General features: G+C 46.9%; 3 protein-coding genes and 1 long non-coding RNA gene across 10 annotated transcripts; 2 read left to right on the top strand and 2 right to left on the bottom strand.

Annotated features, from left to right (window-relative positions):
* Window positions 1-21482: 21482 nt before the first annotated feature.
* Window positions 21483-45412, bottom strand: PRMT2 (protein arginine methyltransferase 2). Of its 3 annotated transcripts, none has more exons than XM_043874640.1 (11): window positions 45205-45398; window positions 43920-44016; window positions 39797-39904; window positions 38956-39138; window positions 35044-35205; window positions 34114-34278; window positions 26746-26921; window positions 25124-25253; window positions 24198-24334; window positions 22716-22887; window positions 21483-22072 (listed from the first exon to the last, which is right to left on the bottom strand). In XM_043874640.1, exons 2-11 carry the CDS (start codon window positions 43956-43958, stop codon window positions 22040-22042), a joined length of 1305 nt encoding a protein of 434 aa, XP_043730575.1. In that variant the 5' UTR covers window positions 43959-44016; window positions 45205-45398; the 3' UTR covers window positions 21483-22039. The 3 variants fall into 3 exon arrangements, 2 of the variants coding, with proteins under 2 accessions (XP_043730575.1, XP_043730574.1); XM_043874639.1 differs by lacking the exon at window positions 21483-22072 and adding an exon at window positions 22102-22570 and having other exon boundaries at window positions 45205-45400; XR_006335307.1 differs by lacking the exons at window positions 21483-22072; window positions 22716-22887; window positions 24198-24334; window positions 25124-25253 and adding an exon at window positions 33913-34028 and having other exon boundaries at window positions 26787-26921; window positions 45205-45412.
* Window positions 45413-67487: 22075 nt separating this feature from the next.
* On the top strand, window positions 67488-83325 carry LOC122675451. The gene is made up of 3 exons (XR_006335274.1): window positions 67488-67506; window positions 68063-68064; window positions 83168-83325. It is a non-coding gene; the product is annotated as an uncharacterized LOC122675451 (long non-coding RNA).
* A 6390-nt stretch (window positions 83326-89715) lies between these two features.
* Window positions 89716-96925, top strand: S100B (S100 calcium binding protein B). The gene is made up of 3 exons (XM_043874237.1): window positions 89716-89833; window positions 92758-92895; window positions 95686-96925. The coding sequence occupies exons 2-3, from the start codon at window positions 92758-92760 to the stop codon at window positions 95824-95826; spliced, it is 279 nt and encodes a 92-aa protein (XP_043730172.1). The 5' UTR covers window positions 89716-89833; the 3' UTR covers window positions 95827-96925.
* Window positions 96926-111838: 14913 nt separating this feature from the next.
* Window positions 111839-218825, bottom strand: DIP2A (disco interacting protein 2 homolog A). Of its 5 annotated transcripts, none has more exons than XM_043874000.1 (38): window positions 218454-218824; window positions 199669-199740; window positions 194099-194218; window positions 189266-189385; window positions 186598-186825; window positions 183204-183338; window positions 173777-173896; window positions 172511-172705; window positions 166531-166622; window positions 161529-161639; window positions 160292-160415; window positions 159839-159948; window positions 159483-159585; window positions 158967-159031; window positions 158688-158781; window positions 157728-157847; window positions 156699-156813; window positions 155318-155457; window positions 141866-142002; window positions 141454-141534; window positions 140897-141024; window positions 138400-138514; window positions 134696-134897; window positions 133831-133940; window positions 133615-133695; window positions 130578-130701; window positions 125974-126095; window positions 125769-125880; window positions 124585-124694; window positions 124092-124222; window positions 123371-123539; window positions 122856-123026; window positions 121050-121111; window positions 120199-120256; window positions 118170-118244; window positions 117713-117887; window positions 117111-117234; window positions 111839-114167 (listed from the first exon to the last, which is right to left on the bottom strand). In XM_043874000.1, the coding sequence occupies exons 1-38, from the start codon at window positions 218542-218544 to the stop codon at window positions 113915-113917; spliced, it is 4695 nt and encodes a 1564-aa protein (XP_043729935.1). In that variant the 5' UTR covers window positions 218545-218824; the 3' UTR covers window positions 111839-113914. The 5 variants fall into 5 exon arrangements, with proteins under 5 accessions (XP_043729935.1, XP_043729936.1, XP_043729934.1 ...); XM_043874001.1 differs by having other exon boundaries at window positions 125769-125847; window positions 183204-183341; XM_043873999.1 differs by having other exon boundaries at window positions 183204-183341.
* Between the last annotated feature and the right edge of the window lie 13790 nt (window positions 218826-232615).

The raw sequence follows: 232615 nt of genomic DNA on the forward strand, positions 1-232615 counted from the left end.
CTCTTTCACTTTCTTCAAGAGGCTCTTTATTTCCTCTTCACTTTCTCTTATAAGGGTGATGTCATCTGCATAACTGAGGTTATTGATATTTCTCCCTCCAATCTTTATTCCAGCTTGTGCTTCATTAAACCTGGCATTTAGCATGATGTACTCTGCATATAATTTACATAAGCAGGGTGACAATATACAGCCTTGACACTCCTTTCCCAATTTGGAAGCAGTCCATTGTTCCATGCCCGGTTCTAACTGTTGCATCTTGACCTGCATACAGGTTTTTCAGGAGGCAGATAAGGTGGTCCGGTATCCCCATCTCTTTGAAGAATCTTCCACGGTTTGTTGTGATCGACATAGTCAGCGGCTTTGCGATAGTTAATGAAGCGGAAGTAGATGTTTTTATGGAACTCTCTTGCTTTTCTATGATCCAAGAGATGTTTGCAATTGATCTCTGGCTCCTCTGCCTTTTCTAAATCCAGCTTGTGTATCTGGAAGTTCTCAGTACATGTTCTGTTGAAGCCGAACTTGGAGGATTTCAACATTACTTTGCTAGCACGTGAAATGAGTGCAACTGTACAGATGTTCAAGCTGGATTTAGAAAAGGCAGAGGAACCAGAGATCAACTAACTTTTTCTTTCAGATTGGAATGAAAACTGACCTTTTCCAGTCCTGTGGCCACTGCTGAGTTTTCCAAATTTGCTGGCATATTGAGTGCAGCACTTTCACAGCATCCTGTTTTAGGATTTAAAATAGCTCAGCTGGAATTCCATCACCTCCACTAGGTTTGTTTGTAGTAATGCTTCCTAAGACCCACTTAACTTCACACTCCAGGCTGTCTGGCTCTAGGTGAGTGATCACACCATTGTGTTTATCTGGGTCATTAAGAACTTTTTATGTATGGTCCTGTGTATTCTTGCCACCTGTTCTTACTAGCTTCTGTTTCTATTAAGTCCATATAATTTCTGTCCTTTATTGTACCCATCTTTGCATGAAATGTTCCCTTAGTATCTCTAATTTTCTTCAAGATATCTCTAGTCTTCTCTATTCTACTATTGTTTTCCTCTATTTCTTTGCATTTTTCACTTAAGGTGGCTTTCTTATCTCTCCTTAGGTGACGTGCCTACTTTCATCCAGTGGCCATTCCCAGTTGGATTCAGAGTTCTGCTACAGGCCCAAATCCTGTACCTACTACTGAGGAAAGTAAAGACTGTAACAGGTCTCCAAGCACTGTCCTCAGGAAGGTGGTTTTTTTTTTTTTTTTTTGGTAAATGGACTTTCCAGGTAGCTCAGTGGTAAAGAATCCACCTACCAATGCAGGAGACATAGGAGATGTGGGTTTGACCTTTGGGTCAGGAGGATCCCCTGGAGAAGGAAATGGCAACCCATTCCAGTATTCTTGCTAGAAAATCCCAAGGACACAGAAGTCTGGAGAGCTATAGTTCATGGGGTTGCAAGGAATTGGCTGGGACTGAGTGACTTAACAAGGCGTTCAGAGCAGTTAGGTATGCTACAAAGGTCGGACAACAAGAATGTGGTTACATGTCATTCTTTTCATGTATGAATTTGCTAATATTTTGTTGAGATTTTTGTTCCATGTTCACGAGAGATACTGCCTGAAATTTTATTTTCTTGCTATGTCCTTGTCTAGTTGGGTATCAGGGTTGTGCTGGGCCCCAAAATGCCTTGGGAAGTATTCTCTTTTTTATTTTCTAAAAATGATCATCCATGCTTGGTGCAACTTCCAGCCCCAGAAATAGTGAGCACTTTGAGGGGGAAGCAGCAGGAATCGAGATTTGGGTCCCTTCATTATTTGGGTCCCACAATTACAACAAAGAAGGAGCCAGAATAGGAAAAGAATGGAGTTCACACAGTTCTGATGGTTGGTGCTGGTTGGTGTAGGAGGGAAGTCAGCCATGCATGGACCCAGAGTCAAGAAGTTTCCCCAAGCCTCCAGACTGGACACTGTGTCCTTTTCGTGTGGAAAGGAGCCAGGTAGTAAAAGTCCTACCCATTCTGACTTTGTTTCCTTCAGATGACCCTCTCTCTACTCCTCAGTTCTGTTACAGGTAGGTTCTACCTCCCTCCCACCTGGGTCAGCTTCTCACCAAGATATCCAGGCTGGATTGCAGAAATAAAAAACGTTAATTCTTCCAGAGAAAGTGAAAAATGGGAACAATCCCAACTCAGCAAATAAGACTGGCATAACTTTGATATAAAATTTTACAAAGACATTAATGGAAAGGGAAATAAAAATTGAAGGTCAAGTCTGTAATTCCTAAGCAAAATATTAAAAAATTAAATTTAACAACATAGAACAATAAAGGTAGTACATTGCGATCAAATGGATTTATTCCCAAAAAGCAAATTGATTCAGTGTTCAAAAATCAATTTAAGCAATTAACCATATCAACAGAACAAACAAATAAATCATAGCATTTCAATGCAAAAATATCACTATAGGGACTTCCCTGGAGGTCCAGTGGTTAAGATTTCACCTTCCAGTGCAGAGAGTGGGTGTTCGATCCCTGGTCATGCAACTAAGATCCCACATGCATCTAGGCCAAAAACCAAAACAAAACAGAAAAATGTAGTAACAAATTCAATAAAAACTTTAAAAATGGTCCACATCAAAAAAAACTTAAAAAAAAAAGAAATATCACTGTAAAAACTACACATCTATTTATGATAAAAAGGAAAAAGATTTGGGAAACTATGAATAGAAGGAAATGTGCTTAATCTGATAGTGCATCTACGTAACACTTATACCAACCATCACACTTGCTGGTGAAATCTTAAATTCTTTCTCCTTGAAATTGAGAACAAGACAGAAATCCCTGGAATTATTTTATTGGTTTGTTTCTTTTTATTTTTCTGTTTACACAGTAAACAGAAAACGAGACACATTCACTACAGTCTACCCCTTGATTCCACAGTAGGCATGCATGTGTGCTTTCTCTTGCGCACACACACACACCACACGCTGGGGTAATCGCATCTCACCCACCACCGGTGGGTGTGGACGATCCCAAGGCATTTCCAGTATTTATACAATACCTCGCTCCTAAAAACACCCGGAGCTCCTCACACACATAGCCGCATCCAGCAGAATTAAGTACAAAGGCTCCCAGGCAGACTTAGGTACCCACCAGGCCTTCGCTTCCCGGAGATACGAGACTGCTTCCTTGGTCCGATCTGGACTCCAGGCGGCTGGACAGCAGGCTGCGGGGCGCGTAGGCGGGCAGGGCCGGGCGGGTCCTGTCAGTTCTTCCCTCTGCCCTCCTCCATCGCCAACACCTCACAGCGTTCCAAGGGCTCCTGTTCCGCGTTTGCGCCTTGGTGACCTGCTGCCCCGTAGAGCGCAGTTTCTGGACGCGACGCTGCGGGAAAAGGGAGTCAGTCTGGGGTCTGGATTCTTACTGATCCAAGGACACGAGTGGGGAGGGGCCGCGCGCGGGGACAAGGACTTCTTCCGACTCCTTCCGGGGATGTCTTCGTCCATAGACGCGCGGTTTCCAAATTAGCCTGGTGTCCAAGTGAGTTAGTTGCTAACTCCGACTATGGCGCACACCTCCGTATGAGAAAGCCTGGACAGAAAGCCCCCGGGGGAGCCTTCCCCTTCTGCGCCTGCTTCCTCATCTCTCTCCCGAGGCCAACCCTTGCAAGCCCAGCGGACGCCCCTCGGTCTCCGGCACCAAGGAGGGACTCCTGGAGATCCTTCCAGTTGCTCGCAGCAACGCGCTCTCCCGCCCTGGGACTGGCGAGTGCAGGTCCTTCCAAGGTGCACGCGGCTTCGGCGCTCGTGTCCTGCGCGGTCACAGTCTGAAGGGGCGCGCCCAGACCTCCGCGCTGGCGACCCCCAGGAGTGACCAGCCAGGGGAGCCGACTAGTTTCCAGGCGCTGGGCGGCATCCCCGCCCCGCGCCCCTTTGTGAGGCCGCCTGCGGGCCCCATGGTGTCCACCGGGGGCCAGTACGCCGTGAAGAAGAGGAAAAAACCCGTGCCCAAGAGGTATGTGCGTGGCAGAGGTGGGGGGTGGGAGGGCAGCGAAGACCCGGAAACCTGGTTGGGGGTGCGGAGGGGGTCTTAGTCCTCCCGCGGCCCTCAACCCGGCTCTCTGCGGGTCTCGGGTCTCGGGTCTCGACTCGGGAAGGATAGCTTTCGTTTTAGAGTCCCCTCCTCACCCCTGACTCCCCTGCTGGGTTCTTGACAAGCTCAAAGCCGAATTCGGCCTCGGGTCGGGCTGGTGACCCTAGTTCCGGGAATCACCGGGTCTCGGGATTTGTGACCTGTGCCTCGGGGGCCGGCGCCCGCGACTAAGTCTGGGTTTTCCGAGCGCGCACTCGTGCGGTAGGGATGCCGGATCACCGTGCGGCTGGAAGGGACAGATCTCCAGGTATGAGAGACCCTTCCCCTTTACAGACTAGATGCCGAGGCCTGCTGGGAGCGGACCCCGAGGGGTGAGAACCCCTGCGGGTGTGGATCTGGCCCGAACTGACCCGGAAAGGTCCCTTCCGGGCCCTGTGGGGGTGGCGGGAGGACGCTTCTGAGGACAGTGGAACGGAAGACCAATGGAGGAGAAGCTCCTTGGGCAGAGCCCCTGGCCAGAGCTCCGAGGGTCTTTGCGCGGCGCGAGTGCTGGGGCGGCCCCCGAGGCTGCAAGTAGCCGTCTTCCGAGCCGCGCGTCTTCCGAGCGCTTCCCAGGCCCTGGAGACCCGCGCTTCTCACTCAGGGGGCGCAGTGTTCCCAGCGCCAGAGGCGTGTCCATGTCTGAGAAATTTCCAAAAGCTCTCGATATAGCAATTCTAGTTACATTTATTTTTTAAATACAACAAGAACAAAAAAATGCCTTGAGAGAAGCAAGATACAAAAGAGAAACTGTTCCATGATTCCATTTATATCGTGTCGATCTACCCAAAGCAGCCGGGAAGTGGGACCCGGGGAGCGACTGATATGATAGAAGGTAAGGGGTTTCCTTTGGGGGATGAAAAAGTCCTGGAACTAGACAGTGGTTCTGGGCACCCAATATCGTGCGTGTACTTAATGCCACCGAATGACACACTTTAAAATTACTAAAATAGAAGCATTTTTGTTATGTGGATTTCACCACATCCACACAAAAAGCTGCCGCGCAGCTTCTCCGAGGGAGCGCCTGTATCCCAGAAGGAAGCCTGTCAGACGTTCTCTCTCCAGGTCAGCGACCCTGTAATCACTGGTTAATCGGAAAAGTCGCTTAAAATGGCGGGGATGAGAGTGTTTCCAATAACTTACACATTTTATTTTAAGTGAAGGCACCAACATATATGAACTTGCCAATCTCTTGACGCTGGTCCGTTTTACTGCACAAATCGTTTCCCATAATGTACTGTCTACAGAGTTTGCATCACAATCCGGATATGAAACAGTTTTCTCCTGTGTTTCACAGGAACGCTTAATCCAACAGCAGCTGTTTTCTTCAGCCAGGCTTCCTTGACTCTTTCTAAAGTACCCAGCATTGTTTTCTTAGAAACTGTACTCTTGTTTCCTTAATGGTTATAAACAAGAGCTGACATGAGATGGTCTGAGGACTTTGAACAAAGATTCTCGGTTAGCACACAGCTCCTTGTCTGCCATGTCAGAGTCATTTACTGGAGTAACATCCTTTTTATTTGCAAAAACTTTGCACTCTTGCTTTCAGAATTATTTCAAATGTACTACTGTACTTGGTCCTCAGGCTGGATGGTAAGAAGGCTGCACCCTTGCCTGCCACCTCACTTGGACCCAGCCCATCTCTGAAGTTTGATGAAGAGTCTGGGATCCTACTTACAGACCAGGGCAGACCTTGTGGGACAAGTCACCTGGTGAGCAGACTCCGCTTTGGGAGGTAGAGGGCTGAGTACTGAATCCCCTCCCCACCCCCTTGGCTGGCTGGTCTTCCCCAGAAACCGGGTCACAGCTGATGGCGGCATCCATGCTCCAGCCACTCTCTCCTGGAGCCGTGAGGCAGAGCCTGCGCCTGGTTTGTGCGGCTTGCTGACAACGTTAGTTCTGTCACTGTATTGTATGGAAACACGCGTGGCTTAAGTTCACATTCGAAAGAATTAGGACCTTGGACTTTGAGTCAATTCACTTGTTAAATGTGCATAAACTTTGAATTAGAGCCCTGGGGAGGTGTGTAGAGCAGAATGCAGCTGCCAACACCTGGTCCAATACTGTCTGTTCAGGATGCTGGCTCAGTGGATAGAGAATCTGCCTGCAATTTGAGGAGCTGCAGGAGACAAGGCTTCAATCCTGGATGGGGAAAATCCTCTGGAGGAGGAAGTGGCAACCCACTCCAGTATTCTTGCCGGGATAATTCCAGGGACCGAGGAGCCTGGAGGGCTGCAGTCCATGCAGTCTCAAAGAGTCGGACACGACTGAGCACGCATGACACACAGGATGCTCCAGAGACTTCTGTGGCACCGTTCTGTTGGTCTGGAAGTGTTGTTGACAACTCCTCCTCCATCTGCCCTTTAATCTATGAAATGACCCTGGGTCTGAGGATGGAAAGCCCCTCCCCCAGAGACATGTGTCCTCCCGTGAGAAGTGTTGGCAGCCTCAGCTCAGGAGCTACTGATTTTAATGCACGTCGTCCCTTCAGCTGGGGACAGGCTTCTCCAGTGATGCAGGGTATGTGTGTGTGTGTGTGGTTGAACATAAACCTCAGTTTAAAGCCTTACATCTTCGCACAGTCAAATCTAGGTGCTCTGCACACCCAAACTTCCATGCAAGGATTCACTGCTACAAGAGAACCAGGCTCTCCTGACTCTGGTTCCCAAGTGGCCTGAGCTGGAGCTTGTGAGCGGCACTGTTGCAGCCATTCACTCATCGACCAAACACGTTCTCTGTGCAGTGTGGTGCAGCCACCATCTCTGTCTAGCTGCAGCACATTGTCATCACCCCAAAAGGAAACCCTGCACTCAGTAAGCTGTCACTCACCACTCCCCCTAAAAGGATTGAGACTCCATGCTGGCCCTGGACTCCACCCTTCTGCATTCGTGTCCCTTTCCTTAGAGCCCTCAGGAGGCCACACCGAGCACTTCTCACTGCAAGGCTTCCCTCCCCACCAGCCGGTATCCTGGGCCTCACCTTCACCTCCTCTTCTCTAGAGGGCCTTTCTCTGCCCTACCCTCTGTCAGAGTCATCTGCCCCTTTCTCTTCTAAGGACACCAATTAGATTGGATTAGAGCCCATTCTAATGACTTCATTTTAGCTTAATTACCCCCCTCCAAATCATCCCCCAGTACAGTCACATTCTGAGGTGTTGAGGGTTAGGGCTTCAGTGTGTGAGTTTGGTGGAGAGGACACCATTCAGCAAATAACAACCTGCTGATCTTCCCTGGAGAGCAGTGGTTCCCAAAGCGCGGTTTTCCAGAACAGCAGCACTGGATCCCCTGGGAGCTCTCCAGCGCCTCCCAGTGTAGAGACGGGGCCACTCGCCCAAAGGTGACATCTGGCTCTGCCCATGGGCACAAGAGAAAATCTGCTCTAGTGGCTGCTTTTCCTTTTCCATGTCAGTCGTCATCATCTGTGTTTTTCTCAAATGAACTGGCTAGGTCCTTCAGTGCCGTGTTGAGACAGTGAGGGTGGCAGGCATTCTTGTGCTCTGGTGTCACAGGAAATGTTCTTAGTGTTTAACCGCTAACTGTGCTATTTGCTCTTAAGTTTTTTGCAAGTGCCCTTTGTAGGCTGGGGGAGGGGGGTTCCCCTCAATTCCAACTTTGTTAATGCTTTTGTGTTACTAAAGGATGTCACACTTCATCAAATACTTTCCTTCATCTCTTGAGATAATTATACTTTAACTTTTTAATGTAATGAACTACCTTAATAATTTTCTGATGTTGAACCAAATTGTATCCTGAGATAAGCTCAACCTGATCACAAGGCATTGTTTTTTCATATACTAGTGCATTCGGTTTGTTATTTCTTATTTATTTATTTTTGGCTGTGCCGGGCCTTCGTTGCTGCACAAGGGCTTTCTCTAGCTGTTGCAAGCAGGGGCTGATCTCCAACTGCCATGTGCGGACTTCTCATTGCAGTGGCTTCTCTTGTTGCAGAGCACAGGCTTCCATAGTTTTGGTGCACGGGCTTAGTTGCTTTGTGGCATGTGTAATCTTCTTGGACCAGGGATCGAACCCACATCCTCTGCATTGGCAGGCAGATTCTTAACCACTGTACCATTGTGCAAGTCCTGGTTTGTTACTTTTAAACTTATGATTCAACATGTCTGTTTGTTAAGGAGATTTGCCTGTACTTTTGTTTCTTGAACTGTTCTGTTAAATTTAGAGATGAAGGTTATGCTAGTCTGATAAAAACCATTTGGGGATATTTGCCCTTTTCAATTCTCCATGTTTGCGTAAATTTGGACCTTTATTCCTTAGGTATTCATGGTGACTCAGACAGTAAAGAGTCTGCCTGCAATGCAGGAGACCTGGGTTTGAACCCTGGGTTGGGAAGATCCCCTGGAGAAGGGAATGGCAACCCACTCCAGTACTCTGGCCTGGAAAATCCCATGGACCGAGGAGCCTGGTGGGCTACAGTTCACGGGGTCGCAAAGAGTCAGACATGACTAAGCAACTAACACACACATGCATCCTTAGGTAGTTGATAGAAATCACCTTTGAGACATCCAAGCCTAGGAATTCTTTGTGGGAAGAATGTTTTGTGGGTAAACATTTTTAAATGTTTTCCTATTTATCATTTTTATCGATTTACATATAGAGAACTGGTCAGATCTGAGTTAACCATTCAGTCAACTTAATGAAAAGATATCAAAATATAGAACATTTCCTTAACCCCAGAGAGCTCTTCCAGCTCCTCAGCGCAACCTGTGATCTGGCTCTTACCACAAGGGATTAGGTTTTTCCCAATCTAGAATTTCTTAGAAGCAGAATCATGCAATGTGTACTTTTTGAGTCTGACTTCTTTTACAATTAAATTTCATCTGTGTTGCTACAAGTATAGATGGTTTGTTCCTTTCCATGGTCAGTTACTTTATTTTATTAATGTCTTAGAGTTTTAAAATCCATTTTTTTACATTTGGACATCTGGACTGATTCCAGCTTGGGGTTATTATGTATAAACTGCTATGAATATTCTTGTATAAGACTTTTTGTGGACGTATGTTTTTGTTTCATTCCAATAAGTACCCAGGAGTATAATTGTTAGGTCATATTTAACATTTTAAGAAATCGTTAAATAGTTTTCCAATGAATGGGAATTCCAGTTGATTTAGGGAGTGGCCAAGATGGCAGAGTAGGAAGACCCTAAACTCACCTTCTCCCACAGGAACACCAAAGTTACAACTGTTTACAGAGCAGCTATTGATGAGAAAGACCTGAAGGCTAGCAGAAAAGATCTTCTACAACTAAAGATATAAAGAAGGAACCACAACAAGATGTGAGGAGGCAGAGTTGGGGGTTAGTCAAGTCCAGTATCCCAGGTAAGCAACTCACCTATGGGAGGATAATTACAGTTGCAAGGGGTTCTCCCTAAGGAGTGAGGAGTCCTGGGGTTCCTGCACTGGGCAGACAAGCCTCCAGACGTTTGGCTCTAAAGGCCAGCAGGGTTTACTTTCAGGAGAGCCAGAGGGCTATAGCAAATAGAGACCCCACTCTCAAAGGGCGCACAGAAAGTCTTGTGCACTCCAGGACCCTGGACAGAAGCAGTCATTTGAAAGGACACTGGGTCAGATCCACTTGCTGATCTTAGAGAGTCTCCTGGAGAGACAGGAAGCAACTGCAGCTCACCTTGGGGACACAGACAGGGGGACAGCTCTACCGCTGGTACTGACAAGTCCCATTGTGGAATCTTCCCTGTAGCTTATTAGTGCTAGGACCAGTCCCACACACCAGCCTGTTGGAACCAATACTGGGAGCCTCAAGATAAGCCTTCTGCATAGGAAACAGCCCACCCACCAGCAGACTAACTTCAATGGTGGGGCTCCTTGGACCCTCAGCCAGCTGCCCTAGGATCTGGACTCACCCCCCAGAGTACCAACACCATCTTTGGGATACTCCAGACCCCAGAGCCAGCTGTGTCAGGAACCAACCCAGCCCACCAGCAGGTGGACACTAGATCCAGGAATCTCAGAACCTATTCTGGCCACATTCCAGTGGGCCAGCAGCAGCTCCAGGGCTCCCAGAGTCTCTGCAGCCAACTGCCTCAAGACCCAGGCCCATGCCCAGTGGCCAGCACCCTCAACACAAGGCAGGGCCTGGCAGTCAACCAGACGAGGGACCATTCAAGTCTACCAGACCTCCCACCACAACAGAAGGACCCATGCAGCCCATTGTGGGTATCCTTGGGCCAGAGGGGAGTACACCACTGGGACACATAGAACATCTCCTACAAAAGGCCACTTATTCAAGGTCAGCAAACATAACCAACTTATGAAGTACACAAAATTGAAAACATGAGGTGACAGAGGAATCTATTCGAAATGGAAGAACTCAGCCTTGTAAGCTTGTCACATGAGCTCGAAACACAGATCACCTGTAGTTTACCCTGAGCTTTGGACTGTGAAAGTTCAGTGGAAGTGAAATGGAGATGAAAAATCTACCTGATGAAGAGTCCAAGTTGTTAATGATCAAAGATGGTCAAAGAACTGGGGAGAAGAACAAAAGAGAAGTTAAGAGTTTTAACAAAGGATTAGAAAATATAAAGAAGAAAGAGAGATGAAGAATACAATAACTGAAATAAAAATACACTAGAAGGAATCAACAGTAGATTAGATGGTACAGGGGACAGATGAATGAACTGGAAGACAGAGTAGTAGAAATCACTGAAGCTGAACAGAAAAAAAGAAGAAAAGATTAAAAGAAGTGAGGACAATTTAAGACACTTCTGGGACAACATCATGGGTACTAACATTCACATTATAGGAGGACCAAAAGGAGAAAAGAGAGAATAATGGGCAGAAAACACATGTGAAAACATAATAGCTGAAAACTTCCCTAACCGGGGAAAAAAGAGAAATATTCAAGTCCAGGAGGCTCAGAGAGGCCCAAACAAGATCAACCCAAACAAGACTATGCCAAGATACTCTGTACTTAAGAAGGCAAAAGTTAAATATAGGGGCTATTAAAAGCAGCAGGGAAAAGCAAGAAGTAACATACAAGGAACTGCCATGAGATTATTAGTTGACTTTTTCAGCAGAAACCCTGCAAACAAGAAGGGAGTGACACAATATAGTTAAAATCATGAAAGGGAAAGACCTATATTCAATACTCTACATGGCAAGGCTCTCATTCAGATTGGATGGAGAGATCAGAAGTTTACAGACAAGCAGAAACTACGAGCTCAGCACCATCAAACCAGTTTTGTAAGAAATGTGAAAGGGGCTTCTCCAAGCAGAACTTTACTGGACACAACAAGAAATATGAAAGTTACAAAAGGAAAAATCTTCTTGGTAAAGGTAAATATACAGTAATGGTAGTAAATCGACCAGATACAAAACTAGTAGAAAGGTTAAAATTCAATGTGGTAAAGTTATCTCTATCCACAGTACTTTGGTAACTGTCCTCTTTCCTTTCTTCCTCTGGGTTTAATGCTGTTAGTACGTCATGTCTTTTTGTGGCTTATCAGCTGTACTTTATTTTTCAGTGGTTGCCATAAGGTTTAAATGTAAATCTTATTACTAAATACCTCCATGGGTGTTGTACACACCTCACTCAATAACCTGCTGTTTTCTCTCCCAGTCTTTCTGCTGTTGTTTTGATACGTTTCACTTCTACCCCACAGGCAACACTACTAATTTTACGTTGAGCAGTCAAGTATCTTTTAAATTAAATTTGTCTGGTTCTTAACCTCATTTGTATCAACAGCAGCATTGTTCATTCTTTCATGTAGATCCACATTTTTGTCTAGTAACATTTTCCTTCAGCTTAAGATATTCTTTAGTACTTATTATAGCTCAGATATTCTGTAGATACATTCTTTACCTTTTTGTTTGTCTGAGAATGTCTTTACTTTGCCCTCTCTTTTGGAGGATCTTCTCCAGATTGGAATTCTGGGTTGTCTCCTTCTCCGAGGGCATTGCCCTCTGGTGCATGTGCTTCCCGATAATAAGCCAGCATCCATTCTCTTTATTCATCTGTGTGTGATCTGTCTTTTTCCACTTCTTCCTTAACAAACACTCCTCTAGGATCTGCCAGGAGGCAGGCACATGGGGCAGAGCAGAACAAGAGACAAAGGCCTGCCTCGTGGGACCTACATTTAGGAAAGAAAAGTCAGCAAACTGTCACATTAAGTGGGGAGAAAGACACGCTGATGTGAGTGGAATGTGGAAAGCCAGAGCAGGAGAGCGCCTTTGGGTCTGGAAATGTCCTCATCTGGCGCTCGCCCTGTGGTTCACTGGCTCTAGAGTCATGTTCAGGGCACACTGGCTGTTGGGACGTCAGGAGGGCTGGTTCTGCTTCATATTTATTTGCAGGTTGTCTCGCTGTTCATGCTGTTCACTGAACGCCAGGGTAGGCAAGGCACAAGTGGGGAAGCTGGAAGAAAGCTCAGAAAGACACAGCCTTTACAGTATCAGTTCAGTTCAGTCGCTCAGTCGTGTCCGACTCTTTGCGACCCCATGAATCACGGCACGCCAGGCCTCCCTGTCAATCACCAACTCCCGGAGCTTACTGAAACTCATGTCCATCGAGTCAGTGATGCCATCCAGCCATCTCATCCTCTGTCGTCCCCTTCTCCTCCTGCCTTCAATCCCTGCCAGCATCAGGGTCTTTTCCAGTGAGTCAACTCTTTGCTTGAGGTGGCCAAAGTATTGGAGTTTCAGCTTGAGCTGAACTTCCAATCAGTCCTTCAGTCCTTCCAATGAACACCCAGGACTGATCTCCTTTAGGATAGACAGGTTGGATCTCCTTGCAGTCCAAGGGACTCCCAGGAGTCTTCTCCAACACCACAGTTCAAAAGCATCAATTTTTCGGCACTCAGCTTTCTTCACAGTCCAACTCTTATATCCATACATGACCACTGGAAAAACTATAGCCTTGACTAGACTTTGTTGGTAAAGTAATGTCTCTGCTTTTTAATATGTTATCTAGGTTGGTCATAGACCTTCCAAGGAGTAAGCGTCTTTTAATTTCATGGCTGCAACCACCATCTTCAGTGATTTTGGAGCCCCCCAAAAAATAAAGTCTGACACTGTTTCCACTGTTTAGAAAGCATACTATGAACAAAGCTAGTGGAGGTGATGGAATTCCAGTTGAGCTATTTCAAATCCTGAAAGATGATGCTGTGAAAGTGCTGCACTCAATATGCCAGCAAATTTGGAAAACTCAGCAGTGGCCACAGGACTGGAAAAGATCAGTTTTCATTCCAATCCCAAAGAAAGGCAATGCCAAAGAATGCTCAAACTACCGCACGATTGCACTAATCTCACATGCTACTAAAGTAATGCTCAAAATTCCCCAAGCTAGGCTTCAGCAATACATGAACCGTGAACTTCCAGATATTCAAGCTGGTTTTAGAAAAGGCAGAGGAACCAAAGATCAAATTGCCAACATCTGCTGGATCATCGAAAAAGCAAAAGAGTTCCAGAAAAACATCTATTTTTGCTTTATTGACTATGCCAAAGCCTTTGACTGTGTGGATCACAATAAACTGTGGAAAATTCTAAAAGTGATGGGAATACCAGACCACCTGACCTACCTGTTGAGAAACCTGTATGCAGGTCAGGAAGCAACAGTTGGAACTGGACATGGAACAACAGACTGGTTCCAAATAGGGAAAGGAGTTCGTCAAGGTTATGTATTGTCACCCTGTTTATTTAACTTATATATAGAGTACCTCATGAGTAACGCTGGGCTGGATGAAGCACAAGCTGGAATCAAGATCCCTGGGAGAAATATTAATAACCTCAGATATGCAGATGACACCACCCTTATGGCAGAGAGTGAAGAAGAACTAAAGAGCCTCTTGATGAAAGTGAAAGAGGAGAGTGAAAAAGTTGGCTTAAAGCTCAACATTCAGAAAACTAAGATCATGGCATCTGGTCCCATCACTTCATGGCAAATAGATGGGGAAACAGTGTCAGACTTTACAGTATACTGCTCTACTAAATCTACATCACACTTTTGTGTTAGTTGCTCAGTTATGTCTGACCCTGTGCGACCCCATGGACTGTAGCCTACCAGGTTCCTCTGTCCACGGGATTTTCCAGGCAAGAATCCTAGAATGGGCTGCCAATTCCTTCTCCAGGGGATCTGACCCCGGGATCAAACCTGGGTCTTCCACATTGCAGGCAGACTCTTTACTGTCTGAGCCACCAAGGAAGCAAAACTCTACATCATAGGATACAGCCTAAATACGCTACAACATTTGGCTGCCGTAGCCATCACTGTGTGCACGAGGACCGGGAAACTGCTCCAACATGCTATAAACAAGGCTGCATGTGGCGCAGTGTCAACCAGAGCCATTACTCTCTGTACATTAGCCAGTGACCAGTGAATGGAGCCCCTGGTACCTTGCTTGGGCTCTTTGGGCAGACACCTTGCTCTGAGCCCTATTCAAAGTGGAAGAGGGCATCTAAAAGAACATCCTTGGGAACCATGTAATCTTCTAACTGGACCGCCCATGTCTCTTGCTGTGGGTGCTTCCCATAACTGGTCAACTGCTGCACTGGTCTCAGTTCCCTCCATAGCTCTAGGAGCAGAGCATTAGGCTATTTATCAATTTTATTTCTGTCAACTCCAACTGTCAGCAAATCAGCCTGCATTTGCATTCATATCATCCAGATGAGGCCTTACCAGCTCAGCCCCTCTTCAGGGTCTTCATACTCCTAACACCTTTTGCCTGCCACAGTCCCTCTATTTCTCCCAATTTTTAGTCAAAGCCTTTGACTTAACCACCATTGAGGTCACTTCATAGATGGGGCACCCCACATAGGGCGCAAGAATTGCAATCAGGGATCCAAAAGTGGTGAACGAAGCATTGTCCAAAATGGTATCTCATGTGCCGCCAGTAAAATACTCGAATATTTGGGTTAAATATCAACTGCTTCATGCCCAGTTCTCTCACAACTTGGGTCAATTTGGCATAGGTATGCCATTTACTCACAGCATCTGGGAGCTTGCCTGTGTTCAACCACACAGTGCAGATACAGCGTTAATCCATTCCATCAGGGTGTGTGTTTGGTTAGGCACACCCTGCATGAGTCACCTAGCATTCTGCAAACTTTGTCTCAATGACGGGTGAGTGGTTATAGATGCCAACTGTTCTGTCTCATCCCTGGAACAAAGGATACTGTCCACCCCTGTGTCCCAGAATCACAAAAGCCATGCTGCCAAGGGTTCCCCTTACTTTTGCTGAAACTGCTTACCCAAGTCATCTGAGTTGATACGTCATGAACTCAGCCACATTCGGGGTACCTTGAGGATGCCCCCCACCGAGCATAGGCTGCTCATACTTCACTTCCTGCTGCACAATGGGCCTCGTGGAGAGCTGGGGACCCGAGGTCTCACAATCCTCAGCGTCCCTCATTACCACATAGTTCAAGGCACTGGGTTCCTCAAGGCCACGCATCTCTTGCTCCAGAGTGTGTATACCCTGCTCTAGCTCTTCTCATCTCTGCAACTCGCACACTTGCACAGCATCCCTATCCATATTTGCCTTCAAGGCAGTCAGGAAAACCCACCCCACATTGCCAGTGGCAGTACATGCTGCTTTGTCCAGCAAATGGGAATTCACCACCTGGAATGCCTTTTCAATACTCTCCGGTGACCCATCCACAACCTCCTAGTCTTCCACAAGGACCCACGCCGAGAGGACTGTGGCCACCGGGTACCACATACTATGTGGTGGCCACTGGCTTTCTCCATCCATTGGAGCCTCAGGCTCCTCTACCTGCTGCATATCCTGCCAACTACACCAATTGTCTGTATCACTGTGTGCACTGTTTGCTGAGCCTAGGGTAGGCCAGGCGCGAGTAGGGTAGCTAGAAGAAAACTCAAGGAGCTGTAGGGACTGCAGACGTGTTTATTCTCTCCAGGCTGGTGCATAGCCATAGCAGCAGACACGCCATATTCTCTCACGGTTGACCCAGCAGACACAGTCTTGACGCAGCTTTAAGGCAGCCGCAAGGGCTTTTCAGGCTTATATATTCTTACGGAACAAAAGAGGCCCATGGCCAAGCAGGTACATGGGGACACGCATGCACAGTGCTGTAAGTGATCTCAGCTGTTATATAACCATGTATTTACAAAATGTGGGGCAAGAGCGAGTGGCTGTGGGGTGAGAGAGCCTGACCACAGCATCTTGGCTGATTTGCTCTTTCCCTAACACAGGGAATGCCCCAACCTTCCTCCCCTCAACCCCAGAAGCTCTTAGAAACTTGTCTTCAGCACTGGGGTTCTGAAGTGAGCGTTTCCTGGTGTATTTCCCCCAGTGTGCACCATGTAGCACTCAGAAAGTCCCCTCAGTTTGAAGACCTGCATCTTCACTTATTTATCTCCGTTCTCCCTCTGCCCAGTGGCACGTCCCCCTCAACACGACCCGCCCAGAACACAGGGCCTCACCTGGGCTCCATCCCGAGCTGGAGGGGTCGAGTCTGTCCCCAGCGTGGCTGCTGGAGTTGGGCCCTTGAAGGCTGGTCAGACTGTGAACAACATCTGCTGAGGGTTCTGCAGCTTTTCAGCTTTACTGGGAGACTCCCAGGGGTTGAGGTGGGGGACCCAGCACAGACAGGCGCCCAGAGGCTGCCAGCCCCAACACAGGGGCCCTTCCCTCAAGCCACCTCCTCAGAGCTGCCTCTTCTTACCACCATCACCACCCACCCCCCGCTGCAGACATCCAGACCACAGCCTCCATTAGCCTTGAGGTAAACATAGGAATGTTCTCTGCAGGGCACTGTGCACTGACCAGCTGTGTTCTTTGGTTTTGTTCTCCAAAGGGAGGGATTCCTCTTAACAGTTGCTTTATTTTCTCAGTGGATACAGAAAGCACAGTTCTCAGCTCAAGGCTGGGTGGGTAGGAGGGGACTCTGGGGAGGGGGATGCAAGGGGCAGCTGAGGGGTCCCCCACCCCACCCCAACACCAGGCACTCAGCCCTATGCCAGGCACATGCACAGACTGAATAAGAGGCAGATCCAGAAATATGCTTAGTGCAATGTCATCAGGAACAGAAACTAGATTCTAGAAACATTCAAATGTCCAATTTTGTGTAACATGAGTGGCCTTTTGAGCACTGGAGAATTGATGCTTTCGAACTGTGGTGCTGGAGAAGACTCTTGAGAGTCCCTTGGACTGGAAGGAGAGCAAACCAATTGATCCTAAAGGAAATCAACCCTGAATATTCACTGGAAGGACTGAAGCTGAAGCTCCAATATTTTGGCCACATGATGTGAAGAGCCAGTTCATTGGAAAAGACCCTGATGCTGGGAAAGATTGAGGGCAAGAGGACAAGTGTGCAACAGAGGATGAGATCATTGGATGGCATCACCAACTCAATTGACATGAGTTTGAGCAAGTTCCAGGAGATAGTAAAGGACAGGGAAGCCTGGCATGTTGTAGTTCATAGGGTCACAAAGAGTCAGACACACAACTGAACAATGAGCAGTTTTTTAAGTCTTTTTTTAAATTTTATTTTTAGAAATGTAGATTTTTAGGTTGCTCCTATTGTTATCTAATTAAAACTTATTATAGTGTAGCAACATCTGGTGGATCATCAAAAAAGCAAGAGAGTTCCAGAAAAACATCTATTTCTGCTATATTGACTATGCCAAAGCCTTTGACTATGTGGATCACAAAAAACTGTGGAAAATTCTTAAAGAGATGGGAATACCAGACCACTTTACCTACCTCCTGAGAAATCTGTATGCAGGTCAAGTAGCAACAGTTAGAATTGGACATGGAACAACGAACTGGTTCCAAATTGGGAAAGGAGTTCGTCAAGGTTATATATTGTCACCCTGCTTATTTAACTTATATGCAGAGTACATCATGCAAAATGCTGGGCTGGATGAAGCACAAGATAGAATCAAGATTACCAGGAGAAACATCAGTAACCCCAGATACGCAGATGACACCACCCTTATGGCAGAAAGTGAAGAACTCGAGTCTCTTGATGAAAGTGAAAGAGAAGAGTGGAAAACATTGGCTTAAAACTCAACATTCAGAAAACTAAGATCATAGCATGCAGTCCCATCACTTCATGGCAAATAGATGGGGAACCAATGGAAACAGTGAGAGACTATTTTTCGGGGCTCCAAAATCACTGCAGATGGTGACTGCAGCCATGAAATTAAAAGACACTTGCTCCTTGGAAGAAAAGCTATGAAGACCAACCTAGACAGCATATTAAAAAGCAGAGACATTACTTTGTCAACAAAGGGCGGTCTAGTCAAGGCTATTCTGTCTAGTCAAGTTTTTCCAGTGGTCATGTATGGATGTGAGAGTTGGACTATAAAGAAAACTGAGTGTCAAAGAATTGATGCTTTTGAACTGTGGTGTTGGAGAAGACTCAGTTCTTTGAACTAGAAAGGAGATCAAACAAGTCAATCCTAAAGGAAATCAGTCCTGAATATTCTTTGGCAGGACTGATGCTGAAGCTGAAGCTCCAATACTTTGGCCACCTGATGCAGAGAGCTGACTTGTTTGAAAAGACCCTGATGCTGGGAAAGATTGAAGGCAGGAGGAGAAGGGGATGACAAAGGATAAAATGGTTGGATGGCATTAGCGACTTGATGGACATGAGTTTGAGCAAGCTCCTGGAGTTGGTGATGGACAGGAAGCCTGGCGTGCTGCAGTCCATGGGGTCGCAAAGAGATGGACACGACTGACCGAATAAACTGAACTGATAGTGTAGCAAGACGTGTTCTGTTATCATTTTAATTTTTATTTATTTATTTTTGGCTGCACTGGGTCATCATTGCTGCATGCAGACTTTCTTCAGTTGCAGCAAGCAGGGGTTATTCTCTAGCTGTGATGCATGGGCTTTCATCACGGTGGCTCGTCTTGTTGCAGAGCACAGGCTCCAGAGCACAGGCTCAGTAGTTGTGGTGCATGGGCTTAGTTGCCCTGAGGCATGTGGAATCTTCCCTGTCCAGGGATCAAACCGGTATCCCCTACATTGCAAAGCAGATTCTTAACCACTGGACCGAGAGGGAAGCCCCGTCATCATTTTAGACTTATAAATATTTGTATATTATCTCACTGAGGATAAAGTGCCTTATAAATCTAGATTAGTGGTAACATCATCAACCAAAGTGGAGGGAATGTTCTATTCGGTTACTTCTCTGAGGGCAGCAATGGCACCTGCGGACTCGCCTCCTGGCGCTCGACTCTGGAGCCGAGAATCCTGGGTGAATGAGAGGTGGGGGCCACGGGTGCCTGCCTAGCAAAGGGCTGTGGGCCTTGCCGTCCGGGGCAGCGCTGGGCTGGGTGTGGGTTCTGGTGACCACTGGCCCTGCTCCAGTCTCTTTGGAGACAAGGAGACACCCTCTCAGCTTGCGGTCCTCTGTGGCCACTCCTCTCCATTTCAGATGTGACCGGATGAGTGTGGAGAGAAGAGGTGAGGACTGGGGCCTCTGATCCCTGCTCACTGCCCACTTTGTTTTCGCCATCCATGGTGGTCCTGCTCCCTGGCCGTTACATCTGACCTTTGCCCTCTCCTTGAACTTCCTCCCCGAGGCCTGCGTCCTCACCCTCTGCACTCACTGGCCTCTCATTGTCATAGGAGAGGCCCCGGCATGGCTGGGGCACGACCCAGGGTCCTCCTTATGGAGGACAATGCCTTCGACCCTCTGGGGTTCAGGACCCACCATCCAGCTCCAAGCCTGGTCTCTCCAAGTCCCTGCCTATCCCCCTGGAAGTTGCCCAACGACCACCCACATGCCCTGGCTCCCATCCCACTGCTCGAGCTGGTCTAAACCCCACCTCAATCTCAGTGTCCATCTAGGCCCACCATCCACACTTTGCCTCTGGTGGTTCTAAGGAAGGTCACCAGCCTTTCCCAAAGGCAGCTGTCCTCAAGTCTCACACCCACAGCCTCCACCACAGCTCTGACAGTCGACCACACACCAGCCTGGAAATTACCCCTGAGGGCAGCTCCACACACAGCACAGGGAAGGCCCTGCCCCTGCCTGACTCAGGTCTGAATGTCCCCCGGGCTGACAGCCCGTCTGGACAGTCTGCTTGGTTCTCCCGGGTGCTGGGGGAGGCAGGGCTCTGTGTCCTGAGGACTCACACTGCGGGATGCCGGGGAGCCCAGGATCAGATGCAGCAGAAGACAGGACTGGGAGGTGGAGGGGGTCAGTAGAAAGCAGGCAGGACGACCATCAGTCACATGGGGCCAGCGAACACTTTCCAACAAATATGTCAACAACTTCACACACACCAGACAGACAGCAGTGCAGAAACATGTAAAGTTAAGAACGGCCTAGAATTTTCTAAGACTGACAAACAATATCAGCTCACAGACTCAAGGAGCTCCAGGACAATGTAATAAAGCAGCTGAAACCAAAGACAAAGTGCAAATATTAAAGCAGGAGAAAAAAGGCACCAACCATTAGATTTGACAGCACAGAGTTGCTCAGCTGCAAACACCATTCTCCTCCAAAGAAAGGGAAGAGTGACCCCCAGCGGCGACTCAGGGTCAGCAGGGCTGCCACTGCCCACCCCCCAACCCCCAACTCAGGTGAGGTAAGGCTGCTTCCCCTTCACAGGGTGGGAAGGAGGGGTGTCTCTGGTTTCATTGGAATGATGCAGCCCAAGGTCTCAGCGAGACCAAGGGGTGGCGGTCACAGCGAGTTGCTTGGGTGGCCGGAGCAAAAGGGTAACTGCCATCCAGTGGGCCTGGAAGGCAGAGCATCAAACCAGAGGATTCCTGTCCAGCCTTACGAGCTGATGGAACTTGACTTGCTGTCTCCGGACGTGCCTGGGACCCCTCACTGTCTGACTCCTTCCAACCTCCCATTGGAACAGCAGTGTCTGTCTTGCCCCCATCCTGTCACTGTGTTTAAGCAGGACAGACTTGTGTGATTCCATGGGTCACAGCAAAATAGCCTCTGGACCTCTGGGCATGAAATCCATTCATGGGGCTCCATCCTCATGATGGAATCATCCTAACCCCATCTTACTGGGGATTAGTTTTCAACACAGGAGCTTCGGGAGGACATAAACATTCAGCCTACAGCAAGTCCACAATGTACAATCCCATTCACACAATGTTGGATCCAGGCTAAAGTCTGGTCACAGAAGCCAGCATCACCCTTAGTGGTGGTTCGGGGTGGGAGGGGCACTGGGGGCCTCCAGCGTGCTGAAGGGTGTTGGCCCGAGGGCTGGTTACACGTGTGCCTACTTTGTGAAACTTCATCCATCTGTATACTCATGACTTGTGCAATTTGGGGTATATAACTTATATTTTAATAAAAAGTTAACTAAAAATCAAAATCACACACACCAAAAAAGGTTATAAAGCAATGCACATAGTATGACCCATGCTTCTGAAAAATAAAGTATGTGCACAGAAACAGGATATACACCGACATTCATTTATTAAAAAATATTTATTGAGCATGTCTTATGTGCTGACCCATAACTTATCTGGAAGACGTTGCTACAAGTGGACTACCCCATGCAGAGCCCCACCACATGCATCGCACCTCCAGCTCTTGCGCCGATCGGGGACCCCACGTCCGTGAGCTGAGCGGTGAGCCGAGGGCGGGAAGGACACACGCACACACGAGGCATGAACATCCACCTTCACAGCACAGGATTGACAAGCATGTCCTCTGAGCTCAGGACGGGCCTGGCTGAGGGACCGTGGGCCACCACCTACCCACAGTGGACACCGGAAACAGAGCCCGGGTTTCAGGACGGGCAGGGCAGTGACAGTGGTGAGTGTGGGCCCTGCGGCGCCGGGCGTACGGGGAGGACCCTGAAGCCCTGAGGCCGTGGGTGAGGGTGTCACCACCCCATCCTAGAGCAAGTCCATGGCTTTCCCAGGACACGCATCCGTCCAGGAGTGACTCCTCAGAGTCACGTATGTCCCCTAAGATGCAATGGACGTCCCCCACAGAGCTGCCCTGTCATCTCCAGATGGGAAAGACTTTCTCCCCAACCTGAGAAAGACAAAGGAAATGAAAACAAACCAATCAGACAGCAAATCATGTCAGTTTCATGAACATGCAGTATTTCCTAATAATTAATATTGGACAAGAGGCCGGCATTCAGGTGCAGGCTTTTCTTTTAATGACAAGCATTTCCACTTTCAGCATAAAGCCAAGCACAAAATGGTTTGCTTGATTATTCTCTCTCCTGCGTGAACCTGAGTGAGGAAGAGGATTCTCAGTGGCCTCCGTGAGCCACGAGCCACAAGGCCCCGCCAGCCATGCTCACTTCAGCCTCAAACTGCAGCCTCAGCCAGGACACGGCTCCACCACACATCCACGGGGGCCATGGCAAGGCGCACGCTGTGAGCAAGGCCGCACTATGGCCCAGCCCTCGTCTCTCTCTGCACCCGGAGTCTCCTGGTCTCTGGTCTCACTGACCAGCCAAGTCTCAGAGGGAGAACTTACCTCCCTCCACCACCGCTTCCTGTGACCAGGAGGGTCCACCTCCTGCCATGAGGATTAGAAAAACACAGACCAGTTCTGGCATGGAGTCTGCTGGGGTGGGAACAGGCACCCACCACTGTGACCCCCACAGACCCGCCACCTTCCGGGACAGCATCAGAGCACAAGACTCTAGAGCTAAATATCTTACTTTCTGCAACGCAGGGTCTTGTGCAGAAGTGATGGACCAGCTCAGGGTGACAGACATGTGTCGCCTCCACACAGGGTTCCTCTGCAACACCACTGCGCCCGTGACCACGTCTCCCATGAGGACGGGGACAGGCTCGTCCATCATGAACAGCACCTGCTTCCAGTGGGTGGTGCTGCAAGACAGGGCGTGGGGTCATCTAAGACTGCCCCCTCTGGGGAGGCCATGGGACCCCCACACCCCCACCCCGGGATCAGACGGCTGCACGGGACCCAGGTGGGGTCACAACCTGGCCGGGGAGGTGGGTGGATGCAGCTGTTGGATGCTGCTCAGATTCCCTGGTACCTGAGGTGGACAGGCCACGAGGGCATGTGGCCAGACACAGGTCCTGGCCCCTCTCTGGGTCAACCCAGCCTCCACGAGCTGGCAGAGCAGTGCCCACCCAAGCCCACCGACCCTGAACTGTGACGCCCACGGTCCTAGTTCATGCTGTTAGAGAGAGATTCACACTCATGAAATCGTGCCCTAAAGAAGTCATTACTTCTCTGAATTTGGCTGAGTGTGAGCAAGACAAGGGCAGCATTTGGGCGAGCAGGGACACCCCAAACTCTGCAAGTTCTATGGTTCGGACACACGAGTACCTGGGGTGGGCCCAGTCACACCAGCACTAAGGTTCTCTGTGGCCTCTTTCCCTTCGTCATATTCTCTCTGATGCAGGCACCCTACCTCAGCCACAGTGGTGGTCTCCTTTCCCCAGTCCATATGTCCCCTCATCCCCACCCCCACACCACCTGTGTGTGGATGATCCCCACCCAACGCTCCAGTCGGAAACGTCAGGCACACCCAGTTCACGGGCCTGGGAGGAGTCCTGGCTGGAGTCCAGTCTGGCCATTCAGCTCCTCCTCCTGCTCAACTTTCACAAAGGATGCCCAGGTCCTCCCCGGCCCAAAGGCCACAGTGGGGTCTGACCCAGGCGGCCGCCACCCTCCCTGAGGTGGTGCAGGTAAGTAGCAGGGTCATGTGGGGGGGAGTGGAGTCCGCACGTGAAGGCAGTGCTCCAGGGGCTGCTGCGTCCAGCCCCATAGACAGACAACACAAGCTTGCATCCCCACATGCAGGAGCAGGCGTGCAGCTCTGAAATGCTACTACATGAAAATCGTATCTCAGGAAACATCCACCTTCTCCGAGAGTCAGAGGAAAAGCCCCTGGAACTCTGAGCTGCAGCCGCAGTGGGGTCACGGAGAGAAGGTGGAAGCTGACCATCCAGGGCATCAGGGGCTCCCCTACTAGTGCAGGGGCCGAGGCGACCCAGACTCACCTCCACACACAGCCCTGCCCAGCACCCAGCACCACCCACATGCCCGGCCTCGGGCTCAGCCAGGTCTGGAGAGATTTGGGTCCATTCTGACATGTCCAGCTCTTTACATTCGTGACTCTGTCAGGCCTCCTCTGTGGCCCACGGTGAGCGGGGGCTGGCACACTCACGGGTGCAGCGGGCCGGTGCTCAGCACCAGCTGTGGCTCGTCCTCCTCCAGGTTCTGAAACTGGACGCTGAACCAGGCTGTGAATCCATGCAGCGTGCCTGCCTTCTGTATGTCAAAGTGCAGCTCGCCTTTCATCGTCTGTGTTCAAGGCAATGGGTGAGAAGTGGGTGCCGGCCCTGGGCGCATGGGACCCATGGGCAGCGGCCACCTCCAGGTGGCCATCCGAGACCCACAACACCACCCCGGGCAGCCACACTGTCTATTTCAGTAGCTACGACACAAATCTGTAACTTGCTAATTTAGCCGAACGTGTCAAAAACCCAGAGAAAGGAAACGTTACAGCTTGCATTCTGAACTCAAATGCTGCAGACAATCAGAAAAGTCTGGGGTAATCTAGGTCTCATTGGCCTGATTTTCTGTCCCCAAATCCAAGCAGGACACTTTCTCAATTCTCTGCACAAACAGGAAATTCCAGATTGAGTTTCTATGATCCCAACACAAATTGAAGCCTCAGGTTCAGTCTGCACGTGGTTTTGTATTGTAAGTTCCATAAGCGGTCCCTCCGCTTTGGGGGGACCCCTTAAAATGGGGTTGTCCAGAATCCACACACGCCCCCTCATGGCCACAGATGGTAAGAGAATTGTAAGAATTTTGTCATCAGTCGGAGCTAAAAAAACTTAGGGAAAAATTTTAATTCAAATCCTATCACGACATAATTTATCTGAATTTGCACATGCTGAGAATATGAAACATAAATCTAAAAATAACTGAAGATGTTAAAGAGGTTAGCTATAAAGAAAATAACCTAAAAATACTAAAAACAAAATCAGAATAGATTACAAAGACTGCGAAAATCAATAGCAACAAATCTAACTCATTTATTTGAATGAATACATGGGGAAGGAAGGAAGGGTCATCTCTCCTCACCTCGAGGTCGGCGACCTGCACAGTTCTCATGTCCAACTGTAATATGGTGCATGGCTCAGAGAGACAGTCGTCTGGTTTCAAAATGTGGTTATACTTGGGCTTCGAAAAAAATTCCTTAATTGCTAAAGATCTGGGGGAAAAAAGTAAATGCTCAGCATCTGAGATGACATAACCCTCATCTCAGGCTGTCACGCTCCCTCCTCTGTGTTAGCAGGAATCCTAACTCACCATCTGCGGCCCCAAGAGCAAAAGACAGGGCCGAGGAGGCCCGAGGAGGCCGGCTCTGGTGGGCAGCAGCCGAGAGTGGGAGCCACAGGCACGTCCTTCTGTGTCCCACTCACATACCCGGAGGACACGGGAGCCACGGGAAATTAAATTTCAGTGAGTGGTGTGAGAGAACACATCTCCTCCAGGGGGCCCACCAACGTCCCTGGGAAATGCACGGCCACAGTCCTCCCACCCCCACATCACGGTGCCCTTTTCCAGATACTGCAGACCCTGCTCAGAGCCTCCTCTGCCCTCCCTGGTCACTTTAATTACCAGACATTAATACCAGGCAACACAAGGAGCCCCCTGCCCTTTCCAGACCTTCCCTCGCTCCCGCCACATCAGTCCTGCACAATCCACAGAGCACCTGTCGGAGACTCCCCGCTCCACCCGCTTCCAGATTTGGGTTGAGAATGCGACGACTCAACACGTGAGGGAAGATTCCATACCTCTACACTGATATATATATATATTTTTTTTTGAGTTTTTAATAAAAAACAGAAAGGCCCAGAGGCCCCCATCTTGCTGCCAAGCCCTACCTGGTCATCTGGCAGATGAGCAGCCATCTCTGATGAGGGGCCCTTACCTGGCCCCAGGACAACTGCGAGGCCTCCCCTTTCTGCCTCCTGGTGGCCTCGGAGGGGAGGCAGCCACATACACACATCATCCTTCTCAAGGAGAAAATGTGAGAAACGGGAGGCCCTTGTGAGGAGACCATTTATGTCAAAACCTGAAGCTCTGCCACAGGCGTGACCGTAACTCAGAAACCAGGACAGCCGCCACACATTCTGGGGCACTGCTTTCTGTGACAAAGGCCAGCAGGGACTCCACTAACACATTTTCTGGCCCTTATTAAACACTCATGGCTCTTCATGGGATCATCTGTCTGTTTTAATGGCCCACATTACCTGATGTTTCCTATCATGTTTGGGGCCTTATAAACAGGTCATTTCAATTCTGTTCTCAGCCTAAAGGCTGGGAAGGCAATAGGCGGCCTTCTCAGTCATGTGGACAAACTGAACTCCCAGCGGTGAGGCTTTTCTGGCCCTGTGGCCTGTGCACCTGCAGGCAGGGAGCCTGACGCTCGCCTGAGGGCACTGAGGTGAGGGTCTGGCTGAGGGTTCGTGCCCTGGAGGCCAGGAGCCCCACACTCACGTGAGGGCACTGAGGTGAGAGTCTGGCCTGGGGTTCGTGCCCTGGAGGCCAGGAGTCCCACGCTCGCCTGAGGGCACTGAGGTGAGAGTCTGGCCCGGGGTTGGGTCCCACAGGCCGGGAGCCCCAGGATCGCCTGAGGGCACTGAGGTGAGGGTCTGGCTGAGGGTCCGTGCCCTGGAGGCCGGGAGCCCCACACTCACTTGAGAGGGCTGAGGTCGAACTCATAGGCGTTGTCCCAGAAGAGCACCTTGCTCCGGTAGTCCCTGTCGGCGCTGCAGGGCACCAGGTGCAGGGCGGCTGTGGTCGGCCAGATGACCCCGTCCTCCTTCAGCCAGGCGTCCCGGGCATACAGGATGGACTCGATCATGAACTCAAACTGTGCGGAGGGAGGCACACAGGAGACAGAGTGGCTGAGCTGGTGTCTGCTCCCCGCCCGCCGCCATGGCACTCATACCCCGGGGACCGTCACGGACAGGACGAGCTGCCAGCTCACCGAGGGTCTCTCTGACACCGTCACAACAGTGGTCACCGGGTTTAAGCCCACTGACCCACACTGCTCCTCGGAACTGGGCACGGCCAACGGTCAGGAAACTTGCCCTCTCGTCCACCCTGCCCACCCAGGAGACAGCTGTCACCACAAGCGTTCTGGGGTCTTAACTCTCAAACAGTATCACTCTGGTCTGAGGTATTCTCAGAACTTTCACCATGCTTTAAGTTGACCGAAGTTCCTTCTCAAAAATGTGGAACAGCAAAGCAGGAGTGCCACGGAGGTCACGTGACCCACACGTCAAAAGCAGCAAGCGCCCCCAAGAGCCCCTCGGGGGTGTTGAGTTTTGAGGATTCTTCATATGTTCAGAGTGCACACTGTACATGTGAGTTGCAAATATTTTCTCCTAATCTTAGCCTTTCATTTTCTTAACATTGTCTTTTACAGAGCAGACTTTTTAATTTTGATGAAGTCCAATTTATCAACTTTTCCTTTAATAGAGTATGCTTTTGGAGTCACACCTAAAAACCCTTTGACTAATCGTGAACATTTGCTATGATTTCTTCCAAAAGTTTTACCATTTTATATTTAAGCAATTAGATATAATCAATTTTGAGTTCATTGTTCAAGATGAGGTATGAGGCTTAAAGTTGAAGCTTTTTTTGGTTTATGGACGGCCAACTCTTCCAATATAATTTGTTGAAAAGACTATCTTTTCTTCATTAAATTGACTTTGTTCCTCTGTTAAGAATCAGTTGACTGCATTCGTAGGAATCTACTATCCATTCTGTTCCACTGACTTACATGTCTATCACTTCACCAGGTTCACAGTCTTGACCACCGGAGCTTTATACTAAAGTCAGGTAGTACAGTTCTTCCAATTTTGTTCTTCTTTTAAAAATTGTGGCATTTTCCTGGTGGTTATGTTGCTAAGACTCTGCGATCCTAATGCAGGGGGCCCAGGTTCAATACCTGGTCAGGGAAATAAAATCCCACATGCCGTGACAAAGATCCCCAACTAAGATCCAGCACAGCCAAATAAATATTTTTTAAAAACTGTATCAGCTATTCTAGCCTGTTTGTGCTAAGTCATGTCTGACTGTGATCTCATGGACTACAGCCTATCAGGCTCATCTGTCCATGAAATTTTCCAGGCAATAATACTGGGGTAGATAGCCATTTTCTTCTCCAGGGCTAGTTTATTTACACTGCACATAAATTTTACAATGAGCTTATCTGTATCTATAAAAAAATCGTGCTTGAATTTTTACTGGAATTGTGTTAAATCTATAGATGAACCTGGAGAGAAGGGGCATCCTTAATAGGCCGTCTCCAGCTCATGAACAATGCATGTCATCAGCACTGTCGTCACAATCACGTGGAGTCAGCATCCAGAACTCGCACATGTTTTGTCTAGTGTCATCATTCTGGAGCCCCTGTAACGAGTCGTGAACAGTGCTAGCGTATAAAAATGTGACTGGCTTTTGTAAGCTGACTTTGTACCCCATGATCGTCTTAAACTTGCTCACTAGTCTAGGAAAGTTTTTGGAGATTCCTTGGCATTTTCTACAAAAACAATCACATTGTCTGAGAACAGGGTTTATTCCTGTGCCTTCATTCTGTTTAGCTCCCATTTCTTCCTTCTCTCTTGCAATGGTTAGATTTCCCAGGACAATGTAGAGTAGGAACAGGGGAGCACCCCTTCCCACTTCATTCCTGCCCTGGGGGAAGTGGCCATTCTGTCCTAACAAGTAAAAAGCCGAACTGAGAAGTCAACAACTCTTCTAAAATTCACTAAGAAAAATTAGGTCACAGAGCAAACGGCCACCCCCAAACTGGAAAAACTGAGAGGCCTATAAGACAGTCCCTGACTTACAATGGTTCAGCTTCATGACAGGGCAATAGGTATTCAGCAAAAACTATGCTTCGAATTTTGATCTTTTCCAAGCTAGTGATACACAGTGCAACACACACATGCCACACAGGCCAAGGCCCCATCAGCCATGCAATCATGAGGGTGAACGGTCCACACACTGACAGCCTCTCCCTTTCAGGACAGTATTCATCGACTGCGTGAGACATTCCACACTCGTTTTCAACAGGTTTTGGTTATGACTTTGCCCAACTGTAGGCAAGTGGGAGTGCTCTGCGCACGTCTCAGACAATGAGGCTCAGCTATGACGTTCGAGAGCTGAGGTATGTTACATGCATTTTGGACTTCGGTATTTTCAACTTATGACAGGTTTGTCAGGACACAGCCTCACTGTAAGTCAAGGAAGAGCTGCACAGGGAATCGCAACTCACCAGAGCAGAAACACCCCTGGAACCAGAGCCAGGGAGGAAGCTGAACTGTGGCTGACAGGCTGCTGGGGCTCCGCGTGGACAAGCTGAGGCCAAGACTCTGGGCAGGCCCCCATCACAGGGTCCCCACAGTAAATACCAGAGAAAAGACCCAGTGCTTCTCACAAGCTCAAAAGAAACCACTGGAAATACGCCAGAGTATTCTGTTCTCCTTAACAGGGTCTGCCCTCAGGAGAGACTACTTAACAGAGCCTAACCAGCTGGGGAAAGAATAATATCCAACTCGAACATCCTCCAGCGATCCTGTCCCACCCAAAAGGGGAGAAAACTTGAGAAGCACCTGTGGGGTTCACAGTCCAGAGGCCCAGGATCACTCTGCACTGAGACCCCAGAGCAACCCCCTCCATATCTCACCATCACATCTCTACAGGCCTGTTTACACAGACCCTTTATCCAGTCATCACACCTGGCTGTCAGGGAAAAAACACAAGACATATGAACAGTACAAGAGCCACAGCAAACCTTAGAACCAGATTCAGACACAGTGAAAGTGTCAGTCGCTCAGCTGTGTTAGACTACTTGCGACCCCATGGACGGCAGCCCCCCAGGCTCCTCTGTCCATGGAATTCTCCAGGCAAGAATACTGGAGTGGGTTGTCATTCCCTTCTCCAGGGGATCTTCCCAACCCAGGTCTCCTGCATTGCAAGCAGATTCTTTACCACTGAGCCACAAAGGAAGACACCAGTAGGCAACTGTAATTATCAGGCTGGGAACTTAACAACTATGATTAATATGCTAAGGGATCTAATGGACAAAGCAGACAGCATGCAAAACAGATGGGCAATGTAAACAGGGAAATGGAAATTCTTAGAAAGAACCAAAAATAAATGCTCAAGAGCAAAACAATGTAACAGAAGAGGAGGATGCCTTTGATGGGCTCATTAGTAAGGGCCCTCAGCTGAGCAACAAGCCTGAGCTTGAGGAAATGAAAACAGAAACTGCCAAAGCTGAAAAGCAAAGGAAAACAGGCTGAAAAAGAGAACACATTGAAGGGCTACAGAACACAAAAGGTACAACAGACACAGAGCAAAAATACCAAGAGAAGAATGAGAGGCGGGAAGAGAAGAAACAGTTGAAAAAAATGACTGAGAAATTCCCCAAGTTAATGTCAACTCCGTTCATGGATCACAGCCTTGTCGTGGTGAAGGGGCTTGCATAACTCAATGAAGCTATCAGCCATGCCATGCAGGGCCACCCAAGATGGATGGTTCATAGTGGAAAGTTCTGACGAAACGTGGTCCACTGGAGGAGGGAACAGAAAACCACTGCAGTATTAGAACCTTACATGGTGTCTTACATGGTTCACACTGTTTGCTGAACCCGGGGTAAGTAAGGCCCGAGCAGGGAGGTTGGAAGAAAACTCGAGGAGCCGTAGGAACTGCAGACATGTGTTTACTCTCTAATGGCAGGTGCGGCGGCAAAAAGGGTTTCTCAGGTGGGGCTTATATATGTTTCCAGAACAAAAGTGGTCCCTGACCAAGCAAGTACAACATGATGTGCATGCACAGTGCTATAAGTGATCTCCACTGTTACAAAACCATGTATTTACAAAATGTGGGACGCAAGACCCTGACCACGCCATCTTGGCTAATTTGCTCTTTCCCTACACATGGTTAGAACCTTATGAAGGACAACTGACTGCCTCAAAATTGGGAAAGGAGTACAACAAGGCTGTATATTGTCACCCTGTTTATTTAACTTATATGCAGAATACATCATGCGAAATGCTGTGCTGGATGACTCACAAGCTGAAATCAAGATTGTTGGGAGAAATATCAACAACCTCAGAGATGCAGATGATACCACTCTAACAGTAGAAAGCAAAGAAGAACTAAAGAGTCTCTTGATGTGGGTGAAAGAGAGTGAAAAACCTGGCTTAAAACTCAATATTCAAAAAACTAAGATCATGGCATCTGGTCTGATCACTTCATGGCAAACAGAAGAGGAAAAAGTGAAAATAGTGACAGATTTAATTTTCTTGGGTTCCAAAATCACTGCGAACAGTGAGTGCAGCCGTGAAATGAAAAGATGCTTGTTCCTTGGAAGATAAGCTGTGAGCAACCTAGACAGCATATTAAAAAGCAGAGACATTACTTCACTAACAAACGTCCAAACAATCAAAGCTATTGTTTTTCCAGTAGTCATGTATGAATGTGAGAGTTGGACTATAAAGAAGGCAGAGTGCCAAAGAACTTATGCTTTTGAACTGTGGTGTTGGAGAAGACTCTTAAGAGTCCCTTGGACTGCAAGGAAATCAAACCTGAATATTCTTTGGAAGGACTGATGCTGAAGCTGAAGCTCCAATACGTTGGCCACCTGATGTGAAGAGCCAACTCACTGGAAAAGACCCTGATGCTGGGAAAGATTGAAGGCAGGAGGAGAAGGGGACAACAGAGGATGAGATGGTTGGATGGCACCACTGACTCAATGGACATGAGTTTGAGCAAACTCCAGGAGATGGTGATGGGAAGCCTGGCGTGCTGCAGTCCACGGGATCACAAAGAGTTGGACAAGGCTGAGCGAATGAACAACAATATCAAACACAAGCCCACAGATCCAGGTGTGAAGAGCACTCCAAGCAGGATAAATGTGTGGTGGGCGGGGAGGGAAGTATGAAGAGGCATGTCATCTTCAAACTATAGAGACTCAGAAGATAAAGTCCTGAGAGAGGCTGGGGGAAAAACACCTACCTACTGAGGAACAAAGATAAAATTTCACCGGAATTCTCAGAAACCTTGAAAGCAAGAAGAGAGTGGAGTGAAATATTTAATATATTTCTTGGTCTTCTGTTGTTTTTTTTTTAAGCCACCCTGTGCTGCATGTAGGATCTTAGTTCCCTGTCCAGGGATTGAACCTGGGCCCCTGCATGGGGAGCACAGGGCCTTAACCACTGGACTGTCAGGGAAGTCCTTGTGATTAAGGATCTTTGATGTTACTACTGCAAAAGGATGAGAACTCGCTGAAGGCTCAGATGATGGTTAGCATTTTTAGGCAATAATGTGTATTTTAATTAATATATGTACACTGTTATTTTAGATATAACGCTTACTGCACACCCTACAGTATAGGGCAAACATAACTTTATATGCACTGGGAAACCAAAGTATTTGTGTGACTTGCTTTATTGCAATACGTGCTTTATCATGGTGGTCTGGATCTGAACCTGCACTATCTCTGAGGTCTGCCTGGAGATCAGAAATGCAGATCTACATAAAGGAAAGGAAAGCACTAAAAGAGAAATAAGTGAAGATAAAGCTAGAACTTTTATTTTTCCCATTCTTAATTAATCTAACAATTTATCAATGTAATCTAACAAATCTAACAATTTGTCCAAAATAATAGCAACACAGTACCTGACCGTGTATGTGTATTTATGCTTATGTGTAACAAAATGAATGAAAATGCTGATACAAGGGACTGGAGGGAGAAGTCAGAATTATTTTGTTTTCATAAAGAACTCACGCTACCCATGAATCATCACAGTGTTAGATGAAAACAGACTTGAATCAGCTGTAATTATATTGGAAACTGTTGTGCTCTGTGACAAGTCATGACTGACTCTTTGCAACCCCCCCATGGACTGCAGGATTTCCCAGGCCACAAGACTGGAGTGGGTTGCCATTTCCTTCTCCAGGGGATCTTCCCGACCCAGGGATTGAACCTGGGTCTCCTGCACAACAAGTGGATTCTTTATCACTGAGCCACCGGGAAGCCCTTGGAAACTACAAGGCAACCAATTAAAAAAGGAAAACGGAACAAGTATAACTGATACGCTAAGAAAGGAGAGAAAATGGAGTCATATAAAATGCTCAATTAAAATATCAAAAGGCAGAACACCTAAATACATACGGAAAATTATATTAAGAGATCTGAAAAGAGAAATAGGCACAATATAATAATTGTAGGGGACTTCAATACCCCATTTTCAACAACAGATAAATCATCCAGACAGAAGTCTTAAGGCTCAATGTCATTTGCTGTCACTTTCCCAAATCTCCGCAATCTGTAAGAAGTGAGGACCAACATTCTTACTGTTCATATAAGTTAGTTCCTTACTATTTAAAACCCCGGTGGTGTTCCCCTCCCCTTCATCCGTATGTCACTTCTCTGAGTTTTTACAGAGACTAAACTTCAGACCACATTTCACTGTAACATCTTAGGTCCCAGAAAGGGGGTGGGCCGAGGAGGGTCCGAGGAGACATGGGCCTGCAGGCCCAGCTCCCACTCACCTCTCACTTGCCCTTGAGCACAGAGAGCTAGGCAAAACAGAAACCACTGTGTGGGGTGGGTGGGCAAGACCAGCACACTCCCCACTCCAACCCAGGTGAGACTGGGGAGGGAACTCGGGAGAGCCTGGGCTTCAGACCGGTCACCAAAATGCAGACTGGGGGGCTACAGAGACAGGGCAGACCAGCTGGGGGAGGGACAGGCTCTGCTAGCGCTGAAAACACAGCCTAACATCACACACTGGGTATTCGCAGGTTCTCACAGAGAACAGAAATTTATGTAAATCACTCACCAGAAAGATACATGCACTCTGACTTAGATTTCCCATAAAGGCATTTTTTTTTTTTAATCTGTTAAAAATTCAAGATATTGAGCCAAGGTTCACACAAGAAATCACTGACATGTCACCTTAGGAAAAAGTCAAAATTAATCATGATGTACGAATATCCCAGAGCCCAAACCAGCCACCCCAGCAGTCCCCACGGCCCCTTACCAACAGGCAGGTGCCCATCCACTCAGACACCAGCACGTCCACCTTCTCCGGCAGCACCACGTCTTCCACCTTCTGCTGAAACACGGTGATGATATCAGCAAAGCCGTTCTGCACGACCAGCTGCCCTGTGTGCTGGGCCATCTCACTGGCCTCCACCGCAAACACCTACACAGGACAGAAACACCATCCATGTGTGCCTCAGCCCCACACCACGGCCAGCCGTCCACTCTCCCCGAGCCCAAGTCACCAGCAGAGTCAGAACCAGCATCAGAGAAAGGAAAGGCAGCGTGCTGGGCAGCGGCCAGTGGATGGCCACCCCATCCCCTGATGGAGCCTCGGGAGGGCCTGCCTCTCACCCTGACTCCACCTTCTGCCAAAATGCAGGCACGGGGCTGCATGCAGGTGGACAGAGCCCCTGCACCCATGTGGGCTGCCCACCCCAGCTAGTTACCAATCAGGGATCTAAGAAGTCCTGAATGTTACGTCTGGGTTCTGGCAGGATTGGAACTCAGTCACTGCGCTACAGCTCCACTTGTGAGCCTCATCCACCTGCCTCGGGGCCACTGAGAGGGGCACCTCTGCTCGGCTCAGACGGGCTTTAAATGGCAGAGGACCGGAGCCCAGCGGGAGTCCCAGAGAGTGATCCACCCTGACCCTGGCAGGGTCACAGGGAGGACACCGTGACACCAGGATAGCAGTCTACACAAGCTGCCCAGCCCTGACATGTTTCTAACATAACTGAAGTAAACGTTTCACAAAAACCTCCCACCAGTTTCAGCTCACTGTCCTGTCCTATTCCACTCTGTGCTGTTTGCGACTCATCAAACCCATGCCATGGCCTCTGGCGGGCTCAGCCTTCAGAAACACACTGCCCTTTTCACTAAGCAGTGGAGGTTTCACCAAGACCCCACTCAGAAGCTTCCTACTCACGGCTCTGGGCTTAGCATAATGTGCACAGAAGAGGCTGATGATTCCAGTCCCACAGCCGACGTCCAGAATCACTTTGTCTTTCAGGGATTCTTTATTCTGCAGGATAACGCTATGGTACTTAGTTGTTCGTGGCTGGTCTGCCAACATCTCCAAGTGAAGTTTCTAGACGAAATACATGTGAAGGAAGGATCACTGCCTGTCATTAGAGCTAGGCTACACTCTGGCTTTGGACAATCAGAGCCTGACCTGACCCCATAAAACCCCACCACCCCATGCCTAAAAATATGAGCAAAAATCAGAAGACCAGAAAAATGCCAATAGATACAGATAAGAGTAGACAGTGAAGGAATGAGGCAGAAGCTTCTGGAACCCTTCCCATTCAGCGGGGTGCACCTCTCCAAGAGTCAGGTGAGCAAAGAAGCAGTTTGGACCTGGAGGTGGCGTGGACACGGGAGAAGCGGCCACATTCCTGACCTGACACAACATGGCCAAGATCCTCCAAGAGAGAATGGACGAGACTGGGAGAGGCTGCGGGACGTGATGGCACCCCCCGGGAATCGAATGCATCCCCAAGGAGGCAGAGCAGGGCTCCTCCACGCAGTTCAGGAAACCACAGGGGGGCACCCCCAGCACTGCCCCCACACACCCCCCAAGGAGACCCAGCCTGAGCAGCACTTGGGGGGGCAGTGGCGACAGGGGCCTGGCAACCCAGACCAGGTCAGTGCCAACAGGAGCCTGTGTGGGCCTCGCGAGCCCATGGCCCCTCAGAGACAGACAGAGGGAGACCACCAAAGTGGATTAAGTTGAGACCCAGATGTCCTGCCTGCGGGTCAGAACCAGGATATGGAACTCAGAGAAGAGGTGTGGTTGCATTCACCTCAGATACAATACACCTCAGAGCAAAGAGCATCAGGTCATGACGTGAACAGCAGACGACTGAGGATGGGGGTGGTGGGGAGCCTCTAGGTCGTAGCCACACAAGAATCACTGCAGCAAGAGAATATAACAATTCTAAAGGCTCCTGTGCCTCCACAACAGAGCTTCAAAACGCACAAAGCAGAAGCCAGGAGAAATGCAACAAGAAACACAAATTCACCATTACAGTCAAGAGTTTTCCAAACCCTTCTCTCAGTAACTGACAGAAGTAGAAAATCGTTAAGAGACACAGATGTGAACAACAGTATCAGCTAACTTAATCCAACAGATAGGAACAGCACACTTCACCCAACTACTTACAATAATACACAAAAACACCTACAGATTCACTTAGAAAGGTACACAACCATGTATGATCAAAATCTTAAAACTTAAAGAGACATAACACAAGGGTTAAGAAATGAGGAGAGTCGGCGTATCATCACAAAGATGTCACTCCTCCCTAAATTCACACACACTTTTCATAAAACACATTAAAATGCCAACCAACAGGGTAGGGGCAACCAACAGGGTACTGTTTTATTACAAAACAGTAATAAAATTAGTTTCAAAAAATAAACAGATCAGGCCATGAAAATGCTAAAAATGTAAATCAAAACCGAGATACGTGTTTTTTGCCTTTAAGATGGGAAATCTTGTTTCAGCTGGCAGCTTTTTCTGCGAAGACCTGCAGGAAACGCACCCTCTGCACCGCTGGGAGGCGCACACTCAGCCGACCTTCCCAGCAGGTGGCTTGGCTTGATCCACCCCAGAGAAACTCATACACACATCCCTCAAACCCACCCAGTGGGAATCTAGCAAAGGGGAGCCGGATTCATGTAGGAGGACATCCACTACAGCATTGCTTGGCATGATGAAAAGCAAACATGATCCTTTTAAAATCAACACATTGGAGCTACTGAAAAGAACAAACTTTCAAAACAGTACAGCTAGGTGAGAAAGGTGATAAGTGTATCAGGACTACTCCTTTCTATAAATTTAAAAGAATAAAACAGACACAGCTTAGACTTGAAAGAAGTATCTACGCTGCTGTTGAAAGAAATCTCACTGAGGAGACAGACCTCAGCTTCTCATTAACTCTTTCTTACTAGATGGAAACCTCTAAGCATGTACACAGTGGCAGATTTTCTTTTCTTAGGCTCCAAAATCAGTGTGGATGGTGACAGCAACCATGAAATGAGAAGATGCTTCCTTCTCATAAGGAAAGCTATGACAAACATAGATAGCATATTAAGATGCAAAGACATCACTTTGCTAACAAAGGTTCATATAGTTATGTATGGATGTGAGAGTTGGACCATAAAAAAGGCTGAGCACCAAAGAATTGATGCTATTGGACTATGGTGCTGGAGAAGACTCCTGAGAGTCCCTTGGACAGCAAGGAGATTAAACCAGTCAATCTTGAAGGAAAGCAATCCTGAATATTCATTGGAAGGACTGATGCTGAAGCTCCAGTACTATGGCCACCTGATGCCAAGAGCCAACTCATTAGAAAAGATCCTGATGCTGGGAAAGACTGAGGGCAGGAAGAGAGGGGGACAACAGAGGATGAGATGGTTGAATAGTATGAATTTAGACATGAATTTGAGCAATAGGACGTGAACTTGGGCAAACTCCAGAACCTAGTGAGGGACAGGGAGGCCTGGAATGCTGCAGTCCACGGGGGTCACAAAGTGTTGAACATGACCAAGAGACTGGACAAGCATGTACACGCATCAGCAGTTTTTATTCACTTTAACATTTTTAATGATCCAATACAATGGGGGCTTCCCAGGTGGCTCAGTGGTAAAGAATCTGTCTGCCAATGCAGGAGACGCAAGAGATGAGGGTAAGATCCCTGGGTCATGAAGATCCCCTGGAGCGGGAAATGGCAACCCACTCCAGTATTCTTGCCTGTGAAATCCCATGGACAGAGCAGCCTGATGGGCTACAGCCCGTGGGATCACAGAGAATTGGACACCACCGAGCACACACACATGCACAATACATATCTACAAAAGGTACGCTGAAAAGCACCTGGAAATTTTACCTGACATAGTAACAGTGCAAACACTCTCGCACCCACACCCACTCTGAGCCCTGCCAGCACCCCAGGCTTCCCACCTGGCCTCGCCAAACACGGACCCTCTTTACCAGTACTGCTACTGCCGCTGAGTCACTTCAGTCATGTCTGACTCTGTGCGACCCCATCCCTGGGATTCTCCAGGCAAGAACACTGGAGTGGGTTGCCATTTCCTTCTCCAACGCTTGTAACCATCATCCAAATTCTAAGAGGAATCCGGTCCCTGATCTCCAGATCCACCACTTCTATACACATTCACAAACAACACTTTTTAACGTACTTTATAACTTTACAGAATTGAATCTACCGTATTTGCAACGTTCATCATTCAAGTATCTATTTTATTTAGTCTAAAGTATAAACAGGGCTGTCTGGACCACAGGACTTTGGGTCTTTATTTACACTGGAAAAAACCAAACTAATAAGCTAGTTATTTATAGGTAATACTATTGATCTATATTGTTTTACATTTTATCTTTACAGTAAAATTTGCTACTTTTAAACACTGAGAAAAGTTTATAATTCCATTGCTCAGACAGTATCTCTAAACCAGGAGTTGGTACATTACAGCCAATCCAGTCCATCATCTGCTTTGGTATGGCCTGCAAGCTAGGATTGGCTTTTACATTTTTAAATGGTTTTTAAAAATCCAAAAACAAGACACATGAAATCATATGGAAGGCAAATTTCAGTGTCTATAGATAACATTTTATTGGAACGCAGACCTGATCACTGAAATTTTTAAGGCTGCTTCAGCACTTGGATGGCAGAGCTGAGCAGCTGAGCTGAAGAAAACATCTGCAGGCCCCACTCTGAACAGTTGAGCTGAAGCCCAGAAATTATTTTTAAAGTTAGAACCTAAAACCAGAGAGCGGCAAGCGGCCCCGCCTGGCTGGGCGGGCAGGAGGCAGTACCAGGGTTCCATAGCTGCCGAAGTACTCCTCATCCTGCCAGGAATCCTCGGGGTCCCAGTCCTCCAGCTGCTTCCCCAGGTGGTTCGCCGGGATGTACCCACAGCAGCCCGCACGCTCGCCCCACCACCAGTCCGCAGTGGTCTGTCTCAGGATGAGGATCTTTTCTCCTCTCAAAAAGCTGAGCTAGAGAAACATATATAGAAATGAAAACTAAAGAAAAACCTGCAGTTGGTATTTCAGTTGTGGCTCAGTGATCAACCCCCATTACCGGTCCCAAATCACAGCAAGTGCAATAAGGAGTCAATGGGAAGGACACCAACTGACAGTTTATGAAAATCACACTAGGATTTCGAGATTTCTGTGGAAATCTACAAGAAACAGAAGCAGACCTTAACAAGAAAGATCAAACATTTTCCAACAGCTTGAATTTCTTAGAACAGAATTTCTAATAGCCCGGTCACTGTAACTAAGTTAAGTGGTAGCTGATTCAGTTGCTAGAGGCTTATGCTAAGAAATTACTATTACAAAGTAAAGAAAGCGGCATTCAAGTAGATGTTTTTATTTTACACCCAATTTTCCTTAACTAAATAGGTTACAAGGAAGGGTTTCAAAGCAGAAAGTGAAGCAGGTACCTCCTCTCCCACCCCATCCCTCACCCGAGGATCCCACACATCAGGCTCGGGACCTGAATATGTTAGGCTGGAAGGGTCACTGGCGGGTCTTCTGTTGCTGTGAAGTATCTGAATACTTCTTTATCTAGATCTGCTGACTTCTGCAAATTTTATATCTGATCCTGCCACTGAATAAGCTGAACCCACAAAGAATAAACCCACATGGCTACCTGCGTCTCGTCGGTGGCAGAATAGTCTGCGATGGCCACGAACTCCTCCGGGTGCACCGCCCCCTGGAGGCACTCCTCCTCAGCCTGTGTGGTAGGGTCCTCCTCCTCCTGCTCGGAGCAAGCGAGAAAGGCAGGTGATGGGGGCAGCCGTCCCTCTCCCTTCCTCTCCCTGCCTCTCTCTCCGTCTGTCACTCTTCCATCTCTCTGCACGATTCTTTCCCGCTCACTCTCCTCCCAGTCAGCACCTCTCACTGCCGCTGGCTCCCCACCACCCCCTACCCTCAGCTGCCTGCTGTCCATGTAGAGCATGCAGCAGCAGGAGGGCCCCACACCTCTCCTGCTCATGTCACATCTGTGGCCGCATACATGCATACACACTCAGTTTAGTTTTTCTATTGACATCGCTTTCTGTCAAAGATTTCACAGCCACTTTTTAATTTTTTTCTTTTTTCACTCACATAATACCTTGTGGGGAAACTCCCCACCTGCAGAACTCCAACTGATAATGTTCAGTGGCTACTTAACATTGCACAGCAGGATTTTGCCTGAGTCTTCAGTCGTCCTTGACTGATGGACTTTCTTTATGTCCCCAAACATCTGCGCACATTTTATCCTGACCCGATGACATTTTATCTTTATGGGATAGACTGACACGGCTGAAACACAGGCACAGTTTTCATCAAACATTTGTCAGATTCTTTCCATAAAGGGTGAGGCACTTCACCAGTAGTGCATGGAGTGACCGACGTGAGTTTTTGCAGAGTGGTATGTGTAAAGACTCCAGAAAGGGTAAATATGTGGGGAAACACTATTACTTACACTTGATAAAGAAGACTTCTGATAGTACAGAGAAAACAGTAATAATTTATTGTGGGGTTTATAACATATATAGAAGTAAAATATGTTGCAACACAGCACAAAAATAGGGGCTGGTAAATGGAACTAATTTGGAGGATTCTTACATTGTGAAGAGGTCAAAAAAAAAAAAAAAGACTGGGATAGGTTAAGGATACACAACATAATTTCTTGGGTAACCACTAGAATAAAATAAAAAGGTACTGCTAAAAAGTCAATCGAGGAGATAACATGGAATTATAGAAAATATGTTATTAATCTAAAACGCAAGAATGGAGAAAGGTAGAAAGGAAGAACTGTGACAAAAAGGAAACAAACAGCAAGATATAAGACTCATTATGCTAAATGTTAACGGACTGAACACTAATTAAATGGCAAAAATTACCTAACAGGAAAATAATAGACACAACTACAGGCTCTTTACAAGAGGAATACTTTAAATATACAGAGTTAGACTAGTTGAAAATATAGATATATATGTGTCTGTGTGCCATGCAAACACTAACCATAAGAAAGCTGGTACAGCTATATTAATATAAGACAAAGTAGATGCTAGGCAAGAAGTATTAATAGGTAAAAAGAAAGACTTCATAAAAATAAGAGGGTCAACTAATCAAGTAAACAAATACTAATCTAAGCATATGTACCAAGTAACAGAGATTCAAAATATATGAAGCAAAAACTGATAGATCCAAATGAAGTAACAAAAAAAAAAAACAAATCCACAATCACAGCAGAGATTCTTAAAACTCATCTCTCTCAGTACTTGACAGAACAAATGGACAAAACATCAGACAGAACCCAGAGATCTGAGCAATATTAATGACCCATATGACGGTGATGACACCCTGATAGCTCAGCTGGTAAAGAATACGCCTGCAACGCAGAAGACCCCTGTTCGATTCCTGGGTGGAGAAGATCTGCTGGAGAAGGGATAGGTTAACCACTCCAGTATTCTTGGGCTTCCCTTGTGGCTCAGCTAGTAAAGAATCTGCCTGCAATGCAGGAGACCTGGGTTTGATCCCTAGAAGGGAAAGGTTACCCATTCCAGCATTTTGGTCTGAAGAAGTCCATGGTGTCGCAAAGAGTTGGATACAAGTGAGAAACTTAGGGAAAAAAAAAAAAAAGACCCATCTGACAGTGACAACACTGAACACTACACCCCACAACTGCAGAATAACTTAGTCTCTGAAAGTGTACATGCAACATCTAAGGCCACACAGGGTCTTACAATGAGACCATAAAGCAGGCATGAGTAAATTTCCAAAGACTGAAATGTTGCATTTTTCAGACCAAACATAAGTAAAACCAAAAGTAATAACAAAACTATAAAATTTCCCAAATGTCTGGAAATTAAGCAACATACTCTGGATAGCCCAGAAATTTTCAAATTTCCACCACTTTGGTAAGTTCTAAAAAGCTCACTCAAACAATATCATATATTGCTCAAAGATGCCTACATAAGGTATAAAAGTATTAAAAATGGTCCAGAAACACAAAGATCAATTCATAATTTATAGTTGTGTTTGCCCTTGAGATAGAAGAAGAAGAATGGGACTGGAGAACAGACTTTATTCAAGGTTTTTTCATTCATTCATATATATATATATATATACACACACACATACTTATATTCTGAAGTAAATATGACAAAATGTTAGCAAGTTTCCATTTCTCTGTAATATGTAATTTTTTGCAGTATTATTCTATAAATACTGTCACCCTGCTTCTTTAACTTATATGCAGAGTATAGCATGAGAAACGCTGGGCTGGAGGAAGCACAAGCTGGAATCAAGACTGCCGGGAGAAGTATCAATAACCTCAGATATGTAGATGATACCAACCCTTATGGCAGAAAGCAAAGAAGAACTAAAGAGCCTCTTTATGAAAGTGAAAGAGGAGAGTGAAAAAGTTGGCTTAAAGCTCAACATTCAGAAAACTAAGATCATGGCATCTGGTCCCATCACTTCATGGCAAACAGATGGGGAAACAGTGGAAACAGCGGCTGACTTTTTTGGGGCTCCAAAATCACTGCAGATGGTGACTACAGCCATGAAATAAAAAGATGCTTACTCCTTAGAAGAAAAGTTATGACCAACCTAGACAACATATTAATAAGTAGAGACATTACTTTGCCAAAAAAGGTCTAGTCAAGGCTATGGTTTTTCCAGTAGTCATGTATGGATGTGAGAGTTGGACTATAAAGAAAGCTGAGCGCAGAAGAATTGATGCTTTTGAACTGTGGTGTTGGAGAAGACTCTTGAGAGTCCCTTGGACTGCAAGGAGATCCAACCAGTCCATCCTAAAGGAAATCAGTCCTGAATATTCATTGGAAGGACTGATGTTGAAGCTGAAACTTCAATACTTTGGCCACCTGATGTGAAGAACTGACTCATTTCAAAAGACCGTGATGCTGGGAAAGATCGAAGGCCGGAGGAGAAGGGGACGACAGAGGCTGAGATGGTTGGATGGCATCACCGACTCAATGGACTTGAGTTTGAGTAAACTCTGGGAGTTGGTGATAGGGAGGCCTGGCGTGCTGCAGTCCATGGGGTCGCAAAGAGTCAGACACAATTGGGCGACTGAACTGAACTGATTCTATAAATGTTCCAGTACTTTTTAATTTCTCAAAAGAAAATTAAGACATCCACAAAATTAAAACATTTTATGATAATTTTAAGAAACAGATAAGTGAAATGATCCAACTACAAATAAAATTTCTATATATAAAAACCACACGAATTTAGAACAATAATTAGAATGAAAAGAGAAAAAAAGAAATGTAAAAATTGATATCAAAGACATGAAAATGTTTTTTAAAAACATTATTTATTAGATTATTGATTTTTAATTTTACATAATCAACATTCCTTGAAATTTAAGGTGACTTTTTTTTTTTTCTGTTAACTTGAATGATATGTGTTACAAGCAGAAAAGAAACATAAATATATAAATCTTTTCTAATATCCAACCTGTGTCTAACATATTCTGTCTGGGATGTTTTTAACAACTAAAAAAAACCTGTGCTTGCTTCACCAGCTCAAGTGCCAAAAATGGAACCCTAGGTTCCTGGGAGGTGTTTACAATGCCCAATTCAGAATGTCCTATGTGACCTCACAGTGCATTTCCTCTGTTTATGTAGCCCCTGGTGGTGGCCACCCTCCAAGGTCCAAGGAAATCATTATCACTCCGTGACTGAGTGAGCTCCACTCTCTGTAATGGTTCCAGTCTTTAAATACAAGTTCTCGAATAGCAGCACCGAAATTACCTGCAACTCACTTCTGGGGCAGTCACCTGGTGTTGCCATGGTTCCTTTGGGATCTGTACATAACTGCTGCTTTAATGTTTCATTTTTCCCTTCATTTCTATTTTTTAAGAAAGAGAGAATGAGAAAATGCTTGTTATGTTGCATCATAATGTTCACTTATCTTTTAAGGTCCATGAAAAAGGTCTTCTACCAAATGGAAGTAAACGTAAAAAATGTGAAGAATGAACAGAAATGAAATTTATAAACACAGCTCTTACTAAATCAACTGAAAACATTTAAAATTTATGAACTCCAAATAGTGTATACTTTCATCAGTAGCGTGCAAAGTGTTAAATGTTTATTGGCCAAAGCCTGTTTCTGTTAGATCACTGGACAAATTTAAAACAATAAATTGATGTCAACCCTTAACTTGGAACCCTGACAACTGTGACTCCAATTAAAATTTCGTATCTGGGGCTTTAAAGTGTTTCCACTAACAGGAACCAAGGTCTGCACCTCCCAGAGACTTTTCAGTTTCAATCTTATTTTTCCAGTGACAGTGTAACTCACATTGTGCTCTGTGATGGATGTGTGTTTTTTCAATTACACAGCAATTCTTCGTTTAAAATGAGTGCTTCACATTATCAATAAATACCTAGTGCTTGTTTTTGTGACGTTTACAATTACAAATACTAATACACATACATTGCATTTCCACTGGAAACTGCACTGAGGCCAGGATGGGTCGGGGCCGGAAGATGAGGCGGGGCCGGACTGATGGCCGGGGTCAGGTTGGGCGGGGCGGAATAGGGCGGTGCTCGGCTCAAGGGGCGGGGCAGGGTTGGGAGAGGGCCCTGAAGGGCAGGTGGCCCGTGGGCTGGAGACAGAACTAGATGAAGGGAGGATGAAGGGAGGGGCGGGGCGTGATGCGAGAGAGGAACGGGTAGTGGGGGAAGAGAATGGGACCTGTCCTCGGAAACGGTGGTTCCGGACGCCAAAGACAGACGGGGAAGTGGGCGTGGCTGTGGGAGGGGCGGCACTGTAGGCGTGGTTGGGGAGATAGTGGGGCAGTGAGGCAAAGGGTGCAGTGTCGTGGGCGTGGCACGAATGGGGGCGTGGATTGGTGGGCGGGGCGCCGAGCCCGCGGTCGGGGGCTAGCAGAAGCAGGAAGGCGCCGGGAGCCCGGGAAAGAGAATGGCGGCCTGGTTCGCCGGCTGACGCACACCTCGGGAGAGGACCCCCACTCCTTTGGCATGCCCAGCTTTATGCGCGGTCCAGCCGCCCGAGCTGCCCACGGGAAACCTACCTCAGTCGCGTTTCTCCGCTGAGGTCGGCGTCCACACCTCCGGAACGGAGTGGAAGCCGGCATCCACCAAGAACCCAAGCCACCGCCCTCTCTCCGCGCAGGCGCTCTGTGAACAGACTGCCCGCCCCAACCCCGCCGTAGAAGGCGCCACCCTGGAACCGGCTCCGCGAGCATGCGCCACCGTCCACGCCCACCCCCTTGTCTGGAGAGTGAGCCAACGCCCTGAACTGCGCAGGCGCGGTGCGCTCGGGCGCATCCCGGTGAAGACTCAGTCCTGGGTGGAGCTCCCTGCGCAAACTCATTTTGAGGTCCCGCCTTCGGTTGTCGCGCGAGCTCCAGCTCTGCGCTCGGATGCCGGCTCGTGTTCGAGCTCTCGTCCCATGGGGCGGGGGGGTCGGACGGCGTAGAGTGGGCGACGTCCTGGTCCGGGGTCAGAAACCGGCTGGGAGTGACAGAAATGGCTGGTTTCCGCCGGAGCAGGACCGGGAAAGCTTTCCTTTCCTTTTCTTGTAATAATTCAGTAACCTTTCCAACCACACGGTGAAGTGTAAATCCTGTGTCATTCTTTCCAGGGTAGGGGGCGGCTGAAGCTGGAAAGGTAGAAGGAAGTGGTCAAAATCCTAGAGAAAGTAGGGCGGCAGGGGCCGGGGTCGGGTAGACGGTGTGAGTGGGTGTAGCTGTCAGATTAACAAGATGACGTTTCGGCGGCTGTATGCTGGTGATCATTGCACAGAAATGTGAACTGTTTAATACCACTGACTGTAGATTTATAAATGGTTAAGGTAATAAATTTGTGTGTTTTATAACTGAAAAACAGCAGGAACACAAATTAGCAGTATAAGGAATGAAAAAGGAAGTACAGATGCTATAGATTTTTTTAAGATAATAAACTGATATTATGAAACTTTGTCTAAAAAATTTAATAAATTAGATTCCTTGAACAGTTTGCCAAAACTGAACAGGAATGGTTAGATAAGCTGCATGGTTCCAGATCTTCTTAAAGAAATGATTTCATAATTTAAAATCTTGCAACGAATACTCCAGGAGCAGACAGCTTCACTATTAAATGCTTCCAAACATATAAGGAAAAATAATAATAGTGTTACACAAATTCTTCTAGAAACTAGAGAATACTGAAATACTTCTTAACTGGTTCTATGAGACCAGCATCGCCCTGTTACAAAATACTAATTGAGGCAGAAAGAAGTTAAAACGGGTGCAACAGAGAGCTTTTCTCAGCATGCAGTTCCGCGGAGTTAAGGCGTAGACCACAGCAACTGAAGGACAGTGCACCCTGAGAAGATTTCAGGGTTTGGCAGTCTATGGTTTGGATACACAGGCCTCTAGGTGCATATCTCAGGAAGAATTTCAGTGACCCAGATCCCTGCATCCTCCCATACATAGAAAAGTACTAAAATCACTAACTTGAGATATCTGTTCTTTGTGATTAACAGTAATGTTTTACCAAGATACATGCTTGACTCTTTCTATTCCCAGGCCAAAACCGTATATAAACTGGCTTCTCCCTTAGTCTTTGGAGCAGTTTCCTCAGAGCCACTAACAGGCTGTCTCCCAAGCTATAGTGCTCAGCAAGACCCTGACTAAAGCATAAACTCACAACTTTTATGTTGTGTGTCTTTCTTTAACTGAACATAAGCAAAAATAATCCAAAATATATAAAATGATTATCATGACTGAGTGTGGTTTATACTAGAAATGACAGAATGTTTAACATTTAAAAATCAATATTCTTTCCACTTTACAGATTATGAGGGGAAAACATATGAGTACTACATAGGTGCTAGAAAAAATATTTCATAAAATTCAAGACCCACTAAACTCTCACAAAACTAGAAATAGAAACGTCTTAGTCTGTGAAAGGACACACGATAATATTTAATAACAAAATAGTGAATGCTTTCCTCCTGGATTCAGGCACAAGACAAGATTATCCTCTATCAGCTTGTCTATTCAATTGGCAGTCTTATTTAATGCAAGAAGGCTAGAGAAAGACAAAGAAAGTGCAGACTAAACTGAAAACTGAAACTTTCATTATTTATAGCTGGCATGATTGTGTATGCAGATAATCCAAGATAATCCACAAAAAAGTACTACAATTACAAGGTGAATTTCTAAGGTCCCTAGATGAAGGCTCAATATGGTAACAACAGTTGGAAATCGTGATCTAAAAATTTTGTGTAGAATAGCACCAAGTAACATCAAGTGTCATCTGTCCTTTAGTAACTGAAAGAACAACTGGACAAACACTCAGGATACAGAATATCTAACAACACTGTCACACCCATGTTTTAGTTAACAATCAAAGTGTCCAAAATTTACCAAACAACTTCAGAGTACACCTTATTAAGGTCATATGAAATATTACCCAGGGCAGACCATAGATTGCTACATAAAATAAGCTGCAAAGATGGAAATCTTAGAGTTTGTGTTCTGAACATAGTGAAATAAAATTATAAATCAATACAATAAGAAGACTAAAAATGTCCCAATGTTTGGAAATTAAGCAGCATACTTCGGAGTAACCCACGGGTGAAAGGAAGAAACAAAAGAGATAACATTTTTAATTCCACACTGAATGTTAATGAAAACATACTGCTATGGACTGAATGTCTGCATAACTCCACAACTCATACTAACCCCAAGGTGATGGTATTAGGAACCGGAGCATTTCAGATGAGATAACACCGTGGGAGTACAGCCCTCATGAATGGGATTAATGCATTTATAAAACAGACCCTTAGTGAAAGTGAGAAATAGATTTAAGGGACTAGATCTGATAGACAGAGTGCCTGATGAACTATGGACGGAGGTTCATGACCTTGTACAGGAGACGGGGATCAAGACCATCCCCAAGAAAAAGAAATGCAAAAAAGCAAAATGGTTGTCTGAGGAGGCCTTAAAAATAGCTGTGAAAAGAAGGGAAGCAAAAAGCAAAGGAGAAAAGGAGAGATATATCCATCTGAATGCAGAGTTCCAAAGAATAGCAAGGAGAGATAAGAAAGCCTTCCTCACCGATCAGTGCAAAGAAACAGACGAAAACAATAGAATGGGAAAGACTAGAGATCTCTTCAAGAAGATTAGAGATACCAAGGGAACATTTCATGCAAATGGGCTCAATAAAGGACAGAAATGGTATACACCTAACAGAAGCAGAAGATATTAAGAAGTGGCAAGAATACACAGAAGAACTGTGCAAAAAAGACCTTCACGACCCAGATAATCACAATGGTGTGATCACTCACCTAGAGCCAGACATCCTGGAATGTGAAGTCAGGTGGGCCTTAGGAAGCAACACTACAAACGAAGCTAGTGGAGGTGATGGAATTCCAGTTGAGTTATCTCAAATTCTTAAAGATGATGCTATGAAAGTGCTGCACTCAATATGCCAGCAAATTTGGAAAAGTCAGTAGTGGCCACAGGACTGGAAAAGGTCAGTTTTCATTCCAATCCCAAAGAAAGGCAATGCCAAACAAAGAATGCTCAAACTACCGCATGATTGCACTCATCTCACACACTAGTAAAGTAATGCTTAACATTCTCCAAGCCAGGCTTCAGCAATATGTGAACCGTGAACTTCCAAATGTTCAAGCTGGTTTTAGAAAAGGCAGAGGAACCAGAGATCAAATTGCCAACATCTGCTGGATCATTGAAAAAGCAAGAGAATTCCAGAAAAAAACATATATTTCTGCATTAGTGACTATGCCAAAGGCTTTGACTGTGTGGATCACAATAAACTGTGGAAAATTCTAAAAGAGATGGGAATACCAGACCACCTGACCTGCCTCTTGAGAAACCTGTATGCAGGTCAGGAAGCAACACTTAGAACTGGACATGGAACAACAGACTGGTTCCAAATAGGAAAAGGAGTACATCAAGGCTGTATATTCTTACCATGCTTATTTAACTAATATGCAGAGTACATCATGAGAAACACTGGGCTGGAGGAAGCACAAGCTGGAATCAAGATCGCTTGGATAAATATCAATAACCTCAGATATGCAGATGACACCACCCTTATGGCAGAAAGTGAAGAGGAACTAAAGAGCCTCTTGATGAAAGTGAAAGAGGAGAGTGAAAAAGTTGGCTTAAAGCTCAACATTCAGAAAACTAAGATCATGGCATCCAGTTCCATCACTTCATGGCAAATAGATGGGGAAACAGTGGAAACAGTGTCAGACTTTATTTTGGGGGGCTCCAAAATCACTGCAGATGGTGATTGCAGCCATGAAGTTAAAAGACGCTTACTCGTTCGAAGGAAAGCTATGACCAACCTAGAGAGCATGTTAAAAAGCAGAGACATAGCTTGGCCAACAAAGCTCCATCTGGTCAAGGCGATGGTTTTTCCAGTGGTCATGTATGGATGTGAGAGTTGGACTATAAAGAAAGCTGAGTGCCAAAGAATTGATGCCTTTGAACTGTGGTGTTGGAGAAGACTCTTGAGAGTCCCTTGTACTGCAAGGAGATCCAACCAGTCCATCCTAAAGGAGATCAGTCCTGGGTGTTCATTGATAGGACTGATGTTGAAGCTGAAACTCCAGTATTTGGCCACCTGATGCGAAGAGCTGACTCATTTGAAAAGACCTTGATGCTGGGAAAGATCGAAGGCCGGCGGAGAAGGGGACAACAGAGGATGAGACGGTTGGATGGCATCACCGAAACAATGGACATGGGCTTGGGTGGACTCCGGGAGTTGGTGATGGACAGGGAGGCCTGGCGTGCTTTAGTTCATGGATCGCAAAGAGTCAGACATGACTGAGCCACTGAACTGAACTGAATGGGGCCAGATGCCATAATCTAGGTTTTTTTAATATTTAGTTTTAAGCAAAGTAAAGACAGAGTGAAAGGCTTTATACTACAACTAATTTTTATTTTTATTTTTTCCATTTATTTTTATTAGTTGGAGGCTGATTACTTTACAATATTGTAGTGGTTTTTGCCATACATTGACATGACTCAGCCATGGATTTACATGTGTTCCCCATCCTGATCCTGCCTCCTAACTCCCTCCCCACCCCATCCCTCTGGGCTTTCCCAGGGCACCCGCCTTGAGCACTGTCTCATGCATCCAACCTGGGCTGGTGATCTGTTTCACCCTTGATAATATACATGTTTTGATGCTGTTCTCTCAAAACATCCCACCCTCGCCTTCTCCCACAGAGTCCAAAAGTCTGTTCTGTACATCTGTGTCTCTTTTTCTGTTTTGCATATAGGGTTATCGTTACCATCTTTCTAAATTCCATATATATGTGTGAGTATACTGTATTGGTCTTTATCTTTCTGGCTTACTTCACTCTGTATAATGGGCTCCAGCGTCATCCATCTCATTAGAACTGATTCAAATGAATAATTTTTAATGGCTGAGTAATATTCCATGGTGTATATGCACCACAGCTTCCTTATCCATTTGTCTGCTGATGGGCATCTAGGTTGCTTCCATGTCCTGGCTATTATAAACAGTGCTGCAATGAACATTGGGGTGCACGTGTCTCTTTCAGATCTGGCTTCCTCGGTGTGTATGCCCAGGAGTGGTATTGCTGGGTCATATGGCAGTTCTATTTCCAGTTTTTTAAGGAATCTCCACACTGTTCCCCCTAGTGGCTGTACTAGTTTACATTCCCACCAAGAGAAGAGGTGGCTCTCTTGTAGACAGCATATATAGGGGTCTTGTTTTTGTATCCATTCAGCCAGTCTTTGTCTTTTGGTTGGGGCATTCAACCCATTTACATTTAAGGTAATTATTGATAGGTATGGTCCTGTTGCCATTTACTTTGTTGTTTTGGGTTTGCGTTTATACAACCTTTCTGTGTTTCCTGTGTAGAGAAGATCCTTTAGCATTTGTTGAAGAGCTGGCTTGGTGGTGCTGAATTCTCTCAGCTTTTGCTTGTCTGTAAAACTTTTGAATTCTCCTTCATATCTGAATGAGATCCTTGCTGGCTACAGTAATCTAGGTTGTAGGTTATTCTCTTTCATTACTTTATATGTCCTGCCATTCCCTTCTGGCCTGAAGGGTTTCTATTGATACGTCAGCTGTTATCCTTATGGGAATCCCTTTGTGTGTTATTTGTTGTTTCTCCCTTGCTGCTTTTAATATTTGCTCTTTGTGTTTGATCTTTGTTAATTTGACTAACATGTGTCTTGGGGTGTTTCACCTTGGGTTTATCCTGTTTGGGACTCTCTGGGTTTCTTGGACCTGTGTGACTATTTCCTTTCCCATTTTAGGGAAGTTTTCAGCTATTATCTCCTCGAGTATTTTCTCATGGCCTTTCTTTTTGTCTTCTTCTTCTGGGACTCCTATGATTCAAATGTTGGGGCGTTTCACATTGTCCAAGAGGTCCCTGAGGTTGTCCTCATTTCTTTTGATTCTTTTTTCTTTTTTCCTCTCTGCTTCATTTATTTTCACCATTTTATCTTCTGCCTCACTTATCCTATCTTCTGTCTCCGTTATTCTACTGCTGGTTCCCTCCAGAGTGTTTTTGACCTCATTTATTGCATTATTCATTTTTCTTTTTGCATTATTCATTTTTAATTGACTCTTTTTTATTTCTTCTAGGTCCTGATTAAACATTTCTTGCATCTTCTCAATCTTTGTCTCCAGGCTATTTATCTGTAACTCCATTTTGTTTTCAAGATTTTGGATCATTTTTATTATCATTATTCTAAATTCTTTTTCAGGTAGATTCCCTATCTCCTCCTCTTTTGTTTGACTTGGTGGGCATTTTTCATGTTCCTTTACCTGCTGGGTATTTCTCTGCCTTTTCATCTTGTTTAGATTGCTGTGTCTGGAGTGGCCTTTCTGTATTCTGGTGGTCTGTTGTTCCTTTTTATTGTGGAGGTTTCACCCAGCGGGTGGAGTTGGACGATTGGCTTGTCAAGGTTTCCTGGTTAGGGAAGCTTGCGTCGGTGTTCTGGTGCGTGGAACTGGATTTGTTCTCTCTGGAGTGCAATGGAGTGTCCAGTAGTGAGTTTTGAGATGGGTCTATGTGTTAGGTGTGACTTTGGGCAGCCTGTATGTTGATACTCAGGGCTATGTTCCTGTGTTGCTGGAGAATTTGTGTGGTATGTCTTGCTCTGGAACTTATTGGCTCTTGGGTGGTGGTTGGTTTCAGTGTAGGTATGGAGTCTTTTGGATGATCTCTTATTACTTAATGTTCCCTGTAGTCAGGGGTTTTCTGGTGTTCTCAGGTCTTGGGCTTAAGCCTCCTGCCTCCGGATTTCAGTCTTATTCTTCCAGTAGCCTCAAGACTTCTCCAACTAAACAGCACCAATAATAAAACTTCTAGGTTCATGGTGAAAAGATTCTCCACCGTGAGGGACACCCAGAGAGGTTCACAGAGTTACATGAAGAAGAGGAGAGGGAGGAGGGAGATAGAGATGAGCAGGAGGAGAAAAAGGGGGAGTCAAGAGGAGAGAGACAGATCGACACAGTTTTCTGTTCTGTAAGTGTTCTCCGTAGCCCAGACACCCACAGAGATTCACAGAATTGGATTGGGAAGAGAAGGGGGAGGGAGGAAATAGAGGTGGTCTGAGGGAGAAAACAGAGAGTCAAAAGTGGATGAGAGTAATCAACACACTCCTGAGTAAAAATGGGTACTGAACATTGGATTCTTAGATATCCAAAATTGATATCAAATACTGAAAAACAAAGACTAAAAATCTAGAGTAGAGGTTAGACTCTTAAAAATACAATATTAAAAACAAAAACAAAAAATTTAAGGAATATATATGAAGTTCAGTTTAAAAATAGGGCCTCTTTTTTTTTTTTCAAGGTTATAGTGAAATGAAAATGAAAATTAAGGAGTAATAGAGGAGTAATAGAGGACTTTAGATGAAACTAAGAGAAAAAAATAAAAAATAAAAATTTTTTTAATTAAAAAAATAGTAAAAATATATGAAAATGAAAGTTAAGGAGTAACAGAGGAGTAATAGGGAATTTTAAAAGAAAATAAAAGAGAAAAAATTTTAAAAATTAACAAATGAAAAGAAAAAAAATTTTTTTAATTAAAAAAAAAAGTCAAAATATATCTAGGAATTTCTCTGGAGCTGTTGTGGGCAGTGTGGGTTTGGTTCAGTTTCAGCTAGCTCCCTGTTCCAGCTACACATCTCAATATCTCTAGGCCCCTTCCAGTGCAGTCGGTGTTATGTACAGGTATTTTAACCTGTTGCACCGATCACTTCTGAAGTAGTTCCCTTTGTTTATTTGGCTTCTGTTTGCCAGTCTCTTCAGTGTCTAATTTCCGCCCTGACACCGGCGGGCAGAGGTGGTCTCTTTTTTAGGTTCGCTTGTTCAGTGTTGCTGTGGGGAGGGAGGGGCGCTGCAGACAAATGTCACTGGCGTGTGTGGGGAGCACTCACAGTGTTCCGGCCACACTGGGTCTGCCCCCGCTCACAGCGCGTGTGCTACACTGCTCAGGCTCCAGGCTGCTCTTTAGGGAGTGGGCCCTGAGTTGCGTGCACTTCCCAGGCCTAAGCCGCTCAGATTCAGGTTTTCGGGTCCTCCACAAAGGCGCAGACTCGGTTGGGCCTGCGTTTTGTGCCTTCCCGGCCCGAGCAGCTCAGGCAGCCAGGAGCTTGATGGGCACACTCTCCCCGGGTGCGGTGTGCCTTCTCCCCTCCGTGGTCCCAGCCTCAGTTTCCCTGTGTGCCGGTCGGGTGTGCCTTGTGTCCCTTCTGGGGAGCTGGCCTCTAGCCACGACCCTCCCGGCGGATGTCAGCCATCCAGAATCTCAGGAAGTCTTTGGTTAGAAACTGGGAGCCTGTTTGCAGTTTGGTAGGGGTGCTGTCTCTGGGGCCGAGTTTGCCCCTTTCCCCTCCCCCCTGCCTCCTACCTCCGGCGGGGGATGGGCCAGCCCGCAGCTGGCTAGCTCTTCTCTGGGATTGCTCAGTCCCTTTGTTCTGCGAATGGGCCCGCAGTGTGTTCGGGTCAGTTAATTTTTTCTCTCTTGCTATCCCACAGTTTAAGTTGCTATCTCTCGTTAGCTCCCTCTGGTTGCCCTCAGGGCATGCAGGCCCAGTCCTTGCACTAAGCAATGCCGCCCGCTCCTCTCCGTTCCGCCCCCACTTGCTGGTGGTGGATGCGGGTGTCTGGGGTACTTTTCTGCTGGTAGTTGCTTTTAGGCATGTAATCTGTGGGTTTTATTTATTTATTTTATTTATTTTTCCTCCCAATTAGGTTGCCCTCTGAGATTCGAAAACTTCCCCCAGACCCGCCAGTGAGAGGGTTTCCTGGTGTTTGGAAACATCCTCCATTACGACTCCCTTCCTGGGACGGGTCTCCGTCCCTAGCTCTTTTGTCTCTTTTTATCTTTTATATTTTGTCCTGCCTCCTTTTGAAGACGATGGGCTGCTTTTCTGGGCGCCTGATGTCCTCTGCTAGCGATCAGAAGTTGTTTTGTGAAGTTTGCTCAGCGTTCAAATGTTCTTTTGATGAATTTGTAGGGGAGAAAGTGGTCTCCCTGTCCTATTCCTCCACCATCTTAGCTCCTCCTCCGCCACAACTAATTTTTAAATGCTAAGAAAATCATTGAAAGATCTAAGGAAGTGAAGGGAGATTCCATGTTCACATATTGGAAATTCAATATATGTAAGAAGTCAATTCTCCACAATTCTTCTAGAATTTTTACAAAGATACAGCAATCAAGATAGTGCAGAACTGGCAAAATGATAAAGAGATTGTTATAGCCACGCTTTCCGGGAAACAAACTCACTCAGAAGGACAATGCAGATACTGGAGTGCAGTTTATTACACCGGTGGGCCCAAGGCAGAGTCTCCTCTTAGCCAAGGACCCCAACCAGCATTTGTGAAAATCTTTTATACCCCATGTGTACGTGTCCAAATCCCCTGAGGCTTACAAAGGAAGGGTAAATACAATCACAATAACCCCATCATTCACGTGTTATGTGTTCAAACAGTTAATAATCAATAAGCCCGCGGTTATATTCCAACCAGCTAATAACTGGTAAGCCTGTGGTTACATTCTGATAGACACTGTCCGGAGGCAGGGGTGATTAGTGTCTGTTTTCTCTTAGGCAATGAGTAACCTGAATGTGATCTTCAAGATTCCCCTGCCCAGAGGGGGGGGGGGGTCTTATCCTTCCATTGTCATTCCCACAGGCGCTAAGCACAGACCTCAGAGTCCATTGGAGAGGTGGCCGCGCACGACCAGCACAGACGGGCCTGAGATGGCGTCCAGGCCCTATGAATTCCTTCTTCATTCCCCCCTCTTGATGCTCTTAGTTTCCATAATGAGCATCATTTATTGAGATATATTGTACCTTAGCCCTCCTGCCACCCACATGAGAGAATGCTATCAACCTCTGGGTTACAAAATTCACAAGGCATTGTAGGAAGCAGGGCCCACAAAGCAGTATGATCAAGATTACTATAACAACAGTTCATTAGACATGGCTTTCACTTGATTTTGCATATCCTCCTAGGCAATAGATACATTTCCAGACAGGTCAGGGATGTACACACAACATTCAACTTTAATTATGGTGCAAGTCCCTCCTTGGGCTGCTGTGAGTATGTCTAATGCCATCCTATTTTGAATTATTGCCTTCCTCATCTGAATCTGTTCTTCATTCAAAGCTTTAACGGCTTTAGTACTGTCCAAGAGGGCCTGTTTAGTGAAATTAGTTAAGGCCTCTACCTTAACCATGATATCCGTTGTCCCTACAGAGGGTACAAACAAGGCAGCAAGATAGACATACCATTGGAACACGGATCGTGTCCATCTTGCATGCAGATAAGGCAGGTTTACTGGAGGCTGGTGTAGGCTAGGCTTAATTCTGCCATGGGCGAAAGCAAATCCTAATGTGCAACGCTCCACCCAGCCAACTGGTAACCATGGCCATAAGTTAAGCCCACGGAGCCACTGGGTCCCACTGGGGGCTACCCAGCAGATTCCAGGCCAGTCGGAACCAGGCCACTGAGCAGACTGATTGGGGTGATAGGTAACTTCCAAGATTTGTTTGCATTGTTCAGGGCACAAATAACAATTCTTTTGGGTCTAGGGGACGGTCTCCAAATCCAACTTTCTGTTCTTTTTGTTCCCAGCAAATAGTAGCAGGGGCAATCAGCTGTCCTTTCTCAGGAGTCATCCAGAAATATTCATCCCAGAACTGGTAGTATTGCTCAAGGTACCGGGAGGCCTGTCCCCCTTTTGTAAGGGAGCCCTTTTCCTCTTTAAGTTTCATATATGAGGTATAAGCCTTTGTTATCTCCATAAGGCTGGTGTTCATGTTAAATGTAACCCTATGTCCCTGGCCCATTGATGGCTTCTTCTTACACCAGGAGAGCAAAGAAAGGTTATGGTTGGTGAGAGAGAGGAAAGTTCCTTTCTGTTGTTAAAGTCCCCATAACGGAGTGGCGATACCCACCGGGGAGCCTGTCCATTACTGACAGGGGCATAGCCCCACATACCCAAGTTCAGAATTGCATTGGTGAGGCCGAGCAGCAGGAGTCGTTTACCCAGCTCCATCCTGTAGAGGGCTCGTCCAGGACCTCGTTTTCTTCTTCCTCCTCAGAATGATCTTGGCTTCCCGTGGGTCGGTGGGGTCCTTCTGGGTGGTCCACTTGGCGTCCTCCGGGTCAGCGTGGTATGCCTTCTTCGCTCTGGTGTGATGGATCAAGGGACAATACCTGCAACTTTAACTGCAGTAGGGGTAGTTAGAATAATATAAGGGCCCTTTCACCAAAGGGCTAGCAAATCATGTTTCCAATCTTTGACCCATACTTGGTCACCAAGTGTAAACTCATGAAACTGTTCCCCAAGGGGGAACGGCACCCTTTCTTGTACAAACTTAGCTACCCGATTTATTACCTTACCCAGTTCCATCTGCTGTGAAATCCTATCCCCCCTTACCTGAGGCAAATTTGTTGACACCTGTTTTATTATGGGAGGAGGCCTCCCATACACAGTTTCAAATGGAGAATAGCCTTGGGACTGTGGGGTCATCCTGAGTCTGAGCAGAGCCATTGGAAGCAAGTCCACTCAGGAGCAGTCAGTCTCTCTGATCCACTTGGAGAGTCTCTTTAAGTGTCCAGTTGGTTCATTCAACCATCTGAGAACTCTGGGCCTATACGCAGTGTGCAGTTTAAAGTTTTGCTTACGTGTTGTACTAAATCAGCTACAAAAGCTGGGCCATTACCTGATCCAATGCTGGTAGGGAATCCAAATCTGGGAACCATTTCCCTAAGCAGGCACCGGGCTACTTCTGATGCTCTTTCAGTCCAGGTAGGAAAAGCTTTTACCCATCTCAAGAACGCACATACCATGACCAGCAGGTAACGGTAGTGTCGGTGAGGTTTCATTTCAGTGAAGTCCACTCCCAGGTGTTCAAGGGGCAGTGTGCCTTTCAGCTGAATACCCGGAGGTTTTTGTCTGAATACCCAAGAGGCAGCATTAACCTGTGAGCAGGCAGCATGGCCTTGTTGGGTCGCTTGGTGTGTTTGGCTTACCAGAGTGTGTGCCAGCTCCTCCAGTACCAATAATTTGCCACCTGGCAGTTCCCACCATCTCTTTTCAGTCTTGATGGCCCCTTCCGCTTTGGCTAACCTGACAGCCGTTGTCCCTGTTTTATCAGGCTAGTGCCATCAGTATATAGGACCCAATTAGGGTCTGGAACCTTGAGCCCTTCTTTAAAACAAACCCCAGATACCTTACTTTCTGTTTGTAGATCTGTGCCCTCTTCTTCGACACCTGGTAACCTGCTTCCATCAACAGCTGGAGCAGTGCATTTGTCCCTTTCCAGCATTTTTCCTTGGTCTCAGGCAGCCAGCAGCAGGTCATCCCCGTATTGTAGGAGCTGACATCCGTACTCTTCCGGATGGAATGAGTTCAGATCAGAAGCCAAGGCTTCCCCAAAGATGGCTGTGGAGTTAGCCTTTGTTATCTGGTGCTCCTGACTGGATCTTCCCATTCAAAGGCAATGATGGGCTGTGATGCTGGGGCGAGGTGTATGCAGAAGAAGGCATCCTTGAGATCTAGGCAAGTGTAAACTTTAGTCCTCGGTGGGAGGAGGCTAAGCAAGGTATAGGGGTTTGGAACAGTGGGGTGTAAAGTCACAGTAGCCTGGTTGACTATCCTGAGATCTTGTACAGGCCTATAGTCCTGTCCTCCTTCCCTTTTGACTGGCAGGATTGGCGTATTCCAAGCCGACTGGCACTCTACTAGAATGCCTGCTTGTTTCAATCTATTGATGTGGGGCAGTATGCCGGTTCAGGCCTCCATCCGTAGCGGGTACTGGCGCCCTCTAACCGGGATGGTGCCTGGTTTGAGTTCTATTATCACTGGGGCCTGATGTTTAGCCAGCCTGGGGGGAGGAGGGTTGTCTTCTACCCAGACCTCAGGGAATAATTGAGTTAGCTCTCTCATGCTCTTCTGGCCCACCCGGTTCTGCCTTCAGAGGCTCATGCAACCTCCACTCATCTTGGGGTCGTATTGAGAGAGAGGGCAAATAAGTCATAGAGTCCGTCCAGAAGGTGGGCCTCTCCTCAGGGGAGAAAGTAACTTGTGCTCCTAGTTTGGAGAGCAAGTCTCTTCCCAACAGGGGTACCGGGCACTCAGGAATGTAGAGGAATTCATGAATCACTTGGTGCCCTCGCATCTGACATTTTCTGGGCTGGCAAAACGATTTAATCATCTCTTCTCCCGATACCCCAGTTACAGCGGTAGTCTTTTTGGACAGTGGTGCCACAGGTTTTGTTACTACCGACAGTTCTGCTCCTGTATCCACCATGAAGTCAATGTTTTGGTCCCCCACTTTTACAGTTCCCATGGGCTCTCAGGGACCTGATATCTCTGAGCCCTGGCAGCCCTAGTTAATTTCCAAGTCAGCAAGCCCCACAACTGCGGGAGCTTTCTCTTCCTTCCTTGCCTTAGGGCATTCATCCTTCCAGTGGCCAAAACCTCGGCACGGGCACACTTGTTTGGCTGTAACGGGCCCAGGGCCTCCCTTGGGACCGGTTGAAGGACTGTCCTGTCCCTGGGGCAGATGAGGTTTTCCGGCGGGCCCTTCCCAGAGCAGCAGCTAGCACTGTAAGTCTCTTGTCTGTTCTCTTTCATTCCCTCCAGCTCTCTGGCAGAGCGCAGTCTCTGCTTAATTCCAACGTCTCCCTCCCCCTCTTGTCAGTACTCACCGGGAGAGGCAGGTATAGCTTGGGCGGTTCGGTTGGAGCCAGATCCTGGAAGTGTTGGCCAGAGGCTTCTGTCACCGGGATCGGAGCCTGCCCAAACGGCGGCTCTACGAACTCCGGGAAAGCTGGCGGAGGAGCAGTGGCTGTTGCAGAAACTTCACCTGGCCCTGGATCGGGCATTAAGGAGGCCTCCGGTCCTGGTGAAGCAGTGGGAGGCAGGCGCGTCATTATCCAGCATGGGGGAGGGGTCAGGTCATCCCCGTCCAAATCCTGTAGAATTTCCTTTTTTATCATCAGTCAATTTTTCTGCCATTAATATTTTTCCCTTTCCCTTCTGGATACAGAACCTTGTCCAAGTAGGAGGGTCTCAAGCTAACCCTAGCCATGCGTCAATAGATGGATATCGATCCAGGTGTCCTGGCTCTCCTGTGACTACTGTATAGACTGCTTCCACTATTATGTTCACGGTGTTCTCTGGTGGCCATCCTGCTCCCAAAGGGGTCCATTCTACCTCACAGAGTATGTGTAGGCAGTTAGGCTTCATCTTCACCCCATAGTCTCCTCCTAATCCCTTCTTTAAATTTTTCATTCCAATACAGTTGCCTTAGATTCACTTCCCCCCATCTTGCTTACCTTCTCAGACCTTCTTCTACTTTTCCTTTTCGTTCTGTCTACGAAGTTCTCACTACCCTATGTACTTCTGATATTTCCACTCAGTGACACTTAAATTGCCATTCTGCCTCCTTCCTAATTGGGGTGAGAAGAGCCTTACCTGCCAGATCCCAGAGGGAGAAGGGGGATCAGGGTGTCTTCACTGCCGGTCAGCACAGCTGAACCAGAACATCACATGGTCCAAGACTGTTTCTCCCTTAAAGTCCATTCTGCCTTGGTGGGCTTGATCAGGTGCGGATGAAAACACAGATGGGTTAAATATCCCATGTCCCAGGCCATCTCCAGAAAAGCCAGTTCATACTCACTTCTGTATCCCCCTCCTTCTAGCCTAACAATTCCGAGGGGGTCAAGAATTTCACAGCAGACAGGACACCTCCTGGGGAAGGGCAGAATACGAGCATACAAGGACCAGTTTCCTATCCTAAAAATCCCCTGGCAATCACTTGGTAATAATTTTCCCCGAGACGGCGTGGACACACCTCCTAAATGACCTTCACAAATTTCCTTCCTAAACCCTAGCATGCTCGCTGACCTGTGTACCAAGCAATCACTGCCTGCCTATTCCAGGCTCCTGTGGGTCCCCGCTCCTTCTAGTCCCTCCCAGGGGGGTGATCAGGCCCCCTCTTCCACCCTGCTGGGTGGGTTCCTCCTCACCTGAGCGCTCAGTTCCCCTGCTGCTGTCCACTGCCTGCTGACGTGAAAGGTCCGGGTGTTGAAAAGCAGAATCCTTCCAGAGGGGTGAGGCGCCTTCCCCCCTCTAGGAGATTCAAGCTACAAAGCCTCAGGGTGGCCTCAAATGAGACCTGTCTCCTCAAAGTGAGGAGTTTCCCGGCCAATGCACCAAATGTTATAGCCACGCTTTCCGGGAAACAAACTCACTCAGAAGGACAATGCAGATACTGGAGTGCAGTTTATTACACCGGCGGGCCCAAGGCAGAGTCTCCTCTTAGCCAAGGACCCCAACCAGCATTTGTGAAAATCTTTTATACCCCATGTGTACGTGTCCAAACCCACCAGCCCAAATCCCCTGAGGCTTACAAAGGAAGGGTAAATACAATCACAATAACCCCATCATTCACGTGTTATGTGTTCAAACAGTTAATAATCAATAAGCCCGCGGTTATATTCCAACCAGCTAATAACTGGTAAGCCTGTGGTTACATTCTGATAGATACTGTCCGGAGGCAGGGGTGATTAGTGTCTGTTTTCTCTTAGGCAATGAGTAACCTGAATGTGATCTTCAAGATTCCCCTGCCCAGAGGGGGGGTCTTATCCTTCCATTGTCATTCCCACAGGCGCTAAGCACAGACCTCAGAGTCCATTGGAGAGGTGGCCGCGCACGACCAGCACAGACGGGCCTGAGATGGCGTCCAGGCCCTAGAATTCCTTCTTCAAGATCAGTGGAACAGAAAAGAAAATCCAGGAGTAGACTCAGACTTTTACAGTCATTGATTTCCAACCAAGGTGCCCAAGCACCTTCTTGGGTTGAAAAGTCTTTTTCAAAAGGTGGGTTGCAAGAACATGAATCTATTTGCCTGCCTCACACAAGACATAAAAGCCTATTTGGAATGGATCACACATCTAAAGATAAAACTTTAAAACTAGAAACAGCAAAGATTCCTCAAACATAAAAAACACTAACAATAAAGTTAAAAATTGGTAAATTAGACCAGTGGTCAGCAAACACTTCTGTAAAGGGCAGTCCAGATGGTAAATATTCTAAGCTTTGCCGGCAGCCTCAGCTAGAATCACTTGACCTTGTTGTTGGTCATAGCATGAACAGCTTGGCCAATGTAGAAATGAATGTATGCACCTGTGTTTCAATAAAACTTCTATTTACAAATCCAGGCAAAGGGCTGACTGACCATAGATTGCTGACAGGTGTATCAGACAATCAAAAGTTAAAGCCCTTCTCATCAAAAGAGACAAATAAGAATACACAAACCAGAAAAGACAACCTGCTGATAGGATAAAATGTTTGCAAATACTATGACCAGTAAGGCATTAATATCCAACATAAATAAACAGCTCATATAACTCAACATCAAAAAAATAACCTGATTTTAAAATGCACAGAAAAACTCAACAGACATTTTTTCAAAGAGGAAATGCAGATGGCCAGCAGGCACATGAATAGTTGTTCAATATTGCTAATCATCAGGGAAATGCAAATTAAAACCATAATGAGATTATCACCTCACACCTGGTTGAATGGCCGTCATCAAAAAATCTGCAAGTAGCAAATGTTGGCAAGGATGCAGAGGAAAAGGAACTCTTGTAAGCTGTTGGTAGGAGTGTAAACTGGTGCAGCCACTGTGGTAAACAGTATGGTAGTGTCTTAGGAAACAAAAAATAAAGATGCCATATGATCCAGCAATTCCACTCCCGGAGATATATCCAAAACAAACAGTAATTTAAAAGGATACATGCATGTCATTGTTCATAGCAGCACTATTCACAATAGCCAAGACATGGAAACAACCTGAATATCCATCAGCAGATGAATGGATAAAGAGGCTGTAATATACATAAAAAGAAGGAAATATTGCCGTTTGCAGCAACATGGATGAACCTGGAAGACCCAGAAAGACACCACAGCCGTTGTCCAAAAGAAATGAAAAAACATGTTAAAAGATGCCTTGCCCAAGAATATTTATAGCAACTTCATAACAAAAAAGTTGGCACCATGCCAAGTGTCAGTGACCAGGAGATTGGAGACACAAACTGTAATGTGTTCACACAGTGAACAGCGCTCACAAAATTTACGTTGATGAAAGCACCACCAGCTTGAACTAAAAGGGACTGAGATCGTTCAACGTGAAACAAGGCTGCCGTGGACCCCAACTCCTTCATGCTGAGGAGCCATTTCTTGCAGAAAAGGAAGGACAGGGGCTTGCATGCCATTCCTGGGAACAGCAGGGTCTTGAGATGGCAGCTGCCTGAAAGGAGCAGAAAAGTGAAAATGAAAGTCACTCAGTCCTGTCTGACTCTTTGCGACCTCATGGACTACACAGTCCACTGAATTCTCCAGACCAGAATACTGGAGAGGGTATCCTTTCCCTTCTCCAGGAGATCTTCCCAATCCAGGGATTGAACACAGGTCTCCTGCATTGCAGGCGGATTCTTTACCAACTGAGCTATCAGGGAAGCCCAAGGAGCAGAACCAGGCACTAATCCAAATGCACTGACTCCTAGACCATGGACCTGGGAACACTCCCCTGCAATTTCAGGACTGTGGGCAGTAGATGAGGACAGGTGCCTCATGCACCACCCCTGCATGCACAGGAGGGTCCTGTTTGTCAGCTCCCATCTCGGCAGCATGTGCTGGGTCTGGCAGGAAATTCAGACTCCTCGTCTTCCCAACTCACAAGTTCCTGGAACTAGAAGAGATACTGCTCCAGAGCCCCAGTGGCCACTAGACCTGATGGGAATCATGAGTCATGAGGTCCTGAGCTTCAGGCTTGATGCCACAACTGGATGAGACTTTTCGGGGAGGGAACTTCCTGGGAGAGGGTGAGCAAATGCTTTGTGTTTAGAAATGTAAATATTTCGTGGGTAGAAGGCTAAGTGTGGGACACTGCAAATGCCACCCTGAAAAATGAAACAGCCAGTTATCTTACCAGCAAAATGGACTTATTCAGAAATAGCAGCAGAATTGCAGTTCAGGACATGCAGGTTATGGCAAACCATAGGCAAGTCCATAGAACAGGGAGAAGAAGGTCACTTCACAGACCAAACGGGGAGCTGGAAGGGCTACTGTAAAGGAGAAGTCCATGGGAGGGAAGCAAGGCTCTGGGATAATGGCTGTTCATTGCCCAGCTGCCACCAGGCAGGGAGGAAGTCCTCCTTCTCCTGTGGTTGGTGAAGTCAGCTTCCTCTCCGGGAATGGGAGTGGAGCTTCGAGGCATGAGAGCTCCCCATCCTGGGCTTCCTGACTTGCTTTAGATGGGGTTTCTCTTTAGTTTTTGCCACCAAATGCCCACAGTACTCTGCAGGTTTCCCAGCAAGAAGTGGACCCCCTAAATCTGGGTTGGCCTTGCAATAATTACATCCACAGAAGTTGAAAAATGACCTTGTACAATTTCCAAGTTTAGGATTCCAGAAGCCACACAGTTTCCAACCTCGTGGTTTGAAACCTGTACCACCATGTGAAGACGTGGCTGAGCAGAGATAGATGGCTGCCTCACACACACACACAGGCACACACATATACATGCACACCACACACACATGTTTGACAACCAGTCACCTCCAGAACCAAAGCCACCTGGTGGCCAGTAGTGATTACAGATGGAATGGGTGCAGCCGAGGCCCTCCTGAAAACCCTGCTGAATAAATCCAAACAGCCAACATGCAGAATCGTGAGCTAAGTAAATGATTGTTATTGTAAAACATTCAATTTGGGGACAATTTGGCATATGCAACACAAGCTCATAGACACATCAAGGAATGCTAATTAAAATCACAGTGAGCTATCACCACACTCCCATTAGAACGGTTAAAAGACTGAAAATCCTGAAGTGTTGGTATCTTGGGGACTGGAGTTACACATTGTTGGGGAGAAAGTGGGATACAAACTGGTACAATTAAGTTAGAAACTGGCAGTTTCTGGTAAAGTTAGGCCTATGCCTACCCTGCGATTCGACAGTCCCACTAATTGGTTTGTGTTCCTCCCCTCAAAATTGCATGTGTGCCTCTGATAGATGCTGTGAAGGAGTCTTCTGGGACACTAGAGTGTTCTGTATCTTTAAATGGATAAAAATGTGTGTAGTAAATGTGCAATAAAAAATAACCTTGATCCGAAAAAAAAAAAATGTATGCAATATACCATGTAAGCCACACAATGTAAAAGACACTTCAATTGAAACTAATCTTTCAATGTCTTTAAAAAAGATGTACACCCTCCACTGTTTGCATGTAATATATGGCTAGAGGGTGAACTGTGGGTTTTCAATGACTGTAAATTCTTTGACACTCTTCCCATAACTTTCCCTCTGCCTGAATCTGGGTAGGCTTTAATCAATTGAATAGGAGACCAGCAGTGACCTCTGAGGCCAGCTCACAAGAGGCTGTGCAGTGTCCTCTGGTTCTGCTGAAACGCCTGCTCTCAGGACCCAGTCGCTGTGAAAGTCCAAGCCACTTGGAAACCCATACAGGTGCCAGACGTGTGATTGAGAGGGCCCTGGGCTGCCCACTCCCACTGTTTGAGGTATCCCACTGCTCCAGGTTTCTCAGCTGTGGCCCGGACATCGTGGAGCTGAAGCAAGATGGGTCCCTGCTCCCTAATGGTGTGCCTGGTGAGAATAAGGAAGAGGGTGAGGGTTTTACACCGTCCGCTGGTGGCTTCCTACACAGCAGTGGGAACCGGGGCAGAGTTTGGTGCTTCACTGTGGGTGCTGCCAAAACAGGAGCCTAAAGCCTGCAGCCCTAGCATGGAATCAGGTGGAAGCAGGAGGCCTGCACACCTGGGGGTCAAGGCAAGGAAATCAAGGCAACGTACCAGGAGAGGAGGAAAGAGCCTATGTTATCCAGACGTGGGAACTGGGTCCCAAGGAGACCTGCATGGAAGTGGACCTCAGGTCCACTGAAGTGGCTTCCTGGCAGCATCAGAGTGTCAGCTGGGTCTCCTCGCTATGTGTCTAAGAATGGTCTGGGAGAGAGGAACTGGAGGACGATAATCCAATTTCCAAACAGAACTTAAAAGAGCTACAAAGGACCATGGCTGGCTCAAAAATGGAACTATTTCTCATGCCCCTTCTCTCCCAGAAGAAGATTCTCTGAATCTGGGTGGGCTTTACAGCCTGAACAACCTGAACAACGAGCGGGTTCAGGGCAAAGGCTGACTCCACGGGCTGTTGGGGACGAGTGACCTCGGGGCAGGAATAAGATGAGATGGGATTGTGAAGCCCTCAAAGACTCCGCAGTAGTTCAGTTGGTGCTCACACCTGTTTTGTGAGCAAAAGCTTCCTGTGGACTTTGTACATGGGCCGCTCAGATGCTGTCGTATCAATCACCTTCCAAACCTGAGGGCGCTGATTGCAGAAGCTGCCTGAGGGCCAATTAGAGAAGGGCCCGTTTCAAACATATTCAGGTTTAGGTTTTGTCAAGTGCTGTGAACATCAATGAACTCTGTAGAAAACCCGCAGTTATTCAGACAACAGAACCAGCAGAATCAATAGCAGCTTGCGCTGAAAGAACCAGAGACAGCACAAAACAGAAAGCGTCATTTGGACCCTGAACTTCTTCAGCCAGGCAGCAGCTACAAACATGGACTGCTTTTCATGGAAAAGGGAAAATGGCCGAGATGTGGAAAGGGGGTAAAGTGGAGAGGTGGGGAGTCATTCCCAGCCACTGTAGGGCCTGACGAGAGGCTGGTGTGTGTGCTGGGCCTCCCATTTCCCCTTTGGACTGGACTGTCTCACTACGGTTCTCCTAACCCATTCCCCCACTGGACGTGGGGCAAGAGGACTGGGTCAGGTAATTTGTCTCTTTAGGTCACATGCTTTGAATCCTCAAGCCACTGTTCTGAGGAATCACTTCTGAGGAGGCTCAGCATGCTGGCCCAATTGCTGGGGCTCTGGCGAGCAGTGGGGTGAGTTCTGCGGGTCTGGGGGCTTACTGTGCATGTCTCTGTGGTTTGGCTGGAGGGCAGAGTGCTTTGTCCAAAGTTGGCCCTGACAGTGCCTCCCTTCCCACACCCTGTTGTCCAGTGTGGGCTTGCCAGCACTGTCCCCTCCTTGTGATGACAGCTAGCCTCCACCTGCCGATAACCAGTGGGAAATGATGATAGGGACCCTACATGACTTCTAAGATGAGGTCAAAACAGTCAAAACTTCCAGTGGTTCTGCAGAAAGGCCATCCCCATGTGAGGGGCTGACCGTCCTGAGACCACCTTGCTAGTAGATAGTACACACATCCCAGGAACTGTATCAACTTTCTTGACTATTGTGGAGGCTACATTGTTTTAATTTCCAAAATAGTTTATCCTTCTGATGATTTTATCTACATACTCTTTACATTTATATTTATATTAGCCCTCAATTGTACTATTAGGTAAGAAATATACCTGTGGATCTATTTCATTTATACTAAAATTTTAAATATCAGGCCAACTATTTACAACATCTTTAACTTTGTTTTTAATCTTTTTGGCCACACTGCAAGCAGCACATGGGATTTTAGCCCCCTGACCAGGGATCAAATGAAAAGACGCTTACTCCGTAGAAGGAAAGCTATGAACAACCTAGACAGCATATTAAAAAGCAGAGACATTACTTTGCCAACAAAGGTCCATCTAGTCAAGGCGATGGTTTTTCCAGTGGTCGTGTATGGATGTGAGAGTTGGACTATAAACAAAGCTGAGCGCCGAAGAGTTGATGCTTTTGAACTGTGGTGTTGAAGAAGACTCTTGAGAGTCCCTTGGACTGCAAGGAGATCCAGCCAGTCCATCCTAAAGGAGATCAGTCCTGGGTGTTCATTGGAAGGTCTGATGTTGAAGCTGAAACTCCAATACTTTGGCTACCTGATGCGAAGAGCAGACTCATTTGAAAAGACCTTGATGCTGGGAAAGATTGAGGGCAGGAGGAGAAGGAGACAACAGAGGATGAGATGGTTGGATGGCATCACTGACTCAATGGACATGGCTTTGGGTGGACTCTGGGAGTTGGTGATGGACAGGGAGACCTGGCGTGCTGCGGTTCATGGGGTCGCAAAGAGTCGGACACGACTGAGCGACTGAACTGAACTGAACTGAACTGACCAGGGATCGAAGCATGGCCCCTGAAATGGAAGCATGGAGTCTTGCCACTGGACTGCCGGGGAAGTTCCAAACTTGGTTTGTTTTTTCAAAAGCAAAAAATATTATTGTCCCACAGTAGGAAAACTGCTAGGAATTAGACTGCTGGATTTAAACATTCTTATCTTTAATATTCTCTGTTTTATTTGGTAAAGTTTTATTTAAGTCTTGTATAATTTGACTCATTCCATCTCCCGGATCATTGTTGTTGGAGAGGGTTCAGGTCCACATAGTTGTTTTGAAAACAAGGTGTAGGAATCCTCACTACTGACTAATTTTAGCAATCGATTGAGTGGGTTCCGTTGTGGCTCACTTGGCTTTATGCACTTGAATGCTGTGTGCTGAGCTGGGCCCACGTGGGACAAGGCTGTTAAAACGTGCAGTGCTTACAGAGCAGTTAAACAAAATGTTACCATTGAGTAAAAAAACCAAGGAGGCTAATCTGGTGATTTCTTTAACCTTAAACCTGACATGTTTTTATGGTGTCAACGAAAAATTATTCAGTTGATCTAAGAAAGAATTGGAATTTTTTATTCAAGCCAAATTTGAGGATTATAACTTGGGAAGAGCAACACAGAAAGCCTGCCCATTAGAAGTCAAGACACAGTTTATATAAGGTTTGTGAGATTGAGGCTGTACTTTAAAAGACATATTGTTGACAGTTTACATAAATCAGATTTAAGCACCATCGTGTGGGTCCTGTGACCCTTTATAATTCAAGGAGGAATGTTGCCTTTAAGGATTTCTCTTGTTGGTGCTGGGAGTGTGATGTTGCTTAAGGTTAGCAGGGGTCCCTGCCAATGGTGGGGGGTGGTCTGCTCCACGCCTAATGTGGGTACAAGATGCACAGTGCAGGGGAGGGGAGGCCAACGGGCAGAGAAGAATCTTCATGTTTACATTTTTCTTGGCTTGCCACATATATGAATTTTGTTTCACAACGGCAAGTTTCTGAGTCCTTAAAAGTTATACAAAGCATACTCAGATGAATACTTGTGCCGAGTTCTGCCAGGGACACACTGGCCAGCCTCCTCGGGTGCCTTCCCGGCATTGGTCACTTGCTCTCACATCCCTGGACTCGATTCCAGGGAAACAAACCACACGCACAAAGTGGACTGAGGAAGCAGCTTCGTGTGGGGCGTGCTGCTGCGCACCAACCCCAGCACCTTCTCAAAACAAAAGCTCTCTTGTCTTGAGCTGGACCCTGCTGTCGCCATGGACCCAGAGCAAGCCCAACACCATGGCAGCTGCCAGCTCTGCTCACGCTGTGCCTGCCCTTCTGGGAGGGACTCTGACTTTGGAGCAACTGGTTAGAAACTAAATGGATTCATGGAATTTGATGTGGTGTAAAAATAATAAAACATGATACCCATAAAATACAGATGCTCTATCACAATTGGCCAGCTTGGGGCCTCCTGGACTCAAGGTTTTCTAAGTTAGCCAGTGAGCTGATTCTGCACTTTTGGCTCCAATTATCTGGCTCAGAAAAAAGCCCCTGACCTTCTTTTCTTTGCTGTTCTTTGCTTTGCTTGGTCTTCCTTCTGTACCAGGAGCTCACCCAACAGTTGCAGGTTCCTTTGATGGCTGGGAATAGTAACTTTCATGATGATAATGACCGTTATCTGGGCTCATTAGGTACAGTGCACTATATACACACACACAAATTTCCCCTCTTCCTGAGTCTGAGGGAGGTCAAGTCAGTTGCCAGAGTTCTGCCCACAGAGACCGGACTTGAACCCAGCTCGACTCCAGCCCCAAAGCTGCTGGTGGGAGCAGCTTTCTCGAGGAGGAAAGGCAATGAATTCTCCTCTCCTGACACTTGCATTTGTTACAACAGAAGCCTTTTGTCCCTCTCCCACATCCCTCTGGAACACAGGCATCCTTTTCTCCCTGTGGACATGGGTCGCTCTGACCCACCTCGTGAGGAGCTTGGTGGCGGATGGCACTGTCCTTTGTGCAAGAGAACAGTGTTGCTGCCCAGGCCTTTCCCCCTGGAAAACTCCAGTCAGAACGACTCTTCCTTCCCCCTAAGCCAATTCAGCTAGGCTTAGAACTGGTTACTGAATTAATTGTTGCTATAGGTTTGCTGGGTGGATGAAGGCTGAGCTCAAGGAAGCTGGAAGGAGCTTTGTACATCCAAGAGAATCCTGTTGACCCACCAGCATCTCCATCCACTGGGACTCTATAGTCTGGGAGGAGCACGTCTCCCTACCAAGACTGATGCTGGAGCCCCTGCTCAGGAGCCCTCCTCCCTCGGCCAGCAGAGCCTCACTATACATCACTTGGGGGCCTTTGGCACTGGACATGCTGCAGGGTCTGAGCATCCTTCACCACTTCCCAGTTATCCCTGAAGTTCTGTAGACATGCAATGCCATGACCACTAGTCAAGCAGACAGCTCTTGACCATAGAGACATCAAAGACAGGTGAGTTGCTTCAGTGGTATTCACAGTAGACACCTTCCTTCCAGGCCAACACCCAGCCCCTTGGTCTGAGCCTCTCAGAAAACACCAGTAGTGGTGGCAATCCAACGGCCAGGCCTGATGTTACACTGTCTCCCTAAGCTCTTTTTTTTTTTTAATTACTTGGGCAATAGTACATATTGCTTTTACAGATAGGCTGTTTATATTTACAAAATCTCATTACATTGTGTGAAATTGTAATATAACAAGAAATATGTATTTGGTTTTTGTCTCTGGGCTTCCCAGGTGGTGCTGTTGTAAATAATCTGCCTGCCAATGGAAACATAAGAGACTCAGGTTTGATCCCTGGGTTGGGAAGGTTCCCTGGGGAAGAACATGGCAACCCACTCCAGTATTCTTGCCTGGAGAGTCCCATGGGCAGAGGAGCCTGGCTGACTCTGGTCCTTTGGGTTTATAAGAGTCGGACACAACCGAAGTGACTTAGCATGCACACACTGGTTCCTGGCACAGAACTCCTATGACCCCTGTAATTCCCAGAGTGGCAGGGGTGAGAGGAAAATCTTCATAATAAGCCCTATCAAGCACACCTGAGATTATGCTAAGGCGGTGACTCTGGGCCCCTGGAAAGCTTCAGGATGGGGCTGGTTGCCTGAGGAGACCACTGAGACTGGAGGTTGGAATGTAAGCCCCACTCCAAACTTCACAGAGGGGAGAAGGGCTGGTCAGTTAGTCAGTTCAGTCATTCAGTCATGTCCAGCTCTTTATGACCCTATGGACTGCAGCACACCAGGATTCCCTGTCGATCACCAACTCCTGGGGCTTGGTGAAACTCACGTCCATCGAGTCGGTGATGCCATACAACCATCTCATCCTCTGTCATCCCCTTCTCCTCCTGCCTTCAATCTTTCCCAGCATCAGGGTCTTTTCCAATGGGTCAGCTCTTCACATCAGGTGGCCAAAGTATTGGAGCTTCAGCTTCAATATTCCAATGAATATTCAGGACTGATTTCCTTTAGGATTGACTGGTTTGATCTCTTTGCAGTCCAAGGGACTCTCAAGAGTCTTCTCCAACACCATAGTTCAAAAGCATCAATTCTTTGGTACTCAATTTCTTTATTGTTCAACTCTCACATCCATCCATACACATGACTACTGGAAAAACCATAGCTTTGACTAGACAGATCTTTGTCGGCAAAGTAGTAACATCTCTGCTTTTTACTATGTCATCTAGGCTTATCTTAGTTTTTCTTCCAAGGAGCAAGCGTCTTTTAATTTCATGGCTGCAGTCACCATCTGCAGTGATTTTGGAGCCCAAGAAAAGGCAATCTCTTGCTATTTCCATTGTTTCCCCATCTATTTGCCATGCAAAGATGGGACTGGATGCCATGATCTTCATTTTCCGAATGTTGAGTTTTAAGTCAACATTTTCACTGTCCTCTTTCACTTTCATCAAGAGACTCTTCAGTTCCTCTCTGCTTTCTGCCATAAGGGTGATGTCATCTGCATACCTGAGGTTATTGATATTTCTCCTGGAAATCTTGATCCCAGCTTGTGCTTCATTCAGCCCAGCATTTCACATGATGTGCTCTGGATATAAGTTAAGAAAGCAGGGTGACAATATAGCCTTGACGAAATCCTTTCCCATTTTGGAAGCAGTCCAGTTCTAACTGTTGCTTCTTGACCTGTACACAGATTTCTCAGGAGGCTAGTAAGATGGTCTGGTATTCCCATCTCTTGAAGAATTCTTCACAGTTTGTTGTTACACAGTCAAAGGTTTGGCATAGTCAATTAAGCAGGAGATGTTTTCTCCAATTCTCTTGCTTTTTCTATGATCCAACAGATATTGGCAATTTAATCTCTGGTTCCTCTGCCTTTCCTAAATCCAGCTTGAACATCTGGAAGTTCTCAGTTCATGTTTTGTTGAAGCCTGGCTTGGTGAGTGATCATACTATCATGATTTTCTGGGTCATTAAGATCCTTTTTGTATAGTTTTTCTGTGTATTCTTTGTGTGTGTGTGTGTGTGTGTGTGTGTGTGTGTGTGTGTGTGTGTATTCTTGCCACATTTCTTAATATCTTGTGCTTCTGTTAGGTCCATACCATTTCCGTCCGTTATTGTGCCCATCTTTGCGAGTAATGTTCCCTTGGGATCTCTAATTTTCTTGAAGAGATCTCTAGTCTTTCCCATTCTGTTGTTTTCCTCTATTTCCTTGCACTGATCACTTAGGAAGGCTTTCGTATCTCTCCTTGCTATCCTTTGGAACTCTGCATTCTGATGGGTATATCCTTTTCTTTTTTTTTTTTTTTTTCCATTTATTGTTATTAGTTGGAGGCTAATTACTTTACAATATTGTAGTGGTTTTTGCCGTACATTGACATGAATCAGCCATGGATTTACATGTGTTCCCCATCCCGATCCCCCCACCACCTCCCTCCCCACCCCATCCCTCTGGGTCTTCCCAGTGCACCAGCCCTGAGCACTGTCTCATGCATCCAACCTGGGCTGGTGATCTGTTTCACCCTTGATAATATGCATGTTTCGATGTTGTTCTCTCAAAACATCCCACCCTCGCCTTCTCCCACAGAGTCCAAAAGTCTGTTCTGTACATCTGTGTCTCTTTTTCTGTTTTGCATATAGGGTTATCGTTACCATCTTTCTAAATTCCATATATATGTGTTAGTATACTGTATTGGTCTTTATCTTTCTGGCTTACTTCACTCTGTATAATGGGCTACAGCGTCATCCATCTCATTAGAACTGATTCAAATGAATTCTTTTTAATGGCTGAGTAATATTCCATGGTGTATATGTACCACAGCTTCCTTATCCATTCGTCTGCTGATGGGCATCTAGGTTGCTTCCATGTCCTGGCTATTATAAACAGTGCTGCAATGAACATTGGGGTGCACATGTCTCTTTCAGATCTGGTTTCCTGAGTGTGTATGCCCAGGAGTGGGATTGCTGGGTCATATGGCAGCTCTATTTCCAGTTTTTTAAGAAATCTCCACACTGTTCTCCAGAGCGGCTGTACTAGTTTGTATTCCCAGTGTAAGAGGGTTCCCTTTTCTCCACACCCTCTCCAGCATTTACTGCTTGTAGACTTTTGGATAGCAGCCATCCTGACTGGCATGTAATGGTACCTCATTGTGGTTTTGATTTGCATTTCTCTGATAGTGATGTTGAGCATCTTTTCATGTGTTTGTTAGCCAGCTGTACGTCTTCTTTGGAGAAATGGCTGTTTAGTTCTTTGGCCCATTTTTTGATTGGGTCATTTATTCTTCTGGAATTGAGCTGCAGGAGTTGCTTGTATGTTTTTGAGATTAATCCTTTGTCTGTTGCTTCATTTGCTATTATTTTCTCCCATTCTGAAGGCTGTCTTTTCACCTTACTTATAGTTTCCTTTGTTGTGCAAAAGTTTTTAATTTTAATTAGGTCCCACTTGCTTATTTTTGCTTTTATTTCCAATATTCTGGGAGGTGGGTCATAGAGGATCCTGCTGTGATTTATGTCGGAGAGTGTTTTGCCTATGTTCTCCTCTAGGAGTTTTATAGTTTCTGGTCTTACATTTACATCTTTAATCCATTTTGAGTTTATTTTTGTGTATGGTGTTAGAAAGTGTTCTAGTTTCATTCTTTTACAAGTGGTTGACCAGTTTTCCCAGCACCACTTGTTAAAGAGGTTGTCTTTTTTCCATTGTATATCCTTGCCTCCTTTGTCGAAGATAAGGTGTCCATAGGTTCGTGGATTTATCTCTGGGATTTCTATTCTGTTCCATTGATCTATATTTCTGTCTTTGTGCAAGTACCATACTGTCTTGATGACTGTGGCTTTGTAGTAGAGTCTGAAGTCAGGCAGGTTGATTCCTCCAGTTCCATTCTTCTTTCTCAAGATTGCTTTGGCTATTCGAGGATTTTTGTATTTCCATACAAATTGTGAAATTATTTGTTCTAGTTCTGTGAAGAATACCGTTGGTAGCTTGATAGGGATTGCATTGAATCTATAGATTGCTTTGGGTAGTATAGTCATTTTGACAATATTGATTCTTCCAGTCCATGAACACGGTATATTTCTCCATCTGTTTGTGTCCTCTTTGATTTCTTTCACCAGTGTTTTATAGTTTTCTATGTATAGGTCTTTTGTTTCTTTAGGTAGATATACTCTTAAGTATTTTATTCTTTTTGTTGCAATGGTGAATGGTATTGTTTCCTTAATTTCTCTTTCTGTTTTCTCATTGTTAGTGTATAGGAATACAAGGGATGTCTGTGTGTTAATTTTATATCCTGCAACTTTATTATATTCATTGATTAGCCCTAGTAATTTTCTGGTAGAGTCTTTAGGGTTTTCTATGTAGAGGATCATGTCATCTGCAAACAGCGAGAGTTTCACCTCTTCTTTTCCTATCTGGATTCCTTTTATTTCTTTTTCTGCTCTGATTGCTGTGGTCAAAACTTCCAAAACTATGTTCAATAGTAGTGGTGAGAGTGGGCACCCTTGTCTTGTTCCTGGTTTTAGGGGAAATGCTTTCAATTTTTCACCGCTGAGGGTAATGCTTGCTGTGGGTTTGTCATATATAGCTTTTATTATGTTGAGGTATGTTCCTTCTATTCCTGCTTTTTGGAGAGTTTTAATCATAAATGGGTGTTGAATTTTGTCAAAGGCTTTCTCTGCATCTATTGAGATAATCATATGGTTTTTATCTTTCAATTTGTTAATGTGGTGTATTACATTGGTTGATTTGTGGATATTAAAGAATCCTTGCATTCCTGGGATAAAGCCCACTTGGTCATGATGTATGATTTTTTTAATAAGTTGTTGGATTCTGTTTGCTAGAATTTTGTTAAGGATTTTTGCATCTATGTTCATCAGTGATATTGGCCTGTAGTTTTCTTTTTTTGTGGCATCTTTGACTGGTTTTGGAATTAGGGTGATGGTGCCCTCATAGAATGAGTTTGGAAGTTTACCTTCTTCTGCAATTTTCTGGAAGAGTTTGAGTAAGACAGGTGTTAACTCTTCTCTAAATTTTTGGTAGAATTCAGCTGTGAAGCCATCTGGTCCTGGGATTTTGTTCGCTGGAAGATTTCTGATTACAGTTTTGATTTCCTTGCTTGTGATGGGTCTGTTAGGATCTTCTATTTCTTTCTGGTTCAGTTTTGGAAAGTTATACTTTTCTAAGAATTTTGTCCATTTCTTCCAAGTTCTCCATTTTATTGGCATAGAGCTGTTGGTAGTAGTCTCTTATGATCCTTTGTATTTCAGTGTTGTCTGTTGTGATCTCTCCATTTTCATTTCTAATTTTGTTGATTTGGTTCTTCTCCCTTTGTTTCTTAATGAGTCTTGCTAACGGCTTGTCAATTTTGTTTATTTTTTCAAAAAACCAGCTTTTAGCTTTGTTGATTTTTGCTATGGTCTTTTTAGTTTCTTTTGCATTTATTTCTGCCCTAATTTTTAAGATTTCTTTCCTTCTACTAACCCTGGGGTTCTTCATTTCTTCCTTCTCTAGTTGGTTTAGGTGTAGAGTTAGGTTATTTGTTTGACTTTTCTCTTGTTTCTTGAGGTAATGCTATGAACCTTCCCCTTAGCACTGCTTTTAAAGTGTCCCATAGGTTTTGGGTTGTTGTGTTTTCACTTTCATTCATTTCTATGCATATTTTGATTTCTTTTTTTATTTCTTCTGTGATTTGTTGGTTATTCAGAAGCACGTTATTTAGCCTCTATATGTTTGAATTTTTAATAATTTTTTTCCTGTAATTGAAATCTAATCTTACTGCAGTGTGGTCAGAAAAGATGACTGGAATGATTTCAATTTTTTTTTAATTTCCCAAGGCTAGATTTATGGCCCAGGATGTGATCTATTCTGGAGAAGGTTCTGTGTGCACTTGAGAAAAAGGTGAAATTCGTTGTTTTGGGGTGAAATGTCCTATAGATATCAATTAGGTCTAGCTGGTCCATTATGTCATTTAAAGTTTGTGTTTCCTTGTTAATTTTCTGTTTAGTTGATCTATCCATAGATGTGAGTGGGGTATTAAAGTCTCCCACTATTATTGTGTTACTATTAATTTCCCCTTGCATACTCATTAGCATTTGCCTTACATATTGCGGTGTTCCTATGTTGGGTGCATATATATTTATAATTGTTATATCTTCTTCTTGGATTGATCCTTTGATCATTATGTAGTGTCCTTCTTTGTCTCTTTTCACAGTCTTTATTTTAAAGTCTATTTTATCTGATGTGAGTATTGCGACTCCTGCTTTCTTTTGGTCTCCGTTTGTGTGAAATATTTTTTCCCAGCCCTTCACTTTCAGTCTGTATGTGTCCCTTGTCTTGAGGTGGGTCTCTTGTAGACAGCATATATAGGGGTCTTGTTTTTGTATCCATTCAGCCATTCTTTGTCTTTTGGTTGGGGCATTCAACCCATTTACATTTAAGGTAATTATTGATAGATATGGTCCTGTTGCCATTTATTTTGTTGTTTTGGGTTTGCGTTTATACAACCTTTCTGGGTTTCCTGTCTAGAGAAGATCTTTTTAGCATTTGTTGAAGAGCTGGTTTGGTGGTGCTGAATTCTCTCAGCTTTTGCTTGTCTGTAAAGCTTTTGAATTCTCCTTCATATCTGAATGAGATCCTTGCTGGCTACAGTAATCTAGGTTGTAGGTTATTCTCTTTCATTACTTTATATGTCCTGCCATTCCCTTCTGGCCTGAAGGGTTTCTATTGATACGTCAGCTGTTATCCTTATGGGAATCCCTTTGTGTATTATTTGTTGTTTCTCCCTTGCTGCTTTTAATATATGTTCTTTGTGTTTGATCTTTGTTAATTTGATTAATATGTGTCCTGGGGTGTTTCGCCTTGTATTCATCCTGTTTGGGACTCTCTGGGTTTCTTGGACCTGTGTGACTATTTCCTTCCCCATTTTAGGGAAGTTTTCAGCTATTATCTCCTCAAGTATTTTCTCATGGCCTTTTTGTCTTCTTCTTCTGGGACTCCTATGATTAAAATGTTGGGGCATTTCACATTGTCCAAGAGGTCCCTGAGGTTGTCCTCATTTCTTTTGATTCTTTTTTCTTTTTTCCTCTCTGCTTCATTTATTTTCACCATTTTATCTTCTGCCTCACTTATCCTATCTTCTGTCTCCGTTATTCTACTGCTGGTTCCCTCCAGAGTGTTTTTGACCTCATTTATTGCATTATTCATTTTTAATTGACTCTTTTTTATTTCTTCTAGGTCCTGATTAAACATTTCTTGCATCTTCTCAATCTTTGTCTCCAGGCTATTTATCTGTAACTCCATTTTGTTTTCAAGATTTTGGATCATTTTTATTATCATTATTCTAAATTCTTTTTCAGGTAGATTCCCTATCTCCTCCTCTTTTGTTTGACTTGGTGGGCATTTTTCATGTTCCTTTACCTGCTGGGTATTTCTCTGCCTTTTCATCTTGTTTAGATTGCTGTGTCTGGAGTGGCCTTTCTGCATTCTGGTGGTCTGTGGTTCCTTTTTATTGTGGAGGTTTCACCCAGCGGGTGGAGTTGGACGATTGGCTTGTCAAGGTTTCCTGGTTAGGGAAGCTTGCGTCGGTGTTCTGGTGCGTGGAACTGGATTTGTTCTCTCTGGAGTGCAATGGAGTGTCCAGTAGTGAGTTTTGAGATGGGTCTATGTGTTAGGTGTGACTTTGGGCAGCCTGTATGTTGACGCTCAGGGCTATGTTCCTGTGTTGCTGGAGAATTTGTGTGGTATGTCTTGCTCTGGAACTTATTGGCTCTTGGGTGGTGGTTGGTTTCAGTGTAGGTATGGAGTCTTTTGGATGGTCTCTTATTCCTTAATGTTCCCTGTACTTAGGAGTTCTCTGGTGTTCTCAGATTTGGGGCTTAAGCCTCCTGCCTCTGGATTTCAGTCTTATTCTTCCAGTAGCCTCAAGACTTCTCCAACTAAACAGCACCAATAATAAAACTTCTAGGTTCATGGTGAAAGGATTCTCCCCTGTGAGGGACACCCAGAGAGGTTCACAGAGTTACATGAAGAAGAGGAGAGGGAGGAAGGAGATAGAGATGAGCAGGAGGAGAGAAAGGGGGGACTCAAGAGGAGAGAGACAGATCTACGCAGTTCTCTGTTCCCTAAGTGTTCTCCATAGCCCAGACACCCACAGAGATTCACAGAATTGGATTGGGAAGAGAAGAGGGAGGGAGGAAATAGAGGGGATCTGAGGGAGAAAACGGAGAGTCAAAAGTGGGTGAGAGTAATCAACACACTCCTGAGTAAAAATGGGTACTGAACATTGGATTCTTAAATATCAAAAATTGATATCAAATACTGAAAAACAAAGATTAAAAATCTAGAGTAGAGGTTAAACTCTTAAAAATACAATATTAAAAACAAAAACAAAAACACAAAAATTTTAGAAATATATATGAAGTTCGGTTTAAAAATAAGGCCTCTTTTTTTTTCAAGGTTATAGTGAAATGAAAATGAAAATTAAGGAGTAATAGAGGAGTAATAGAGGACTTTAAAAGAAAATAAGAGAAAAAAGTAAAAAAAGAAAAAAAATTTTAATTAAAAAAATAGTAAAAATATATGAAAATGAAAATGAAAGTTAAGGAGTAATGGAGGAGTAATAGGGAATTTAAAAAGAAAATAAAAGAGAAAAAATAAGAAACAAAAAATAAGGAAAAAAATTTTGTTTTTTTAGTTAAAAAAAAAGAAAAAATTCAAAATATATCTAGAAATTTCTCTGGAGCTGTTGTGGTCAGTGTGGGTTTGGTTCAGTTTCAGAAAGCTCCTTGTTCCAGCTACACTTCTCAATATCTATAGGCCCCTTCCAGTGTAGTCGGTGTTACCTACAGGGATTTTAATCTGTTGCACCGGTCACTTCTGAAGCGATTCCCTTTGTTTATTTGGCTTCTGTTTGCTGGTCCAATCAGTGTCTAATGTCCACCCTGACACAAGCAGGTGGAGGTGGTCTCTTGTTTAGGTTCGCTTGTTCGGTGTTGCTGTGGGGAGGGAGGGGCGCTGCAGACAAATGTCACTGGCCTGTGTGGGGAGCACTCGCAGTGTTCCGGCCACACTGGGTTTGCCCCCGCTCATGGGTGTGTGCTTCCCCGATCTACACTGCTCAGGCTCCAGGCTGCTCTATAGGGAGCAGGCCCTGCATTGCGTGCGGTTCCAGTTTTCGGGTCCTCCACAAAAGCACAGACTCGGTTGGGCCTGCGTTTTGTGCCTTCCCTGCCCGAGCAGCTCAGGCAGCCAGGAGCTTGACGGGCACACTCTCCCAGGGTGTGGTGTGCCTTCTCCCCTCCCCGGTCCCAGCCTCAGTTCCCGCGCACGCCAGTCGGGTTCACCTTGTGTCCCTTCTGGGGAGCTGGTCTCTAGCTGCGACCCTCCCGGCGGATGTCAACCATCCAGAATCTCAGGAAGTCTTTGGTTAGAAACTGGGAGCCTGTTTGCAGTTTGGTAGGGGTGCCATCTCTGGGGCCCTTTCCCCTCCGCCCTGCCTCCTGCCTCTGGCGGGGGATGGGCCGGCCCACAGCCGGCTAGCTCTTCTCTGGGATCGCTCAGTTCTTCCTTTGTTCTGTGAGTAAGTCCGCAGTGTGTTCTGGCCAGTTAATTTTCCCTCTCTCTCTTGCTATCCCAGTTTAAGTTGCTATCTCGTTAGCTCCCTCCGATTGCCCTCAGGGTATTCAGGCCCAGTCCTTGCCCTAAGCAATGCCGCCCGCTCCTCTCCGTTCTGTCCCCACTTGCTGGTGGTGGATGCAGGCATCTGGGGTACTTTTCTGCTGGTAGTTGCTTTCAGGCATGTAATCTGTGGGTTTTATTTATTTTTCCTCCCAGTTAGGTTGCCCTCTGAGGTTCGAAAACTTCACCAAGACCCGCCAGTGAGAGGGTTTCCTGGTGTTTGCAAACTTCCTCCATTACGACTCCCTTCCTGGGACGGGTCTCCGTCCCTAGCGCTTTTGTCTCTTTTTATCTTTTATATTTTGTCCTACCTCCTTTCAAAGATGATGGGCTGCTTTTCTGGGCGCCTGATGTCCTCTGCTAGCGATCAGAAGTTGTTTTGTGAAGTTTGCTCAGCGTTCAAATGTTCTTTCAATGAACTTGTAGGGGAAAAAGTGGTCTCCCCGTCCTATTCCTCCACCATCTTAGCTCCCCCCCTTCCTTTTCTCATTTGTTTTCAGCTTCTTTTATTTCTTCAGCTATTTGTAAGGCCTCCTCAGACAACCATTTTGCCTTTTTGCATTTCTTTTCTTGGCGATGATCTTGAGCACTGCCTCCTGGACAATGTCACAAACCTCTGTCCATAGTTCTTCAGGCACTCTATCAGATCCAATCCCTTCAATCTATTTGTCACTTCCACTGTGTAATCATAAGGGATTTGATTTAGGTCATGCCTGAATGATCTAGTGGTTTTCCCTACTCTCCTCAACTTAAGCCTGAATTTTGCAACAAGGAGTTCATGATCTGAGCCACAGTCAGCTCCCGGTCTTGTTTTTACTGACTGTATAGAACTTCTCCATCTTTGGCTGCAAATATAATCAGTATGATTTGGGTATTGACCATCTGGTGATGTCCATGTGTAGTGCTGTCTCTTGTGTTGTTGGAAGAGGGTGTTTGTTATGACCAGAGTGTTCTCTTGGCAAAACTCTGTTAGTCTTTGTGCTGCTTCATTTTGTACTCAAAGCCCAAACTTGACTGTTACTCCAGATATCTCTTGACTTCCTACTTTTGCATTCCAGTCGCCTGTGATGAAAAGGACACCTTTTTTTGGTGTTAGTTCTAGAAGGTCTTGTATGTCATCATAGAACTCTTCAGCTTCTTCAGATTTAGTAGTTGGGGCATAGACTTGGATTACTGTGACACTGAATGGCTTGCTTTGGAAACTAACTGAGATCACTCTGTCAGTTTTGAGATTGCATCCAAGTACTGCATTTGAACTTTGTTGACTATGAGGGCTATTGCATTTCTTCTAAGGGATTCTTGCCCATGGTAGTAGACATAAAGGTCATCTGAATTAAATTCACCCTTTCCTGTCCATTTTAGTCTACTGATTCCCAAAATGTTAATGTTCACTCTTGCCATCTCCTGTTTGACCACTCATCGTTTACCTTGATTCATGGACCTAACATTCCAGGTTCCTATGCAACATTGCTCTTTACAGCATAGGACTTTATTTCCATCACCAGTCACACCCACAACTGGGCATGGTTTTTGCTTTGGCTCCATCTCTTCATTTTTTTTTTTTTTTTTTTTTTTTGGAGTTATTTCTCCACACTTCTCCAGTAGCATATTGGGCACCTACGGACCTGGGGAGTTCATCTTCAGTGTCATATCTTTTTGCCTTTTCATACTGTTCATGGGGTTCTGAAGGCAAGAATACTGAAGTGGTTTGCAATTCCTTCATCCAGACAAACGAGAAAAGGAAAGATACACCCATCTGAATGCAGAATAGCAAGGAGAAATAAGAAAGCCCTCCTCAGTGATCAATGCAAAGAAATAGAAGAAAACAATAGAGTGGGAAAGACTAAAAATCTCTTGAAGAAAATTATAGATACCAAGGAAACATTTCATGCAAAGATGGGCACAATAAAAGACAGAAATGGTATTGACTTAGCAGAAACACAAGATATTAAGAAGAGGTGGCAAGGATACATGGAAGAACTATGCAAGAAAGATCTTAATGACCCAGAAAACCACGATAGTGTGATCACTCACCTAGAGCCAGACATCCTGGAATGCAAAGTCAAGTGGGCTTTTGGAAGCATCGCAATGAAGAAAGCTAGTGGAGGTGATGGAATTCCAGTTGAGCTATTTCAAATCCTAAAAGATGATGCTGTGAAAGTGCTGAACTCAATATGCCAGCAAATTTGGAAAACTCAGCAGTGGCCACAGGACTGGAAAAGTCAGTTTTCATTCCAATCCCTAAGAAAGGCAATGCCCAAAATTTCAAACTATCCCACAATTGCACTCATCTCACACGCTAGCAAAGTAATGCTCAAAGATCTCCAAGCAAGGCTTCAGCAGATGTTCAAGCTGGATTTAGAAAAGGCAGAAGAACCAGAGATCAAATTGCCAACATCCGTTGGATCATCAAAAAATCAAGAGAGTTCCAGAAAGACATCTCCTTCTGCTTTATTGACTACGCCAAAGCCTTTGACTTGTGGACCACAACAAACTGTGTAAAATTCTTCAAGAGATGGGAATACCAGACCATCTTACTAGCCAACTGAGACATCTGTGTGCAGGTCAAGAAGCAACAATCAGAACCGGACATGGAACTGGACTGCTTCCAAATTGGGAAAGGAGTTTGTCAAGGCAGTATATTGTCACCCTGCTTATTTAACTTATATGCAGAGTACATCATGTGAAATGCTGGGCTGGATGAAGCACAAGCTGGAATCAAGATTGCCGGGAGCAATATCAATAACCTCAGATATGCAGATGATACCACCCTTATGACAGAAAGCAAAGAGGAACTGAAGAGTCTCTTGATGAAAGTGAAAGAGGAGAGTGAAAAAGTTGGCTTAAATCTCAACATTCAAAAGCGAAATTTGTGGCATCTGGTCCCATCTCTTCATGGCAAATAGACAGGGAAACAATGGGAACAGTGAGAGACTTTCTTTTCTTGGGTTCCAAAATCACTACAGGTGGTGAGTGCAGCCATGAATTTAAAAGACGCTTGTTCCTTGGAAGAAAGGCTACAACCTAGACAGCATATTAAAAAGCAGAGACATTGCTTTGCCAACAAAGGTCTGCCTAGTCAAAGCTATTGTTTTTCCAGCAGTCATGTATGTATGGATGTGACAGTTGGACCATAAAGAAAGGCTGAGTGCTGAAGAATTGATGCTTTTGAACTGTGGTGTTGAAGTCTCTTGAGAGCCCCTTGGACAGCAAGGAGATCAAACCAACCAATCCAAAAGGAAATCAACCCTCAATAGTCATTGGAAGGACTGATGCTGAAGCTGAATCTCCAGTACTTTGACCACCTGCTGCAGAGAGCTAACTCAGTGGAAAATACCCAGATGCTGAGAAAGATTGAAGGCAGGTGAGAAGGGGATGACAGAGGATGAGATGGTTGGATGGCATCACCGACTCGATGGACATGAGTCTCTGCAAACTCTGGGAGATGGTGACAGGGAAGCCTGGCATGCTGCAGTCCATGGAGTTGCCAAGAGATAGACACGACTGTGCAACTGAACACCACCACCATCCAGGGACAGGTGTGAACCAGAGTCAGGCCCTGTACTGACTCTGGGTCACCGTGGTGATGGAGGGCTCCGCGCACGGATGTCTGTGGACACACTTGTCTTGTTCTGGAGACTTTCCTGAGCTCCCTATCACAGTGGCTCTCAGGCCACAGGTAAGGTAGCCTGAGAGGGGATTCAGCGGGGGCCAAGTGTGTCTGTCTCAGCAGTGCATTCAGGAGCTAAGAAACAGCTCCAGGGAGCTCTGTGCACCACCCGGCCCCCCTGAATGGGTTGAGACTCCCTCTTACTGCCAGAGTTCTCCTTTGACTGCTGGCTCCAGTGCCAGTTTGTGGCCCCAAAACTCGGTATCAGCTCAGAGCCCACATCTGAGGATGCCACCCTGGGGCCTTAGAGCACCTGAAAGCCCATCTCTTTCTGATGGGCAGCTCCTCTCCACCCTGTGGGCCCCAGAGTGGGACAGGGCCACAGCCTGCAGTGGGCTGCCCCAGGAAGCTGATGTTTGTGCCAAGAGGGCAGGCCCAGCGCTCAGGCATCCAGAAGTTAGATGAGAGAATCCCAAACTAGCCTTTTACCTCTGCAGGAGCAGCCTGAAGCTTTTCTTGTGCACAATGAAGGACAAAGTCAGAGTCCTGGTTGTGACTCTGGGGAAGAGGCCAAGGCCCTCAGGGCTGGTGCCTTGCATCTGCTTGAAGCCCGCAGTTGCTTCTTGCTCAGAGGCGAGCAAGTTCTGTGCTTCCCCAGCAGACCTGCTCTGCCTGTGGGGCAACTGGGAAGTAGGGCCAAAGCCCGTGGCCCAGGCCCCACCTCACGGGGTGTGAGGCCAGGCTGTGGACCAGGCCATTTGACTAAAGCCCAAGGCTCAGGGCCCACGCTCTCTGTGGGCCATACTTCTGGGACAGCTTCCCCTTCTTATCTCGGCAGTGAACCTGAAGCTGTACATCACCCGAGAGACTAATGCCGCCATCAAAGGGCTGACATAAGCAGTGGTGGGGAGGTGGCAGGGACAGGGCAGATACTGATCACAAGCCCATTTAACTTGCCACTTTGGTCTAGGAGACTGGCTGTGGACTCTCACAAACACAGCCACTTGTGGCTTCAACTGCAGCTGCTGTGACTGGTGAGGCGTCTGCAACAGAGAAAGTCGACATGCCCCCGGCACTTGGTGTGCAGCTGTGGATTCTCTAATAATGCCTTTTCATTCCAGCCAGTTTCCGAGGACCAGTAGCAGCAGTTTGGGTTAGGTTAGGGTTAAGGTTAGGCAGCACTGCAGCTCCACTCAAGGATCCCCCCGAAAGATATGGTGAAGGAAAGTCCTCTCAGGACAGAACTGGGACAGTTTGGTTGGTTGTCCACTGTGTCTGTAGAGAGACGTGGCTAGAGTAGGAATCTGTATTAATCCATGGGTGGCTGCTAATGATTTGGTTGTTCAGCAACTTGGAAGGAACAGGATTGAAAACTGGTCACAAGAAGGCCCTGGAAGAGGTGTTTGGATGGACCTCTCTGAAAGAGCAGTCTGTGAACATGCTCATGTTCTGGGGAACCACCCCCCCCCCAACTCTGGGCATGCCCTGCAGAAGAGGCTCCTAATAAGCAGGTGGAAACGGATTGCCTCGTGGGCATCAGCCAGCCACTGCAGCTGCTCCAGTGCTCACTTGATGTATCCACAAATACAGTGGCCCTTGGGAGAGGTGGGGTGGGCAGGGCTCAGCAACACTTGCTCCCCTCACCTCTGCTGCCGTAGAGTGCCTTGTCTACCAGCAGCCAAGACTAACACTGAGTCTGAGGTGATCAGCCAGGCCCTTAGTGGCAGGTGGATTATACTGGACCTCTGCCATCATAGACAGAGTGGAAATCTGTCCTCACTGGAATGAACATACACTCTGGGTATGGATTTTATTTCCCTGCCTGCACTGCTGCAGCAGGAGATCCAACATCCATGACCTCACGGAGTTTATCCACTACAACGGCTCTGCGTCCCAGCCAGGGACACGAGTCCCAGCAAATGAAGAGCAGTCTTATCACACATGCCGTGACTCGGGAGTGGCTGGCCTGGTCGAAAGTTGGAATCGCTTCCTGAAGAGTTGATTCTGATCCCAGGTAGAAGGCAGCATCCTGAAAGGATGGGTTCCGTGAGGCAGGATATGATCTGTACTTTGAGTTAAGAACTGTTCTGTGATGCTGTGTCCCCCAGAGCCAGAATGCCTGAGTCTGGGAACTGAGAATTAGAAGGATGAGTGGTCCTCTCACTGGTACACTTCATACCCTCCTGGCAGATTTTTCTTTCTTGTCTTGGCAGCTTTGAGATCATTTGGAAATCTTACTGTCCGGGGGGAGGTTTCCACCATGGTGCAGAGCAATGGTCCCACCGAACTGGAAGCCAGGATTGCCACTGGCCACTTGGGGCTCCTCACACCTTTGAACCAACAAGCAAAAAGAAAAAATGGTTCATCTATGGGCTTGAATGATTGATCCCAATTACCGGGAAGAGGGAGGGGGTTTGTGTTACTGCTACGTGAGGGCAGCAAAGGACTTTGGAACCTGGGCATTCTGGGGGCTCCTCTTAATACCTCCACAACCAGTAGTAATGGTTAATGAAAACACAGAGCAACCAAAGCTGAATTATTATAATTAAATAAAGCAGGAGTACTGAGGACTCCAACCCCTCAGGGATGAAGGTTTGGCTCACTCTATGCAATAAGGAATCTGGAGCAGGTTCTTGCTGAGGGCACAGGAGATTTGGAATGGATGGTGAGGGGTGTCTATCAGGACCTCAGGGCTGATTACACAGATGAAGGCTAGAGCAGCTAGGCATGTTTTTGCTTGTTACATGTTGTGTCTATCTCCTGATCATTTTCTTTTCTCTACTTTCCTGTCTTATAAACAAATTGTTGGAAGTTAGCATTTCAATTTAATCGTTAGGCAACTGAATTTTCTGTGGAGCCATAAGTGAGCCAGCGACGGATACAGTAACTGTAGGGCTGTGCGTCTTCTCGCTGGGGAAAGAACTAGTTCACTGTAACAAAGGGAGCTGTGTCTTCTCGGCTTCTTTAGCTGCTGCAGGGGAGTCCGGATGTGTGTAGAATGCTGCTGATGGATGCAGAGTGCCAGGCAGGGCGTCTGTGCCTGATGTGGATTCTGGCCCCTTAGTGCTGCTGCCTTCAGTGGCCACTAATCAGGTCACCCCGTGGTGAGCCTGCGCTTGCACTTTGGAGGGGGGCCTTCTCTCCTGCTCCTGAGGGAGCACGTTTGTCTGTCCCGCCCTGCTTCTCCATCCTTCACAACATCTGCTGGTGCTCGGCTCCAGGATGTGGCCGGCAAGGGCTGCCCTGGCTAGCCTAGCAGCCTGGCCTGGCGTGGAGGCTGTTTCACCTGCTTCTCTTACATGTGCAGGCCAGACCCTGAGTTCACACCGGCCCCCTCGCCCTACAGCTCTTTAGATTCCGCTACGCAGTTACGATCCTATTGTAGGTTCATAATTCTTTGTGTTAAACTTGTTCTGTTTGAATTACTGTGTGGTTTCTGTCTCTTGATTAGAACCAGACTGATAACAAGAAAAATAAAAGGATTTATTATTTTTTTTACTATACTCTTGTTAGTCTAAAGTGATTTCAGCACAACATTTTTATACAACTGTGCTCCAGTATAAAATAAAAATTAAATGGCTACCTGGAAAATAAAGTGATCTCAAAATTTTAAAAAATTTTAAAGATGCTATAAGGAAAGAATAAACTTGGCAGAAGAGACAAAATGGAGGGGAAGAAAGCAGTGATGCCAGAAATGAAGAGTTAAGTTATGAGTGTATAGACCCCCTAGTGATGTGCTGTGAGCTGTTTTCTACCAGCAGAAAGCACTCTGACACCAAATGTATGGTTTATGCCAGCTGGGTGTCCTGTGATCTGACTCCCTTCTGACACCATCCACTCACAAGGTTGCCCCCCTTCAGCAGTCACTGTAAGACCCCAGCTGCGGACACCTATAAATTGGGGATCCCATGCACCCTCCTCTGGTTCAGTGATTTGCTAGAGCAGCTCACGGAACTCAGGGAAGAATTCACTTACCAGCTTATTGTAAAAGGATGCAACTAGGGAAGAGCCAGATGGAGGAGGTGCAGAGGACAGGTGCAGGGGGTGCGAGGAGCTTCCTTCTCTCTGGGAGTCACCCTCCCCTCCTCTACATGCTCTCCAACCCAGAAGCTCTCCAAACTCCTTCCCTTGGGGATGTTTATGGAGGTTCTATTATATGGAGGCAGCATCAATGGATTAAATCATGGGCCATTGGTGATTAACTTGATCTCCAACCCTTCAAAACGTGGTCCACTGGATGAAGGAATGACAAACCACTTCAGTATTCTTGCCTTCAGAACCCCATGAACAGTATGAAAAGGCAAAAAGATATGACACTGAAAGATGAACTCCCCAGGTCGGTAGGTGCCCAATATGCTACTGGAGAAGTGTGGAGAAATAACTCCAAAAAAAAAAAAAAATGAAGAGATGGAGCCAAAGCAAAAACCATGCCCAGTTGTGGGTGTGACTGGTGATGGAAATAAAGTCCTATGCTGTAAAGAGCAATGTTGCATAGGAACCTGGAATGTTAGGTCCATGAATCAAGGTAAACGATGAGTGGTCAAACAGGAGATGGCAAGAGTGAACATTAACATTTTAGGAATCAGTAGACTAAAATGGACAGGAAAGGGTGAATTTAATTCAGATGACCTTTATGTCTACTACCATGGGCAAGAATCCCTTAGAAGAAATGCAATAGCCCTCATAGTCAACAAAGTTCAAATGCAGTACTTGGATGCAATCTCAAAACTGACAGAGTGATCTCAGTTAGTTTCCAAAGCAAGCCATTCAGTGTCACAGTAATCCAAGTCTATGCCCCAACTACTAAATCTGAAGAAGCTGAAGAGTTCTATGATGACATACAAGACCTTCTAGAACTAACACCAAAAAAAGGTGTCCTTTTCATCACAGGCGACTGGAATGCAAAAGTAGGAAGTCAAGAGATATCTGGAGTAACAGTCAAGTTTGGGCTTTGAGTACAAAATGAAGCAGTGCAAAGACTAACAGAGTTTTGCCAAGAGAACGCACTGAACATAGCAAACACCCTCTTCTAACACAAGAGACAACACTACACATGGACATCACCAGATGGTCAATACCCAAATCATACTGATTATATTTGCAGCCAAAGATGGAGAAGTTCTATACAGTCAGTAAAAACAAGACCGGGAGCTGACTGTGGCTCAGATCATGAACTCCTTGTTGCAAAATTCATCCTTAAATTGAAGAAAGTAGGGAAAACCACTAGACCATTCAGGTATGACCTAAATCAAATCCCTTAGATTACACAGTGGAAGTGACAAATAGATTGAAGGGATTAGATCTGATAGACAGAGTGCCTAAAGAACTCTGGAGGTTCATAACATTGTACAGGAGGCGGTGATCAAAACCATCCCCAAGAAAAGGAAATGCAAAAAGGCAAAATGTTTGAGGAGGACTTACAAATAGTTGAGGAAAGAAGAGAAATGAAAGGCAAAGGAGAAAAGGAAGGAGAGTCTGTGTATAATGTGTCTAAAGAGAGGCTGTTAAGAGGACCACAGTGTGGAATCCGTACTCAGCCCTCCTTGGCCGCTTGTGAGGCCTCGGTGAGGGCCCCACCCCCATCCACCCCCAACCCCGCCAGCACGGGCCCTAAACCAGAGCACGTGGACAGGACGTGCATGGGGCACTGTCCAGCTCTGACAGCCTATTGCCGCTCACCCCGGAGGGGTGAGGAATCCGTCGGGGGCGCCTAGCATATGCCCTCGGTAGTATTAAACCATTCGCCCCACGTTTCAGGGCCTGCAGACGCTGGGTTCAGTGACTAAACTCGAGGTTCTGATGTCCACGGGTGTCCCACTCGCGGGTGGGGCCAGAGCAGGTGCATTCGGGCCCTGAATTCCCGCATTCATCCTGCTATTGTCTGCACATTTGCTTTGTCGGAATCAATCACTAGTCCCATTCCTCTACCCACCACCAGCCTCCTTTAGAGGAACATCAATATTCAAGTATAAATTTAAAACCAGAACAAAAAGCTGACTCCCCACTTTCTGCCCTACAGGCCTTTTTCTTGCTTGGCCCGAGTGCGGGCCTGGCTCCCCGAGCTAGTCCCGGGTGGCCGTCAATGGGGCCCTGTGTGTCCAGCCCCCGCGGGCTCCGGAGCCAGGAGAGGGAGACGCAGGCCCCGCCCCCGCCCCCGCCAGCGCCCCGCCCTCGGTTCCCATTGGCTGCCGGGCTCTCGGGGGTTGCCGGTCACGCCCCCCCGCGAGAGGATAAGAGGCTCTTTCTGCCCTAGTCCCGGCATTCAGGACGCCGAAGCCAGAGGTGACTGGAGCGACAGCCAAGGACCACTGACGTGAGGACACTCAGGGGAACCTACTCTGGTGTTTGGGGGGCAAGACCCGGAGGGTGGGCTTGGGATCTGGGTGGTAGTTAAAAAACCCCTTTAGAGTGGTGGTTTAGTCGCTAAGCCGTGTCCGACTATTGCAACCCAGTGGACTGTAGCCTGCCAGGCTCCTCTGTCCATAGGATTCTGGCAGCATTTCAGAAGTATAACTCTCCCACTGCCTTGCGGACACAGCTGCTTCAACTCCAGGCAGCGAGATTCATCCTACAGATTAATCACTTTCTCTCGGTGATTCATCACTACAGTCGGGGAAACGTCGGGTCTGCGGCTCAGTGTTGCTGCAAATCGGCCTGTTCCTTAATTCTTTGAAGAGGGTTTGCGTCCTCCGCGGAGGGGGGAACAGCCGCCCTGAGCTCGGAGCCGGCGTCTTCGGACGCCCTCCCCCAGGTCAGCGCGAGTGAGGAGGTCTTTGCAATTAAATTACAACTGAGCCAAAGAAATTGAAGTCTGTGGTAGGTTTAACCTTCCTCAGGTTTCTTGGGGAGGTGGGGCTCTTGCCTAGAGGGATTCCCACATCTCCTGTGATGTGACCCTCTGAGGAGCTAACGCCCAGCAGTTCTCCTGTTTTCTGAATAAAAGATTAATGTAGAATAATCACGGAATGAAGCGAAAGGGGAACTGGATATTTGATTTCCAGTTCTCTTAAACAACTTTTAACCACCAGTTGGGAAGACTGTAACAGGAAAAACTTGTAAAAATTAATTTGTAGTGTGTTTAATGAAGAAGATCACATTTTATGGCTTTTTCACATATGGGATATATATTTTATGCCTTTCCTTTAAAAAAATGCCACTAGTCATACTTCACACAACAGATATTTTAGCCTCATCTTTCCCAGTCATCATGAAGCTTGAGAAGCATAAGGACCATGCAAAAGTTTCTTGAGTTTTTTGTTTACTTTTTTAAACAAATTAATAATTGAGAACTCGAATGCAAAGTCTAAGAAAGTATGAAATGTTAAAGATTTAATCCATCTGAACTGTTATGTCTACATGTGATATTTTTAGGGACTTTAGAGCAAAACAAAGCATACTGATTGTTCATAGGGTAAGTATAGCAAAGATCAGGCCAAGGCAAAAATCTTCAATCCTTTTCCTTTGAAAGTCAGAAATAAATAAGAATTTAAATCTTATATTCCAATTGATTTTTTTAAATATAAATGATTTCGATACAGGAATGGCTTTTCACAAATTAGACATAATTCTTTATTTTTAACTATGACACTGCAAAGATTCTTTAATGATTAGAACTCAAGGCCAAAAGCTGGCAAATTTCTTTGGCTGAGCGTCCTTCCGTTTTGTGAAACAGTTGACAAGCTGTCCTTTGTAAACTGCCTGTTTCCCAGGGTTGAACAGCTGTTTCCTTGGCTTGCAGACTGTGTGGTATAAGGTACATGTTGTGGGGGGAGACAAAAGCTTCCTACCTTGATAAATGCAGAGAAAAGGCGCTGTTCTGTTGGAGGCAGCGCCGCCAAGAATATAAAGTGCCTGGAGGTGGTCCAGCCTCTGCCCACATTTGTTCTGGCATCAGAGCTGGTATTGGGAAGGAAGACATTTTCCTCTACCCTTCTAAATTCTTCTCACTGGTCTAAGAATTAAATAAACGTGGGACAGGTAAACAGGAGAAATTCAAAGCAAAGTTTAAAAACATATATACATAGGAGAGACCCAGAAAAATTCTCACTCACCAAAATGCCCACCTTCAATACCATCGTCAGTTCAAGACAAGGGAGGATGTTGGGATCAGTGGTTTGGGGCTTCAGGGGGGAGGAAAGCAGTTCACACAGAGATGGTGAACCAGTGTTTGCTGCACCAGCGGAGGTGATGGGACACAGAGTGGACTCGGGTGTCCCAGGGTTTCCTGCCCACCCCCACCCCCCGCCCCGCCCTCCCTCAACCCTGGCCCACATTCCTTGCTGACCTCTCTCTCTGGCGGTTGCTCCATTCCTGTAATAGGCCCTCCATCTAAATTCCGATTCAGGCAGCTAAGGGGAGGGTCAGAATTTCTTCCTGAGTCCTGGGGGCCTTGATTGTTTTCAGATAAAAATAATCTGCGTCCCAAAGAGAGATTTTGGGGTGGCAAGTCTTGCTCCCCTACAATAACTTCATCAGATGATTGTATAATACCTTCAAATTCAAGGTACCTTTCCTTGATCTTCTTTTTCAAAAAAAATTGTGGCAATTCTACCATATTTATTTTTTTCAGTTGAATTTTCTAGCTGTTTTTTGGTCATGTTCCTCGCCACCCCCCCCCCCAAAAAAAATCAGAAACATTTTTGTTAAAAATGAGTTAAATTTATATATCCATTTGAAAGAAAGTAAGTTCCTACATTTTATGACCTCAGTAGTTTTTGGAAGGACCTACACTTTTCTTGCTAAACTTATGCTTAGAAATATGTGTGTGCTGCTGTGAAACAGGACTTTTCTGCCACATTTTCTAATTGCTTATTGACAGAACATAGGAATACTATTGACTTCTGTATCCTTATTTGGCTCCTATTCATTGTAATTAATTCAAAAACTTGCTCCCCTGCACTGTCACCTCATCTTGCAGTCCTTCCAGGACAGGGTGGGGAGTCTCCCAGGGGTGGGGAGTCTCCCAGGGATGAGGGAAGACTCAATCCCCAGCCGCCTCATTTCTCTTCCTCTGTATTTTGGTTGAAGTTTCCCCCAAATGCAACCAGAAGCCAGAGGGCTTGGTAAGAGAAGATAGAGAAGTGAGGGGTGGTGGGGAGCGGGTTCAAGGGGTGATGAAAAGTCACACCCTGTAAGCCCAAAAGGGGAGGTGAGCCAAAGCCACTTGCCCCCGATGGTAAGGTCTGTGTAGGTAACAACTGCTCTGTTCTACAAAGCATCTTTCTTTGTGGGCCCCAGATGTCTGAGTTAGAGAAGGCCATGATGGCCCTCATCGAAGTCTTCCATCAATATTCCGGGAAGGAAGGGGACAAGCGCAAGCTGAAGAAATCAGAACTCAAGGAGCTCATCAACAATGAACTTACCCATTTTTTAGAGGTGAGTCTTGCTTTCTAAAACTAAAGTAACCTGCTCTCCTGTCCTCTTGTAAGACCATCTGTCCCTTTTCTCTTCTGAGCTGCCCTGAACATGGCTCCAGGTTGGTGTCAGGACACCTCTGTTGTTTCTGAAAATGTGTTTCACAAGTGAGCCTTCACTACAGAGGCTGGCTTAGGTAGGCCCCACACTTTTCATTTTGTCTACAGTAAGAGCATCCAGGAAAAACTGCTGTCTCAAACACAAGAGTACAGGTTCTTGGGAAAACCTAAGGATGTACAGCAATAGGGTGGCTTCCCCTTTGGCTCAGTGGTAAAGAATCTGGCTGCAGTGCAGGTGCTGCAGTAGATGCAGGTTCAGTCCCAGGGTCAGGAAGATCCTTTGGAGGAGGGCAGGGCAACCCACTCCAGTATTCTTGCCTGGAGAATCCCATGAACAGAGGACCCTGGCGGGCTATAGCCCACGGGGTCGCAAAGAGTCAGACACGACTGTAGCGACTGAGAACGTACAACAATAACAATGACAAAATGGGATGGAAAATATACCATGACTTATCACACATTGAATATACAAGAAGACTGCTAAAAATAAGCTTTTGTTCTTGGGAAGAGGACTGTTTCGGCTTTCTCTACATGGTTAGATCCACCACAGTGAGAAGATGCCAGGTGTTACTGAGCTCTCAGCACAGTTGATGCTTGGAGAGATGCAGGCCCCAGGACCTGGCTCATCACCAAGAGGCCACAAGCTGCTCATGAGAGGCCCTGGGGCCTTGCAGGGGGCCCCGTGGGGTGAGGTGCCCTGGAGGGAACTTAGGAAGCTGCGTGAGGACATCTGATGAGCTCCCCCCTGCCCTGGCAGCTCCCCTTCTGGTGGACGTGTGTCCAGATGCTCCGCTGAGGACTCACTTCCCCACTCACAACCTTCACTGCCCTTGGCTCAGCCACACGTCATCTCTGCTGTATCCGTATTGTGTATTCAAGGCAAGGAACTGCAGTCCACCTGGTACCTAATATTCCCTTGGTGCCCAGAAGCAAGGTTACTGAAGTGATCTTGCACCCAGAGGAAATGGCCATACAATGCCCCAGTGCACTCATGTCTGACCAGGAGCTAATTCTTGGGAAGACATGTGAGCCCAGCCCACATGGTGGTGGGAGCTGTCCTCCTGGGCAGGCTGGACCTTGGTGCAGGAGGAGCCCCAGGCTCTGTGCCCCGAGCGTGCAGGCTCTCCCCACCCAAACACTCCATGGCTGCAAATGGCACCACCATCAGAGGAAGTGGCCTGCAGACTTCAGAGGGGATTCCCTAGTCTGATTTTGAAGCTGGTTTTCTCAGGCACCCAAGTTCTCAGAGTGGTAACGGACTGCTCACACTTTTACTTATCTTGTTTCCCACCACCTTACCTAAGAATCAGAAGGTCCTAGATCCTTCTGTGAAAAGAATTGTTGAAATGAGACAATGCTTATCAAGTGCAGCTCAACAAATGTAGCTACTGTCATTAATTATTTATTTAAAACATAGAAAAAGCTTAGCATGTGGGAAACACAGTTTATAAAATAAAAGTAAATCATGGTAAGTATATCAAGGTATCATGAACATCATTGGCCCAGTTTTTATGAAGTAGTTTCTGTTTGGAGGCAAATCTTTCCTGTAATTGAAATTAATCTTTTAGCAGATTTTTATAGGTGGCACCCAACCCCTCTTGAGAACCTCAGTCTTTTACATGTTTATGTCTGAGGCAGCCATTGTGCGTTATACTCGACTTCTTCAGGCCAAGCGCTCCTGCCCTGAGGACTGGGTGTTCCAAAGAGTCAGCAGTGTTATGCTTCTCTTCAGCACGTGTGCACATCTTTCCTGCACTGTCTGTCCTTCTGTTTCACCACTCATTTGACTCCATGTTGGGCATAATGTCAAGAGAGCCCCAGACACCTCGAAAGCAACTCAAGTGCCAAAAAACACAAGAAGTTAATAAATTTATGGCATGTTCCTGAGTTATTTCAGCCAAAAACTACTTTCAAAAATCCACTGGAAGCCTTCACTATAGGGCCTTCCACACGTAGAAACAATGAAAAACTTACAGGGGCCAAAAGTTCATTTTTGCTTTCAAGGCATTTGCATATAATGCACTCAGGCTGATCTAGACTATACTCTTCCTTTTTTTTTTTTTTTTTAAGCACAAACAGCCTGTAGTTTTTCAGATCCTGGCTGTTCCATTCAGTCTTTTAGTAGCCAGAACCCCACTGCACCTAAAGGAAAGTGGGAGAGAAGGCTCAGACCCCTAGTGACCTCTGCCAACCAACAGCCTCCTGGTCACTGGAGAAAACCTTTCTGGAATTTTGCATTTCATGTCTTAGGTTGTTTCTAAATTAATTGTGTGTGTGTGTGTGTGTGTGTGTGTGTGTGTGTGTGGCTGTGCTGAGTCTTTGCTTCACAGGGCTACTACTCTCTAGTTGCCGTAAGCCGGGGTTTCTCATTGCCGTGGCTTCTCCCGTTGTGGAGCACAGGCTGTAGGGCACGTGGGCTTAGGACATGGGTACTGTGGTGCGTGGGCTCTAGAGCCCAGGCCCAGTAGTTGTGGTGCAGGGCCTTAGTTGCTCTGAGGCATGTGGGGTCCCCCTAGATCAGGGATCGAACCCACGTCTCTGGCATTCGCAGGCGGATTCTTTACCACTGAGCCACCAGGGAAGCTGTTCGGTTGTTTCTAATACAAAATTATTAAAGCCAGCCAAGATCATGTCTTTGTGGCCCTAATGTTCATTTAGAAGCAAACTGGACAACCTGTCTTCTCTCTTTCAGGAAATCAAAGAGCAGGAGGCTGTGGACAAAGTCATGGAGACACTGGACAGTGATGGGGACGGCGAATGTGACTTCCAGGAATTTATGGCCTTCATTGCCATGATCACCGCTGCCTGTCACGAGTTCTTCACACAGGAATAAGGAAGAGAAAGCAACGGAGCTGTTTGCAGCAGAGACGAAGTTTGACCAGGGGAACACAGGCAGGGCTTGCAGGGCCGTAGGAGCTGAGCTTTCTGTGTTGTAGCTAATTAGGAAACTTGATTTGCTTCGTGAGGGAACAATTGAAACCTCTTTCCAAGGACCACTTTTAGTGCCCCCAGCCTTACTTCTGCATTACTAGGCATAGTGTTAGCTTTCTGGTCCCAGGGACTCTTGGTAACTATAACTTAGGAAAGTCATTTCTCAGTCATAAAGCATGTGCTGTGCTAGCTGTCCAAGCTGTGGAGACCCCTCACCTAGAAAAAACAGACTGACTACCAAAAAGGACTGGAGCATTGTGGGTTCCACATGCTGCCACATTTAAAAACACAGAGCTTTGTCCACCATCCTTTGAAAATGTTGCCCGTCATTAAATCTTCTCATCACTGGAGCAAATGAAACCTGATGTGGCTGGGTGGCCTGACAGTCTGTCCCACCTACCAAAGAGCATGGTCACATTTAGAGCCCTTCCCAGCAGGTGAGCGGTCATGTTTGCGTATGCAGTTAAGCTAACAGTTCTAAATGGAAAATCTATCTCATAAGATGACAAATGCTGACATTATAACTGTAATAAGAACTGAGAATCAGACTTCTGCATTCAGTGGGACTCTCCCGACAGGACCACACTTTGCTGGATCTCTGGGATTTGGGGCAGGGGAGCAGGGGGCAGGGCTGGTCACAGCTCTGCCCCTGGAGACGGCCATACCCAAGCACCTGCACCTCCTGTTCTGTCTGTAGAATGAAGGTTATGACGGACGTGTCTGATGTGCGGTGAAGGTCATTCTTGATCTCTGTGCAGACAGGGTCTGCTTTCTGCTGTTGGTGAAGCCAGGGAATTTTACGACCATTATGCTTTTTTGCCACCATTTTGAAAAAAAATCAAGTTACAAATATTGAGAATCCCTCCCAGGAAAATTCAAATTAAGTATTATGCTTATCCATCCTTTTTCTGTTATGCTTTTTTTAAGGACACAAATTTGGAAATCATAAACTAATTGATTGCTTGTAACTGCATTAAATAAAAAGCACTGTCACAAATCTACTTGGTGGTTAAGCATGAAATAAAAGCTGTATTCTTGCAAAACTGGAAAAAGGAGTGGAGTCCACGCAGCCTGTCTTCATCAGGGCTGCAGATACGGCACCCCCCAGGCCAGGGTTGAAGCTTAGGTGGGGAAGAGAGGGCATGACAGGGCAGGAACATGAGGAGGGACAAAAAGAGAGGGGTTTGGAGGGGTGGGTCCATTGGAGAGACATAAAGGGGAAGGCTGTCTTTTCAGTTCAGTTCAGTTGCTCAGGCATGTCTGACTCTTTGCGACCCCATGGACTGCAGTACACCAGGCTTCCTATCCACCACCAAAACTCCCAGAGCTTGCTCAAACTCATGTCCACCAAGTCAGTGATGCCATCCAACCGTCTCATTCTCTGTCGTCCCCTGCTCTTTCTATCTTTCCCAGCATAGGGTCTTTCCTAATGAGTCAGTTCTTCACATCAGGTGGCCAAAGTATTATAATTTCAGCATCAGTCCTTCCAATAGATATTCAGGACTGATTTCCTTTAGAAATTGACTGGTTTGATCTTCTTTCAGTCCAAGGGACTCTCAAAAGTCTTCTCCAACACTATAGTTCAAAAGCATCAATTCTTTGGCTCTCAGATTTCTTTATGGTCCAACTTTTACATCCATACATGACTACAGGAAAAACCATAGCTTTGACTACACAGACCTTTGTTGGCAAAGTAGTGTCTCTGCTTTGTAATATGCTGTCTAGGTTGGTCATAGCTTTTTTCCCAAGGAACAAGTGTCTTAATTTCATGGCTGCAGTCACCACCCGCAGTGATTTTGGAGCCCAAGAAAATAAAGTCTCTCAGTGTTTCGATTGTTTCCCCATCTATTTGCAATGAAGTGATGCAATTGGATGCCATGACCTGAGTTCTGAATGTTGAGCTTTAAGCCAGCTTTTTCACTCTCCTCTTTCATCAAGAGGCTCTTTAGTTCCTATTTGCTTTCTGACATAAGGGTTGTATCATCAGCATATCTGAGTTTATTGATATTTCTCCCAGCAATCTTGATTTCAGCTTGTGCTTCATCCAGCCCGGTGTTTCTCATGATGTACTCTGCATATAAGTTAAATAAGCAGGGTGACAATATACAGCCTTGACATACTCCTTTTCCTATTTGGAACCAGTCTATTGTTCCATGTCCAGTTCTAACTGTTGCTTCTTGATTTGCATACAGATTTCTCAGGCAGCAGATCAGGTAGTCTGGTATTCCCATCTCTTTCAGAATTTTCCACAGTTTGTTGTGGTCCACACAGTCAAAGGCTTTGGCATAGGCAATAAAGCAGAAGGAGATGTTTTTCTGGAATTCCCTTGCTTTTTTGATGATCCAGCAGATGTTGGCAATTTGATCTCTGGTTCCTCTGCCTTTTCTAAATCCAACTTGTACATCTGGAAGTTCTCAGTTCACATACTGTTGAAGCCTAGCTTGGAGAGTTTTGAGCATTACTTTGCTAGTGGGTGAGATGAGTGCAGTTGTGTGGTAGTTTGAACATTCTTTGGCATTGCCTTTCTTAGGGATTGGAAAGAAAATTGACCTTTTCCAGTTTCTGTGGCCACTGCTGACTTTTCCAAATTTGCTGGTATATTTGGTGCAGCACTTTCACAGCATCATCTTTTAGGATTTGAAATAGCTCAGCTGGAATTCCATCACCTCCACTAGCTTTGTTTGTAGTGATGCTTCCTAAGGCCCACTTGACTTCACATTCCAGGAGGTCTGGCTCTAGGTGAGTGATCACACCATCATGATTATCTGGGTCGTGAAGATCTTTTTTGTATAGTTCTTCTGTGTATTCTTGCCACCTCTTCTTAATATCTTCTGCTTCTGTTAGGTCCATACCATTTCTGCCCTTTATTGTGCTCATGTTTGCACGAAATGTGCCCTTGGTATCTATAATTTTCTTGAGTATCTTAATTTTCTTGAATTTCCCATTCTATTGTTTTCCTCTATTTCTTTGCACTGATCACTTAGGAAGGCTTTCTTATCTCTCCTTGCTATCCTTTGGAACTCTGCATGCAGATGGGTTTATCCTTTCTTTTCCCCATTGCTTTTAGGTTCTCTTCTTTCCTCAACTATTTGTAAGTCCTCCTCAAACATTTTGCCTTTTTGCATTTCTTTTTCTTGGGGATGGTTTTTTTTTTTTTTCCAAGTGACGCTCAGACAGGCATAGCCTTTTTCTTGGGGATGGTTTTGATCACTGCCTTCTGTACAATGTTACAAACCTCCAGAGTTCTTCAGGCACTCTATCAGATCTAATCCCTTCAATCTATTTGTCACTTCCACTGTGTAATCATAAGGGAATTGATTTAGGTCATACCCAAATGGTCAAGTGGTTTTCCCTACTTTCTTCAATTTAAGGATGAATTTTGCAACAAGGAGTTCATGATCTGAGCCACAGTCAGCTCCAGGTCTTGTTTTTGCTGACTGTATAGAGTTTCTCCATCTTTGGCTGCAAAGAATATAATCAACCTGATTTCGGTAGTGACCATCTGATGATGTCCATGTGTAGAGTTGTCTCTTGTGTTGTTGGAAGAGGGTGTTTGCTATGTTCAGTGCGTTCTCTTGGCGAAACTCTGTTACACTTTGCCCTGCTTCATTTTGTACTCAAAGCCCAAACTTCACTGTTACTCCAGGTAGGTTTGTTACTGACTTCCTAGTTTTGCATTCCAGTCCCCTGTGATGAAAAGGACACCTTTTTTTCATGTTAGTTCTAGAAGGTCTTGTATGTCATCATAGAACCCTTCAACTTCAGCTTCTTTGGCATTAGTGGTTGGGGCATAGACCTTGATTACTGTGACACTGAATGGCTTGCCTTAGAGATAAACTGAGATCATTCTGTCATTTTTGAGATTGTACCCAAGTACTGAATTTGGACTCTTTTGTTGACTATGAGGGCTATTGCATTTCTTCTAAGGGATTCTTGCCCACAGTAGTAGATGTACTGGTCATCTGAATTAAATTCACCCTTTCCTGTCCATTTTAGTTCACTGATTCCTAAAATGTTAATGTTCACTCTTGCCATCTCCTGTTTGACCACTTACAGTTTACCATGATTCATGGACCTAACATTCCAGGTTCCTATGCAATATTGCTCTTTACAGCATTGGACTTTATTTCCATCACCAGTCACACCCACAACTGGGTGTTGTTTTTACCTTGGCTCCATCTCTTCATGGTTTTTTTTTTTTTTTTTTGGAGTTATTTCTCCACAGTTCTCCAGTAGCATATGGGGCACCTACCGGCCTGGGGAGTTCATCTTTCAGTGTCATATCTTTTTACCTTTTCAGTACTGTTCATGGCGTTCTCAATGCAAGAATACGGAATGGTTTGCCATTCCCTTCTCCAGTGCTGCAGTCCATGGGGTCACAAAGAATGGGACTGAGTGACTGAACTGAACTGTGGAGGGGTGGGGCCATGGGAGGGACATAAAAGAGCAGGGCCATGAGGACAGACATAAAAGGAGCAAATAAAGGGGAGAGGTGGGTCCATGGGAGGGACATAAAAGGGCAGGGCCATGAAGAGGACATAAAAGGGAGGGGAATAAAGGGGAGGAGTCTGGCCATGGGAGGCACATAAAACAGAGAACTTGACATGAACCAAGAACTTCCAGATGTTCAAGCTGGTTTTAGAAAAGGCCGAGGAACCAGAGATCAGATTGCCAATATCCACTGGATCATCAAAAAAGCAAGAGAGTTCCAGAGAAACATCTATTTCTGCTTTATTGACTATGCCAAAGCCTTTGACTGTGTGGATCACAATAAACTGTGGAAAATTCTGAAAGAGATGGGAATACCAGACCACCTGACCTGCCTCTTGAGAAACCTGTATGCAAGTCAGAAAGCAAAAGTCAGAACTGGACATGGAACAACAGACTGGTTCCAAATAGGAAAAGGAGTATGTCAAGGCTGTATATTGTCACCCTGCTTATTTAACTTATATGCAGAGTACATCATGAGAAACACTGGGCTGGAAGAAGCACAAGCTGAAATCAAGATTGCCAGGAGTAATATCAATAACCTCAGATATGCAGATGACACCACCCTTATGGCAGAGAGTGAAGAGGAACTGAAAAGTCTTTTGATGAAAGTGAAAGAGGAGAGTGAAAAAGTTGGCTTAAAGCTCAACATTCAGAAAACTAAGATCATGGCATCTGGTCCCATCACCTCATGGCAAATAGATGGGGAGACAGTGGAAACAGTGTCAGACTTTATTTTGGGGGGCTTCAAAATCACTGCAGATGGTGACTGCAGCCATGAAATTAAAAGAAGCTTACTCCTTGGAAGGAAAGTTATGACCAACCTAGATAGCATATTGAAAAGCAGAGACATTACTTTGCCAACAAAGGTCCATCTGGTCAAGGCTATGGTTTTTCCAGTGGTCATATATGGATGTGAGAGCTGGACTGTGAAGAAAGCTGAGAGCCAAAAAATTGATGCTCTTGAACTGTGGTGTTGGAGAAGACTCTTGAGAGTCCCTTGGACTGCAAGGAGATCCAACCAGTCCATCCTAAAGGAGATCTGTCCTGGGTGTTCACTGGACGGACTGATGCTGAAGCTGAAACTCCAGTACTTTGGCCACCTCATGTGAAGAGCTGACTCATTGGAAAAGACCCTGATGCTGGGAGGGATTGGGGGCAGGAGGAGAAGGGGACGACAGAGGATGAGATGGCATCACCGACTCGATGGGCATAAGTTTGAGTAAAATCCGGGAGTTGGTGATGGACAGGGAGGCCTGGCATGCTGCGATTCATGGGGTTGCAAAGAGTCAGACACGACTGAGCGACTGAACTGAACTGATGGGGAGGGACATAAATGGAGGGAATAAAGAGGAGAGGTGGGGCCATGGCAGGTATATAAAGGGGAAGGTTGGAAGGATGGGCCATGGGAGGGACATAAAGAGGGGCATACAGGGGAGGGTTGTGGGGGTGGACTGGAGGCACTGTGGGGATTCAATACAGCTCACTTGCTCAGTTGTATCTGATTCTTTGAGACCCCATGGACTGCAGCACACCAGGCTTCTGCCACAAACATGACTGCAAATTCTGGTATACAGATGTATTAGGATATGAAAAATTTATTTAGGTTAAGAGATAATAGAATTCAGTATAAACCAAAGGACAAGGGAAACAGAAACAAAAGGACAACAAATACTCTTCTGAAAACAGATGATGGTGGAGAAGATCATGGAAACAGTAGAAATACTGTAATTAGTAGCAGAAAGAAAAAAGAGTGATATACACATTGCAGAAGTAGATAAATGGAAGAATGAAGGAAATGACTTGAAAAATCAATTGGTAGGAAAAATCATTGGATACATGATTCTTTTAAGTAAAAGAAACAAAAACTCTAAAAAACAAATGCATGAAAGTTGAAGAGAAAATGCCACCAAGAAAAGAGACCAGAAATAAAAATAGGATAGGGGTTAAGATACACTCTTAAAATGTAAAGGACAAAGAAAAAAATAACAAAAGAAAAAGGGTAAAAAAGTTTACCTAATCAATACATGACATATTTTGATCTATAATCAAACATACATGATTATCTTAATTACATAGAAGAGATTTTTTTGGAAAGTGAACAAAAATTAAAGAAGAGAAATAGAAATGACCAAAGAAGCCAAGGAAGAAATTTTAAGAGAAAAGAAGAATTCAGTAAAAGGGAAATTACTAACAGACTAGAAAACGAAGATAAAGAAATTTTAAAAGTTGATGTAGTAAAACCACAATGTAATCATACCATAAGAATTTTTTATAAAACCAATACAAAGAAGATATTGAAATGGGGTAATGTAAGAGATAGGAGCACCCACTCCAGTGTTCTTGCATGGAGAATCCCAGGGACGGGGAAGCCTGGTGGGCTGCCGTCTATGGGGTCACACAGAGTTGGACACGACTGAAGTGACTTAGCAGCAGCAGCACCAGCAAGAGATAGGAGCAGGAGTTCAGACTTGGTAGGGGAGAATAGAATGAGTAGGAGAGATTCTAGAGAAGTCTGAGTACCTCCCTGCAGCCCTGAGACCCCAATCACACCCGCATCCTTACCAGAGCCGGTCTCAGTGGCCCGGTGCAGGCAGGTTAACTCGCACACGCTGCGCTGAAAAGCAATAACAGGCTGCCAGAGTTATGGGGAAGGGGCTGTGTGACTTCATCTCCCACTGGGCACAAACTTATTTGTTATCCAAAGTGGAAGTGGCCTTGTGTGCAGGCACTTAATAAATCTTACTGAGAAAGATCTCAGGGCTACAAGGAGATACTCAGACTTCTCTAGAATCTCTCCTACCGATTCTATTCTCCTCTTTCCAAGTCTAAACTTATATTCCCAATTCTTCAGTTCAGTCACTCAGTGGTGTCTGACTCTTTGCGACCCCATGGACTGCAGCATGCCAGGCCTCCCAGTCCATCACCAACTCCCAGAATTTACTCAAACTCATGTCCATTGAGTTGGTGATACCACGCAACAATCTCATCCTCTGTCGTCCCCTTCTCCTCCTTCTCCTGCCTTCAATCTTTCCCAACGTCAGGGTCTCTTCAAATGTCAGTTCTTCACATCAGGTGGCCAAAGGATTGGAGTTTCAGCTTCAAAATCAGTCTTTCGAATGAACACCCAGGACTGATTTCCTTTAGGATGGACTGGTAGGATCTCCTTGTAGTCCAAAGGACTCTCAAGAATCTTCTCCAACACCACAGTTCAAAAGCATCAAATCTTTGGCACTCAGCTTTCTTTACAGTCCAACTCTCACATCAATGCATGACTACTGGAAAAACCATAGCGTGACTAACAGACCTTTGCAAGTAATGTCTCTGCTTTTTAATATGCTGTCTAGGTTGGTCATACTTTTCTTCCAAGGAGTAAACGACTTTTTATTTCATGGCTGCAATCACCATCTGCAGTGATTTCAGAGCCCAGAAAAATAAAGGCAGCCACTGTTTCCCCATCTATTTGCCATGAAGTGATGAGACCAGATGCCATGATCTTAGTTTTCTGAATGTTGAGCTTTAAGCCAACTTTTTCACTCTCCTCTTTCACTTTCATCAAGAGGCTCTTTAGTTCTTCTTCACTTTCTCCCTTAAGGGTGGTGTCATCTGCACATCTGAGGTTACTGATATTTCTCCTGGCAACTTGATCCCAGCTTGTGCTTCATCCAGCCCAGCGTTTGTCATGATGTACTCTGCATATAAGTTAAATAAGCAGGGTGACAATGTACAGCCTTGATGTACTCCTTTTTCTATTTGGAACCAGTCTGTTGTTCCATGTCCAGTTCTAACTGTTGCTTCTTGACCTGCATACAGGTTTCTCAAGAGGCAGGTCAGGTGGTCTGGTATTCCCATCACTTTCAGAATTTTCCACAGTTTGTTATGATCCACACAGTCAAAGTCTTTGGCATAGTCAATAAAGCCAAAATAGATGTTTTTCTGGAATTTTCTTGCTCTTTCAATGATCCAGCTGATGTTGGCAATTTGTTCTCTGGTTCTGCTGCCTTGTCTAAAACCAGCTTGAATATCTGGAAGTTCAAGGTTCATGTATTGCTGAAGCCTGACTTGGAGAATTTTAAGTATTACTTTTCTAGCATGTGAGATGAGTGCAATCATGCGGTGGTTTGAGCATTCTTTGGCATTGCCTTTCTCAGGGGTTGGAATGAAAACTGACCTTTTCCAGTCCCGTGGCCACTGCTGAGTTTTCCAAATTTGCTGACATATTGAGTGCAGCACTTTCACAGCATCATCTTTTAGGATTTGAAATAGCTCAACTGGAATTCCATCACCTCCACTAGCTTTGTTCATAGTGATGCTTCCTAAGGCCCCCTTGACTTCACATTCCAGGATGTCTGGCTCTAGGTGAGTGATCACACCATTGTGATTATCTGGGTCAAGAAGATCTTTTTTGTACAGTTCTTGTGTATTCTTGCCACCTCTTCTTAATATCTTCTGCTTCTGTTAGGTCCATACCATTTCTGTGCTTTATTGAGCCCATCTTTGCATGAAATGTTCCTTTGGTATCTCTAATTTTCTTGAAGAGATCTCTAGTCTTTCCCATTCTATTGTTTTCCTCTATTTCTTTGCACTGATCACTTAGGAAGGCTTTCTTATCTCTCCTGGCTATTCTTTGGAACTCTGTATTCAGATGGGTATATCTTTCCTTTTCTCCTTTGATTTTCACTTCTCTTCTTTTCACAGCTATTTGTAAGGCCCTCTCAGGCAGCCATTTTACTTTTTTGCATTTTTCATGCGGATGGTCTTGATCCCTGTCTCCTGTACAATGTCACGAACCTCCGTCCATAGTTCATCAGGCTCTCTGTCTATCAGATCTAGTCCCTTAAATCTATTTCTCACTTCCACTGCATAATCATAAGGGATTTGATTTAGGTCATACCTGAATGGTCTAGTGGTTTTCTCCACTTTCTTCAATTTAAGTCTGAATTTGGCAATAAGGAGTTCATGATCTGAGCCACAGTCTGCTTGTTTTTGCTGACTGTATAGAGCTCCTCCATCTTTGGCTGCAAAGAATATAATCAGTCTGACGTCAGTGTTGGCCATCTGGTGATGTCCATTTGTAGAGTCTTCTCCTGTGTTGCTGGAAGAGGGTATTTGCTATGACCAGTGCATTCTCTTGTCAAAACTCTATTAGCCTTTGTCCTCCTTCTTTCTGTACTCCAAGACCAAATTTGCCTGTCACTCCAGGTGTTTCTTGACTTCCTACTTTTGCATTCCAGTCCCCTATAATGAAAAGGACATCTTTTTTGGGTGTTAATTCTAAAAGGTCTTGTAGGTCTTCATAGTACCATTCAACGTCAGCTTTCTTCAGCGTTACTGGTCTGGGCATAGACTTGGATTACCGTGATATTGAATGGTTTGCCTTGGAAATAGAGAGAGATCATTCTGTTGTTTTTCAGATTGCATCCAAGTACTGCATTTTGGACTCTTTTGTTGACCATGATGGCTACTCCATTTCTTCTAAGGGATTCCTGCCCACAGTAGGAGATATAATGATCATCTGAGTTAAATTCACCCATTCCAGTCCATTCTAGTTTGCTGATTCCTAGAATGTTGACATTCACTATTGCCATCTTCTGTTTAACCACTTCCAATTTGCCTTGATTCATGGACCTAACATTCCAGGTTCCTATGCAATATTACCCTTGACAGTCGAATCTTGCCTCTATCACCAGTCACATCCACAATTGGGTGTTGTTTTTGCTTTGGCTCCATCCCTTCATTCTTTCTGGAGTTATTTCTCTACTGATCTCCAGTAGTATATTGGGCACCTACCAACCTGGGAAGTTCATCTTTCAATGTCCTACCTTTTTGCCTTTTCATACAGTTCATGGGGTTCTCAAGACAAGAATACTGAATTGATGCTTCATATCTTTTATACATGAGTAATTCATATCTTTTTAGAATTTACTGAGGTTTGCTCTATTGCCTGACATACAATCTAGCTTGGAGACTGTTCTGTGAGCACTCGGGAGGACCCTGCATCCTGCTCTTCTTGGGTGGAGTGTTTTATAATGTCTGTTAGGTCCGGTTGGTTTACAGTGCTGTCCAACTCCTCCATTTTCTTGTTGAAGTTCTGCCTGGTTATTCTATCCATTGTAGAAAATGGTGTATTGATGTCCCAACTATCATCCTTTCTTTTCCATCAGCTTTTGCTCTGTATATGTCAGTGCTCTTTTGTGAGGTGCACACATATTTATAATCACTAATCTTTCTAATGGGTGGATTCTGTCATCATCATGAAATGTCCCTTTTTATTTTTTTCTATTGATTTTGTTTTAAAGTGTATTTTACCTAAAATTAGTAAAGCCACTATGGCTTTGTGATACAAGAAATATGTTATTTGCATGAAATATATTTTTCCAGTCTTTTACTTTCCATCTATTTGTATCGTCGAATCTAGAACATGCCTTTTTAATAGCATATAGTAGGGTAATGCATATACACACATAGAGTCTGAAAAAAATCTGCCTTTTGAATGAATTGTTTAACCCATTCACATTTACTGTTATTATTGATATAGTTGGATTTACCTCTGGCATTTCACTTTTTGTTTTCTGTGTGTCTCATATCTATTTATTTACTTGACTTTTTTGACCTCTAATCATCCTTCTTAAAGATTTATTTTTGGCTGCGCTGGGTCTTCATTTCTGCTCATGGGCTTTCTGTAGTTGTGGTGAGTGACCACCACAGTTCAAAAGCATCAATTTTTCGATGCTCAACCTTCTTTATGGTACAACTCTCACATCCATTCATGACTACTGGAAAAAACCATAGCTGAATAGACAGACCTTTGTTGGCAAAGTAATGTCTCTGCTTCTTAATACACTGTCTAGGCTGGTCATAGCTTTTCTTCCAAGGAGCAAGCGTCTTTTAATTTCATAGCTGCAGTCACCATCTGCAATGATTTTGGAGCCCAAGAAAATAGTCTGTCACTGTTTCCATTGCTTCCCCATCTATTTGCCATGAAGTGATGGGACTTGACTATGCCATAGCCTTTGACTGTGTGGATCACAACAAACTGCGGAAAATTCTGAAAGAGATGGGAATACCAGACCACCTGACCTGCCTCTTGAGAAACCTGTATGCAAGTCAGAAAGCAAAAGTCAGAACTGGACATGGAACAACAGACTGGTTCCAAATAGGAAAAGGAGTACGTCAAGGCTGTATATTGTCACCCTGCTTATTTAACTTATATGCAGAGTACCTCATGACAAACACTGGGCTGGATGAAGCACAAACTGGAATCAAGTTGCCGGGAGAAATATCAATAACCTCAGATATGCAGATGACACCACCCTTATAGCAGAAAGTGAAGAAGAACTGAAAAGTCTTTTGATGAAAGTGAAAGAGGAGAGTGAAAAAGTTGGCTTAAAGCTCAACATTCAGAAAACTAAGATCATGGCATCTGGTCCCATCACTTCATGGCAAATAGACGGGGAAACATTGGAAGCAGTGGCTGACTTTATTTTTCTGGGCTCCAAAATCACTGCAGATGGTGATTGCAGCCATGAAATAAAGACGCTTACTCCTTGGAAGGCAAGTTACGACCAACCTAGACAGCATATTAAAAAGCAGACACATTACTTTGTCCACAAAGGTCTGTCTAGTCAAAGCTATGGTTTTTCCAGTGGGCATGTATGGATGTGAGAGTTGGACTGTGAAGAAAGCTGAGCGCTGAAGAATTGACGCTTTAGAACTGTGGTGTTGGAGAAGACTCTTGAGAGTCCCTTGGACTGCAAGGAGATCCAAGCAGTCCATCCTAAAGGAGATCAGTCCTGGGTGTTCATTGGTAGGACTGATTTTGAAGCTGCAACTCCAATATTTGGGCCACCCGATGCAAGAGCTGACTCATTTGAAAAGACCCTGATGCTGGGAATGATCAAGGGCAGGAGGAGAAGGGGACAACAGAGGATGAGATGGTTGGATGGCATCACTGACTCAATGGGCAGGGGTTTGGGTGGACTCTGGGAGTAGGTTGATGGACAGGGAGGCCTGGCATGCTGCACTTCATGGGGTCACAAAGAGTCGGACACAACTGAGTGACTGAACGAAACTGATGAGACTGGATGCCATGATCTTAGTTTTGTTGAATGTTGAATTTTAGGCCAGCTTTTTTGCTCTCCTCTTTCACTTTCATCAAGAGGCTTTTTAGTTCCTCTTCACTTTCTGCCATAAAGGTGGTGTCATCTGCATATCTGAGTTTATTGATATTTCTCCTGGAAGTCTTGATTCCAGTCTGTGCTTCATCCAGCCCAGCATTTCACATGATGTACTCTGCATATAAGGAAAATAAGCAGAGTGACAATATACTGCCTTGACGTACTCCTTTCCCAGTTTGGAACCAGTTCGTTTTTCCATGTCCAGTTATAACTGTTGCTTCTTGAAATCATCCTGAAGTGACAGCAGTATTGCAGCGACCTCCACTCTCTTTCCCTGACCACACTCAGCTCTGAAGCTCCATCCATTCCCAGCTGATTGCTCTACTGTTGTCAGCAATGCTCTGGGGGCATAAGCTGCTCTATAGCCTAATGACCTAATTCAGGATTTACAGAAGAGAGAGTTCCCAAGGTCAGAGTTTGAAGTTTGTTCTCAGGAGGGCTCTTCCTCGCTGTCTCATCCCCTGGTTCTCCTGCTAACTAGCTGGCCTGTAATTCAGTCTGTGTCTTCATTGACTCTATGAACCTCCTCCTAACTGCCTTTCACCACACTTGTACTGCTTTCAAGAGTGCCCTTCTGACTGACCTCCCCCATGCTCTGGTGCAAAGAAAGTCTGCTCTTTAACAAGAGGTGAGGAGTTACCTGTTTTACAGCTTGCTTCTCCCAGCAGGAAGATCTCTGAGCAGGGTTTTGGGCCCTGGAGTGAGAACAGTGGCTCCCGTCTATCTGGGTGAGTCCCCGGCTTCAGGAGCTAAATGCTCAGTGGAGCAGGGGTCATTAGCCTGAGGTCTTCCCAGTGTCTCTTCCCCATCTCATGAACTGGAAGGGCACCCGGCACCCTGTATAGTTAGAAGCACTATGTCCCTCCCATCTCATGATCTGGAACAGCACCTGGCGCCCTATATGGTTAGAATCATTTGCTCAAGGTGGAGGCTCCATCCACTAGAGAAGAACAGAGCATGTTATCTCTCATCTGTTCTCACCCAGAACATATCTGTACCAACAGATAACCAGTGGGACAGAAGCCTGTGTCCCTGGGTCCACCTGTGTGCAGTAGATTTTCTGCTTGGCTCAGCTGACAGGTGGGAGGGAAGGAACAGTCTTGGTTCAAACAACAGACTTGTTTTTATTACTTGTCACATTTAGATGTTTCTTCATTTGTTGTATATGCTCTTACGACCATTTCCAAAAGCTTAAAATTAAATTTTCACCCATTTTGCTGGCTAGCATGTCCACAGAGTTTCTCAGCTCATCATGCCAGAAGTTGACACTCTTTCTTTACCTTCTAATGTAAAGTGAATGCTAACCACTGTGTCTGAACTTGTGTCCCACTCCATCGCAGCACAACAGCCTCCAGACGGCCTTTATCCTCTGCTCCCCTGGGAGTCGCTGCAGCACCTGGTTGCACACCTGGAGGTCCAGCTCGCTGCTGCTGGAGTGGCAATAGGTGGTAATACACCTGTGCTCCCTCCTCCCCAAAGCTTCATCTGGCCCCTTGTGGCCCTTTTTCAACTTTTGTCTTGTGGCACTAGTCTTGTGGCATCTGCAATGAACACTCATGACATGTGGCTCTTTAGTAGATATGAGAGCCTGAGGAGTAAGGTGCCCTCACTTAGCTGGCACTTAAAACTAAGGGTTAATGCCTCAGTTTCTTGCCTCACATGGCCCTGGCAAATACTCTCAAAACATCTCATGACTCATGTGGAATGGTTCTCACACTGAACCCAAAGGGCACCGCTGGATGCAGAGAAGTGGCGGGGCAGGGGGAGGGTGGGGAATTGAGGTGAGGAAAGGACTGAGCTCACCTGGGTGAGGCTGCAGGCTCTCAGACTTCCCATGGGGGGAGGGCTGTCCAGCTACCTGCTCAGACAGTTTAAAGACGATTGCTCTTAAACATAAAGAGGTTTTGAAGTTTTTGCATATAGTTATCTTTTAAAAGAACTCTTTATTACTGAAATTGAGTATCAAAAGTGCTAAGTAATTTCAGTTGTGTCCGACTCTTTGCGACCTATGGACTGTAGCCAGCCAGGCTCCTCTATCCATGGGATCTTCCAGGCAAGAATACTGGAGTGGGCTGCCATTTCCTACTCCAGGAGATCTTCCTGACCCAGGGATCAAACCCACTTCTCTTATGGCTCCTGCATTGACAGGCATGTTCTTTACCACTAGTGCCACCTGGAAAGCCAAATGAGTATCAGAGGAAAGAGGACAAATGCTATACATGGTGTTATTACACCATTACTGCATCCAGTTTAGAGAAAGTGTTTCTTCTTTAACTCAAGACCTAAAACTTTTGCAACATGATCTCAGGTAGAAAGAGAATGCTCCTCTCTTCTTTTTGCACCAGCAAGTAGCATGTGCATGACTCGCCAACAACACTTGCTCTCAGGGAGAGGCCCTGGCGAGAGGGTCTGACTCTGGCAGACTCTGGCAGGAAGAGGCAAACACAGGAGGTAAGTCATTCCCCCATAGGGTTGAGCTGACCATCCCGGGACAATCTCTCTGAAACAAGTCAGCTATACTCATAATCTGAAATTAAGTACAAGTAACCTTAGTTTGCACAAAATAATTAGTACATTTAAAAAACAAACAACACAATATTGTAAAGCAATTATCCTTCAATTAAAAATAAAAACAGAATCAAGATACAAATGGCCCAGTAGGAAAAGTATGGATTATACAGAGGTTCTGATCCTTAACATAAACTGGGTCCTACAAATCAATTAAAAAAAAAAAACAAACCCCTTGCACACAATAAGAACTGCCAAGTAAAACACATCAAATGAGAAAGTAAAATGACCACAAACACAAGAAAACATATACAGCACCACTAGACAGGTACTTATTTGACTGACGGACTCATTTTTTATTGCCAGTGCTCTCAGGTTTCCAGGAACAGCCTCTCCACTCTGCCTGTGCCCTTCCAAGGATGGAGTGCCCACAGCTTCACCCCAGCAGAGCTGAGCCCCAGGCAGGCCATGCATATGAACGTGCACCCATGAGGAGGCTCATGGCAGTGGGGCTGAAAGGATGCTGACAGAGCCTGTGAGGACAGGCTGCCCCCACCCGCTGTGTGACAACATGTAGAAGAACATATGTAGCAGATTAAAAGTCTAATTTATTAAGTACAAAAGCTGATTATAAAATTATATGACTGACCTAATTTTGTAAAAGTGTTTTTAAAGAAAAAAATAAAACCTTGCAAGGATTTACATCAACTACTAACAAACTGTCATTAACGAGAGGTAGGATTATGGGAGATTTAAATTTTATTCTTTATACTTTAATGTGCTTTGTAGATTTTATGCTTCAGCATAAATGCTTCTATATTCAGCAAAGAAAAATGCATAATAAAATACCTGCTATTTGGGGTAATTTTAAAAACCTTTTCACACATTTCAAATGGCAGAATTACAAACAGTCCATACTTTTATTAACATAATGATATAAAAATTTTCTCTGACATACAGAATTCCCAGAGAGTAATTTTAAAACATTTTAATGCTTCTTAAAATCTTAATTTACAAGACATGTCTTACTGCCACTTACCTTTCAATACAAAAATTTTACAGTGCCTGTTGCTATAAAATGACAACATAAAGGGCTGGGTGGTTCCTCTCCTACAGGCCATTCTGTTATGAGGAATATCCATTAGTCCACTGCTAGAACCTCTGTATGTCAACCAATAAGTTACACATGTTATATACATAATTACACGAGGACTGTTCAATTCCAGTATGTTCTTACATACCACAGGGCATGCCAAGAGCTACTGAGCACAAGCTACTTGTAGCCAAGAAAGAGTTAGACGTGAGAGTCAGCCCAGTCAGCCAGGCCTTTTTGGTGGAGAATTTTAAATGGTAAAGAATTAACAACTACTAGGCACTGATTCAGGCTAATTCCAGAAAAACCTGGCTGTTTCTAGGAAGCATGTGATTCATAAACCTTCTGACCCACAGTCCCTGACAACTCATAACACATTTTTTATTAGTGATACAAAAATACTCTGTCTTAGATTCAAGCTTCACTTCAAATTCCTAGAAGTATCTAAAGGATTTCATGTTCTCTGATTTAGATTTACTATAATATTATATCACTCAGTTTAGCTGAGTTCGAATAAAACAAGTGAACATGATTTGGCCAAATTTTACAGGCACACAACTCAAGATGCGACAGTGGCCAGCAAAGTTCTCCCGGGTCCTGGGCTGTACCACCGCACGTGTAATCCTCAGCCCACCGGTGAGTCCACATTTACTGATGTGGAATAAAAACAGTAACTCAGTACATTTTTGGACAGCGAGAAGATCCTATACTGTGGTCATGAAAATCAGCACTTCAGCTGAACAGCAAGAAGTCAGAAACTCAGGAAGAGGTTTAAAACTCAGCATTCCTTTATCTTTCTGAAACAGCTGCTCACCTGATGGACCCTGTCGAGGGTTAGAGACGACACAGGCAGGCAGCTAGCATACCTATGTTCAGAGAGGAAGTGTGTACGCATGAGCCTGGTCTGGGGCCCAGGGCAGGTCGGGGGTGGGGAAGGGGGCCAGGCCAGGATCCTGCCCTGCCCACCAGTCTTTCTGTATTTTGCTCTTCCCTGTGAATCAGAACTGAAGCAGCTGTCCTTGGGCCTCAAACTCCTTCTGGCATAAATTCTAAGTATGACCTTGTCATTTGAAATGGTATAAAGAGTTGAATTTTTAAAATCAAGAACTGTAGTTTTAGCCTAAAAAAAGTGCAAACTCATAATACAGCAGAGGACTACACCTACAGCACCTGCAGTCCCTCACCAGGCTTCTTCCCCAGTCACACCATCTGTTGCAATACTGACATTCATGTTTCTGTAAATGTCCCAGATTAAAAGGTTTTGAGTAATTCAGGAAGTGGTTTCTAGAATGAGATGGGTATGTAAGTGCATGGGGGGGCCCTGTGCTCAGGAGCCTGGGGTCCTCTCCCCAGGGGCTGCAGATGCACCCCAGCCCCTCTGATGGCTCGCGAGGCCCCTTTTGGGCTGGGGCTGAGTGAGCTCACGTGTTGTAGGCCACATAGATGGGGTCCAGCTGGTCGGGGCTGAGTGGACTCACGTGTTGTAGGCCATGTAGACGGCATCCAGCTGGTCGGCTAGGAAGCCATCAAGCAGGTGGGGTCCAGCTGGTCGGGGCTGAGCAGGCTCATGTGTTGTAGGCCACGAAGATGGGGTCCAGCTGGTCGGGGCTGAGCGGGCTCACGTGTTGTAGGCCACGTAGATGGGGTCCAGCTGGTCGGGGCTGAGCGGGCTCATGTGTTGTAGGCCATGTAGATGGGGTCCAGCTGGTTGGGGCTGAGCAGGCTCACATGTTGTAGGCCACGTAGATGGGGTCCAGCTGGTCGGCTAGGAAGCCATCGCGCAGGTGCATGCGCTGCTTCTCCCCGCGGGAGTTGATGGGGATGACACCCGGATCCACGATGACCACCACGCCCACCACCAGGTGGTGCTCCTCCAGCACCACGTTCGTCACCAGGGCCACCAGGTCCAGCGCGTCCTGCTCCAGCCCATCCAGCTCCACCACCACCACCAGCAGGTTGGTCCAGGTGAACACGGCACTGCAGGGAGAAGGCGAACGGTGTCACATGGGGCTGAGCACTGGCTTCAGGGGCCAAGGACACACAGGAAATGATGTCAGACAAAGGCCACGAAACATCCTGAAGTAGGTTCACTGGTGTCATCCTCTGCTCAAGTCAGTTACAATTCAAAGGTTTGGCTAAGTGTGTTTTATTGGATGTCTATTCCAATTAAAGTTCTCGCTGAGAATCAAGACAAATCTGACAAAAAATGGTCCACTGGAGGACCAACCCTCTTTAGCCTTCTTGCCTAGAGAACCCTAGGGACAGTATGAAAAGGCAAAAAGATATGACACCAGAAGATGAGCCCCTCCAGGTCGGAAGGAGTCCAACAGGCTACTGGGGAAGAGCAGAAGGCAATTACTAAGAGCTCCAGAAAGAATAAAGCAGTGGGCCAAAGTGGAAATGAAGCTCAGTTGTGGATGGGTCTGGTGGTGAAAGGAACGTCTGATGAAAGAACAATATTGCATAGAGATCCAGAATCTTAGGTCCATGAATCAAGGTAAATTGGAAGTGGTCAAGCAGGAGATGGCAGGAGTGAACACTGACACCGTAGGAATCAGCAAACTAAAAGGGAGGAGAATGGGTGAATTTTTTTTTTTTCGTGATTTTTTTTTTTTTAGAATGGGTGAATTTAATTCACATGACCACTGTATCTACTACCGTGGTCAAGAATCCCTTAGAAGAAATGGAGTAGTCCTCATAGTCAGCCAAAGAGTCCGAATGCAGTTGTTGTTCAGTAACTAAGTCATGTCCAACTCTTTATGATCCCTTGCACTGCAGTACAGCAGGCTTCCCTGTCCTTCACTGTCTCCCAGCATTTGCTCAAACTCATGTCCATTGAGTTGGTGATGCCATCTAGCCATCTCATCCTCTGCCACCCTCTTCTCCTTCTGCCCTTAATCTTTCCCAGCATCAGGGTCCTTTCTAATGAGTCGTTCTTTGCATCAGGTGGAAAAACCATAGTTCTGACTATACAGACCTTTGTCAGCTTTCCTTCAAAGGAGGAAGCATCTGTTACTGCTTCCATTTTTCCCCTCTGATTTGCTATGAACTGATGGGACCAGACGGGTTAGGGCTAGGAGAAGAGTGAAGAAGCTGGCTTAAAACTCAATATTCAAAAAACTAAGATCATGGCATCTGGTCCCATCACTTCATGGCAAATGGAAGGGGGAAAAGTGGAAACAGTAACAGACTGTATTTTCTTGGGCTCCAAAATCATAGCAGCCATGAAACTGAAAGACACTTGCTCCTTGGAGGAAAAGCTATGATAAACCTAAACAGCATATTAAAAAGCAGAGACATTGCTTTGCCAACAAAGGTTTGTATAATCAAAGCTATGGTATTTCCAGTAGTCATGTATGGATGTGAGAGTTGGACCATAAAGAAGGCTGAGCACTGAAGAATTGATGCTTTCTAACTGTGATGCTGGAGAAGACTCTTGAGAGTCCCTTGGACAGCAAGGAGATCAAACCAGTCAATCCTAAACGAAATCAACCCTGAATTCTCATTGTGATATAGTTAACTTCAGCCAGGTTGATAAGTAGTCCAAGGCCCCTTAGGGATGAGGTCCAAATTCTATCTTAGCAGTCATGCAGGCACCATGTTAATAATTATATAGCAACAATATCTTGCTTAAAGGCACGCTTTCCTACTTAACAGGAACTTGTTCCTTCTGGCTAATCTTGAACTGAAGTTATCTCAGGATGCCTTGGGAAAGGGTCTGGTGGAACTTTTACAATCTTGAGATATTCTTTTTACCTATTCTTAGCAGCCAACTGAAAAGTATATAATTTTCTGCTCAAGTTAGCAACATGGGTACTCTTTCTACCCACTGCTGATGTCTGTGTCGGAAGTCTTCTGTGCTCCTTTTCAATAAACTCTATTTTTCTTTTCCATTTATTTTTATTAGTTGGAGGCTAATTACTTTACAATATTGTAGTGGTTTTTGCCATACATTGACATGCATCAGCCATGGATTTTCATGTGTTCCCCATCCTGATCCCCCTCCCACCTCCCTCCCCATCCCACCCCTCTGGGTCTTCCCAGTGCACCAGCCCTGAGCACTTGTCTCATGCATCCAACCTGGGCTGGCGATCTGTTTCACACTTGATAATATACATGTTTCAATGCTATTCTCTCAGATCATCCCACCCTCGCCTTCTCCCACAGAGTCCAAAAGTCTCACTACAAGCCTCAAGTGGTCTCTATCATCCGCCTGGCCCGGTGAGGGAATTTTTCTCCTCACAAGAGCCGTGAGCTCAAGTACAGCCTACACTCCGAGGCTACATCACATCAGAACCAGTTTCAACTGGAAGGACTGATGCTGAAGCTGAAACTCTAATATTTTGGCCACCTGATGTGACGAGCTCACTCAATGAAAAAAGACCCTGATGCTGGGAAAGAACGAGGGCAGAAAGAGAAGGGGGCTACAGAGGACAAGATGGTTGGATGATATCACTGACTCAATGGACATGAGTGTGAGCACACTCTAGGAGATAGTGGAGGACAGAGAAGCCTGGCATGCTGCAGTCCATAAGGTCACAAACAGTTGGATTCAACCTAGCAACTGAACAACAAGAAGAATCAAGAATATTATTTGATATTGAAAGCTGTACTTTTCCCAATGCAACCTCCCTATAAAGTGAGGAAATCATGCGTCTTGACCATTTAAATTAGGAAATCCATGTAAACGCAGAGGCATTTCAGAGTAACCGTGGGGCACTCACATTTTGCCTGTGCATTTGGGGACAGACTCTTAGTTTAAGACTGATTAAGAGAAGAGGAAAAACCAAGCAAACCCAAACAAGTTGTCTCTGGCGCGTGACTCGCAGAGTGTGTCTGGGGCCTGCTCCTGGAGAGGAGGTGGCTGCCCACATGTGCACGACCGCGCGAGAGCTGCCAGCTGGTTCCCCGGGCCCTCACCATTCAGCGATGCTCCTGTGCGCGCGGATCACGGACGTCTCGATGTCAATGGGGTGGTAGCGCATGCCCCTCAGCTCCAGCGTCTCGTCCAGGGACCCCACCACGTACAGCGCGTCATGTCGCTCTGCAGATGGCACAGGTCACCACCTCAGCATGGCTCCGTGCTGAAGCCTCCTGCCGTGCGCACCCACGTGTGAAGAGTACAGAACAACAACTCCTACTATCTTGGAGACAAGGCAGCGGCTACAGGGGCTCCCAGAGCTCTGACTGCATCTGGCCAGCCTGCTGTGGCTGTGGACTCTGTGACCCTGGGGGGATGTATGGGGAGGCCCTGATACATGGCTGGTGAGACATGCCCATGGCTCTGCCTGGGGCGCCCAACAGCTTCCCCCAGCACCCCCACACCCTCAGCAGAGGCCAGGATCCAGGAACAGTGAAGGAAAAGGAGCAACTTTCAGAGAAACCGTATCAGAGCACCTAAAGAAACCTGCCCCTAGGAAGGGGTGAGGTGAGCTGGCAGGAGGTCCCAAGACACTGCCTGTATGGGCTCCTAGCTGTGGCGGCCCCAGGACTGGGGGTGAGCACTGCAAAGGAGCCCTCACCTCCACTGGCGTCGGTGAGCTCTGTCCTTCGAAGGAAGCCCAGGAAGCCAGTCCTCGCCCAAACGGTCTGGGTGTCTCCGAAACTCAGCCGGGCACTGAAGTGGTCGGCATGGAGCCCCTCTTCCCCGTAGACTGTGTAGTACCCGGTGGCATTGTGGGGGCTACTCACCCAGATCTGGGGCCCAGAACACAAGGGGGTCGGTCATCACAAGTGCCAGGCACCATGTGTCCCAAGACACGGCAGCACACAGTGGGGTAGGGGTAAGGCGCTTGAACTAAGTCACAAAAGAGGTCCAGAGAGCAAAGAATTCTCTCCTTCAAACAAACCATTCCCCTCCTTGGACCCCTGAGTGACAGCTGCAGGACTGCAATGTACACAGTTCATCGCAAAGAAAGAACGGGGAGGAACCTGCATGCACATCCAGCAGCCAGCGAGAGGTGGGGTCCCCATCCTCACCTCCCCCAGGTGCGAGTCTCCCAGGGGCCCTCTGGTCTCCGTGTGGGCAATGATGACCTTCACTCCAGGGAGAATCTGGAAGGAGAACCGTGCTCGTCAGAGGGCATGTGGCCCTTCTGATGCAAAAGCGGCAAAAACAATACCCTTCGAAACTGATCTAAAGGACGTGACTCGTACACGGATGTGACTAGGTTCAGAAGCCGACCTAAATCTGACTGAATTTTAACAGAAATAAGAGATTTTAATAAATAAAAATAAACTGTGAATCTTAGCAAAATCACCCAGCTCCTGAGAATGAACTCTATTCTGGATGTTGAGAGGGGAGGAGGGGATCTTTCCCTGAGGACCCTCTCAGGCTCTTGAGGGCAGGGAGTCCAAACACAGCTTGGCTGGGCCTCTACCCAGCCCCAGAGTCTCTGGTTCTGGAAGGAAACCTGGCCACCAAGAGGCATTCCTGCCTCCAGACTTGGGGCTCCATGCCCACCAGAGGCTGTGGAAAAGGCTGGGGGAGGGTGTTTCATGTCCAGCGCCCCCACCCGGGGCCTGGGGGCCCCACTGGACCTGGGACTGACCATCTGGCTGTTTCTGGATACCTATTCTGTGTCCTTAGTTTCCCTGGGTGTAAAACACGAGATGATGGTGGAGATTTCCAGCAGGTGGGGGAGAGGCGAGGGGTCATGGAAGGCTGGTCAGGCTCTGTTGCCCACAGGACACTGCTGAGCCTCTGACCTCTCCCTGTGATACCAACCTGGACCCTGAGGACCCAGAGCTCTTCCCAGAACCCCAGTCCATCAGGCGCAAGTTATTGTAACAGAAATACTGGGGGGGGGGGGGGAAGTCCATAAAAACTGAGTGCAGAGGCACATGTGATAGGAAAAAAATGTACCAGAAAGAATTAAGATCTCTTTGAGAAAAACCACCATGTTTACAGAAAGGACAATGCAGATGGCAGTGGGACATGTCTGTGCACCCAGGGAAGGGCGGGGGAGCCCGGGACCATCTCCAGCCCCCAGCCCCTCCCTCCGACACCCACACACTGCCTCCTTTCCTCTACTCCGTGAAGCTCCAGCCACACTGGCCTCTCTGTGGCCCCAGGACCTTCACACCAGCTGAGCCTGCTCCCCACGCCCCTGCTCCTCCTCTGGGGCCGCCCTCGGGGGGTGCACAGCCTTTACTAGCTCCTCTCCCACACTCACCCGGGCTCGCTCAGTGCTGCCCCCGCTGCCCTGTCCCTCTCTGGGCACAGCCTCCTGAGGCAGGCACGTGCACAGCCTGTGTGAGCAGGGCCGGGAGCTGTGCTGGCTCCACTCTGCCGCGCCTCCCCCTCAAGTCCCTCCCCCTTCATCCTGCCTGACTGCTCCTGGGAGCCTTCTTCCTTCCTCCGAACCTCCCCTGCTTCTGAAGATGCCTGTTCTCCTGGGTCTATGCCTGCTGAGCCCTCATGGTGGCCCACAGTTTTTCCCTGGGTGCCCTTGGGTAGTCTCATGGCCCCACCACCTAAGCCCCTGACACAGCTCCTGTGGTTGAACCAGGCCTAGATTGCTATAATGGTGAACTGCCACTGGGGATACTGCCTGGCTGTCACCTGAGCCGGGGGAGAAGCTCTTCCAGGCCCCAGTGGGCTGCTGCAGACCACACAAAGGCACCAGGGCCTCAAGACCCAGCAATGCAGTTCCTACAGGTCTGCATCTGAGGTCCTCCCTCTGGGCTGGAGCTCAGATGTGGACAGAAAGATGTAGAGGGTATGTGTGCATGTACGTGTGTGTGTGTGTGTGTGTGTGTATGGGTGTGTGAGTGTACGTGTGCATGAGTTTGTATGTGTCTGTGTATGTGTGTCTATATGTGAGTATGTGTAAGTGTGCCTGAGTGTGTGTGCCTGTGTATGTGACTGTGTGAATGCATGTGAGTATGTGTGTGTGTGTGTGTGCATGAGTGTGTGTGTGTGTGAGTGTGTGTGTATGCATGCAAGGAGGTGAGGCCAGTCAGACCTCAGGGGACAGAAGCTGGAAGCCAAGCCCCACGCCACTACCTTTCCGGATTCAGTCAATGGCAGACTGTGCGGAGAACCCCGTTCCACCAGACGTACCCTACAAATGAACAAGGAAGACAAATAAAATTGACTACACAGACAACAATCTCTAAAGAAGGCAACTCATAAGGTAATCAGAATTGATTAGCACTGTGACGGCCAGTCCCATGACGACAGCCAAGCCTTTAGCCTTTGATCATGACCTTGCTGTGACCTTGGAACAGTGACTTCAGGTGCCTGGCTCAACCAGCAGCGCTCAGGACAGGAGCCCCTGGCTAGCTGGCCTCGCACTCCAGGAAGCTCCAACACGGTTTCCCTCATGCTGAATGTGAGGGTCAGAACCAGGATCTGGCTCTAAAGCTGGGAGGGACCCAGACCTGTAGGCACACACACTGTGGCCCCCAGGACACATCTGCTGACAGGATGCCCACATCCTGCCTGGAGACGGGTCTTCTTTTTTACCCATAAAAATCCAAATGTCAAATGCTCGGTCACTCTTGGAAGGTCGTTCCCCTCCTGGTCATGGGAATGACTGATTAAAGGAGGACATGGTGAGACTTCCCTGTGGTCCAGTGGTTAAGAATCCTCCTGCCCAAGCAGAGGCCATGGGTTCAACCCCTGGTTCGGGAAGATCCCACATGCTGAGGGGCAACTAAGGCCATGTGCCACAACTACTGAGCCCAAGCACCTAGAGCCTGTGCTCTGCAACTAGAGAAGCCACTGCAATGAGAAGCCTGAGCACTGCAGTGAAGACGCGGTGCAGCCAATAAACAAATAAAATAACTTATTTTAAAAAGGAAGGACACAGTGAGCAGGGGCGGCCCAGGCTGAAGGGGGCCGGGGGCTGTTACCTGTCGTGGCGCAGTGCCCGCATGTCCACATAGACAGTTGTGGGGTCTGGGCCGGCCGTGCCCTGCAAGGGGAGCAGAGGAACATCCGCTCAAATCTCCCGCCCACCGTTTCCAGGGGTGTGGCATGCACACAGGCACAGTTCCTCCCAGCCAGGGGGCGCAGGTGGGGGCAGGAAGGCAACTGCTCTGCCCCCAGCAGGCGTCTGCCTTCCTCCAAACACCTACAAGACTTGCTGACATGGCGGGAAACCTCCCCCAGCACTGAAGGGAGAGATCAAGTCAAACAATCTCACATTTCAGTCCCGACAGCTTCGATTCCCACCGGTCCCTGAGAAAACACCACCGTGGGTTTGGGGGCATGTCCCTGAGCCGTGCTTGCTCGGCCCTAATTCTCCTGAGGGCTGAGCACAGCGCGACCCCTCCAGGGGCGAGGCCTCAGCAGGATGTTCAGTGATGTTGCCACTCTGCTCCTCTCACCTGACACCTGACGTTGGCCCTGACAGAGGACAGCACGTCCCTTCTGTTAGACATTGAACATCAAACTACACGGACACTCTGCCCCAACACCATTCTCTGGCGATCCCAGGCAACGTCACCGACGTCTGCCCTGGAATGAAGACGGCTCTTCCTCCAGAGGCAGCAGACTGTGAACGCTAAATACTTCTGAAAATACTCTGCTCTTAAACTCGTTTTTACAAAGGAGAGAGACCACAAGAGGCCACGTGAACTCACAGAAGCACAGAGGCACCTCGAGGTCAAGGTCAAGGTCATACCTGCTCAGCCAGCTTTCCCAGCCTGTTGGGCTGACAGACACAAAGGAGGCCAGCAGAGCGAGACAGGGAAGAGACGCCACAGGAAACACAAACAGAGAGCACAGGCACGTGAGGAAGGAGCTGAGAGAGAGCAAAACGCATCACTGCATCTCGAAGCGTACAGAGCAACAGCTAGGCTCCTGCCGGCGTTTCCAGGAAGGAGGACCAGCTCCCAGACACTGAGCCGACACAAGGGTTGCGCTTATGGCCACCAACCCCAGGCCACCAGTCGAGGTGCAGCTGCACCATCGACATCAGGAGGGATCTCCCAAGGAACCCATCCACTTCTTCCTGCCACTCGGTAAGGGTCCAAGCGAGACCTGGACGGTCAGCCATCTATACTGTGGAGAGGATGTCACAGGAACACCTGGACAACAGGACACTGATCTCCCCAGTCCAGAAACGCCCTGTGCCCGGCGGGCATTGGTCAGGACCGGGGCTGGGGGACAAGGGACTGTGGTTCTCCTGAGGCCTTTCCTCCCAACAACCCTGAATGCGGGAGCAGGTGCATGCAATGCATTTTAGAAAGAACAGGGATTGAGATACTAGCCTGGAAAAGAGCCCCAGTCCCCTGAAGAAGCAGAACACCACTGCTATAGTGAGTTGTTCTGAAATTTTGTTTCCTTTTAAAAAGTAAAATACCTCAGTGTTTCAAGAATGAATTTAGGGCAATATAAATTATCACACTCATTAATGTTTCCATTTAAAATTGCCAGGTGTCTTACAAAACAATAAATTTAATCTTGCTTTAGAATATTAGTTACATACTGTATCCAGCTTATAAATTCCTCTCGGTAATTGTCACTTTTTGAAAACAACTTGCGCTTTTTCCAAATAAGCCTTTGTTCATCAAGAACAGAATCTCTTTTAAACGAAAATGCTCAGTTCTCAAAGCCATATTTAGAAAATGCAAAAGGCTGGAGGGCAGAAGGGACCAGAGGATAGGGCAGCACAGCGTGTGCACAGGTGACCAGAGGAGGCCCCGCCACCTTACCTGGAGGCAGATGGCCACGTTGACCCTGCAGCCGAACGTGGTGCTCACGGCGCGCGCGGGCAGGCCCAGGTCTCTGAACAGCTTGGAGAAGGACTGTGTGAGCGCGATTCTGGGCCGCTCCTCAGCCACCACCATGCAGGTGCGCACACATGACAGGTTCACGCCCTTCATCTGCGGGAGGAGCGCGCGTGCCACGCCTGTGTCTGCTCTCAAGGGCCGAACCGCACGGAGCCCCAGCCCCTGGGGTCTGCGCCTCCGCGCCCCCACACCCGTCCTCCGCCGCGACACTCCAGCCCCAGGCCCTGGGGACCATGAGGCCTCACAGAGCCCTCGCTATGCTCAGAGCCAGGGTCGGACCCCAGAAGAAGGGAGGGGCCGCTGCGGGAGCTCCGCAGGTATGCGTGGGGGTGAAGCTCTCAGCACGGGGCAAGGCCCCCTGGGAGTGTTTTCTGTTTCCAGCCCCCTCTTCCCTCTGGAACTGTCCCTGGGGGCTCTCCAGTCCCGCCCGCACTCACTCTGAGCGCTGCCGTCTGCGCGCCCAGGCCCCGGGCACACATCTCCATCACCGAGTAGGAGCAGAAGGTGACGCGCGCCTTGTACTGGCTGACGGCCCACAGCCACAGGGACACGTTGGTCTCCAGCTCCGGCGGGGGCACCAGCACCGACTGGTGTCCCGAGTAGACGCTGGGACAGCGACAGGGGCGGGTCAGCACCACACCCCGCCCCTCACGGATCTGCCCTTCCAGGCAGAGTCCGCCCCTTCTGCTCTGGTCAAGTTGGGGTTTTGGTGGAAAAGGTGGGACGCAGGTCCCCCCCCCCAACATTCAAGGACCCGGGGTCACTGTGAGGGACCCACTGCAGGCAGGGCTGGGTTCTTCTCATGAAGATGGGTCCCTACTTCCCTGTCCTGGATGGAATTGGTAGTAACAGAGAGTGTGCATTTAATAAAAATGCACTTTTACCCTTTAACTCAATTTCAGACCCACACTCCAGCCAGGGGCACACTCACACACACCAACCACTTACACATGTATCCTCTGCTTCCTGGACCCTTAACAATGTATCTCAGAGATGGGGGGGGGGGCTGGAACTTTAGAGAAGCAATTCAGCTAGCAGGTAGTAAGGAGGAGTGGGTGGAGCTGTACCTGCACACCCACCGTACACCCCCCTGTACACTCACCCTCCACTCACCTGACACCCACCCTCCACCCACCCGCACACCCACCTTCCACCCACCTGCAGAGACACCACAGGGCGAAGCCGAGGCCACAGTAGGGGTCGAGGCAGATGGCGATCTGCCTGGACGGGTACAGCTCACACTGCAGCTTGATGGAGCGGCACAGGGCGCTGGTGGCCGCATGTGACATCTGAAGGAGTAAAAGCCCACATACACCAAAAGATCCCCAGGAATGCACACTAAAAACCTTCTAGGCGAGACTTCAGGGCAATAAAGAATTTTAACAGAGCTTTTGGTGACAGACTCATCCAAGCCACTTGGTTGTTGAGGCCAGAGTCATGAATCAGAAAGTTTAGGTATCACCATAAAACATCAAGACATGCATTACTCTTCAGGCTAACCTGATTTGGGGGTTTATTGATATTTAACACAAGCTTTAAGGAGCAAAACTGCTGCTTCCAGCTCTGGGAGGAAGAAGGGCCTGCGCAGACCCGCATCAGCACCCTCTGTGTCAGGGACGAAGCGGACGGGGGCTCCAGCCAGAGGACCCACCTTCACACCTGCCAGGATCCCTGTTGTTGACACGCTGAAGTCCAAGTACGCAAGCACATCCGGGGACGGGGGCCTGAAGATGCTGGCCACCTTCTTCTTGGGTATGTCATCTGGGGACCAGGAGACACAGGTGGTAGGGATGCCACTTCAGTGCTTGCAGGCAAAGGGGAGCAGGGAGCTCAGAGCAGAGGTCAGGCTGCATGTGCACATGGGGAAGGCCACCTGGAGAAGACCCTCGCTAACCACACTGAGCGTGTGGCGGCTGACAGTGGGTGTGGTGGACACTGACGGGAGAAGGCAGCCCGTGAGAGCCCTCCCAGGACCCCAGAGGAGCAGAGACTCGGCTGGGTCCCGGAGCCTGTGATGAGCCAGGCTCACTGCCATTTCTGCGCAGTGAGCAGAGAAGTTGGGTCAAGCTCCCTCACCCAGCTTTATCCCACTCCCTCAGGACCACAGGGACACAGGGCTGACCGTGCACAGGTGGGCACAGGTGAGGCAGGGCAGGGAGCGAGTGAGGCAACAGGACTCCTTTGAGCCCGTTTGCCCTGAGCCCACCCCAGACCCCCTGCCACCAGCTGCCTGGGCCAGCTCCCAGTGCCTGCAGTGGTATCAAGCAGGTGGTCATGGACACATGGTCCTAAACCTCCTCTCGTGGGCGGTGCCCTGGTGGGTAAGGACAGGCAGCCACACCCACAGGTGCGACGGGGAAGGAGGGACCCTGTCTGTTCGCCAGCAGGCACCTGTGTGGCCGTGTACCCTAAATTCCCCACAGAACCTGCAGAGAGCGGCTGGTCTGGGGTGTCCTGACAGGGAGGGGCTGGGACCCTCTCAGCCCTCAGGCTGACCCAGCAGGCCCTGGCAGCCCAGCAGGGGTATGCACTGTGGGAGCTGTCTGTTCCCCACAACTGCCCGCTGCTGCGTGCAGCAGGGCGCTGAGTGCAGCAGGAGGCGTCTGTCTACAGGCTCATGGCCTCGGAAGGATCTCTGCTCCCCACTGGCCACCCTCCGCTCTGGGCACCTGCTTTAGGCTCGAGGTGCTGGATGGGCTGCCAGTACCCCACTGGCCAGGCTCCTCTCACCACCTACTCAAGCTCCCTCACCCAGCTTCTGTGTTTGGGTGGTGACAGCGCAATCCCTGCAACACAGGAAGGAGACGGCTGATCCTAGGGGCAGCACACACACACCTGTGTCCAGAATGGTCGGCCAGGTCCTGGCATCCACGGTGGCCGCTGCTTCTTTGGACCTGAGAAGCCGCATGATGGCCTGTGTGGTGAGCACACACGCAGACTTGCTGACCTGCAGGACGCAGGGTTGAGGGCACACCTGAGACAGCGCCTGGGAGCACGCCGCGCTCAGGCCCACCACAGTCAGGCCGCGGTGTCCACCTACCTCCACAATCATCTTGACGGTAGGAAGTGTGGTGGCGAGGTTCTGGGGGTGTGGGGGCCGCACGGTGACAGGCACGCAGCCACAGTACAGGCAGCCGTAGAAGGCAGCAATGAGGTCCACCCCTGGGGAGACACAATCAGAGGGTGTCAGCGGGTCAAAGGCAGCCCCAAATGTCCAGGCTGTGGGTCTACCTACTGTGTGTGAACAAAACCACCCTCCTTGTACCACAGCGTTTACCCCAAACAGCTCTGTAGGGAGGGACAGGTCACCCCTGGCCCAGACCCAGGGAGACAAGGAGGTGGGTGGGATGCAGCCATAGCCCAGAGGAGCCTATGGCGGACGGGAAGCCCAGGCTTCATGGAGCAGCGTGTTCTGCCCTCCGGGGTAGTCTGTAGGTGGGTGAAGCTGGCAGGACACTCTGAAGGTGAGCTGCCCACCCCAGAAACGCCACACCTCCTCCTTGCATCTCCACCCTAACGTGGGGGCCAGTCCTTCCCTGGGGAGACCCACACCCCCAGGGAGGGGCCAGGATGTCCCTGCCCTGCTCTCACAGCTCCTTTAACTCATCTATGTATTTAAAATTCTCCATAATTAAAACCAGGGGGAACCGAACCACACTTAAAATCTAGCTTTCCCATTTTGACCTCATTCAGACTTAAGACCACCTGCACCCACACTCTGAAAACACTGCCCTCAACTGAGACAAGGCCTTGCCTGGCATCACTAGGCTACAAGACATCAGGCTCAGGCTGTTTTGATTCCTGAGTCAAAATAAATATGCTGTGTTTGACCCAGCTCGTGGGTTTCACCACACTACAAGTCCCTGATGCTCCATCAGGGCCAGGGGCGCTCAGTGTGGCCATTGTTACGGCCCAGGCTCCCCCACCAGGGACCAGCCATCCTCACTGTGCCTGTGGGCAGCTCAGGGGACAGATGAGCTGACAGGCAGGCTGACGTGTGTGAGCATCCTCACACCAGCACAGCCAGCCTGCCCAACGCGCCACACAGAAAACACCGCCAGCAGCTCGAACCCTTGAGCTCATACAGCTCCCGCTATCCCCTGCCTGCACCCCACTTCCTGCAGCTCCTGCAGGGTCACACACCCCTCACAGGAGATGCACACCAGGTCCTATGTGCACCTGCAAACATCTGCCCCCTCCCGCCTCGAGCAGGGTGTGGTCTGCCCTCCAGCTGTCAATCACACTCTCCTCCAGCTATGAAGTTTTTAAAATGTACATTCAGACCTTCACCATGCACTATCACTTTTTATGAATAGTATCAAAAATGCCCCAAAGCAGAGAGCAGCATCAGGGCCCCATCCGTCTTTCCTCCTTTCCTCCTGTCACTTCAGCATGTCCACCCGCCCCTCCCCAGCCTGCCCGTGTGTCCCCCGTGCCTCCTCTCGGTCAGTGGTGCGTGCCCTGCACTGCGTCCAAGGATAAGGAAAGAATGGGAACTGCGATCAGTTCTGGACAAAAATGACCTCACACTCCTGGAACTGGAACCAGCAGGAGTGACTGAGACGCCAGTGGGAATCCTGGAGCATCCACGTCACCTAGCATCCATGTCAAGAAACCCGCCAGGCTCTGTGCGGGGAGAACTCCACAGCAGCCCCGGGATTTTACCAGCACAGAAAGTGCCCAGCACAAGTCACGTCCCAGCAGACATGCTGAAGGGAGACAGCACTGCAGGGCTGGGTTCCCAGGAGTGGCACCGAGGACACACGAAGGAAGCCATCATGCAGGAGACCTGGGTCTCAGAGAACAGCCCCCAAAACAGAACTCTGGTATTCCAGAAGCAGGAAAAAGATGAAGAAAACGCAGTAACGAGAAAGAACATTTTCCTGAAATGAGGATTAAGTGGGTAAGAAAGTGAGAGAGGACCCAGACCTGGGCATTTCCTTGTTAAACTCCTGAGCTGGAACCAACAAGCTTCCAGGTGAAACGATGACAAACACAGGAAGTGGGGAGGGGAGGGGAGGGTGGCGGTGGTCATCCCCTGTAACCCTGCGGAAGCACTTGCAGAAACCTGGGATTCCTGGCCCAGGGAAGGACAGGTTGCCACTGAAAGTGCAGGGTCTTCCGAGTGCCCCTCACCTGGGCGCCAGACACAGGAGAAAAACTGCCAGGACTGAAACCTCAAGACGAGACAGGAGAGGACAGGGCAGAGGGGCAGGAGAGTCAGAGCAGCACCCAGCAGGCGGAACAGAGTTGCTGCAAGGATGGGGTGTCGGGCTGCACTGGGCAGGTGGGGCTGGAGGAAGTGGGGGAGGGTCTGGAGCCCCGAGGGGCATGGCCATCCTGATCAAGGAGGTCCCGGAAGAGGTTGTCTCGTCCCCACCCCTGTGGGTCTGATCAGAGAGCAGCTGAGGACTTGGGACCAGCAATCCAGCCCAGCCTGGGACGGCCCATGGCAGGGCAGAGAAGGAGAAAGGAGAAGGGAAGCTCCCTGATGGTGGCCAAGTCCCACACAAGGTACAAGAAAAAGAACCAGAGGTCGATCATCATCTGTGCAAAGACAGCAGATAAGAACTGCAGCCCTTTCAACATGTGCTAAGATGCAATACATTAAGAAAATGATACAAGATATAAGAGAAATAAACAAATGAGGAAAGAACTAGAAGTTATTTTAAAAAACAATTCAGAAATGGAGATGGAACTGGAAGGAGCCCAAGAGCAAACAAGACAAGGGACACAGAGAAGGTGGAAAATGGCAGAGAAGAGCTAACACGGGCGATGGGAGCAGCAAGGAGAATGAACGCCAAGAAAATCCAAGCAAGGGCAGAGAGAAGACTCTGTGATTCAAGAAAACTCCCCCGAGATTAGAAGGCAGGCTTGCAGCTTGGTATTCACAGGCACTTTACATATTGAGTGGCCCTGCCTGGAGAGAGGGTGGTGAGCACAGCTGCCTTCCATGCGGGAACACTGACCTGTAAACAATGTCACAACCACATGGTGGACTTTTAGAAGGGAAAGTGTCCTTCTACCACTGAGAGCAAAAGTGCAAGTGAGTCACAGAAGAAGAAAAACAGATCATAGTCCAACCCGACGCATGAGGCTGGGAGAAAATGGGCACGTTTGAGGCCCCAGCAGGTACGACGCTCACCACAAAGTGTGCAGACTGGCAGCAACAGGCCAGAGCTCAGGGGACAGTGTCCCCACGGACCTCCCTGAGAAACTCATCAGAGACAACGCAACAGTACCATCGGAACGGAAAGACGGATGTGTGCGTGGCTGGAGGGCCCCGAACACAGGCCTGGCGGGCTGCGGGTGAGGAGAGGCCAGCTTCGCAGTGTCCCCTCCACCCCACCACCCCGTGAGACAGCACAGCTACAGGGAAAGTGGGTGGAGGAAGCCTGTGTGAAAACTCACATGGGGTGGGGGGGGGGCGGTCATGTATGACTGCCATTATTTGGGGGTCCTGCATGTGACACAGGATGAAGCATGTGAGTGGTCTGGGCACATGTGAGTTCTACAGACTCCCAGCCTGAAGTCAGGACCCTCGGTACAAACGGAGACAGAGATATCATGGAGATGAGGTTCTATGAAAACCTATAATCCTGAGTCTGAACGAGTGGGACAGCATGAACTCAGGAGGCACTGCCTCTAAGAGAAGCAATGACTCTCATTTTCAAATTGGAACTCTGATCACAGAAAGGGTTAATGGGACAGCGGCCAGCCCAGGAAGGATGAGCTCCCAGTGCCCAGACTGGTGCTGCCAACAACAGGCTCCATGGAGAGCTGGCCAAGCACCTGGTTCCAGCAAACGAAAGAGGCAAGTTCAGGATGGGAGGTGACACCCAAGAGCCCAGAAGCAGCTCCCACGGGAGCGCGAAAGGGTGCAGAGCTCATTTCACTGACAGCAGCAGAGACGCAGCATCCCGCCTTTCACAGCGAATTCTACCACTGGGTGACCAGATCCTAATCAGGGGAAGTGTCTGTTTAGTTTTATGGCTGGTCAGAGTTAACACACCACCATTTAGTGACCCCTAAGGAGTTAATGAACGTGGGACAAGCTCATGGATAGGTGCTAATGTGCTAATTCTACAAAAGGAGGAAGCACCCGAGGGTGCTCAGGGTCTTGCAAGGGGAGTGAGTCTGATGCGGGGTTCCTCGTGGGAGCCCAGGAGCAGCCGCCCGGCACACACAAGCCACTCCGGACAGCAGGAATGCTCAGGACCCAGGGAGAGACGGAAAGAGGACAGCCTGCAGGTCACAGGAGACTAAAAATATATCAGAGCTGAAGAGAACTGGACTGGACTGTGATAACAATGATGTTCATTGTGGGAGGTCAAGCTATAAGGAAATGGGAGGACTGATGACTGTGGAGGTCAGGACAGAGGCTACTTTAGGAGAGTGGAGCCGGTGTTGGGCCAGGAAAGGCCAAAATCCGTCATCTGACCTGGTCGCTTTGTTTTTGGTAATAAAACAGGGTGGGGGGAGGGAGGGAAAGAACAGCTTGGTGAGAAGAGCAAGAAGAAGGCAGGCTGCACCTCGACGGGCAGGGCTGGACTCACAGCTCACCGCGGGTGCTCACAGGGTACAGACATGGACAGAGGGCGGGCGAGGGTGGGGGCTCAGGGGGGCAGGGCCCACGGGTCTTACCTGGAGGGTAGACCAGGGCCACATGGGCCCCGGCGCTGAGCCTCGCCTTCTCCGTCAGAGCAGCGGCCACTCGCTCGGCCTTTTTGTGGAGCTGGACGCAGGTTGCGGTGCTGGTGACTGTGCCCTAGGAAAGCAATCGTGGGCACGCTGAGCCGGGCGTGGGGGGTGGGGAACGTGGACACTCCACCCGCAGCCTGCATCTGAGACCCTGTGGCCAGGGGCCAGGACGGGTGCCACCCGAGCTCTGCCTGCTGCCTCCCTGGCCTCTGTGCCTCCCAGAGACTGCTCGTCCACCACAGGCAGACTTGGCGAGTGAAGAAGCCCTTTCGGCTGTTATGATAAAATATTTTACATATAAAAATACTGTAAAGAATAATGTGACGAGCAGCCATCCACTTTTTCATTACCTAGTGTTCTGCCACATTGTTTCAATATCTCTTTTATAAAATAAATCATCACCGCTCCACATACACCCCCAATTCTATCCTTTCCCTCTCTAGAAGCAGCCCTTTTCCTGGACATCAACACACAAAAGTAAATAGTAAGCAGTAAACAAACATCCCTGAACTGAACCCTGACGCACGCTCAGTCGCCCCACCCACCAGCTCCAAGCCCTGGGTCACCACAGGCGGGTCTTTCAGGGAGCCTGAGCGGACGGGTGGCTGGTAGGGCTGCCCCACACCCAGTCTCTGCAGAGGACAGCTGGGCCGGGACCAGCTCCAATCTAGCCCTCCCTCCCCCTGCCGACCCCATGCTCTCGGTCCTTAGGAGAATCACAGTGCCACTCAGCCTAACTAACCACCACTACCCTCCAGGACGGCCCGGTGGAGCATCTAAACTCTCACCACTCCTCGGCTGGGGCCCCAGCACACAGGCCTGGGGGCTTCGCAGGGTGGGTCAGACTCACTCCTCACACCCAAGCTGAGGTTCAGAGCGCCACACCAGGCACATGCTGGAGCCCAAAGGCCCAGAGCTCTGCCAGTCCCCAAGGCCAGGGGCCACCTCATGCCAGGGACACCACCTGCAGAGGCACAGGCTTCCTCCCAGGTCAAAGGCCAGCACATCCTCAGGTCCTAAGGACAATTCAAACCTGAGGAGGCTGACAAACCAGAAGAAATGCAAAAATTTACAAGGTTTTGGAAAGGATCTGCAGGGCCCTCCCAAGCTCTTAGCTGTAAAGACAATCGTGAGCACTGGTGGCCGACCCTAGGCCTGGTGGCGGCTCTGCACACTCCCACTGGTGGTCCCTCCTCCCTGAGAAACGCCCCATCTGCACAGACACTTGGTCTGCACCCAGGCCGCCCTCATGTCCCACAAGCCTGCCTCCAACCACACCTCACACTCATCCAAAGCCCCTGTCCTCTTCTTTGAATGGCTAGCTTGTGCCTGGACCACGGCCCTGGCCCCCTGCTCCCATCCTCAGCCTCTTACAACCCATAGGAATCACCTAGAATTGTGGACCCCATCACGGTAAAGAATCTGCCTGCAATGCAAGAGACCTGGGTTCGATTCCTGGGTTGGGAAGATCCCCTGGAGAAGGAAATGGCAACCCACTCCAGTATTCTTGCCTGGAGAATCCCATGGACAGAAAAGCCTGGTAGGTTCCCAATTCACGGGGTCGCAAGAGTTGGACAGGACTTAACAACTGAACTAAACCATCACACCCTCAGGCTCACGTCCAGGCCCCCAGCACACACTGAGGGTAAACCCAGCCTCGAAAGCCTTAGAGTCCCTGCTGCACCCATCTTAAGGTTCTCCCACAAGCTGACTTTATCTTGGTCAGTGCTACTTATTGTCTTCGAAATTCAATCAATCATAAACAAATGTCTCCAGAATACTGTCCAGGTCTGCAGATACATGTGAGCAGCAAGACAGCACCTCTCCTGAGCACTGGTTTTCTAGCAGGAAGACTTGCTTCAGCGTCTGGGGAACCGGGGCCTTTTTTAAAAAATCTTATTTAACACTGTATATGTAGCAGATATTGATCAATATTTTTTGAATGAAAAAACAGTGGCCAATAGTAAGCAGTTCTGAGAACCAGCCTGGAGCTGCTAAGACGTCAGAGCACATGCGTCCTCCTGGGTCGGGACACATCTAACAGTGAGTCATGCAAAGTGGTCGTGGTTACTCTCTGTTTTCACAGTTTGTCTACTGGCCCATAACTTACAGTTTCTCTTTTATACCTGAGAAGCTCCTGGTACCATCTAACACCCACTGAAAGTTACTAGGATTAGGGCTGTAAGCCCTATTTGTTGTGTTATAGCTACAAACAAAGGAAGAAGGTCTAAAGTACTTTTTACAAAATAAACATTTGTTTTTAGTTTACTTAGGAGAATTTACATGCGTGAAAGTGAAAAGTGAAAGAAAGTGTCAGTCACTCAGCTGTGTCCAACTCTTTGCAACCCCATGGGCTGAAGTCCGCCAGGCTCCTCTGTTCATGGAATTCTCCAGGCAAGAATACTGAAGTGGGTAGCCATTTCCTCCCCCAGGGGATCTTCCCGACCCAGGGATAGAAACCGGGTCTCCTGCATTGCAGGCAGATTCTTTACCATCTGAGTCACCAGCGAAGCCCCATTTACAAGCATACTCTTCATAATCGAAATACAAGGTAATGAGAATTTCCCTGTTAAATACAAATCCACAGAAATGTGACTGTGGCTTGTGGAAGCTGAGGTTTCCACGAAGAGAATGACACCACCCGGATGTCCCTGGTGGCTCAGACGGTAAAGAGTCTGCCCGCAATGCAGGAGACCTGGGTTCAATCCCTGAGTCAGGAAGATCCCCTGGAGAAGGAAATGGCAACCCACTCTAGTATTCTTGCCGGGAGAATGCGATGGACACAGGAGCCTGGCTGGCTACAGTCCATGGGGTCAAAAAGAGTCGGACATGACTGAGCGACTAACAAACGTGACGCCAGCCGGGAGCCTGGAGGTCAAGGAGCGCTGTCCTCCGGTGAGACCTGAGCACATGGCTGGAGTGTGACATGGGCCCTCGCCCACACGGGCAGCACGGCCCACCGCAGCAGTGCCCGCCTCACCTTGGCATTGAGCAGCAGGAACAGCGGGTGTTCGGGGGTGGTGTGGGCCCGCCACTGCAGCACATCGGGCAGGAACAGGAACTGCGGGAGGGGCAGGGAGGGGTCAGGCCTGGTGCCGTCCCAGGCACCTCTTCAGCCCCCACCCCACCCCTGGGTGGGGAAGGGTCAGGCCTGGTGGCTTCCTGGGCACCACCTCCCCCCACGCCACCCCCTTACCTTCCTTGCCTGGTCACTGTCCTCCAGGTGAGACAGCTCCCTCCCTGAGGCCTGAGCAATTCTCTTCCCGGCGACCAGGTTCCCAACAATCATGGAGGCAGGTCCAACCTCTGGAACACGAGGGGACCTGAGTGAGAAGCGATGACTCTGACAGGTAACCTGAACGGGCAGGCAACTCCCTCTTCACTACAATACAGGGTCAGGAACCAGGTAGGAGGGTGGTACTGAGTGACAGAGAGAACCTCGCTCTCAGAAGCGAACCCGATTAACACATTCAGCACGAGGCGGATATCCCGGCCTTAGCCACAGCTAAACTCGTAGTACATTTCATTGCTTTACTGATTAAATGTGCTTCACTTAATGGTATTTAATATATTTAATAATCAACAAGAGTCATTAGCATTTACTTAAGACTTACATTGCCAAAGGAACGGAACACACGAGAGTCCCACCAGGGAAGGGAAGCTCCCAGGCACTGCCTGGCCGCTGCAGCAGATCGCAGTGCTGGGCAGCGGCACGCACAGCGCCCTTGGCCCCCACGGCTGGCTGTGGTGGCCGCCCCACGGCTCTTCAGATCCCAAGCTCCAGGTCTGCTCTTGGGCATCATTTCTGCCCCTGGGGCCACCGTGCAGCCTCCACAGCCCAGACGCTAGGCTGCATCCAGTGCCACGGGGGCCCCCCACACTGGGGGGTGGGGATGTGCTCCTTCCAGGGAGCAGGAGGTGGGGACTGACCTGCTGTGCTGTTCACTCTGGCTCTCAGCTCCAACCCCAGGGACAGAGGGTTCAACAGGCCTGCGCCCTTAAACACAAGCGTGGCTGCCACTGTCTACAGAAGCAGTAGATGTGCTGTGATGTGCACTAACCTGGCTGCTTCTGCCGAGGCTTGGGAAGGTTGGTAACACATGTGTGAGGGCACATCAACACGTTACATGGGTGCAGCATCCCCTCCAGGAAGCGCTGCTTGGTTTCAGAAACGTGAATCCCACCGAGAGGAGCCTTGGGCAAGGTGTTGGCAGGAACCAGGGCCAGACAGTACACGCCCACCTGGTGGATGCTGTCGATGGCCTGGAGGGAGCATGAGACAGGGGCCTGCGCTTGAGCACATGTGACCAACTCCAGGCTGGGAGCTACAGGAGGGTCAGAACACCCAAACCCAAAGGTCAAGCAGACAGTGACCTCTGCGGCGTTTTGCTAAGAGAAACATTGTGAGACAAGTGTGCATTTCCTAGCATTTATACACACGTGTGCATGTGCACACTCCAACATAAATCTGTAACTGCTCACATTAGAAAAAGCCATCAAAGCAGACACTGACTTCCTGTGGGAGAAGCGTGGACAGAGGACAGAAGCCAGGCTCCTCTGAATACACTTTGCTTTCAGAGTTGGAACCATGTAAATATTTTATGTCCAAAAAACTTAAAACTTAAAAACCAATCCCTAACAACTGACAGTAAAATAGAACAAATGAACTCAACTGAAGTGGATCAGGTTGGCACACCCCTCAGACAGAATCTACTTAAAGTGACTTTAAACACAGCAATCTGACTGATTCCGTCCTAGAGGGATACACCCTATTGGCAAATTGAAAAACATCCTAAGTTGTGCTCAAAACCTCACACTAGAGAGGTTGCATGGAGACTGGAGTGTGTGCAGCCTGTCGCCAGGACATGATTACTTCTGCTGGAGTCATCACCATTGCAACCTTTCATCATGGAGAAAGGTCAGAGAGTCAAGGAAAACTCTGAGGCCTTCAAACTTAGTTGGAACCAGCAGCATAAACTCACGCATGGTGTGGGTGATCTTACAGGCAGAGGATCTGCTCTGTCCAGTTCCTACTCTGTCCACTGCCCAGACTGTGGCCCCAAGTCCATTTCTTGGAGGCAGCAGGGCCTCGAGGGTCCCAGTTGTGCCAGGTCTGGGACATGAGATGCCCCCCCACCCCCTGGCATCCAGCTTCCTGCTCTCCATGTGACCCCCCAGAACCCAGAGGTGTGTGGAGAGGACTCAGGAGCCAATCCAGAGAGGCTCCCACTGACATATAAATATAGTTACTACAACCACTAGTTCACAGGGAGACAAAAACCAGAGCTACTCCACGCTGCCAGTGCAGGATCCAGAAATCAACCCTGGATCTCACTTTCCTGCACAACCTTCACTCCAGGTCCCCTGGTGACTTCAGAGGACACAGCACTCTTTGTAGAAGACACTTTCAAAGCAGTTGCATTACCAATGGGCAAGGAATGACTGAATTAAAACGCCTCCCCTCCCTTGAAGCCCTACCAAGCCAGTGGACAGAATATCCACCTCCCATGAGGCCCCTGGCCAGCAAATCGAGCCTGAGTCAGGCCAGGCCTCAAGATCTACCCAATGACACAGGGGAGAGAGGAGGACAGAGACAGGACCACGAGGCAGAGCCGTCAGAGCCCAGACTGGGAGGTGAACCAGGCTAACCTGTGAAGAAACAAACTGCAAGAAAAATAAAACAAGGAAGAGTCTGCACATTAAAGAAGACTTAAAAACCTGGACCAACCAATATTTTACCTTTATTTAAGGTAAAATAAGCTTTTACCTTATTTTGATCCTGAGTTTAACAAACATATTGAACATTAGGTAATTTGGGAAACCTGAATAGTGACTAAGTATTTAAATACATCAGAAAGAACTAAAATGCTCAGGAATAAATTTAACCAAGGAGATGAGGGACACATGTATACTTAAAACTGTGAGGGACTGATGAAAGAAACTGAAAAAAACACAACTAAATGTAAAGACATTCTGAGTTTATGAATCGGAAGAATTACTATTGTTAAAAAGTCCATACTACCCCAAAGTCATCTGCAGATTTAATGCAATCGCTATAAAAATACCCATGATGTTCTTCACGAAACTAGAATAAACACTCCTAACACTTGCAGAGAACCACAAGACCCTGGGTCGCCAAAGCAGTCTTAAGAAAGAGGTACAAAGCTATAGGTACCATGCTCCCTGACTTCAAACATCGTAAAGCTGCAGTAATCAAAGCAGTGTGGACTTGGCACAAAAATATGGATCAACGGAGCAGAAGGGAGCCCAGGAGTAATCTCACACTCACACGGTTGCTTCTTTATGACAAAGGAGATGAGGACAGACAATGGGAAGAGAGTGCCTTCAATAAATGGCATTGGAAAAACTGGACACCACACACAAAACTAACTCAAAGTAGACTGAGGACTTGGATATAAGACCTGAACTGATAATACTAGAATAAAACATAGGCTACAGTAAACTTGATGTTAGTCTTGGTGATGGTTTTTTGGATTTAACACCAAAAGCAAAGGCAACAAGAGCAAAAATAAACAGGTGGATTCGTGTCAAACTAGAAGCCTTCTGCACAGGAAAGGAAACCACCAACAAAACAAGACAAACCTATCGAATGGGAGAAGAGATCTGTAAAAATGCATCTGATAAGGATTATTGTTTATTTTTAAGATGTGATACTGGCACTCCTTTAATAAAGAAATAAATACTAAAATTTACAGGTAAAATCTCTGAGTCTGGGATTTGCTTCAAAGCCCTCCTGAGGGAGAAGCTGGGAGTGCAGGTGGGGTACAGATGGTTCCTGGACTGGTCAGTGTTGATTGAGGCTGCTGGTGGACACACGGGGGCTGTTACACTCTTCTTTGTATGACTGGTATATTAGTAATATTCCACAATGAAATATTAAACATCTTCACTAAGTATAAATGTTGTCAGCATCAGTAGAAAAACTGGTCCTCTGACACTCAGGGCTCTCTCGTCTCCCTGATGCTGGACTTGCTCTGCTTCGTAGGCGTGTCCTTACCCTGGGGGCCGAGGCCGAGCACATGCCACACAACTGCCCAAAGCTACTGGGACACCAGGGGGCTCTCTGGAGAGCTGCCGGGACTGAACTCACTCAGAGATTTGGACAGACACCATTGTCCACAGCAGCCTTATCTGTAACAGCCCCAAACCAACAACCCAGTGTCACCAAGATATGGACAAACAAGCAAAGGAAACACAACTCAGCAATAAAAAGGGATGAGCCACTGACGCACATACCACAAGAAACCTCATGAATGCGCCACTGAGAAAGACAATCGGATCAGGCGCCCACACTGAGGCTTGGTTGTAGGACGCCCTTGGTGGGGGGCAGAGCTCAGCCCCCGAGACACAGCGGCGGGTGGCTCCCCGAATGGTGCGAGTGCTCTCAGCTGTGGTTACCGGGGCGTGTACACCTGTCAAAATTCAGAGTCTGGACCCCTGCAAACCTGCTCTTTCCATGTGTAAGTTATACTCAGTGAGCTAAGTAAACTACGTTCCCTGACCGCACGTACAGTCTTGTGCTCTTCACTGAGGCAAGGTTCACTCCCAGCCCCGCAAAAGAGTTGCTGCTTCTAGGTTAGTATTTAAGAAAACGAATGTGGATGTGCAGGGAGTGGCAGCGTGTGGGCATCGCGAGGTGGGACACACCTCCAGCTGCAGCACACATTTGCAGGAACATGGCACCGTCGGAGCCCAGTGCCTGCTCCACACCCCGGGGCCGGCGGAGCCGTGGGCCCACGCCCACCTGCAGCACGCGGCTCATCCACTGGAAGCTGTCCTCCTCTGAGGCGTCAGGCCGCTGCTCCGCCACCAGCACGATCCGGTCATCATGGAGCACTGTCACGGAGAACACGGCGATCCTGGGGGAGGAAGGGAAGCGATGACCACCCGGCATGATTGGGTGCGGACACCCCACCCCACGAGATGGAAACTGCAGTGGGGCTGGAGGGAGACGTGGTCCACAGAACGTAAAAGGAACCAAACCTCCTCCAATGTGGAAAAATGAGTTTCCATTCACAAAGCAGACAGGACCTGGGTGCAGAGAAAAGACGAGGCTCACGCTATTAAAGAAATTTCTCCTTAATTGTAATGTTAAGCCATGAGATGATTTCTTCATGTAAAAATGTGTGTCCAGGAGATCTATTAATTACATAATTTTTCAGTCCAGCTGATGAAATCTCTCACCGTGCGTGACTCTGCTCACATCTGTGACTGACGTCTGTGGACTTGTATTTCATGTCTTACTGAAGAATTCAACATGTTCACCTTTTCTGTGCGTTGCCTTTTCTTCCTTTAGACTCAAGTAGATTCTTTTCCCTCACAAGACCAGTAGCTGGAATGTCTGCCACGCGAGCCTGGGGCCTCATGGACCTACCTGCTCACTCATTCTTCTGGCCACTGAGCACGCAAGTGCACACATGCACACATACACACACACACACACACACACACTCCTTCTCTTTTATACAAGCTTCACCCAGTTTTAACATTTCCTCACTTTCATCTGTCTTATTTCTCTTAGTACCTTACCTGAAAGCGTTTTCACAAAAACAGTCTTTGTTACAAAACTTCTAAAATCTATATACCCAAGAACATTTTCACTGCAACTGCACAATTAAGTGACATCTTGGGATGAATATATTAAAACCTAGGCTAAAAGTTCCTCTGAAAACCTTAAACATCACACTGCATGTCATCCTTTCACTCCAGGCCCTCTTCTGGGGCATCTGGTGTATCCTGGCTGGAGACCCGCCCCGTGGCTACCTCCTCCAGCCTCAGGTTCACACATGCACCCCCTCCCCTCCCTAAGGTTACTGTCTGGATGCCAGCCCCACTCGCTTCACTTTTCTCTCAATTTTTTAGACTTTCTGTTTCTTCACTTTCAGAGCAGTTTCTTCTTCTGGCTTTCTAGCTTATCAGCTCCCTCCCCGGCCGCCTCTGCCCCACATTTATTCCACCTTCTGAACAACTGGTCTGTGTGGTGCCTTGGCCTCAAATTGCAACAGTTCCTGCAGGTATCCGCCCAGTGCTCAGCTCCTCTGTGGTGAAGGCAGACAGGTCGCCTCTCCAGCCACAGACGCTTCCACCCACACCCCAGTCAGCCACTGGGCCAGCGTCCCCTCCAGGTGTCATCGGGTATCGCTGGCCACGCCAGGCGGTCTCCCTGACATAGCGGGAGCACGTGCGGGCTGCCCAGTGTCCCCTCCAGGTGTCATCGGGTATCGCTGGCCATGCCAGGCGGTCTCCCTGACATAGCGGGAGCACGTGCGGGCTGCCCAGCGTCCCCTCCATGGACACCTGTGCTCACAGTGCCTCTAGCTTCTGTGTGTGCCCTGTGCCCCAGCTCCAAGATGCACACACCCACCAGGGCCACCTGCCCAGCTGGCTTCCCCCAGGTGGTCAGTCATCCACGGGGTCATCACCCCAACCTGGGCAAGGGCCGGCAGCCATGCTGACCCCTCACTGGCAAGAAGTCCCTGATGATTTCTTTAAGGTATAGTGGACATGAGTTTGAGCAAACTCTGGGAAATAGTGAGGGACAGGGAAGCCTGGCGTGCTGCAGCCCATGGGGTCACAAAGAGATGGACATGACTGAGTGACTGAACAACAACATATTCACAGGAAGGCTCTGGCCAGGCTCACAGGCACCCTTGTTTGAGTAATAGATGCACTCCCATGAGAAGAATAAAATGAAACAGGTGGCTGAGTCGGCCAACCAGGAATGGAGCCCCTCCTCCAGGACAGAGCCCTGAGCTGGACAGGCCAGACAGGGCCCTTCCTCCCCATCCCAGCCGCCTGGGGCCCTGACCGGCTGGGCCCCCTTATCTGCTCTCTGGATGAGAACCTGTGAAGTGCCTGCCTGACACATTCAGGAAAGGTAAACTGACTCAACCTCAGGAAAGCACGGCGCCTGGTAACTCTCAGGGAAAGGCCTCCATTCCAGCCTGCGTCCCTGAAGTTCTGCCCTCAGGCACACAGCTCCTGGGTGGTGCTGGCCCAGTCTCCATGCCCAGGTCTTGGTCTGGGTCTCACCCTCGAGGAATCGTGAACTCTGCGGATGGTGAGGACTCTGACTCAGGCATCCTCCTGCAAACATCCTGTTCTTTGTGAAGTTCTCCAATGTACAGGAGTTAATAGGTTTTGCGTATTCACAGCACTGGGCTCTCCTTCCACTGTGGGGACCTCTCGAGGGTTAAGTGGAGAAGGAACCTAAAGGTGAGGCAAGGGGACCCGCGCATCACCTGCCTCTGTAGACAAACTTCATGGGCTCCACGGCCAGCGCAGTGGCCACCACGTCATCCGCGTTGTGTCTGCGAAATCCCACCACCATCAGCCCGTCCAGCTTGCCCACGACGAAGACCAGGTCATCCTGAAGGCAAGTACGCTGGTTGGGCAGAGGACACACGGCAGGCCCTGTGGCTCAGGGCCTGTGACAGAGACCCGACAGCCCGAAGGCCAGGCAACTCACAGACAGGCCCTGCAGGCCCCCAGCCCACGGCGACAGGAAACACAGGTGGGGTGACCCGGGGTGAGGGGCCCAAAGCCTGGTGTGCTGGGGTGGGGATGGGGGGGCGTCCAGAGCAGGCGTCAGGGCAGGGAAGGTCAGAGGTGGGCACACAGTGAGGGTCAAGTCTGTAAAGGACTCAGGGCTGTGGACAGGGAACCCCAGCATGACAGCACTGACGGCTGGGCCGGATGGAACTCCGTCATGGGGCCTGGGCACCACGGACATCAAACAGACCCCTCCCCAGCTCTGAGCCTGGCTGGTGGCCCGGGTTTGGCAGCAGGGCACACTCACAGGCCCGATGAAGCCCAGAAGCCCCGTTCTGGTGAAAGGTCGGTCCGAGACAGGTGCGCCCCCAGCGGTGACCGGGACAGTCTGCACAGAATGCAGAGGACAACAGTCCTAGAAGGGCTATCACCACATCTCCCTGGAGGGGACGGGGCTCCCCACCCAACCCCATCCCACGCTGGGGCCAGAGGCCCTACCAGCTGACATGAAGCTCCTGCCAGCATGGCCTCCAGGACCCAGGCTTCCCCTCCCACCCCTGTGAAGGCACTGTATTCTCCTGAGGATCCAATGGCTCCAGACCCGAGGCCGCCCCCCCTGGGCCACCCAGGGTCCTTCAGGGCTGTAGGCACCCTGAGGAAGGCCACACTCCTTCACACCTTGCCCGCCCTCCCGCCACTGCTGTGGGACCTGCAGGGACCTCAAAGACGTTTTTGGTGATCCCAAGCAGCCCATAGTACGCTGTCGCCGTCGCACTGGAGTCCACACAGATCTCTCCAACTTCATCGGTTTTGCAGAGATGAGGGGTGCCCTCCACCTTCACAACACACACGTTAGCTGAAGAGAGAAAACAACCCTGGAGATCAGGCACACACAGACACTGAGGTGGGCCAACCAGAGACCTGTGTGAACAGCACCCACAGCGTGGACACCAACAGTCGTGCTCCAGCCGTGGAGACCCACACCCCTCTGGCCACGAGCCTGCGTGTTCTGTATGTGGTTCGTGCAGGTGACAGAAACTGCTCCCAGTGACGTGGGCTTCGTGGCCACCCTGCACTGCCCTCCTGAGCCCTGTGAGATGGGAGATGCTACTGCACACCTCCGTCTTTGAGGCTGGCTCACACTCCAGGCCTGACAACCCCACCCCAGCACAGGTCCCTCCTGCGGCCCCTCCCACAGCCCAGTGACCCCCTTCTGTCTTCACCAAGCAGCAGCCCCACCAACATGGCCACCTGCGGCCCAGCGCTCGACTCTGGGGACCTTGCCTGTCTGGCCCCTGCAGCCCCGGTTACCAGCCTGGCCACTGAGCAGATGTCCAGAAAGGCCTTGATGAGAGTGACACGCACACCAGGATGCACAGCATCCCGTGAATGGAACTCAGTTGCTCAGGCAAGAACCAAACACCCACAGTACCAGGCAAAGTCCGGCCTTCACCTCCGCCTGAGCGTTCCCTGACTGACTCTCACTTCCAGGACGAGTGAGGAAGACACACAAGGAAGACGGTCCTGTCTCAGAACCTTCTGCTGGTTCACAGATCAGGTCACGGCCTCAGAGGGGCAGGGAGCAAGGGTGCTGCCCTGCCTGGTCTGCCCCCTAGATACACACACTTGCACAAAGTCCAACCTCCCTCCCACAGAGACCTCCCATGTCACAACCAGACAAAAAGGCACAAATCCTGCGTGTCCTGGGGACAAAACCCTGGGGCTGACTCAGGGCAGGACTGTGCACCTGACTCAGAGCTGTACCTGTCCTGTCAATACACACACTTGGGGGAGCATGCACGCACACATACAAACACACACATACCCTGGACAGTAAGAACACACGTGCACACACACGGGGGGGGGGGGGCACAGGCACACATACACACACCTGGGGGAGCATGCACACACACATACACACACACACACCCTGGACAGTAAGAACACACGTGCACACACACGGGGGGGCACAGGCACACATACACACACCTGGGGGAGCATGCACGCATACATACACACACACACCCCCAGGGCAAAAAGCACACACACTGACACGGGAAGGGGCCCACACGCATGCACACACACACACACACACACACACGGGGGGGGTACACGCACACAAATACACATACCCTGGGCAGCACAGACACATGTACACACACTTGGGGGGTACACGTCTGCACATGTGCACACACATGCACACACAGGGGAAGCACCCACACACACACCCAGAGCAGCAAAAACACATGCGCACCCACACATGTGCGCACACACACACACGGGGGGCAGAGCATGAACACACACACACACCCAGGACAGCACATGTGCACACACACACACACTTGTGGCAGCACATGAGTGTGTGCACACACACCTGGGGCGGCACATGTGCATGCATGCAGACACACACCACTAAAGGGACCACATACACATTTGGGGCAGCACATGTGCATGCACACACACACACACACACCCCTTGGGGGAGCACACACACACCTGGGTAGCACATGTGCACATTCACACACACACCCAGGGTAAGCACATGTGTGCACACATATACGCACACCCAGGGCAGAACACACACACAGGACCATGTGCACACATACAGACTCTGATCCAAGTTAAGAATAAAATGAGTCCACTATGGAAGTCCTTATACTTTCAATCAGAAGAATCATCTCTTATAGTATTTCACCAATCTTTTAAAAAATTCCTGTGTTCACCTCAGAAAAGCTAAGAATCACTAAGACCTTGTTCTTTACTCCATAAGATGTTTATCCTTGAGTCCCTGCTTCTGCAGAACTTGTGTCATTGTTCAGTCACTAAGTCATGTCTGACTCTTTGTGACCCCATGGACTGCAGCATGCCAGGCTGCCCTGTGCTTCACTATCTCCCAGAGTTTGCTCAAACTCATGTCCATTGACTCAGTGATGCCATCCAACCATCTCATCCTCTGTCTCCCCTTCTCCATCTGCCCTCAATCTTTCCCAGTATCAGGGTTTTCCCAATGAGTCAGCTCTTCACATGAGGGGGCAAAGTATTGGAGCTTCAGCATCAGTCCTTCCAACAAATATTCAGGACTGATTTCCTTTAGGATGGACTGGTTGGATATCCTTGCAGTCCAAGGGACTCTCAAGAGCTTTCTCCAACACCATAGTTCAAAAGCATCAATTCTTTGGCACTCAGCCTTCTTTACAGTCCAACTCTCATATCCATACATGACTACTGGAAAAACCATAGCTTTGACTAGATGGACATTTGCTGGCAAAGTGATGTCTCTGCTTTTTAATAAGTTGTCTAGGTTTGTCATAGCTTTTCTTCCAAGCAGCAAGTGTCTTTTAATTTCACAGTCCACAGTGATTTGAGAGCCCAAGAAAATAAAGTCTGTCACTGTTTCCATTGTTTCCCCATCTATTTGCCATGAAGTGAAGGGACCAGATGCCATGATCTTCATTTTCTGAATGTTGAGTTTCAAGCCAGGTTTTTCACTCTCTCTTTCACTTTTATCAAGAGGCTCTTCAGTTCCTCTTAGCTTTCTACCATAAGGCTGGTGCCACCTGCTTATCTGAGGTTACTGATATTTCTCCCAGCAATCTTGATTCCAACTTGAGCTTTATCTAGCCTGGAATTTCACATTATGTACTCTGAATGTAAGTTAAATATGCAGGGTGACAACATACAGCCTTGACATACTCCTTTCCCAATTTGGAACCAGTCCATTGTTCCATGCCCAGTTCTCAGTGTTGCTTCTTATGCTGCATACAGATTTCTTCAGAGACAGATAAGGTGATCTGGTTTTCCCATGTCTTTAAGAATTTTCCACTGTTTGTTGTGATCTGCATAGTCAAAGGTTTTAGCATAGTCAATGAAGCAGAAGTAGATTTTTTCTGGAATTCCTTTGCTTTTTCTATGATCCAGTGGATGTTGGCAATTTGATCTCTGGTTCCTCTGACTTTTCTAAATCCAGCTTGCAAATCTGGAAGTTCTCAGTTCAGGTACTGTTGGAGCCTAGCTCGAAGGATTTTCAGCATTACCTTGCTAACATGTGAAATGAGTGCAATTTTGCAGTAGTTAGAACATTCCTTGGCATTTCTCTTCTTTGGGATTGGAATGAAAACTAACCTTTTCCAGTCCTGTGTCCACTCCTGAGTTTTCCAAATTTGCTGGCATATTGAGTGCAGCACTTTAACAGCATTGTCTTTTAAGATTTGCTCATCTGCAGAACTGATGAGTCCTTGTTTGGGGTAGACATATATATGCAAGGGAAGAAAGACAACTCACATCTCTAACTGTCAAAAGATCAGTTTTGCACTGTTGAACTTTGCCTTTTGATACTGGAATACATTCTTAAATAAATGTGGTTGTTATACATCATTTTAATGCACATTTTTTGCTTTATGTTTTTCTGCTAAGAAATTATGTTAGACAAAAAATTCGAGTGATTTTTTTGAGTGATTTTTTTTTATTCAAGTTCAAAACAGGTTGTAAAGCAGAGGAGACAACTCACAACACCAACAATGCATTTGGTCCAGGAACTACTAACAAAGGTACAATGCAGTGTTGGTTCAAGAAGTTTTGCAAAGGAGATGAGAGCCTTGAAGATGAGGACTGTAGTGGCCAGCCACTGGAAGTTAGCAATGACCAACTGAGAGGATCATCGAAGCTGACCCTCTTACAACTACACAAGAAGCTGCCGAAGAGCTCAGCACCAGCCATTCTACGGAAGTTCAGCATTTGAAGCATATTGGAAAGGTGAAAAAGCTCAGTAAGTGGGTGCCTCATGAGCTGACTGCAAATCAAATAAAACTATCATTTCAAAGTGTCATCTTCTCTTATTCTACACAATAACAACAAACCAATCGGACTGTAGACATGAGATAAAAAATGGATTTTATATGACAATCAGCTCTGTGGTTGGACCAAGAAGAAGCTCCAAACCACTTCCCAAAGCCAAACTTGCACCAAAAAATTGCCACGGTCGCTGTTTGGTGGTTTGCTGCCAGTCTGACCCCCTGCAGCTTTCTGAACCCCAGTGAAACCATTACACCTGAGAGGTATGCTCAGCAAATCAATGAGATATACTAAAAACTGCAATGCCTGCAGCTGGCATTGGTCAACAGAAAGACCCCAATTCTTCTCCATGACAACGCCCAACTGCGTGCTGCACAATCAATGCTTCAAAGGTTGAATGAAATCAGGCCACAAAGTTTGGCCTTATCTGCCATATTCATCTGACTTCTTGCCCACTGACTACCACTTCTTCAAGCATTTCGACAACTTTTGCAGGAAAAATGCTACCACAACCAGCAGGATGCAGAAAATGCTTTCCAAGAGTTCATCAAATCCCGAAGCACAGATTTTTATGCTACAGGAATAAACAAATTTATTCCTCACTGGCAAAATTGTGTTGACTCCCTAAGATGGCAGAGGAATAGGACGGGGAGACCACTTTCTCCCCCACAAATTCATCAAAAGATCATTTGAATGCTGAGGAAACTCCACAAAACAACTTCTGAACACTGGCAGAAGACACCAGGCACCCAGAAAGGCAGCCCATTGTCTTCAAAAAGGAGGTAGGACAAAATATAAAAGATAAAAAAAGAGACAAAAGAGTTAGGGACAGAGACCTGTCACAGGGAGGGAGTTGTGAAAGAGGAGAAGTTTCCAAACACCAGGAAACCCTCTCACCGGCGGGTCTGTGGGGAGTTTTGAAATCTCAGATGGCAACATAACCAGGAGGAAAAATAAATAAATAAAACCCACAGATGACGTGCCTAATGGCACTCCCACCGGAGAAGTAGTCCAGATGTTCGCGTCCACCACCAGCAAGCAGGGACTGAACAAGGAGGGGCGGGTTGCATCCTTGGGGTAAGGACCAGGCCTGAATGCCCTGAGGGCAATCTGAGGGAGCTAACGTGAGACAGCAACCCAAACTGTGGGATAGCCAGAGAGAGAAAAAAAAGAGAAAAAAGAGAGAGAGAACTTTCCCGCAAAAAGCTGTAACCTAAGGCACCGCTGGGCCCGCTTACAGATCAAAGGACTGAGTGAATACCAGAGGAGAGCTAGCCAGCTGCAGACCGGCCCATCCCCCACCAGAGGCAGGGAGACAGGCGGGCAGCAGCCAGAGCCGGAAAGGGGCAATCTCAGGCCGAGAGACGGCATCCTCTACCAACCGGAGAGCAGGCTCCCAGTTGCTAACTAAGTCTTCCTGGGATTCTGACGGTTGACAGCCACCAAGAGGGTTGCAGCCAGAGATCAGCTCCCCAGAGGAGACACATGTCACACCTGAGACGGCACTCCGCTGCGCACCCAGGAAACTGAGCGGCTGGGATGGGAGAGGTGATAAGCTGCACCACCCACCTGGGGAGAGTGCTCTCGCCAACCACCTGGTCGCCTGAGATGCTCGGACCTGGGAAGGGCACAAAACGCAGGCCCAACCAAGTCTGTGCCTTTGTGGAGTACCCGAGAACCTGAACCTGAGCGGCTTAGACCTGGGAAGGGCACACAACCCAGGACCCACTTTAGAGAGTTCCCCTGCAGAGCAACCTGGAGCCTGAGCAGTGTAGACTGGGAAAGCACACATGCTGTGAGCAGGGGCAAACCCAGTGTGGCCAAGACACTGCAAGCACTCCCCACACACGCCAGTGATATTTGCTTGCAGTGTTCCTCCCTCGCTGCAGCACGACTGAACAAGTGAGCCTAAATAAGTGACCACCTTCACCCCCTTGTGTCAGGGAGGAAATTAGACACCGAAGAGACTTCCAAACAGAAGAAGCCAAGAGAAACAGAGGGAACCACTTTGGAAGTGACAGCTGCAACAGATTAAAACCCTGTAGTTCACACCAACTACACTGGAAGGGGTAGACCTTAAGAAGTATAAGCTGGAACAAGAAATCATCTGAAACTGAACTGACCCCACACTGCCCTCAACAGCTCCAGAGAAATTCCTAGATATATTTTTACTATTATCACTTTTTAAATTTAAAAAAATTGTAAGTCCTTTATTACCCCTTTGATTTTCATTTTTATAACCTACTGAAAGTGAAGTCGCTCAGTCGTGTCTGACTCTTTGCAGCCCCATGGACTGTAGCCCACCAGGCTCCTCTGTCCATGGGACTCTCCAGGCAAGAATACTGGAGTGGGTGGCCATTTCCTTCTCCAGGGGATCTTCCCAACCCAGGAACTAAACTCTGGTCTCCCACACCGTAGGCAGACTCTTTACTGTATGAGCCGCCAGGGAAGCCCACTTAAACATACTATTACCTTGCAAAAAAAAAAAGACTCTATTTTTAAAGCAAATTTCATATATATTTTTTATAATTTTTCTGATTTTAATATTGTGCTTTTGAGAGTCTAACCTCTACTCTAGATGTTTAATCTTTGCTTTTTGGTATTTGTTATCAACTTTGTACCTTTCAGAATCCAATCTTCAGTACCCATTTTTACGCAGGAGAGTGATTACTGGCTTGATTGCCCTCTCCCCCTTTTGACTCTCCTTTTTCTCCCCCTAGCTCACGTCTGTCTTCTCCCTCCCCTTCTCTTCTCTACCCAATTCTATGAATCTCTTTGGGCATTCTGGGCTGTGGCAAACACTTAGGGAACTGATTACTGGCTAGATGTGTCTCTCTCCTTTTGACCCCGCTTCTTCTTCTCCTGGTCACCTCTATCTCCTTCCTCCCTCTTCTCTTCTCTATGTAACTCTGTGAACCTCTTTGGGTGTTCCAGGCTGTGGAGAGCACATAGGGATTTGATTACTGGCTAGACTGCTCTCTCCCCTTTTGATTTCCCCTCTTCTCCTCCTGTCACCTCTATTTCCCTCCTCCTTCTTCTCTTCTCCATGTAACTCAGTGAACCTTTCTGGGTGTCCCCCACTGTGGAGAATCTTTTCTCCATTAACCTAGATATTTTATCATCAGTGCTGTATGGATGGTGAAGTCTTGAGGCTACTGTAAGAATAAGACTGAAAGCCAGAAGCAGGAGGCTTAAACCCAAAACCTGAGAACACCAGAAAACTCCTGACTCCAGGGAACATTAATCGATAAGAGCTCATCCAAAAGCCTCCACACCTATACTGAAACCAAGCTCCACCAAAAGTCAACAAGTTCCAGACCAAGACATACCACGCAAATTCTCCAGCAACACAGGCCTGAGCTTTATATATAGCCCTGAGCTTTAATATACAGGCTGCCCAAAGTCATATCAAACCCATCGACACTTCAAAACTCACTGTTGGACACTTCATTGCACTCTAAAGAGAAGAGATCCAGGTCTACCCACTAGAACACCAATATAAGCTTCCCTAACCAGGTGACCTTGACAAGCCAATCGTCCAACCCAACCACAGGGAGGAACCTCCACAATAAAGAGGAACCACAAACTGTCAGAATACAGAAAGGTTACCCCAAACACAGCAATCTAGACAAGATGAAAAGGCAGAGAAATACTCAGCAGGTAAAGGAACATGAAAAATGCCCACCAAGTCAAACAAAAGAGGAGGAGATAGGGAGTCTACCTGAAAAAGAATTCATAATAATGATAGTAAAAATGATCCAAAATCTTGAAAACTAAATGGAGTTACAGATAAATAGCCTGGAGACAAGGATTGAGAAGATGCAAGAAATGTTTAACAAGAACCTAGAAGAAATAAAAAAGAGTCAATCAATAATGAGTAATGCAATAACTGAGATAGAAAAACACTCTGGAGGGAATCAACAGTAGAATAACGGAGGCAGAAGATAGGATAAGTGAGGTGGAAGATGGAATGGTGGAAATAAATTAAGCAGAGAGGAAAAAAGAAAAAAGAATTAAAAGAAATCAGGACAACCTCAGAGACCTCTAGGACAATGTCAAACACCACAACATTCGAATCATATAGTCCCAGAAGAAGAAGACAAAAAGAAAGGCCATGAGAAAATACTCAAGGAGATAAGGGCTGAAAACTTCCATTTTAATGGGGAAGGAAATAGCTACCCAGGTTCAAGAAACCTAGAGAGCCCCAAACAGGACAAACCCAAGGTGAAACACCCCAAGACACATATTAATCAAATTAACAAAGATCAAACACAAAGAACAAATATTAAAAGCAGCAAGGGAAAAACAACAAATAACACACAAGGGTATTCCCATAAGGATAACAGCTAATCTTTCAATAGAAACTCTTCAGGCCAGAAGGGAATGGCAGGACATATGTAAAGTGATGAAAGAGAAAAACCTACAACCCAGATTACTGTACCCAGTAAGGATCTCATTCAAATATGAAGGAGAAATCAAAAGCTTTACAGACAAGCAAAAGCTGAGAGAATTCAGCACCACCAAACCAGCTCTTCAACAAATGTAAAGGATCTTCTCTAGACAGGAAACACAGAAAAGGTGTATAAACTCGAACCCAAAACAACAAAATAAATGGCAACGGGATCAAACTCATCAATAATTACCTTAAAATGTAAATGGGTTGAATGCCCCAACCAAAAAACAAAGACTGGCTGAATGGATACAAAAACAAGACCCCTATATATGTTGTCCATAAGAGACCCACCTCAAAACAAGGGACACATACAGACTGAAAGTGAAGGACTGGAAAAAGATATTTCATGCAAACGGAGACCAAAAGAAAGCAGGAGTTGCAATACTCATATCAGATAAAATAGACTTTAAAATAAAGACTGTGAAAAGAGACAAAGAAGGACACTACATAATGATCAAAGGATCAATCCAACAAGAAGATATAACAATTATAAATATATACGCACCCAACATAGGAGCACCACAATATGTAAGGCAAATGCTAACAAGTATGAAAGGGGAAATTAACAGTAACACAATTATAGTGGGAGACTTTAATACCCCACTCACACCTATGGATAGATCAACTAAACAGAAAATTAGCAAGGAAACACAAACTTTATCAGCACCATGCTCTAACCAACTGAGCTAACCGGCCACCTGGAAACACAAACTTTAAAAGAGACAATGGACCAGTTAGACCTAATTGATATCTATAGGACATTTCACCCCAAAACAATGAATTTCATCTTTTTCTCAAGTACACACGGAACCCTCTCCAGGAAAGATCATGTCCTTGGCCATAAATCTAGCCTTGGTAAATTAAAAAAAACTGAAGTCATTCACAAGAGACCATAGCCAAAATCAACAAAGCTAAAAGCTGGTTCTTTGAGAAGATAAATAAAATTGACAAACCATTAGCCAGACTCATCAAGAAACAAAGGGAGAAGAATCAAATCAACAAAATTAGAAAGAAAATGGAGAAATCACAACAGACAACACAAATACAAAAGATCAAAAGAGACTACTATCAGAAACTATACGCCAATAAAATGGACAACTTGGAAGAAACACACAACTTCTTAGAAAAGTATAACTTTCCAAAACTGAACCAGAAAGAAAGAGAAAATCTTAACAGACCCATCACAAGCATGGAAATCGAAACTGTAATCAGAAATCTTCCAGCGAACAAAATCCCAGGACCAGATGGCTTCACAGCTGAATTCTACCAAAAATTTAGAGAAGAGCTAACACCTGTCTTACTCAAACTCTTCCAGAAAAGTGCAGAAGAAGGTAAACTTCCAAACTCATTCTGAGGCCACCATCACCCTAATTCCAAAACCAGACAAAGATGCCACAAAAAAAGAAAACTACAGGCCAATATCACTGATGAACATAGATGCAAAAATCCTTAACAAAATTCTAGCAAACAGAATCCAACAACATATTAAAAAAAGCCCAAGTGGGCTTTATCCCAGGGATGCAAGGATTCTTCAATATTCGCAAATCAACCAATGTAATACATCACATTAACAAATTGAAAGATCAACCAATGTAATACATCACATTAACAAATTGAAAGATAAAAACCATATGATTATCTCAATAGATGCAGAGAAAAAGCCTTTGACAAAATTCAACGACCATTTATGATTACAACTCTCCAGAAAGCAGGAATAGAAGGAACATACCTCAACATAATAAAAGCTATATATGATAAACCCACAGCAAACTTTATCCTCAATGGTGAAAAATTGAAAGCATTTCCCCTAAAGTCAGTAATAAGACAAGGGTGCCCACTCTCACCATTACTATTCAACATAGTTTTGGAAGTCTTAGCCACAGCAATCAGAGAAGAAAAAGAAATAAAAGGAAACCAGATTGGAAAAGAAGAAGTCAAACTCTCACTGTTTGCAGATGACATGATCCTCTACATAGAAAACCCTAAAGACACTACCAGAAAATTATAGAGCTAATCAATGAATATAGGAAAGTTGCAGGATATAAAATTAACACACAGAAATCCCTTGCACTTCTATATACTAACAATGAGGAAACAGAAAGAGAAATTAAGGAAACAATTCCATTCACCTTTGCAATGAAAAGAATAAAATACTAGGAATAAATCTACCTAAAGAAACAAAAGACCTATATATAGAAAACTATAAAACTGAGGAAAGAAATCAAAAATGACACAAATAGATGGAGAAATATACCATGTTCATTAATTGAAAAAATCAATATAGTGAAAATGAGTGTACTACCCAAAGTAATCTATAGATTCAATGCAATCCCTATCAAGCTACCAACGGTATTTTTCAGAGAATTAGAACAAATAATTTCACAATTATTATGGAAATACAAAAAACCTTGAATACCAAAGCACTCTTGAGAAAGAAGAATGGAACTGGAGGAATCAACCTGCCTGACTTCAGGCTCTACTACAAAGCCACAGTCATCAAAACAGTATGGTACTGGCACAAAGACTGAAATATAGATCAATGGAACAAAATAGAAAGCCCAGAGATAAATCCATGCACCTGTGGACACCTTGTCTTTGACAAAGGAGGCAAGAATATACAATGGAGAAAGACAATCTCTTTAACAAGTGGTACTGGGAAAACTGGTAAAAGAATGAAACTAGAACACTTTCTAACAGTATACACAAAGATAAACTCAAAATGGATTAAAGATCTAAACGTAAGACCAGAAACTACAAAACTCCTAGAGGAAAACATAGGCAAAACACTCTGACATAAATCATAGCAGGATCCTCCATGACTCACGTCCCAGAGTAATGAAAATGAAAGCAAAAATAAACAAATGGGACCTAATTAAACTTAAAAGCTTTTGCACAACAAAGGAAACTATAAGCAAGGTGAAAAGACAGCCTTCAGAATGGGAGAAAATAATAGCAAACGAAGTAACTGACAATCTTAAAAATATACAAGCAACTCCTGCAGCTCAACTCTAGAAAAATAAACAATCCAATCAAAAAATGGGCCAAAGAACTAAACAGACATTTCTCCAAAGAAGACATACAGATGGCTAACAAACACATGAAAAGATGCTCAACATCACTCATTATCAGAGAAATGCAAATCAAAACCACAACGAGGTACCATCTCATGCTGGTCAGAATGGCTGCTATCAAAAAGTCTAGAAACAATAAATGCTAGAGAGGGTGTGGAGAAAAGGGAACCCTCTAACACTGTTGGTGGGAATGCAAACTGATACAGCCACTATGGAGAACAGTATGGAGATTCCTTGAAAAAATGGAAATAGAACTGCCATATGACCCAACAATCCCACTGCTGGGCATACACACCAAGGAAACCAGAATTGAAAGAGACATGTGCACCCCAATGTTCACTGCAGCACTGTTTACAATAGCCAGGATATGGAAGCAACCTAGATGTCCATCAGCAGACAAATGGATAAGAAAGCTGTGGTACATATACACAAAGGAATATTACTCAGCCATTAAAAAGAATGCATTGAATCAGTTCTAATGAGGTGGATAAAACTGGAGCCTATTATACAGAGTGAAGTAAGTCAGAAAGAAAAACACCAATACAGTATACTAACACATATATATGGAATTTAGAAAGATGGTAACAATGACCATATACGCGAGACAGCAAAAGAGACACAGATGTATAGAACAATCTTTTGGACACTGTGGGAGAAGGCGAGGGTGGGATGATCTGAGAGAATAGCATTGAAACATGTATATTATCATATGTGAAACAGATCGCCAGTCCAGGTTCGATGCATGAGACAAGGTGCTCAGGGCTGGTGTGTGGGATGATCCTGAGGGATGGGATGGGGAGGGACGTGGGAGGGGGATTCAGGATGGGGGACACATGTACACCCATGGCTGATTCATGTCAATGTATGGCAAAAACCAGTACAATATTGTAAAGTAATTAGCCTCCAATTAAAATAAATAAATTAAAAATTAATAAAAAACATGTTGACTGTAATAATTCTTATTTTGATTAATAAAGATGTGTTTGAGCCTAGTTACAATGATTAAAATTTATTTCTGAAACCGGAATTATGTTTGCACCAACCTAATAAATGTCCAACCTTGTTCTGTGTGCTGACCCCTAGCACCACCACTGGGCCAGATGCGGCCATGTCCCTCCCTCTGGTGCCCAGCCTGCTCCAAGAGCCTGCAGGAGGCAGAGCTACAGACATGGTCCCAGGCCTGGGACCAAGGCGCACCACGACAAGGCCTGAGTGGAGATAGAAGCTGCTCTCCAGGGTTGCCAGAAGGATGGGCACAGGCAGGAGGGGAGCTGGAGCACCGCAGGGTGGCCATGGCGAGGGGCAGCCTCCGAGCACATGTAGGACACCCCTTACTCATGAAGCCACTGGCCTCTGGCTGGCTCTGCTCGAAATTCCCTGTTGTGACACTGCTCAGGGTGGGGCGGGGGGCCTGTGGGGAGACTGTCACCCTCCCCCACTGCTGCCCCTCTGGTGACTCACGCGCCATCCTGGCCCGTGGCCCTCCTGGAGCCTTTAGGGTTCTGCTGCTGCTCACCTAACAGGCCCTCGGCAGGACCAAGACAACCCCATCATTGGTGCCTGCAGCTGAGGGCCTGAGGGCTGCAGGCCTTGCCAAGGGACAAGCATGTGACCGCCTGGTGCACGACCTTCCAGAGGGGAGCTCTGTCACTACTCCCCAGCCCTGAGGGGACCAAGGTGGGGTCATGGGGCAAACACACTGCCCTTGATACAAAGGGAGGCAAAAACCAGAAAACATGTTACAAACAAAAATCCCAGCCCACATGGACCATCTGAAGCCCAGTATTTGTGTGCTTTAGAGCCCACCCAGCCACAGTACAAGACCCTTCCCCACTATGACCCCGCCGTGCCCTCACCTCCAGGCATCACCTGGCCGACATCCTGAACTGTGAGGACCGACAGCTTCTCCTCAGCGTCCACTCTGATCACCCCATGACTGAGGCCACTCATGGACAGCACAGCTCTTCTTGGAGGAGGGCCCCCCAGGTCAGGCGGCCTGGAAACAAAATTTATTAACTGATGAGGGGACAGTCCCCTGACAACAGGATGATGTGCAGCAAAGTGCCAGCTGGCGCCAGGCTGTGGGGATGCTGGCTGCGAGACCTGACACCCCACCCCATGTGCTCCACAGCAGGGGACCAGGGGGCTGCAGGGACCATGCAGTGATACCGCATGCCTTCCAAGAAGGGCACAAAGGTGACCGCTTCCACCAGGTGGTACTGGGACAGTGCCCAGAGCCCCAGGCAGCAGGTGAGCAGAGTCCATGCTTCCTGGGAGCAAGCCCAGAGGACCCTGAGACCAGAGGAGGTGGCCTGGAGCCATGGCAGAAGAACAGCAGGCCGCACCACCCATTCCAGGCAAAGGCCATGGAGCCGCAGCAGCTTGTCCCGACTCCCGACTACAGGAAGCCAGGGACAGTAAAGCGACCACTGCTGCAATGCCAAGTTTGGGCCTGTTTGGTCTCGCAGCAGCAGAATCTGGGTGGCTGAGAATCAAATGTCACGTCCCTTCCAGTAAGAAAAACCACTCTGCTGAGCACAAGAGGTCATCGCAGAACAAAGGCATGAAGAACCCCTCCTGTGGTCTGGGGAGGATAAAGGTGATGTGTTTTTTTTGTTTTTTTTTTTGTAAAGGTGATGTTTTTAATGCTGATTCTTATCAATATGTTAGGATTTCTTACTGCCATAGATAAATAAACAACGTAATACAAGACCACAACTGAAACTCACTCTTTAACAACTGAGCTGAGAGTGGGAAATTAACAGAGTGCCCGCAAATGTGAGCGTACTGCCCTCTACCTGAGGATGGCACTCGGGGGCATGGACAGCAGCCTTAGGTGAGCAGAGATGACTGGGCAGGAAGGTGACCTCGCTGGGGCCTGGGGAGTCACATGGGTGAGCACAGAGCAGGAGGCTGTGTCTCTCAGGCCTCACAACCCCATCAGAACAGGGCGAGTCCTGGGCTGCAATAATCCAGAGACGGTACTCCAGGGAGCACCATGGAACTGTGTCACAAATCAGGACAGCTGGGGAGGCACGTGTGGCCAACAGGGGGTGCAGACATGGCGGTCGGGGCAGCCCCACTAGGACATGAACACGCCTGGAGACGGGCCCCAGACCAAGCACTGCTCACGGTTTCTCTTACTCAGGAACCAATCAACCAAATTTGCTCTCACAGGTAATTCAGCTGAACAAGGAAAAATTAAGTGTCTACAAGACAGAGCAAGTGATCAGCTACCTGCGGATGGCCACGGTGAGCGCCTCCGGTGAGCTGGCACAGGGACAGATGACCTCTGGCCTCAACCCTCTGGCCTGGAAGACGTTGAGGAATGCATCACAGGAGGATATGGACCCTGCGTGAGACAGAGTGGACATGAGCGCTGAGTGGAAGGCCGTCAGGCACCCAATGTGGAGGATGCCAGGCACCAGGCCCAGATGCTGTACCCCTTCACCTCAATCAACCCGTCAGTCTCATGGGGGGGGGGCGCTGTTTCCACAAAAAACAGGATGCGTTTTCAAATCACTAGCAAATAAGAAGCGGACTCTCCCCTGGCATTGAGTCTGAGGTCTGACAGCCTTGCCCACCTACTGGCAGCTGTGCAAATGGGAGGCGACCCGGGCCACTTACAGAGCCGGAGTTGAACCTTCTGCAGCACAAGGCCTGACCCTGTGAGCACCCACTCCTGGATGCACCTCGTAGCTGCAGTCTGCCAATGGCTTCAACATGCCTCTCCCTGTAGGGGCAGCCCAGTCCTTCAACCCTGCTTCTCTGCCCACTTGTGCAGCCACCGTCTGGGGTGGTGCTGCCTGCTCAGGGCCTAAGTCAGCACGGCACTGCCCCCACCAGGACCAGGGCTGCACCCCAGACTGCAGCGTTCTGCCGCAGGCAGGCTCAGGAAAGGAGGGGAACCTGGCTATGGGCCTTGCATCCAGCAGAGGACAAACAAGACAGTCTGGATCGCTCGGCGCATCAGGGAAGCGATGGGCACTCAGAGTGCTGGGATCTGAGGTCTGTGGGCCAGCCGGCCTGGGGAGGGGCTCCTGGTGGCTCAGCAGCTGCGCCAAGAGTGTGGTGGAGACACAGAGGAGCAGCGGCCTGTGGTACTTTGGAGGCAGGACGAGGGGTTCAGGGGTAGATGGAGGAAATAAGACGCTTTGGGGTGCTAGAAGGTGGAGTGTCCTCCCAACAGTCAGGTACCCAGGAGCCCAGGGTTGTCAGGGCCACGCTATACAGGGGTTCCGGGGGTGGGGGGTGGGCAGTACTCACAGGGGTTTGCACCATCAGCCACGATCAGCAGGCGCAGGGAGCTGAGGCTGACGTCCCTCTGACCTCGCTGAGCCAAGAGAGACCAATGCATGTCCCGGGACTTCACCAGGGCCGCTTGGGCTGCGGGGGAGCAGGATGTGTCTGCGTCACGCGCAGGCAGCAGGCCACGTGCCCCCCACAGCCCAGCCTCTGGGCTTCCCCCACCTGGCCCACCTGGAAGCCAGCAGTGCAGGGGCCGTTCTGACTCTCCCCCTGCTCCCACCACACCTGCCTCTTGCTCCCCAGCTGCCCCTCCCCGGCTGCCCCTCCCCAACAGGGGGGACCCTGCTCCCTCTAGCAGGAGGGGGCACTGCCGAACGCCCCCCTTGGATTCGGTTTTCATCCGTCAGACAGGGTCATCAGAGACAGCCACCCACAGGGCATGGCCCACATCCACACTCCATAACCGGCAACGTCATTAGTGTGGTCGACACGTACGGGGCACCCAGGACACAGCAGGCCCGCCAAGCCCTGCTGGAGCAGAGCCTAGGGACACCTGGATCACGCAGGGGTGGTCATGCTCGGGAAGCACCGACTGACTCCGGATGGACAGCAGGGTGGGTGTGGCCCTGCAGGCAGCCCCCCCAGCTCTGGATCATAAACTGCTTTGTTTGAACAATCAGCTTTGCTACTGGTGGCTTGAAGAGCCCTAACTTCAAATTCAAGCCATCTCAAGAGCTAAGAATCAGAAGCGTTTATGTGACAGCATGAAGTCAGGAGTCTATGGCCATGCCGAACAGAGCCGTCCTCCACAGCCCCCTATTCCCAGCACTGCAGAGCCAGGCTGTGGGGCAGGGGGTGCCTGCCCTGGCCCCGCCCCCCCACAGCTCTGTGTGTGCTGTATTATTTCTTAATCACCAAAGATTAACTCAAAGACCCCTCTAAGGAAGGGCACACAGACAGACGACGTTCCTCCGTTACCTTTATACACACACACTTTCTGAATCCAGGAGAGCGGGTTCGCCTTCATCAGTGCATACGGGATGCTGACCACATGTATCCTGTTCAAGATGCTCTGCAAAGAGACCCGTGGTTGTGGGGGAAGGGGGCCCCACCCGGAGAGCCACAGAGAGTGTCAGAGCTCCACTCACAGCACAAGGGCTTGGTGACTCCACCAGCCACCGTGGGGCTTGGTGTTGCCCACGGGCGTGAAACATTAGCAACCTCCCCACAGTTAGGTAGTACAGACACAGCACTCACTGTTAACACTCCATGCCACAGGCCGGCATCCCTTTTGAAATCCAGCACATTTGTTAATGTTTCAGCTGAAAGTGGACAAAGATGGTTAAACAACCAAGTGACCTTCCTCACAAGTCACGTGCATTTTCAGAGACATCCTGAGATGATTACATCATCAACAAATAAGGAGTTCTAGGAAACATACAAAGCACTTCCAAATACCATGTCTCAACCGGTCATAATCTTGGTAAATGTGAAAGCAGATCACACAACTGCGAGTTAGCACAGAGAACAAGCTGACTGCTCTTCTGGAAACACAGGGAGCAGCCACATGCCAGAGGCCGCAGGAGTGCGCACCTCCCTCTCCTCTCGGACGTGGAGCGGACGGAGGGCAGCAGAGGGTCGCTTGTTCCCAGGCCCCGCCCCCTTCTCAGGTCACCCTGAAGCCCCAGGGTCACAGCAGGCCGTGTCCCTCCCCTCCCATAGGCCTCGCTGCGTGAGCTCTGGGAGGGGCCGGAGAGCCGCCCCAACCCTTACCTTCCAAGTAGCCGCACGCCTGGGTCAGAGACTGGCACTGCGCCAGCAGGGATGCATGCGACACCGCCACTCCCACTGTACTTCCCTCCTTGCTGGTTTTGTACTGAAAGATTCCAAAGCACGAGCTCATTAGGTGACATTTCTGGAGGCTGTCCTTCACCCACCACAGGTTCGACCAGAGCACACAGTATGCCTGGGCCCTCGAGGTGATGCCCTCAGCTGACGTCAGGCTCACCCTGGGTGGATGAGGGGCGACAGGGCATGCAGGTGGCCCCAGGGAGGCAGCAGGGGAGGCTCTGGGGTGAAGGAAAAGCCCACATGGAGGGGCCCGAGCACGGGGTCTGGCAAGGGCATACCTCGATGTAGGCAGTCCGGGGCCCCGCATCCTGCAATGCCGGGTGCCAGTCCTTGGGGGGCTTGGTCAGGTGCTTCCCATCGATCACCAGCCAGGTGAGCGGGGGCCAGCCTGTGAGGGCACAGACGGGGATATGCAGAGGCAGGGTCAGAGGCCCTGCTCCCTCCCGACACCTCTGCATCCAACACACTGCCCGAGCCACTGAACGGTGGGCAGGAGCCCCCATCTCGCTGGGCCTTGGTGTACTTATGTTTAATGACCAGTGGCCGCCAGGCTGGCCAGCACAGCTCTAGACCCTGAGCCAGGTGAGGAGCGAGATTCACCAAGGTCTAAAACAAGACCCCACTTTTGCTGGAGGCCCCTTTGTCTCTGTAGTGGCTGCTGACAGGAAAGGACGCCCAAGGGCCCAGTTTAGCAGAGAACCCTGCCACATGCTGCCCGCCCGTGGGCCCACCTTTGAAGGTCACCACCTCTCCAGTCTGAGCCTTGGGCAGGCCTTTCTGACAAGCGTCTGTGGTCAGGGCCAGGGAGATGCCACAGCTGCCCAGCAGAAACCCGACCTGCTGGCTGCCAGCATCCTGCAGAAACAGAGGGGCAGGGGGCTCGCTCGCACACAGAACGGCTTTCCTCAGCACCTGCAAAACTAGACCAGGTCAGCCTGAGAGGTGTGTGCATCATTTCCCTCAAAATGAAATACTTAAGTTCTTAAGTTCAAAAGATAAAGTTCTGGGTAACTAACTTCTCAAAGTTTTTCTCGCAAATGACTCTTACTAGCATTTTAATAAACTCCAAAAATAATAGCACTGAAATTTACACTTGATTTGTGTTTAGAATATACAGATTAATCTGGGGAGGTCTGACCTTTAACAATCTTAATTATTTTTACACAGAATACGTCCTTCAGTAGCATTTTATCATTTTCTTCTTATAAGTTTTACAAACTCGAATCTTTCCCTAAGAAACCTGTATTCAAATATCTGCATATCATATATATCACCCTTTGGGATATCCTGCATTTATTCACAAGTTTTACTTTGAGGATTCTTGAATTCGAATATTTTTTGCTGATAATGCTCATGTTAATAATTACCTGAACACTGGGATACAATAGAAAACTATGATTTTCTAAAATACATGTTGAGTCTACTCCTAGAATAATATACTTTTCAGTAATCAGATTACTGGTATTTATATCTAAAGTGTAATAGCTATCTAGGACATCAGGCCCTTCCCCACCGGAAGCCACCTGTGAGCAATGAGATCTGCTCACTGTTTTGGACGTGACAGGAACACAGGAGGATCTCATGTCATGTGTTTATCACTGAGAAATGAGCTGTAACACATCTCTAGAATGACTGATTCATCCAGAAGTGAAAATTATTATCAAGAAGCACATCATTTTGAGAAACGGTTTAACAGAATCTCATCAGATCCCAAATTCTATTCGTTAGAAGAAAAGAGGTTTGTTTCTGTTGGGATATCAGCACCAACAGGCGTTCTTGCGCCTTTCTCCCAGGGAGACACGCGAACGGGCATCTGGGCGAAGCTGCCCTAGTCTCTCTGAAGCCCGCCCGCCCGTCCTCCCCCAACAAGAGGCGCCTGGAGCGAGGACAGGAAGATGCCTGCACTGGACGCAGGACTTCAGGACCCAGCCTCGGGGACCACGAACCCGAGCTGGCATCACGCACTACCTTTCTCGTGAGCGGCACTTCGATGGGGACGGGAACCAGCTCGGCCAGGAGACACCCGTAGAACGCAACCATGAACATCACTGGGTCACTATTCGGGAACACCAGTGCCACCTACAAAAGCACAAAGGAAAACCCTGCAATCTACCTGGGAAGAAGTGAGTCATCAGCATACCTGCTGATGAGACAGATTTTTAGCTCAGAAAATGTTACTTTGTGTGTTAATACTTGGTTCTTAAGTTTCCACAACCAGGTAACTTCTACTACATAGTTTTTAGATTAAAGTCTTTACTCCACATGCAACAAAACATGTTAATTTAAATTCCTGGGCCTAATAAAAAGCAAGTCTGGCAAAGCAAGTTGGGCCGGGTCTGCCAGTGGGTCTAGATCCACCTCCATCCACTCTGACCACTCAGGGACGGTGTGATGGACCACCACCCACCATCAAGTAGCCCAGGAGAAAATCACCTGGACATGAAAAGAGAACCCGGAATCAAAGTATATCCAAATACCTTCCAAAAGGGAAAATCTGGACACTGAAGCTTAATTGGCCAGATCTTCACTCAAGACTGAAACACTAACAGCGGAGAGCGGAGGGCACAGAATACCTCGCAAGACCCCGCCCCCCACACCTCTCCCTGAGTCTCCACAGGGGGTCCACTCCCTGCTCTCATCCGGTCATCATGCTGCCACAGTTTAAATCACACGTTCTCAGGACCTCCCTGGTGGTCCAGTGGTTAAGACTTCACACTCCCAATGCAGGGGACCGAGGTCTGATCCCTGGTCAGGGAACTAGATCCCATATGCCACAAGCACGGCCCCCAAAATTACATATTCTATTACATTTATCTTACATTTTTATAAAAAAAAAAATCTTTTTTGAGCACAGAGATTTAAAATGACAAAAAGCACTAATGAAAACCAGCACCCTACACCCTTCCCCATCCCCCAAGGCAATCACTTCTAACACATCTTAAACCCTCCCTTTCTCATCTTTTCAGACACTATGCTCATCTTGCTGCATCTCACGTCTGAAGCTATTGGACAGGCGCTTTACTTCCTTTTACAGTAGACGAACCCTGAGTCCTCTGCCCTCTTCCCCTCTCTCTTCTCCCATCATCCCAATTTCCGTGTCTTACAATATCTGGTTAAATTAAAAGCTATTTAGGAATATTTGTAAGCCCGTAACATTGTAATAAGTGTGCCTGAAACCTACATGGTAAGCCAGAACAGTATATGAGGAGACTCTTAACATGGAGCCTTGGATAACTAATAACCCTTTAACAAGACAAAACTTGAGCTACATCTATATTAACTCCGTACTTGAGCCCTGGAAATCAAGTTTCTAACAAGTTTCTTGAAAATGGCAAAGATCTCCTTTGAAGGTTGATGTTAGTAAGTGTTTGTCCCACTAAAAGGACTGTGAGCCTTGACACTAGATGTTTGGTAGAGCGTAAACGTGACTATTCATTGGAAGGACTGATGCTGATTCTGAAGCTCCAATACTTTGGCCACCTGATGCAAAGAACTGACTCATTGGAAAAGACCCTGATGCTGAGAAAGAGTGAAGGCAGGAGAAGAGGAAAACAGAGGATGAGATGGTTGGATGGCATCACCGATTTGACAGACATGAGTTTGAGCAAGCTCTGGGAGTTGGCTGGCGTGCTGCAGTCCATGGGGTTGCAAAGAGTTGGACACGACTGAGCAACTGATTTGAACACGGTTTTAGAGAATCTCTTATAAAGAGTTGTGTCTGTTCAAGTTTATAAAATACATTACCACAGGAGGATGAACTTGCCACCCACCTCTGATCACTAACTCTCTGTGATCTCATCAGCCTTGTTATAACTAACCCAACTATGTGGATCCACTTACAAGTCAATAAAATATCTGTAAGTATGTCCTTGCAAGAACTTTCCTCCAGAGAAAGAAATGAGTGATTCTTAGACTCATTGTAAAGCACAACATGAGTCCGGGTTTCCAGCAGGTCTGTCCTAAAGCATCAGGTACACAAGGTATCGTCCGGTACCGTTCACACTTCTACAGCCAAGCTCCGCCCTGTCTTCTGGCGGGACAGTCACTGCCTCTTTCACCAGCTTCATTCCCTGTGTGCACTGGCCAGCTTTCTCAGAAATGCTCCACTGGGTTGTCAAACCCGGTCAGTAGTATTTCCAAATAACTAGCCAGGCAGGTAAGCTCACAGTCTCACCAGCTGCTGACCAGCCGGCCTACCTGGGGCCTCATCCTTCTGGTCCTATCTGGGCTGCTCCTTGGCCCGCAGCTTGATGTCACCCTGGTAGCTCTCCTGTCTGACCACTCACTCATATGTTGTAGCATATATGTACATAGCAGTACTTCCTCTGCTAACTTCCCGAGACAGTGCTTCAGAGCCAGCTGTCTGAGTGCTACCTGTCTGAAAACAGTGCCCTGTCCTCACCTCTGTGACTATCCGAGTGCAACGTGTCTGAAAACAGTGCTCCATCCTCACTTCTGTGACTGTCTGAGTGCTGCCTGTCTGAAAACAGTGCCCCATCCTCATCATTGTGGACTGCCCAGGAACAGACCTGAAGGTTGAAAATACAGCTCCGTGTCCTCCAGTATCACACCAAGAAGCCAGCCCTGGGGCTGCTGGGCCTTCCCGGACAGCCCACTCTCCCTGAAAGCTGTACCCACCTTCCAGTACCTGGGCAGGTGCCTTGGTGTGGGCCCCTGCACCCCCACAGGTCCTTCACCCCAGGTCTGGAAATGGTCTGGCATCACTATTATGATGCAAAATTCCCCTCTCTCCTCTAGAATGTCATCTTAGAGGGCAGCCTTCATGATCAAGTCTAACCTGCACTGTTCTTCCTACTTTCCATCTCTGAGTCTCCCCTATTAGTATCTTTTCCTTGATTTACAGAGATATATCCTCACATCAGATCTCCAGGGATGCTAATACTAATATTTTTAAAAACTTATTTTCGGCCTCTATCTTTCCTCCACACTGGTTTGTTTCCTCTTCCTCCCTTCCTTTCTCCCCCAGTTCAGTTCAGTCGCTCAGTCGTGTCCAACTCTTTGTGACCCCATGGACTGCAGCACACCAGGTTTCCCTGTCCATCACCAACTCCCAGAGCCTGCTCAGACTCATGTCCATCAAATCAGTGATGCCATCCAACCTCTCATCTTCTGTCGTCCCCTTCTCCTCCTGCCTTCAATCTTGCCCAGCCAGCATCAGAGGCTTTTCCAATGAGTCATTCTTTGCATCAGGTGGCCAAAGTATTGGAGCTTCAGCATCGGTCCTTCCAATGAATATTCAGGACGATTTCCTTTAGGATGGACTGGCTGAATCTCCTTGCAGTCCAAGGGACTCTCAAGAGTCTTCTCCAACACCACAGTTCAAAAGCACCAGTTCTTTGGTGGTCAGCTTTCTTTATGGTCCAACTCTCACATCCATATGTGACTACTGGAAAAATCATAGCCTTGACTAGATGAACCTTTGTTGACAAAGTAACGCCTCTGCTTTTTAATATGCTGTCTAGGTTGGTCATAGCTTTTCTTCCAAGGAGCAAGCACCTTTTAATTTCATGTCTGCATAACCAACTGCAGTGATTTTGGAGCCCAGAAAAATAAAGTCTCACTGCTTTCCATTGTTTCCCCATCTATTTGCCATGAAGTGATGGGACTGGATGCCATGATCTTAGTTTTTTGAAAGCTGAGTTTTAAGCCAACTTTTTCACTCTCCTCTTTCACTTTCAACAAGAGGCTCCTTAGTTTTTCATCACTTTCTGCCATAAGGGTGGTGTCATCTGCATATCTGAGAATACTGATATTTCTCCCAGCAATCTTGATTCCAGCTTGTGCTTCATCAAGCCTAGCATTTCACATGACATACTCTGCATATAACTTAAATAAGCAGGGTGACAACATACAGCCTTGACATACTCCTTTCCCAATTTGGAACCAGTCATTATTCCCTGTCCAGTTCTAACTGTTGCTTCTTGACCTGCATACAGATTTCTCAGGAGGCGGGTAAGGTGGTCTGGTATTCCATCTCTTGAAGAATTTCCCACAGTTTCTTGTGACCTTTCTCCCCCATCTTCCCTTTTTCTGCCCACTTCTTGGCCCTTTGGTTCTTCTCTTTCACACCCAAGTTTCTGTCCTTAAACATCCTTGACTGATGATTTACATTAAAGACTGAGGCACCTGGAAAGATGCCTGAAACTCAGCATCACCCTGTCCACTCACAGCTCCTCTGCTGGGTGCACTGACCTAAGGCGCCCCTCCTCACAGGGGATGTCACTGCTGAGCGGGCTGGTTTTCACCATTCTGAACTCCCTATTATACCTGGCCTCCTCATGTCTGGCTCAGACTGCCGAGAGCAGTGCTGTGGGCAGAACTTCCCACAATAGCGGAAATGTTCCTTCTCAGCATTCCTTCTCTATTAAATATGCTAGCTGTCAGTCACAAGCAGTGACTGACTGATCCTCGGAAACAGGATTCGCACAACTCTTGGGTTAATTTGAACAGCCCATGTAGCCACTGTGGACCGTGCTGGGCAGTGCGGATGAGGAACTGCACGGGTGGGAGTGCAGGCCAACAGCCTTCTCCGTTCCATTCTGGCCAGTGGGAAAGAGGGGGCTTCCTGGCCACCCGGAACAGGGTAGGAGATAAACACAAAACACTCAGAATTTCAAAGTAACATCTGCAATTCCTCACAAAATATCAGCTTTGGAAATGGAACATTAACACCTGAGATTAATATTTGTATTAAAACCAACACATATGAAGTGGGACAGAAAAGAAGGTGAAGAATCAGAGACTGTGCAATGAGTGAGAATAAAAGGAACCATCATTTTATCTCCATCGACACAAACTTTCCCAACGTTCAGTGCTTTTCACTGCTGACTTAAACCCCTTGTGTCAATGCTGTGAGTCAAAACAATCGACAGCACTGATGTCAGCAAAACGGAGTTCTGGCCTCCGCTCTCGCTCACTCCCTCCAACAAAGGTTCATTTGGTTACTTACTCTGTCTCCAGGTTTAAGCAGTGGTTCGTTCTTATTAGTCAGTTTATTAAGTAGCGTATAAGCTAGTTTTAAACTTCGACTCCAAAGTTTGCCTAAAATAGAATAAAAATACTAACAATGTAAAATTTAAGAAACTAACAATTGCTGTTTTAATGTAGCAATCACAACACTCCACAATATACCATTATTACTCTATTGTGAAAATGCAGATATTAATAGTTGCCAATTGATAGTTATTTTGCACAATGTGATAATGAACATCATAGTTTTCTCTTAGAAACAAGTCACAGATTTATTTTTCTTAACAGAAAAATAAAACATTTTATTATAAAAAAAATTCAAAATACAGAAAAGCCAGCTGAAAAAAGCATTCTTTCTATTATGTATGTATGTGTATACACACACATAATATGCATAATTTTTTTTAAATGGGATCATATTAACACTTCACTCTTAGTTTAATCAAGTGTGAAATCACGGTGAATGCATTTTCATTCCACTATGTCTCACTCATCCCCTTACATAGGTGGCACGCAGTTCATTTCACCTCTACAACAATAATTCACCAAGTGGGTCCTATCTTCATTTCTGCTCTTCACTCAAGAGAACAGTCAGGGAGATGCTAGGTGACCCGATAGTGCCACGGCTGCTGGAGAGGTGCGTGTGGACCCCTCACACACATACACTACAACACACCACACACACACACGTCACACATACACACACTGTCACAGACACCACACACACTTATGGACACCACACTCACACTCCCTCCAGCAGGTGGCGGGTCTCCATGCAGATGGCAGAACAGCATTGCTCGAGCCCAGGAAGGAAGGGGGAGGCTAGCCGTGCAGCCATGAGCAGTCAGGACACGTGGCTGGCGACACTTGTGGCACAAGCTCCTGACAAGTACAGATATCCAGAACACAGAAATGCTACAAACAGCCCTGTGTAAAAATGTGCAGAAGACTCAACAGCATTTAACAAAAGAGAAAACCTAAAGGATGAAAACAGGAAAAAAATGCAATGTATCAGCCATCACCAGATTAGCACCACAGTGACTATTGCTGTGTTCTCAGCAGATTAGCTCAAAGTAATGCAGCCAATGGCAGGGAGAGGGACTCACACACCAGGTAGCTGAGTGCAAACTGGAAAGGTCTGGAATTACCTGACAAAGGTAAAGACGTCATTATCCTAGACCGAGCTACCGCCTCGTCTCCTAATATTAATACAAGCTCTACAAGAATGCACGCTTGTGTACCAGGCAGCACTGACTGTAACAATCAAGATGGAAATGACCCAGTGTCCACCAACAGTATGATGGATACATATATTCTGAAATAGTATTCATTCCTCAATGGGAATGAATGAGCCTCAACTATATACAACAATATGGATGACTCTTAATGCATATAGTAAGAGGCTCCACTGCCAAGCAGGAAAGGGCAGTGATGGCAGAGCTGCACTCCCATCCAAAATGATTTTAAAGCTGGATAAAATGCAAGACCATCTGCTGGGGGAGTTGACTCCAAGGAGTTGACCCCTGGGGAGGGGCACTGATCTTCCGCAGCTGTTCTTGCAAAAACTGGGGTGTTTGGGGTCCTGCCATCCATAGGATATCAGCGCCTCATGGTCTTATGCCCATCAATTGCTGCTGCTGGGGCATGGAGACCAGGGCCCCAAGAAGAGTCTACTGAATCCCAGAGCTATGCATACAAGTGGAAGCCTTGGAGAAGCCATTCAGAGCCCTCAAGTCGCTATATAAGACAAAGATTGTGGATGAGATCACTCAGAATACAGCAGTTTAGATAATCTGAATAAAGGAAAACAGAAAATCTCCAAATTGAAGTATATATAAAAAAGAATGCAAAATATAAAAGAAGATTATTAAAGGTGCATGGGACTCAGAGAAGGTATTAATATAAATGCAGTCAGAGTCCCAGAAGGCCAGGAGAGATAAATGGGGAAGAAACACTATATCAAGAACTTATGGGTGTAATTTTCCAGAAACTGATGAAAGATACCACTCCATAGATTTAAGAAGGCATGTGGTCCCCAAGCAGAAGCTTCCAAAGAACATCACAGCTAAATGCATCACAGCAAGACAGACCCAAGGCAGAGCCAAAAGCCATACAGGGATGAGACAACCCATCATCCAGAGAGTGGCAGCAACCTGGCCTCTCACTTTCAGAAGGCATCACCAAGCCTGCAGAGTCCAACAGCCCTGACCCCCTTCTAAGAGGGAGATGCAGGAAGGCCCGCAGCCAGAGGAGAGGTTATGGGAGAAACAGGGAGGTAAGACGGAACATTTAGCCCAGGAAAGAAAACAGCATGAGTGAGTCCTGACTTAAGAAGCAGAGCAGCGAATGGTGTCGTATGGGCATAGTGGGTACAGACTTAAGATGCAGGACAAGGAGGCAAGGGCCTCAGGCCGGGATCTTTGGGAAGCACCAAGGCAGAACGAGGCTTGAGAAGGGCCCATGAAGGGGAGAGTTGACAGCAGCCTTGCAGCCCCTGCAGGCCTCTCCCAAGGACAGTCCTGGCTGAGCAGGACACAGGTCCTGTCCCCACCCCTCATGCAACCTGGACCCGAAAGCTGAATTGGACAGGTGAAGGCTGTCCTCACAAGTGGGCAGTAAGCTCCTTTCCTAAAGAATTACAGACCCATCTCTCTAATGAGCACAGGTACAAAGCCTGCAAACAACATATTGGCAAACAGAACTCAGGCATTTACTTAAAGATACTAGGGCCAAGTGGGATCTATTCTAGGAATGCACAGGCTGCTTAACATTTGAAAATTATCCAATGGAACTCATCAACATCCGTTAGATCATATAAAAAGCAAGAAAATTCCAGAAAACACATCTGTTTCACTGACAACGTTAAAGCCTTTGACTGCGTGGATCACAACAAACTGTAGAAAATTCTTAAAAAGACAGAAATACCAGACCACTTTACTTGCCTCCTGAGAAACTTGTATGCAGGTCAAGAAGCAACAGTTAGAACCAGACACAGAATAATGAACTAGTTCAAAATTAGGAAAGGAGTACATCTAGACTGTATATGACTCACAAGCTGAAATTAAGAGAGAAATATCAACAACCTCAGACATGCAGATGACATCACTCTAATGGCAGAAAATGAAGAAGAACTAAAGAGCCTTTTGATGAGGGTGAAAGAGGAGACTGAAAAAGCTGCCCTAAAACTCAACATTAAAAAAACTAAGATTATGGCATCCGGTCCCATCACTTTATGGCAAATAGAAGAGGGAAAAGTGAAAGCAGTGACAGATTTTATTTTCTTGGGCTCCCAAATCACTGCAGACAGGGACTAGGGCCATGAAATTACAAAGACGCTAGCTCCTTGGAAGAAAAGCTATAACAAACCTAGATAGCATATTAAAAAGCAGAGACATCACTTTGCTGACAAAGGTCCATATGGTTAAAGCTACAGTTTTTCTAGTGGTCGTGACAGTTGGATCATAAGGAAGGCTGAGTGCCAAAGAACTGATGCTTTTGAACTGTGGTGCTGCAAAAGAGTCTTGAGAGTCCCTTGGACTGCAAGGAGATCCAACCAGTCCATCCTAAAGGAGATCAGTCCTGAATATTCATTGGAAGGACTGATGCTGAAGCTGAAACTCCAATACTTTGGCCACTTGACACAAACAGCCCACTCACTGGAAAAGACCTTGATGCTGGGAAAGACTGAGGGCAGGAGAAAAAGTGTGTGACAGAGGATGAGATGACTGGATGGTATCACCAACTCAATGGACATGAGTTTGAGCAAGCTCCAGGAGATGGTGAAGGACAGGAAGTCTGGTGTGCTGCAGTCCATCAGGTCGCAAGGAGTCAGACACAACAGACGGACAAAACAACAGCAACTCATCAAACTAGTAGAGGAGGACAGAGAAGTCACATGATCATCTTGAGGAAGCAGAAAAAGTCAACGCATGTCAAAAAGCTTTTAGCAAATTAGGAATAGAAGTGAACTTCATTAACCTGATGAAGAATTTCCACCATAAAACAAGCAAAAAAGCTACAGTAAACATCTGCATCAAGACCAAGTGCTGTCCATCTAAGACGGGGAAGGGCTCACACTGCATTGGTGACTCCCACCAAGGTGAGGCAGGGACAGAAGCACCAGGAAGGCCAGGATGACACATCGATGCCCATAGGTACTTGACTGTGAACAGCATGCTCAGGACTACTCACTAAGAGATCAAAAAGAACTAAGGTATCACTTTATCAAGATCACTAGATACAATGTCACCATTTAAAAAAGCAATTGCTTTTCTATATACAGGCAACAAGGCCTAGAAAAGACTTAATCATTCCATCCCAATAGGAATAAATCTAACAAAAGAAGTTCAAGGTTCCTGAATGCAAAAGTATAAACCTTCACTGAGAGAAACTAAAGCAGACCTTGAAAGGGGAACATTCCAGGGTTGAGAACTGGAGGATTCTGCAATCACAGCAACACTGATGGGTTCAATGCAGTGTCGGTCACTCTCCTGGAGGATTTTTTCTGGAATGGATGCAGTGATTCTAGAGTTTACTTGGAAATGCAAAGAGCCAAGAAGAGTCAAGGAAATCCTGAGAATCAATCACAGAGCAGAAGGACTGACATCCGACACTGACTCATAGCTCCAGTGACTCAGGAAGCCAGGACGAATGGCAGATGGTAAGACAGAACAGACCCACAAGCACATCTTTCACCTGGTGAAAAGCCCTTGGACTGCAAAACCGTCCCTGGGTGAAGTGCTGCTTCTCACCAATGATCGTGGATCAACTACATTCAGAGGAGAGAAAATGAGTCCAAGTTCACTCTACACAAAAGAAAACTGCAAACAGATGGTAGCACTAAGTGTGAAAAGTAAAAGGCGTCTCCAGATGAGAAGGCAGGAGAAAACCTGTGTGACCTAAGGTTTGGCAAAGGCTTCCAACACTGGACAGAAAGCACAGAGAAGCGGGAAAATACATAAATTAGACTGCATTAGGCTAAGGCCTCTTATTTATCTAAAGTCACAGTGAAAGTGTTAAAAGGCAGTACAAAGCGTGGAAGAATTCATTTGCAAAACATGTACTGGAGAAAAGGCGCCTAACTAAAACAGAAAAAGCATCAGCAAATGGACAGAGAAATGAGCTAAAGATCCGGGTACTTCCTAGAAAGAGGGCTCACATAGCCCACAAGCACATGAGAAGCACCCTGAGCACCAGGAAGCCAGAGTCAGCACTGAACTGGGCACCATGAGGCACACTCCCCAGGAAGGAGAAAGGAGACAGGGTCCAGCACTGGGTGGGGGTGTGGAAACTGCCTGGCCAATCACCCCACGCCCACAGCAGCACAGATGCCTAATACCCGTCCACCAAAGACCCACAGAGAATGACCACAATAGTACAACACGCAGCAGCCCCGCCGTGGACACAACCCAGATGTCCACAGACTGTGCAGCGCGGACGTCAGCAGACAGATGAAACAACACCCATAGACGAGGATGAACTGACCACACAGTACATGGGTGAGTCTCAGACAGCGCCAAGCATGACGCAGCCCAGGCAGGCGGACGTACTCACACCCGTGGTCAGCAGGGCACTGACCTTGGCTTTGGGCGACGCTGGCCTGGGCACCAGGAGTACCTCAGGGCCAAGTGTTCCATGAAAACACACTGAGCCCAAAGCACATGATTTGTGTTACGTAAAAACGAAAATGGAACCAAAAAATGCCAAACCAAAAAAAAACAAACACTGCTTAATGCCATTTTTACAAAGTTCGAAATGAAACAAAACTGAACTCCACCGGTCAGAAAGGCGCACACAGACATGGAGTACAGGGGGTGGTCCCTGCTGGTGGGAAGGGTAGCGGGTGGGACAGTGAGGCAAGGCTGTTTCCCCACCCGCTGTGTCAGATCGTCAGGAACCTGCTCTCCCTTGCCCCGCGAGCTCACATCTGTGTGGCCCCTCGGCCTCCTGCTGATACTTGCCATAGGTGAGGGTGTAGACGGCCTTCCCGGCGGTGTCCAGGGCAGTCAGGCACGGGGCTTTGGGCTGTGTGGTACCCCACTGCTGCAAGGCGGCCAGCAGCGAGGGCGGCCAGGAGCCCTCGGCCAGCGGCTCCCCTCGCAGCACCGCCATTTGGCTGCCCTCGGGCTTCGGCTGGTTCGGATCCGGCTGCTGCACTACAAGCAAAACGGACATGTGAAGACCAGCATTTCTAGAACCAGGCACACACTCTGCTTGTTAGGCCTCACGTTTTATCACTCTCTTCTTCAAAAGCACCAACTCTAAAAAAGCTACCATCACTTCTTTAAATTTCCTTATCGTTACAATAGTCACAGACCAGCTGACCAAGGATGGAAAGAAATCAGGATGAGTCCTGTGACTGTAACCAGAGAGTCACAAGGACCCCAGGCTTTCACCTGAAGACACCTGAGAAGCAGGTGTCCTCACTTATGAAGGATGAGAACAGAATAACCACTGCAGTTTGGGCTCAAACCATGTAGGAAGAAAAAAAATAAAGTAAAATCTATTACATTTTCAGTGGACATGTAACCACGATTTGCCCAAATGTAAGAAAGACTTCCTAAAAAGCATTCATGGAATTGAACTCTGAATCTGAAAGGCGTGATGTGATTACACAGACAAGCCCTAACAGCCACGCTAACCCCCAGGTAGGGGGAGACACCAGAGCTGGCCTAAGGGGCGACCGCCAGGCAGTGGTGCCGAAACCAAGGGCTGGGGGGCCAGGCGCCCTGAGGCCACGACGATACGTCACACGCTGGTGTCTTATACGGGGCCTCACTTCTCCTTTCCTACAGATTTATACTTCTCAGTAAGTCTATGCTCTTCTTTCCTAAATATATATATAAAATTCATAAATGACAGGCAGAAATTCTAAAGAAGAGTCCAAACTTTGCTGAAAACACCATGCTCTAAAACCAAGAGAAGACAAGTAGTTCAGACTTAAAGTTTAAATAAAAACTTAAATCATGGAAATAAATTGAAGTCTTAGATGTATTCCTACATATAGAGTCTTACCACTAGGCACAGCACAGAGACGCCATCTCTTAACTACGACTGGTGCACACAGTGCCCGGGATCAGGTGTGATGGGGAGGTCACTCCACACACAGTGACCAGAGCCTGAACACAGAGCATGCTTTTCTACATCTGCCGCGGTGATAACCATGTCATCACACCCGGCAGTCTCCCTGCTCACACAAACTGGAAGGCCGGTGTCGGAACACTCACCTTCCAACAGCTCCTCGAAATCATCCACAAAGAACTCCTTCAGGGGAGGGCGCTTTGGCCTCTTCAGAGTGTTCAGAAGCTGCTGGATCTTGGAGGACACTCTGCTGTTCACGGGGACACCTGTCACAGGAAGAGAGCACCGAGGCCAGAGGTCAACCACATGAGCGCATCAGAACTCGTGAATCTAACCAAGCTTTGATGGTCCATCAAACGGCCAGCCTGGAATTTATCAGTTCACCTGACAGACATTTACTGACGCCTTCCAGGAACCAGAACTTATTCCAAGCCAGTGGTTTTCAGAGTGGCCCAGGAACCCTTAGGAGTGCCCGAGGCCCTTTCAGGGGCTTCGTGAGGTCACATGAGATGCCATTCGCTCTCCTCTCCTCTCTCACACACGCACAGCGGAGGTTTCCAGAGGCTGCACAGTGTGGGCACCCAGCAGATGGGAATCATGCAGACGCTGCTCTCACACCTGAAACAAGCCTGCTCTCTCATGGCACCTCACTGCATGGGAGCTGCTCCTGTGTGCTGTTCACGCTAAGATGTAATGAGTTTGGTATCGCTATTTTTCAATAAGTTAATAAATATTTTAACAAATCTTTAATTCCTAATATGGTAAATAGCCAGAGATAACCCACATCAGCTAAAAGCTCTTTGGTATCCTCATTAATTATTAAGAAATGCTGTTCTGGGGGATGTAAAGTTAGCCAACAGGTAAGTCTTCCCTCAAACACCTCACAGTCTGCTGCATGGAAAGAAGCAAAAATATGTACATGTGCCAGCAAAAAAGGGCACCCACCACAGTGACAAGTCCTCGGAGGAAAAGGCACGGGGAACATGGGTGAGTGCACTGGTAGAAGTGGTGAGAGAAAGGCCTGGTGCCCCAGCCACCCCTGTGCACCATGAGGCATGTGGCACCTCCCTTCTCCTGGGCTAGGTGAACAATTGAAACCTGCATTCACTGGCTTGGCCTCTGCAGGCCCCTTTATGATACGAGCACTTTGAAAGAGTCTGGCTCTTTCCTTTATTAAGTAGCATATGCCTTATTCTGCATTTGCTTGACGTTTTCTCAAGATTGAATTCAGATATCGCATTGCTGGCTAAACAGCACCTGAGAATCACATCCAGACGCACAGGACCCCCACTGCTCTTTTGAGGTTCTGGGCACACTGCTGTCCAGCGCTCCACTGTCTCACTATTTTTTTCTAGTGCAACTAACAAGCACTGTGAGGGGAGACCCTTCAAGACCTCACAAATACCCTGACCCCCATCCAGCTCTCTCCCTCCATGTAACAGCCACCACCGCTCTGTCACATGCAAGTTTTATTGCAATGGTTGCAATTATACTCCAACTTGAGCAGCCCACTGACACTAACAGTTGCCACCTGACTTCCTTCCTTCCTTACTGGCTCTCCTAAGAAAAGCTACCGAAGACCAAGACAGTGGTGAGATACGCTCCCTGCTATTGCAGCCTTTGCTTCCTCTAGCACACAGAGCTAAAAAGTCTGTGTACATGCACATGCGTGCACACTCGTGGATGTGCACACACCCCATACACAACACACACGTGCACGCAGGCAGCAGCACACACACAGGTCCCTGTCTTAGAATCCGGGGTCCACACAGCACCCTGGTGCTGAGCTCCCTGTCAGACACCTCTTCTCCACAGCAGGAGCCTGGCCCCCAACAGCAACGCTGCAGTTCCGCACCATCACAGACGTGACATAATTCCCCGAGTCCTACCCAAACCAACACGGGAACAGCTACCAACAAGAGTTCTGGCTGGTGAGCCTTGCCCAGGACTGAGGGCACTGCGTCCCCCACTGACAGCTCCCTCCCCCACCCCTCAAGGGTGGCTATGCAGTTCTTGGGAATACAATCAGACTTATTTATTTACAATTCTTTTCCGTTTTGGGATTCCCCCCTTCTTCTCATCTTTTAGTTTATGTTTCAAATGTACAGAACATATGTCTAAGAATCACAACTATATAAAAAGATAAACTTGAACAACTGTCACTCTGCCCTGAATTCCTGGCCACCCCACCCCGTCCTCTGCAGGACCAACCCATGTGTTCTGGCTCCTCCCTCCTGTTGGTTGTTCTCCTGCTTCTCACAAGGGAGGTGGTAAATTACGAACGTTCCTTTCCTCTTTGCCTTTTCACGTAACACCTCCTGAAAAACACACTCATTCCAGGTCATAAAGAGCTTCTCACTATTCCTGAGAGCTGCCCAGTCCTCCACCGTGTGAATGTACCCAGTTTATCCCATAATCTGAGAGGCCTGGATGGCAGGCAGTTCCCACTACTCCTGAGAGCTGCCCAGTCCTCCACCATGTGACTGCTCCCAGTTTAGCCCACAATCTGAGAGGCCTGGATGGCAGGCAGTTCCCACTACTCCTGAGAGCTGCCCAGTCCTCCACCATGTGACTGCTCCCAGTTTAGCCCACAATCTGAGAGGCCTGGACAGCAGGCAGGCCCCAGTATTTTGCAAGCACAGACAGCACAGCAGTGAGTGAGCTTGCATGTACACACTTCCTGATTTCTGAGGGTGTGCACTCGGGGTAAACGCCCACGCTGCGCTGATACAAATGGAAGCACAGACACAGATTTTAACAGCTGCTCCCTCAGAGAGGCTGACCTACTTTGCATTCCCACCAATAATGTGGATCTCTCTAGTAACAAAAAAGAATGAACATCATGTGTAAGAGCTATTTTTATATCTTTTTTTATGAATTGTCTGTATGTTCTGCTTATTTTCCTATACTAGGAGTTGGAAACTTCTTTAAGGACTTATAGAGAGTATTTGGGGCCGTGGCACCATCTCCGTCATCACAAAAGCAACACAGATGATTCAAGACGGTAGGTGTGGCAGCCCTAAAAGCACCTTGAATCAAGATGAACAGAAAAACATCCCAATGAATATATTCTGGATTTAAAAAAAGAAACTGAAAAAAAAAGAGCAAAGGAAACACAGACTAAGTAGAAGGAGAGAAGTAACATAGATGAGTAGAAATAGACATAACAGAGAAAAGATAAACAACAGAGAAAAACAGTTAAATTAAAACTGGTTCTTTGAAAGATAAAACTCAATTAGCTTACTAGCTAGGATGATTAAGACGAAGAAAGGAGACCCTAACAACTAAGACAGTGAGCCAGCACCATGGGTCCTGCACATGCAAGGACGACAGGGGGCCTGGAGAGCAGAGATGGGATGGACGACTCCTCCAAAGACACGGAACTGACTTGAGGCAGAAAGTCTGTTTCCTCTGATTAGAAAACAGAAGAGGGAGGAACGCTTCTCAATTCATCCTGAGATGAGTACTATCCTGATACCAAACCAGACAAAAATATCAGACCAGTATTTATCTCAAACACAGACACGAATTCTAAAAAAAAAAACTAGTAAATCAAATCCACAATATGTCAGAGAGCAGGACACCACAACCAGGAGGGGTTTACCTTGAGAACATACCTCCTTTGGCTTAATCTTCAAAAGTCAGTCAATGAACTGTATTATATTAACAAACTAGGGAAGAAAAACCGTATGATGAGCTTAACAGATTTTAAAAATCATTTAACAAAAATCATGATAAAAACTTTTCAGGAAACTAGAGGGAAAAAAGGAATGCCCCCAACCTGATGAAGAGCAACTATTTTTTTAAAAAATCCATGATTAACATCACAATTAAAAATTGAAAAAGTGATTGCTTTCCCCCTTAAATGGGAAACAAGGTGAGTTGTGTCCATTCTCAATATTTCTAACCAACATTAATGGAAGTCCTAGACACTGCAACAAAGCCAAGAAACCAAATATTCCTATAGGTGGACAATTTGGTAAGAAAAGTAAAACTGTATTCATAGACAACATGGTCATGCATGTGGAAATCTTATAGAATCTACCAAAAAGGCTACTAGAATTAATGTAAGGTCAACATACAAGAATCAACTATGTCTCCAAAGATTAGCCATAAACAACTGGGAAAAAATTTAAATATCACTTGTAATAGTATCTAAAAATATAACATATTTTGAGATAATTTTAACAAAATATGTGCAACACCTGTACACTGAAAGCTACAAAAACAGTGCTGAAAAAATTTTTTAAAGTGCTAAGTAAATGGAGAGATATACCACATTTATCAATTGAAATGTACAACACTGTGAAGAGGCCAATTCTCTCCAAACTGATCTAGAGAGTCAATGAAGTACCAATCAAAACCAAGCAGGAATTTTGGTAGAAATTAAAAATGGGAGAAATTTTAAACGGATTTTAAACTATACATTAAGATGCAAAGGAGCTAGAAGAGGTAAGGCAATTTTTTAAATGAAGAGCTGAAGGCAAACTACAGTACAGAATTTTAAGATTTGTTATAAAACCACATATAAAAACCCACATATATAAAATCATGACAGTGTGGTACTGATAGAAAGACAGAAAAAGCATTGGAACAGGATCAGTTCAGTTCAGTTCAGTCGCTCAGTCATGTCCAACTCTTTGCGACCCCATGAACTGCAACACGCCAGGCCTCCCTGTCCAACACCAACTCCCAGAGTCCACCCAAACTCATGTCCATTGAGTCAGTGATACCATCCAACCATCTCATCCTCTGTCGTCCCCTTCTCCTCCTGCCCACAATCTTTCCCAGAATCAGGGTCTTTTCAAATGAGTCAGCTCTTCGCATCAGTTGGCCAAAGTACTGGAGTTTCAGCTTCAACATCAGACCCTCTAATGAACACCCAGGACTGATCTCCTTTAGGATGGACTGGCTGGATCTCCTTGCAGTCCAAGGGACTCTCAAGAGTCTTCTCCAACACCACAGTTCAAAAGCATCAATTCTTAGGCACTCAGCTTTCTTTATAGTCCAACTCTCACATCCATACATGACTACTGGAAAAACCATAGCCCTGACTAGAGAGACCTTTGTTGGCAAAGTAATGTCTCTGCTTTTTAATATGCTATCTAGGTTGGTCCTAACTTTCCTTCCAAGGAGTAAGTGTCTTTTAATTTCATGGCTGCAATCACCATTTGCAGTGATTTTGGAGCCCAGATAAATAAAGTCAGTCACTCTTCCCACTGTTTCCCCATCTATTTGCCATGAGGGGATGGGACCAGATGCCATGATCTTAGTTTTCTGAATGTTGAGCTTTAAGCCAACTTTTTCACTCTCCTCTTTCACTTTCATCATGAGGCTTTTTAGTTCTTCTTCACTTTCTGCCATAGGGTGGTGTCATCTGCATATCTGAGGTTATTGATATTTCTCCCAGCAATCTTGATTCCAGCTTGTGCTTCCTCCAGCCCAACGTTTCTCATGCTATACTCTGCATATAAGTTAAATAAGCAGGGTGACAATATACAGCCTTGACGTACTCCTTTTCCTGTTTGGAACCAGTCTGTTGTTCCATTTCCAGTTCTAACTGTTGCTTCCTGACCTGCATACAGGTTTTTCAAGAGGCAGGTCAGGCAGTCCGGTATTCCCATCTCTTTCAGAATTTTCCAGTTTATTGTGATCCACACAGTCAAAGGCTTTGGCATAGTCAATAAAGCAGAAATAGATGTTTTTCTGGAACTCTCTTGCTTTTTCAATGATCCAGCAGATTTGGCAATGTGATCTCTGGTTCCTCTGCCTTTTCTAAAACCAGCTTGAACATCTGGAAGTTCAAGGTTCATGTATTGCTGAAGTCTGGCTTGGAGAATTTTAAGCATTACTTTACTAGCGTGTGAGATGAGTGCAATTGTGCGGTAGTTTGAGCATTCTTTGGCATTTCCTTTCTCAGGGGTTGGAATGAAAACTGACTTTTTCCAGTCCTGTGGCCACTGCTGAGTTTTCCAAATTTGCTGGCACACTGAGTGCAGCACTTTCACAGCATCATCTTTTAGGATTTGAAATAGCTCAACTGGAATTCCATCACCTCCACTAGCTTTGTTCGTAGTGATGCCTCCTAAGGCCCACTTAACTTCACATTCCAGGATGTCTGGCTCTAGGTGAGTGATCACACCATCATGATTAACTGGGTCGTGAAGATCTTTTTTGTACAGTTCTGTGTATTCTTGCCACCTCTTCTTAATGTCCTCTGCTTCTGTTAGGTCCATACCATTTCTGTCCTCTACTGAGTCCATCTTTACATGAAATGTTCCCTTGGTATCTCTAATTTTTTTGAAGATATCTCTAGTCTTTCCTATTCTATTGTTTTCCTCTATTTCTTTGCATTGATTGCTGAGGAAGGCTTTCTTATCTCTCCTTGCTGTTCTTTGGAACTCTGCATTAAAATGGGTATATCTTTCCTTTTCTCCTTTGATTTTTGCTTCTTTTCTTTTCACAGCTATTTGTAAGGCCTCCTCAGTCAGCCATTTTGCTTTTTTGCATTTCTTTTTCCTGGGGATGGTTTTGATCCCTGCTGTATGGAACAGCATACAGATCCCCAAAGTAGACTCTTCTCATATATGGTCCACCATATGTGGTCCATCTTCATTAAAGATGCCAAAGAAACCAAAGGGGGTATTACATGATCCTGGAACAACTGGACATCCATACACAGAAAAGTAAACTTAGATTATATCTTGCATTGATATTAAATTCAACTCAAAATGGATCATGTACCTAAACATAAAAGTTAAAAACTATAAAATTTTAGGAGAAAATATAGGAGAAAACCATTAGATCTTGGGTCAGGAAAGTATATATTAGATATGACACAAAAATAGAATCCATGAAAGAAAAAAACGGTAAACTGGACTTCATCAGAATGAAAGACTTCTCCTCTCACTATTAAAGGATGAAAACACAAGCCACAGACTGGGAGAAAAAAAATTTAGAAACTTGATACAGAACTTATATCCAGACTATAAAGAACTCTGAAAACTTAAGAAAACAAACAACACATTTTAAAAAACAAGCAAAAGATTTGAACAGAACCTTGTAAAAAGATATACAAATGGGAAATAAGTACATGAAAATATGCTAAACATCATCAGTCATTAGGGAGATGCAAATTAAAACTATAAGGGGACACCTGTGCACAACTACAAGGATGGTCAGCATATGAAAACCAACAATACCAATTCTTGGCAAGGATATGGGGGAACTGGGACTCTCATCACTAATACCAGGGAGGTGAAATAGTACAACCACTTGGAAATAAGTTTGGCAGTTTATTTTTTTAAAATGTTTATTTATACTTATTTATTTATTTGGCTGTGTGGGGTCTTAGCTGCATCATGTGGATCTTTTATTGCAGTGCACAGTTTCTCTAGTTGTGGCCTCAGTCCTTGGGCTCAGTAGTTGTGGCTGCAGTGCTTGGGCTCAGTAGTTGCAGCATGTGGGATCTGAGTTCCCTGACCGGGGACTGAACCCATGTCCCCTGCACTGCAAGGCAGATTCTTAACCACTGGGCCACTAGGGAAGTCCCAGTTTGGCAATTCCTTTAAAAACTAAAACGTTCCCTGATGGCTCAGATGGTAAAGCGTCTGCCTGCAGTGTGGGAGACCCTGGTTTGATCCCTGGGTTGGGAAGATCCCCTGGAGAAGGAAATGGCAACCCATTCCAGTACTCTTGCCTGGAAAATTCCATGGACTGAGGAGCCTGGTAGGCTACAGTCCATGGGGTCGCAAAGAGACACAACTGAGCGACTTTACTTTCTCTCTTTCAAACCCACTGTATGATCCAGCTATTCTACTCCTAGATACTGACCCAAAACAAATGAACATGTATATCCACAGAAAGACTTGTAAAGGAATAGTCACAATAACTTTATTTCTAACAGCCAAAAACTGGAAACACCCAAAATACCCATCAGTAGGTAAAAAGATAAAACTATGGTGCATCTATAGGATGAAATCTCACATCTATAGGATGTGAGACTTGGTTCACAATGAAAGCTGAGCACCAAAGAACTGATGCTTTTGAACTGTGGTGTTGGAGAAGACTCTTGAGAGTCCCTTGGACTGCAAGGAGATCCAACCAGTCCATCCTAAAAGAAATCAGTCCTGAATATTCATTGGAAGGACTGATGCTGAAGCTGAAGCTCCAACACTTTGGCCAGCTGATGTGAAGGGCTGACTCACTGGAAAAGACCCTGATGCTAGGCAAGACTGAAGGCAGGAGGAGAAACAGACAACAGAGGATGAGATGGTTGGATGGCATCACTGACTCGATGGACATGAATTTGAGCAGGCTCTGGGAGCTGGGATGGACAGGGAAGCCTGTCGTGCTGCAGTCCATGGGGTCCCAAAGACTCGGACACAACTGAGTGACTAGACTGAACTGATGAGATGAAATGCAGGGATATTTCATCTCCCAAGAAAAGGAATGACCTATGATACATCCAAGAACATGGATGAACTTCAAAATAACTGTGCAGGGTAGCAGAAGCCAGACAATAAAAAGTAAATGCTGAGTGATTCTATTTATATAAAATCCTAGAAAATGCAAACTACTTTACAGTGTCAGGAAGTAAATCAGTGGTTGCCTGAAGGGAAGCCAAAAAAGGCAGCGAGCAGCTGTGACAAAAGCGCACAAGGAAGGAAGTTTCCAGGAGCGCCAGGTATACTGGCTACAGTATGGATTTCACAGAGTACATGTATCTTAAAGCTTATAAAACTGTCAAGCCTTCCCTGGTGGTCCAGTGGCCAAGATTCCACACTCCAATGCAAGGAACCCAGGTTCAATCCCTGTCAGGGAACCAGATCCCACACGCCGCAACAAAGACTGAAGATTTCACACAATGCAACTAAGGCCTGGTGCAGTCAAATAAACAAAAATTTTTTTAAAAGCTTATAAAATTACACACTTTAATACACACAGTAGATATGTCATTTACACCTCAACTAAGTTCTTGAAAAATTTTAAACATAAGGAATAACAAGCTAATTTTTTTTTTTAATCTTTCTAACCAACAAGAAGACTGCTTCACGTTGACTCCATTTCTCCTCTTGTATCTGAACAAGGAACTGAAAGACACCAACAAAATCAGACCAGCTGCTCAGGAGCCTAGAAACATGTTAAGGTCTCAGATCTAAGAACTGCTAGATTTTTCTGCAACTCAAATTTGGCACATTGCAAGAAAAACTTCATGTGATTTTGATAAAAGACACTGGAAACTGTTTCAAAAGGAAACAGTACAAGTGCAGAAGGGACTAACTGGGGCAGCTATTGCTGGCTGCACTTGCAGTACTGGAGAAACTTCCCTAGCGTCTCCTCTTCCCACAATACCACAGATCCAAAGCTTGTGCATCCACTTCAGTGTGAAGGTTTTTTCCTCCCTCCTTCTCCTCATTCCCGACTTGACCTATTCCTGATCATTTCTCCACATGATATACACACGGGTAGTCTAAATGCACCAGAGCTGCACCTGATGGCTGGCTCACCAGGTACCCTGGGATCCAGTGCCTGGGCTCTGCTGTCTCAAAGCAGGAAGAGAGGCATGCTTACCACCTGCCGTCTCTAGGACACTCCCGCGGCACCCCCGAGGGACTCCTCTCACGGAGGTCATCTGCGGACGCTCGCAGTATGCGTGCTGATGCTGCACGAGGCCTGTGGTGACATCAGGAGGGGCAGAGTGCAGATCTGCTTTTGAAACACAAACCCAAAATAAAAGTGGCTGTTAATTCAAAACAACATGAACATCAAGTTGCTGTTCAAACTCCATTCAATTAAAGCTTCAGTAGCTGAGCTCTAAGCAAGGAATGTGGCATTCCAATCGACTCTGTCTGCCTGGCTGACCAAGCACACGAGATGCTGTGAACTCTGAACTCTGGACATGGCCATCCAGTTCTCAGAGGGAACTAGGCCAGAAACACCAACCACAGCATAGAATGGCCATGAGGAATACACCTTTCCCAATTTGGCCTAAGGAGGTTTTACTTAGAAATCTCCCTCAATGAAGCAGAAATATATTTTAAATCAATAATATTTTTTGTCGTATTATGAAAAAACTGCCAGGCTTCTATAAACTACCTCTACTCCCCTAAAATGCAAGTTGAATGCCACACAGACACAAACCTTTGCAATCTTCACAGAATAAGCCTACACAGATTAAAAACTATCCCTAGAGTCAGTTCAACATGTCCCATCACTAAGGGGCTGCAATCAGGGTCTTAAGACAGAATGTACTCACCTCACATTTAAAGGCAAACTATGTTAGATACAAAAAGTATTTAAATCACTCCTTCCGTTGTCTGAATGTCCATTCTGGGCTCCATTTTCACCATATGGCATGTTTATCTGTTCTGATACTGGTTGACTGCCGCTGGAGCATCACTGCTACAACTCAGTCCTCCACCAGGAAAGAACCGAGTTTGGACCTAGCGTGACACTCGTCCACTCTCGAGAATGGATACTGCTCTGTAATCTCTTTAGTCTTCAAATGAATGTTCCCACCATCACAGATTTTGATACTTATTTTTTATCTATCATCATAACCTAGAGAGTACGCAACCTAAAATTTTTTTAAATATGTAGAAAGATGAATTTATATGGAAACAAAACACAAACTTACATAGCAGAAAACACCATTTAGAAAAACCTAACTTAAATGACAAGAGTTTCCACAACCCTTGAAAAAGCTAGATATTATGAAATCAGCATTTTAAATTATGCTTACCACAGAATTCTTTCAGTTTAAAAAGAAATCTCCCCACCTTTCCAATCTAGCAAAATTGAGAGATTTTAACTATATTCATGAACAAAGGTATAAATGGTAATTCTCAACTACAAAGTAACTTTTTAAATAGCTGCATAAAAATAAACAAACTACACTTCAAAATGAACTACTGTAATTAAATGTACTGCTTTTAAATACAGGTACTTGTGTCCAAATGTTTTCTGCACATTATTTTCCTAGCCCCAAACTGAAACCAACAAATACTTTTTAACATTTTCTACCTATAATTTTTTTATAGTCATTTCTTTCTATATTTCTTTCCTTAGCCCAAATTGAAGAATTCTCCTAGTGTCAGAAACTAAAAAAAGGATGACTTTTATAACAAGGAGAGGGAAGAGGGATATTTTTCAGATTTAAAATTCAGGTCACACAAGTAGGGCATGAAAGCTACAGACAACAGTGAGGTATAAATACAGAGCAAGTCAGACTTTCAGACTACTAGAACTAACCACATAACATGCATGTGAGCACAGGTGAGCAGGAGGGAGGGGAGAGGGGCTCAGCCTCACCTGCAGGAGTCAGGAGCCCCTCAGCCACAGAGGCGACCAACCCACCCTGAAGTCTTTACTGCGAGGACCTTTCTGAGAAAAGAGACGCCCACTCGACTCACCTTACAACTCTGTGAAGTCAAGGGCTGTCTGGTTAGACATTTTAAACTACAGTCAGTTTTTCAAGCTAAATATGCTTTTCTTTCTAACCCACCAGGAAGCAGTGTTAACAACAGCTCAGCAATGGCTGATACAAGCAAACAGTGACTGCTCTGCCCTCCTCTCCACACTGGGGGACCCAGAACAGAGCTTCGGAAAGCTGGACCAAGAGAGAAGAGAAGAGAACACCCAAACGCTGCCGCTTCCCTCGCAGTGGAGGTACTTGTGCATTTCCAAAGAGTGCAATCGCCATGACAAACAGCAAGAATGTGTCCACCTAATGCTGTTTTCAAGCTCTCCCCTGTGAAACTCCTTGAGGGCAGGTGGGCTGTAATCACCAGCCATTTGTAGGCTCCCCAGGAGAGTGACCACAACAATCCTGGCGGGTACTTCCAGAGGAGCCTTCTCTCCTAAAGCAAACCGCCCAGGACGGCCCTGACAGTGCGACCCTGGCTCCTCCACGTGCTGGGAGCAGGTCAAGGCATCGTGAATTCTCACCTAAGAAGACATCACGAGCTCGACAGAAATTTATAGACATTGGCACTGACTCAAACCAGTAACAAATGAAGAGCATCAGTGATGTGCCCACAGAGGAAATGAAGGCGTCGGGCACTTACAACACCCAGTCCAGCCAAATGACCAGTATCTTGCATGGAAGCAGCTCAGCGCCTGAGACCAGCACATGCCTGGGGGGCACTTAACCTGCTGGGACCCCATCAGAAACACTGGCCTGTCGTGGGCGCACCGCAGATGCACTGTTCTGGTTTTAGCAGAACAGCAACTAACAGCAAAGAAAAGGAACAGGAATCAGAAAGCTATGGGTCAGCCTGGCTCCACCACAGCCAGCGGTGTGGTCTCAGCCAGGGCAGTCCCCAACTGAGCTCTTCCTCCTCGTCAGATGACCCCCAACAACGGCAATGCACCACCCCAGGAGTACACTTCTTAAGGCACTCCTGCAAGAATGCATGTGCGCTCTGCATGCCAGCTAAGTTACGATTTTTGCATCAAAAAATATGACTTCAAATGGTGAAAGCTTAGCAATGTTTTCCTAAGATTAACATAATTTAAAGGACGGGGTGACTTGGAAAAGGTCTAGGCATCTTTATGACTGAGCTGTGACTTACATCTCTTTCAGACTGAGGACTGTCTAACCCTGTGTGTAGAGGAAGAAAGGCCCTCCATGGCTGCAGCCCCAGCCCCACCTTGGGACACCCAGCACAGGGACAACTGAGGGCTGCGGCTGTGCACAGAAGGGAGGAACAAAAGACCGCGTTGCAGGTGGCAGGCCTCCTGACAGCCAGGGACACCTGTGCCGGCCGCCCCTCCAGAGCAGAAGCACCAGCTCTTGTCCAGGTCTCCAGGGGAGGCCCACCCAGGGTCTGGGGCTGCCAAACCACAGAGGCACCAGAAACCACTTTTGTCACCAAAAGGACACTTTCCATACAAAGAGGAGACGGTGGGTCTGAGGAGGGGCGGGGGCTCCTCTGCCTGGAGGGGTCCCCACAGCTGTACTGACCTACGCGGGCGAGGGCCGCGGGGCCGGCAAGTGCAGCGGCAGCACTGGGCGTGACGGCAGGCTGCCCTCCCAGGTGAGATGAGGTGGAGGACGCAGAGGAGGAGGTGGACGAGCCCTGAATGGCCGGCTCGGGCCAGGGCTCGACGCTGGGGCGGCTCTGCAGCGGAGCGGAGGCCAGTCGCCCGGGGCGCTGTAAAGAGCCCTCATCTTCTGAGGCAGATGACGTGTCTGTGGTCAAAATAACGACGACAGGCATGAGGGGGGCATCCTTGGGGGCGGGGTTCCCACACCGGCCCGGCCTGCGCCCTGCGCACCCGCACGTCCAGGAGGGCCTGTGTGTGACTGACCATGAGTGAGACCCAGGGCCACATGGAAGCTGGCTGCACCCTGGGCTCCCCCAAAGTACTTGGTCACAGGGCGCCATGCCCAGGGATGCAGCTGGTCCAACCCTGACCACTTTAGTGCATGCCGTGGGGCCCTGGGGGCCCCGAATAGCAGAGGTGACCTATGCCCCGTGGGTGCCTGATCCCAGTGAGGCCTTGCCCAGCACCTGCGCACCCTGGAGGATGTGCCTGAGCTCTGAAAAGAGCCCCGCCTCAGGCAATAAAATTAACCTGAATTCTGGTTCTGTCAAGTCTGCATTTTATCATGGGTTTCATTATTATTAGGAAGTTCTTTAAAAACTGGGTAGTATCTATGGTTATATTTGGTAGAAAATAATTTGGCATAAATTTCTAAGACTTTTTTTCAACAACATAAACTTTTTTTAAGTCAGGAAGCATCAGCAAAACACTGCACTATCCTGTGGACCTGGTGTGGCTGTTTTACCACGTCGGCAAACCAAACACGCCCGTCACCAGCTTTGTGACTTCAATAACCAGACAGGCAGCACTGTGCTCCCAGCATCTGGATGAGCTTTCCAGGAAACTTAAAACACACTAACTATCCTGAAGAGAGGCCGCATTAAGAGTTTTCATTTCTAATGGTAATGAAACAACAAAAACAAAACAAATCAAAAACCCTCCAAACGGTCTTATTCTTTTCCATTTAAGACCTGGTAACAACATAACAGATAATATTGGGTTGGCCAAAAAGTTCGCTGCTTTTTCTGTAAGATGGCTCTAGTAGTGCTTAGCTGTCTTCAACTTCATTCAAGACAATTTTGTTAGACTGTATTGTGACAGCTGTCATATCAGCACTCATTTTAAAAAAAAAAAAACAACTTATCAAAACTAGTGAATTTTTATGTACCAACTTTAATATTGAAGATGGAAGGGAAAAAGCAACATTTTCACATGTTATGCTTTATTATTTCCAGAAAGGTAAAAATGCAACTGAAATGCAAAAACGGATTTGTGCAGTGTGTAGAGAAGGTGTTGTGACTGATCAGACATGTCAAACGTGGTTTGCTAAGTTTCATGAGGGAAATTTCTTGCTAGACAATGCTCCATGGTCAGGTAGACCAGTTGAAATTGATCATGATCAAATTGAGACATTAACTGAGAACAATCAGTGTTATGCCAGGTGAGAGATAGCTGACATACACAAAATATCCAAATCAAGTGCTGAAAATAATTTGCACCAGTTCAGTTATATTCATCAATTTGATCTTTGGGTTCCCCATTAGTTAAGCAAAAAAACAAAAACAAAAACAACTCCTTGACTGTATTTCCACGTATGATTCTCAACTTAAACACGATGAAAACATTCCATTTTTAACATAAACTGTGACAGCTGATAAAAAGTGGACCTTGTACAATAATAGGGAATGGAACAGATCACGTGGCAAGCGAAATAAACCACCACCAACTACACCAAAGACTGGTCTTCATCCAAAGAAGGTGATGTTGTGTACACGGTAGGAGTGGAAGGGAGTCCTTCATCATGAGCTCCTTCTGGAAAACCAAACAACTAATTGCAACAAGTACTGCTCCCAATTAGACCAAGTGAAACCAGCACTCAACAAAAAGCATCCGGGATTAGTCAGGAGAAAACACATCAGCTTCCATCTGGATAACACAAGACCGTATGTTTATTTGACGACCAGGCAAAAACTGTTACAGCTTGGCTGGGAAGTTCTGATTTATCTGCCATATTCACCAGACATTGCACCTTTGGATGTCCATTTATTTTGGGCCTTACAAAATTCTCTTAATGAAAAAATTTTCAGTTCCCTGGAAGACTGTATAAAAGGCACCTGGAACAGTTCTTTGATCAAAAAGATAACAAGTTTGGGGAATGGAAATATGAAATTGCCTGAAAAATAACAGAAGGTAGTGGAACAAAATGGTGACTACATTGTTCAATAAAGTTCTTGATGAAAGGGAGAAATGTGTCTTTTTTCTTAAAAAAAAAAAAAAAACAACTCAAGGAACTTTTTGACCAACTCAATGAGAATAATTTTAAACTTCTGAATTCATGGAACTCTGTCACCCCATAAAGCACTTACTGCTGGTTCCCCTCTTTACTAAAAGACACAAATTACATCTTAGTGAAAAAATTAAAATCTATATAGACGATCTATTGGAAGCAAGCTCAATGCATGCACAGAAACGTGCATGAGCACACACACACTCCTCACCACAATCAGAAGCCTGCTCCATCTCAATGGGAAACCCTGCCCAAGCCGCCCCAACCCTGCCCAGGCGGTCCCAACCCTAATCAGTACCTGGGGGTGTGTAGGCCTCCACAGACGCGTGCGTGAGGACAGAGCGCCTCTTGGATGGCATGGGCATCTTCCTCTCTTTGTATTTGGCCAAAGCTGCCTGCACGGCCTCGGTGTGAACATCTGCACAGAAACAACAGCAGCAAAAGCACCTGTTACAAGATTCCTGATGAAGGAACAAAACCATGGTTCATGTTTTTAATCTGGTTTCATTGAGTATAAAAGGAACACAAGGTCAGCCTACATGTGGGTCCACACACTGGTCCTAGATTTCTACAAATATTCCTTGGTTTATAGATTCGACTTCACAAGTATTTTCAGATTTAAACCAGGAAATCCCCAAAACTGAAAATAAAATGAAACAGATGAACCTAATGCACTCTGATTATGGTATAAACCACTACAAGCAGCACTAAAGCTCTGTGGTCATATTGTCTGAGCTGCTGTCCCAGTCAAGCCCCAGGATGGGCAGAGCCATGGAAGGAACCAAGCTATTCCTGTAGTCGTACGGCCGGGGGTGGTGGGGGTCCCGTCACACCGCCACGCTTGTGGTCAAGTGCAAGAGAGCCAACGAAGAGGGGCCTGATGGCCTCACCCCATCATTCCTCCCTAGAAACCAAGATGCTCACAGGGAGAGAAGGGATACACACAGAGACTCCAGGAGTGAGGGGAATACTGCAGTCCTGAATCTGAATGGAAATTATCAGCATGAACACACGTGGCATTTTATCTTTAAATAGCATGTCTTACTTTAGTCTCTAAAAATGTCTAGAAATGATGACCAGCCTGAGTGCAATGAGCACCCCTACCATCCAGGCTGCAGTCTTACAACACTGACCTCACTGCGAGAACCCTGAGAAATGTGGGTTCCAGGGTGCAGGAAGTGGCAGAGGGTTCTGGAGAATCTCATCCTACCAATCAACAAGTTCCTGGCCAGCAACCCAATGCTGGAGCCGACAGAGAAGCACCCCCAAAGAAAAAGGTTGGGGCAGTCTGAATACCACCAAGGACAAAAACAAGATCAGAGAAAAGAAAGGAAGAAAAAGAGGAAGTAAAACTAACTGGCTGCCATTGGAGGATACCAGTGACACAAGCTACTGTTTTGAAAAACATTAACTGGATGGAAAGAACCGAGCATCTCTCCCAGCTCTCCTGTGCCGTGTGATGAGAACAAGCTGCTTGCTCTTCACAGAAGTGGTCCAGCTGTCCTGCCACCAAATCCACCCTAATGAACCAAGGGATCAACCCTGCCAGCATCCCAGGGAGGGGAGAGACACAGGTCCGCAGTGCCTGTGGTGGGAAAACACTGGTCCCGAAGTGACCTGCTAGAGCCATGGAGCCAGGAGCAGCCAGGCCACAGCCAAGGCCCCAGACCAAGTTATCACCGGCGGAAACACACACCGACAATCTGCGACATGTACATCTTATCTGGATCGTGGGTGCAAACTGCTTTATAAAATTTGAACACATGGGTATTTGATACTAAGGAATTACTGCTAATTATTCTGTGATAATGGAGCTATCTTTTAGAGATACACACACTCTTCAGATATAGAAACCAAGAGTATTAGGACATCTAGGTAAAATGACATGATCTCTGAGATTTGCTTCAGAATCACACAGGAAGGGAAGAAGCAGCAGGGGCTGATGAAGAAGCCAAGACTGGGCCTGAGCATGGTGGCAATCGTGGCACTGGGCAAGTCCAGGGCTCAGTACACCACCAAGGCCACCTTTGTATGTGTTTGCATTTTTCCCCAACAAGATGTTTTTAAACAGCATTTAGAAACCTTATAGTAAAATGGTTCATAGGGTACTAAGGATGAAAATTTACACCTAAGCATATTACAATAAAATTTACCAATATCAAAAAAAAAAAATTACCAATATCAAAGATAACCAGTCAATCCAAAAGCTTCTAGAGAAACAGTCTTGATGGATCAGGAAACAGGCTAAATTTACCAATGGTAATCACCAAATACAAGGCAACACAGCTGAAGAAACGAGTTTTGAACCTGTAATTTTATATCCAGCCAAAGTAACATTTAAACTTCAGGGTCTAATAAAAATACTCCCAGAAAGAGAAGAAAGACTGTGTTCAGAAGAGAGACAAACCTAGGAGCCCCTGCAAGATATTGGGCTTGACTGTGAGCACAGACTTTTTACACTGTGGCTGCCTTAGAAACAAACAAACAACCTAAGTACAGATAACAATCAAGAACTAAAAATCTACACAATACCAACATAGGCATATAAAGCAACAGATCCAAGAAGCTCAACAAACCCCAAGCCCAAGAAACAAATAAACTTATACCAAGGCACATAATAATCAGATCACTCAAAACCTGCGATAAAGAGAAAAACCGTAAAAGTGCCAGAGGGAAGAAAGGCACAGGATATACCAGGGAACAATGATAAGGAATAAACCTGGAGGAAGGAGCGGACATACCCATGTGAACAATGACTGCTAAGCTGCCATTATTAGGCGAGCTGGCGCTGCCATGACAACGGACGAACCCATCAAGAGAACAGAACGGAGTCCAGAAAGTCACCCATGAGCAGCTGCATTTAGACAAAGGAGCGAGGGCATGGGGACAACGGGATTCCCACATGCAAGAAAGTCAGCTTTGTACCACACCCTGAACTCACATTAAAATTAACAAAATCTAAACCACAGACCTAAAGGTAAAAACCTAAAACTACAAAACTTCTAGAAAAAAACACAGGTAAGAATCTTTGTGACTTTGGGTTTGGCACAGATTTCTTAGATACAAGAACAAAAGCACTATTCAAGAAAGAAAAGGAAGGGATAAGCCACATTTCATTAAAATTAAAAACTTCTGCTACAAAAGCCACTGTAAGAGAATTCAGAGAAGACAAGCCTTGGAGAAAATATGAGCAAAGAACATTTATGGTGAAGGTCTTATTTTCAGAAAGTAAAGAACAAGAACCAGATACAGTTCACAAGGGCAGAAATCAGGTCCTCAACATCAGTTACATGTAAATAGAGGTGACAGGGAACGGGAGGTGAGGACAGGCAGGGGACCTCTGGTGACCTCACTCAGGGTGCATGGACACGTGTCCATTTTGTGCCCAGGGCTCCACTGGCGGAATGCTGATGGGGCCGTTTCCAATGTTCTATGTTACAGGCATCATTGATGTAATACAAAAAGAAATCATTGTCAGTGTGGGGAAGTTTTTTTAAATGTATATTAAATCGGTAAGAAATTATCTGATCAATATTTTCCTCAAACCACATCATCACACTCCCACGTTAACCAACCATTTAAAATCTTCATTTTTATAAACATATAATAGCCAGGACATGGAAGCAACCTAGATGCCCGTTAGCTGACAAATGGATAAGAAAGCTGTGGTGCATATACACAATGGAATATTACTCAGCCATTAAAAAGAATACATTTGAATCAGTTCTAATGAGATGGATGAAACTGGTTACCATTATACAGAGTGAAGTAAGCCAGAAAGATAAACACCAATACAGTATACTAACGCATATATATGGAATTTAGAAAGATGGTAACAATAATCCTATATGCAAGACAGAAAAAGTGACACAGATGTACAGAATAGACTTTTGGACTCTATGGGAGAAGGTGAGGGTGGGATGTTTTAAGACAACAGCATCAAAACATGTATATTATCAAGTGTGAAACAGATCTCCAGTGCAGGTTGGATGCATGAGACAAGTGCTCGGGGCTGGTGCACTGGGAAGACCCAGAGGGATGGGATGGAGAGGGAGGCGGGAGGGGGGATCAGGATGGGGAACACATGTAAATCCATGGCTGATTCATGTCAATGTATGGCAAAAACCACTACAATATTGTAAAGTAATTAGCCTCCAACTAATAAAAATAATTGGGGGAAAAAAACAAAAATAAAAAAATAAAATCTTCATTTTTAAAAAAAAATTCTTAAAACGAAATGGCCATTTCTTTGTCTATCTTGAAAGTTTTCTTTTATAAAAGCTTACTGAGTTTAAATGTAAAAGAAATATTTAATCACACAACAGTGAAAATGTTAAACAAGCAAAAAAGTGTTCAAAAGCTACTGATATCTAATCTGTAACAGGAAGCACAGGACTTCTCTGGTGGCTTGGTGGTAAAGAATCCGCCTGCCAGTGCTGGAGACACAGGTTCCATCCCTGGTCCAGGAAGATCCCACATGCCTCGGAGCAACTAAACTTGTGCACCGCAACTAGTTAGCCTGTGCTCTGGAGCATGTGAGCCACAACTCCTGAAGCCCACATACCCTAAATCCTGTGCTCCACAAAGAGAAGCCACTGCAATGAGAAGCCCACACAGCAACAAGGACCCAGCACTGCCAAAAAGAATAAATAAATAAAATGATCATTGGAAGCATCCATTTTTTCAATAGATATCCTGATAATTCAAATAAAATGCCAGAGATAAATTCAAATATTTATAAAAGCACTAACAGAGTGGCAGAAATCTAATTAGAAGGAAATCTCCAAAATTACAGAAAAATAAAATACTTAAACACGTAGAGTAGTAGAGTGGTTCCCTACTGGGCAAATCCACCAACACCAACCCCAAAGTTCCTGTAGAAAAATGGACACAGGCATTTACAGAAATGATTTCAATGGTGAGGAAGATTTTGCTTTCTTCTAAGACGTCTATACACAACTGCTGAGAGGAGCATGCTCACACTCCAGGCTACGCTAAAACATACTGAGATCTATGGAAGTTTTGTTTTTTTCTTGAAAACCACGAAGCAGTAAGTCACAGTTCAGAGAAGGCCCTCTCTGCAGCGGAGCTGTAGTGTCCGAGCAGAGGACCGGAGCGCTCGGAGCCCTACCTGACCGGAAGCGCTCATCCCGGGCGTTGCTGGGCCGCGGCTTGGGCTGCTTGGGCGCGGGGGCCGAGGCTTGTGCGGGCCCGAGGATGCGATTCTCCACTTGCAGGGAGGGGTCTACTCCTGAAACAATTTCACAGAAACACCTTCAGTAAACAACCTGCTTTTCCAACAATAGAAAAAACCCATGCAGAATAGCACACACCTCTCGCATGCTGCTGCACAAGCATGCATGCCGGGGCCCCAGAGCCCAGAAGACCCTAAATCTGGAGGTTGGGGCTGAGACATCGATGTCAGCTTCCAGCCCCTCCCTGTCAGCAGCTCTGGGCCCCGAGCTTGGTGCACATGGTGCATGAGGCCAGCTCTCTAGGGCCAGCTTTCTCGCAACCCCCTCCCTTCCCTCTCACTGGCCCTGGTGTCAGCAAGCCCAGCAGGAAGCAGCCCATGAACCCATCACCCAGGTGTTGACAGCCGCCCTCAGACACAGGAAGAAAGCCAATGAGAGGCTCGGAGACTTCGGGTACTAACCACCTGGGCCTGTGACACCTGTGTCTCCAACCTGACGGGAGGCCAGCTCTCTGTGCCTGTTGCAGCCCCATGACTAAAACACCCATGGCCAGCCAACACCCAGGCCATCAGGACGTCATGTGTTGAGTAAAGGACAAGCATGAGCCTGCAGGGTCATTTAACAGAGTCCCTGGTCCTGCGTGAGCACTAGATTGTTTCAAGATGTCCCAGAAAAACAGCCTTAGCCACCAGCACTTAGAACCCCCTGAAAAGCAGCAGCCTGTCCCCACCTCAGCATTGGCCACCACAGGACTGGAAAAGATCAGTTTTCATTCCAATCCCAAAGAACAACAATGCCAAAGAATGTTCAAACTAACGTACAATCACACTCATCTCACACACTAGCAAAGTAATGCTCAAAATTCCAAGGCTTCAACAATAGGTGAACTGAGAACTTCCAGATGTTCAAGCTGGATTTAGAAAAGGCAGAGGGACCAGAGATCAACTTGCCAACATCCGCTAGATCATCATAAAAGCAAGAGAATCCCAGAAAAACATCTATTTCTGTGTTATTGACTACAACAAAGCTTTTGACTGTGTGGATCACAACAAACTGTGGAAAATTCTTCAAGAGATGGGAATACCAGATCACCTTCCCTGCCTCCTGAGAAGTCGGTATGCAGGTCAAGAAGCAACAGAACTGGACACGGAACAACAGACTGGTTCCAAATAGGGAAAGGAGTATGTCAAGGCTGTATACTGTCACCTGCTTATTTAACTTATATGCAGAGTACATCATGCAAAATGCTGGGCTGGATGAAGCAAAGCTGGAATCAAGACTGCCAGCAGAAATATCAATAACCTCAGATATGCAGATGATACCACCCTTATAGCAGAAAGAGAAGAACTAAAGAGCCTCTTGATGAAAGTGAAAGAGGAGAGTGGAAAACCCGGCTTAAAACTCAATATCCAACAAACGAAGATCATGGCATCTGATCCTATCACTTCATGGCAAATAGATGGGGAAACAATGGAAACAGTGACAGACTTTATTTTGTTGGGCTCCAAAATCACTGCAGATGGTGACTGCAGCCCTGAAATTAAAAGACACTTCCTCCTTGGAAGAAAAGCTATGAACAAACTAGACAGCATGTTAAAAAGCAGAGACATTACTTTGCTGACAAAGGTCTGTCTAGTCAAAGCTACAGTTTTTCCAGTATTTACATATGGATGTGACAGTTGGACCATAAAGAAAGCTGAGCACCAAAGAATTGATGCTTTTGAACTGTGGTGTGAAGAAGACTTTTGAGAATCCCTTGGACTGCAAGGAGATCCAACCAGTCAATCCTAAAGGAAATCGTCCTGAATATTCACTGGAAGGACTGATGCTCAAGCTGAAGCTCCAATATTTTGGCCACCTAATGCGAACAGCCAACTCATCAGAAGAGACCCTGATGCTAGCAAAGACTGAAGGCAGGAGAAGGGGACAACAGAGGACAAGATGGTTGGATGGCATCCCTGACTTGATGGCCATGAGTTTGAGCAAGCTCTGGGAATTGGTGATGGATGGGAAGCCTGGGGTGCTGCAGTCCACAGGGTCGCAAAGAGTTGAACACGACTGAGTGACTGACCTGATCTGAACTGCCCCACCTGGGCTTCAGGGGGTCATGACCTTCAACGCTGCTCATGAAAAGGCCACCTGACCCCAGCTCTCTAGGATGACACCCAGAGAGGACAGAGGGGACAGGAGACGTGGGGGCCCTCACTCCGCTGCCTGAGCCTCCAGGCATCTCTGTGACTGAGGAGCCCCTGGGACACCAGCTCTGGCTCTGCAGACAGGAAGGAGCTGCCCCCAAGACTGGCCGACCTCCAGGTGTGGGTGCAGAATGCTGCCGTTGCTGATGTTTATGTACCAGGTTTGGAGTGTTAGTTAGCTCTTCAAAACTGAACATATACACACATACATGTATGCAACATGCAGCAATACTGATCAGCACTGCTTCTGGCTTTTTGTTTCTTGGACTGACTGGAACAAATTTCCCTAAAATCCATAATGGAGAACACAGAATTGTATGCATTACAGACTGTAAACAGGTATACTTGCAAAGTGATGTGTAAATATAGGGACATCCTTGCATTTTTATTCCAAAATACAGTGCTTTTATTGAGATTGATTAATTTAAGAAAGATATAAAGCCCAATGGGAAACCACTGGATGAAAGAGTAGGTATATTTTTAGTCTTAACAGGTATCTAGAGAGAACTTCTCAGGCCACAGCAGTTCGCATTCCCACAGGGTGCCATTTCCCCATGTCTCTGTCAGCACTGGATGTTACAAATTTTAGAATCTTGCCAATCTGACAGGAGAATGGTTCACTAATTTGCATTCCCGTATCTACGGGTTGAACATCCGTACGTCCTATTCTTTGAATTCTATTAATTCTATCCATCCAGCTAAGGTGCCCCCAAAGGGCTTCCCAGGTGGCTCAGTGGTAAAGAACCTGCCTGTAATGCAGGAGATGTGGGTTCAATCCCTGGGTCAGGAAGATCCACTGGTGAACAAAATGGCAACCCACTCCAGTATTCTTGCCTAGAAAATCTCATGGACAGAGGAGCCTGGCATACTACAGTTCAAGGGGTTGCAAAAAGTCAGACATGACTGAGCGACTGAGCATGCATGCATGCAAGGAGCCCCCAAAGGACCTGCAGGGAGCCCTGGTCAGCTAGAGGCTCCACCCTACACTGGACATGCCCCCAGGCCATGGCCAGCCAGCTGCAGCTCAGTCACTCTGCAGTGCTTCCTTTCTAGAGAGACAATCATAACCTGTTTCCCTGCCCCCCGCCCAGGTCTCTCATCGCGTCATTACTCAAACATTATTCAATATTCTCCTGAATTTTATAGTATTTTGTAATTACAAACATACTTGGAGCTTTACTTCTGAAGTTTACGTCCACTGATGCTGCAGAGGAAAGGGGGTCCCACTGTGGCCTCCACAGGCACCGAACCAGTTACTAAATAAATCTTCCCTCCTTTGAATTCTCCTGAATCGTTTCTAGACGGGCTCCCCTTACACTGTTCAGTTGTCCACGCATCTACCAACACCCTGTGGTTGGGACTACCAAGGGCACATGACCAAAGTTTAACACCCTGAAGGCCAAGCCTTTCTCCCTGGTATTCCTCCTCAACAGTATACTAGCTACTCTCAGAACTTTTCTCCTCCAAGTGAGTTATTTCCAACGCCAGGTTTGGGGGAAAAAAAAAATCAACGACTGCTATTCAGACTGGATTACGTTTTGTCACATATTAATTTAGAAACTACTACTTTTATAATATTAAATTTTTGCATCTAAGATATTGGTATATTTCTTCCTATTTTAGGATCCTGGTTACTTCTTTCAAATAGCTTGTATGATCCTAATATAGATCCTGTGGCTTTCTTGCTAAATGTATTAAAAACATTTGACAGTTTTTTTGCCATTATGAATGTGAGCTGTTTTATTAACAGAAATATTGCCAGAGAAAAGCTACTGATTCTTACATATTTGTCTTCTATACAAACCAAGACGCTTACTAATTCTAACAGCCAAGTAAGCAGTCACCTAGGTTTCAAAGTAGAAAACAACAGCACCTGTGTGAGGGTGGAGGCCTGCTGTTTGTCCGCAGTGCTGCCTGGGCACTGGCCTGCCACAGAGGGCCTTGGGAGCAGCCCAGCGGGCTTCTCGTTTGCCTGCTAACAATTAGGGTTTCCTCTGGTAGAATATTTATGAAAGTCTTTAGGCCATTTTCCTACTGGGCTTTTTAAAAAAAATCACACTGGGGAACTTTCTGGCTCTTTATAAAGTTTAAATTAATTAAAATTAAATTTAAAAAATGCAGTGTCTTAGTCACGCTACCACACCTCAAGTGCTCAGAAGCCACACGTGGTAAGTGCTCAGTGGACTGGACAATGGGGCTGCAGACCACTCCCGCTCTGGCAAAAGGTCTCCTGGATGCTGCTGCTTCACCGGCTCGGGACTCTAGCCCTTTTTCTCTTATGTATGTTAGGATCATCTTCTCCTATACTGTGGCTTGTCTATAATCTCTTTATGGGAACTTCTGATAAAACATGATTCTTAATTTTAACACACTCTAATTTACCAACCTTTTCCTTTTCAGTTGCTGCTTTTTGGTACCTCCAGGGACTTGAGAAATCCCTCCTCCTGTCTAGAGATGGTGAGTTTTCATATACAATCTTCCAAAGGTGCTATAAGTTTTGCCTTTCTCACTAAAGCCCTTCATATCTGGCTTCTGTGTCTTAAGGAACCGTGCCAGCATTGTGAGCTGCAACACCACTCCCACCATAAGCCTGGTCCCCACAGCCATACATGTCTGTCTGGGTCCACGTTGTTTGTGAATCGAGCTATCTACCCTTGGGCGAAACCAGGCTGTCTTAATGACAGAGTGCTATTAACTCCTCACATCATAACCAGCAAATCCTCCAACCTTATTCTTCTTTTTTATCATTATTTTGAATCCCTTAGCCCTTTAAACTTATATATAAATTTTTTAACTTCTTTTTTTTGCCATGCTGCACAAGCCATGTGGGATCTTAATTCCCTGACCAGGGATGGAACCTGCGCCCCCCTGGAGTGGAAGCATGGAGTCTTAACCATTGGCCTGCCAGGGAAGTCTCAAACTTCTATATAAATTTTAAAACCAGCTTCTTAAATTCCACCCCCCAAAAACTGTCTGTGCTGAAACACTGAAGGTGCTGACTCTGAAGATCAATATAAGGTGGGAGAACTCACATCTTTATAATATGTTTTCCAAACCTAAGTAAGGAAATGTTCTTTACTAAAATCATAAAAATAATCATGGTCTATGATAATGAAAATAACATAAATCCTATTTGGGGATGAAATCTATACCAAACCAGAGACATAAACTTTAATCTATGACTTTGGACTTTATAATTTAATATTAGACACATTATTTTCCCAGCCCTTATTAATAAAATATGAAACTACCAAGGTCAAACTCTAACATCAATTTTTAAATCAGTTTTATAAGACCTGTGTTAACCTCACCTTGAATGAGGGGTACGCAGCGTGCAAGCAGCTTTGCTCTTTTCTTTTCATATCCTTTTTGAGTGATGTCACCTAAAACAACAATAGAAAAATAGAATTACATTTCTTCTAAAGTTCCCCCAAATTTTTAATTAGAAGTTCATTCATAATGGAAAAACTGGAAACACTTATGTTCTTCCACTGGTGACTGAATAAAGAAAGGATGAGGTGTCCAAATAAGGCAGTGCTACGCAGCAGTAAGAAGGAGCAAACTGCTGACAGACGGTAGTCTGGGTGGGTCTTACAGGCATACAGCTAAGTGACAGAAGCCAGGCTCCAAAGGCTCCAAGCAGAATGGTTCCGGTCACATGACACCTGGAAAAGACACTGTTAAAGGCAGCGTCAGACTACCGCCATGGCAAGGGCTTTAGGAGGACTGACCAGAGTCGGATGAGGGAATCCTGCGGGGGGTGAAGCCGGTCCACGCTGTGATCATGGTGCTGGTTCTACGACGACAAGCTGGTCCAGAGCTCAGAGAACTACACCCCAGGAAGGCTGAGTCCAACAGTATGTAAACACTTCAATATCCAAAATCTGAGATCAGCATCTCGGGGGAGCATGTTAGAACTGTAGACTCTGAGGCCACACCCCAGACTGACAGAATCCGATGTGCATTTCACTGGATGCCCACGTGACTGCGCAGATTTGAGCTATGGAGTCTTGGTGTGAGGACCCACAGAAACCAACCCTCGCATCCCACAGGGCATCCCTAGGCCAGGACTCAGGTTCTGATAAATTATCATAAAGAAGAACAGCCTAAAAAGGAACTAACCTACCCAGGAACAAGGCAGGAAATGTGTCTGCAGGGAAATGCTTCTCATCTAAGCACACCAGCTGATTTCCTGGACAACTCAAGCACTTGGGGTGGATTCTGTGTGTTTTTGACCAGAAACACTTTACAGTGTCCACTAGTATCTTGTTCTTCAAGTGAACTGTCTTCAACAGAGAGCTTCAAGTGTTCTGCAAGCCCTCCTGGCATCCCCTCCCTGTCCCTCATTACCCCACCATCCACTCACCCCAAACAAGCCCGCCAAGCAAGGAGGCTGCTGGGAGTCAGAAGGCAGCCTGCCATCACACGCCGAGCACTGCACCAAGTACTTCCTCAGCTGTCAAAGGACCAGCACTTCTGAATGTCTGACACGTACACTAAGCCCCCCTGAAGCCCTCTGGGAGAACGTTAGCCCACCACCCACAGAAGATGAGCCTAAGGTCAGGCAGTCTGGTCCGGCCCTGGGCTTGACACAGCCCTTGCTTTGAGCACGGCTCACTCGGTTGGGCCCCTCCCCACCCCCATCCTGTGAGTCACCGCTCACCTTCGCCTTACTCTCCCAACAACCCCACAGGAAACTCCTCTATTGCCTCGAGTGCCTTTTAATTTGAACATGGTCTGTAGAACAAATGCCGCTTTAAAGTCCAGGTATTTTTACTTTACCTGAACAATATCATACAATAAATTTCACTCTACTGCCAATTTTTTCCATTAAATACTTCATTTTTTAAATTTATATTTAAACTGGAGGATAATTGCTTTACAGAATTTTGTTGTTTTCTGTCACACCTCAACATCAATCAGCCATAGGTATATATATCTCCCCTCCCTCCTGACCCTCCCTCCCATCTCCCTCCCCATCCCACCCCTCTAGGTTGATACAGAGCCCCTGTTTGAGTTCCCTGAGACAAACAGCAAATTCCTGTTGACTATCTCTTTTACATACGGTAATGTAAGTTTCCATGTTACTCTGTCCATACATCTCACCCTCTCCTCCCCTCTCCCTGGGTCCATAAGTCTGTTCTCTATGTCTGTTTCTCTACTGCTGCCCTGCAAATAAATTCTTTGGTACCATCTTTCTAGATTCCATATATATGCATTAGTATATGATATTTATCTTTCTCTTTCTGACTTACTTCACTCTGTATAATTAGACTCTAGGTTCATCCACTTCATTAGAACTGACTCAAATGCATTCCTTTTTATGACTGAGTAATATTCCATTGTGTATATGTACCACAACTTCTTTATCCATTCACCTGTTAATGGACATCTAAGTTGATTCCATATTCTTGCTATTGTAAAGAGTTAAGCACTTCATTTTTATTATCATCCAATCTCTGCTGGCTCAGATAGTAAAGCATCTCCCTACAATTCGGGAGACCCGGGTTTGATCCCTGAGTCGGGAGGATCCCTTGGAGAAGGAAATGGCAACCTACTCCAGTACTCTTGCCTGGAAAATCCCATGGACGGAGGATCCTGGTAGGCTATAGTCCATGGGGAAGCAGAGAGTCGGACACGACTAAGCGACTTCACTTTTACTTTCAATCTCTGCTATAATGAGCACACCTGACCCACTGCTGACCAGAGCGGCCCAGGGGCTGTGTCCTCCTCATTGTGCCCTGACCAGACGCTTACAGACCCCAGCTGGGTCCAGAATGGGATTGGATGATTTTGTTTATTGACTTTCAACTTCTTAACAAATTTAAAGCACATGTGTTTTTTTAAACACTATCCACTAAAAAAAAATTGTTTCTTCTAGAATATATGGAAATACATAGAGACAAATTTAAATGAAAACAATATGGCAACACTAAACTAAAAAAGATAAATCCCTACTTACAAGCAGAGCATTTGGTTTTACAAGATTTTCTTCAATTTCCTTGTTAAATTTTATTGGAGGATAGTTGATTGCCAACGTTAGGCTAGTTTCTGCTATACAGCAAAGTGAATCAGTTATACACACACACACACACACACACACACACATATATGTATCACTCTTTTTTAGACTATTTTCATATAGGTAGCTTCCCTTGTGGCTCAGACAGTAAAGAATCTGCCTGCAATGCAGGAGACTTTGGGTCTTTGACCTCTGGGTAGGAAAGATCTCTGTAAAACGGAATGGCTACCCACTCCAATATTCTTGCCCGAAAAATTCCATGGACAGAGAAGCCTGGCAGGCTATATAGTCCATAGTGTCACAGAGAGTCAGACACAACTGAGTAACTATCACTTTCACTTCTCATACAGGTAGGTCATTACAAAGTATTAAATAGAGGTAGGTCCTTATTAGTTAATCTATTTTATATGTCATTGTTGCTGTTCAGTTACTCAGTCGTGTCTGGCTCTTTGCAACCCCATAAACTGCAGCACGCCAGGCTTCCCCTGTCCTTCACCATCTCCCAGAGCTTGCTCAAACTCATGTCCATTGAATGAGTGATGCCATCCAACCAGCTCATCTTCTGTCATCCCCTTCTCCTCCTACCCTCAATCTTTCCCAGCTTCAGGGTATTTTCCAATGAGTCGGCTCTTCACATCAAGTAGCCAAAATATTGGAGCTTCAGCATCAGTCCTTCCAAAGAATATTCAGGGTTGATTTCCTTTAGGATTGACTAGTTCGATCTCCTTGTTGTCCAAGGGACTTTGAAGAGTCTTCTCTAGCACCACAATTGGAAAGCATCAATTCTTTGGCACTCAGCCTTCTTTATGGTCCAATTCTCATATCCATACATGACTACTGGAAAAACATAGCTTTGACTAGACAGACCCTTGTCAGCAAGGTGATGTCTCTGCACAGGTTACACTGTGTAGGTCGGTCATAGCTTTCCTTTCAAGGAGCAAGTATCTTTTAATTTCATGGCTGCAGTCACCATCCGCAGTGATTTTGGAGACCAAGAAAATAAAGTCTGTTACTGCTTCCACTTTTTCCCCCTCTATTTGCCATGAAGTGATGGGACCGGATTCCATGATGTTCATTTTTTGGATGTTGAGTTTAAACCAGGTTTTTCACTCTCCTCTTTCACTTTCATCAAGAGGCTCTTTAGTTGCTCTTCACTTTCCGCCATTAGAGTGGTATCATCTGCACATCTGAGGTTACTGATATTTCTCCCAGCAATCTTGATTCCAGCTTGAGTCATCCAGCCCAGTATTTTGCATGAGGTACTCTGCATATAAAGTTAAATAATCAGGGTGACAATATACACTCCTTTCCCAATTTGGAACCAGTCCGTTGTTTCATGTCTGGATCTAACTGTTGCTTCTTGTCCTGCATACAGGATTCTCAGGAGACAGGTAAGGTTGTCTGGTATTTCTGTCTCTTGAAGAATTTTCCATAGTTTGTTGTGATTCACACAGTCAAAGGCTTTGGTGTAGTCAATGAAGCAGAAGTAGATCTATTTTGGGATTCCCTTGCTTTTTCTATATATAAGTGTGTATATGTCAATTCCAATCTCGTGATATTTTAAGATTAAGTATTCATTTCCTAGAAACAGTTTCTTCCTATGCTCCTATTTCAACGAGTGCTCATGTGGTGAAGGCAGCAAGGAGCATTCAGGAAGGAAACATGCTAACTCCCAGTTTGGTGCCATGGTCTCCTGAAAGTTGTCCAGACCAACTGAATAGAACCAGCTACATGTTTTCACATGTGACCAGCTACATGTTTTCAAGTATCCAACATAAACCACCAACCCAACATGCTTCTGAATGCAACATGGGATCCAAGACAGACTCCAGCCAAAATTAATGAACCAGTAAAGGACTCACATCCAAGGTCCCTGACCTCAGGTATGGTAAGCAATATAGAGACAGACAGCAGAGCATGCTCCTCGACCCACTGCACACATCGAGCGACCCTACCCATAGGCCAGAGGAAGGCCCAGACTCAGCAGAGGAGAGTTTCCCCTGGCTGGCCACTCAGGCCTGAGTGGCTCTGGAAACACGCCAGGATGTCCATAGAAGGTGCTTCTCTGGCGGTCTGTGGGCAGCTGACTCACTACCCCACACACCGGGTACAACGTATGGCACAGGCTGACCTCCAGGCCGCAAACCAAATGAATTACAACGGCAAAATCCCAAATGATATCAAGTCTCTAACTCGGCAACACAGTTTCTAAAAACCTATTCTGGAAAACACTCAACAACTCCTTAAGGTCATAGAAACAAGGAAGGACAGGCAACAGACATGACACACAAAAGGAATGTGACACAGCCTGTCCACAAAAATGAGCAGGAAGAAGTGAGTTTGCAGCCCCACAACACTACTACAGAACAGTGTTGGTCCTAAAAATACCCTGGTACCTGGGGCAACGGGGAGGGGAACCACTTACAGGAGATCCATGATATCCTACTAAGTAAATACAACAAGCTAAAAAACAGTGTACATGTAAAAAACAGTGTAACTCTGGTCAAAGTTGCTCAGTGAAAGTTGCTCAGTTGTGTCTGACTCTTTGCAACCCCATGGACCATACAGTCCATGGAATTCTCCAGGTCAGAATACTGGATTAGGTAGCCTTTCCCTTCTCCAGGGGATCTTCCCGACCCAGGGATCGAACCCAGGTCTCCTGCACTGCAGGCGGATTCTTTACCAGCTGAGCTATCAGGGAAACCTATACGCAGGCATGTAGGTAGATATATTTTTGCGTGTGCAGAAAATGTCTGGAGGGTACCCAACACATTATTAGTAGTGTTACTCCTGGAGAATGATTTATTTGGCTTGGGGTAGGTATTAGACAGATTTCATTTCTTATTTCACTTCTGAACTTCAATCTTTTGGCGCAATAATCATACAATCTTTTGTGATTAAGAATATATGGAAGCTGGTTTGATAACATACTATGGTTATATGTTATTGCAGGAAATGGAATGAATTCTATTACTATTTTTATAACTTCTGAGATTAAAATTATTCCAAAATTAAAAGTTAAAAAATATATGAGAGAGACTACATAAAATTAGTGTTATTTCTGTTTTAAATGCTTGATAAAATTTGTCAGTGAAACCATCTGGGCTTGTAGATTTAATTCCCAGGGTTTTTCTTTCTTCTTCTTTTGCTTTATTTTACTTTTCCTAAAGCAGTTTAAGGGTTACAAGCAAAACTGAAGGCAAGGTCCAGAGGGCTCCCATACGCCCTCTACCACCACAGGCACAGCCTCCCCATCAGCAACATCCGCCACCTGATGGTGCGTTTGTTACAGGAAATGAGCTGGCCCTGACACGGAAGCCTCAGCTTCCAAAGCCCTCCCTCTTGTCATGCACCCCATGGTCTTGGACAAATGCATGATGACATATAGCAGTCATTAAGCTATCATACAGGGTATCTCACTGCCCTAAGAATCCTCTGTGCTCTGCCTACTCATCCTTCTCCCCAGCCCATGAACCCCTGGCGGCCACTGATCTTTTTACTGTCTCCATAGTCTTCCAGAATAGCTGGAATCTGTAGCCTTTTCAGACTGATTTCTTTCACTGAGTAAAGGGATTTAAGATTGTTCCCTGTCTTGTTGGCTTGATAACTCACTTCTTTCTAGTTCTAAATATTCTATAATATTCCATTGTCTCAGTGTACCAGTTTATTTATCTATTCAGCTACTGAAAGACATCTATCCTGCTACTTCCAAGTTTGGGCAGTTATGCCTAGAGCCCCTGTAAACGCCCGGGTGCAGGTTCTTCTACATATCACCTGGTGAGATGAAAGCAAACTACGGTATGATTCACATTTACCCCTCATGACCAGAACTTAGAAGCCTCTTGCAGCTGAAAGAACTCCCTCCAGCATTTCCCAGCTGCATAGCTTCCCTCTTGTGAACTTTCCAAGGATCAGCTGCTCTCCTCGGGCAGTTGATGGGGGGGTCTGCCCTCCAAGCACCCCTCCCTCTCAGTGGCCCCTGGAGACCAGTGGAACAGTGGACGCACACACTCCCTCCCCACCACTCCTGCTCCTCCCAGCGGTGACTCGCCTGCCTCACCCTCGCCATCCCCACACAGACAGCACTCACCCTGCTGACTGACCTTTCTGACTTCCCAGAGTCTAGACTGCTGTGAACGGCTTTTTAAATTTTTAACACTGCCACCATTTCAGTGAGATGTGGGGAAGGAGAGTCTTCTTTGCCTGATGACTGGCCATGAATACTGACCTGGAAAACCCTATGCCCCTGAATAAATGCCCTTGTCTGGAAAGCCTCTCCTGCCTCAGGCGCACAGACGCCCACACGTGCTCCTGCATCTGCCCCAGCAGCAGTGCCCGCTTTGGTCTCCCTGCGGCCTCCCCTTGCTGCCTTTCCCTTTGGGGTCTGGGCTGCTGGAGGGTTTGTTAGAGGCCTTCTTTGCATTATTCAGTTCTTCACAGGCGGCAACTGTCTTTGTTGCAATTATGACAGTTGTACTGATGGCTGCCAAGTTTCTACTGTCAGACCAGCCCTTTCTAGAAATGCCAGTCCTACATGTCAAATGCGCGGATCTCCCCAAGACGCCTCACACTCTACAGGTATGAACAGACGTGTTCTGCTTGTGCACACATCTTCAGGAACAGCCCCATCATCTCCCCGGCACTCACTTCAGGAACTCAGGAGTCACTCAAGAGCCTCCTGCAATGTCCCCCTCTCCACACCACGGCTGCTGACTCGATTCCAGCCCATTCTCCCCAAGGGCTCAGCTGCCCTCCAAACCAGCACAAACTTCTGCCCTGGGCTATGGTAGCGTGCTCTCCAGTTTTTCTGCTCCCACTGTCATACTCACCCAAACCACTCTCTACATGCTGCCAGAAAAATCACTCTAAATCAGAGCAGGAAAGAGAGACTGACAAGAGATCACACCAGAGTATTTCAACTGCTCCTTAACACCTGGACAAACGACCTGCTGGCTCCATCATTTATGAACAAACACGTGCTTAAAGCAAAGCACCCAAGAATAACTACCCCTTACTCCTTTTTAAAAAATAGAAAATTGGCTATCTCTGCCTTCAAGGTTTTGTGGTTCTAAATGTACACACTAATCTAATTTTAATATTCTCCCCACTATTGAGAAAAGGGGTGGAAGACTGCATACTTTGGGAGCATGACTCTTATTCAGCAGAGTGCCTTTAGAGAGCATATGCTTTGCTGTGCTGTCCAATACAACAGCCACTACTCATATGTGGCTATTTAAACTTTCGTTAATTAGAAGTAAATTAAATGACCGTTTAGTTCCCCAGACCCACAAGCCACATTTCGAGAGCTGAACACCACATTGGCTCGTGGCTACCATACTGGATAGCACAAAACATTCCCACCCCGCAGACCTCAGGGTGCCCATCACCTCTCATCCACACCACCACTGGCTGCAGGTGGCACCTGCGTTTGTTTCAGTGCTGGGCTAGACCAGAGTCTGGTCCAAACTCCTTCCTGGGATTTGCACAAATCCTCCCGTGAGCAAGCCCCCACCCTCCAACCTGTTCTCTCCACCCTGCCAGGGGGACACTGTCTGGAAGCCCAGCCCATTTACTCTGGCTCATCCTCCTCTGTCTAGCACATGCTGCCGTCTTCTCCCTCACCCTCCTCACACGTGCCTTCAGAGCAAAGCCGGAAGAATCTGTCTTTCCTCCATTGGCCCTGCTGGCCCAGGTCTGATGATCAGAGCTGACGGGGCCCTCCATACACCTCACAATACTGCCAGTTTTTCAGCCTGTCAGCCTCACTAGCTCATGAGCATTTTTGTTCAGTCTGCGGAAGCTTGCTGAGAACAGGATGACAGGCTGAGGGTCTTGGGCTGCTCTAAGGGAAATGTCACAGGCTGGGAGGTCTGAACAACAGGTCTGGAGGCTGGATGTGTGACCTAGGTGTCGCAGGGCTGGTCCCTCCCGAGGCCTCGCTCCTCGCATGCGGGCAGCCGCCCATCGGGGTCCTCACAGTCGCCCCCCTGGTGTCCATGTGCTCTCCATGTCTCTCCCTCTTAAAGACACCAGGCTTACTGAATCAGGAACCCGTATGGCCTCATTTAACCTTAATCATCTCCTTAAAGGAACGCAGTCACACTGGGGGTAGGGCTTCAACATGTGAATTTTGGGGAACAGAGTTCAATCTGTAACACAAAGATTATCTAATGATAAAGTTAGAATCTCTGTTTCTATAACCTTTATTTCAAAATGGTCCTAGTTTTAGTTTTCCTAGCCGTTTCCTGACAAGCCTAATCCATAGGCTCCTTCGTGTTCAGACAAAACCTAAGGACATAAACCCACGCGTGGAGGAGCTTACCAGGACATGCTCTTTTCAGTTGCCAGTTTTCAACAAGCACAGGCATACCTTCTGACATTTCAAATTCTCAATTTAAAGGTTCTTTACCAAAGACTCTGTAGAAAAAGTCTGAAGTCTGAAAAGGAATAAAAGCTCCTTCTCTCTTTCCAAGATGGTGATCTTAGATCATGACAGTCAGTGTAGACTAAAGGAAAATCTTAAACCATGACAGTCAGTGTAGACTAAAGAAATAGGATGTCTATTCTTTCCTCACAGCTGGGTAAGGAAGTAAAGCACTGCACTCAATATGCCAGCAAATTTGGAAAATTCAGCAGTGGCCACAGGACTGGAAAAGGTCAATTTTCATTCCAATCCCAAAGAATGGCAATGCCAAAGAATGTTCAAACTATCGCAAAGTTGCACTCATCTCATAGGCCAGCAAACTAATGCTCAAAATTCTACAGGTGAGGCTGCAACAGTATGTGAACCAAGAAATTCCAGATGTTCAAGCTGGATTTAGAAAAGGCAGAGGAACCAGAGATCAAATTGCCAACATCTGCTGGGTCACAGAAAAAGCAAGAGAATCCCAGAAAAACATCTACTGCTTTATTAATTACGCCAAAACCTTTGACTGTGTGGACCACAACAAACTGTGGAAAATTCTTCAAGAGATGGGAATACCAGACCATCTTCCATGCCTCCTGAGAAATCTGTATGTAGATCAAGAAGCAACAGTTAGAACCAGACATGGAACAACGGACTGGTTCCAAAGTGGGAAAGGAATACGTCAAGGCTGTATACTGTCACCCTGCTTAACTTATATGCAGAGTGAGTGTGAAGTCACTCAGTTGTGTCTGACTCTTTGCGACCCCATGGACTGTAGCCTACCAGGCTCCTCTGTCCATGGGATTTTCCAGGCAAGAATACTGGAGTAGGTTGCCATTTCCTTCTCCAGGAGATCTTCCCAACCCAGGGACTGAACCTGGGTCTCCTGCATTGTAGGCAGATGCTTTACCATCTGAGCCACCAGGGAGTACCTCATGCAAAATGCCAGACTGGATGAAGCACAAGCTGGAATCAAGATTGACAGGAGAAATATCAATAACCTCAGATATGCAGATGACACCACCCTTATGACAGAGAGTGAAGAGGAACTAAAGAGTCTCTTGATGAAAGAGGAGAGGGAAAAAGTTGGCTTGAAATTCAACATTCAAAAAACTAAGATCATGGCATCCAGTCCCATCACTTCACGGCAAACTAATGGGGAAACAATGGAAACAGTGAGAGACCTTATTTTTGGGGGCTCCAAAATCACTGCAGATGGTGACTGCACCCATGAAATTAAAAGATACTTGCTCCTTGGAAGAAAAGCTATGACCAACCTAGACGTCATATTAAAAAGTAGAGACATTACTTTGCCGATGAAGGTCCATCTAGTCAAAGCTATGGTTTTTCCAGTAGTCCTGTATGGATGTGAGAGTTGGACCATAAAGAAAGCTGAGCACTGAAGAATTGATGCTTTTGAACTGTGGTGTTAGAGAAGACTTCTGAGAATCCCTTGGACTGCAAGGAGATCAAACCAATCCATCCTAAAGGAAAACATCCTGAATATTCATTGGAAGGACTGATGCTGAAGCTGAAGCTCCAATATTTTGGCCCCCTGATGCAAAGAGCCCACTCATTGGAAAAGAGCCTGATGCTGGGAAAGACTGAAGGCAGGAGAAGGGGATGACAGAGGATGAGATGGTTGGATGGCATCACTACTTGATGCACATGAGTCTGAGTAAGCTCCGGGAGTTGGTGATGGACAGGGAAGCCTGGTATGCTGCAGTCCATGGGGTTGCAAAGAGGCGGACACGACTGAGCGACTGAACTGAACTGAGTAATACACACCAAGTCTGTACAGAAACCCCTGCATGGTTCATGGTCCCCCAGCAATGACTTGAGGTGCTGACCCAAGAATCCAGGAACTCACAGAACACAGGCCATTCATTTCCTGTGTGCAAAGGGGAAGGGGCCAAGGAGCATCCAGGAGACACTTCATCAACAGATGACAGAGATGACCAGTGTAGGTGTTTCCATCCCAAGGTTTCTCTTTACCAAATAGCATATATTTTCCCAGTCTTTTTAACACACAGCTTTAACATCAGAAATGTTAGATAATTTAAGGGCATAAAGACTGATCTGAAAGGACTGTCAGCCTCACTCAGAAGCAAACTCACAACAAATAAAACACCACAGGAAGAGTTCATCTAAGGACGGACCAGCAGCTCACTTCCCACTCACATCAGCCTGCTTCCTTCCCACCCTTCCCTTGGCTGTGTCATAGTAGAAGGACCCAGGGCTTTGCATGAGTTCATTTTTATATTAAATAAATGTTGCATGTCGTGTCAGGCAAAGAATACTAAAAGATGAAATTGAAGAGTTTTCAGAATGACACATCTTCAGTAGTTTTCAACTAAAACGACAAAGCCCCCCCAGCCCCCAATACTGAGAAGAGGGCTCAGCAGCAACAGGCTGGGGGCAGCAGCGGCCTTGACCCAGGTCCTGCTGGAGGACTCTTCCCTCCAGCAGACTGGTGCCCCACGTCCATCTCTACTCAAACCCTTCAGTCCTGAATGTGCATTTCTCTCACTTGATAAGGCTGAAGGTCAAAGGACGACAGGGACCTGAACAACCCTGCAAAGGCCCTCCATGCGCCAAGAGCAGGGCTCTGACCCTCGAGACTGGGCTGTCCCCCCAAAGGGCACCCTGACACCGCCTACTCCTTCCTGCCCACTGGCTGAGTGCCCAGTGCTGAGCGGGACGGTAGGCACTCACAGGTGCCGTGACTGCCGAGGGGGAGACAGGATCCTTACCTCATATTTGTGGCTCAGATTAGGCCACAAGCCACAGGGGAGGCAATGACAGCACAAGGATAGCAAATCCGCAGCGTCCCGGCACCTTCCCACGCGTGAAACATTTACCACACAGGCAGCAGGCACAACGCCCCCCCGGCACAGCGGAACCCCGGAGCAGCCTGGCTGGCATTCCCACCCCTCCTCCTCACCTCACCCTCTGCCTCCATCGGTCTCAGTATGGGGATGGAGACCCTGCGGGAGGTACCTGTCAGAGCATGGCCCTCCTCCACCGCACCCTAGGGTCAGTGTTTATCCACAGCTCACCCTCCTGGTCCCACCATTCACCAGGCTCCTTCCTCTGTAGCCACAGCCGAGCTAACTCAGCTGCATCGAGTGCTGCCCCCCGGCCATATGCATGGCCCCCACCCCCCCCCACCACCTGCCTGCCCAGAGGGATTTCCTGACCCCCAGTCTGAAGTCCCCTCCCCACAGTCCCAACCTCCCTTCCTCCAGCAGGTGTTAACAGGAAGCAAATGGACAGGGAAAATGGTGCCTTCCTCTACGACAGACACTGGGAAGGTAAAAGGTCAATGGACCTGGGCAGCACTTCAGCTTGGGACACAGAGGAGAGGACAGCAGGCTCGGCCCTGCTCTTGTTGAGCATCGCGATGCCCTGCTAAGCAAGAGCCAGCCACAGATGAGAGGGTCTTGAGGAGGGCAGACAGTTCAATTCAATACACGCTGACCAACAACTATGTCCCAGGAGCCATCTCAAAAAGCCAGGTCATGGATACAGGAGACAGACCTGCCGAGTAAACAGCAGACAAACAGCCCTCCCAACACGGGTCTAGACCAGTGGCCCTGCAGGCAGTTCAGGTCCTCCAAGCAGCAGATGTGGTGACAGGATCAGATGTGAAGAGATTTATGTGGGAAAACGGGGAGGGGCCCAGAGGAGGCTGCAAGCTGTTAAACGTGACTGTGGAGGAAGAAGACAGGCGGGTTTGGAAGGAGAAGCCCGAGACTCCAGGCAGCTCCAGGAGTGTCAGGCCATGTGGGATCCTGGAGCCAAAGTCCCTCTAAGGAATGAGGCAGGTTCAACTCCTGCAGCAGGAGTCATGGCCTCAGGGTGGGGTCAGTGTGGACCCAGAGGCCAGCAGGGGAGGACCAAGTGGACCAAGTGGCCACTGTGGGGCCCGAGGAGACTTGCGTCTTGGAGCTCCACCGCGGGTCCTCCCCGGCTGGACCAGATTCACAGTGCACTCATCTCAGTGTAACTCTTTCCCTCCCAGGAGTTCAGAGCAAGAGACACTCCATCCTGGTTCAATGGCTCCCCGAGGCACAGCTCAGGACTCCCAGGGCTTCACTGAATCTGAGAAACTATTACCAAAAAATTAAGTATTCAAGTCAATTAAGGGGGATTCTTGATTTAAAACTGAGAATAAATACCATGTGTGGTTTTACTCTTTTAAAAATTATTTATTTATCTATTTATTGGCTGTGCTGGGTCTTTGTTGCTACCTGCTGGCTTTCTCTAGTTGTGGCAAGTGGGGCCTACTCTCTAGTTGTGGTGCTCAGGCTTCTCACTGCGGGGGCTTCTCTTGTTGCAGAGCCTGGGCTCTAGGCGGGCTTCCGTAGTTGTGGTGCATGGGCTTAGCTGTCCTGCAGCATGTGAGATCGTCTCAGACTAGGAATCGAACCCATGTCCCCTGCACTGGCAGGTAGATTCTCAATCACTAGACCACCAGGGAAGTACTTTATTCTTCCATTAATTCAACAAAGATCCACTAGAATACCTAAAATGTCCTAGAGGCTGAAGACAGGAAGTGCTCCCTATGAACTGGCAAAGAAAAGTCCAAGTAAACAATAAATACAAAATTGTGATAAATCTTGTAAGAATGACAAAATAAGTGTTAAAGGAACAAAAAAGCCAACACCTAACTCTGGGTTGGGGGCAGATGGCCTGTTCTCAGAGGAAGGCAGAGCTTCAAAAAGAAAGTGAAGCTTAAATTTAAGTCTTAAAACAAAGGCAGGAACTCAACAGGTACAGAAAGTTGGCAATGAACAGCATGTGAAAAATTTTAAGATATTAAAGTGGAAATCCTAGTATTGATATTCTTTTAAAAACTTATAAATCCAAATTCTTTAAAGAGACAACTCATTAAGATGATTTACTATAACAAGAAAAACAGTTCTAAAGGGAATATACCTGAATCATGAATAATGGATTTTGCATAAAGTAGGATGGACATATTGATACAAGCAGCTAGTCAGTAAGTATAACTTTTAAGGCTTTTCAAACATATATTTTATAAATTGAAACATCTGATTGCCCATAAAAATATAAACAGAAATTGCATTATACTGGGCAACAGCTAAAAAAAATGCTATAAAAAGTAGAAGAAATACATGTTGACATCTAGGTATTTCCTTAAAAGCTTTTCATATTACATAGTCTTATTGTTCAGTCGCTCAGTCGTGTCCAGCTCTTTGCAACCCCATGGACTGCAGCATACCAGGCTTCCCTGTCCTTCACCATCTCCTGGAGCTTGCTCAAACTCATGTCCATTGAGTTGGTGATGCCATCCAACCATCTCATCCTCTGTCTTCCCCTTCTCCTCCTGCCTTCAATCTTTCCCAGCATCACGGTCTTTTCCAATGAGTGGGTTCTTCAAAGCAGGTGGCCAAAATAATGGAGCTTCAGCTTCAGCATCAGTCCTTCCAATGAATATTCAGGATGATTTCCTTTAGGATGGATTGGTTTGATCTCCTTGCAATCCAAGGGATTCTCAAGAGTCTTCTCCAACACCACAGTTCAAAAGCATCAATTCTTCAGTGCTCAACTTTATGGTCCAACTCCCACATCCATACATGACCACTGGAAAAACCACAACTTTGATTATATGGACCTCTGTCAGCAAAGTAATGTCTCTACTTTTTAATACTCTGTCTGGATTTGTCATAGCTTTCCTTCCAAGGAGCAAGTGTCTTTTAATTTCATGGCTGCAGTCACCATCCACAGTGATTTTGGAGCCCAAGAAAAGAAAGCCTTTCACTGTTTTCCCATCTATCTGCCATTACATGGTCTGGTAGTTCTCAAAGGTGTGGCTCTCAAGAACCCTTCACACTCTTAAAACTTATTGAAGACCCCAAACAGCTTTTATTTGTAAGCTATCAATGTTTACCACATTAGAAATTAAAACTGTGAAAATTTTAAATATTTAATTAATTAAAAAAACTGTACACTAAACCTACCATAAATAAATAATAATAATTTCCAAAGCATTTAGTGATTTCAGGTGTTGTTTTACTCTTACGAGCCTCTTTAACATCTGGCTTCTCAGAAACAAGTGGATTCTCCTCACCTGCTTCAGTTCAATGGCCTACAGGATATGTGGTTAAGGTCTACGAAACAAAATCAGCCTCACACAAACACGGGCTAGAAAAGCAAGGAGTATTTCAGTAGTCTTTTCAGCTCACTGTGGACATTCTTCAATACCACACCCAAACTAGGCAAACTGCAGGTTCTTAAACAATAGTTGCAATGTAGAATCTAAAACCTTATCAAGGAACTTATCGTACTGTTATGTTGCAATCCATTGGTATATATCTGAATGGGTCTTTCACCCATGCACAGATCTGAAACATGATGCACTGGCCATTTGGAAAATATTAGTTCACAGAATTATGCAGCTCTTTCAAACGTGGACATATTTCACCAAATAATATCAATAACTCACACTCTGGACTTCCTTGCTGGCGCAGTGGATAAGAATTCACCTGCTAATGCAGAGGACACGCTTTGATCCCTGGTCTGGGAAGATTCTGCATGCTGAGGAACAACTAAGCCCATGCACAACCACTAAGCCCACGCACTGCAACTACTGAAGCTTGCATGCTTAGAGAAAGCCCAATGACAGCAACAAAGATCCACTGCAACCAAAAATACATAAAGAAATATGTAAACTATTTAAAAAAAAAAAAACCTATAGGCTTAAGGCAGTCCTTATGTGAGGGTGGGGTTAATACTAAAAAAAAAAAAAAACTCATTAACACTGCCACTGAGCCCATCAAAAAAGTCTTTAAGTACTGAGAAGCACACACACACACACACACACACACACACAGAAAGTGGCAAGAACTCCAAAAGACTGGACAAATATGAGGGAAGGGTCACAACACAAAGACACCAGGCTGGGCTTTGACAGGTGAATGGAATTTGGACTGAGAACTTTCATATACCACAGAATATTTAAGAAGCACAACAAATGTTTATCGACGTGAAGGCAATGTCAGGCTGTCATTTTGAAAACTAAGAATTAGATCACAAATTTTAGAAATCAAAGACGTTTAATGAGAAAAAAAGGTTTTGTGAAAAGAAGTTCCTTCCTTACATCCACAAATGGAGCTTTTCTGCTTTATGCTCGATTCCGTCCAGGCTAAGCCCCTGCTGTATCAGAATACAGGAAAACAAAAAACAAAGTTAAAGCCATGGAATAGACCTACTAACCAGGATGAAAACACAGGAGTGGGACAAATGTAACCTATTGTGTAGGAATTTCCTCTCTAAATCTCTGCAGGCCACCAAAACAAAGAATAAACTTTACACCATTATTCTCTTTTTTTTTCAGGTTTACAAAAAAAGTATTCGAAAATACAGGGACTTCCCACATATCCCCCCTCTGTGCGCACACCACATCCCCGACTGGTATTAATTGGGTACATATGGTACAACTGATGGATAGTATTGATAAATTATTACTAACTATAAGTCCATAGCTAACTTAAGGGTTCACTCTGTGTTGTACATTCTATGGGTTTTGACAAATGCATAGAGACTTGTATCTACCATTACCGCGTTACACAGAACAGTTTTGCTGCCCTAAAGATCCCCTGTGCTCCACCTACTCACCCATCATCCTCGTTTTTAAGCAGTTCAGCATCGTTCGGTCTGTGCTGTTTCCTTCTCCCTCCACCCTGCACCCGCTGTCACCTCTAAGTTTTAAGCAACTCCTCATCCAGACAAATGTGACTGATGTGAAGGCATCCAATTTTGACATTACTATTCTAATTTAGGGGCTTCCCAGGTGCGCAGTGGTAAAGAATCCACCTGCCAATGCAGGAGATGCAAGAGATGCAGGTGCAATACCTGGGTTGGGAAGATCCCCTGAAGAAGGAAATGGCAACCCACTTCAGTATTCTTGCCTGGAAAATTCTTTGGACAGAGGAGCCTGGTGGGCTAGAGTCCATGGGGTTGCAAAGAATCGGATACGACTGAGCAACCGCACACAGTAGCATTCTACTTTAGAAGTTTCTCTAAAATGGTGGGGGGTGAGTGTGTGGGGAGGAGAGAAACATCACATAGGGCAAATAAGAGTCCCACTTTCTACTTCTACTTGAAAATATTAAAATGACAATGAAAATGACACTAGTTTGGGTTGCTTTAGAACCGTACTGCATTAGTAACATCTTCCTTTATTTATATAAATAAAACTTTACTGATGTAGGGGGTAGGACAGAGGCCAGGGCTCCTGTCTCCTTGGCTGCACTACACTCTGCTGTCCCTTCCCGTCAACACTGTCTTCATTTCCCCAGCTTAAGCTACTATCCACATACACTTAATCTTATACCTTTTATGCAACTATACATCTTCTACATACGGCTAAAATGACAACAGTATAAAAGGATTCAATAGAGCAGTGTTTCTTTTGTTGAAATACTTGTCTTAACGTGTGTTCTGTCCTACAAATTATGAAGTTCCCAACCTTATCTGTCAACTCCCAGGAAGAATTCAAACATACAACCACAAAACAAGGACCTGAAGGAATAACTAACACACTGGAGCAGAAATTAGGAGCACTATTCAAAAACATATCTGAAATGTGTAAAATCTAAACTGTAACTATATGATTTTCCCTGGATGAAGAACGAGAACAAACTCAGGCCAGTAGTTCCTATCAGAAACATTCCTAAATTCAGTTTTTTCAGATTTTCCAAGAGCATCTCATCACCAAGAATTCTCAAGTCCACCCTTTTCCAATTGAGTTTCATTGAAAAAAAGAAAAATGTCACAAGTCACAGAACTTTTAAAAATCTGGATGTTAAATTCAAAGCAGTTGCATGTAAATGCTGTATTACCTGTAAAACAAAGATAACAGCACCACCTACCTCCCTAAGGTGGGTGAGGATTTGGTGAGTTAGCACAACCCTGTGCATATTTATTAGATAGTTGTAAGAATTCACTAGCTTGACCCCAATGAAACTCGGTTCAGTCTAAGGAAAAAATTGATTCTAAAAGTTGAAAATGTATTTAAATTTCAAAAACAGTTACGCATTTAGATGCTTCTCTCCGAGGGGTGCGAGGTCTCCTGACCCCGGCCAAGAGCTAACTCTGCGCTGACAGCCACGCGGAATTCGGGACCTGAGCCTGGAGGTTACAGAGGGTAACGCCACCCACGCCTCTTAGGCCCAATTACTCAGTCTATTTTAAACAAACAACCACTTACTGCACATGCTTTCTTAATTTTAAAAAATTCCCTAAGAGGGGCTAACAATCTGGTTCAAAGTGTTCAGCGCTTTGCACCTGTTACAGCATTCCAGGCTCCCAACTATCCCGAGAGGTAGGTGCGGCGACCACCCGGTCTCGCAGGGGAAACCGAGGCACGCGGGAATGCAGCCGGCGCCGTCCCTACGCGCTGACACGCGGGCCCTGGCTGGGCAGCTCACTCGGACACAGCGGTCATCCCCGTCCGGGTTTCCGCGCCTGAGGCCACACACCCAAAGCGCGGCCACCGGCCGGGCGCCGGAAGCCGGACGCGAGTCGGGGTCCCGGGTGTGAGCGTCCGGCGGGGGTCCGGGTCGCATTAAGGCGGGGCCGGGCCTGGGCAGGGGTCTGGGAGGAGAGCCGGGCGGGGGTCCGGGTTCCGGGCCGCTCACCTTCCGACAGCTCCAGCTCCAGCTCGGCCAGGCTCTCCCGCACCTCAGCGGGCAGCGGCACCGCCTCCAACGGGCAGCCGCGCTCGGCCATGGCCCCGCAGCAGGACTGCCGTCCGGCCGCCTCGCGCCGGGCGGGGTCGGGGCCGGGGTCGCGCCAGGCCCAGCCCTGGTGGCCGCGCGGGCGACAGCTACGTCGCTCCCCTAAGCCCCGCGGCCCGCATCGGCCCTCAGGGAGCCAAGGCGGCGGGCAGGGGGGCGGCCCAGGCGGCTCCACAGAGACACGGGCGCGGGCACGAGCGCGGGCAGCTCCTCTGCCGCCGCCGCCACCGCCCCGCGCGTCCCCGACAGCCCTGCCGGCCCTGCACGGAGCGCGCGTGCGCGGTGGGAAGAGAGGGCAGGGGAGCGCGCGTGTGCGGCGGGTAGCCAGCTTGGTGGGCGCCTGGCCCCGCCCAGCAACACCAGACGCTCGCTGCCATTGGCTGCGAGGACGCGGCGAAGCCGTCCCGGGCTTCCATTGACTGAGCCGGGAGAAAGTCACTCCCGAGAGGCTCTGCGCGGGAGGCTTGGATCGCGGTACGGCTGGAGCGCAGGCTCCGCTGACAGGGTGGCAACCTCAGTGTTGGGGTCTCGGGCTCGAGGCCTCTCTCAGCCCGTGTGCTAGAGCCGTTGGACTCAGGCGGGCGTCAGTGTGCGGCGATCCCTCAGGCCCCTAGGCGGGCGAGCAGCGGGCACTGGTGTGGAGTCCACGCGGACGGTGGGGCGCAGCTGAGATGGAGAACTTTGAGGCTTCCGGGCGCGTTGGGCCTACTCTTGAGTAATGCGTCCACATGCTTTCCTTCCAACACGGGTGGGCTTCACTCGTGGGGCTTTTCACAACTCCCAGGAGCCAGCTAGACACCCCGGACCTCTTTGGACGTCCTTCATAGACCCGTTATGACGTGTGTTAGCCCAGGTGCTTTTCAAAACAGCCTTGGAAGGAGCTCCAGCAGCAATTTCAGACGGTGCGGTGACCTTGTGAAGTGCGAGGACAGACATGAGGGAACTACAGACGTGCGGGGCCTGGGGGGGTTGGGTAGTGGAGCTGCACTGAGCGCCCCCCACCCCTCCCCCCCCCACACACACTCGAGAATCCAGAGGGAACTGTTGCACAGTGTCGTGGGAAGTGTGTCTGCCTGGTGCAGCACTGGACTGTGGTGGACGCGAGTGACCACAGCTGTATGCAGAGGGTCACTTTCCTGCATCACATCCTTCAGGTGACAGAGGCAGCAGAACGATCTGGCCACTGGGCCAATACAGAAGGCCTCTGATGAGCAGTGCTTGCCCCAGTTAATTTTTCACCTGTGTTGAGGTAGGAGTGTGAACCAGTGAAGTGAATGAATGCCCTAGTGACCGTTTTATGATGGAAATATTAGCTATAAGGAAAGATAGTGGAAGTGGGCATCATCTAAATGGTGCTGCTAGTGGTAAAGAACCTGCCTGTCAATGCAGGAGACATAAGAGATACAGGTTTCATTCCTGGGTGGGGAAGATCCCTTGGAGGAGCGCATGGCAACCCACTCCAATATTCCTTAATACTACTGATGCTTTTCGGAAAAATAACGGACAGCTGATGGCTACCAATAGACCATTGAAAGTGATGGAGTCTCTTTGATTGCATGCGAAGAAATCCTCATTTCCTTCATTGAAACAAGAAAGACAAGGACTAGTCTCAAGAGTCTCTATGATGGTAAACACCCAATCAAGACAATTCTGTTTTGCTAAGTTTGGGATCCTGGTTAGGGAAATCTGGGTAGATGCCCTCAAAGATTTTCTCACCCCACCCCCCACCCCATCCCACAGTACTCCCTCGACTGTCTTAAACCTCTGGAGCCTGCCCATGTGGCTCACCTTTCCCTACCAACCTAGCCCCCCACTCCCCAATCTGTTGGACAATAGGCATATAATTATGGTTATTTCTTAGTATAATTCAGCTGAACTATAACCCCCTTCCCTTCAAAAGAACATATTAGTTTGCTAGAGCTGCAGTAACGAAGTGCCACTAACTGGGTGGCTTAACAGAAGTTTATCTCACAGTTCTGGGGGCTGGAAGTTAGAACGAAGTGACAGGGCTGTGAGGGAAGGATCTTCTATTCCTCTGCTAGCTTCTGGTGGTTTGCTGGCAATCTGGTGTTACTTGGCTTGTAGATGCATTGTGCCAGTCTGCCTTGATGTTCATGTGCCTTTCTCCCTATATGTTTGTCTGTTTCTGTGTCCAAATTCCCTGTTTTTAAAGATTATTGGATTTTTCAGTTCAGTTCAGTCGCTCAGTCATGTCCGACTCTTTGCAACCCCATGAATCGCAGCACTCCAGGCCCCCCTGTCCATCACCAATTCCCGGAGTTTACTTAAACTCATGTCCATCGAGTCGGTGAAGCCATCCAGCCATCTCATCCTCTGTCATCCCCTTCTCCTCCTGCCCCCAGTCCTTCCCAGCATCAGGGTCTTTTCCAGTGAGTCAGCTCTTCACATGAGGTGGCCAAAGTATTGGAGTTTCAGCTTCAGCATCAGTCCTTCCAGTGAACACCCAGGACGGATCTCCTTTAGGATGCACTGGTTGGATCTCCTTGCAGTCCAAGGGACTCTCGAGTCTTCACCAACACCACAGTTCAAAAGCATCAACTCTTTGGCGCTCAGCTTTCTTCACAGTCCAACAACTCTCACATCCATACATGACCACTGGAAAAACCATAGCCTTGACTAGATGGACCTTTGTGGACAAAGTAATGTCTCTGCTTTATAATATGCTATCTAGGTTGGATTTTTACCTGCCCTAATTATAATACTGATCTTAATTTGATCGCCTGTAAAGACCCTATTTCCAAATAAGGTTACATTCATGAGTACCCGGGGGTTAGGACTTAAACATCTTTTCCAGGGACACAGTTTAGTCCATGACAGGTTGTAAGAACCAATCAACTGCCAGGAGCTAGGCAAGTTTTTGTGAGGCTGGATTATAAGTGTGCTTGATAAGTGGTGGTCCCCAGCATCCTTGTTTAATTCACCGGCAGGAGCCCTGCAGAAATCAGAAGAAAACTGGAGTGTAGAGTTGGTAGAAGACTTATGATCAGTCTTCTAAGATACAGGATTTAACACCTAGGCAAAGACTGATAGCAAACCCCTAAAGTGATGCTATGTCTATTGCTATATAACAAGTTACTACACACTTAGTGGCTTAAAACAAGGATCATTTATTATCCTAAGTTGCTGAGGGCCGGGGCATAGTAGAATTGACCTACGTCATCTAAGGCTTCAGTTGGAACAGCTTGAAGGCTGGAGGTTGGAATGATCTGAAGGGTCATTTACTCACATGTCTGACAGTCAATGCTGGAGCACAGATTGGAGGCGTCAGCCAGCATACCCACACATGGCCATTCCCACTAGTCAGTGGCGGCTCACCCCTGTAGGCAAGAGCTGACAGTAGGAAAGTTTGCTTCAGAACAGCATTTGCGGGGGGGGGGGGGGTTGGATCCTAGTAGAAAAGAGGCCAGGAAGGTGCTTGTAACTGACAGAAGTCAGTACTGAAAATTACAGTGGCCAGCAAGGTCTGAGTGGTAGCCAAGGGACCCTGACCTGTGGACAGTTGAAGAAATGGTCAATAAAACACAGCATCCCTAGAGGCAAAACAGATGGGCAGTCGAAGACACCAGCAGAAAAAAGTTAAGGATGGATGAATAAGAAAATCAGGATCAAACAGCCAGTTTCTGGACTGAGCTGGTTTTCAGATGTGGTACTGAAGAGGTGGCCAAATACCAAGAAGGACCCTGCAGTATACCACAAGTACATACAGAAATGAATCCTGAAGTCCTTTTCCAGAGCCTAATAGCCATTTCCTTTGATAACTACACCCAAGGGGAAAGTGGATAGCCAAACATTCTAAAGACTGATGTACACAAAGTCTGAATTGACTTTGATATCCAGACATCTGCATTATCATCATGGCTCCCCTGTCAGAGTGGCTGCATATGGTGGCCAGATAATTAATGGAGTCCTCCCCAAGGTCCAGCTTACAGTGGGCCCACCAGCTCTGTGGACCTGCTTGGTGGCCATTTCCCGTGTCCCAAACTGAATAATTGGCATTGATGTACTTGGCAATTAACGTTACTCTCAGGTTGGGTCCCTGACCTGTAGGGTTAAAGCTATCACAACAGGAAAAGTCAAGTAGAAACCTCTAAAACTGATCTGTTCCAGTCAAGATCATAGAATCTCTGGGGGTGGGACAGTGGCAGAACTGGGGGCCACTTTTAAGGATCTAAAGGATACAGCATGGTGGTCCCCCAAGTCTTAAATTCACCAGTGTGATCCCTGCAGAAATTGGATCCTGGAGGATGGCAGTAGCCTGCAAACTCAACAGAGTGGTAGCCCTGATAGTAGTTTCTGTGTCAGATGCAGGGGGTGGCTACAGATTTGGTGTGTTCTTTTCTGTCCCATCAGAAAAAAAAGGATCAGGACCATTTCACATTCACATGGAACACAGACGCAGTTTTGCCTGAAGGCTATGTTACCTTTCTTGCTCTCTTGTAGTCCAAAGACTTCACCATCCTGAAGAATATCACACTGCTCCATTACATCAATAATATTACAAAGATGCTGGAGGCCTTGGTAAGATACAGGTGCTCCAGAGAGTAGCAGATAAACCCTGTGAAGATTCAGAGACCTGCTACATTTGTAACATTTTTAGTGATCCAATGGCCAGTGGTGCCCTAGGGCATCCCTTCCAAAAGGCAAAGACAATTATTGCATCTTGCACCTTCAGCCATCAATAAAGGAAGATACTGTTGGATCTTTTCAGGTTCTGGAAATGGCATATTCCACACATATGAATAGTGCTCTGGCCCAAATACTGGGTGACTTGGAAGACTTCCAGCTTTGAGAAGAACCCAGAAAAGTAAGAGTTTTTGTAATTGGTCGAGGCTGTGATGCAAGCAGTTGTGCTGCCCCAGCCATATGGTCTAGCAGGTGATGGTGGTGGTGGGAAACGATATGATGTGGAGTTTCTGGCACATCTCAGCAGGAGATTCATGAATCAGAACCCTAGGTTCTGCCATGCCCCTGGAAGCAGAGAATTATTTGCCTCTTAGGGGAAAAAAAAGTCTTGGTGTGCTTCTGTGCTCTGATAGAGATGGACCATTTGGCCTTGGGACACCAAGTGACCATGCAGACAAAACAGTGCCTTGTTAGGGGGTTCTGCCAAACTCACAAGATCATCAGGGTGGTTTGGCCCAGCAGCAATCCACCACCAGGTGCAAGGAGAATGTTCAAGACTGAACATGAGACTGTTCAGGGGTCACAGGTGAGTGCAGGATAGGTGGCCCAGACCCATAGGGCACCCACTGCTGTTGTATCAGAGCCCCTCTCTCCTTTCACACCTATGACCATATGGAGAAGCATTTAGGACACATGGACAGAGGGGGAAAATCTTGAGCCTCATTCCGGGATGGACTGGCTTGGTGGTGGTGTTCAGTCGCCAAGTCGTGTCCGATTCTTTGCAACCCTATGGACTGCAGCACACCAGGTGTTCCTGTCCCTCACCATCTCCCAGAGTTTACCCAAGTTCATGTCCATTGAATTGGTGATGCCATCTAACCTCTCATCCTTTGTCACCCCCTTCTCCTTCTGCCTGCTACCTTTACCAGCATCAGGGTCTTTTCCAATGAGTCGGTGCTTCACATTAGGTGGGCAAAGCATTGGATTTCAGCTTCAGCATCGGTCCTTCCAATGAGCATTCAGGGTTGATTTCCTTTAGGATTGACTGGTTTGATCTTGCAGTCCAAGGGATTCTCAACAGTCCTCTACAGCACCACAGTTTAAAAGCATCAATTCTTCGGCACTCTGCCTTCTTTATGGTCCAACTCTCATGTCTGTACGTGACTACTGGGAAAAAAACCGTAGTTTTGACTATCTGGACCTTTGTTGGCAAAGTGATGCCTCTGCTTTTTAATACACTGTCTAGGTTTGTCATAGCTTTTCTTCCAAGGAGCAACTGTCTTCTAGTTGCATGTCTTCTAGACTTCATGGCTGCAGTCACCATCCACAGTGATTTTAGAGCCCAAGAAGAGGAAATCTGTCACTGTTTCCACCTTTTCCCCTTCTATTTGCCATGAATTGATGGAACTGGATAGCCATGATCTTAGTTTTTTTAATATTGAATTTTAAGCCTGACTCGGTACCTGAGATCAGCATGAAAATGGACAGCAGCTACATTACAGCCTCATGCAGGGCTGGCCTTGAAAGACAGTGGAGACATATCCCCCACTGGGCAGAGTTCCTTGTCATTCACTTTTGTGTGTAAGTAGTGGCCCAAGGTGAGAATATATGTGGACACAGGGCAGTGCTGGGTGACCTCTGTGACTGGGCACTAGGAAAGCATGTGGGAAGACGTACTGGGATGGACATCAAGCAGAGTGGCCTTGGTATAAAATGTTAGTGCCACCAGAGGGCACCTGTGAACACAGTAAGTCACCAAGCAGACAGCAATTCTAACAGTTGACATTTGACAGCATTTCTTACTGGCAACCTGTGTGCTGGCACGATGGGTACAAGGACAGAATGACCAAAGTCATGGAGCTGGAGGCTATTTATGGGCCCAAGGCTGATCCAACTGCTCGCTTGGTCTAACCTGTCAGCAAGAGACCAATGAGGAGCTCCTGATGTGGTTCCTTTCACAGAGAAGTTCAACCAGCCATTTGCTCTACTGGAACTCTTCCATCCGGGAAGGGCCAGCAGTTTTGTTTTCACAGAAATAGATTCATACTGCATAGGTAGGTTTGACCTCCTGTCCACAGGTGTCAGCCAGCAAGGGCTTATGGAGTGTTAGCTCCTCTGGCACAGGATCCCACCTTACAGCAAAGGAAATGCAGGGTGCACTTTACACAGCAGGATGTGCAGTGAGCACAGATCTGCTGCCTGACCGGGCACTGGGACAGTCAGCTAAAGGCACAGCTGAAGTGCCAAGGTGGAGGTAATATTTTGCAAAGATGGGAGCCATCTATGGCACCATTTCCCAATAAGAAAGCTACCTGAGTCTAAAACCCAAAGGTGGAAACAGGAGTGGCCCACTTAAGATCACTGCCAATGGTCCACTGGGGAACTCTGTGCCTCCTGTCCTCCAAGTTTAGATTCTGCAGGGTTAGAGGTCCTGGTCCCCAAAAGGAACACTCCCTGTTCTACTGGACATAAATGATGGATGGTGTCTGGGAACCCTCAGTTCGTGAATCTAGGAACCAGGAGGCAAAAGGAGAAGTCATTATCTGGGCAGTGGAGAGGGTAGGGCTGCTCCACACTCAAAGAAGAATGTGTGGAACCTGTGACCCACACGGGGCATCTTGGTACTCCTTTGCTTAACTGTGATCAAGAAACTGTGATAGAGAATCCAACTTGCACTTGCAATGGAAGAGTCTGTCTCTTGATTTTCAGGCACCTGCAGTCTGGCTGTAAGGGATATACATGATGTATGTGCTACTGGTTTAAGGCACACACAAGTCTGCAACATTACCTCCAACTTGAAAGACATTTCTAAGCTGGTGCTGAAAGCAAGCCTTCAGCTAGCCATTCTACTCTTCAGCCCAGGCAACTGCTTCCAGCAATGGGATCTGTAATGCTGGTTCACACACTAGCCCCTGTACACGAGGGCAAGGAGAGATCCAAGAAAGAGGCAGACCCTCCAGGTCATCAGGCAGCAGGTTTGATAAGCAGGGAACTGATGAGGTTTGTCTTGGGGGACCAGAAGATAACTCTCTGCATCCACCAGAATCTTTTTTTAACTTTTAAAATTTTACTTATTTATTTTAATTGGAGGATAATTACAACATTGTGGTGGTTTTGCCATACATCAACATGAATCAGCCACAGGTGCACATGTGTCCCCTCATTGTGAACTCCCCTCCCGCCTCCCTCCCCACCCCGTCCCTCTGAGTTCTCTCAGAATACTGCCTTTGAGTGCCCTGCTTCATGCATTCAACTTGCACTGGTCATCTGTTTTACATATGGTAATATACATGTTTCAATGCTATTCTCTCACATCATCCCACCCTTGCCTTCTCCCATAGAGTCCTTTACATCTGTGCTTCTTTTGCTGCCTGGCATATAGATAGGATCATTGTTACCATTTTTCTAAATTCCATATATATGCATTAATATTCTGTATTGGTGTTTATCTTTCTGGCTTACTTCACACTGTATAATAGGCTCCAGTTTCATCCACCTCATTAGAACTGATTCAAATACATTCTTTTTAATGGCTAACATTCCATTGTGTATATGTACCACGGCTTTCTTATCCATTCATCTGCCAGTGGACATCTAGGTTGCTTCCATGTCCTGGCTATTGTAAACAGTGCTGTGATGAACATTGGGGTACACACGTCTCTTTCAATTCTGGTTTCCTCAGTGTGTATGCCCAGCAGTGGGATTGCTGGGTCATATGGCAGTTCTAGTTCCAGTTTTTAAAGGAATCTCCACACTGTTCTCCATAGTGGCTGTACTAGTTTGCATTCCCAACAGTGTAAGAGGGTTCCCTTTTCTCCGCACCCTTTCCAGCATTTATTGTTTGTAGACTTTTTGATAGCAGCCATTATGATCAGCATGAGATGGTACCTCATTGTGGTTTTGATTTGCATTTCTCTGATAATTAGTTCTGCTGATCATCTTTTTATGTGTTTGTTAGCCATATGTATGTCTTCTTTGGAGAAATGTCTGTTTAGTTCTTTGGTCCATTTTTTGATTGGGTCTTTTATTTTTCTGGAATTGAGCTGTAGGAGCTGCTTGTATATTTTTGAGATTAATTATTGTCAGTTGCTTTGTTTGCCATTGTTTTCTCCCATTCTGAAGGCTGGCTTTTCACCTTGCCTATAGTTTCCTTCGTTGTGCAAAAGCTTTTAAGTTTCATTAGGTCCCATTTGTTTATTTTTGCTTTTATTTCCATTACTCTGGGAAGTGAGTCATGGAGGATCCTGCTGTGAGTTATGTCAGAGAGTGTTTTGCCTATGTTTTCCTCTAGGAGTTTTATGGTTTCTGGTCTTACATTTAGATCTTTAATCCATTTTGAGTTTATTTTTGTGTATGGTGTTAGAAAGTGTTCTAGTTTCATTCTTTTACAAGTGGTTGACCAGTTTTCCCAGCACCACTTGTTAAAGAGCTTGTCTTTTCTCAATTGTATATCTTGCCTCCTTTGTCAAAGACAAGGTGTCCATAGGTGTGTGGATTTATCTCTGGGCTTTCTATTTTGTTCCATTGATCTATATTTCAGTCTTTGTGCCAGTACCATACTGTCTTGATGACTGTAGCTTTGTAGTCTAGTCTGAAGTCAGGCAGGTTGATTCCTCCAGTTCTGTTCTTCTCAAGATTGCTTTGGCTATTTGAGGTTTTTTGTATTTCCATACAAATTGTGAAATTATTTGTTCTAGTTCTGTGAAAAATACCGTTGGTAGCTTGATAGGGATTGCATTGAATCTATAGATTACTTTGGGTAGTACACTCATTTTCACTATATTGATTCTTCCGATTCATGAACATGGTATATTTCTCCATCTATTTGTGTCCTCTTTGATTTCTTTCATCAGTGTTTTATAGTTTTCTATATATAGCTCTTTTGTTTCTTTAGGTAGATTTATTCCTAAGTATTTTATTCTTTTCATTGCAATGGTGAATGGAATTGTTTCCTTACTTTCTCTTTCTGTTTTTTCATTGTTAGTATATAGAAATGCAAGGGATTTCTGTGTGTTAACTTTATATCCTGCAACTTTCCTATATTCATGGATTAGCTCTATAATTTTCTGGTAGTGTCTTTAGGGTTTTCTATGTAGAGGATCATGTCATCTGCAAACAGTGAGAGTTTGACTTCTTCTTTTCCAACCTGGATTCCTTTTATTCCTTTTTCTTCTCTGATTGCTGTGGCTAAAACTTCCAAAACTATGTTGAATAGTAGTGGTGAGAGTGGGCACCCTTGTCTTGTTCCTGACTTTAGGGGAAGTGCTTTCAATTGAGGATAATGTTTGCTGTGGGTTTATCATATATGGCTTTTATTATGTTGAGGTATGTTCCTTCTATGCCCACTTTCTGGAGGATTTTATCATAAATTGTCATTGAATTTTGTCAAAGGCTTTCTCTGCATCTATTGAGATAACCAAATGGTTTTTATCTTTCAATTTGTTAATGTGGTATATCACATTGGTTGATTTGCAAATATTGAAGAATCCTTGCATCCCTGGGATAAGGCCCACTTCATCATGGTGTATGATCTTTTTAATATGTTGTTTGATTCTGTTTGCTAGAATTTTGTTGAGGATTTTTGCATCTATGTTCATCAGTGATATTGGCCTGTAGTTTTGTTTTTTTGTGGCATCTTTGTCTGGTTTTGGTATTAGGTGCATCCAGCAGAATGTTAAGAGCTTATATGGAGGCCTGAACTGGGTTCAGTCATGCACACCTTCATATGGTCTCGCCACCACCTTGCTCTCTCCCAGCTGTGCCCTTGGGGCAGCTTCTAGTGTGGAGAAGGCAAGCGGAATACACAAGTCAAGGATCAGGGAGAGCCTCTGACAGCCCAGGGCCAAGTCACAGGTCAACCCACAGTCATGTCTTCTTGGTGACCTCCTACAACACGTAAGACCAGTAGATTCTATGTGCGAGCTCAACCTGCACTTTCATTGCTTTAAATTATGCCTGCTTCTAAGGGGCAGCATCACAGAGAGCTACAGCAACGAGTAAAACATCTCCAGGTCCACAGATACTGGTGTCAGCAGATGCACTGTAGACAGGGGAGCCGAAGCCACACCTGGATTGTGTCTGTTCCTGGTGGAAGCAATCACTGCCGCCTCCGTGGTGGCGGGAACCAGCTCACCACATGAAGGGCTCAGCACTGGCCTCTGCTGTTGGCAGTTCAAGCATTGAGAAGAATGCCAGGAAGAAGCCAGGAGGCCTTGGTGAGAGGTCTGGTTGCTGCCACTTGAAGAAAGAAGCTGAGTGACACCCACAGGCAAATCTTCTTGTCCACCTTCTGTACTTCCACAGTGAGTCTTGTGGAGAGCAGATCTCCTTACTGCCCTGTAGACATCCTTGGTATCAGTTGGCAGTCTTTTCTCTGTCTAGTGTTAGCCAGCTGGAAAATCAACTACTCAGGGAAACCTTATGGGTCAGAAACTCAGGTCAGCGCTCTTTCCATACAAAATGGACCACAATGCACCATCTGAAGTTGGCCGACAGGAAATCTCCCACAGCCCCAAGCTGGGTGTGTGTGTCTACTTTTGGTTGAAGCCATCACTCTTGCAGATCCATCTGCAGAACAATCCTGTGCTTCCTCCTGTTCTGCCAGCTGGTCACAGGGAACGTACCCTGAGACCACAGATGCAGCCTGAAGAGGAGACATGAGGTAGGAGGAAGACTCAGGACCACGAATCTGAGCACCTGCTGAGTCATTCATGTATGCCTCCAGGGTCTGTTCAGGCCAGGTCTGTGTGCACTGGTGATGGACAAGCCTCCTGTGATAAAATCCTACCCACAATGGGATGGCAGCGGGAGGTGGAAGCTCTGGGGGGCAGATGAGGCCATGAGATGGAGCCCTCAGGATGGGGTTAGTGCCCTTACAAGGGTCATGAGAGCGCTCGCTCCCCACTGTGCTTTCCATCATGTGAAGACATGAGGAAAAGTCAGCTGTCTGCAACTCAAGAGGGGCCCTCACCAGAACCCACCCTGCCAGCACCCTGATCTTGAACTTTCAGCCTCCAGAACTCTGAGACAAAGTTCCGTTGGTTATACACCACCCAGTTTGTGGTATTTTGTCATAGCAGCCTGAGCTGAGACCATACTGTGTCTGGTTTTCAGTGGAAGGCTGCTGCTTACATCTAGTTTTATTGCTTGTACTTCTCTAACTCTTTTGGGATACACTTTTGATGGGGTCCAGAGGTGATGGCATGTCTCAGGTGCAATCATGAAAGCTTTTACCTTTAGGTTCCCTTGTCATTTTTCCTCAGTGGGCAGGGACAACTTCCCTGCCTTACCTTAGGGTCTTTGCTTAGATATCATATCATAGTAATTGGTCCTAGTGAGCAGGAAGTAGTACCCTAGATGCCTTAGATGGTGAGAGCTAAATTCCTTAAAAACCTGTGGTCTGTGGACTATCACCGTTTCCCTTCTAGAATGAAAGACAAGTAGTCAGACACCCTGCAGAACCCACAACTAAGAGAGGCCCAGGCTTGGTGCATGTGGACTTTTCTGTGACCACATCTTGGCTGCTGCTCCAGCCTACTAACCGAGAAAGCCGTAGGCTGTTGGGTTTGAGTGAGACCTAGACAAAGACCTGCAGGTCTGATGCTCAGGCAAGCTTACAGCTGGCCAGGCAGAAGTGTGGGCTGCCTGGGGACTCCATGCTGACCCCGGGTAGTGTCAAAACTGTACTGCAGGACATTTGGGTGGTGATGGAGAGGTGGCAGTGAATAAGATGATGCAAGCGGGTCGAGAAGGTGAGAGTTATGGCATGAACAGCTCTGTAGGGTTCCCGTGGAATGTCTGCGGGGAGTCCCTGTGCCCGGTCCTCTCCTGTTCTGCAGATGAACCTGCTGTTCCTGCTGGGAATCCTCTAAGGACTTCCCAAATTCCTTGCTCACCATCACTGCTTCTGATAGAAAATTCTTCTCACAGCAAAAGTACATGCTAGGCTCATGACCCTGGGATTCCTTGATGTCACCCAGCTGCAGCTCGGCTACTGATGGTGGGAAGGCCTTTCTCCTGCTGCTGCTGCTGCTGCTGCTGCGCTGCTTCAGTCGTGTCTGACTCTGTGCAACCCCATACATGGCAGCCCACCAGGCTTCCCTGTCCCTGGGATTCTCCAGGCAGGAACACTGGAGTGGGTTGCCGTTTCCTTCTCCAGTGCATGAAAAGTGAAAGTGAAGTCACTAAATCGTGTCCGACTCTTAGCGATCCCATGGACTGCAGCCCACCAGGCTCCTCCGTCCATGGGATTTTCCAGGCAAGAGTACTGGAGTGGGGTGCCATTGCCTTCTCTGCCTGCTGACCCCCTTATGGCCATTTCTCCCGCAGCCGAATATATCAGCCTGGGGCCACAGAAGGTGGGACATGCCCCTCTTACTGCTGTCAGACAATCCTGGGGAAGTTCCTGCTTTCCATCTGTGACTCTGCTCCATCCATGGGCTCTGCTGTGCTGGTGACAGTGGTCCCTCTGAACCAGCAGGGGTGGGGGCTCCTGCATCGGCTGGTGTAAGTGACCCAGTCACTGAGGGGAAGCCTGGGGGCTGGCACAGCCCGAGCACAATGAAACCTGTACCTGTAACTTGGTATCACCAGGGACACCTCCTGTCCTCAGTACTTTCAGGTTTGACTGTGTAAGAAAGGAAGTCCTCTAGAAACAAGACTGTTGAGGGCTCAGATCTTTTAGGAAGGACAGTGCTGGTCACTCAACCAGCTAAGTGAGGCCCAGAAAACCAGGCCCATGTGATGGGAGGAAGATGTGTGGATGCAGGGCACTGCCCTTTCCACGTTACTGCTACTCTGGATGGCCCCCCTACTCCCCACGTGACATCTGCCTTGCAGGAGACTGTGCCCCGGAGTCATAGTGGACACTCCTTGGCCCCTGCACCATGAAGGGGAACCTCCCCTTGGTTTTAGGACCTGTTGATGAACCTAACGTGAACTGATTATTTTAGGGCAGAACTGGAGGTTTTCTAACTGTATCTATTGCTCCCTCTATATTAATAAGCTGGTGCTTTACTGTGAAGAATTTCCCTCATCAGCAGGTGTGACCTGTGTTCTTTTTAATTATCAGCCCCCATGGTAACAGTTGGTGTGATGGTGGTTATGAGCCCACTCCTTCCCTCATTAGCTTAACAATGATGTACACGGATATTTATTCATTCAGTATTTGATCATCAATTTCAACTGTCATTCTTCTGGATGTTGAGAGTGAAAAGCCATTTCTTGGATTCCTGCTCCTGGAGCTGGTCAAGATTTCAGCTTCAGCAACATCAAAAGGAAGAATGAGGACTTTGTGGAAAAGGTAGGATGACTGTAGAACAGTGACCTACGGCAGTACTGGCTAAGCAGCAGAAAACGCACCCAAGTTGCAGACTGAGAGAAAGATCCATCCCAAAGATAAATAAGTAGTGACTTAGAAA

Source organism: Cervus elaphus, chromosome 19 (genome assembly GCF_910594005.1).
Source record: "Cervus elaphus chromosome 19, mCerEla1.1, whole genome shotgun sequence".
Taxonomy (NCBI): domain Eukaryota; kingdom Metazoa; phylum Chordata; class Mammalia; order Artiodactyla; family Cervidae; genus Cervus; species Cervus elaphus.

Bases quoted from the DNA above. Each gene is read 5' to 3' on its own strand.
- PRMT2 (XM_043874639.1), bottom strand. From the start codon at position 43,958: ATGGCAACACCAGGTGACTGCCCCAGAAGTGAGTTGCAG. The intron at 26,922-34,113 runs GTAAGGGGCCGT...CCCTCCGCACAG, and splicing joins GGATGGGCACCTGCCTGTTG to TTTGAGTTCATGATCGAGTC. The intron at 24,335-25,123 runs GTGAGGAGAGAT...CCTTGAACACAG, and splicing joins TGCAGGTCGCCGACCTCGAG to ACGATGAAAGGCGAGCTGCA.
- S100B (XM_043874237.1), top strand. From the start codon at position 92,758: ATGTCTGAGTTAGAGAAGGCCATGATGGCCCTCATCGAAGTCTTCCAT. The intron at 92,896-95,685 runs GTGAGTCTTGCT...TCTCTCTTTCAG, and splicing joins AACTTACCCATTTTTTAGAG to GAAATCAAAGAGCAGGAGGC.
- DIP2A (XM_043873999.1), bottom strand. From the start codon at position 218,544: ATGGCCGAGCGCGGCTGCCCGTTGGAGGCGGTGCCGCTGCCCGCTGAG. The intron at 189,386-194,098 runs GTAGGGCTCCGA...GTTTCTGTGCAG, and splicing joins GGATGAGCGCTTCCGGTCAG to ATGTTCACACCGAGGCCGTG. The intron at 133,696-133,830 runs GTAAGGGGGTGG...CCCCTCCCGCAG, and splicing joins ACAGTGACCAGGCAAGGAAG to TTCCTGTTCCTGCCCGATGT.